Raw genomic sequence first — 230,279 nt, 5'->3', positions numbered from 1 at the left:
TCACAACTGAATAAATGGTTCAGCCTTGATCGCACATTTCATTAAATGGAACCAAGCAACTAACGATTTATGGCACAAATCAGATAACCAATGAAATGCAAATCACTAAAAGTTGTTGGTCGATTTGTTCTAGGGTTAATCTCACAAAAACTCTACTTTATGCTTAACTGCTTCAGATTTTCAGTAAATTGTGCTTATCTCATCAGGTGCCTTTTAAACTCACTACAAAAAGGCCACATCTTCTAATTAACAGTATATGTACATTTTAATTGTTTTATTGATTGCCAAATCAATCCATTTGCTCAGAAAACAGAAGACTCTGACTGTGCATTCTTATTTCTTCACAATGTAAATTACTAGTGACCTTGAATATCAGATTTTAGTGTCAAAAACAAAATTCACTTTGCCATTCCATTTCTTTTTGTCTTTGTCAATAAAACATAATTCTCTTTTTCACTCATTTAGTCCCTTTTTTCCTTTTAACTCTCAAAATCTCATTGGTAGGTTCGATGCTTGTCCCGTTATTTACCAAGCCCCAAATCATCCACCTTTGTCATTATCAGGATACACATTCATCAAAAATACCTGATGAACAAGATGTATAAATTTATGTGACAAGAGATCAAGCAAGATAAACCATTTACAATACCTGCACTGCCCTTTCTCTGTAGCTATTGCACTTCTATCGGATGGCAGGGTGGAAATATGTCTCTACCAACAGAGGTGTAAGACGCTGTTTCCCTGTTAGCCTGTAGGTCACCCTGGGGCAAGGTGTAGCACCTGCTTAGCTCCCTGATCAGGGTCGTGAAGCCATGGGAGCAGGTGTGGTATTGTCATATGAGCAACTGGTGCAAATCACAAACCAGGGGAATGCGACCACTGATGCCAGGCAGACATTTGCTGAAGAGTATTGATAATGGCTGGGGTCACCCATCTTGTAAAAATACTGCCCAGAAGAAGGGAACGGGAAACTACTTCTGTAGAAAAATTTGCCCAGAACAGTCATGGTCATGGAAAGACCATGATCGTCCACGTCATATGACACAGCACATAATGATGATGAGGATTGCACTTTATTCTGCATTCTGTTATTGTATCACCTTGTACTACCTCAATGCACTGTGTAACAATGAACAGAATACAAGACAAGGTTTTCATTGTACCTTGGTGCATGAAGCAATAATATACCAATTCTAATTCCCTAATGCATAATACAATAAGCAGCATTGTAAACAAATTGCTTTACATCAGAGGGGGGATTATTTGAAGAATATTTGATGGTGTTTCTATAATTATTTCATACTAAAAAGTGAATTTTCCCACCCCACTCTCCCAATCCCATTCCTGGTCAACAAATTGTGATCTAAATAATGGCATAGCATCGAGTTAGTTCCTAACTAACAAACATTCACACATAAAGCATTTGTCAGGCAAGTCCTCACGTGCCACAAATAGGACATAGTTTCCTGTAAACACAATTGTTCCCATAGAAAGAGCAACCTTTAACTGTTGGTTTCAATTTATTCCTTGTACAGAGTTGGTATCATTCTTGTGGGAATTCATGTTTGATGCTAATTCCAACCTGAAGTCCATCTGGAAGAAATGAATGCACTGTACCAGAGCTTTATACTTGTAACGTTTCCAGATGTTGTGCCCGGTATCCTGCTGAGGAAAAGGTACCGAAAGTGAAGATGAAACTGCATCTGGTTGTTGGCATATCTGACCAGGAAGATTGATACTCAGGGTCAAAATTCTTCCAACTCCAAGCCATCTCACAAACGTCACTGAATTTTTTTATGAACACTGAATAATCAAAGAATTAGCTTTTAGCTTCCAACATGCAGAGAAACTTTTACAACAGAAATGGGTTTAAAAATTCCCAAGAAAAAAAATACCGAAGTCAAATCCAATTTCAAGCTCTATCAACGTTTCCTCTTAATTATGAATTATTTAGTATAGTGCCTGGGGTTGTAACTTGTTTGTTTCTAGAATCCAAAATTTCGATTATAAATCAACACCATCAGATCAAACACAGCTATCCAGCAGTCTTCAATCTGTTTTCCTAAACCTTCTCACCAAAGAGCTCAGAAAGTGTCCCACAGGGAAATCAATCCTTGATCCGTACTATATTCCTCATGACACAGCAAAACTTTTAGATATCATTTGACGCAATATGGTTTCCTAAACCTAATTTAGAAATGTTCTTTGTAGAGACAGCTCTACATTCACATCAGCTTTAAATAAAACCTTTCATCTACAAAAATATGTCTGCTTTAAAGGAACATGTGGCTTTCCTTTAAAGAGAATGCTTCATATATCTAAGAAAGAAGTTTAAAAACAAGGGTTGAGGCATTAATCCTTGCTTCTGATGGTTTGTAAGTAACCTGTGGGTTTCAACAACTATGAAGCGATTAAATCTTACAGTGGCACTTAAATGCATTTTGAAACAGTGCAGAGCTGGGAATCGTTAGAGGTGTAGTACCCATTCGCATCGATCGCTTTTAATTGACATTGCACCGAATTATCACTTATCTGAGTAACTGAAACACACACTTACATCCTTCCCTCTTCCACTGTGGGCCAAATGGAAGTGGAAATTGCACATTATCAGATTTATTCAATGAAGACAAAAATGCTGAACTCACCACAAGGATCCAGATTTGATGACAGGCTGAAAATGCTGTCAGCTGAAAAAGCAGTAAAGACCCAATAAGTGAGGCTGGAGGAGGAACTCTGGTTACAATTGTTGGGAAATGTAAAAGCATCTGGTGTAAGTAAGATCAGGCTCATCTCATCTCATCACACCAACCCCCACCCCCACCCCAGCATTGTTGAAGAAGCTACCGACACATTGTTAAGACTCACTGGTTTAGATGGGCTCTTGAGTCCAGTGCCGGTGGGACGGGGGCGGGAGGGGGGGGGGTCACTCAGACAATAGAGTGAAACCGGAGGAATTCTGAAATAGTAAATAATGCTTCCATGCAGAAAGAGAGTGTGGGAAACTCTGAAACATTGTAACACAAAGTGCAGTCAGAAAATCAAGAGACAATTTCAATGACTGGTAAACAATATCATTTAATAATAGTCAAGGTCTGTAATGCACACAACAATCAATTCCCAACATATTGATGCAATTATGAAGAAGGCAGGTCAGCAGCTATATTTCATTAGGAGATTGAGGAGACTTGGTACTTATAGCCATATAACCATATAACAATTACAGCATGGAAACAGGCCATCTCGGCCCTTTTAGTTCATGCCAAACGCTTACTCCCACCTAGTCCCATCTACCTGCACTCAGCCCATAACCCTCCATTCCTTTCCTGTCCATATACCTATACAAATTTTTTTTTTAATGACAAAATCAAACCTGCCTCTACCACTTCTACTGGAAACTCGTTCCACACAGCTACCACTCTCTGAGTAAAGAAGTTCCCCCTCATGTTACCCCTAAACTTTTGTCCTTTAACTCTCAACTCATGTCCTCTTGTTTGAATCTCCCCTACTGTCAATGGAAAAAGCCTATCCACGTCAACTCTATCTATCCCCCTCATAATTTTAAATACCTCTATCAAGTCCCCCCTCAACATTACATGCTCCAAAGAATAAAGACCTAACTTGTTCAACCTTTCTCTGTAACTTAGGTGCTGAAACCCAGGTAACATTCTAGTAAATCTCCTCTGTACTCTCTCTATTTTGTTGACATCTTTCCTATAATTCGGTGACCAGAACTGTACACAATACTCCAAATTTGGCCTCACCAATGCCTTGTATAATTTCAACATTACATCCCAACTCCTGTACTCAATGCTCTGATTTATAAGGGCCAGCATACCAAAAGCTTTCTTCACCACCCTATCTACATGAGATTCCACCTTCAGGGAACTATGCACCATTATTCCTAGATCACTCTGTTCTACTGCATTCCTCAATGCCCTACCATTTACCATGTATGTCCTATTTTGATTAGTCCTACCAAAATGTAGCACCTCACACTTACCAGCATTAAACTCCAGCTGCCATCTTTCAGCCCACGATTCTAACTGGCCTAAATCTCTCTGCAAGCTTTGAAAACCTACTTCATTATCCATAACGCCACCTATCTTAGTTTCATCTGCATACTTACTAATCCAATTTACCACCCTGTCATCCAGATCATTAATGTATATGACAAACAACATTGGACCCAGTACTTCACCAAAGACTCTAGCAATTTTCTACAGATGTACCATGGAGACCATTCTTACTGGCTGCATCACCACCTGGTATGGAGGGGACAATGAACAAGATCTGAAAAAGCTGCAGAAGGTTGTAAACTCAGCCGGCTCCATCATGGGCACTGGCCTCCCCAGCATCGAGGACATCTTCAAAAGGAAGGCAGAATCCATCATCCAGGACCCTCAACACCCAGGACATGGCCTCTTCTCATTGCTACTACCAGGGAGGAGATACAGGAGCCTGAAGACACACACTCAGTGTTTCAGAAACAGCTTCTTCCCCTCCACCATTAGATTTCTGAATGGACCATGAACTCATGAAAACCACCTCAGTTTTTTCTCTCTTTTTGCACTACTTTTTAATATTGCAGCATAATTTTTAATGTATTGAACTGCATTCATACCTTAAAACAACAAATTTCACAACATACCTCAGTGATAATAAACCTGATTCTGATTCCAAGCTGATGAGGTTATTAACTCAAAAGAGATAGATATAGGTCATCTAGTTTTGCAAAGTTACATAGGTCATTTATAAAATAATAGAGTGACAAAGCACAGCAACAGGTCCTTCAGCTCAACTCATCCATGCTGACCAAGTTACCTACTGAAGTTAGTCCCATTTGCCTTCACTTCGTCCATATACTTCTGAAGATTTCCTATCCACATACTGGTCTAAATATCTCTTAAACACTAATTGGATCCATCTCTTTCACTGCCACTTGCAACTTGTTCCAAATACCCACTGCTTTCTAGGTGAAAAACTTGCCTTTTAAGTTTCCATCCCTAAATCTAGGACCTCTAGTTTTAGACTCCTCCACCTCAGAAAAAAGAGTGAGGCCATTCACCATACCTACGTCTCCCATGATTCACCCGTCAGCCTTCTACACTCCAGGGAGAAAATCACAAAGCTGTCTATTCTTCCCTCAAAATTCAAGACCTCGGGTTACAGTAACATTCGTGTGAATCTTTTCTGCATGCATTCCAGCTTAATGATATCCTTGCTATAAGTAAGCATCCAGAACTGCACACAGTACATCAAGTGTGGTCTCACCAATGCCAGGTACAGTTGTAACATGACATCCCACCTCCTGTACTCCCAATTCCAAGCCTCAATCAATGAAGGCTCCTTCTTCACCACCCTGTCTACTGTTCTGCCACTTTCTGTAAACTATGTATCTGTACCCCTAGGTCTCTCTGTCTTGCCTTGGCTTATCTTCCCAAAATACAACACTTCTCTCTTCTCCCAGTTAAAATTCATCTGGCATTCTTCGACCCTCTTCCCCGGCTCACCTGTGATCTTAGATAAACTTCTTCACTTCCCACTATATGACCAATTCCAGTGTCATACACAAACTCATTCACCAAGTCCACCTATCTTCTCATCCAAATTGTTAATATAGATGACAAACAACATTAGACCCAGCAACAATCCCTGAGCACACCACTGGTCACAGGCTTCTAGTCTGAAAAACAACTCTGCACAACTACCCTGACTCCTGCCTCCAAGCCAATTACATATCCATTTGGCTAGCTTACCCTGGATCCCTACCATGCAGGACCTTGACAAAGGTCTTGCTAAAATCCAGGTAGACAATACCCTACCCTTGTCAATCCTCTTGGTCATCCAATCAAATTCGTGAGTCACAATTTACCATGTATGAAGCCATCTTGACTATCCCTGATCAGTCCTTGCCTTTCCAAATGCAGAGAGAACCTGTCTCTCAGATCCTTTCAGTAACTTTCCCACCATTAATGTTATTCTCACTGGCTTGTGGTTCCCTGGCTTGTTCATGAAGCCTTTCCTAATAATGCACAACATTAGCCGCTCTTTGGCCTTCCAGAATTTCAACAGTGTCTGATGATGATACAAATATTTCTGCCAGGTCCTCAGCAATTCCTTCCCTAACTTCCCACAATGTCCTAGGACACACTTGGACACAACCCAGAGATTTATTCATCTTTGTGCACTTTAACTCCAGCAGTTCCTCCTCTTTTGTGATGTGGATGCATTTCAAGACATCACCATTCTCTTTCGCATATTTCCTGGTTTCCGTTACCTTCTCCTTGATAAATACTGACGAGAAATATTTATTTGAGACGTTACCACCTCCTGTGGCTCCACACATAGATGACCCCAGTCCTCAAGGAAACCAATTCTCTCCCTAGTTACCCTTTTGTTCTTATTATACTTACAGAATTTCTTAGGATTTTCCATCTTATTATTTACTTAATCTACCTCATGCACTCATTCTTCCTTTCTGATTTCCCTCAGGTGTACTACTACATCCCATATACTCCTCAAAGGTTCAAAAGTTCAGAGGTTCAAAGGTTCATTTATTATCAAACCATGTATCCATATACAACTCTGAAATTTGCCTTCTCCAGATAGCCACAGAACAAAGACAAAACATGAAAGTGATTCAGAGAGAAGCATCAAACCCAAACCCCCTGTACAAAAAAGAATGGTATCCTGACCATCAACTCCCCCCCAAAACCCCCCTCCCCGCACAAAACAGAACAGAAACATCAACCCCCAAAAATAACCCCTCCCCCACACAAAAAACTAACAGAACACACCCCCAAACATATTCCCCTCACACAACAAAACAGAAAAGGAATGCACAATAAAAAAAACACAGAATATAAAAACACTTAAGTCTGAAAGAGTCCATAGTCCATAAACACAATACTCTAATCCATAAACACAGAATCACGATACCATCCTACAATATCATTACATTCATTGAAAGAGGGTGTCACCACACAAGGCAGAAAGGCCTCATTGATTTTACTTCATTTGATCACAGCTACCCTTACCTGACATACTGTATGCCTCCTTCTATTTCCTGAGTAAAGCCTTCACCACCCAGGGGTCCCAATCCTGCCAGCTTTGACCTTTGCTTTTAACTGGAACATGTCAGCCCTAAATTCTCCCTCTCTCCCTATCCCTAAAAACTTCCCATTTACCAAATGCCCCCTTTACCTACAAATAGCTGCTCACAAACAACATTGCAAGTTCTTATTTAATGCCATCAAAATTAGCCTTGCCCAATGTAGGACTTTAACTTGTGTGTGAAAACGTTTGGATAGCGTAGAGAGAGAGAGAGAAGCGGGTCACTGATTTTAATGAGAACTGTTGCAGAATTTAAAGGAAAAGAAAAACAAATAAACACTGGCCAAGGGGACGTTAACTAAAACCCTCAAACTGAAAGTTTAATGCCAATACCGTGGCTAGAGGCAATAACTAAATACCAAATGAATACCGCTCCTTTACAGCATCTGTCCAAATGATAGTCCTCTTTCCCAGACAAGGACAAGGATAAGCAGGGAGCATAAATGTTGCTGTGCTTTTGGTCAAGTCTCGACAAGACTATAATGAAAAGAAGGGAACTAAATTCCACCATAACGAAACAGTAATTAGCTGGAATGTGCATACTCACGAAGGCAATCGCTGAACCTGTTGTACAGCCCATCCGTGAGTGCACGTAGATCCCACAGCAGAATACATGGCTGTGACATTGTGGACAGGTCCCTTTTTACATAACTATTATAGAGCATAACAGAGTTATGGTTACTGGTCTCAAAATGGCCCCACTGATATTTGCCCTGTCTCATTTCCCAATAACAGGTCCAGTATTGCCCATTCTCGGGTATTTCTTGAGAAAACTTTCCTGAACATACTTAACAAATTCTGCACTCATCCTTTTGTCCTTTGGCAGACAAGTCCATATTAGTGAAGTTAAAATCACCTACTTGTACAACCCTTTTATTTCTTTAGCTATCTCATCTCCCTGCACATTTGCTCCTCTAATATTTACTAACCACTGTGGGGGCCTGTTGTGCAATTGTATCAAAGAGTTCACCCCCTTTCTTTTCCCAAGTTCCACTCATACAGCCTCACTGGATATCCCCCTGGAATATCCTCCCCAAGCACTACCATGGATTCTCCCCAGTCAAAAACACAACTCCCTGTCCTCTCTCACTTCCAAGTCTATCATGCCTGTAGCATCTGTACCCCAAAACACTAAGCCACTCTTACCCGTGCCTCACCAAAGTTTCTAAACCCCAGTCCTATGTATTTATCTCTCTTGAAAGAAATATAGTTCAACTATTCCATTTGTCTTTTTCCTTTGTTTGTGGGTGTCATGACAATGACACATGCTATCATCCCAGTATAAAAAAAAACTTGTCTTGCACAATTCCTTTAAACTTTCCTCCTTTCACCTTAAATTCATGTGCTTTAGTACTTGACATTTCTTCTGGGGAAAATGATTCTGACCATCTGCCCTGTGGTCTCATATTACTGATGTTTAATATTTACCTTATCTTAATTTAAAATATCTATTTAAAAAATGGATTATTTCAATGTATCCAAAATTAAATAAGTCACTTTTTGATTATAACAGCAACTCATTTATCAATCCCCAAACCACCAAAGGAATTGTTCCCACCCACACTAATTCTTCTCACACTGTGCCCAGGGCTGTTTCTTAATTACATTCAATTCTTTTATACAGAATTCTGTCTCTTTTCATAAAACCTCAAACTTTGATGATGAATTTTAACACATATACTTTTTCTACTTAACATACTTCTTAAAGTGTCAATCACGATGCTACTCATCTCATATGATCTCGCTCCCCCATTTTTCACACTCAGTTGTATTAATCCGAGTTCACGTGTTATGTCAGTCTGTTATAGAAGTTACATTCAGTGCTGCTGCTTATATTGTTAGCACTGTTGATACAATCCTCTGCTTTATCACCTCTGGGGCAAGCCAGAGTTGGATTATATACCACTTCATTTCTTGGTCCATCTCAGTCTGACAGTGGACAGCTTGGGGGCTTTAGCATTATTAATGACTTTGGCCAGGTTCCAGGTTCCTGTTTCCACTCTCAACATGTAATTTAACATGGTTGTCGCACACTTAGCTCCCTTTCACTCATGTGTGAGTCAGTCATTGTTTGAGGACATATTTTACTTGGCAAACTTCTGCCATTCAGTAGCCTAACTGTTTACTTCCTACCAGTGTTCGGTGGTGTGCTTGGAGAGACAATATTGTAAAATCTGGATCCTCGTTTGTTTCCACAGTCACAGCCATGGGTACTTTGGTAAGCAACATCGTTTTGAGGCGTTTAAAAAATCTATCAATACTCAAGAGTGATGGATCCCAGATGGCAGACTCAGGTCACGAGTGTCGTTCCCCTTTAAGAAGACAACAGTAGGGATGGCATGCTGGTCTATAGATATGATTGAAATGCAGAGGTTTTAGATCCACACTCTGACTATCCTGCTGACAAATGTACCATCTCTAGAAAATATACATAACTGAAGACCTCAGAGCAAGATTACAGTAGTAGAGGGACATCAGAGACTGCAGTGTACTTTGTTTCATGGAAACTTGGCTATCTCCACCATTTTGGATGCAGCACTGTAGCCCAATGGCTTCATCATTTTCTGTAAAGACAAGACGGCTCTATCTTTTAAAGGCAGAGGTAGAGTATGCTTTATGATTAACTCATCATTGTGCATTGACATGGTGGTTTTGTATCAGTTCTGCTCACCCAACCTGGAACATCTTGTAGTCAAATGTCATCCATTAAATCTGCCGAGGGGTTTTTCCAATATCACGCTGGCAGCTGTGAACATTCCACCTCAGGCCAAAGTCAGGCAAGCACTGGTGGAGCTGAGTAGTGTGATCAGCAGTCACAAAACATCACACCCAGATGCCTCCCCTGTCATAGATACTTGACCACATTTATACCACTACCAAGACACTGGAGAAACTCAGAATGTAAACTAGAGAAGCTCAGAATGCAGACTCTGGACTCTCGAAACCTAGATGAGGGGCTTGCACTGAGAATAGAAGGCTCTCTCGCCTCCAGCCACTGGTCTCGAAGCACCACTCTTCACCCCCTACTGGGTCTATTAATTGGCAGGGTCCTTCTGTCACTCTGTGCGCTGGCAATATCAGAACCCAAGTGCAGAGGGAAGGCAGACTCTGATGTAGAAACGGTGGTGATAATTCCAAAAGAACATTGGGGGCTTGGCTGAGTAACATGCTCAGAACTAGGACCCCGTGATTAACACTAATAAGGCAACACAAGTAAACCAAAATCCCTGAGCCTATCAAAATAAACTTAACCAACTTAAACAGGAGGGATCAGGAGACAGCATTACAAAGAGCGGGTCACTCATGAAAAACACAGGGAACTCTGAACAATTAACGACTGTTATTAAACAACAATTAACCACTCAAAATGCTCTAAAAACCTCAGACCCAAAGAACACTTTTCCTTTTTCTTTTCCACCTGTCTCCTCCCAGCTTCTTACTTCATCCATCAGCCACCCACTCACCTGATCTCACCTATTACCTGCCAGCTGATACTCCTCCCTCTCCCCTCAACTTCTGGTTTTCCAGTTCTGATGCCCAAAACATCAACTGTTACGGTAATTCCCCTCCATAGATGCTGGCTGGTTTGCTGAGTTTCTCCATTACTTTGGGTGAGTTGCTCTGGATTTCCAGCATCTGCAGAATCGCTTGTGTTTACCGGTTTCTTCAGAGCTGACATTTGATAGTTGTCCCTCTTGATTTCTGGTTCAAGAGGCTTATTTGTTTCTAACTACAAAATCAACATCAGCCTTCCTGGTCAGGAAATTGTGGGGCTTAACACAAGCACGGCCGGCTATTCAATAACAGAGAGCGTCGTCATGGTTACCATCACTTGACATCTGCACCTATGCTGCAAACCTAAGACCAAAGTGAAGCCAGTATTTATCGGGATGCCCTGCCTTTTCACCCGATAAGCAGATTAAGTTACTTGGAAAACACTGCGAACTAAAATGGGGTGGGGGTGAGGGAAGCCTACCTATTGTGTAACATTCAATTCAGAGTAATATTTAGTCGTTTTGATGCCCAAAATCAACACAATTCTCTTCTGTAGAAAGGAAGGAAATCACATCACATATTGTTATATATGATGTTATATTGCTTTTCATATAGTTATGTTGCATTTAAAAAAAAACAAGATTAGAGTCATATAATATGAAAAATGGTCCATGCCAAGCAAAAATTCCACCCAACATAGTCCCGTCAGCTAGTGTTTGAGCCATATCCCTCTAAAACTTTCTTAGCTATGTACTGGTCCAAGAACTGCTTAAACATTGCTAATATACCTACCTCAACCACTCCTTCTGGCAGCTCATTCCATTTACTGGCCACTCTATAGGTGAAAATGTTGCCCCGCAGGTTCCTAATAAACCTCTCCCCTCTCACCTTAGACTTATTCCCTGTAGTTCTGATTCCCAGGCCTGGGATAAATGTTGTGCTCATTCAGCCTATCTTTGCCCCTCTCACTTCTTTAAAATCACCCCTCATTCACCTATAGGCTAGTGAAAAAAGTCCCAACCTGATCACTCACTCTCTCTCACTGTAACTCAGTCCCTCAAGTCCTGATAACATCCTTGTAAAACTCCTCTGTACCCCTCCCAGCTTCATGGAACCTATCCTACAGCAGGGTGACCACAACTCAGCACAATATTCTAAGTGCGGCCCAAAAACATCTCTTACAACTATGAAATAACAGCCACCTTCTCTACTTACTTACTGCAAAAAGACAGGTTGGTGAAGAAAATAACTGGCTCATTGGCCTGATGGCAGCCAATGAGCCAATCGTTTTCTTCACCAACCCGTCTACTTGCAACAGCACTTCCAGAGAATCAAGTACGTGTACTCCCAAGTCCCTGCTCTACAGTACTCCACAGGGTCCTAGTGTTCACAGCAGAAAGCTGTGTACTGATTTGTCTTCCCAAAATGCAACACTTCACACTTATTAAGTTCAGATAATACACTTGGTCAAGCCTACACATAAAATTGGTTCACAAAAGGTGGGTGCTCTGAAACGGATGAGTTACCTCTCCACTGAAATGAGTGGAACTGCTGAACTGATCTAGACCTAGTCTGGAGTGGGACCAGCAGGCGGATCTGCTGCCAGGAAGCTTCGTCAGGCTCGTGCTCTGCTGCCAGTCTCCATGGGGATCCAAATCTATGTAACCATGGGGAATCCCCCCAGGCAGCTTGGGTTCTGTATCCATCCAAAAATCCCTTTAAAGTGATTCTGGATATTTGGTCTCCCCAAACGCCACTTCTGGCCCTAATCCAACCTGAGCTCCGCCCAGAGCAGTAATTCTTTGGAACAACAGTCTCAGGTATTGTCCATCCTCTGGAGCTCCTGAATCTGTACAAGATACTTTGACAGTAATGGATTATGAATGTACTGTAGCTGCATCATACAGTAATTTTATTCAGCAAACTGAAGTGTAGTCAGATAACCTGTAATAAGTTTTCTAGATCAAGTTGAAGATCTGTTGTTCATTGCTGACATCTTCTATTCCAGCTGTCCCTCCTCCCTATTATGTACTTGATTGACAGTACTTGATCAGGAAACAAGGAATGATTAGATTAATGCTTGCAGTTAGAGCTATGCACAAGCTGAAAACTAAATACAGAAAGAGAGAGGACTGCTTGGATTAAAAGGGATTTGCAACATGAATGAAACATTACAATCCTTTAAATGATCAGATGCTACTGCAACACACATCAAAGTTGCTGGTGAACGCAGCAGGCCAGGCAGCATCCCTAGGAAGAGGTACAGTCGACGTTTCGGGCCGAGACCCTGCATGCATTCTGGTTTTCGTTGCACCTGTGCGTAAGACAATATGCCTGACCTTGATTAAACTTCAGGTAAACTTGCCTTATTTTTGAACCCCATTATTTCACATTTCTCAGCTGAATTTCATTGTGGGTTTACTTCTTTCTGTGGGCGATTTCTTTTCCTCTGGTTTGCTACTTTCTTCAGATTGATGATGTAGAACAGAGATTAATTCTAGGTCAGAGGCAAATAGGAGACCAGGTCAATCCATAGTAAAAGTATAGCTGGGCCAAAGAAATTTGCTGATTTCTTTCCTGCATCAAAACTGACTCGACACCATCTTGAAATGATACATTCTTTAACAAAGCCATTAAAAGTATAAAACATTATTTTCAGCCAGCACCCACTCTTTCATCAGCTGGGAAAATTGGGAGAAGATACTGCTTTTGCTCACAGTGGTCCTTTCCCCTATTGCAAACAAAGCAAGAGTGAACAAACGTGTTAATGTCATTTTAAAACAGAGTTTGGCTATACAGTCACCAGAGACCTAGTACAAATTCTGTTCAGGAATACGTGGGCTCTTGTTGCAAACACTTTATTTTGATTCATGCATTATTGTTGTTAACTTGCAATGAAATATTTGAGAACACATTGCTGCTTTAGACTCTTAATCCTTTTCACACTTGCCTTGGTGCAATGAGCCCACTATTAGGTAATATTAGCATATGAACAACTCTCAGCACTTGAGTTAATCCCCTAATCTCGTCACACCTATTTAGCAACATGTTTAAAATTTCTTGCGTTTTCCTTGACTGAATCCCCTGCTTTTTTTTCTTCCTTACATATCCTCTGAATTAAGTTTCAACCCATCTTTACACCGGCTTCGATGCACCAGCTTAATTTCAGGAATATGAAAATGCGAGCTGATGATATGAGGTGATGTTGAGAAGTAACCTGCTGAAACGGAAGGTGTTCCCCTTGGGTAGAAAGCATCAGGAGGAGATTTGATAGTAGTGTTAATTATTAAAAATTACAAGGCTACGATTAGCGTAACATTATCACAGTGCCAGAAATCTCCAGTCGGGGTTAAATTCTGTCGCTTCCTGTAAGGAGTGTACACATTTTTCCATTGACCATGCACATTTCCTCCGACATACCAAAGACGTACAGTTAGGGTTAGGGTTAGTGAGTTGTGGGCATGCTACGTCGGTGCCAGAAGGGTAGTGACACTTGCAGGCTCCCCAGCTAATCCACACTAATTTGATTTGACCAAAAATGTCACGTTTTATTGTATGTTTCGATGTACACATGGCAAATAAAGTTGTTCAAATGGCTTATGATGCGATGGCATTCATCAAATGTGGGATTGAGGTCACGAGCCGTGAGGTAGTGTTAAGGCTATGTAAGACCCCACTCGGAGTACTGTGCTCGGTTCTGGTCACCTCACTACAGGAAGGATGTGGATACTATAGAGAGGGTGCAGAGGAGATTTACAAGGATGTTGCCTGGATTGGGGAGTGTACCTTATGAGAATAGGTTGAGCTGGGAATTTAAATCCAAGTTATTAAATAACTTGGATATTAAATAAACTGGGAATTACAAACTGTCTCACTAAGTGTAACAATGAAAGTACTAGACTAAAGTAAAAATCAACCCTCCTCCTCATAGTAGATCAGTGAGTTCCATGCCAGCCGTGATGCTGAGCTCTTCTTCCTCCGCCTTTGGCAAGAACTTTCCACCTTGCACTGATGACCCCTTCTCCCATCTTCAACCCTCCTCCTCTTCCTGGACACCCCACGCTGGTCTTCTGCCTGATCTGGATCTTTTTGTTGCTAACTGTGAACGGCACATCAACCTTCTCGACTTCACCATTCCTCTCTCCAATTCCAACCTCACTCCTTCCGAGCGCACTGCTTTCACTCTCTCCGCACAAATCCTAACCTTACCATCAAACCTGCAGATAAAGGGGGTGCTGCAGTTGTCTGGCGTACTGACCTCTACCTTTGTTAGGCTGGGTGACAACTATCAGACACCTCCTCTTACTTACCCCTCAAACAGGACCCCACTAAGGAGCACCTAGTCTTTGTCTCCTATACCACCACCGACCTTATTAATTCTGGGGATCTCCCATCTACTGCCAGCAGCCTCATAGTTCCCACACCCCTCACCTTCCGTTACTACCACCTACTCAAGATCCACAAACCTGCCTGTCCAGGTAGATCCATTGTTTCAGGTTGTTCCTGCCCACAGAACTTATACCTGCATACCTTGACTCTGTTTCATCCCCCTGGTTCAGTCCCTTCCTACCTACATCCATGACACTTCACACACTCTGGATCTCTTCAGTGATTTCAAGCTCCCTGGCTCCCATCATCTTATTTTTACTCTGGATGTCCAGTCCCTGTACACCTCCATCCCCCAACCAGGAAGGTCTCAAAGCTCTCCGTTTCTTTCTGGACACCAGACCCAACCAGTTCCCCTCCACCACCACTCTCCTCCGTCTAACGGAACTTGTCCTCACTCTTAATAATTTCTCCTTTGGCTGCTTCCACTTCCTTCAAGCAAAAGGTGTAGCCATGGGCACTCGCATGGGTCCCAGCTATGCTTGGCTTTTTGTCAGCTGCGTGGAACAGTCCATGTTCCTGGCCTACTCTGGTGGCCGTTTCCTACTTCTCTGACACTACATCAACGACTGCATTGGTGCTACTTCCTGCACCCATGCTGAGCTTATCAACTTCATCACCTTTGCCTCCAACTTCCACCCTGCCCTCAAATTTACCTGGTCCATTTCCAACATCTCCCTTCCCTTTCTCGATCTCTCTGTCTCTGGAGACAGCTTATCTACTGATGTCTACAGACTCTCTCAGGTACCTGAACCATAACTCTTCCCAACCTGTAACTTGTAAATACACCATCCCTTTCTTTCAATTCCTCCGTGTCTGCCACATCTGCTCTCAGGATGAGGCTTTTCATTCCAGAATAAGGAGATGTCCTCTTTCTTCAAAGAAAGGGGCTTCTCTTCCTCCACCATCTATGATGCCCTCAACCATATCTCCTCCTTTTCGTGCACATCTGCCCTCACCCCATCCACTCACCAACCCACCAAGATAGGGTTCCTCTTGTCCTCACCTACCACACCACCAGCCTCTCTGTGCCCAGCACGCAATTCTCCATACCTAACATAATCTCCAATGGGATCACACCAACAAGCACACCTTTCTCTCCCCCCCCCCGCCACTTTCTGCTTTCCATAGGGATTGCTCCTTACGCAACTTCCTTGTCTATTCATCCCTCCCCACTGATCTCCCTCCTGGCACTTAACCTTGCAAGCAAAACAAGTGCTACACCTCCTCCCTTACCACCATTCAGGGCCCCAAACAGTCCTTCCAGGTGAGGCAACACTTCACCTGTGAGTCTGTTGGGGTCATCTACTGTATCCGGTTCTCCTGGCGTGGCCTCCTGTAAATTGGTGAGACCTGACGTAGGTTGGTAGACTGCTTCGCTCAGCACCTACACCACCAGAAAAAGCAACATCTTCCAGTAGCCGCCCATTTTTAATTCCACTTCCCATTCCCATTCCGACATGTCAGCCCACGGCCTCATCTACTGCTGTAAAGAGGCCACACTCAGGTTGGATGAGCAACACCTTATAGTCTGTCTGGGTAGCCTCCAACCTGATGGCACGAACATTGACTTCTCAAACTTCTGTTAATGCCCCTCCTCCTTCTCCTTCCCCATTCCCCATTCCTATTGTCTCTCTCACCTCATCTTCTTACCTGCCCATCACCTCCCTCTGGTGCTCCTCCCCTTTTTCTTTCTTCTACGGCCTTTTGTCCTCTTCTATCAGATTCCCCTTTCTCCAGCCCTGTATCTCTTTCACCAATCAACTTCCCAGCTCTTTACTTCACCCCTCCCCCATCTCCATGTTTCACCATCCACCTTGTGTTTCTCCCCCCTCCCCACCCCGCCACCTTCTGATTCTGACTCCTCATCTTGCTTTTTCCAGTCTCAGTGAAGGGTCTCGGCCCAAAATGTCAGCTGTACTCTTTTCCGTAGATGCTGCCTGGCCTGCTGAGTTCCTCCAGCATCTTGTGTGTGTTGCTTGGATTTCCAGCATCTGCAGATTTTTTCTTGTGAGGGAAAAATCTAATTGTTTCAGGTACAGTATATCCGTCAGAGAATTCTGCCATCCTAATTATGTGGGCTTGTATGTGACTCCAAATCCACATTGCAGTTGGCTCCTCACTGCATTCGCAGTTCAAGACTGATTAGGGGTAGACAAAAAATGCTGGAATTGGTAATGGTGTCGTAAATATGTCACTAAGCCAGCAAAATTTTCTGTTTACCACAAAAAACACGCATTTTGAAATGCAACGTGTCAAAAGTACATCTTATTGCAATGTATGCAAGAGGCCCATGAAATTCAGGTGAAAGCACCCCATGCATATTTATCAGACAGAATCATTTTTACGAACACCAGTATGTGTCGTGAAATTTGTTGACTTTTCAGTAGCAGTATGATGCAATACATGATCATCTAGAGAAAAACCTGTGAATTACAGTATATATATCAAATAGTTAAGTTAAAAAGTAATGCAAAAATAGACATTAAAAAGTAGTGAGTTAGTGTTTAAGACATCCTTGGAGATGTCTTGGTTTTAATGTCCAATCAGAAATCAGACGGCAGAGGGGAAGAAGCTGTTCCTGAATTGCTGAGTGTGCGCCTTCAGGCTTCTGTACCTCCTTCCCAACGGTAACAGTGAGAAGAGGGCATGTCCTAGGTGGTGGTTGTCCTTAATGATGGATCCCGCCTTTCTGAGGCACCACTCCTTGAAGATGTCTTGGATACTACAGAGGCTAGTGCCTATGATGGAGCTGACTAATTTTTCAACTCTCTGCAGCTTACTTTGATCCTGTGCAGTAGCACACCCCCAATACCAGACAGAGATGCAGCCAGTCAGGATGCTCTCCATGGTACATCTGTAGAAACTTTCACATTTTTTAGGTGACACACCTAATGAAATATAGCCATTGTCTTGCCTTCTTGATAGCTGCATCGATATGCTGGGACCAGGTTACATCCTCAGGGATATTAACACCCAGGAACTTGAAATTGCTCACTCTCTCCACTTCTGATCCCTCCATGAGGATTGGTATGTGTTCCCTCATCTTACCCTTCCTGAAGTCCACAATCAGTCCTTTCATCTTACTGACGTTGAGTGCAAGGTTGTTGATGTGTCACCACTCAGCTAGCTGGTATATCTCGCTCCTGTGCGTCCCCTCGTCACTATCTGAAATTCTGCCAACAGTGGTTGTATCATCAGCAAATTTATAGATGGAATTTGAGCTATGCCTAGCCACACAGCCATGGGTCTAGAGAAAGTAGAGCAGTAGGCTAAGCATACATCCCTGAGGTGTGCTAGTGTTGATTGTCAGCGGGGTGGAGAAGTTATCACCAATCTGCACAGATTGTGGTCTTCCGGTTCGGAAGTCAAGGATCCAGTTGCAGAGGGAGGCACCGAAGCCCAGGTTCTGTCACTTTTCAATCAGGACTGTAGGAATGATGCTGTTAAACGTAGAGCTATTGTCAATAAACAGCATCCAGACACAGGTGTTTGTATTGTCCAGGTGACCCAAGGCCACGCGGAGAGCCTATGAGATTGTATCCGCCATAGACCTATTTGTGGCAATAGGCAAATCTCAGTGGGCCCAGGTCCTTGCTGAGGCTGAGTTGTTTCTAGCCATGACCAACTTCTCAAAGCATTTCATCACCAGAGATGTGAGTGCCACTGCACATTAGTCGTTGAGGCAGCTCACGCTGCTCTTCTTGGGCACTGTTGCCCTTTTGAAGCAAGTGTGAACTGGCAGTGAGAGATGGAAAATGTCTTTGAACACTCCTGCCAGTTGGTTGGTACAAGTTTTCAGCCCCTTACCAGGTGCTCCATCGGGACCTGCCACCTTGCGAGGGTTCACCCCCCTGAAAGACAACCTGAAATCACCCTCCGAGATAGAGATCACAGGGTCACCAAGTGCCGCAGGGATCGACAGAGATCACAAGGTCACCAGATGCCAGAGGGATCCTCATGGATCCTCATTCTCCCTTGCAAAGTGAGCATAAAGAGTGTTGAGTTCATCTGGGAGAGAAGCATCTCTGCCATTCACAATGTTGGGTTTTGCTTTGTAGGAAGTAATAGCCTGCAAACCTTGCCAGAGTTGACGTGCATCCAATGTCGCCTCCAACCTCGATCAGTTGTTTCTTAGCTCTTGAAATAGCCCCCTGCAATTCAGACCTGGTTTTCCTGTACAGACCTGGGTCACCAGACTTAAATGTCAGAGATCCAGCCCTCAGCAGAATATGAACCTGCTGGTTCATTCGCAGCTTTTGGTTTGGGTATTTACAGTACGTTCTCGTAGGCACACGCTCACCCACACGGGCTTTAATGAAGTCAGTGACAGCTGTGGCGAACTCATTCAGGCTCAAAGATGAACCCCTGACTACAGTCCAGTCCTCCGATTCAAAGCAGTCCTGTAAGCAATCCTGCACCTCCCGTAATCATAGTTTCTTGGTCCTCACTGCAGGTGCTGCAGTCTTCAGTCTCTGCCGATACTCAGGGAGTAGAAGTACAGCCAGGTGATCAGACTTTCAACGTGTGGGCGTGGGATGACACGGTAAGCACTCTTGATGGTGGTGTAAAAGTGGTCCAGTGTGTTGATTCCTCTAGTAGCACAGGTAATTTGTTGATAATAATTATTTAGAGTTTATAACAAGTGAGTCCCAAGGCAGAAGCCATGCAAAGATTTTCCCTCTGTGGTCTCCCACAGCTGCAAGTAATGGAGATGTAGCAGTGATGAGTAAGACAGCAAATTGTCCACTCATTATTGTCTCCTGGGGTAAATGACAAACGTTTCCTGTTCAGCTATAAGAAGGTTAGGTAGAACTGATCAATAGGGATTGGAGATTGGAGCCTGATAGCAGCGAATCTGGGGTCAAACACCGGAAGCCAGAGGCGACCTGTCCTGGGACCGGAGGCTTGTCTGTGTGTTTGAGGGGATAGGAGGCTGGCGAGGGAGCTTGTCTGCGAGTTTGAGGGGATAGGAGGCTGGCGAGGGAGCTTGTCTGTGTATTTGAGGGGATAGGAGGCTGGCGAGGGAGCTTGTCTGTGAGTTTGAGGGGATAGGAGGCTGGCGAGGGAGCTTGTCTGTGAGTTTGAGCGGTTAGGAGGCTGGCGAGGGAGCTTGTCTGTGTGTTTGAGGGGTTAGGAGGCTGGCGAGGGAGCTTGTCTGTGAGTTTGAGGGGATAGGAGGCTGGCGAGGGAGCTTGTCTGTGTGTTTGAGGGGATAGGAGGCTGGCGAGGGAGCTTGTCTGTGTGTTTGAGGGGATAGGAGGCTGGCGAGGGAGCTTGTCTGTGAGTTTGAGGGGGGAGCTTGTCTGTGTGTTTGAGGGGATAGGAGGCTGGCGAGGGAGCTTGTCTGTGTGTTTGAGGGGATAGGAGGCTGGCGAGGGAGCTTGTGTGTGAGTTTGAGGGGATAGGAGGCTGGCGAGGGAGCTTGTCTGTGAGTTTGAGGGGATAGGGGGCTGGCGAGGGAGCTTGTCTGTGAGTTTGAGGAGATAGGAGGCTGGCGAGGGAGCTTGTCTGCGTGTTTGAGGGGATAGGAGGCTGGCGAGGGAGCTTGTCTGCGTGTTTGAGGGGATAGGAGGCTGGCGAGGGAGCTTGTCTGCGTGTTTGAGGGGTTAGGAGGCTGGCGAGGGAGCTTGTCTGCGAGTTTGAGGGGATAGGAGGCTGGCGAGGGAGCTTGTCTGCGAGTTTGAGGGGATAGGAGGCTGGCGAGGGAGCTTGTCTGCGAGTTTGAGGGGATAGGAGGCTGGCGAGGGAGCTTGTCTGCGAGTTTGAGGGGATAGGAGGCTGGCGAGGGAGCTTGTCTGCGAGTTTGAGGGGATAGGAGGCTGGCGAGGGAGCTTGTCTGCGAGTTTGAGGGGATAGGAGGCTGGCGAGGGAGCTTGTCTGCGAGTTTGAGGGGATAGGAGGCTGGCGAGGGAGCTTGTCTGTGTGTTTGAGGGGATAGGAGGCTGGCGAGGGAGCTTGTCTGTGTGTTTGAGGGGAGGCTGGCGGGGAGCTTGTCTGTGAGTTTGAGGGGGAGCTTGTCTGTGTGTTTGAGGGGATAGGAGGCTGGCGAGGGAGCTTGTCTGTGTGTTTGAGGGGATAGGAGGCTGGCGAGGGAGCTTGTGTGTGAGTTTGAGGGGATAGGAGGCTGGCGAGGAAGCTTGTCTGTGAGTTTGTAGGGCTGAGCTTGCTGGAGTTTGAGGGGATAGGAGGCTGGCGAGGGAGCTTGTCTGTGTGTTTGAGGGGATAGGAGGCTGGCGAGGGAGCTTGTCTGCGTGTTTGAGGGGATAGGAGGCTGGCGAGGGAGCTTGTCTGCGTGTTTGAGGGGATAGGAGGCTGGCGAGGGAGCTTGTCTGCGAGTTTGAGGGGATAGGATGCTGGCGAGGGAGCTTGTCTGCGAGTTTGAGGGGATAGGAGGCTGGCGAGGGAGCCTGTCTGCGAGTTTGAGGGGATAGGAGGCTGGCGAGGGAGCCTGTCTGTCTGGCGAGTTTGAGGGGATAGGAGGCTGGCGAGGGAGCTTGTCTGCGAGTTTGAGGGGATAGGAGGCTGGCGAGGGAGCTTGTCTGCGAGTTTGAGGGGATAGGAGGCTGGCGAGGGAGCTTGTCTGCGAGTTTGAGGGGATAGGAGGCTGGCGAGGGAGCTTGTCTGCGAGTTTGAGGGGATAGGAGGCTGGCGAGGGAGCTTGTCTGCGAGTTTGAGGGGATAGGAGGCTGGCGAGGGAGCTTGTCTGCGAGTTTGAGGGGATAGGAGGCTGGCGAGGGAGCTTGTCTGCGAGTTTGAGGGGATAGGAGTGAGGGATAGGAGCTGGCGAGGGAGCTTGTGTGCGTGTTGGAGGGGATAGGAGGCTGGCGAGGGAGCTTGTCTACGTGTTGGAGGGGATAGGAGGCTGGCAAGGGAGCTTGTCTGCGTGTTGGAGGGGATAGGAGGCTGGCGAGGGAGCTTGTCTGCGTGTTTGAGGGGATAGGAGGCTGGCGAGGGAGCTTGTCTGCGTATTTGAGGGGATAGGAGGCTGGCGAGGGAGCTTGTCTGCGTGTTTGAGGGGATAGGAGGCTGGCGAGGGAGCTTGTCTGCGAGTTTGAGGGGATAGGAGGCTGGCGAGGGAGATTGTGTGTGAGTTTGAGGGGATAGGCGGCAGGCGAGGGAGCTTGTCTGTGTGTTTGAGGGGATAGGAGGCTGGCGAGGGAGCTTGTCTGTGTGTTTGAGGGGACAGGAGGCTGGCGAGGGACCTTGTCTGTGTGTTTGAGGGGACAGGAGGCTGGCGAGGGAGCTTGTCTGTGTGTTTGAGGGGACAGGAGGCTGGCGAGGGAGCTTGTCTGTGTGTTTGAGCGACAGGAGGCTGGCGAGGGAGCTTGTCTGTGTGTTTGAGGGGACAGGAGGCTGGCGAGGGAGCTTGTCTGTGTGTTTGAGGGGACAGGAGGCTGGCGAGGGAGCTTGTCTGTGTGTTTGAGGGGATAGGAGGCTGGCGAGGGAGCTTGTCTGTGTGTTTGAGGGGACAGGAGGCTGGCGAGGGAGCTTGTCTGTGAGTTTCAGGGGGAGCTTGTCTGTGTGTTTGAGGGATAGGAGGCTGGCGAGGGAGCTTGTCTGTGTGTTTGAGGGGATAGGAGGCTGGCGAGGGAGCTTGTCTGTGAGTTTGAGGGGATAGGAGGCTGGCGAGGGAGCTTGTCTGGAGTTTGAGGGGATAGGAGGCTGGCGAGGGAGCTTGTCTGCGAGTTTGAGGGGATAGGAGGCTGGCGAGGGAGCTTGTCTGTGAGTTTGAGGGGATAGGAGGCTGGCGAGGGAGCTTGTCTGCGAGTTTGAGGGGATAGGAGGCTGGCGAGGGAGCTTGTCTGTGAGTTTGAGGGGATAGGAGGCTGGCGAGGGAGCTTGTCTGTGAGTTTGAGGGGATAGGAGGCTGGCGAGGGAGCTTGTCTGTGAGTTTGAGGGGATAGGAGGCTGGCGAGGGAGCTTGTCTGTGAGTTTGAGGGGATAGGAGGCTGGCGAGGGAGCTTGTCTGTGAGTTTGAGGGGATAGGAGGCTGGCGAGGGAGCTTGTCTGTGAGTTTGAGGGGATAGGAGGCTGGCGAGGGAGCTTGTCTGTGAGTTTGAGGGGATAGGAGGCTGGCGAGGGAGCTTGTCTGTGAGTTTGAGGGGATAGGAGGCTGGCGAGGGAGCTTGTCTGTGAGTTTGAGGGGATAGGAGGCTGGCGAGGGAGCTTGTCTGTGTGTTTGAGGGGATAGGAGGCTGGCGAGGGAGCTTGTCTGTGTGTTTGAGGGGATAGGAGGCTGGCGAGGGAGCTTGTCTGTGTGTTTGAGGGGATAGGAGGCTGGCGAGGGAGCTTGTCTGTGTGTTTGAGGGGATAGGAGGCTGGCGAGGGAGCTTGTCTGTGTGTTTTGAGGGGATAGGAGGCTGGCGAGGGAGCTTGTCTGTGTGTTTGAGGGGATAGGAGGCTGGCGAGGGAGCTTGTCTGTGAGTTTGAGGGGATAGGAGGCTGGCGAGGGAGCTTGTCTGTGAGTTTGAGGGGATAGGAGGCTGGCGAGGGAGCTTGTCTGTGAGTTTGAGGGGATAGGAGGCTGGCGAGGGAGCTTGTCTGTGAGTTTGAGGGGATAGGAGGCTGGCGAGGGAGCTTGTCTGTGAGTTTGAGGGGATAGGAGGCTGGCGAGGGAGCTTGTCTGTGAGTTTGAGGGGATAGGAGGCTGGCGAGGGAGCTTGTCTGTGAGTTTGAGGGGATAGGAGGCTGGCGAGGGAGCTTGTCTGTGAGTTTGAGGGGATAGGAGGCTGGCGAGGGAGCTTGTCTGTGAGTTTGAGGGGATAGGAGGCTGGCGAGGGAGCTTGTCTGTGAGTTTGAGGGGATAGGAGGCTGGCGAGGGAGCTTGTCTGTGTGTTTGAGGGGATAGGAGGCTGGCGAGGGAGCTTGTCTGTGTGTTTGAGGGGATAGGAGGCTGGCGAGGGAGCTTGTCTGTGTGTTTGAGGGGATAGGAGGCTGGCGAGGGAGCTTGTGTGTGTGTTTGAGGGGATAGGAGGCTGGCGAGGGAGCTTGTCTGTGTGTTTGAGGGGATAGGAGGCTGGCGAGGGAGCTTGTCTGTGAGTTTGAGGGGATAGGAGGCTGGCGAGGGAGCTTGTCTGTGAGTTTGAGGGGATAGGAGGCTGGCGAGGGAGCTTGTCTGTGTGTTTGAGGGGATAGGAGGCTGGCAAGGGAGCTTGTCTGTGTGTTTGAGGGGATAGGAGGCTGGCGAGGGAGCTTGTCTGTGAGTTTGAGGGGGGAGCTTGTCTGTGTGTTTGAGGGGATAGGAGGCTGGCGAGGGAGCTTGTCTGTGTGTTTGAGGGGATAGGAGGCTGGCGAGGGAGCTTGTCTGTGAGTTTGAGGGGATAGGAGGCTGGCGAGGGAGCTTGTCTGTGAGTTTGAGGGGATAGGAGGCTGGCGAGGGAGCTTGTCTGTGAGTTTGAGGGGATAGGAGGCTGGCGAGGGAGCTTGTCTGCGTGTTTGAGGGGATAGGAGGCTGGCGAGGGAGCTTGTCTGCGTGTTTGAGGGGATAGGAGGCTGGCGAGGGAGTTGTCTGCGAGTTTGAGGGGATAGGAGGCTGGCGAGGGAGCTTGTCTGCGAGTTTGAGGGGATAGGAGGCTGGCGAGGGAGCTTGTCTGCGAGTTTGAGGGGATAGGAGGCTGGCGAGGGAGCTTGTCTGCGAGTTTGAGGGGATAGGAGGCTGGCGAGGGAGCTTGTCTGCGAGTTTGAGGGGATAGGAGGCTGGTGAGAGAACTTGTCTGCGAGTTTGAGGGGATAGGAGGCTGGCGAGGGATCTTGTCTGCGAGTTTGAGGGGATAGGAGGCTGGCGAGGGATCTTGTCTTGTCTGGCGAGGGAGTTTGCGAGTTTGAGGGGATAGGAGGCTGGCGAGGGAGCTTGTCTGCGAGTTTGAGGGGATAGGAGGCTGGCGAGGGAGCTTGTTTGAGGGGATGCTGGCGAGGGAGCTTGTGAGTTTGAGGGGATAGGAGGCTGGCGAGGGAGCTTGTCTGCGAGTTTGAGGGGATAGGAGGCTGGCGAGGGAGCTTGTCTGCGAGTTTGAGGGGATAGGAGGCTGGCGAGGGAGCTTGTCTGCGAGTTTGAGGGGATAGGAGGCTGGCGAGGGAGCTTGTCTGTGAGTTTGAGGGGATAGGAGGCTGGCGAGGGAGCTTGTCTGTGAGTTTGAGGGGATAGGAGGCTGGCGAGGGAGCTTGTCTGCGAGTTTGAGGGGATAGGAGGCTGGCGAGGGAGCTTGTCTGCGAGTTTGAGGGGATAGGAGGCTGGCGAGGGAGCTTGTCTGCGTGTTGGAGGGGATAGGAGGCTGGCGAGGGAGCTTGTCTGCGTGTTTGAGGGGATAGGAGGCTGGCGAGGGAGCTTGTCTGTGTGTTTGAGGGGATAGGAGGCTGGCGAGGGAGCTTGTCTGTGTGTTTGAGGGGATAGGAGGCTGGCGAGGGAGCTTGTCTGTGTGTTTGAGGGGACAGGAGGCTGGCGAGGGAGCTTGTCTGTGTGTTTGAGGGGACAGGAGGCTGGCGAGGGAGCTTGTCTGTGTGTTTGAGGGGACAGGAGGCTGGCGAGGGAGCTTGTCTGTGTGTTTGAGGGGATAGGAGGCTGGCGAGGGAGCTTGTGTGGGTGTTTGAGGGGATAGGAGGCTGGCGAGGGAGCTTGTCTGTGTGTTTGAGGGGATAGGAGGCTGGCGAGGGAGCTTGTCTGTGTGTTTGAGGGGACAGGAGGCTGGCGAGGGAGCTTGTCTGTGTGTTTGAGGGGACAGGAGGCTGGCGAGGGAGCTTGTCTGTGTGTTTGAGGGGACAGGAGGCTGGCGAGGGAGCTTGTCTGTGTGTTTGAGGGGACAGGAGGCTGGCGAGGGAGCTTGTCTGTGTGTTTGAGGGGACAGGAGGCTGGCGAGGGAGCTTGTCTGTGTGTTTGAGGGGACAGGAGGCTGGCGAGGGAGCTTGTCTGTGTGTTTGAGGGGACAGGAGGCTGGCGAGGGAGCTTGTCTGTGTGTTTGAGGGGACAGGAGGCTGGCGAGGGAGCTTGTCTGTGTGTTTGAGGGGATAGGAGGCTGGCGAGGGAGCTTGTCTGTGTGTTTGAGGGGACAGGAGGCTGGCGAGGGAGCTTGTCTGTGAGTTTGAGGGGGGAGCTGGCGAGGGAGCTTGTCTGTGTGTTTGAGGGGATAGGAGGCTGGCGAGGGAGCTTGTCTGTGAGTTTGAGGGGATAGGAGGCTGGCGAGGGAGCTTGTCTGTGAGTTTGAGGGGATAGGAGGCTGGCGAGGGAGCTTGTCTGTGAGTTTGAGGGGATAGGAGGCTGGCGAGGGAGCTTGTCTGTGAGTTTGAGGGGATAGGAGGCTGGCGAGGGAGCTTGTCTGTGAGTTTGAGGGGATAGGAGGCTGGCGAGGGAGCTTGTCTGTGAGTTTGAGGGGATAGGAGGCTGGCGAGGGAGCTTGTCTGTGAGTTTGAGGGGATAGGAGGCTGGCGAGGGAGCTTGTCTGTGAGTTTGAGGGGATAGGAGGCTGGCGAGGGAGCTTGTCTGTGAGTTTGAGGGGATAGGAGGCTGGCGAGGGAGCTTGTCTGTGAGTTTGAGGGGATAGGAGGCTGGCGAGGGAGCTTGTCTGTGAGTTTGAGGGGATAGGAGGCTGGCGAGGGAGCTTGTCTGTGAGTTTGAGGGGATAGGAGGCTGGCGAGGGAGCTTGTCTGTGAGTTTGAGGGGATAGGAGGCTGGCGAGGGAGCTTGTCTGTGTGTTTGAGGGGATAGGAGGCTGGCGAGGGAGCTTGTCTGTGTGTTTGAGGGGATAGGAGGCTGGCGAGGGAGCTTGTCTGCGAGTTTGAGGGGATAGGAGGCTGGCGAGGGAGCTTGTCTGCGTGTTTGAGGGGATAGGAGGCTGGCGAGGGAGCTTGTCTGCGTGTTTGAGGGGATAGGAGGCTGGCGAGGGAGCTTGTCTGCGTGTTTGAGGGGATAGGAGGCTGGCGAGGGAGCTTGTCTGCGTGTTGGAGGGGATAGGAGGCTGGCGAGGGAGCTTGTCTGCGTGTTTGAGGGGATAGGAGGCTGGCGAGGGAGCTTGTCTGCGTGTTTGAGGGGATAGGAGGCTGGCGAGGGAGCTTGTCTGTGAGTTTGAGGGGATAGGAGGCTGGCGAGGGAGCTTGTGTGTGAGTTTGAGGGGATAGGAGGCTGGCGAGGGAGCTTGTCTGTGTGTTTGAGGGGATAGGAGGCTGGCGAGGGAGCTTGTCTGTGTGTTTGAGGGGATAGGAGGCTGGCGAGGGAGCTTGTCTGTGTGTTTGAGGGGACAGGAGGCTGGCGAGGGAGCTTGTCTGTGTGTTTGAGGGGACAGGAGGCTGGCGAGGGAGCTTGTCTGTGTGTTTGAGGGGATAGGAGGCTGGCGAGGGAGCTTGTCTGTGAGTTGGAGGGGATAGGAGGCTGGCGAGGGAGCTTGTCTGTGTGTTTTAGGGGACAGGAGGCTGGCGAGGGAGCTTGTCTGTGTGTTTGAGGGGACAGGAGGCTGGCGAGGGAGCTTGTCTGTGTGTTTGAGGGGACAGGAGGCTGGCGAGGGAGCTTGTCTGTGTGTTTGAGGGGACAGGAGGCTGGCGAGGGAGCTTGTCTGTGTGTTTGAGCGGACAGGAGGCTGGCGAGGGAGCTTGTCTGTGTGTTTGAGGGGACAGGAGGCTGGCGAGGGAGCTTGTCTGTGTGTTTGAGGGGACAGGAGGCTGGCGAGGGAGCTTGTCTGTGTGTTTGAGGGGATAGGAGGCTGGCGAGGGAGCTTGTCTGTGTGTTTGAGGGGACAGGAGGCTGGCGAGGGAGCTTGTCTGTGTGTTTGAGGGGATAGGAGGCTGGCGAGGGAGCTTGTCTGTGAGTTTGAGGGGATAGGAGGCTGGCGAGGGAGCTTGTCTGTGAGTTTGAGGGGATAGGAGGCTGGCGAGGGAGCTTGTCTGTGAGTTTGAGGGGATAGGAGGCTGGCGAGGGAGCTTGTCTGTGAGTTTGAGGGGATAGGAGGCTGGCGAGGGAGCTTGTCTGTGAGTTTGAGGGGATAGGAGGCTGGCGAGGGAGCTTGTCTGTGAGTTGAGGGGATAGGAGGCTGGCGAGGGAGCTTGTCTGTGAGTTTGAGGGGATAGGAGGCTGGCGAGGGAGCTTGTCTGTGAGTTTGAGGGGATAGGAGGCTGGCGAGGGAGCTTGTCTGTGAGTTTGAGGGGATAGGAGGCTGGCGAGGGAGCTTGTCTGTGAGTTTGAGGGGATAGGAGGCTGGCGAGGGAGCTTGTCTGTGTGTTTGAGGGGATAGGAGGCTGGCGAGGGAGCTTGTCTGTGAGTTTGAGGGGATAGGAGGCTGGCGAGGGAGCTTGTCTGTGTGTTTGAGGGGATAGGAGGCTGGCGAGGGAGCTTGTCTGTGTGTTTGAGGGGATAGGAGGCTGGCGAGGGAGCTTGTCTGTGTGTTTGAGGGGATAGGAGGCTGGCGAGGGAGCTTGTCTGTGTGTTTGAGGGGATAGGAGGCTGGCGAGGGAGCTTGTCTGTGTGTTTGAGGGGATAGGAGGCTGGCGAGGGAGCTTGTCTGTGTGTTTGAGGGGATAGGAGGCTGGCGAGGGAGCTTGTCTGTGTGTTTGAGGGGATAGGAGGCTGGCGAGGGAGCTTGTCTGTGAGTTTGAGGGGATAGGAGGCTGGCGAGGGAGCTTGTCTGTGTGTTTGAGGGGATAGGAGGCTGGCGAGGGAGCTTGTCTGTGTGTTTGAGGGGATAGGAGGCTGGCGAGGGAGCTTGTCTGTGAGTTTGAGGGGATAGGAGGCTGGCGAGGGAGCTTGTCTGTGTGTTTGAGGGGATAGGAGGCTGGCGAGGGAGCTTGTCTGTGTGTTTGAGGGGATAGGAGGCTGGCGAGGGAGCTTGTCTGTGAGTTTGAGGGGATAGGAGGCTGGCGAGGGAGCTTGTCTGTGTGTTTGAGGGGATAGGAGGCTGGCGAGGGAGCTTGTCTGTGTGTTTGAGGGGATAGGAGGCTGGCGAGGGAGCTTGTCTGTGTGTTTGAGGGGATAGGAGGCTGGCGAGGGAGCTTGTCTGTGTGTTTGAGGGGATAGGAGGCTGGCGAGGGAGCTTGTCTGTGTGTTTGAGGGGATAGGAGGCTGGCGAGGGAGCTTGTCTGTGTGTTTGAGGGGATAGGAGGCTGGCGAGGGAGCTTGTCTGTGAGTTTGAGGGGATAGGAGGCTGGCGAGGGAGCTTGTCTGTGTGTTTGAGGGGATAGGAGGCTGGCGAGGGAGCTTGTCTGTGTGTTTGAGGGGATAGGAGGCTGGCGAGGGAGCTTGTCTGTGTGTTTGAGGGGATAGGAGGCTGGCGAGGGAGCTTGTCTGTGTGTTTGAGGGGATAGGAGGCTGGCGAGGGAGCTTGTCTGTGTGTTTGAGGGGATAGGAGGCTGGCGAGGGAGCTTGTCTGTGTGTTTGAGGGGATAGGAGGCTGGCGAGGGAGCTTGTCTGTGAGTTTGAGGGGATAGGAGGCTGGCGAGGGAGCTTGTCTGTGTGTTTGAGGGGATAGGAGGCTGGCGAGGGAGCTTGTCTGTGTGTTTGAGGGGATAGGAGGCTGGCGAGGGAGCTTGTCTGTGTGTTTGAGGGGATAGGAGGCTGGCGAGGGAGCTTGTCTGTGTGTTTGAGGGGATAGGAGGCTGGCGAGGGAGCTTGTCTGTGTGTTTGAGGGGATAGGAGGCTGGCGAGGGAGCTTGTCTGTGTGTTTGAGGGGATAGGAGGCTGGCGAGGGAGCTTGTCTGTGTGTTTGAGGGGATAGCAGGCTGGCGAGGGAGCTTGTCTGTGTGTTTGAGGGGATAGGAGGCTGGCGAGGGAGCTTGTCTGTGTGTTTGAGGGGATAGGAGGCTGGCGAGGGAGCTTGTCTGTGTGTTTGAGGGGATAGGAGGCTGGCGAGGGAGCTTGTCTGTGAGTTTGAGGGGATAGGAGGCTGGCGAGGGAGCTTGTCTGCGAGTTTGAGGGGATAGGAGGCTGGCGAGGGAGATTGTGTGTGAGTTTGAGGGGATAGGCGGCAGGCGAGGGAGCTTGTCTGTGTGTTTGAGGGGATAGGAGGCTGGCGAGGGAGCTTGTCTGTGTGTTTGAGGGGATAGGAGGCTGGCGAGGGAGCTTGTCTGTGTGTTTGAGGGGATAGGAGGCTGGCGAGGGAGCTTGTCTGTGTGTTTGAGGGGATAGCAGGCTGGCGACGGAGCTTGTCTGTGTGTTTGAGGGGATAGGAGGCTGGCGACGGAGCTTGTCTGTGTGTTTGAGGGGATAGGAGGCTGGCGAGGGAGCTTGTCTGTGTGTTTGAGGGGATAGGAGGCTGGCGAGGGAGCTTGTGTGTGTGTTTGAGGGGATAGGAGGCTGGCGAGGGAGCTTGTCTGTGTGTTTGAGGGGATAGCAGGCTGGCGACGGAGCTTGTCTGTGTGTTTGAGGGGATAGCAGGCTGGCGACGGAGCTTGTCTGTGTGTTTGAGGGGATAGGAGGCTGGCGACGGAGCTTGTCTGTGTGTTTGAGGGGATAGGAGGCTGGCGAGGGAGCTTGTCTGTGTGTTTGAGGGGATAGGAGGCTGGCGACGGAGCTTGTCTGTGTGTTTGAGGGGATAGGAGGCTGGCGAGGGAGCTTGTCTGTGTGTTTGAGGGGATAGGAGGCTGGCGAGGGAGCTTGTGTGTGTGTTTGAGGGGATAGGAGGCTGGCGAGGGAGCTTGTCTGTGTGTTTGAGGGGATAGGAGGCTGGCGAGGGAGCTTGTCTGTGAGTTTGAGGGGATAGGAGGCTGGCGAGGGAGCTTGTCTGTGAGTTTGAGGGGATAGCAGGCTGGCGAGGGAGCTTGTCTGTGAGTTTGAGGGGATAGCAGGCTGGCGACGGAGCTTGTCTGATGTTGTTACTTTGTTTTGATCCGCTCTTGTTGCTGTTTGTGCTGTTCTGATGGGCATTGTGGGCATACTATGTTGGCACCAGAACATGTGGCGACATTTGCCAGCTGTTGCCAGCACATGCTTGAGAATATTGGTCATTTACAGAAACACAGTATGTTTTTATGTGCGTGTAATAAAGACATTTGAATAATGAGAACTGATCTCATTGAAAGATAGAAGACGCTGGTGGGATTAACGGGGCAAATGTTGAGAGTGATCTCAGAATGCAGCAACTAGAATCTGGGGGCATAGACTGAGGGTAAATGGTAGATCATTTCAGTATAGAGATGTAAATTAGTCTGAACATGAATCTTCTCCCCACAATTTAACGCATCATTCATAATGTTCGGATAGTACTCAACCTTGAGGTGCCTCCTCTCCAGATCCCTCCAGTCCTTCCTCAGAATAAGATGCCGCAGACGAGTTGGATGCCAATTCGTTATATTTTCCGAAGATTCCTCCTTCTTCAGTGAAATCTGCAAACTGGAAAATGAACCTGAAATCAAATTAGAATCAGATTTATTATCATTGACATAGGCCGTAAAAGTTGTTTTGCCACAGCAGTACAGTGCAATAGGTAAATTACTATGTTACAATAAGAATATATTAAAAAATAAATGAAGAATGCAAGAACAGAGTGAATTTGGGAGGTAAAGTTCATGGACTGCTCAGAATCTGAAGGTGGAGGGGAAGAGACTGTTGAGAATGCATCTTCAGCCTCCTGTACCTTCTCCATGATGAGAGTAATGAAAAGATGGGGGTCCTGGAAGGTGAGAGCCGTTCACAATGGATGCCACCTTCCTCTTGAACCACCCCCTTTTCAGGGTGTCCTCGATGCTGGGGAGCCAAGTGCCCAAGATGGAGCTGGCTGAGGTTACAACCCTTTGAAGTTTTTTTCCCCTGATCCTGTGCAATGGAGCCTCCCTACCAGGCTGTGATGCAACCAGTCAGAATGGTCTCCATAGTACCTCTGTAGGAATTTGCAAGAATCTTTGGTGACATCTCAAATCTCCACAAACTCCTAATGAAGTATAGCTGTTGGAATGTGGCACAGGATGGATCCTCTCAGATGCCCAGAAACATGAAACCTTTCTATTCCTGACCCACAATGAAGACAGGTGTGTGTTCTGCCTTATTTGAAAGCAATTGTCCTCCAATGTTACATGAGCCTTCCAGTCACTGACACCTCGAATTCTGGGAAAGACACTCCTGCATTTCACTGTTTACTGGCCACTTTCTCCCTCTTGATAAGCATTGTTTGATGTGGATCACCAGCACCCCCTATCAGCAGCACACTGTCATAACATGCAATCAGTGGATGGATTTACAGCAGAAAATGTCTGAAAAGTTATTTTGTTCCGAAGCATGGATTTTATATCCCTAATTTCAATCAATTATGTCTAAAAACTGATAAAGGCAACGCTAGAAAAAATCTTAGAAAAGAAATATTTGCAATTAATTTGGATAAGTAGCTTGTAATTATTGTTATATAGCTATTGAGATCCAATAGCTTGGAATTAATTTCCCAGATTTCTGAACATAAATTATCTTTACCCAGCGATTTGGTATGGGTATACAGTCACCTGGTTAAAAAGACTACCAGAAGATTCAAAACAGTTTCTATGCACATTGATTCATTTTGGCAAAATCAGTTGTCGTATAATATTGAGAAATATAATCCTTTTTCTAAAATGATTTCTAAGAAGAGTTTGGGCATGCTATGTGGTGCCAGAACGTGTGGCAACGCTTGCAGGCTGCTCCTAGCACATCCTTGGGTGTGTTGGTTGCTAACACACATGAATCAGAATCAGGCTTATTATCACCGGCACGTGACGTGAAATTTGTTAACTTTAAATACACTGTATATTAAAGAGAAGTGGGAGAAAGAAGCGGGGTTGGTACTTTCAGAGGAGGCTTGGGGGAAAATCTGCAGCTTTCAATGGTCCTCGACTAATTCTTTGACTTGGAGAGAACATTGTTGGAAAAACATTATAAGATACTTCAAGACCCCATATCAGGAAAAATATAAAGATACAAATGTGATGTGTTGGAGAAGGTGCGGCTCTGAGGAGGCAAATCATTTTCATATTTTCTGGGATTGCCCTAAATTAAGTCTATTTTGGGAAGGTATTCATAGAACATTAGTTAAGCTACTTAGGTCCCAGATACCTCTGAACTTTGAGACGCTCTATTTGGGGCATGTATTGTTCCTTGAACAGAAGGAAGATATAAAGTTGCTGCAGGCCCTCTTAGCGGCAAGTAAGAAATCAATCACTAGAAAATGGCTAAATCCAATACCACCTACATTAGAAGATTGGTACGAAATTATCTTGGAAATATTTAAAATGGAAAAGTTGACCTACTCCCTGAGAACTCAAAAAGAAACATTTTATCAAATCTGGAATAAATGGATTGAATATATAACCCCAATGCGAGCAGACTTTAGATGACTCTCCTAATGATTTATATTGCTCTTCTCATCAACACAGTAATATTGTTAACGTAAGCACCCCTAGTCTAAATGTTTGTTGTTTTTTTTTGGAAAATAGAGAATTAACACAAGTAAAGGGAAAGATTTGGGAAAGGGATAAAAAAAATGAAAAAATTATGTAATTAAGTACATAGGGATTGGATAATTATGTCTGCGGGCAGGAACAAGCACGAACAAATTGGGATATAAACACCTACAATGGTTGGTATATAGGCTTGTATGCAACATTTTGGACCAGTGGAAATGGTCCAGAAGGGTTGTATGGAAACTATTATTACCATTTTTCTTAACAACTAATTTCATTACCTAGCCTAATAGGTTAGATTTACCACAGTACATAATTATCTATTTAAATGTTTATTTTGCTTTTATATCATCTCAATGTGTACTTAAGAATGTATAAATAATTGTAGTTTTATACATATAAAAAAAGGAAAAGGTTATATGTGTGAAAAAAGTACATGATAATTGTGAACTCCTTATCCAAATAAAAATAAAATTAAAAAAAAAAGAAATTTGTTAACTTAGCAGCAGCAGTGCAATGCAATACATAATCTAGCAGAGAGAGAGAAAAAATGATAATAAATAAAATAAAACATATTAATAATAGATAAACAAGTAAATCAATTACACATATTGAATAGATTTTTTAAAAATGTGCAAAAACAGAAATACTGTATATTTAAAATAAGTGAGGTAGTGTCCAAAGCTTCAAAGTCCATTTAGGAATCGGATGGCAGAGGGGAAGAAGCTGTTCCTGAATCGCTGAGTGTGTGCCTTCAGGCTTCTGTATCTCCTAACTGATGGTAACAGTGAGAAAAGGGCATGCCCTGGGTGATGGAGGTCCTTAATAATGGACGCTGCCTTTCTGAGACACCGCTCCCTGAAGATATCCTGGGTACTTTGTAGGCTAGTACCCCAGATGGAGCTGACTAGATTTACAACCTTCTGCAGTTTCTTTCAGTCCTGTGCAGTAGCCCCTCTGTGTATTTTCAATGTACACGTGATAAATAAATCTGAATATGAATCAAAGAATTTCACTCCCATAAATACCAGGAATTCTGCAGATGCTGGAAATTCAAGCAACACACATCAAAGTTGCTGGTGAACGCAGCAGGCCAGGCAGCATCTCTAGGAAGAGGTACAGTTGACGTTTCAGGCCAAGACCCTTCGTCAGGACTAACTCTTCCTTCAGTTAGTCCTGACAAAGGGTCTCGGCCTGAAACATCAACTGTACCTCTTCCTAGAGATGCTGCCTGGCCTGCTGCGTTCACATTTCACTCCCGTATCCCGTTTCTCAGAGCTCAGGAGCAGGAGCAGGGCACAACTGGGTCTAGGACAGGCAATGGGCGCCATCTACTGGAGGAATAGATCTACAGCAAGAAGAACACAACTTTTATTCCAGCCTAAAGTTTACATTTAATTGTCATTCAACCATACATGAATACAGCCAAACAAAACAGCCTTCCTCCTGGGCCAAGATGCAAAACACAATACCAACAATCATACACAGCACTAGGTACATATGGCACATACAAGTCAGGTCGAGATTGTTTAATGGCCATTTCCTGTACACAAGTGTACGGAGAACGAAATAATTGTTACTCCGGATCTGACGCAGCACAAAAAAAACACAAAAGATAAAAAAAAACAATCATAAGAAGAAGAAGAAGAAGATAGTTTCTATACATAGATTGATTTTATGTCCTAGTGATGCTAGGCTGTACATATGGTAACTGACAGGAAATAATAAAGCATTGGTGGAGTTAGTAGGTGAACGTGTAGATCAGTCTTTCTGGGGAAAGTAACTGTTTTTGAGTCTGGTGGTCCTGGTGTGGATGCCACATAGCCTCCACCCTAATGCGAGTGGGACAAGCAGTCCATGAGCAGGGTGGGTGGGATCCGTGATATGCTACCAGTACCTTCCTGTATACAGTATATGTCCTTGATGGCGGCTAGGTCAGTGCCTGTGATCCATTGGGCAGTTTTGACTACCCGTTATACAGACTTCTTATCGGATACGTGTGATTCAAATTTACTCTGCAAAAAAAACTTGGAGATATTCTACGATAATGCAATTTGACCACTATATTCAGAATGCTCAAGATCACCTGCAAAATGGTTCTTCGTCACTGGATAAATTGTAGCCTCAAACCAGAGCTTTTTAATTGTCAGAAGCAATTTCATTGTAGATCAAAGACAATTTCTTGGAAGAGCATGATATCAATATACATAGCACATAGACGAGTAGAGCAGGGGAAAAGTTCATTCAGCCCACCGTGCTGAAGAATTCCGTCATCCTCATTCCACTGTTCTTCCACTTGACCCTACAAACGTACCTTCCAATATCAGTGTCCTTTTGAAATCCATCATTAAATCTTCAAATCAGTGCAATGATAGTTTGGATTTGTCAATTTGTTTACCATCACAAATAGAAAGCCTCAAATTAGCTGTGATCACCTTTTAAATGGGCAGAAGGTCCAGGAAATGTAGTAAGACCATAAGACTTGGGAGCGGAATTAGGCCATTCACAGAACATAGACTAGTACAGCACAGTACAGGCCCTTCGGCCCACAATTTTGTGCCAACCCTCAAACCTTGCCTCCCATATAACCCCCCACCTTAAATTCCTCCATATACCTGTCTAGTAGTCTCTTAAATTTCACTAGTGTATCTGCCTCCACCATTGACTCAGGCAGTGCATTCCACGCACCAACCACTCTCTGAATAAAAAACCTTCGTCTAATATCCCCCTTGAACTTCCCACCCCTTACCTTAAAGCCATGTCTTCTTGTATTGAGCAGTGGTGCCCTGGGGAAGAGGCACTGGCTATCCACTCTATCTATTCCTCTTAATATCTTGCACACCTCTATCATGTCTCCTCTCATCCTCCTTCTCTCCAAAGAGTAAAGCCCTAGCTCCCTTAATCTCTGATCATAATGCATACTCTCTAAACCAGGCAGCATCCTGGTAAATCTCCTCTGTACCCTTTCCAATGCTTCCACATCCTTCCTATAATGAGGCGACCAGAACTGGACACAGTACTCCAAGTGTGGCCTAACCAGAGTTTTATAGAGCTGCATCATTACATCGCGACTCTTAAACTCTATCCCTCGACTTATGAAAGCCAACACTCCATAAGCTTTCTTAACTACCCTATCTATTCGGCCACTGAATCTGCTCCACCATTCCACCATGCCAGATTTATTACCCCTCCCTATCCCATTCCCTGTAACTTTTGATGCCCTGACTAATCAAGAAACTATCAATTGCCACTTTAAATGACTTAGATTCTATTGCTGTCTGTGGCAATGAATTTCACAGATTCTCCACCCTCTGGCTAAAGATATTAGAAACATAGAAAACCTACAGCACAATACAGGCTCTTCAGCCCACAGTGCTGTGCTGTACCTGTACTTACTTCAGAAATTACCCCGGGTTACCCATAGCCCTCTATTTTTCTAAGCTCCATGTACCTCCTCATCTCCATTTTAAGTGGACTTCCCTCTATTCTGAGACTGTGTCCTCTAGTCCAAGACTCACATATTAATAGGAAACATCCTCCCAGCATCCACTCTAGACCTTTCTACATTAGATAGTTTTCAATGAGATCCACCCATCACAATCCCTCATTATTCTAACCTCCAGCAAATTCAGGCCCAGAGACATCAAATGGCCCTCGTATGTTAACCCTTTAATTCCTGGAGTCATTATTGTGATCCTCCTCTGGACCCTCTCCAATGCCAGCACATCTTTTCTTAAATAAGGGGCCCAAAACTGTTCACAATACTCCAGGTGTGGTCTGACCAAAGCCTTCTGAACTCTCAGCATTACCTCTTGGCTCTTATATTCTAGTCTTCTCAAAATGAATGCTAACATTGCATTTGCCTTCCTTACCATCAGCTCAACTTGCAAGGCAACCATTAGAGAATCCTGCACAAGGACTTTCAAGTCCCTTTGCACCTCTATGCCTTTATTTCTTCTACCAAAGTGCATGACCACACAATTCCCTACACTATATTCCATCTGCTGCTTCGTTGCCCATTCTCCCAACCTGTCTAAGTCCTTCTGCAGACTCCTTTCTTCCTTAATACTGCTCCTCCACTTCACTTATCCTCGTATCGCCCGTAAACTTGGCCACAAAGCCATCAATTCCTTTATCCAAGTCATTGACATATATCGTGAAAAGAAGTGGTCACAACACCAGTCTCTGTGAAAAACCACTAGTCACCAGCAGCCAACCAGAAAAGGCCCCCTTTATTCCCATTCTTTGCCTCCTGCCGGTCAGCCAATCTTCTATTCATGCTAGAATCTTTCCTGTAATACCATGTTTAGCAGCTTCATGTGTAGTACCTTGTCAAAGGCCTTCTCAAAATCCCAGTAAACAACATCCACAGTATCTCCTTTGTCTATCCTGCCTATTACTTCCTCAAAGAATTCCAACAGATTTATTAGGCAAGATTTCCCTTTAAGGAAACCATGCATTTTCAATTTCTCATTGCCACAATCAGAAGTTCTCACCTGCTTCAAAAGTGCCCAAGAAGAACAGTGTGAATTGTCTTAACGACTATTGTCCAGTAACGCTCCATCTAAGGTGATGAAGTGCTTTAGGGAGGTTGGTCATGACTAGAATCAACTCCTGCCTCAACAAGGACTTGGACCCACTGCAATTGGCCTATTTCCACAATAGGTCTACGGTGGACGTGATCTCATTGACTCTCCTTGCAGCCGTGGATCATCTGGACAATACAAATACCTATGTCCGGATGCTGTTTATTGACAATAGCTCTGCATTTAACACCATCAGTCCTACAGTCCTGTTCAAAAAGCTGCAGAACCTGGGCTTCTGTACCTCCCTCTACAACTGGATCCTTGACTTCCTAACGAGAAGCCTACAATCTGAATGGATTGGTAATAACATCTCCACCTCACTGACAATCATCACTCGGGGATGTGTGCTAAGCCCACTGCTCTACTCTCTTGACTGTGTGGCTAGGCACAGCTCCAACGTCTTCCCAACCACTGAAGTCAGGCTAACTAGCCTATAATTTCCTTTCTTCTGCTTCCCTTCCTTCTTAAGGAGTGGAGTGACATTTGTAATTTTCCAGTCCTCCAAACCTTTCCAGAATGTATGATTCTTGATAGATCATTACCAATGCCTCCACAATCAGCAAAGACTGGTGCAAAATACTTAAGTTTGCCCACCACTACTACCTCTCCAGCATCATTTTCCAGTGGTCCCATATCCATTCTCACCTCTTTTCACATATTCTGAAAAAAAATTGGTATCCTTTTTATATTATTGGTTAGATTACCTTCACATTTCATCTTTCCTCTCCCTGTGGCTTTATTTGGCTTCAGTTGGTTTCTAAAAGCTACCCAATCCTCTAAATTCCCACTAATTTTTGCTAATTTGCCCTCTCTTCTGCTTTTATGCCATCTTTCACTTCCTTTGTTAGCCATTGTTACCTCATGCTCCCTTTAGAAAACTTCTTCATCTTTGGGATCTATCTATCCTACATCTTCTGAATTGCCTCCAGTAAGTCCAGCTGTTGCTGTTCTGTCATCATCCCTGCTCTTGTCCCTTTTCATCAACCTTGGCCATTTCCTGCCTTTGTAGTTCCCTTTACTCCACTGCAACACTGATACATCCGACTTAATCTTCTCCCTCTTAAATTCTAGGGTGAATTCTATCATATTATGATCACTGACTCCTCAGGGTTCCTTTACCTTAAGTTCCCTAATGAATCAGATTTGATTAGACAATACCCAATTGAGAATTGCCTTTCCCCTAGTGGGCTCAGCTACAAGCTGCTCTAAAAAGCCATCGCATTCAAAAATTTCCTCCCTTAGGATTTAGCACCAACCTGATTTTCCCAGTCTACCAGCATATTGAAATCCCTCATCACTATCGTAACATTGCCCCTCTCATATGCTTCTTCTACCTCACATTGTAATTTATACCCACATCCCAGCTACTGTTCGGAGGCCTGTATACAACTCCCATCAGGGTCTTTTTACCCTTGTAGTTTAACTCTATCGACAAGGATTCTTCATCTTCCAATCCCATGTCACCTCTTTCTAAGGATTTGATTTCATTTTTACCAACGGAGCCACCCCACCCCCTCCAGCTACCTGCCTGTCCTCTCAATACAATGCATATCCTTGGATGTTAAGCTCTCAGCTATGATCTTCTTTTAGTTACAACTCAGTGATACCCATTGTACCTGTCAATCTAACTGCACTACAAGATCATCTACCTTATTACGTATACTGTGTGCATTCAAATATAACACCTTCATCCCTGCATTTACCACCCCTATCCATTTTGCCCCATGTTACACTTCAACTCATCCCACTGACTGCAATTTTGACGTATCATCTTCCTGTTCTTTCTCACAGTCTCACTATGCACTGCATAGTACTTGTATACCAATTGCCCCAACAGTCCAGTTCCCACATCCCTGCCACATAAGTTTAAACCCTCCCCAACAGCTCTAGCAAACTGGCCCACAAGGATAATGCCCCCCCTCCTCAGGTGCAGGTGTAACCCTTTCTTTTTCTACAGGTCATACCTTCCCTGTAAGCGATCCCAATGATCCAGAAACCTGAAACCTTGCCCCATACGCCAGTTCCTCAGTCAAGCATTTGGAAGTCAAATCATCCCGTTCTTTGCAGCAATCCAGAGATTACTACCCTGGAGGTCCTGCTTTTCAGCTTTCTATCCAGCTCCCCAAATTCTCTCTTCAGGACCTCTTCCCTTTTCCTACCAATACGTACCATGAATTCTGGCTGCTCACCCTCCCCGTTCAGAATGCTGTGGACCTGTCCAAGACATCCTTGACCCTGGCACCAGAGGGGGTTTCTTTCTCATGTTCACAGAACCTCCTGTCTGCTCCCCTGACCATGGAATCCCATCACTGCAGCACGCCTGTTCTCCCCCTTCCCTTCTGAGCCACAGAGCCAGTCTCAGTACCACAGACCTTGTCGCTGTGGCTTCCCTCAGTAGGTCGTCCCTCCCACTTGTATACAAAGCGACATGCTTCTTCTCAAGGGGAACGGCCGCAGGGGGACTCGCTCTGCACTGGCTGCCAATGCCCTTTCCCTCGCCTGACAGTCACCCAGATACCTGCTTCCTGCAACTTACGGGTGACCTCCTCCCTGAAGCTCACACCTATCACCTCCTCATTCTCCCGTACAAGCTGAAGGTCATCAAACTGTAGCTCCAGTCCCTTAACGCTATCTTCAAGGAGCTGCAGATCGATACACTTCGTGTAGATGTAGTTGTCAGGTGGACTGGAGGTCTCCCAGAGTTCCAACATCTCACACAAGGAACATACCACTAACTCCAGACCCATACTCAGCACACTACCTATGTACTGATAGATAAAGAGAAAAAAAACTTACTAGAAACTTACTTAGAACCTCCATCTGTATTTGACCAAGCCTGTTGTGTTAAAGCCTCACACTCTTAACACTGGCCCCTCTGCTCACACCTCCCTTCATTTTATTGGCTTAATTAAAACTCACTCCCGACAAGACTTATTCTTTTCAAATAGCTCTCATCCTGCAACGATGTCTCTCTCAAGCTGGAAGATCTAACCCATCAGTGCAGAAGCAAACTCACTGTAGAACAAAAACAACTATGATTTTGTGTCATCTTGCAGTACATTTTTATTTAAATATAAAAGTATTACAAGTGTCTGTAAAATGCAGCCATATGGGAGCTGTTGGTCACAAAAAGTTTTATTTAGCAAAAGTGCACAAGCTTGAAGACTTTGGAAATGAATATGGACTCTGGTAACTAACAATGTATTTGTGGGATGTTCAAATAAATAAATAAATAACAATTGACAAAATGGTTTCTGCCAGTTCTTAGGAAATAAAACCAAAATCTTACATGCATCTACACTGATTTTACTAAGGCACACAGATACTTTAAAAATCCATTTGGTAAAGTATTTACCAGAAAACCAGGCAATGACAGAATCATTAAACTTTATATATTACCCAAAGGAATAGATACAAGTGAATTTCTAATACAGTAGATGTAGCTTCCTGAAGAAAGCATCACAATATCACAATATTGTGGCAACTCTAGTAGTAAATATATAAAAAAAATCTTAACCCTAATGTACAATTCACAACAGGTAATTTATCATTTATAGATTTCTCCTTGCTGATCTGGACTGAAAACCAGGGTGCCTGTGAACCTGCAAATTAAAAGCCAAGATCAAGAGTAATTAATCAATTATAATTGGCAAATTTCTTCCAAAGAGCTAAAGCATACAGGTCAATGACAGGGTCTGTAATTTTCCAGTGCCATTAAAATTGTACAAAACCATACTTCTTCAACATCTAAGCTTACATTTTAATAGAGTTCAGAGTGCACTATCAATCTCTGTATGAAAAAAACCCTCTACATTTCAATTAGAACTGACAATAGTTCCATTACTAGCCGAGGCACATTTCACTGAAGTTATGTTAAAATTTTATCCAATGATTGTTAGGCCACAGCTTGAACAGTGTACAGTTCAGATCGCTGCGTTACAGGAAAGATGTGGTTACACTGAACAAGATTCAGAGGAAGTTTACAAGAATGTTGCCAGGAGCAACAATGAAGAAAGATTAGATAAACTGGGGTTAACATCTTTGGAACAGAGGTCAATTAAGAAACAATTCCAGCATCAATTCCAGTGCATTTCCAGCAACACCAACACTATCCAGGACAAAACAGCCTGATTGGTTAGCACTCAATACACCATGAGAACCATTAATTCCCTCCACCAGCAGCATGCAATAGCTGCAGTGGATACCATCTATAAATTGCAGTGCAACTCCTTATTCAGTCCAACAGCACCTCCCAAACCGGACTGTGAAGTATGTGACCATGAAATGTAGTGGCAGACCTGCAAATCAAAAACTCACAACTCCTGCCATCATCCACTCGTAATTTTGCTTGCCGGAACAACCTTACAGGTTCCCCTCCAAATTAGCTAATACCTCACAGGACCTTCAATATGACAGGGTCTAAATCCTGAGGTCCCCTGCTCAACAGCATTGGAGGATTACACTCGCCAAAAAAAAAGTAACTGATAAATTAGCTAACCGCCTACCTCGAGGAAACTCAGAGATGGACATAAAATATTAACTTTACTGGTGATTCCTACAGCCTGAGGAGCCCCAAATCCAATGCAAGAACAACCCAGTCCTCGCCTTTAACAAAGCCAACTTTGTTCAGAAGTTCAAGAGAATGGTTGTTTTCCAGACTAAAACACAGATGCAATCCTCGAAAAATCCTCAGACAACCAACCACCAAATGACAAAGGATAGTCAAAGGAAACTCTTGCCCTGTACTTTCACAACCACCCTCCAGCAAACAAGCAGCAAACTTGCAAGGAAAACCAAAACAAGACAACTAAAATTTTTTCAAGTAGGACAAATTCAGTAAGAAATAGGGGGGCGGGGGGGAGAGGTAGAGAGAAAGGGACAGAGAGGTAGAGAGGAGACGACAGAGACAGAAAGACAGAGAAAGAAGACAGAGATGAGAGACCATGAGAAAGTAATGCCCAGACATTAGCCAAGAGATGAAACTGTACTTTATCTAGTTCAAATTATCTTCCTAACTCAAATGTGGTGAAATTGGAGCATAGAACTATCCATATGGAAATTTACTCCAGTTCTTCTCTTACTCTGAGTAAAAAACAGCAAATTCCACCCCTCTCATTGAAAACTCTATACATCAAAAAAAAACAAAGATTAGTCATATAAAAACCTTCCTCTACAAGATAACCATTACTAGGCTGGTCTACAACAGTAAGATGAATACAAGAAAAATTATTCCACACGACTTTACTCTTAAAAAGAATTAGATCATATAATCAAAAATACACTGGGGAAGGTATCAGAAAATACTCCCCAATTTTCCAGTGACTTAAGGGACACCCAAAGGTTGCTACTGTACAAGAGTATCTGCCAGTATAGCATCAAAAGACAAAAAATCTATTGCACAGCTCACATACCAGAACAATTTGGCAACCCTGGTGTATAAAGACCAGGTAATCCATTGATTCAACCTCTCAGGAGGCTGAAGTAGGGTGCAGGGAAGATGAACAATAACATATATTTTGACAAATCTAAAATACAAAATAAAAATGTTTCCAGAAATACATAGCTACAGTTTAAATTGCTGCTTTAACAGAAATAGCCATTGTGTTTAAACGTTATGACAACAAAATGCATTTCTAATATATGCCTGGGGATTTGATATGGAATTTCAATGAAAGACTAGCCTACTTTTAAAATAACTATCGCACTGCAGATTTATAAAACTGAGATCACTGCTTCAAGCAGTCTCTGATCGAGAGAAATGATTTGACTTTAATAAAATTGTATCAAATACTTAAAGTCTGCCACTGGAGACAAAGATGCAAATACAGGCAAAGTGACCCGAGATGAGAATCCAATCGCTGCAGCACACATTACCAATTTTCTTGAATAATCTGAAGTGCTGTTTCAGCCTGCTTCACGGATTCAGTGTCCTTTTTTGTATTACAACAAGGTTTGAACAGACGAGGATCAATTAGCACCTCACCAAAACGACCCTTGTAGATAATGCCACAGCAAATCTTTTGCCTGTGTTAAAGAAAAACAAAATTAATCTCTTGACGTTCAAACAACGCTGAATGATACTAAGGCTACGTCCACACTACGCCAGATAATTTTGAAAACGAAGCTTTTTCTCTTCGTTCTGTCTCTCTGTCCACACTAAAACGGCATTTTCATCCCCCGAAAACAGAGATTTTCAGAAACGGTCTCTAGAGTGAATAAATCTGAAAACGCCTAATATCCGTTGCAGTGTGGACAGAGTAACCGGAGCTTTTTAAAACCGCTGTCATGACGTGCCTGAACAGATGGCGGCAGCCCGGCATTTCATTGTCTTCTTCTTATTATTATTATTACTACTTTATTGTCGCCAAACAATTGATACTAGAGCGTACAATCATCACAGCGATATTTGATTCTGCGCTTCGCAGAACCTAACAATTTCAGAACAGACTGCAACGAGACTGAAGCCAGAAGAGTTAGAAATGTACTCACCAAATACTTTGACCCATAGCTTACTGAATAAATAAGTATACTCACTTTGCCCTGTTCTCTGTCCTTGCTTGTATGAAGGTGGTCTATCTATTTATGCAAGTACTTCTCTGACAATAGATGTGTAACAGCCTGACGTAACATTGTATGGAAATACAAGATAACACTGATGCAGACATGTTTTATACATTTAACAAGGTGATTTATTAATGCAACAGAATTAGTCAGGTTTTCAATGTTCGTCGTCAGCTGGGCCATACTGTCCGTGAACTCCCCGTCGGTTGCCTCCATACGCTCCAGTATTTGTTTTTTTTAGTTTTAAGTCCTCCTGCGTGAGAGCAAGAGCAATTCCTCTTAAGTTTTTCTACTCTGTAACTGGACAAACGCGCACTAAGTATATCGTTTCCTCTTCGCTTGTTTTCTGAGTGTCCTGCACGTGCCCAGTAGAGGAGATTCGCCCAAATATCCATGTTAGTGTGGACAGAGATATTTTGAAAAATGCTTAGTGTGTACGCCTGTCGTTTTTACTCGGAACCGGCGTTTTCAAAATTATCCGGCGTAGTGTGGACGTAGCCTAAGGCTCCAATTCACTACTTAACTAACCAGTCAGTGAGAGTAATAATGATAGTGATGTTTTGTAAATGTAACAAAAATTTGTGTAAATTTTCACAAAGATACACCTTGGAGGCCCACTTTTGGGCAGGATTGACTGTGGATGCTGCAAGCTGACTACATCAATATGCAAATCAGCTAGAGCAGTACAATATGGAGAGCAAGACCATGCAACAGGCTACCTCTCTCCATGCAGCTAAAGAATCCAAGGAAACAGCAGAGACCAATACAGTCACAGGAGTCGCCCGTCGGTGTTGAACTCATTGTAGCACTGCCTTGGGGACTCCAGCTCCAGATTTTCCCCTTGGGATTTACTCCCAAAGCCTTCCCCGTGAACGGGTATGGTCACAAGTCAGCCAAGATTTGAAATCAAAATTTTCCTCATCTCTGATGAGCTGGCAACCATGGCTGACAAGCCCCATCTGCCTGAAGTGACCGGTTTTAAGGCACCAGTTTTGCACCTTGTCCTGTCAGTAGAAACAGTTCCACCGTGCCTAGTAGCTAAGCCACATGTGAAGGCCAGGAGGGAGACTTGGTTGTCAGAGGCAACTTGAGGTGCAACAGCACTGGGTGCATCTAATAGGTAGTGGGAGCTTATTCCCCACTAACACCCCTCCCCCGGCCTAAGGGTCCCACAAAGATGCCTACATTTTAAATATCTCAATAGATTTATAATGCTGTGCTCATTTGTTTTGTAAGTTTAAGTAACACATCATATTCTTTATCCTACCTTTTCTCAATACCCTTGCAATCACATTCTATAATAGCTTATTTAAGGTAAAAATTAATGACTATCACTGTAATACGGAACACAAAGTCAGTTGCTTACTATTGCTGCAGTAGACACAGCACCGGGGGGGGGGGGGAGAGACAAGATAAACAATATATAACCACATGTATGGCTCAATTAGCAAGGAGCATACAAATCGGCAAGTCAAACCCCATCAAACATGTTCCATTAGAAGATCAAAGCTGATCTGAGCGTAACTCCAACTATGCAGTCTACTTACCTCACTAACCTTTTACCTGTTTGTAGAAAGGTAACTGAAGTCTTAAGAATATTCAAAGACTCTGGAAAAAAAGTTCTCACCCCAGACCCAAATGATTGACCTTAATTCTAAATTCCACTGCCAGAACTATCCACTCTGTCAAGACACCTCAGGATCTTGTGGGTCAATCAAGAGCCCTCTCACTTTCCTATACTCTGCCACAGCTGTTTAACCACGTTTAACCTGTCCAACCACAATTAAGACAACTTGACCACTCCAGGCAAAAGTACAATAAGCCTTCCCTAAACTGCTTCCAATGCATTAACAGCCTTCTTTTAATAATGAGGCCAATATTATACATAGTACCGGTACTTCAAATGGGATCTCTTCAATGCCCTATTTAACTGTACCATAATCTCCCTCCCTTTGTATTCAATTCCCCTAGCATTAAAGAGCAAGATTCTCTCTGCTTTCTAGCTTACATTTTGCACATCAAATACTGGGTCATCTAAAACCTTCTACATCTCAGAACTCTACAATATATCATCATTTTAGTTTTTTTTGCCCAGACATTATCCCACTTTATGCTCCATTTGTCAGATATTTGCCCACTCATTTAATCCTGTTGTTCTTTCTAGCCTCCTTATTTTCTCCTCAGAACCTACTTTATCCACCTTTGTGTCATCAGCAAGTTCAGCAACAGTGCTTTCATTCAGGTCATTTATATAAGTTACAAAAAAAAATTTGACACATTTGCACGAATCCATGTGACACAACTCATTATGCCTTGCAAGCCAGTCAAGAGATTTTGTAACTCCAGAATCACACTGAGCCTACTGCTTCCTAACCTCTCCAAAAAAATGCAGAGCTTTAAGTATATTTCAATATCCATAAACCAGATCAGAAATTATTTTGCATGAACACTACATATATTAATTGAAAATAACTAGAAACATAGAAAACCTACAGCACAATACAGGCTCTTCAGCCAACAAAGTTCTGCCAAACATGTATTTACTTTAGAAATTACCTAGGGTTACCCATAGCCCTCTATTTTTCCAAGCTCCATGTACCTATCCAGGAGTCTCTTAAAAGACCCTATTGTACCCACCTCCACCACCGTTGCCAGCAGCCCATTCCATGCACACACCACCCTCTGCGTAAAAAAAACTTACCCCTGACATCTCCTCTGTACCTACGTCCAAGCACCTTAAAACTGCCTTGTTAATTAGGCCAAGTGTCATTTCACTTAATCTATATCTTGTTCATACATTCAGCTGAATTCAAAAATAAGGCTTCAATCTATTTTCTTTTAACCTAAGAGACGCAAGGTTTAGATATCGATCAGCCATGGTCTAACTTAATGGCAGGAACGACGTACATTTCTGTTAATGTACATCAGTCTAAAATCCAGGGCCATGCACAATTTTGGCTGAGGATCAAATTCAGAAAGCTATCCAAATTTTAATTAATTTGACACTAAAACGCGTAACCAATTTTAAATATATTTCTGGAGTCTGATGGTCTACATAAGTTATCAGTATTTGAAAAGGGGTTTTATTTTAATCTCTGTTGGTTCCCTACCAACTTCCCCCACCCAAAGTAAACCTGCCCTGCACCCTGCTTACTTTCAAAGAGCTCATGGAAAGAGTATTTCGCTGTTGGCAGCTTGCATATGAAAATTTGTCCAATACCTTGAGAGGGTACTAAGATTGAAACAAAAGGGCACAAGGCACAAGTTAATATTGTAACAGGCTACTGTCCTTTAATGCCACACTGCAGCAATAACCAAAAATAAACAGAAGGAAGTATTCAATAGTACAGCAAAAAAAATTACTGAGAGCCATTGACAAGTCAGATCTGTACACGGTTGCCAAGAGAAATTAATTACCTTTTCCAGTAAGTCAGATCCAGGAATGAAAAGACTGGTTCCAAGGAAAGACCTTTCTGGGTTTCTGTATCAGACCCATCATCAGACTGGTTGCTGTGGGTAGGCGACTGGGAAGGTGAAATACTAGATGTTGTGCTACGTGCATCTGAATCTGTGCAACATGAATACAAACATTTAAAACAGACATTATAAATGGAGGCACCAAAATTAGCAAGGAAACAAAGAGTAAGGATGACTAATAACACGTAATCAGTGGGACTGAGCACACAAAAAAAAGTCATATCTTCAGCGATCGCACTGAAAAGTTCAACTACTGTCTTGTGGTCCAGGGAATTTGTTCTGAGTTGCTAGATTTGATTCACAAGGCTTGACTGTCATTCCATATATCACAATGGTGAGTCTTCAGTGTGACAACAGGGCCATGTCACAACTGAGAGGTGATCACTCCATCCCACACTATCCTAGGCAGATTGACTGTGAAGTACGTGACAAGTTAATGTATTTTAAATAAAAGCCAGTAGTTATCCAAAGCACATTTTCTCGGACTGAACTATTCCACAGAACTAGCAGTTCAAAGCCACATTTACTTGTCAAAACATTCAAATCTAGCTGGAGTTGGGAGACCAGGGGAAGGAGTCACACATCAACAATTAAACAAGTTAAAAGGACTTACTCTGTCTTTTAAATTTTTCCTGGAGTCGTCGCAATTTGTTTTTCTTTTTAATAACATTATCAGGTTTCACTTTCTTAGGCTTCACAAGTGTTTTAAGGCCGGGACCAGCTCGTGCATCGACCACCTAAGATGGGGAGATCGGAGGGTAGGGGCAGGTGGAATTAAAATAAAATCCCCATTTGTTTCTGCAGCTTCAATAAAAAGATGAGGCCGATCTACTAAAAATGAGAAAAGGTCATTTTCCATAAACCAGCATACCTCTGACAGCGACAAATGTTTAACTGATGCATACCGTTCATTGAATAAAGACAAATCCACATTATGACAACATAAACTTTGGTCCAAATCACTTGCTCACAGACAATGCACAGCACTACTACATTGTGCCAAGTGCAACTCCACCCCTAAAGTTTACAAACAACTGTGTATCCTTGGACTCATCAGCTTCCACCATGCTCTAAAATGGAAAGCTTTCTTGCTGAATAACTTAACAGGAGTCAGATTAATGCAAATTTTGTCATTATCTGAACGGCAAAATCAGATCCAAATCTTCTGTTTAAAAGTCAAAATATCAAAGCTGGCTAATGGCAGCAACCTAATTTACCAGCATAACACATTTTGAATCTTTAACAAACTAGATTTGATTAAAATAAAAAGATTTATCACATAAAATTCAAGTCAACCCATGAGCTTGTTGCAAGTAATAATCACGTTCGCCCCAAGTGCACACATACTAACCAGATCTAAAACACAGGAATAAATCTTACTCATCTTCAGAGAGACAAGAAATGCATACTCCATAACAAATACACATCAACATAGGTCTTCACACACTTACATGACTCCAATTTTTTTTGGATCCAGCAGGCAGTTTCTTCCATCTCTTCACCAGGAGTACACAGGCATTACAGATATCTCCTGCCCGAGCTTCTATCAAACTGTGGGAAATTAACAATACAAATTACTCTAGTTATCAATTTTACAAGATTTTACAATTTGGACCCAATTCTTCTATAGTTTTGTTTTAAAAATCTCAAGTAATCAGTTTAAAAAATGCAATCAGTGCATGGAAAATTAATCCATTAAAGATCATTAACTTCCAACAGCAGTCACAGCTACAGAATATAACTGCACATATACACATATATGACAACCATAACATAGCCAGGATTTAAAACAGAATGATCAGTCAATCTAATCCAAGGGTTGTCTGAAGAGTTCATCATACCAAAATATTTGGTTGAGCAACAAAAGTAATTTCAACTAAGGCTACAAATAGATTCAGAGGTTATGACATATTTTCATTTAACTTGCCTACTTAAATTCTTATTAATGCCATTAATGCCACATTCTGATTGTCTGCATTCAAACCTTCCAAATTAACTATGTGGAATCTATTTGAAGATACTTGCACGGGGTAACGTCAATAGCCAAAAGTGGTAGAAAACTGCTCCCAGGTGTTCATTAACCACCTTTGTAAACCAACTGTGAATGACATATGGACAGTTCCTTCATGGAATCTCTTCCCGTCACCCCAGCTACACCTTTGGAATATGCAGGAGATGAGGAAGTCTGGGTCCAACCAGTCGCTTTGCCAAATGGAGGGAATTGAGCCATCAGAAGATTTGGGTAGCTCAAGTCTTACTCCTTCAGGAATATCCAATCCAGAGTGAGAGAGATATTTAAAATCATGAGAGGTATCAGTAAGGTCGGTGGCCAGTGTCTGTTTCCCGCAATGTGGAAGTGCAAAGCCAGAGGGCAATTAAAGCCAGAAAGTGAGGGGGCAAGTTTAAAGGGAACCTGAGAGGTACATTTTGCACATGAAGAGAAGTGGTTATCTGGAATGAGCTGCCAGAGGAGCGGGAGACAGGAACATTATCAACATTTAAGAGGCATCTTGCGAGGTACTGGAAGAGGAAGGCATAGAGGGATATGGAATTGATGCAGGCAAATGAGATTAGTACAGATTGGCATGGAGATTGGCAAACACTGTGGGCCAAAGCGCCCACTTCTATTCTATGTCTGGAAGAAAGATTATTGTTAAACAAGCAATTATAAATGATTCATCAGTTCATTTGTATTTGTTCTGGGCAGAGTGCCACACATTTCAACCATTTCTGAATCTTTTGGATTTATTTATTTAAAAATAGTTTTGTTCCTGTGTGAATCGTTTGATCCAAATACAAAGACACTTTATACCTTGTCAGAATTTGACAATGTTTAGATGAAGATTCTCATTCTTTTGGCGACTGGTTCATCTCAAGGCAGGTGTAGAAATCACAACCGACCTTTTTCCACATTCTCACTATGGCTATTCTTTTGGGACAGTTTATCCAACTCGGATTCGTCTCCCCTACCCCCACTGTGGCCGTGGTCTCCTGTTAGCTTTTACCGCTGCCAATATTCACGCGTGTTAATTTCACCATTTACCAGAGCACACTTCTTGCCCCCACTATGAAAACTTGCAGGACCAGAAAAAAGGAAGATTGGCATACAGTGTGCGTAATATCTTTGGTTGAGAGATTTAGGACGTTTAATTCTTGTAGCAATAAGGAAGTGCGCTTCAAGTCTGCATGCTTCCGGCACTAGCGGCTAAAGCGGTGCGTGTGAACCGGGTGGGGGGAGGCTATTGTGAGGAGAATGTCTTACCCAAAACAAAGTTTAAAGCTTTCCTCGTAACGTCTGCTGTCTGTGAACCGGGAGCTGGACGATTTGGTCTTGCAAATACAACAACCTTCTAAGCTCCGGTAGATCTTGGACTTGTGGAAACCAAACATGATCTTCTGCTGTCTGCACTCTGGTTGAAAAGTAAAATCAATTCAAGTGGGTTTTAAAGACTTTTCAAAACTGCAGGTGTACTCAGACAAGCCCGATTAACGCACACGTTTCGTGATCCCCAGTGATAACGTACTCATGTTAACGCGGCGTGACAGAATCACGTTGTTTGTTTAGCGCCGGTTCTGCAATCGGTTGTGACTCAGGTTTCCCGGCACTCGAAAGCAAGATGCAAGGCATCAGCCTCACCACACCATAATCCCTTATTCCAGAGAGGAAAAACAGGGTTGTGGACAATAAAATAAACGCGAGGTAGTTTATAACCCGCCCCCGACACAGATTGTGCGACATCACATACTCCGTAGTGACTGCCCATGTGCTTTCACAGAACATTCAGACAAGAGACGGCAGCCGACAGCGTGTCAGCGGCTCAGGCCGAGCTCCGCGTCCCAAAATAACCCAGACAATAAGACCGCCACACTCACACACAACAGCCGGCTTTAATGACAGGGGGAGGGGGGAATGAAGAAAAGCGCTGAACCTTTGCGCTCTCCAAACACGGAAAGAGCACGGGTGGAGTGCGAACAATAAACTTCAGCCGGGACCGGGACCGGGCACACGGCGACTGGGTCAATAGTGAGGAAGCACCACACCGTCACCGTGCTGACACCCGTGCGCCCGCCGCGCAACAACTGAAAGTTGCCGCTTTCACTGAGGAGAGTTTCTGGCTTTTTAAAAGAAACCCTATCGGGATTACCCCTCGCCAGCTCCCTCCTCCCAAATCAGCGGATCGCGACGCCATCACTGCGGAGACCACACGGACAAGTCGCAACCTAAACACGCACAGAGTGAAGCCCACCGTGGCAATCCCACGCTGTTGCTTCACACACGGAGACATTCCACTCAAGTACTCACACAGCCTAAACAATGCACGCGTGCGGTTTAGGACCCAGTTCACCCGGACCTTCTTTGTATCCGAGACACTGCAGTGCAGTGCAGTGACCCAGCGAAATGGGAGGTCCACTCTGGAGATGGTAACACAGAACTCGAGAGCACGGCACTGGGGAGATGACTTTCAGTTCACGATACAGATCATTACAGTAATATCCTGGGCATCGTCAACGAGACGTGCCTAAAATGAGAAAAATGAAACCAAAAGAAACGCACGGTTCCTATTGTGTCTCAGTTTGAACACATGCACCCTCTTCCCACCATGTGAGACACTTTAAAGTTAAATTTACAAGGAACACAAGCGCGGACAGCACGGCATGCGCTCGGACTCAGGTGCAGTTCGTTCATTCATGTGCAATGCCATGCTTCGCAAGCCAAACTTAGAACTATATGAAAACAAAACAAGTGCACTCACCAAACAAAAAAAACTTAACTAACCTCGTTGTTATCCTTACGGCCAGCTGCGCATGCTTACTGGTGGCTCAGCATCCAGCTGGTATTTATCATACCTTTACATATGAAAACGCTCGTTAACATAAGGCGTCCCGCACCTTATATGGGCATCGCTTCCCGGTCCCCGTGGCGATACACTGGCTGGGTGGCGTGCAGCATGTCGGGATCTGCAGTTTGATCTCGGTGACATTCCCGGGGTACAAATGCAATGCCCACTGCCTGTGCAAACTCCAAGTCCCGGCGCTCCCAGCTCAAAGTGGAACTGGTCCTGGTGCAGCCTCGAAAGGCGGGAATGGTGACCAGTGAAATTAATGGAAAGGGGGAAGGTGTAGTGTTGCCAAAGCAGAGGCTCATGTTAGAGCAGTGGCAGGCAAACCCCCAAGGCCTTCCTCTGCATGGTTGACTTGTTTGCCTTTCCCACGTAGCTTTTAAATAACAATTCCTTTCCCCTTTGGCGGCAGGTAGACTCAATTCTGTGAAAAAAATGCACTTGCTGTAAATCTGAGTGCCCGAAGTAACTCGAAGCTGGACAATATTTTACACTTGAATATGAACAGAATCAGTTTTATATTTGGGCATCGTATTTAAATAGATGTGTGCATTCCTGCTACTTACTGTCTGAATCCGGGAAGTTTTCATAACTGGAAAGATTTTTTTTCTAAATCGAAACACTCAGGCGGCATGTGGAGAGGAAAAACAAAGCTAATCCTTTAAATTCTTTAATCATCCACACTTCCATCGGAAGGTACATTACCTGTTTTTCCTTCCACAGATGTTGCCCGACCTTCCAGCACTTTTTGTTTTTACTTCAGATTTCCAGAAACATTTTTGTTAATTTTCATGGGCCTCAAGAGAGATTGAATTATGTAAATAATAGTGAATGCTTCATTAGGGCAACTGATATGTAAATAGGGGAATTCAATTAGGCCAAAACAAATGAAAAGAATTATGGCAGAAGAGATTTTGTTTAAATCACTGCAGTTCCCAGAAATCTGAAATTTCCAGGATATTGGAAATAACCAGCAGGTCAGCCAGAATCAACAGAGAGAAAAAGATTGAGTTAATGATTATGTGAAATTTGTATTGTGTTACGTTCTGGGGGCTACAACGTGCCTTGTGGAAATGTCGTGCTTTTCCTGCGACACTGCTCCGTGTAGATGTGCTCAAAGGTGGGGAGGGCTTTACCTGTGATGGACTGGGCTGTATTCACTACTTTTTGTAGAACTTTCCGTCCAAGGCTGTGATGCAGACAGTCAATATACTCTACACTACACATTTATAGAAGTTTGTCAAAGTTGTAGATGTCATGCCAAATCTTCACAAACTCTGAAGGAAGTAGATGCACTGCTGTGCTGACTTCGTAATTGTGGTTACGTGCGGGGCCCAGGACAGGTCCTCCGAAATATTAACAATGAGGAATTTAAAGTTGCTCCACCTCTGATCATCTGATGAGGACTGACTCATGAACCTCAGGTTTCCTCCTCCTGAAGTCAATAATCAGCTCCTCGATCTTACCGACATTGAGTAAGAGGTTATTGTGGAACCACTCAGCCGGATTCTCAATCGTCGCCACCTTTGATTCAGCCTATGACTGTAGTGTCCTTAGCAAACTTGAATATGGCATTGGAGCTGTGCTTAGCCACGCAGCCATAAGTGTTAAGCAAAGTTACAGAGAGACTGCGCAGAGGATTAATGTAACAGAGTTTCTGTATCTAACATGGTTCCAATGCAGGTATTTCAAAACAAACAAAACTTTCTCTTGCAACCTCCCTTTGAGTAAAGATGTGCTATGCTCATCACCAACATCTCTTAAACATCAGGCATGTTCAGTAGAGTAATTGTCAGAACCACTCTAATAGTTATATTTTTATAAAAAGAATTAGATTTCATATGATTGCTTGGTGGAGCATTAAAGTCACATCAAGTTCCTTTCATGGGTTACTCATGAAATTATTGACCTACAATAGCATTACAGTAGAGATTTACACAGATGCTGCCAAGAGTTGAGGGTCAGAATTCTAGGGAGAAGTTGGACAGTATTCCAGAGGAATGGTGAGACTCACATACAGTATTCAATTGTTAACGGATTGGTTAAGGGACAGAAAACAGTGTGTTGGAATCAGCAGATCATAATATCAAACAGTGACAGACTCAGCCACGTCCAAAATCCATGGCCAGTAAGGCAACTGAAGGAAAAGGAGGCATCCAACTGCAGGATTTTGGATGCTAACCTGAGTCCAACATGATGGTTCTCCAGGCAATGCAGGGAAATGGAAGTAAGAGACGCAGAAAGAAAATGAGGTTGGATATCCTGGATATTTGCATTCATGGTCAACACTGGCAGCATCAAAAGAACTTCTGAATGATTTGTTAATGTAGGCTTTCTTTCTGTGAGTTAAAGTTAAAGTCTGTCCCGAGCCTTATAGGGTCATCAGGCTGGTGCTTATGCTGGTTTCTGTGGCATGAAGCGACTGAGAGTACGAGACTCCCCCCCCCCCCCCAGAGAGGACGCCAGTCTATTGCGAGGTTAACTCCCAGCATTTTGCCAGTACCCATTTTCAGCTGGGTGGACTGGAGCAGTGTGTGGTTAAGTGCCTTGTTCAAGGACACAACACGCTGCCTCCGCTGGGGCTCGAACTCATGACCTTCAGATCTTTCTGTGAGCCAGCTGCCTAATATCAGGAAAGATCAACACCAATACTATTCACGTGCCTGTCCAATTTCTCCCTAGAATTCTGACCCTCAAGTCCTGGCAGCATCTGTGTAAATCTGTACTGTAATGCTGCAGAAAAGAGTTTCAGATTAAATTTTAGACTCCGCTCCCCCCGCCCACCCCACATTTAATCAGGCTGCCTGTCAATGTGATAAAATAGACATTGTCCTTCTGGGTGATCTGAAAATTTCTCCCCTAGGAGAGGAAATTTGGATCTCCAGAAACTCTTGCCAGAAATGGAGTTGCCATGTCCTGATTCATCACAATGAAGGGGATCATTAAATAAATTCTCCATTGAAATGAGAGCCATAAACAGAGGAGGATTCAGCAATATTGTTGAGAGTCCCAAATTGGTCATAGTTTTATGAGCAATTAAGAGCCTTCATCAAAAAGGACCTGACTGGTGGAAAGATTTGTAATGGGACCTCAGAGCTCGCTTAATTAATACAAAATACTTAAGTACTGAAGTAAAGTAGTATCAAAGTTTCCTGAATGAAAATGGCCCTACTCCTAAGGCAATTTAGGTAGAACATACAGACTGTGGTTCATGGTCATCCTTAACTGCTCGTGCACACGTGGTAGTAAAGCAGGAGACACAAGAAATTGTTCTGAGGAGGTTCACCTAAGGTTATAAAAGATGGTTTAATGTTAAAAACGTTAATGTTCCTACAAATGCACCAGAAAAGAAAACATGAACCCGATGGATATACAAAAATGTGGGAGCTGTCAGTTAAAAGTGCATAGCTTCAAATGGCAATGCTGGGGCAAATGAAATTTCATAACCATTACTTTCCAATGTTAAACCTTCAGATTTACTTGGAATATTTAACTACTTTTCACTGAACATTTTAATAGCATGCCCAATACAACTCTGCTCTCTTTGATCAACCCACATGCTCAAACATGGAATCTTTGGAATAGCAAATTCTAGAGTTTAAAAATTGACTTTCTAGAATCACTGGGTTATCACAGGACAATTAGATTTATAGTAATTATCAGATGGACCACACAATCCAAGCCAAAATACTTTTTTTTGGAAAAATAGTAATATACAAAAGCAATACCAAAGGAATTAAATTGAGTAGCTATGTAAATGCCAACTTGCCTGTACACTTAAGGCCATCATTTAAATAAATTAATCCTGATAATCTCAGAGAGAAAGTCACAGACTTTATAAAAACAATTGCTGACAAGCGTATCCCCACTAAACAATTCAGTGACTTCCCCACCAGAAGCCCGGATGAACCATGAGAGCGGATATCGGTTGAGGGCCGGATTAGAGGCATTGAAGTCTGGTGTCCAAGAAAGTTACAAGAGGTTCAGGTATGGTCTCTGGAAAGCCATCTCACAGGTGAAGTGGGAATTCTGGACTAAACTTGAATCAGCGAAGGATGCTCAACAGTTGTGTCAGGGCCTGAATGCAATAATCTCTTATAACGTAAAATTAACCGGACATAGGAGGCAACAGGGCTTCGCTTCAAAGTGAACTCAATGCCTTTTATGCTTGCTTTGACTGTCAAAACTTGGAGGAACTATGACGAATTCCCACAGCCTCTGTTGATTTCAGTTTCTGAGGCCAACATGCAAGCGGCCTTCAGGAGGGTCTGAAAGGCACCCAGCCCAGACGGGGTACCCGGCCAAGTACTAAAGACCTGTGCTGGTCAAACGACTGGAGTACTCACCAATATCTTTAACCTCTCACTTTGGCAGTCTGAGGTACCCACCTGCGTCAAGCAGGCTTCACTCATACCGGTGCCCGAGAACAACATGGTATCCTGCCTCAATGACTATCGTCCAGTAGCACTTGCACCCACAACGATGAAGTGTTTAGAGAGGTTGGCGATGAAACATATCAACTTCTGCTCAAGAAGTGACTTGGATCTGGTCCAATTTGCCTTCTGGTGCAACGGATCCACAGCAGATACCACCTCATTGGCTCTTCACTGAACCCAGGAACAGCTGGACAGCAAAGACGCTCTTTATCGACTAGAGCTTGGCATTCAACAACATCCTCCCCTCAAAGCTAATCAATAGGCTTTAATACCTTGGTCTCAATACCTCCTTGTGCAATTAGATCCTTGATTTCCTTACTTGTAGATCCCAGTCAGTTCCTTCACAATCTCCATCAGCACAGGTGCACCACAAGGATGTGAGCTTAGTCCCCAGCTCTATTTACTTTAAACTTATGACCGTGTGGCTAAGCACAGCTCCAATGGCATATTCAAACATGCTGATGACACCACTGTTGCAGACCAAATCAAAGGTGGCAATGAATCAGCATATAGAACAGAGATTGAACATCTGGCTGAGTGGTGTCACAACAACAACCTACTACTCAACGTAGCAAGACAAAGGAACTGATATTGACATCAGGAGGAGGAATCCAGAGGTGGTCCATGAGCCAGTCCTCATTGGAGGATCAAAGGTAGAGAAGGTCAGCAACTTTAAATTCCTTGGTTTTGTCATTTTGGACAACCTATCCTGTAAATGCAATTATGAAGACAGCATGGCTGCATCTCTACTTCCTTAGAAGTTTGTGAAGATTTGGCATGTCATCTAAAACTTTGACAAACTTCTACAGATGTGTGGTGGAGAGTATATTGACAGGCTGCTTCACAGCCTGGTATGGAAACACCAATGCCCTTGAATGTAAAATCCTACAAAAAGTAGTGGATATAGTCTAGTCCATCACGGGTATAGCCCTTCCCACCATTGAGCACATCTACATGGACATTGCCGCAGGAAAGTAGCATCCATCATCAGGGACCCCCACCAGGGCATGCTCTCTTCTCACTGCTACCACTCGGAAGATGGTACAGGAGTCTTAGGACTCACACCACCATGTTCAGGAATAGTTATTACCCCTCAATCATCAGGCTCTTGAACCAGAGGGGATAACTACCCTCTACCTCACTTGCTCCAACACTAAAATGTTCCCACAACCAACAGACTCACTTTGAAGCACTCTTTATATTGTGTTCTTGATATTTGCTTATTTATTTATTATTATTATTTATTTCTTTGTATTTGCACGGTTAGTTGTCTTTTGCTCACTGGTTGAATGCACAAGCTAGTGTGGTCTTTCATTAATTCTATTGTGGTTATTATTCTATTACAGATTTATTGATTTATTCAAGAAAATGAATCTCTGGGTTGTATATGGTGACATGTATACACTTCGATAATAAATTTACTTTGAACTTTGAATTTACCAGAGTAGCTGCAATTACTGGTGATTGTTTGAGATTGGCATTGACCACACAAGTCGAACTATAATGCAACTGGTGGACGTTATTTCAGAATTGAAAACAGTTTCATTCCATTCTCAATTGAAGGAAAATCCTGTCTGGGGGAAAAAAATCACAGCTTTCATTTCCTGGCAGGAATAAAAAGATTCAAGATTCATTTATTATCAAAGAATGTATAGATTATGCGACCTTGAGACTTGCTTGCTCAGAGGTAGCCACAAAGCAAGAAACCACAAAAAACCCAATTAAACAATTAAAAAAAGAATAAAAATAAAAATAATAGACCAACATGATGTGCAAGAGAAAGAAAAAAAATACAAATCATGCAAACAATTGAAACAAACCAAAATTGAGTAGGCAGATCCGAACCCTGGAGCTGCCCGGAAGAGGCCCAAAGCCTTGCTTATCAGTTCATCATATTAGTGGGCACAGAGCATAGCAGTTGGGGCAGTCTTCATAGCCTCAGCGCCATGGAGAGAGGAGTGACCATCGCGGAGAACGAGTGAAATCGGCTCTCGTCCCAACTGACATACTCTCTTTTCAACTTATCTGGCCAGTGTTTAAAATGACCCAACGACAGAACAGCGAAAAGCTCCAGTGCCCTGGAGAGAGGAGAGAACATCGCGGACAGTGAGCAAAATCAGCTCTCACCTCTGTCCCAAACCAGTGTTTAAATTCTCTAAACAATGTATTGTACATCGCAGTAGGACCTGGCTGCAGTGAAAGGCTCCAGGCCTAGACCATGCTGCCCAGTGACTCGCTCTGGGGTCCAGATTTCACTACCCAGCAACTTTCACTGGGCCTAGATCACACCACCCAGACACTAACTCCAGGCCCAGGTTTCGTTGCCCAGCAACTCACTCCAGGCCTGGACCACGCCTGTCACCCAGCCCGAAGCCAGTCTCAAGTGCTTCAGATCAGCTCGGCGCCCAGAATGATCCAATATTGCAGCCAGGCCAGTTGAATGAGCTTCAGAATTTCTCTGCCCAGGCCCCGACATTCAACGCCCAGACGATCCAAGTTTCCAACCTCAGACCTGAGCCAGCTGTATGAGCATCAGAACTCCAGCTGTAAAGATCCAGCAACACGCCATTTCTCACCCCTTCACTCTTTACGGCGACAATTTACCACAGAAAAGGTATTTTTAATGATGTTTTTAGTCAGATTTCTTAACTTTTTGACTACCAGAAGCCATTGCACACCTACGATAGTGCCATCTTAAGCAGAAACCAATGGCTCTGATTAGATTTGTTTCTGGAATGTTTCCTCAGCATTTGCTGATTATCCCAGTCAGTCAAAACAACTACAACTTTTGGATTTCCACTTGAAATGCAGTTGGTAATAAATTTTGGAGCAAGGTCTTTCTTTTGTCTGGTCAGTTAACATATTTGTAAAGCGTGCAGTTCTGATTCATGTCCATTTTTGTTCCCTACAATACTGTACCACACAGGGATTGATCCCTGTGGCCATCTGAGCACAGCAAGTCCACTGTTTTCCACTCATTTTCCCCTGATCACACAAGATGGCACCAGTGAACAGCAATTCCTCAGGCAACATCTTCCAGGTAGCTAATCTCTTCAATTATTTCACTTTCTCTACAAGTTCTGCTTGTTGCAAGAGCTGCCTCGTGGGAAAGTCCAGAGACGGGGACCCGAAAAGGACTAAGAACACGAGCTGATTCGTGGAAAAGACCAGAGAGGCGACACGGGGTCATGAACGACTCCATCTTGAAGCAGCGAGGAAGATTGAAGTATGGAGGTGAATGCCAAGAGGTCAGTGGCCTCTCTCAATGGAGGCCATGGGGGTCAGTAGCCAGGTTGGCGGCATTCGCGTTCGGACTTGGCAAGGCAGTCGCTCCTTACAGAAGGAATAAATTCGAGTGGCCATTCTTCTCGAAAGCTGATGGAAGGGTGTATTTCAATATTCTGAAGTTTATGTGATAATTGGACTGTACTTTCTACTAGTCTCCTTCAGTTTTCAGTGTTTTTCTTTCTTGTTGCCAATTGGCAGGTGGGTGATATGTTATTTTTTATGCGAGGGAGAAGTTGGAGATTTGGGAGTTTGATGTTGGTGTTTGTTGGTGCTTGTTGGTGCTTTTCCTGTGTGGGTAAATCTGTTAGTTTTTCCTGTGTGAGAGAGGGGTTGGGAGTTTTGATGTTACTGTCACTGTTTCTTCTGGAAGGGAGGGGGCTGGGGATTTGATGTTATCGCCACATTTGTTTGCGAGGAAGGGGGTGGGGGCTTTGAGGTCTGCGAATTTTGTTCTTTTTCTTTTTCATAACAGGAGGGAGTGATAGCTTTTCTTTACAACAACTCCCATGGATTTCCTATATTTCATGACTATCTGGAGAAGACAAATATCAGAGTTGTATTGTATGTGCATCCTTTGACAATAAAATGAACCTTTCAACCTTCATATTGATGCCAATGATATTCCTTTGGAACCTTATTTTCTAAAAATGTTATTGATCTTGTGGTTAAAATCACCCTACAGCAGAGTCAAAAAAATCTGTCCTTTGCTGTAACATCTTCTTCAAAAAGGCATAAAAAATAAGACAATGCCTAAGCTTTACACATAAATGTTTAAATATACATTTTTACAACCTTTTCACAGATGCATTTATAATTTCTCTGTAGCTGTGCACTTACAGGAGTACTTTACCAACTTGATTTGTTTAGCAGATTTAGTGGTTGAACTATTATAAAAATAAATTACAAAATAATGTCTTTCTACAAGATAAATTATTATACAAAACAAAATAAAAGTTAGTATTTGCAATCTATTTGAACCACTAATTAGTGTGACCATTCAAATGTTTTGTTTTGTGCCAGAGTATTCTGAATCGAATCTTGCAGTTCACATTTCCAGACACACCCCCCTGCCCCACCATATTTCCAGATATCCTGTTGGAGACTCACTCTTCACAACCAGTAGATGGAATTTCCCTCAGATACAGAAGGTTTGTGAAGGTTTCTTGTTTTCATACAATCATGTATCCCATTAACTTCCAGGACATGATTGATTACTTGTTATCTCACTGCAGTTAACTTGACTGGGAGAAGGGTGGCTTACTTTTATAGTTTCGAAAGTATTCTTGAATTCTAGACAACAGTGTTATTTCTCAATCTTTGAAAATTTATCCAAGCCCTATCAAAGTATGAAGGTTTCATGATAGTGACAAATGTGTTGACACAAGAAATTAGTTGGCTACAGGTCCTCCCCAGGTAACAGCGGGATTTTGTTACCATGAATTAGTCATAATCCAGTCAATACACTATAAGATGAAGGCAAGCATAAATTAACATAAATTATATACAACTTACACAAGACCACAAACTAAGTTCTCACACAGCAGATAATGTCTGCTGCCGGCAAATCCATTTTGCCAGCTCCCAAAAGCTTGATTGTAAGCACAGGCTGTACGTACATTGAACATTCGTCAGCAGGGAAGACCTGTATTAGGGAATTATCAACACAGGAAATACTTATGGATCCATTTCCAATGCTATTGGTTACTGCCCAGAGAATTCACTTTCCTTTCATTATGCACCCTTACATTGTCCTTTGCATTTCAAAGGTTCATTTATTATCAAAGTATACAACTCTGAAATTCTTCTTCCTTTTCTAGATGATTGGTGCACAACATACAACATACAAGTAAAAGATTTCCACTCAGATTCCATTTAAACTCTTCAATCTGACCTTAAACTTTTCCTCTTGTTTTTGATACCCAAAGCATGGAGAAAAGTTTTGACCATCTATCCTACCTATCCTTCTTGCAATCTTATATATGTTTGTCAGGACATCCTTTAGTCTGGGGGGAAACAAGTCTAGCCTATTCAATCTCTCCCCATAACTGAAGTCATCTGGCAAATTTCTTCTGCATTCTCTCCAGCATAATCACATTCTTACTGTACAACTTTTAAATTCTACATCCAATCTATAAAGGCAAGTATGCCATATGCCACTATATTAATCCATTTTGCCACTTTTAGGGAAGCATAGCCCCGAAGGTCGCTCTGTTCATTCTTTTTCCTTATGGTCTTACTGTTTAATATTCTCTATATGTCTGAACCATATTTGACTTGACAAAGTGCATCACCTCAGACTTGTCAGGATCAACACAATTGTTTGGAGTTCCAGCAGGTGGAACAACCATTGGAAATTTGCAAGTTGAGTGAAAGGAACAATAAAATTGAAACAAAAAAAACAGCTTTTCATATATTTGCAAACTGCACTAAGTTGTTTGGGACTCCAAACAATTGGGTTACTTGAGAGGACCCAATCCATGGTACACTTCTGTGGCATGGTGCAGATGCTCTGGTTTGGAATTGATTCTTTCATTCACTCCATAGTGAATTTGTTTTGTTTTGTTACCCAGTTATATAGTAAAAGGGATCATTGTTTTTCCAACAGCTCAGGTCAGGCTTCTGAAATGTGGGAACCTAAAAATGATCTCAATGCACCAATCATCTGGAAAAGATAAAAACGCAAAGAACACTGGAAGGGAACATAAGGAAAGAAAAGTGGATTCTCTGGGAAGTGACAGATAGTCTTGGAATTGGAACCATAAGTATTTCTGATGGTGGTAATTCCCTAATACCAAATATCAACAATCTAGATGATAATGTAGTAAACTGGATCAACAAGACTGTGGATGTCACCGAGACTGGGGTGTAGTGGACATCTGGGAAGACCGTCAAAGATTGCAGTGGGATCTGGACCAGCTGGAATAATGGGTTGAAAAATAGCAGACGAAGTTTAATGTAGACAAGCGTGAGGTGTGGCACTTTGGGAGGACCAACGAGGGTAGGATTTAAACGGTGAGGGGTAGGGCACTGAGGAGTGCGGTAAAAAAGAGGAATCTGGGAATACAGATCCATAATTCCTTGAAAGAAGCATCACAGAGAACTCTTTATAGGGTCATAAAGAGAACTTTTGGTACGTTGGCATTTATAAATCAAAGTATTAAGTACAAAAGTTGGGATGTTATGTTATTGTTGCTCACTGCCACTTACGCGCGGGAGGGAGGGGAGCTGTGGGGGACTTTGGGGTTAAGTTTATCTGTCGTTCATTCTTTGGGGCACTTCGCTGTTTTTGTGGACGTTTGTGAAGAAAAAGCATTTCAGGATGTATATTGTATACATTTCTCTGATATTAAATTGGACCTTTGACGCTTTGAAGTTGTATAAGACATTGGTGAGGCCTAATTTGGAGTATTGTGTGCAGTTTTGGTCATCTACCTACAGGAAAGATGCCAATATGATTGAAGAAGTGCAAAGAAAATTTACAAGGATGTTGCTAAGAACCGAGGACCAGAGTTATAGGGAAAGGTTGAATAGTTTAGGACTTCATTCCTGAGAGCATAGGAGAATGAGGGGAGATTTGATAGAGGTATACAAAATTATGAGGAGTGTAGATAGGACAAATGCAAGCAGGCTTTTTCCACTGAGGTTGGTGTGACTAGAACTAGAGGTCATGGGTTAAGGGGAACATCTTTACTGAGAGGGTGGTGAGTGTGTGGAACGAGCTACCACAAGTAGTTTTGAGTTTAACATTTAGATAAATTTGGATTGGTATAGGAATGGGAGGAATATAAAGGGCTAATATCCAGGTGCAGGTCGATAAGAGCTAGGCAGATTAATGTTTTGGCCTGCAGTAGATGGGCCAAAGGGCCAGTTTCTGTGCTGTAGAGTTCAATGACTACGGCAAAACTAAGGTCCATCTCATATGCATACTCCCCTACTCCACCACCACCATCTCCCCTTCCCCAGTAGCAAGGTCTTTGGTAATCGATTTGCAATGTCTCCAGAAAGTGTCCTGGGAAATTCTTAGTCAGCTCACACCCGCTCCCGCCCCCCCACGATAAGGAGATTCATCAACTTCACTTTGCACTAAGTGGTCTACCCTCAGTCAGATGTTTGATTTTCAGTTTGTTAAATAGCACAAGATTCTTCTAGTGTTTGTGTTCCCAACTCAATGGACTATGCTTAGAAAACCATAGCTGTAAGTTAGTGATAGTGAGACTATGTCAGTGTGTGAATGAGAGAGATGGATGTTGTGTACTGCTCATCAAATTATTACAGTTTCATTAAATGATTTGGAAACAATGGTGTTTGTTGCAGTAAAAGAGTCAAATGCCGAAAGAAAAACAATTCAGTATCAAATGAGATGTTAAATCAAGTTTAATTTGATGGATAAGCAAATATTTTGAAGTCAATAAAATGATGTTCTTTCAATATAGAGCCAAACCACGTGAGCACAGGTGAGCTAAAAATTACTTCAAGCAAACATACAAATCCACAAGTCATAATTCAATGCATTTTGGATAAGAAAATACTTAATAGTTGGCTGTTTTAGCTGTAAGTGAACGAGCTATGTTATCAAAAATTTCTAGTATTTTGAGTAAAATACCCGTGTGTGTATGCGAGTGGGAGCATGGGACAAAAGAGGCTTATTTTGCTGTTGTTTTGTTGCTTGTTGTGTCCTGTTTTGTTGCATTCTGTGTTGCCCTGCCAAGCATTGTGGCCGTGTTGTGTTGGCTCTGGAATGTGTGGCAACACTTGCGGGCTGCCCCCAGCACATTGTTAGGTGTGTTGGCTGAAGATTACTGCCACAACTTTTTCTTCTTGCAGTGAATCTTTGGAGGTCTCTGCCTTTTGTGAGTTATAGGCGTTACAGAATTATAAGCACTTAAAGTTGATGGTGAACTGAGGACAAAAGCCACAGTTTTATTGAATGGTGGGTAGGTTGAGGAACCAGGAGGCCTACTCCTGCTCCTATTTTCCGTGTGTTCTGCCTGCTCTTCCTACTTCTATTCCATGGATTGGATAATAACATGCTAAGCAAATAAAATCTAACGAAGGTACTTGTTAACACCAGCTAACATAACAATGGTGACTGCACTTGTTAATTATAACAAGGAATGCTAATTTTGTTGAAAATGTAACTCAATTAATGCCGGCTCTGATACTTTCATTCACTTAGTTTTACAATAATTATTATGTAAAATAAGCTAAGTGAATTAACCTTTCAAAACTTCATTCTTTTATGAAATGGTAAATATGTCAGTGAAATGATTGTAATCTATTGATTTGACAAGTTTAGGTACAACCTTCTGGTAATTGATGTTTAGTCACTGAATTATCAGTGGTGGCTGAATCTTATTGCTACAATGATCAAATGAAAGGAGTTAATGCACTTGAATGAATGGAACTAGGCATATTGCACATTAAAACTCAACATAACAGCAAGTTTCTATACATTGAGACAGGCAGAGATTAATTAACAAACATTTACAGTTTATTTATAAGGACAATTTGAAATACACCACCAGTAGATTTTTATATAGTACAATTCTAGTTCTGTTTACAGAATGGATAACAGGGCAATTAAACAGATAAAACAAACTGTGCCTTCTATAAACCCAATCCCCATTCAATTATTAGTCGTCATCTACTCACAGGAGCAAGTTTGTTATGTAAAAATATACATACACTTATAAATACAGACTTTGTCACTATCAACATGTCTTCATTAATACAATTTAAATATACTGTACACAATTACTAGTTAGTTATAATAAACAAATGTCCTCACTCAACAAGTTTCAGGTGAATATTTAATTATCATTTCCAATAAATGTAATTCCCTTCAGCTGTGGAGGAGGAATTTTATTTTAAAGAACTGGTCATAGTTTCATGTACTATAGTTCCATCACTACAGCAAATTCTCTACAGAAATAAAACAGACACAACACTTCCTTTTGCTCCATATCAAAATATACTTTAAATATAATGTAATTAATATTTTGCTACTTGGGAGACCAAGTATTTGAGAATAATTAAATCTTTATACTATCTTCTGATTCTGTACAACTTGTTATAAAATGTTTATATGAATATTAATGACCAAAAAGCTTATGACATTCTAACTAAGGATCAGAACTGTTCCAACTAAAAAAAAAATCAGAAAAGTTAAATGGTAGCCTTAATTTTGGCTTTTGTACAGAGATAATTGAAGTGAATGCACCAATACTACTCTAAGAACATGAATTAGGTACTATGTGCATTTAACGTGAGAACATTTCAATAAGTGATTGACGTCACTGTTGTACTAAATGCTGTTAAAAGTTCTTATTCTAACACAACACAAATTTATTCCCCTTTGTCATCTTCACTCTCCTAAAATGCACATTCACTATTTGACATTGCCATTTGGTTGAAGTCTTTTTGTCATATTTTATTCTAGATCGACTTGTCAGTCACAGATGCATCACAACCAAAATCAGTCTGGTGATCACCTAAAGATCATACACACATTCTTTTCATCAGTTATCACTGGATATCGTCTACAAACGTATGACATTATACTCGTACTGTTTGCAAGTAACAAATACTTGACGTGAGACCAGGATAGCTGTTCTCAAATGGGATGCTATTGAGGATTTGGTATCCTTGTTTTAGAGAAAAGGATCTGTGTCGCTGTTGAAACTCAGCACAAGAACGGGTAACTTTGATGAAGTATTGGAAGATTTGGAGTTTTAAAAAATAGTTTTATTTTAAAATACATCTCCTGTGACACTAAGTTCAGTTAACTAATTGAAGTGAAACAGCAAAATAAGTGTTTGGTAAGGAAGCCAACAGCATCTTCTACTGTACACTTCAAATAAAAATTCCCTAGCAAATAAACATGGCACTAGTTGATCCTTCAATTCACAATATCATTCAAATTTTAAAAAGACCATTTCTATGTAATAAAAATATGAACAACAGGAATTCTGCAGATGCTGGAAATTCAAGCAACACAGATCAAAGTTGCTGGTGAACGCAGCAGGCCAGGCAGCATCTCTAGGAAGAGGTACAGTCGACGTTTCAGGCCGAGACCCTTCGTCAGGACTGACTGAAGGAAGAGCTAGTAAGAGATTTGAAAGTGGGAGGGGGAGGGGAAGATTGAGATTCAAAATGATAGGAGAAGACAGGAGGGGGAGGGATGGAGCCAAGATCTAGACAGGTGATTGGCAAAAGGGATATGAGAGGATCATGCCACTTTCAAATCTCTTACTAACTCTTCCTTCAGTTAGTCCTGACGAAGGGTCTCGGCCTGAAACGTCGACTGTACCTCTTCCTAGAGATGCTGCCTGGCCTGCTGCGTTCACCAGCAACTTTGATGTGTGTTGTTTAATAAAAATATGAGCTGTTTTCCCCAACCAGAATTACTAGCATACTTTTGAACAGACACGTTTGTGGGTTGCTGCTTTTCCATTAATAAAATCTAATATTGCCCTTTTCCTCTCATAAATTGGAGCTTCAAGATATATAGAACTGACTGAATTGCTCTACTGTGTTCTATATGCCTTCACACCAAAATGGTACTTCAACTCAAAGCCAATACGTTGGCCAAATTATGGTTATTATGTTCAAGGTCAATTATGGAAATACAATAAATACTTTGGATGTACTCATCCCATGAATGAATAAATTAGAAAAGAGGAGTTTAACTCATTCTTGTGGAGGAACCAAAGTCATTCAACTCAAAGCTTAAACAAAAGAGCAATCTGATGGTAAAACAATATTAATGTTCTTACAATACATTTCCAATTACTGCAAATGTTCAAAATACTTGAAACATTTTGAATGATTGAAGGTTCAGAATTTAACAAAAAAAGGCAAATATAGTGGATGAAGGAGAGTCTAAGTTAATATTTTATCCAAGGATGTAAAATTCTGTAGTGCAATGTCAAAGGCTCCATGTGAGGAACCGCATCCAGGAAGATATTTAATCATTGTGAGATGCACGAAAATAAATCAGTTACAGTACATCTGTGTCTGGATTTTAGGGAACTGAGGGGTGGATTGATAAGATAGTCAATACTCAATGGGAAGAATGGGCTAACAAATTAGTGGGAATTAAAAGGTCCACTCCCAAGGGTCATTGTGGTATGTTGTTTACTTAAGGGGACTTGCCAGAGGTTCCCAGGTGTGAGCTGCATAGGCTGGGACCTGCACAATTAGAAGTACTTTAAGTAATGTTAGAAATTTCTTTTCAACACTGGAAAAGTATGCCTTTGCAACAGTGGCTGAAAGTTTGCTCATGGAATCCACTATCCTGAAGTGCCACCTTGTAACCCACTCCATGACACTGTAGAGGTCTGAGCTACTCAGCATCAGATCTGAAAGGAAAATAACCACAGGTTTTGTGGAACCTGAGAGTGTGTATCCGTGTGTTTGAGAGATGGGGCAAAAAAAATATGTACAGAAAAAAATGTTACAACTTTGTTAAAAACAAGAAAATCTCCTACTTAAAGTGGGGACAGAATGGTGACCACAGACATTGTTGTTTACATTAGTACATTTTGAAAGCAAACTTTTCCAGATTTGTAATGCTGAACAATTTTAACATCTCTGATCTAATATCAGTGAAGAATCAAATATTATGGTAAAAGACCAACTTTTTAGAAATGTTGACTTTTGGGTAAGTAGATGAATGTGCATTGTACCATATGCCCAGACAAGCTGAGGAGGTAAGAATATGAAATGTTCTATTTCTAATACATAAAAATTCTGATAACTGATGCCAAAAATCAATATAGATTTTAACAAACAATAAAATTGAATTTTAAATTAATAGAATATAAAGAAATGTATCTTTGGACCTTAACTTTATATTAATCTACTCACAGTTTTTTCCAACCTAATTCTGCTTTCATAACAGGTTACATTTTCCCCATGCATGTTTATCTAGTTTCCCCACAAATGTACACTTGTTATGGTATTGCTGCTTGTTGTATTCCACATTGATTTTACTTTGACAAAGAAGCTTCCCCAAATTAATTGTTTTGATTTACTAGTTGTTATGGTCCCTCACTTATGACACTCAATTCCATTTTATCGTAGTTATGACACAGTTGCTCAATTATTAAAACAGCTTTGAATGGTATGAATCCTTCAGTCTAATTGGTTAGGGAGATACAAAGTGGATCTTTTTAATCACTCTGGTCCCAAATGCCCAGTTTTTCCCTTGCTGTATCATTATTGGCAACTTGTCAAAATGAAAAAAAAATAAACAGCCTATACAGAGCATGTTAAAGCACCAGTAAATAGTCAGATGAGCTACAAAAGTAATACCTTAGCCATTAATTTTCCTAATCACTTTTCCCCAGGGATTATGTTTCAAAGGCTACACCTGTTTAACATTAATGCAAGGGCATTAAGTGAACTTAAACTTTGCAGGATAGGAATCTATCATTCTTCATCAAAGTAGTGTCTGGTGAATTATATGCCAGAAAGTTCATAGGAACTGCCAACTGTAACAATAGCTTACACTAGTTCAATCACTGATGTACTGAAAATCATTCCTAAATTTCAACTACAGTATACAACTTACTCTGAATATATGGCAATATCTACATTATGGCACTCCAAATTTTCTTTTAAAAACTACAGAATGTTGTATATTGTAATATTATGACTACAATATAATTTGGTTTTCAATTGCTCTAATGAGGGTTACTTTATCACACTTTACTGAACACTGCAAATGCTCATTGGGCAAGTTGAAAACAAGTAATTCCTCAGGGAACTAAGTCATAACTGTTTACATCTTTCAGCCTATTCAACGAACTTCAATAAACTTGCAATGTAGTTAATGCAAGGAAACTCAATCTGATGTCCATAAGGAGGAATTAAGAGAGAAATCACTGGCAACCATTCAGCTCTGCACTACCTTTAGTGCCCGGCTTCTAAAAGGATCAAAAGAAAAAGGGGAGGCAAGACACAAGCAAGTTTCCATTCAGATCATTAACAGATATAACCGGACATTTTCTTTCTTCTGGAATACCAATTTCCAGTTTAGTGTCAGCCCATAACAAACTTAAATCCCCGAAGAACTTTCCCATTACAATGTTCTGAATGTATGGCAATATTGTTTGCCGAAGAACCCAAGGCAGAATAGTTGTTGTTTATCATGCTTCCAGAAGCAGAAACCAACCAGCTACCATTAGGCTATTCATTACAAATGGCTTGCAAGTCATTTTTCCACTGAATATAAACCAGAGGTTGATGATATTATTTCACAAACGTTTCAAAGCTTATTGGGAAATAATCTGGATATTACGCACAGCTACTTAAAATTTAAATGGCACAACGAAAGTTGAAAACAAGACTGATATTACCAGTGCTAAATCTGTACTACTGCAATAAAACTTATTTCACAGGAATATTGGTGAATTGTGGATGAAATCCAATTTACAGAAAAATAACTTGCCACACTATAATTTGATAAAGTCAAAAGTTTCACCTAAATCACAGTTGGTTGAAAAAAAAATTCCTACATTCAATGATGAACTTTCATTTTAACCTTATTTTTCTTAATGTATTTAAGTGATAAATAAGATGTAATGCCAAAGACATAGATAAAAGAAAATACAAAATTTTTCCAGAAAACATTTTTCACCAGGAATGTTACATGCACAAAAGGAAAAGAGTAAACTTTAAATTCAAGTGTATTAATCCAGTTGGTGGAACTTCCTCCCATGTTCTCTATGTTACAGATGATATAAAATGTAACAGCAGCCAATCAGAAAATGCATGAAAAGCCAGACATATGCACAAAAATGTATATGAATGTACAGCTTTTTGAACTTTAAGTTCATTAAGATACCTTCATAGGAGCTTGAATGCCAAGGGCATATGTCTAATTATGAGATATCAATTATCAACTTTATGTAATTGATGGTAAACTGAAAACAAAGGAAGAGTATTTCTTTTAATCAAAAACATTACAAATACCGTATTTGTTCGGCACAATATCAGAATGTTATCTTCATCCTTTGATCAACATGTGAAAAAATACTACCAACTTGCCAATTAAATTTACAAGAATACTGCGCATGTATATCAGATACACACATACAAATTTCTTTATATATACATATATACACACACACTTTTTAGCAGCTACTTAGTAAATGTGCATAATTCAGTGCACTGTCTTTATGTACACTTAAAAAAATTAGACTATTTAAACTGCAGGTTAACAGTGCAAATATTGACAAACTGCAGCAAAAGAAATCAAACATAATACTTCTTTCTTGCTTTCGACAAAAAAAAGTTTTAAACAAGCATTGTTCTTGGATAGGCTGCACTACACTGTACAACCAAGAAAGACTATAGACAGCTGACATTACAGTAAAAGTCTGCACATATGCACATTCTCTCAAACTTTACAATAGCCTAATGCAATCTTAGGTAAAGGTTCAAAATGGCTCTGTGCATACATTATATGGCAAATAGCTCCTGCAACTTCAAGACAAGTTCTTGAATTCCAATATTTCCCTTTGTAGTTTCAATTTTATTTGTCAGGTATGCAGCAAAATTTTTGCATGGTCCTTTCCTGGATGCTGGTGATTGTTTTTAAATGTCAATACCTTTGACCAGTGACGTCTCCAGTGTGATGTTAAATTCCTGTAAAGTTTGCAGCACTCGGATCAGGGAGTTAACTAGAGTGTGGTCTTTAATCAGAGCTGTGTCTTCATACATCTGAGCAATAATAGGGCAATCAGCAAGCAGCGCAATCCAATGATGCAAGAGGTGATTCCTGCCAGGTTAAAGTAAAAGTCACAGTTTGAGATCAATCTATCCATTCCCCTATGAAAAACATGAGTCATAACAGAAGTACTTTGTGTGACGAGAATACACATAAAAATTAAGATGTTTGCTGGCCTGGGCTAGCATCAGTGGCATCAGCAGTTGGTCTGCCACCTGCCCTCAGGGGAAGGAGAGATAAGGAACAATGGAGCAGCGTCTGGAGATGTGTAATGAAGGGACGTGGGAGAAAGAGAGCTGTCTGGAGCGGCTCCCCCTTTGAACCCTGAACTGTTTGAAGTGGTGGACAGGCGATGCCCCAGCAGGGGGATAAAAAGGGACAGGTTCGCTAAGACAGGGACACACGCCACCCGAGGTAACAAGATCCTGGAAGCGGTGCGCCTCTCACGAGTGGGTGAGAAGTACCAGACAACGACCAGGGTGGAAAGGTACGATCAGCGGGAACCCGGTGTGTGTCCGCCCTTGCCTGGGTGCCGGGTTCACTGCAGAGGATCGACCACATCTGGAGGAGGGGTCACAGTCGGTGACCTCAGGTGACATCACCAAGGACCCGCCCAAAAGTTGCTTGTGAGCAATCTCGCCGGTCTGTGAGTGAAGCAGTGTTCTGAATGATCAGTTGTTCCTGTTCTATCTCTCTCTTCCCCCACATTGTCCATCGCCATGGCAACGATTACTGCGAACTGAACTGGACTGAACTTTGAGTCATTTTGAAATTTGGTCATTTACCCCTAGACAACGATAGAGCTTGATTGATGCTGTTATCTTAATTCTGTGCACGTGTGTTTATCATCGCTGAACTGTTGCATTTATTATCCTTTCGATTACTGTGTTGCTTGTTTCTTTAATAAAACTTTCTTAGTTCTAGTACTCCAGACTCCAACTGAGCGATCCATTTCTGCTGGTTTGGCAACCCAGTTACGGGGTACGTAACATTTGTTATTAATAAAATATCAGGGCATAGAAATTAAAAGATCACTTCCACATGACTGGGGTGTACAGCTTTAACTTCTAAACCTATGTCATATGTGAAGTTGAAGTGTTTATGGAACAAATACATAATAAGTTTGACATGACCATTTATAATACATTTTGACTTCTTCATGAAATATTTTAAGTAAATCAAAAATGTTTGACAGAATTTTTGTTTTCCCCAGTGCACAACATCCTCACCTTACCTGGTACGAGCAATAACAAATTACATATAAGAAAAATGCACTGCAAGAGATCCAACAGACCAAATCTGCTGTCTGAAGAAAGCAGCCAAAGCCAAAAATTGAAAGCCCTTTGTCGCAATCTGCTCTCCCTGGCACTGAAATCTAAAAGTAAAAGGGTTTCTTTTGTTTCTTTTTTCCATAAGAGCATCTAACTGAAGTGCTTCTCAATGCCTTTAATTTTGTTATTTTGGATTTGCCTTTGGTGATCACAAGCCAGCTCATTCAGACTAAAACACCTTATATAATAATAGTGTAGAAGCCTGGTACGCCACATAAAGAAAATCAACATTAATTTTATGCACGGCTGTGATTTCATTGATTTGATAGCATCAATTTTTAAACTTTACACTTTGTTAAATTGCTGTCCATCTCTCCTCTTTCTCTCCTGGCTTGTGAGAGTATTCTTGTAAGCATTGGATCCAAATCTGTCCAACAATAGCCTGCGCAACTTCCATACAAAATCCTTCCTGTTTTACAATACAAAAGGATCCAACCTGCATTCTCTCATCTAGCTCATTTATATCCTTTCCCTTGTCAGCAAAATAAGACCCATGGCATCAACTTCCATATTAATTTAGTACAGGTTGAGTAGCCCTGATCTAAAATAGGGCTGCAGCTGTTCACAGATTTTTCAGATTTTGGAATAGATAGCTTGATAAATATTATGAATATATAACGAAATGATAGCATCTTTTATGACTGAATTTATGAACTACCAGTAAGCAGTCTCTTACACTTGTTCAACAAACAACGGCAGGCTTTCAGTCTCCATCTACGATGCCATGTTTTGATTAAAAGCTTACAGTACACTGCATTTGTATTTTACTTTTTTTAAGGTTTTATGTGAGGTATAAAAACAATCAGCACTGTAAACTTGTCTGGTGTTAGATTTTCATCAGCGACAATCTTGGCAAACTCAATGAATTTCTCTGGTGCTTCTTGATCAGCAGATGCTTTATCTTCAAAATCTTAAAAATTTAATGTCGTGCCTTTTGTTAAATTTCTGCAACCAGCCTGCTCAATATTCACAGTTACCTTCAATTTTCAGTTTGCTGTCATAGATCTTTGCAAGTGTCATGATCAGCGTACCGTTAAACGGCACATGTTCACTCTGATGCTGCGAATCCACTCTTTCAATACACCATCTAGATCTTCAATTTTTGCCTTATGTACTTTTTTTCTATTTTTCAATGACTTTTGTTCATCACAAATATGAGATCACTTCTCAGAACTGTGTGGTGTGCAGAGACCTGTGCATCACTGGGGAACCTGTCCAGTGCCTTGTGGAATTTTCTATTTGTGACGTCACGTCAGCGCTCAAAAAAATCTCGGATTTTGGAATTTTAGATAAGGGATATTCAACTTGTACCCTGGGTGACTTGTCTGACATGTAGCCTTGGTTCTAATTTCTTACATTTTTGGCTGTACTATATTTATTTTCTCAAAACAGAACTACAATTCCAGCACATGCAGATTTTCTTGTGTTTGAGAAATATAATTTAAACAGTTTTAGAAAGTGTAAAAGCAGAACTCTAATGAACATTGCAGAATTTGTTTTTTCTTTCTATAAGGAACAGTAGAAATAAGTTTAATACCTTGCTCCCAGACACACCAGTAGCTGAAATTTCCCATCCTTTCCGATGTTCCTAGGAGCATTATTAATAGCAGCAACAAACTTGCAAAATTTCTTAGCCCTAGTTTGCCAGTTCTCTTCCTGTGTATGTTCAATATGTTCCAAACTCTCAAAGTATACAGATGCTTTTTCTGAAAGGGGAAAAAAAATCTTGTATAACTTTGGTTAGTTGACACTGGTAAGCAAATATGGACATCTCCTTAACCCACATAATGTATCATGTTACTTTGGACTTTTCCAAGTCTACTTTTACAATACTTTAAAAAAGATCTGCATTTTGTACATCCCAGTCCCAATTACCCAGCCAGACATTTGGGTTCTTATTGAATACAATTGCACACTGCATCCAAGTCATAGAAATCACATTAACCAGAGATTCAATGCAAGGCACTTAATTTCATTCATGCAAAAGGACCCAATTCACAAAAGCATCTGTCCTGAAAAATACTGCATATTTATTTTACACATGTCAAATTTTTCATAATTTACTTTTATAGTACCAATCCCCTCTTGGCAATAATAGCATGATATGGCAAAAAAACTAATTTTGCATCATACATACCCAAAAAATCCCAAATGAAAATACTTTTGAAGAGTCGAGGTGACTTAAACCCATGGTGGAACACTTGCTCTAAAGCTGACACAAGTCCATTTTCCCCACACAGCAGTAATGTCAGGCTACCTCTCTAGATTACAATCACAAAAGAAAGCAAATATTTTATTTTCAAGGACAGTACAGTTTAGAAAACTGCTAATAAGATTAACTGATTGAATTTGGCACATTACAAGAGGTAACAAAATAAAGTACATAAAAATTCAAATTAAATTACAAGAACAATTGGGATTGACGTTTTTAAATCCAACTGGCATTTTTTTTGCATCACACCAGCAAATAACTACAGCATGTTCTTAAATGCCATCATATTCTGAGATTCATGAATTATCAACAGCCCGTCTTTCAACACTCATTTTCAAGGGAAGATAAGGTCAATAAGAAACTTTATTCATCTCATATTCACCATCGGTATGCAATCAATTTGAACAAAGGCCCCACTTCAGGAAAAAAAAAGTTTACTTTGATTATTTTGCAATTTAAATGCAATAAAAATCATCATAAGATTTGAAGGTTATTTTACCTACTTTTCTGATTTCACATCAAATTGAAATTTCAGAAAATTTTTTAGGTTTAAACCCCTATCAGAAGAGTTTAATAGCAATTGTTTATGATTTAATTATAAAAATACATTTTGTTATGTCTGATAAAATTAAGAATGAATAGGAAAGAGAACTTCAGGTATCTTTACCCATAGAGAAATAGGAGAAAATTCTCCAACGAGATAACACTTCTTCAATGTGTGCTAGACACGCTTTGATACAATTCAAAGTGGTTCATAGGGCCCGTATGTCTAAGGATAAATTAGTTCGTTTTTATGGTCATATAAATCCTGTCTGTGACAGATGTAATTCTGAGGTAGCTTCCTTGACGCATATGTTCTGGTCTTGCCCTCCTTTGGAAAAATATTGGAAAGACATTTTTGATATTATTTCAGTAGTTTTACGTATTGATTTACAACCTCATCCAATTACTGCAATTTTTGGATTACCAATGATAGACTTTAGTCATTTATCCCCTTCAGCTTGTCATTTGATTGCATTTGTTACATTAATAGCCAGAAGATCCATTTTATTTAAATGGAAAGATTCTAATCCCCCTACTATATTTCAATGGTTTTCCCAAACTATAACATGTTTAAATTTGGAAAAAATTAACAGTGGTACCACTGATCCTTCCATTAAATTTGAAGAAACTTGGAGGGCATTTATTCAACATTTTCACATGATATAAGTTGACCCTTTCTGAATCCTTTTTAATAACTTTTTGTTTATGTTTAGAGGAGCGGAGTTAATTGCAAATAATGATTCTAACGGATGAAATATGGCAGCCCAGTTTCTGTTTTGTTTTTTTTTTAAGTGTAGGGGGTAAAAACTTTTTTTTGGAATCTTTTTCACGTTCAGTTATTAAGAGATTGGGAGGTTTAAATTAAATATGTTACTCGGAATCTGTGTCTGTATACGTTAACCGTTATTAATGGAATCCTGATCTCTTTGTATCATTATTATTGTTAAGTTTATCAATTTAAAACTTAATAAAGACTGAAAAAGAAACATCATAAGAAAATTACAATAAAGTAACTTCTTACAGTAAAGTGCTTTTGGGTAATATGAAAATATTGTTTTCCTGCTGAATACTTCAATATCAGTTTCTCACCTCTTTCTCAGGCTTGTGAAAGTGCTTGACGATCCCATTGATGGCTTCGCCTACAGATTCTTGTATCTGGCCAGTGTTTAGCTCTATAAAAATAACAGAATTTCTTCAGAACATGGTCTATTTATTCTTTTTGGAATTTTCAAATAGTCACAGTCTGTGCAGATCAGAAATAACATCTCCACCTCGCTGACAATCAACACAGGTGCACCTCAAGGATGTTGCTTATTCTACTGCTCTACTCTCTCTCTCTCTCTTCACTCATGAGTGTGTGACTACACACAGTCCAAATACCATCTACAAATCTGACGGTGACACACTGTCTTTGGCAGGGATGAGGATGAGGCATATAGGAGCATAGATCAGCTGATCTGATGGTGTCACAACAACAACCTTGCACTCAAAGTCAGAAAGACTAATGGATTGATGTTGGATTTCAGGAGGGGGAAATCAGAACACAGAAGCTTGCAGCGGGGTGTTGCAGTGGAAAGGGTGAGCAGCCTTATGTTCCCGGGTGTCAACATAACTGAAGATCTACCCTGGGCCCAACATACTGATGCTTTATGAAGAAGGCACACCTTCAGCTACGTTTAATTAGAAGTCTAAGAAAATTTGGTATGTCACCAAAGACTCCAGCAAATTCTAAAAATGTACCATAGAGAGCACTCTGACTGCTTCATCATCTGGTATGGAGGATCAGAAAAAGTTGCAGATGGCTGTAAACTCAGTTGGTGTCTTCTTGGGCGATAGCCTCCCCCACATTCAAGAACACCTTTAAAAGGCGATGCTACGAGAAGACAGCATCCTTCATGAAGGACCCTCGTCATCCAGGACATGCCCTTTGCTCACCTATACCATCAGGGGAGATGGTAGAGCAGACTGAAGATGCACGACTTGTTTTCTTCTTTTTTTGGAACAGCTTCTTCCCCTCCACCAGATTTCTGAATTGTACATGGACTCAGGAACACTACCAAACCATTTATATTATTGTAATTTATAGTAATTTTTAATGTATTGCATTGTACTACTGCTTGAAAACAACACATTTCAATAATAATAATCCCTATTCTGAAATATGATTATGGAGAAGTATGTGCCAAGATAAAGTGAAACAAGATAATAATCATGGAGGCAGAACTAGTACAGCTGCTGCCTCACAGTGCCAGGGATTTGGGGTCAATCCTGATCTCCAATGTGGTCTTTGTAGGTTTTGCATTGTCTCCCTGTGGGTTTGCACCTACCTTTCCTTTGGCATGCTCCCGCATTCCAGTGACACACTGGCTGGGCGGTAAATTGGCTGATGTAAATTGTCACCAGTGTTTAGGTGAATGCTAGGGTCTGGAAGGAATTGATATGAATATATGGCGAATAAGGAACATAGGATTGGTGGAAATAGATGATTGATGCTCAGTGCAGACCTATTGGGTCAAAAGACCCATTTCCGTCCTGTATCTCTCTACAACTTTGAAGGAAAACTAGGCTGTACAAGTTTACATCCATTCAAACATGGCCATTTGTCACTGATACTACTTATGTTTTATATAAAGTTTTCTCATCAAAAGGACGGAGGGGAGAACCTTACAGTCTCTGTCACAGATGCTACTAGAAGGAGAGACTGGCCAATTGAGTTGCACAATGTTTAGTACTGCTGCCTCACACCTCCAGAAACCGAAACTCAACTCTGAGATTGGGCATTGTGCGTGTGCACGCCCCTTCCCTGAATGTTTCAATTTCGTCCCACATTGAAAGGCTTGGACAGAATGGACATGGAGAGGATGTTTTCACTAGTGAGCAAGTCTAGGACCAGAGGACACAGCCTCAAAATAGATGTCCCTTTAAAAAAGAGATGAGGAGAGATTTCTTTAGCCACAGGGCAGAGAATATGTGGAATTCATCGCTGCCAACAGCTGTGGAGGCTAAGTCATTGAGCATATTTAACATGGAGGTTGATTGGTTGTTGAGGGCATCAAGAAGTTGCAGGGAGAAGGCAGGAGAATGGGGTTGAGAGGGATAATAAAACAACCATGATGGAATGGTGGGGCAGATTTGATGGGCCAAATAGCCTAATTCTGCTCCTATGCCTTATGGTCTTATAACAAAGACGTGCTGGTGTGCAAAATTCTAAATTGCCCCTTGTGCAGCAGGAGAATCATTAAGAATTGCTAAGGTACCAGAGGAAAAGTGCAATTAGTCTTTGATAGTAGGTGCAGACAGATGGGCTGAAGGGCCTGTTCCCCACTGTATGGCCAACCCTAAACATTCAAGACCAAAAGTACAACACATTTAGCAAGAAAGGTGGACTGATGAAGGAAGAGGAATCTTTGCAACTACAGGAGGTTTTTGGTTCACTTTGCTTGTGTTTCCTTTCTAGCCACTAGTGAATTGATGTTTAGTACACACAAAATGCTGGAGAACTCGGGCAGCATTTATGGAAAAGAGTAAATGTTTCAATCCAACATCCTTCATCGTGACTGGAAAAAAAAGGAAGAGGAGATGTCAGAGTAAGGTGGTGGTGCTGGGGGTAGGGGGAGGAGGAGGGGGAGGAGGAAGTAGTACGAGGTGGTAGGTGTAGGCGAAAATCAGGGGAAGAGGGGAGGGGCGAAGTAACGAGCTGGGAAATTGATTGGTGAAAGATAAGGGGTGGAGAAGGGGGAAATTTGACGGGAGAGGACAGAAGACCATGGAAGAAAGTGAAGGGGGAGGAGCACCAGAAGGAGATGATGGGCAGGTAAAGTGATAAGGTGAGGGAGGGAAATGGGAATGGGGGGGTGGGGTGGCATTACTGGAAGTTCGAGAAATCGATGTTCATGCCATCAGGTTGGAGGTTTTACTTGCCACCCTACCCCTTCCCATCCTCTTCCGGTTTCATCTATCACTTACCGCCTTGTACTTCTTCCTCCCCTCCCCTTCTTACTCTGACTTCTCAGATCTTTCTTCCCCCCAGCCCTGCTGAAGGGTCTCGGCCTGAAACGTCAACTGTTCACTCTTTTCCACAGATGCTACCTGACCTGCTGAGTTCCTCCAGCATTTTGTGTGTGTTACTTTGACTTCCAGCATCTGCAGATCTTCTTGTCTGTGACGTTTTGTACACATTAGTACACCCCCACCCCCCGACTGTGCCATCTGACCGGAGAGATTTTCGATCCATCGGATGGACCGCATGGCATCTTCGGGCAAGACGAAGGGAGATGGTGTCTGCCAACTGATCAACACTGGGTGGTGCTCGGACACAGTGGCACTGACAAGCTCCTGCAGCCCGGACCTGGAACACCTGTCGGTGAAGTGTCGTCCCTACTATCTGCCACGGGAATTCAGCTCGATCATACTGACAGCGGTCTACATTCCCCCCCCAGGCGGACGTGGAGTGTGCTCTGAACATACTGTATGCCAACATCAGTGAACTTGAGACCAGGTATCCGGAGGCTTTGCTAATTACAGTCGGGGACTTTAACCAGGCCAACCTCAGAAAGGCGCTGCCAAAGTTATACCAACAGGTCTCCTGCCCCACTCGAGGCCCAAATATACTTGACCACTGCTACACAGCAGTCAAGGATGCCTACCGTTCTGTGCCACGACCTCACTTCGGAAAATTAGACCATCAGGCCGTACTCCTCCTCCCGGCTTACAAACAGAAACTGAAGCAGGAGGTCATGGTGTCAAAAGTAATGTCGCGTTGGACGGAGGAAATGGATGAGGTCCTCCATGACGGCTTTGAATCAGTGGACTGGTTAGTATTCAAGGACTCGGCAGCTAATCTCGATGAGTATGCCTCAGCTGTCACGGACTTTATTTGGAAATGCACGGAGTACTGTGTGTCTCACAAGACAATCCGGGTATTCCCTAACCGGAAACCTTGGATGAATTACGAGGTCAAGTCCCTTTTGAAGGCTAGAGCTGCGGCTTTTAGGTCAGGGGATACCAGTCACTACATGGAATCCAGACGTGAACTCTGAAAAGCTATTAAGGGCACCAAGAGGCAGTATCGAGCCAAGTTGGAAGCCCAGGCTAACCAGAGGTATGCCAGTAGACTATGGCAGGGTCTAAATGAGATCACTGGGCGCAAAGAAAAGGCTGGGAATATCAATAACTGTGGCGCTTCTCTTCCTGATGAACTAAACATATTTTACACAAGATTCGAAGAGAAGAGGAGCGTCCTGCTCCCTCCGGATGAACTGGACCTGGTGGCATCGAGATTCATCGTCACCAAGGAGGTTAGAAGGGCCTTCCTGAAGATAAATCCAAGGAAGGAGACAGACCCAGAAGGCGTCCCGGGACGGGTTCTCTGGGCCTGTGCAAGCGAGCTAGCTGGAGAGTTTGCTGACATCTTCAACTGCTCCTTGCTTCAGTCTAAGATCCCCTCGTGTTTTAAGAAGGCAACGATAATCCCAGTACCGAAGAGCAAGGTGGCATGCCTGAATGACTATCGACCTGTGGCTCTGACATCAATTGCAATGAAATGCTTCGAGAGATTGGTTATAGCACACAACAACCACAGCCTACTGGTCAACCTCGACGCTTTGCAATTTGCCTACCAGAGTAACAGGTCAATGGCAGATGCCATCTCTCTGGCCCTACATTCCTCCTTAGAACACCTGGAGAATAAAGACACATACGCAAGGCTCCTTTTCATTGACTACAGCTCTGCCTTTAATACCATCATTCCAAATAATCTGATTACTAAGCTCCGGAACCTGGGCCTTAGCACCCAGATCTGCAGCTGGATCTTCAACTTCCTCACAGACAGGACCCAGGCTGTAAAAATAGGGGACAAGCTCTCCTCTACAATCACTCTGAGCACTGGTGCCCCACAAGGCTGTGTACTCAGCCCCCTGCTGTACTCACTGTACACCCATGATTGTGTAGCCAAGTTTCCATCGAACTCAATATATAAGTTTGCTAATGACACAACAATTGTAGGCTGTATCTTGGGTAATGACAAGTTTGAGTACAGAGGGGAAATTAAGAACCTGGTGTCATGGCGCAAAGACAATAACCTATCCCTCAATGTCAGCAAGACAAAGGAATTGGTTGTTGACTTCAGAAGGAGTAGCGGACCGCACAACCCCATTTACATCAGTGGTGCGCAAGTGGAACAGGTCAAAAGCTTTAAGTTCCTCGGGGTCAATATCACAAATGACCTGACTTGGTCCAACCAAGCAGAGCCCACTGCCAAGAAGGCCCACCAGCGCCTTTATTTCCTGAGAAAGCTAAAGAAATTTGGCCTGTCCCCTAAAACCCTCACTAATTTTTATAGATGCACTGTAGAAAGCATTCTTCTAGGGTGCATCACAACCTGGTATGGAAGTTGTCCTGTCCAAGACCGAAAGAAGCTGCAGAAGATCGTGAACATGGTGCAGCACATCACACAAACCAATCTTCCGTCCTTGGACTCACTTTACACCGCACGTTGTTGGAGCAGTGCTGCCAGGATAATCGAGGACACGACCCACCCAGCCAACACACTTTTCGTCCCTCTTCCCTCCGGGAGAAGGCTCAGGAGCTTGAAGACTCATATGGCCAGATTGGGAAACAGCTACTTTCCAACTGTGATAAGACTGCTGAACGGATCCTGACCCAGATCTGGGCCGTACCCTCCAAATATCCGGACCTGCCTCTCGTTATTTTTTTGCACTACCTTACTTTCCATTTTTCTATTTTCTATTTATGATTTATAATTTAAATTTTTAATATTTACTATCGATTTGTAATCCAGGGAGCGGGAAGTGCAGAATCAAATATCGCTGTGATGATTGTACGTTCTAGTATCAATTGTTTGGCGACAATCAAGTATAAAGTACATTGTCATTTCCCCATCATTATACCATGCCACAGACGAACTTGGTGACTCCACAAAATCTGATGGGACACTTATGGAATACACAAACAGCAACTTTTATCTTAAAATAGTCCCATCAAGAGAAGAGTTTTGTTGCCATGGAAACATATCCAGTTGAGGAATAAAATTACTCTCTTTCAAAGTGCTTAAATCCCAAAACAATCTTTGTTATTTAAGAGATGTCAACTTCACTTACTTGGTCTATTGGTAGGAGTTATATTGACAAACCTCCTGATCATACTTGGAGATTGCTGCATTGGGGGAGTTCGACAGTGACGCTCGTCAGTTTCTTGTGTGCCTGAAGCAAGTTCACCAACAAGGATCCTTTCCAGACTCCCATCATCGACTCCCTTTCCTAGCCACCTGCCACAAGGAAATCTGGCAAGAGAATTTACATAGTTGACTGCTTAATGTTGTGGTACTGACACATACAAATTATTCTTTTACTTTCTTTGGTTTCTCTCCTAGTAACCATACCTAGTAAAGTCAGCCATCCCCATGGGGGACAGTGGCTCACAGGACTAAAATGACAACTCTTCTTCAAGGTCAATGTGCAATACAGCAAAGAAAATAGTTGAGAGTGTATTTAAACAGAATATGATTTAACTTGATACCTACAAACTCCCAAATGTGACAGTAGTTATCAAATAAATTCTCCTAAACAATAGTTTTACCATGAACTACTGAGTGATAAAGGACTTGGTCTACTTCAGCAAGAAATTTTGCATTGTAACATTAATATTTATGGTGTTATGTGTTTGAAACTACTATCAGTCACTAAGCACATTTCTGTTTTCCAGTTTCTTGAACCAATTATTGAATAGAGGTTGTGTGAATGAGAATTATTGAATGAGAATTGTTGATACAAATCTGAGCACAAACAAAACCTGATCAACTTCGGCCCAAATAGGTGGGTTGATGAAGGAAGAGGGATCATCATGGATTTGATAGCTTAAGCTGTCAATTTTTAGCTCATTTTGTTTCTGATTTCTCTTTCTAGGCACTAATGTTCATTAGTACTTTTTACGTCTAATTTTTCAATAGTCATACCATGTTTTAAAAAAAAGTTATTCAAGAGGAGCTTAGCACAAATATAACAGTCAAAAATTCAAGAGGAAAATTAATTTGCAAATGGAAAATTTAAAATACAAGTTTTTAAACTTTAGGAGAGTGAAGATCAGGTTATTACTTCCAGGTATCTCTGGAACTTGTTTGCAAGCATTCACTTACAAAGCAACTCGCCGCCCTTAGTAGCAACAATTAACAGCTTTTATCTGGGGAAGGGGGAGGGAGGGGGGGAGATATACACACACATGGTGATTGATAAGTTCGTGGCCTAGGGTAGAAGGAGTGTACTTTAGAAAACCTAGCACATTTACTTTTCAACACAGTCCCCTCCTACATGTACACACTTGGTCCAGCGGTCATGGAGCATACGGATCCCTTCTTTGTAGAAGTCGGCATCTCGGACCTCCAGAAAGTGGTCCACAGCAGGGGTGATTGATAAGTTTGTGGCCTGAGGTAGAAGGAGATGAGTTATACAGCTCTTGTGACATGCACATGCAGTTCAACTCTTTGAGTGATTATGCAGAACGTTTGAAGTTAATAACTCATCTCCTTCTACCTTAGGCCACAAATATCAATCACCCCTGCTGTGGCCCACTTTCTGGAGGTCCAAGACGCCAACTTCTACAAAGAAGGGATCCGTATTCACCCCTATTCATCAGTAACCAATTTCCCCCGGGATTAATAAAGTATGACTATGACTATGACAATGCTCCACGACCGCTGGACTAAGTGTGTAAATGTAAGAGGGGAGTATGTTGAAAAATAAATGTGCTAGGTTTTCTAAAATTGACTCCTTCCACCTTAGATGAACTTATTAGTGTGTGTTTGTGCACGCGCGCACGCGCGTGCACACACACACACACACAAATGTATATTTTTTTTAAACAAAATACCTTAAAATGCACTTTTGTTTACAATATGCAGCACTGATTGTGCACTGCCCTTTTGCCAAGAGACAGATTTTCAACAGAATTGCTTTTGCTCACAATCAAAGGACTCTCATTAGTTCCTCTGGAAGATGCATCCCATTGTGTCAACAAGCACTAGTAAATGCATAATGGCACATTTCTAAACAAAATAACATTAATCTCATCATCTTCATAAACAATTGATATGCCTGGTCCTGCAAGCCAATCATAGATGGCAAAAAGTAATAAAAAATTCAATGGTAGGAGTGCTATCGTGACTACCAGCATTACCACTCTAAAACGGGCAGTTCAGCATATCAAAATAAAAACAGAAAATGATGAAATCCCTCAAGTCAGCCAGTTTCTGCAGAAAAAGAGAAAAAGCTAAACATTTCAGTTCTGGGATCCTTCTTCAGAACTGGGAAAAGGAGAGAACAATTTAGTTTTTATGCAGCAGGAAGGTGTGACAGGAATAGGGAGGACAAAAGGAATTTATAAAGGATAACGAAAAGATAGCTTTATTTGTCACATCTACATCAAAATATACAAGGAAATGCATCATTTAGGTCAACAACCAACACAATCTGAGGATGTGCTGGGGGCAGCCCACAAGTGTTGCCATGTTTGCAGTGCCAACATAACATGCCCACAAGTTACTAACCCTAGCCGACATCTCTTTGGTATGTGGAAGGAAACCACAGCACCAGAGGAATCTCAAATTGTGCCAGTCACTTTTCTGCCATGGTCCCTGATAAGATGAGACTTAATATGGTAGTTAACTAGCAGCTGTAACTAGATCAAGGTTCATTGCATGTGTAATATCTTGTGTACACGTTGATTATGGACATGTCCAGCAGTACACACTGAAACTGACCCAAAATGAGGAATGGCAGAAATGGCCAGTTCCAGACAGAGAAAGGGTGAGCTACCTAAATCAGAAGAATGCGATGTCAAGTCCTGAAGGTTATAGTATACCCAGACAGAAGGTTAAACGTTCCTTGGGTTGGTGTTGCAGCAATGCAGTAGGCCAGAGGGAGAAAAGGTCAGAGTGGGAGTGGAATGGAGAACTAACGTGGCAGGTCATAAGATGATGGATGGATTGAATGTAGGTGCTCTGCAAAACTACCACCCAATTTGCATTTGGTTTCCCCACTGCAGAGAAACACACATTGTGAACATCAAATGCAGCACACTAGATTGGAAGTGCGAGTGAATTTTCTGTTTCATCTGGAAGGACGGTTTGGTCCTCTAGACATTGGGAATCCAGAGTTTAAAAAAGACAGTGTTACATATTCTGTGGTTGCATGAGACTGATAGCTAAAGAGCATAGCAGCGAGCTGCAGAGGGAGTGATCCTTTTAAAATGCCTCAAGGAGAGAGGCAAACGAGTCTGAAGGTGAAATTGTACAAGATTCATCATATCCAATTTTAGCAACACTTTGGAGCTTTGTTCAATTTGCTAGAGATAGCCAAGGGGTTCTAGCTTGGTAGGCATCTTCTCTCCCTGCACTACCACCATCCAAAGGGCAGCAGGGAAGACAGAATCTATATCCTGGGCTAATGGAAGGAATAGACAGGGACCACCTAAAAAACTATGTTTACTTCTTACTGGCACAGCTTTAATCTTACAAAACTATGAAAACTATTTCTTTTAATTTAAAAATACTCACTTATATGCATGACCTGTTATTTCATTCCGAACCACAACATAGTCCACAAGCCACTTGGCATACAACCCCGAGTTATCATGACCAATGAGCACTGTTGTAAGTTTTCCCAAGTTCTGACACTACAAGGTGAAAAAAAAGCACAGAAGAATAACAGATGGTATTTATTGTTTTATCGGGCAAGGAATCCAATCATTTGGGCTACAACATGGAAAAGCATTTTATTGGAATTAATACGTTTTCCCCAACTTGCATAACTGTTGCTTTAACTTTAAGCCAAATCAGAGAGCTGCAAAATGCATCATTCATACAGTAAGAGTAAGAGGAAAAGAAAAAAAAATCTTTAACTGAAGATTATATTTCTGTTTGAAATACTGAGCCAACACACACTCCACGGTCTGTTTACTTTCCAGCTGTAAGGGAAATGTCTGATGACTGGCTGGTCGTCTGGTAACGCTGTGCGCGCGCGCGCACACACACACACAGTACGCTCTACTCATTTGAGACTGTAATCCCTGCTCTTAGACACAATGTGGGGAAACATTCTCCCTGCACATGCCCTGTCATAGTCTATAACAACTTGGCAAGTTCCAATGACTTCTCATTTTTCTAAACCCTAGAGAATACAGGCCAAACCCACTCAATCTCTCATCTTACAACAAACCTGCCATCCCAGGAATCTGTCCAGCTACACTTCCGCAATGCTCTTCCCCTGGAGGTGAAAATCTCCTGAAGTAATGGTTTTGCAATGACAGTTTTAAAGAAGCCAAATCAATATTTAATGAGTTACATTGTGTACTAACCTCAAATGTCATTTCAAGGCTACTTTTGGGTATCTGTAGGATACCCGTCTCTCCCAGCTCTCCTGATATACAGATCCAGGGATTTGCTGTAAACATGGAGCCTCCTAGCTTCTTACTAGGAATGACCAGCACATGGTATGGAATCACTGTCAACATGAAACACACAAGTTACATGTAACAACCTACATACAGTATTCTTACATTCTATAAAGTGAAATATTTATTTCTGTTTTGCCTGGATAATGGCCAAAAAATGCAGTCACTATAAAAACAAGTTTAAGGACATTTAACTGGTATTAATTTTGGAATCTCCCAGCAACTCATAGCAAAGAAGATTCCCTTGAACTACAAACTAAACATCTTGCTGGGCAATCACACTTTTTTTAATGCATGACTTCATTAAATAGTAGCAAGCCTTCAGCAACTCGAAGGCTTTCAACGGTTGTGTGTTACCTGTCAATTAAAATGGCTGTAAGAAATTAGGACTGGCTATTACCAACATGCCTATTTACTAAGATTTACAATCTTGCAAAAATAAACTACTTTAGTACAAGTTGGGGTAACTTCAGTAGCTGCTGTATTTCTAAAGATAGCAAGTATTTTTTTTAAAAGAAGTCTGTGATTTCCTTCCTTTGTGGATTTCCAGTTACTTGTATTTTTTTCTTGGTTTCTTCCTGCAATAAATGAATGATCTGACATTCTCTCATTCTTGTCCTTCAGCCACATTGACCAAGGTTTTCTCATCCTACTCTGAGGTCCGGGAGAACAGTGTTTCAAGATCAAGGATGAGAGGAGAAACCTCATCAAATAGCAAAATTGCTCGACTCCAGCAAATAGAGGATCAAAAAAACAGCATTTAAAAAATATGAACACCAGAGATTTAACTCTTTTGAAGCCTTTTCATAATCCCAGTGGAGATATTTGCCTTCAATTCTTTTAATTTTGGTACTTCAAAGCAATATATATATATTTTTTCAGATTAGCATTTAACATTTCTTAAATAAATGAAAACAGTTTTACTGCATGACAATAACAAAGACGGAAGAAACTCTGCTTAAAAATTATTAATTGCTTCATCATTACATGGTCATTTATAACTGAAAAATCTGTTGATTAGAAGAACATTAAATATGTACAGTGGATTCTGGTCAATTGAGACACATCGAAACTTGTCCATTTTGGCCCAACTTGATGGCTGCCCAATTAGCCAAAGTTTCATGGAAACAGTTGAAAAGGTATCAAAAAAAAAGACAAACTGAGTCTTAAATTATGTATTTAAATGAAATACAGAATAAATCAGAACAGTACCAATGGTACTAAGTACTATAAAACTGTGTATTAGTTCTTAATGGATATCGACGGAGGAACTCATCCAGTGTACACAAATGTACAAAATCAGTGCAGACACCTAGTACAGATAATGGACTGCCTTCTTACAATACTATCTACGATTGCATCTTCCAATTTTCATTTCTCATTGCAACTTCTAGATGATCATCAATATCTTCCAAATTCTTCCTAGTTCCTAACTTGCTTAAGTAATGAAATAATTTAATTTTCACTGTTTCTGGCATCTCCAAGCCTGAATGCTCAAAACCGCAGTGGGCAAAACAGTTCTGAACGGTCCCACTGCTTATTTATTGCCAATTATCAGCGTCAAAAATCACTGCTTTTTGCACACAAACACATGCAACTGACACTACTTAAAAACTGTTTGCTGTAGGCACAATGTAGTGTCTAATGGCCACACTAATAGCACGCTTGTCTGAACCTCTTCGGCAAGTCTCCTGCCTCAATTGAGCAGCACAGACTCCCAAATAAACAAGGGGAATCCTGACTATTTTGTGATTTGTTTTTGTTAAGAGGTTGTCCCAAATAATTGCTGCGCCCAGTTAACTGATGGACAAATTAACAGGAATCCACTGTAGTACATTTCCACAAGTATTCGTCATATTTAGTTCGATATGATTCGCAGATAAGAGCATAAATTTTTGTAATTAATCTGGATCCCAGATGCTTACAGATCAACCTTGGGAATTAGAGCATGGTGTTTATTAGCGTATCAGGTAGTAAGCTGACTGCAACCTGATTGTTAGATTCCATTGCAACAATGTGCCTCACTAAAAACACTGTGTAGTGCACTATTAAGTAAAGCATGACAGATCTCGAGGTTTATAAATAAAAGCACTCCAGTTTTACAGTCATCTGCTCTTGCATTTAGCAGATTCATTCAAAAAACAATTACCAAAAATATAAAGCTAATCTTGTTATAAAATTAAGTGTATTGAATTTACTTTATTTCTTACATCCTTCACATGAGTAAAAATCTTCACGTTACGTCACCGCCTGAATGTAAAAATTATAGTAATTTATAATGAACAGTATGTACAACAGGACAGTCATTATGGCATAGAAATACAATTGTATCAGCCTGAATTAATCAGTCTGATGGGCCTGGTGGAAGAAGCTGTCCCGGAGCCTGTTGGTACTGGCTTTTATGCTGTGGTACCGCTTCCCGGATGGTAGCAGCTGGAAAAGTTTGTGGCTGAGGGGACTCGGGTCCCCAATGATCCTTTGGGCCCTCTTTACAAACCTGTCTTTGTAAATATTCTGAATAGTGGAAAGTTCACATCTACAGATGCACTGGGCTGTCCGCACCACTCTATGCAGAGTCCTGCAATTGAGGGAAGTACAGTTCCCATACTAGGCAGTGATGCAGCCAGTCAGGATGCTCTCATTGGCGCCCCTGTAGAAAGTCCTTAGGATTTGGGGACTCATGCCGAACCTCTTCAACCAACTGAAGTGAGAGGTGCTGTTGTGCTTTTTTCACCACACAGCCAGTATCTACAGACCAAATGAGGTCCTAGGTGATGTGTATACCGAAGAACTTAAAGTTATTCACCCTCTCAACCCCAGGTCCATTGATGTCAATAGGGGTTAGCCCATTTCCATTCCTCCCATAGTCCACAACCAGCTCCTTTGTCCTTGCGACATTGAGGGAGAGGTTGTTTTCTTTATACCATTGTGTCAGGGTGATGACTTTGTAACTGGAGTGCTTTTATTTATAAACCTTGAGATCTGTCTTTACTTAACATTGCACTGCACTGTGTTTTTAGTGATGCACATTGTAATATGCGTTTCAATGTAAACTAACAATCATGTTGCAGCATTTACCACTAAAATGGGGCTGAAACAGAACAGAAAACAAAAATATGACTAAATCTGAACATTCCAAATATCTCATTTTAGTAAAAAGGCATTATTTAAATTCATATGTTCTGCTGTTGGATTGTAGCAATTATTAGAAAGGTTTTCCAAGTAAACTGCTGGAAGTCTCCTACAAGAAACGGTTTCTAACATCATTGACATTTGAAACGCTGAGGAATGTGTGGATTGGTGCTAAAGGTGCAAAACCTCTTCATGAACTCCAGGTGGCCTGAACTCTGAGTAAACTTGATGATTTCTTTTGCTTCAAAATTTATTGCAAGCTTTCACCAGTACATTTCTTTTTCCTACATTGGTGCAGATGATACAAACAGTAATAACTTTAAAATTACTGAATCAATACACATGTTATGCAGATGTAAAGGCATGAACCATAATTAAGTTGCAATTACAGACCGTCCCCAGGTTTCAGCAGTTTTCTCTTCCTGTGAATGTTCAGGACCTGGCAAGTTTACAAGTTAAAAATGTACCTACAAACTAAGTTCCCATATGGCACACAATTCCTGCAGTCCCATGGCAGCTGGCAAATCCATTCTGCCAGTCTCCCAAAAGCTTGTTCTTATGTATGTGCCACACACCAGTCAGGCATTTATAATGTGGGGAGCACCTGTACTGTTAAATCTCCATGCATCCAATCAATAGCTTATCATTTTAGCATTATCAACATTCACTTACTGATTGTTGTAAATGCATTAGTAAAGCAGAAGTAATCCACTGCGTTGAATGAAAGGAGGTGGTACAGGAATTGTTCCTTCTCATCATCACAGCGAAGGAAGGCATAACGTTTATAAAGTTTTCTAAAATTAAAACAGAAGTTACATTTCATAAAATCTTTAAGGAAATAACAGAAGGATAATTTATAAGTTTGTCAAAGTGTTACTAATGTTTCAAAATTCTGTAAACCCAAATAAATGCATTTGCACCTTTCCTATTAAAGGTCACGTGCAACGAAGTGTTATGACAGTGTACCAAGAGACACAGATATACAGCGAGGTGAACAATTGATTAAAGGCAGGCAATACTCAATATTCACAGCAAAATAACTTTCAAATAAAATTGATAGACCAAATATAATCACCAAGCTTAAATCTGATACTTTTTATAAACATTACTGGGGTAAAATACTGGAAATATGTACATATAAAAGAGAAATCTGATTTTTTTCATTAAAATACTAAATCAGGCAGGTGGCTGGAGAAATCCACCATACTAAAAGACTTTCTTTGGCCTAAAAAGACATGAAATTAAATAATTAATTTATTGGAAACAAAAATTAAAGCTTGGTCACAGACCCAAAACTTCAATGGTTTCTCTTTCCACAGATTTTGTTTCCACCCCCCCAACATTTTCCGCTTTTGTTTGAGACTACCAACATGGAAGAGAATAACCTACAAGGTTAAGGATCTTGATACTCTATTCCTTAGAGTTCTTTGGAATGAACGCTGCTCTCACTAAAATGTACAAGATCTATTGGAGCAGATGGAAGGGAACACTGTACAGAGTTAATACTGAGAGTAATGTTTCCTCTTGTGGAAGAGTCCAGAAACAGGTGAAGGAGGAAGATTTTTCTGAGGTTGACATCTTTGGAACTCCTTGCTGCAGTGAGGCTGTGGGGGCAGAATCCTTGTGCATCCTTAAAGCTGAAATGCAGAGATCTTGAAAGGTAAGGGAACCAAAGTTAAATGGAAAGGCCAAGAAATCGACATGTGTCTTTCTGAAAGGCAAAGTAAACTTGAGAGATGAACTGGCCTGTTCCTACCTCCCACTGCTGTATACAATAGGTGAAGTGGTGTTTGATGTGATCCCCACCTTAACTTACTCAGAGGAAATAGAAAAGGGACTCATACAAACCTTATGTTGATGGTGCTCTTTTCAAGATCAGGTCAAAGACACCAAATTCATATGTAGTGATCTACCATAGAGCAAACATAACTGGTGCAATCACGGTCGGCCACTTCATCACCCAGAGCCACCAGAATCAAGTTTTCCAGTTTTAAATTAATCAATGAGGGACTTCTTTGTTTAAAAAAAAGTAGTACTGTGCAAAAATTCAACACTGAATTATTTACTTACATTAACATGTTTAACCATTAATTGTTTTCAGCAGTGCAATAGAAAGCGTTCAGTTTAGTTTACTTGTTGGCTACTTTAATACAGTAATAGGACAATTTCAAACTTCAAGGGTACAATTGGCCATCTTCATCTTATGATATTTGAGCTATCATCAGACAAAATTTGAATTTATTGGTAAGAGATAACTCTCAGGTAGTGAGAGAACTGGAAATGGAAGAAACCAGGGTAGTGTAGTGTTTAGTTGAGTTTATCTTAAGGTTTAATTCTCACTCAGATGGAAATGATATCAGGAATTAAATGATAAATGTATAGAAATACAAGCCTGTCATGTCTTATATCATTGACATGGGATGAAGTGGAGACTTCCCATATCTAGAACGGCCAAATGAATGGTAAGTGTTTCTCACTGTTTACAGTAAATCACTAAAGATACCTTCTGCATATTCTTGCAGGTGTTTACGCAACAGGACAAGCCAGTCTTTCAAGAACGTACGTAGGTGACAAGCCATCAGGATAGCATTGTGTGATAATGGTGATATCTTAGAGGAAGCCAACCATAAAAGCAAAACCATTGCACCGAAGACTTAAGGTTGCTGGCGAAAACTGAGGTTAAGATTGTGCATCAATTGCAAACAAAATCCATTAAATCCATAAAAGACCTAGAATGGAAATTTTGTGATGTATTATTTTCTAGATTCATGTGTAATTATTTCAAATATTGACTGCTGTTAAATACCAGTTAAATCAATATTAATTCTTAACCCTATTATTTTGTACCAGCAAACACAAACCAATGGTCAGAGCTATGGAAATTAATTTCCCAGACAGCTTTTTCTCCAATTATGCATTGGCAAAAACTGTTTGTGCTTGCACAACAGAACAGATTTCGATTGGCATGTGGCATTTTTGTGTTCTGCAGGTCCTCTTCTGGCCAATTCCCACACTTCTGCTAATGTACAAATTGCTTTAACGCACTATGTTTCTTGCAATTTTGGTTTCAATAGCCAAGTTGATATGATTTGTTTTACAATAGACAGAATAACAATTTACCATCCCTCAAGTGGATCTACAAGTACTGATGTATTCTGACAAGCAAACAAACTTGAATATTCAAGAAAACAAGGTTTCAACATTACAGAATACTATCTTGCTTGCGATATAGAGAAATACAGTCCTAACACAGCCACATTCTATTGTTTTTTTTGGAAACAGAAACTTTTCCCCCCATTCCTCAAGACTTTTTAGTTAACAATAACCTCTCATTTAAAATTAAATTAACCCAGCAACAATTGCCAGTTATTCAACAGAGTTACAACTTCCACCACCCTCTTAAACTTGTTGTGCTTCATACCCAAATTCCTTGGCTCTAAACTTTTGACTGCAACCCCTAAACACCAACACCCCAATCATGGGAAAAGGAGGCAAGGAGAAACAGTCAGTTAATTCAATTCATGGTCCACACTGCATTAAAACTCCCCCTACCCTTTTCATTTGCATTTTCTTTTACTGTAATTTAATCCTTGAGACCTAGGCATCATTCTTCACTGAAATGCCCCCAAGACCAATATATCAATCTCAACATGATTGCCTTAAATCTAACCTTTTCTTAATACCTCATTCTCCTGCCTCCTGGTTTCTCAGTAATTAAGACAGAGACCTTCTACTCTGTTGTGCTGATACTCATCTCTTCTCCTTTATGCCTCATTCCCAATGTCCCCCTCACCTCAACCTAAGTCTGACAGCTTGTCTCCTTGAATACTAACAACCCTCTCTCACAAATCTAAAATCATCATCCCAATGTTCAAAACAAAAAAAGCTTTCTGTAACATTTTATGCTGTAACCAAGTTGTGTTGAGTTCAGCAGAGATTCAGACTTGATATCAAATGTCAGGGATAAGGCCACCTATTTCCATCATCATAATAAGCTCACTACAGAAAATCTGCAGATGCTGGAAATCTAAGCAACACACGCAAATGCTGGAGGAACTCAGCAGGTCAGGCAGCATCTATAGAGAAAAAAATACAGTCGACATTTTGGGCTGAGACCTTTCGGCAGACATAACAAGCTCCATTCTTTAGCTCAGAGGCTACCAAAGCCCTCATCAATCCTGAAAGTCCATTCCAAATGCCCCAGCGAGGTAATCAAGAACAATTTCACTCATATTTGCCAATGTACACTGGCTCATGTTTGAACATCAGCTTGATTTTAAACTTCTCATCCTTGTTTACAGATCCTTCCATGGATCTTGTCTCTCCTAGTTTTTTTACTCTTCCCTAGCCTTACAATCCTCAGGTATCTTTCCTTTGCTTTTGGCCTCTTCAGCATCCTTGAATTTAAATCACTCCACAGCTGGAGTGGCCAAGGTCCTGAAGCTCTGGGAATGGCAATCTAAATGTCCTCACAATTCTGTTTCCTCCTTCAGCATATGTCTTTATACCTATTTACCTCCTTGACCTTGTCTGACCAACAGTTCCAACATTGACTTAAGTAGCTCAATATTAATTCTTTTGGCTAGGATATCTGACCTACTGACTGACAGTTTCTGTTATGAAAGTTGGCACACATCTTTTCAGGCCAGATAACTGGACTCCATCCCTGATTGCTGAGTTGGGAACCTTCCCAGCATATCACACAAAATGCTGAAGGAATTCAGCAGGTCAGACAGCAAACATGGAGAGGAATAAACAGTTGACAATTCTGGCTTCTTCCCCTTTCCTTTCCCACCTCAGTGGCCCAAAACATCCTTTGTTAATTCCTCTCCATAGATGCCGAGTTCCTCCAAGATTTTGTGTGCGTTGCTCTGGATTTCCAGCATCTTATGCTCTGAGCCAGTCCCTCCCAGTCCCAGTTGCTTGCCAGTCCCTCTCAGCACAGCTGGAAGCTAGGAAGTTCCTAGTTTCTACATCAGCAGGATGACCTCTGCTGCCAGTAATCCATGGTCCACTGAAACTATTCTGTACTCCTGAACTACTGATCTCTGCCGAGGTAAGGAGCAGTTCACGCTGGGAACCTGGGGAGTGCAGAGGAATAGAAGGCAAGAGCAAAATACACCGAACCAAGATCACAATCAAACCAAGTATGGTGGTCTGTGATGTATCACAAGTGCTCAAGTCAAATCCAAGCTGCCCAACATCTTGTAACTGGGGAGTAAGGCTTCTCATGTGCTTGTTATTAGAAGCCCAAACCAGCGCATTTGTCTTCTGTTCATGTCTATGGAGATGCAAGTTGCTTTGGAATATTCTCTCACTAGCAGATCCATCTGGGGCCTGGGTCACATTCAGGAACTGATCCTTATAAAGATAAATGATTGGGGTGCCATGGTAGTGTAGTGATTAGTGAGACATTATTACAGCTCGGGGCATTGGAGTTCAGAGATCAATTCAAGTGCCTCAATAAGGAGTTTGTACATTCACCCCATGACCACGTGGGTTTCCTCCAGGTACTCCAGTTTCCTCCCACAGTCTAAAGATGGACAGGCTAGCAGGCTAATTGATCGTTGTAAACAGTCCTGTGGTTTAGTTGGTGTTAACTAGGCAAGTTGCTATGTAGCCTGGCTCATTCGGCTGGGAGGGCCCATCCTGCGCTGCATCTCTAAATCGAAATAAATTGTGACCATCATATCTGATCTGCAGCACTGCGTTGGACTTCGAAAGGGCAGTACGACCATTATTCATCCTTCACTAGCCGCTGTTTCAGCATTTCAGTCAGTGAGACAAACAAATACTCTGCCTAGAAATAAACAGACTGTTGATCAGGAAATTGGGAATTTGGAAAATGTGCACACATAAAAGTGGGCCAAGCTTAGCATCACTGAATCTGTATAACAGGGTTAGATTGCTCATCTGTAATGTTGCCGGGAGCTTAGACATTTACATCCATCCGGTCACTTTTAGTTTATGCTGGACTGAATAAAACAACACTGGTACGCATCTTCCCCAGCATGCAACATTTCATCGCCACTGTTATCCTTCAAAGGTAAGGAATAGGGAGTTTCAGACAGACTCATTTTATTAACTATGTCTTCAGCTCAGCTATTAACTCAAGGAGGACTATTTAATTATAATGCAATTCTCACAGTTCTGGGTATGCTATCAAAAATATTATCTGAAGACTATTCAAAGCCATTGTGATTTTTTAAAATAAATTGTATTTGTAAACTTGGATACAAAAGAAAATGTTAGAGTTCAAATTCCACATAACCATTCAAATATGGTGGATAGAGTGTAAATTACAATTATATTACACTGTATTCCTTACTTTGTTAACTCGTGGTCTGAAAGCAACTGCTTGAGATGTCTAGACAGCAATTTCTTTTCCATTGAAAGTCGTACCCATGCTCGAGCTTTTCCCACATCAGTTTTGATCTCACCAATATTCTGTATATGCCTATAATAAAAACACATTCAGACAATAAGGCAACCCATACCAGTTGAACTTGACACAATAGTCTAATTTTGTGATCTTTAGCCGTTTGGCTAGGAATTCTTATTGTATATTCTACAAAATAGATCAATTACTGGGCAGGGGGGCTGCTGATATATAAAAACTCATGCAATGTATGAAAAAATGACAATTTTTAAAAAAAGTGTTAAAAATAACTTTAAAGGATGTGCAGTAATTGTGAATAAAGACAAGCTGATTGGATACATTGTAATTCCTGATAAATTACATTATTTGCTAATGTAAAGATTCTAGTTTTAAAGAATTCAACAAATGATCAAATTTTCCTAGACCACTGCATCAAATCATCATTTCATGCACAAGGTTTTTTTAAAAACTGTCCATTTGGAATTGTGGCATGGGACTCACTATTCTCCCATTATAGTAGATAAATTGTAAATATCTTAGCATCAATAACTATGATATCTGATATTTTAAAAATCATTAACTAACTGCTCCGTTGATTTTGTTTCATTCAGTCAATTCTCACTCACGCCATCAGCACTAATCAATATAGTGATTAAAGACATGAACATATATATTAACATGGAGACCCATGTACAGCACTATTTTTGCTAAAGAAAACTATCAACATTTGTTTTGGATTAAAAACAAAGTGCTAGGAATAGTCACTTTCTTCGGGTCAGTTTCTTCGGAAGAGAAACAGTAAGCATTCAGATTCAGTTATCGTTCAACATGATCTGTTCTCTCTCCACAAACGTTACCTCACTTGAGTATTTCTGGTATTTTGTGTTTTTTTTTAATTTCAGATTTCCAATATATGCAGATTTTACTTATCATTTATTTTAGCTCTGTTATTAATTGATTTCTCCTTCAGACTGCAGAATGTTTCTCAGTGATCAGTGCATCAATCACCAACTTCCACAATCACCTTGCAGTTTTATCTGGTCAAGCATTAAATCTTTTCAAGTCACATTTTAACCAGATCTCATGGTTCCTGCACCATCTGACTGAACACATATCAAGCCTTTTATGTAGTTTTTACAAAGTAATTATAGGGATCCATTAAAAATATCTACAACTCTGTGAAAGAAAAAATAGTAAACCATTGCCGAGACAATTCCAGTTTGGGTAATTCCGGAGTCCACAAGCTCCATTGATGAGACAATTCCAGTTTGGGCAATTCCGGAGTCCACAAGCTCCATTGCCGAGACAATTCCGGTTTGGGCAATTCCCGAGTCCACAAGCTCCATTGCCGAGACAATTCCCGAGTCCACAAGCTCCATTGCCAAGACAATTCTGGTTTGGTCAATTCCCGAGTCCACAAGCTCCATTGTTGAGACAATTCGGTTTGGGCAATTCCGGAGTCCACAAGCTCTATTGCCGAGACAATTCTGGAGTCCACAAGCTCCATTGCCGAGACAATTCCAGTGTGTGCTTGTTGCAAAATCTAAATTAACTTAATTGTAATTTCTGACAGCAATTTCCCTTGGAACAATCTTGGTGGCTGCTGAATATTAACAACTTATTATTTCCAAAATCTAATGCTATACGAAGAACATTCTGTTCTTCTCCAGCTTCTTGCAAGGCTCGCTTATCATCGTAAACAATTTGCCAAATGCTCCCAATTTTAAAATGCAACAATCTTTAATATCATTTTCTTAGCTTTTCCCCATTCGAGATAATTTACATATATGCTTATTGTATGCCACTCACACTTGCATTTAGAGAGAATATTTTTGCTATTCTATCATTTTCTTCTGGAAGCTCAATTCCTTTTTTAAGCCTCTACTTCTTTGTTCACTTATCCTGTCCTTCTTAAAGAAAACCCACATTTAAAGATAATCCATGGCTTAACCACTTAGGGAAAGAAATGAAATGCAAATCAATTGACTGACACTGGAAAAAAAAACCTGACATCACCAATAGTTCCAATCCTTAAAAATGGGAAATGATTGCTGGATAACAGGATGGCCCTGGAATGGAAAGTCCAGATCCAACTGGCTATTATTTATATCTCTGTAAGTTTAATGTTAACTCAGTTAGAAATAATGAAGAACTCTGAGGTAATTGTGTTTGCTGCCTTTAAATGCACTTTCTTCACTTTAATGTCAGAATACTACCAAGATTAAAATATTGAATTGATGAGAGCAAAAAAAAACCTGAGCTATCAACTTTTAGTAACATGAAAATGCTTTTATTCTCAACATTGTCTCTCATCTCCTAGAACTATTGTTTCCTTATTAAACTTAAACAGTAAATGTTAGCAAGCAATATAATTATGGCAACAGTACAGGCAAAACACCATAACATCTACATAGATAGAATCTTTAATAAGGATTGTTGGATAAAATTCAGGTTTCTACAGTCTCAGTCCTAGAAAGCTTGTCACCTTTATTACCAAGTGCAACTTAGATCAGGATCATTGCCCACAGTTAAATAACCTTAAAAAAAACTCATTGCCCAAACCTGGAGAAAAAAAGTGAAGGGTTATTTTGTTGCAGAAAAATGTGAAAATGTATTTTCTTTATAGCAGTGAAGGTCAAGAGGAAATTTAAAGGAGATGGTTAAACATCAAGCAGCTTTAGAATATGTTCCTATGGGCTGACAATTTCAAGAGAAATGACAAGAGAAACAGGTGAGTTTTGTTTCACATAGTAAGCCATTCTCATCGAAACTACTTGAAATGGAGATAAAATCCACAACTCTGAGGTTAGGAAGTGAAGTGGAACCAGTTAAAATTGTGCTTTCTTGAAAATGGCATGCAGTCAGATAGACTGACCCATCCTCCCTCTCACCAACACGAGAAAATCTGCAGATGCTGGAAATCGAAGCAACACACACACAAAATGCTGGAGGAACTCAGCAGGCCCGAGAGTATCCATGGAAAAGCGTAGTTAACGTTTTGGGCCGAGATCCTCCTTCATCCTCCTCCTGTTGTGTTGCGTTCTTTCATCACAGCACAAATACCCCAAAAATCAAAACATTCTTAATTCAATTTGTATTCAGATGGAATATAACTAGGTCAGACAAATCTAGTAACTAGATATACTCTATTTGAATAGCAGAGATAGAAATTGGGCAACTGCCACATCTTCACGGATAATATTGTCTGCCTACTTATTGGAAAATGTTATTTGAATCCTTCCTCAATTCCTTAGAGATTTTTGTCATTCAGTTGATGAACTGCTAATCTATAATTCTCCCTTTGCTTATGCAGAGAAGCAAAATCAAAATAAAACACTGTAGCATGATAAGGAGCAAATTAATTGATGCCTTAGGCAAGCACTTGATCCTCTTTCATCATCTTCATTTCAAGAGACACTGAATTTCAAATGATTCATACTAAACAGGTTATTTTTCATTTCAAATTCTATCTGACACCATGTAATTTTGCCACTTATTCTCATGCAGTTGCAGGTTATTTTTTGAAAATCAGCCAAATAACTGCAGTGATTGACAGGGAGAGAGAAAAATTTGGCGAAGTTGAACACAAAGGGTGCTGTAGGGTCCATGTCCACAGTGGACAGAATGATGTAACTGGTGATTAACACCAGACAGCTGTGAGACAAGTGGAGTAAAAATCATCTCTGCACACAGCACAGCACATGAACTACATCCAAAGGAGTCCAGTTGCAAGTGACTGGTGCAGAAGGAGCTGAAATGTTTTTCATGCTGTGTAACACAACCTGTCTAATGACAGATGAACTTCAATGCAGGCTTGACATAATCATTCATGTACAGTACACAGTGACTTGGATTTGGCACAAAACCTATACAGTGGGAAATACAAGCAATGCTTCTATTTTCTCCAACAGTTCCATTGTTGACAATACTCCCAATGGTCAGACTATATCAGATTACATTTGAGTGTGAAAATCCCTCAAGTCTTCTCCTCAGCAGTATGCAGCAAATCATCTTTCAGAGGGTGGGTTTGTAGAAACAGCAAGTGAACTGACTGTAATATTTAACATTTATAAACAGTAGTGCTTTTTAAAGTGGTATTGCTTAAAGACAGAAATACATTATTGGAAATAATCATGTCTGGCAGCTTTTCAGGAGAGTGGAAAAAGAATGAACATTTTATGTTGATGGCATTTCAATATTTATTATCAGGATCTTCCACTTAAAAATAAAATGGAGGGGCCACATAGATTTAACAGATTTGTTCTATCCAAGTGCTATACTATTTTGCTTTCCCAAATGGCTCCGAGACTAATCAATGAACAATACCAGCAAAATATTTATCCCGTGAGCAAGTAAACAAAAAGAAACTGAGACCATTAAATCTACAAAAAAGGCCAGGCTTATTTTTTAGTGAGATAATTGATCACTTCCACAGCAGCTGAGAGGCACTAAAAGTTTCATTCCTGGACAGATAAGAGTATAAAAATGGAAAAGACACATCAAACAAGTTTCCCATCACAAGTAGTAACTCCATATGGAGAAGCATGTTTGTGGACAGGAGTGAAGGACACGCACAGGCTTAGCCTCTCCACCTGTGGAACCATTAAAACTGTGGACTGCTACATCGCCAACTGCAATGACTTATTTGCTTGTTCACATTCATTATTCATTTCTGATTGCTCCCGAAATGGGGCAATTAGGATTTGACCACATTGGTGAGTCTGGAGTCACATGTACAGCAGGTTAGATCTATATCCAGTAATTTCACAGTTACCACAGTCACAAACCTCACAAGCAAGTTATGAGTTCTTGGACAAAAAAAAGGAACTGAACTTTTATGATCAGCAAAAAGAAAAAAATTAGCAAAAAGTTGAAGAGAATTGCTCTCAGAAACAATCTCAATTTATAAACCTTTTTCCCAGATATATAAACTGTAAAAGAGAGACGAGAGTGGATAACTGGCCATTGGAAAATGATGCTGGAGAGGTAGTAATGGAGGACAAAGTTAAAAAGTACTTTGCATCAGTCTTCACTGTGGCAGATACTAGTGGAAAGCCAGAAATGAGAATGTCAGGGGGCAAAAGTGGGTGTTATTGCTATTACAGAGGAGAAGGTGCTTGGGAAGCCGAACGGTAGATAGACAACTCACTTGGACCAGATGGACTACTGCGCAGGGTTCTGAAAGAGGTAACTGAAGAAATTATGGAGGCATTAGCAATGATTTTTCAAGAAATTGCTAGATTCTTGAATGGTTCAGGAGCACTGGAAAATTGCAACTGTCACTTCACTCTTAAAGTAGGTGGGGGGGGCGGGAGGCAGAAGAAAGAAAATTATAGGCTAGCTAGCTTGACATTAGTGGTTGGAAAAATGTTGGAGCCTATCATTAAGGGTGAGGTTTTGGGGTAGTTGGAGCCACGTGATAGAAAAGGCCAAAGTCAGCATGAGACTTTTTTTTTAAAAAGATGGACCTTGCCTGAAAATATTTCTTGAGAATTCTTTAAAGAAATAATGGGCAGGATAAACAGAGGAGAGTTAGTGCATGTTGTTTATTTGAATTTCCAGAGGGTCTTTGACAAGGTGCTTAACAAGATAAGAGCCCATGATATGACAAGAAATATACCAGCATGGATAGAAGATTGGCTGACTTGTAAGTGGCAAAGCATGGTAATAAAGGGAGCTTTTTCTGGTTGGCTGCCAGTGACTAGTGATGTGCCATAGGGGTCAATGTTGGAACCACTTCTTTTCATGTTATACATCAACGATCTGGATGAAGGAATTGATGGCTTTGCAGCCAAGTTTGCAGACAATACGAAGATAAGTGGAGGGGCAGATAGTTTGAGGAAGTAGGGTATCTGCAAAAAGATTTAGACAGATTGGGAGAATGGGCATAGAAGTGGCAGTGTAGGGAAGTGTATGGTCATGCACTTTGATGGAAGGAACAAAGGTGTGGATTATTTTCTAAATGGGGAGAAAACTCAAAAATCAGAGGTGCAAAGGGACTTGGGAATCTTCATGCAAGATTTTCTAAAGGTTAACTTGTAGGCTGAGTTGGTGGTGAGAAAGGTAATAGCAATGTTAGCATTCATTTCAAGAGGACTAGAATACAAAAGTAAAGGATGTAACGCTGAGGCTTTATAAGGCATTGGTCAGACTGCACTTGGGAGTATTGTGAGCAGTTTTGGGTCCCTTATCTAAGAAAAGATATGCTGACATTGGAGAGAGTCCAAAGGAGATTCATAAGAATGAACCAAGGAATGAAACAGTTAACATCGGAGGAGGAGCGTTTGTTGGCTCTGGGCCTGTACTTGCTGTAGTTTGGAAGAATAGAGGGTGGGGGGGGGGAGAAAGAGAGAGAAGATCTCATTGAAACCTATTAAATGTTAAAAGGCCCAGACAGAATGGATGTGGAGAAGATGTTTTCTACAGTGGAGGAGTTGAGGACCAGAGGGCACAGACTCAGAACAGAAGGACATCCATTTAGAACAGAGATGAGGAGGAATTTCTTTAGCCAGAGAGTGGTGAATCTGTGGAATTCACTGTCATAGACAGTTGTGGAGGCAAAGTCATTGGGTATATTTAAGATAGAGGTTGATAGGTCCTTGATTAATTCAGGTGTCAAAAGGTTACAGGAAGAAGGCAGGAGAATGGGGTTGAGAGGGACAATAAATCAACCATGGTGAAATAACAGACCAAAATTGATGGGTTGAATGGTGTAATTCTGCTCCTATGTCTTATGGTCTTAAATCCACTGGACACGTTAGCTGTTAACTGGGATTATCTGAATGTTTAAGGCTGCTTTTTGTTTTTATCTTACTGACTGAAATTATTACTTTTTAAAAGCTAAACTTAAAACACCAACCACATAAAATATTCACACTTGCTTGCTTTCATTTTAAAATCATACTAGAGCATTTCAAATAAAAGAGGCTCCTATTTTATGGCACTGAACACCCTGGCTGATATGGGGTGTGATGCTGTTTTCACATCTACTGGTGCAGAAATCAAATGCCAAGCATGTGGAAATATCAACAATGCCCAAACAAACACAGTAAGTGAAATTCAGAGTCTAAAATGACTTTACACAAACTCATTTCATGCATCACCTGATGGCTTTTATATGTCATAAAGTCTGAACTTGTCACAGGGACAGAGGTTCTTGTGGGATGATGAATTTTGGTAAAATAGTTTTCAGCTTAAAGTTTAAATATCTGAGTGATGTCCATGAATTGTTACTATGTAGAAAATGCAGATCATTTGAAGGAAATGCTGTAGTAGAAAGTAAATTACTAAATTACATTTAAAGTTGTCCATTAATACATAAAATTGCCATCCATACACTATTCATACTTAGCTTGTTTTACAAAAATATACAATCCATTTGATGCATCATTACACATAGCTTTTGCAGTGTTTAATTAGTTTCACTTCTTCACCATGAAACTTAAAAAAATAATGCAGCTGGCTATATTAGCTTCAGAGGCAGAGTATCTGTGTGAAGTGCTTGAGCAGAACTAGTCACCTGCTTTAAAAAAACAATGTTCACTTTGGAGGTTATGGCTGTACTTAAGCAGTTAACATTTGGAGTCAATCCAACACATACCAGAACCTGCCTGACAATGTTGAATCCAAATGTTCTTCACTCACAGAAGATAAAAATGGGCGCAGTTCTCCCTTTAACTCAGTACCATGGTTGATGGGAGTGGGCAGTTTAAACGGTTTTGGCATGGACTAGATGGGCTGAAGGGCATACATACACAGAAGTATGTGTATATATAAAATACATACATGTTTATATATACCCACACATACATATACACACACAAGTTACAATAATAAATTAAAATAAATAAGTGGTGCAAAAAGAGGAAAAAGGTGAGATCATTAACTGTTAACTGGGATTATCTGAATGTTTAAGGCTGCTTTTTGTTTTTATCTTACTGACTGAAACTATTACTTTTTAAAAGCTAAACTTAAAACACCAACCACATTAAATATTCACACTTGCTTGCTTTCATTTTAAAGTCATACTAGAGCAATTCAAATAAAAGAGGCTCCTATTTTATTGCACTGAACACTAAACACTCTGGCTGATATGGGGTGTGATGCTGTTTTCACATCTACTGGTGCAGAAATCAAAGGCCAAGCATGTGGCGACCAGAAAGAAACTGACGACGACCAGGAAGAAACTGTTCTAAAACATTGAGTGTGCGTTTTCAGGCTCCTGTACCTCCTCCCTGATGATAGCAGTGCAAAGAGGGCATGTCCTGGACACTGCCTTTTTGAGGCATCTCCATTAGAGATGTTCTCGATGGTGGGAAGACTAGTGTCCATGAGTTCACAACCCTCTTTTTCCGATCTTGTGCATTGCTGCCTCCATACCACATGGTGGCGCAACTAGTCAGAATGCTCTCCAAGGTATATCTTTTGGAAATTCGTGACACCTGCTCAAACTCCTAATGAAATATAGCTGCTGTTGTGTGTTCCTCATAATTGCATCAATATGCTTGGCCCAGGCTAGATCCTCAGATGTTGACACCTTGGAACTTGAAACTGCTTATCCTTTCCAGTGCTGGCTCCTCGATGAGGAATGGTGCGTGTTCCCTCGACTTTCCTTCTCTGAAGTCCACAGTCAATTCCTTGGTCTTACTGACGTTGAGTGCAACATGGTTGTTGATGACACCACATCTCACTCCTCTGCACCTCCTCATCAACATCCCAGATTTTGCCAACAACATTTGTAGCATTAGCAAATTTATAGAATGAATTTGAGCCATGCTTAACAACACAGTCGTCAGTGTAGAAAGAGTAGAGCAGTGGGCTAAGCGTGCATACAAGAAAAATTACTATACAGTGGACTCTGTTTAATTGGAACACATCATGGCAAGTACATTTTGGGCCAATTAAGTGGCTATCCTAATTAGCCAAAATTTCATGGAAATAGTTAAAAAGGTATAGAAAAGACAAACAGTACTTGAGTAACGAATTATATACTTAAATGAAATACAGAACAAATTAGAACACTATCAATACTATTATAATACTATAAAACTGTATTAGGTGATAGTTATTGACAGAGGAATTTATCCAGTGTATTTTGCCGTGTTCTTTTGATTGACTAAAATGAACAAAATCAGTGCATGCACCTAGTACAGATAATGGACAGCCTTCACACAATGCTTTTGATGATTGCATCCACCAAATTTTCATTTTCATTCTAGCATTCAAGATGATTGTCAATACCTTTAAATTCTTCTTAGTTCCTAACTTGAACTAGTGAAATTGTATGATTTCACCCTTGGCCATTTCTGGTATCTAAGCTTGAATGCTTGAAACTTCAGTGAGCTAAACAGTTCTGAATTGTCTTAGTGCTTATTCCTCGCCAACTATCAGTGACAAAAATCACCACTTTTTGAAGACAAACACATGCATCTGGTGCTATTTAAACCCTGTTTGCTCCAAGCTCAGTGCAGTGTCTAACGGCCACACAAGTGGACACGGCTGACGTGGGTTAGAAATTGTTCAGCAACGGTCTCCTGTTCCATTTAGGTGGCAAAATGTCCCAAATAAACGAAGGGTATCCAGTTATTTTCTCAATTAGTTTTGTTCTTTAAGAATTGTCCCAATAAATGGCTGTCTTAATTAACCGATGGCCCAATTAATTGGAATCCATGGTACCTACTTGAGTAGATACAACAGATCAAGATTAAGTATCAATTAGGGTATGCAGGCCTTCAGTAGCACCATAATTACATTGCACAACAATCTATAAGCTCAAGACCAAGTAGACCCCTCATTCAGTCATTAACATTATACCAAGGAATCCACGATGTTTTCACTAGCAACTTAGAAAAATACACTAGGAATGTACCAAAAACAGGATAGATGCGATATAGAACATCCGTTTAAATGTAGAACCAGAATATGCAATACAGCTTGCTGAAACCACAATTATCAATTCAATCCTATTACATCTTGTCATACAATTAATAAAATAAGCATCTACTTGGGAGAACACTATGAACACTATATATATGCTGGAGTTTTGCAAGCATGTGGAAAATAGTAAAGATGAAACAATCTCAGCCACCAGAAGTGCTGAGTGCTGACTCCACAATTCATCTACTCGCTATCCAAAATATCCAAAATGCCAGTTTTCAGCGAATCAGATTCATTCTGAGTGAAGGACTTGAGCAGGTGGAATATAGCACAGGTTCAGGGTCCCCGACCTCTGCTCCAGAAACTACTGTGGCTCAATTCAAACTGTACCAGAACATGTACAATGCTGACACCTAGCCCCCAAAATTCACATTTCATGGACTACAGCAATGAAGGAAGCTCAGCTTCAACCCCATCCTTTCAATGGCAATTAAAAATGGGTAATTAAAACCAACTTTGCCAGCAATGTTTTCATTTTTATGAAGGAATACAAGAAAAATGTTTATACTTGTAAGAATGGAAATATTACTGACTCAAAGCAAGGAATGCAAAAAGGAATTCCTAAAACACCTGGTGCATTCTTCACTTTTATGCAGAAGGTTGGTGATTAAGTGTGTTTGGGAGAGAAGATGACAGAATATTATGTAATGCACATTTAATGCAAAAAACAGGGCTGCCCCTGACATACACAGAAGAAATAGTTCCCTTTCTTTCTTTATTAATCTTTTTATTGATTTAAAAAGAGCATATATACAAACAAGAGGAGAATTATCTCAAATATATATATAAATAACAATACAAACAGAAAGTGAAATAGACATTATCAAAATCATACATAGTATTAAGCTAATATGTAGTATATAATAAAAAAGACAGCTAATTCTTCTCTTATCAATTCATAGAGAGAAAAAAAAACTTTAAATTTTTAAAGTGAGAAGAAAAACAAACCTCTTTCCTAGAGATGCTGCCTGGCCTGCTGCGTACATCAGGAAAAGCACAATTGTTTCTGTGTTATTAGTTTAGGCAGATTGTTTTTGTCTATTATTGTGACTTAAATGAAGATCAGACCTCATTTTATGAGTAATTAATGCAGAAAAACAGGTAATTGCAAAGGGTTCACAAAACTTTTTCTTGCAACTGTACAACACAGAAAATAAACAAAAAGAAATGCAACAGCTTCTCAAATTCAATCCTTTAGCCATAACTAGCCATTAGATGGCATCGTATAGCTTTATTATTTCTTTGCATCTTAGATGCAAAAAAATGATCTGGCCATCAGTATACAGTCTAAGGTGTAATAAGATTTATTTTCTCCCCTTCCAAGACATGATAGCAAGTGATGTTGTAAAGGTGTGTTAGATAATATATGACAAGTTACTAAATTTTTACTAAAAATGGCTCATAAAACATAGAACAGTACAGGCCCTTCAGCCCACAATGTAGTGCCAACCTTTAACCTGTTCCAAAATCAATCTAACCCTTCCCCCTACCCAGCTCTCCATTTCTCTTTTATCCATGTGGCTATCTAAAAGTTGTGTTTTTTTAATGTCCCCAATGTCTCTCCCTCTATCACCACCCCTAGCCCCACTCTACACAAAAAAAACCTGCATCTGACATCCCCACTATAATTTCCTCCCAACACTTTGAAGTTATGCCGCCTTGTATTAGCCATTTCTACCTTGGGAAAATATGTTTCTGGCTGGCCACTCGATCTATGCTGTTTGGCGTGATTTGTTAGCTTTTTTGTGCACGGAGGGTGGGATAGGGGGAGTTTGGAGTTTGATGTTCTACCATTTGCATGATCCTGTTTTTTTGTACGGGGGAAGGGGTTGATGTTTTTCTTTGAACGACTTCCACGGATTTCTTTGTCTTGTAGCTATCTGGAGAAGACAAATCTCCAGATAGCTACAAGACAACCGCATACATACTTAGATAATGAATGAACATTTGAACCTTTTCTCCAGAGAAAAGACTTGGCTCAGTCAACTTTTCCTCATAAGACATGCTCTTTAAATCTAGGCAGCATCCTGGTAAATCTCCTCTGCACCCTCTCTAAAGCTTCCATGTCCTTCCTATAACAAGGCAACCAGAACCATTATAGGAAGTGTTCTAATCAGAGTTTTATAGAACTGCAACACTAGCTCTCAGCTCTTAAACTCAATCTCCTGACTAAAGGCGGCCTACAGAGATATGTCTTCTTAACAACCCTACTCTGAGGGATCAGTGGATGTGAACATCAAGATCTCTCTGTTCCTCCACGCTGCTAAGAATCCTGCCATTAACCCTGTACTCTGTGTTCAAGTTCAACCTTCCAAAGTGAATCATTTCACACTTTCTGGATTGACTCCATCTCCCACCTCTCAGCTCAGCTCTGCATCCTGTCAATGTCCTGTTGTAACTTATTGCAACCTTCTACGCTATCCAATCTTAACTAACCTTCATGTCATCTGCAAACTTACTCACCCACCCTTCCATATCTTCACCCAAGAAACTTAGAAAAATCACAAAAAGCAGGAGTCCCAGAACAGATCCCTGTGGAACACTAGTCACGGACCATCAGGCAGAATACCCTACATCTACAGTGCAGCAGACATATCTAGATCAGTAACCAAATCCTCAAGGCAGAGAAGTTGTGTGGTCAAGTGCTGGAAACCGGGATTCGTGTGGATGTGTACTTAATGTTTAGTGTAGCCAAATTGGACCAAAGGACCTGTTTCAGTGTTGTGCAACTCTAGCTTAATCCCAAAGAATATTTGAGTAGAAATTAAAGGAATCCCAGCTGGTGAGGAATGAACGCACCTCATATCCTGGATGAGTGAGATCTTTAAGGGAGGCATCCAAGAGCCATCAAGCTTCCTCCTGTCTTGATCCTGGTTGAATCCTTTAAATGACAACAAAAGTTAATTGCAACTTCTACAAGTTCATTTCTGCAGCAGACATCCTATATTGGTATCGGCCATGTGGATCTCCTGCAGTCAGTACCATGATGATTGTTACAGAGCATTTTGAGAACTTGATTCTTTTCAAATAAAAAGCCTGGAAATAAAATTCCTTTATTTCTAATACTGAACATCAGCTTTCAGGTTATACCGAAAACCTTACTGGCTCGCAAATGCATTGTATTTTAGAGGAATCCTTTAAGTCTTTGGCTGGAAGAAACGTATTCTACTATCTGATACCTTTGTTTAACTGTTCTCTTTCTAGATTGTCAAGGACACCATTTGATCTATCTTAATTATCCATCCACAGAAATATTACCCTGAATTATACCAGAGTGTACAACAGAGTATTGTCTCTGGAAATTTTCTGTGAGCAAATGTCAATATATATATTTTCAAAGATTTGAAAATGCCCTACCTGGGCTGCTGGTCGTTCCAAGCAAAGCTTCCTTTTTCTCTTTGTTCTCTTGGTAATGTAACAGATGAGACCAAAGGGCTGATTTACCCTATCAGAGAATATAGGGTGGGCAAATGTTACTCTTGGCATTCACACAGTGCACTTAATGCAACATCTTTCCAAAAGGCAAGTAGGGAAAGCATAGGTTAAAAAATTAATCATGAAGATGGTAACTTTAAGGAACTACTGTGCTGGTAGATTAAACGTGGTGCATTCATAACTTGCGTTATCTGCTTCACCAACGTGATGCTCTTTCAATTGTTGTCCAAAGAACTCGTAGCATTCTCACCCCAGGACTCTGCTGCTCCTTGCTCGCGTGGCCCAGATATCAATACATGGCCTTGACCACTCAAGGGTTTAAACAGTAGCAGCTGAGGGAGTGATATATTTTAGATGTACATACAAAAGGACTGCAAAATAGTTGCTCAACAATTAAAATGCAATCAGGGTAGCATCAGGCTCCATTCTCACACCATCTTTGGTTCTTGGCCACAGAATGGTTGTGACTGAAAAAAAAGAGATTATTCCCGTGTAATGGGGCTTGCCAAAAATCAGAGCAAGTAGATGAGCAGAGGATTTAACAACACAACTCCATACAGTTGGGCTCAGCGGAGGCTGGGGGTAGAGACAAAATGGTGGCATGCCGCAGAACTTTCTTTTACACCTGTAGCTCTAACAACAAGAGCATAATAATAACAGCAGAGCTAATTATTTTATAAGATTTGTTTTTTAAATAATCACCCATGCACAGCAAAGCCCGTGATGAATCAAAGGAACAGAGGTTTTCAGTTTCCAAAGGTTTGGCCTTATGGACAGGATAATTCACACTGCGCAGCATCTAATCTTGAATCAGGCAACTATCACACATTTCCGATAGAATTATAGAACAGAAAAAAAAACCTCTATATCACAGATTACAGACAATCCAACCCTGAAAATTTAAATAGATATGGTGCACAACGTAATGTGAAGAGTTACGGAACTTTTCAACTGAGACTTCAGTGCATCATGTGAAAAGGAAAACCTAATTCTCAGTCCAAAGCTGTGATTTTCAATGTGAGCTGCCCCTTTGGTTCTTTCACACAAAATACTCTGCAGATGCTGGGGTCAAAGCAACACTCAACATGTTGGAGGAACTCAGCAGGTCGGGCAGCATCCGTGGAAACGTTCAGTCGAAGGGGCAAAGGGGCAGAGGCCCTATAAAGAAGGTGGGGGGAGGGTGGGAAGGAGAAGGCTGGTAGGTTCCAGGTGAAAAACCTGTAATCTGCAGGGCCCCTTACTGGTTTTTCACCTGGAACCTACCAGCCTTCTCCTTCCCACCCCCCCCCCACCCTCTTTATAGGGCCTCTGCCCCTTCCCTCTTCAGTCCTGACGAAGGGTTCCGGCCCGAAACTTTGACTGATCGTTTCCACGGATGCTGCCCGACCTGCTGAGTTCCTCCAGCGTGTTGTGAGTGTCCCATTGGTTCACTGACAGCACAACAAACATCCACCCTCTGGTGGACAGAAAGGGCCACCTATGTACGAACAGCAGTATGTGCACAAGTTGCAAGGACGTTAACACAATGCCATCTTCTGGCACAACAGCATACACATTTAACAGCTACAAACCACTGACCAGGGACTGCTAAAACTATAAACATGCTCAAGTCATCAGAGATGAAGGAGGACAATTTCAACAAGACAATTCAAAACATCCCATGCTATGACACTGGAATTAGGAGCAAACCAACGAAAACATTGGAAAACTTTATTAAGGAGAGCATCATGATTCTGAAAGGGTTAACATATGAGGAGCGCTTGGCAGCTTTGGGCCTGTACTCATGGAAATTTAGAAGAACGTGGGGCGGGGGGGATCTCATTAAAAATCTACTGAATGTTGAAAGCACTTGTAGGGTGGCTGTGGAGAGGATGTTTCCTATGATGGGGGCATCCAGAACTAGAGGGCACAGCCTCAAAATTGAGGTGCCACCATTTAGAACAGAGGTAAGGAGAAATTTATTTTTTAGCCAGAGAGTAGTGAATCTGTGGAATGCTCTGCCACAGACTGCGGTAGAGGCCAAGTCCATGGGGATATTTAACGCAGCAGTTGATCGTTTCCTGATTGGTCAGAGCATCAAAGGATATGGTGAGAAGGCAGATGTGTGGGGTTGAGTGGGATTGGGGATCAGTCATGATGATGGAGCAGACTCGATGGGCCGAATGGCCAAATTCTGCTCCCACATCTTATGGACTTATCATTCCGTAGTAATACTTACCTCACAGATCAGGTGAATGATTGATGTGTGTAACACCAAGAGCACTTTATGATTCTGTTTAGATCCTAGCGACTTAAGTAAAGGGTACCGAGCAAGATCATTACTTCCCAGCCGATTAGTGACACATTATCTACTTATCCAGTTGCCACTAAAGTCTTCAGATATTTACGTATATAATAGGGTTTTGTAAAAATTGGCAATTCATTTATTATTGTCATGTGTACAATGATAAGCTCTGTTTTATGTGCCATCCTCAGAGATTTGGGCACGTGGTCAAGTGATTAAGGTGTTCGGCTAGTGATCAGAAGGTTGCTAGTTCGAGCCTCAGCTGTGGCAGCATGTTTGTGTCCTTGAGCAAGGCACTTAACCACACATTGCTCTAGTGTTTGTGCGAGGAGTGGCGCCCCATACAGACTTCCAATCTGTGCTTTGTAAGGCATGAAAATGCCCGACGCAGGCCTCTCATGGTCTGAGTCAACGTTCCCTCCTCAGAGATTTCATTACATCAGTACATTCCGACAGCACAAGGGAAAAGCAACAACAGAGCACTGAGTAAACTGTTACCTTTACAGAAAGAGAGCAGTGCAGACAAACAATAAGGTGCAGGGCCATGATGAGCTAGATTGTGAAGGCAAGTCCATCTTATCATACAAGAGGTCCGTTCCACCACCTTATAATAGCTGGACAGCAGCAGGCCTTGAGCCTGGTAGTACGTGCTTTCAGGTTTTTGCGTTTTTTTGCCCGATGGGAGGAGCGAGAAAAGAGTGCCCAGGATGGGAGGTGTCTTTGATTATGTTAGCTGCTTTATCAAGTCAGCGAGAAGGACAGATGGAGTCCATGGAGGGCAGGCTGGTTTTTGTGACATACTGAACTGCAGATATATACACCATATAACATCACACTTTCCATTGCGGCTACAGTGACTAGTGGTGTTTTGCAACGGTTGGTGTTGGGTCTGCTACTTTTCACGTTGTATGTTAATGATCCGGATGATGGAATCAATGGCTTGGTGCCTAAACTTGCTAAATAAATAAATGATACAAAGATAGGTGGAGGAGCAGGTAGTGCTGAGGAAGCAGGGAGTCTGCAGAAGTAACTGGATAAATTAAGAGAATTAGCAAAGAAGTGGCAGATACAATATGATGTAGGGAAGTGTGTGGTCATGCAGTTCGGATGATAGTAAAGAAAGCAAATGCAATGTTAGCATTCATTTCCAGAGGACAAGAATATAAAAGCAAAAATGTAATGCGAAGGCTTTAGAGGAGTTAGTGAACCACATCTGGAGAACTGTGAGCAGTTTTGGGCCTCATATCCAACAAACAATGTGCCAGTATCGGAGAAGGTCCAGAGGATGTTTATGAGAATGATCCTGGGAATGAAAGGGGAAAGGGTTAGCACACGAAGAGCGTTTGACGGCTCCGGGCCTGTACTCACTAGAGTTTACAAGAATGGGGGGGGGGGGGTGGAATGTCACTGAAACCTATTGAATTTTGAAAAGCCTAAAAGCCTAGATAGAGTGGAGGTAGAAAGGATGCTTCCAATAGTAAGAGAGTTTAGGACTAGAGGACACAGCCTCAGAATACTTAGAACAGCAATGAGGAGGAATTTCTTTAGCCAGACGGTGGTGAATCTGTGGAATTCATTGCCACACATTGTTGTGGAGGCCAAGTCATTGGGTATATTTAAGGTGGATATTGATAGGTTCTTGATTAGTAGGGGTGCCAAAAGGTCATGGGGAGAAGGCAGGAGAATGGGATTGAGAGGGATAATACATAATAATAAGCCACGGTTGAATGGTAAAGCAGATTCGACGGGCCAAATGGCCTCATGCTACTCCAATGTCATATGGTCTTAACTGGGATCAACTCAGAATCCAGGTCTTCTGATGCAAAATGCTTGGGTTTATAGGGCAATCTGCTGGAGATGATAATTTTGTAATAATTGATTTGCTGAGAAAACTGAAGAAATGGTTTAATACCATTACCCTAAACAGTGATCTGCAACATTTTTAAAAGTGATGACCAGATTTACAAACTGAATTAGATCTGAGGGCCAAAGTGACCAATGATACAACTGTTGATGACAGAGTCCCAGATGTTGACAAGAGGCAAGAGGGGTGAGGCAGACCAGATGGATGAATGACGTCACAACAGCAACAGCCTCTTTTCGAATGTAGAGCAAGCTCGATGGGCCAAACAGCTGAATTCTGCTCCGATGCCAGCAACACCCAGGAAATGAATGTGGACTTCAGGAAGGGGAAGTGGGGAGATGACCACAATCAATCCTCACTGAGGGGTCAGTGGTGGAAAGGGTGAGCAGCCTCCCTGGCAAGAACATCTCAGGCCCAACACACTGATGCGATTACAAAGGCGGCACACCAGCAGCTCTACTTCATTAGTAGCTTGGGGAGATTTGGTACGTCATCAGAGACTCTTGTAAAATTTTACAGCTGTACAAGAGCGAACATTTTAACTGGTTGTACCACTGCCTGCCATGGAGGCTCCAAATGCAGGGCACTGAAGGGGACTGCAGGGGGTTGCAGATTCAGCTTGTGCCATCATGGGCAGAGCCCTCCCTACCATCCAGGGCATCTTCAAGAAGTGGTGCCCCATGAAGGTGGAATCTATCATTAACAACCCTCATCATCTCCGAGATATGCCCTCTTCTCATTACTGTCATTGGGGAGGTGGTACAGGGGCCTGAAGATCCACACTCAATCTTTCAGAAACAGCTTCTCCCTCTCCATCAGATTTCTGAATGGCCCACGAACACTACCTCATCATTATTCCCCTTTGTAATTACTACTTGCACTGTACTGCTGCCACAAAACGACAAATTACACAACGCACATCAGTGACAATAAACCTGCTCCTAAAGTTTCAATGGTGGTGAAAAATCCAAAGGGAGATGGGTAAAATTCAGCTAATTCAAATTTGATGCAATTGAGCTAACTTCAAATTATCTGAAAGCCTGGTGTTTGAATGTTTCATAAAAACCTGTAATGATTTTTCAATTATGTAATTTTTAAAATACATTTGCGTAATACAGAAATATTCACAGATAAATCTTTTGACAGTTTTTACAGCCAGGAAGCTTAGAAAACTGGCATAACTAGCTGTTAAAGCATTTTATGTTGGACTAGAAAACCACTGAATTTAGTTTTCACTGGGACTCTGGAATGTTGAACACAATTTATTTGTCATCTATCCTTTACATTCTATATTGTGCCTGGTTATTTCTAAAGTCTTCAAATCAAAAGGTAAAACTAAGTTGTTGGTAGATGTGTCAGCTTGAGATTGTGGCAACAAAAGAAAAAAAAGCTTTTATTAAAGTTTTTTAAAAAGCTCATTTAGGTAAAATAGAAGAATTCTTGATACCCTGACCCCATCATCCACTAGTGAGTTCAGACAGGACTGGGTTCTAAAAGACAGTTGACAATTTACTGTGGCAGACCAGAAGATCTTCCCACAAGCCAGATGTGGCCTGCATATGTTGTTCATCACAAACAGAAAATCAATCTACTTTTACAATAAGTGCTTAAGAGATACACTTTTATGCCAAGCTAAAATCAAAGTTCAAAGTAAATTTATTATCAAAGTACATATGTCACCATATACAACCCTAAGATTCATTTTCTTGCAGGCATTCACATTAAATACAAAGAAACACAACTGAATCAATGAAAAACTGCAGACAAGACAAACAACCAATGTGCAAGAGACAAACTGTGCAATACAAAAATAAAAAAGACAAACAATAATAATAATAATAAATAAATAAATAAGCAACAAATATCGAGAACATGAGTCCTTGAAACCTGAGTCCCTAGTTTGTGGGAACAGTACAGAGTTGAGGTGAGTGAAGCTGAATGAAGTTATCCGCTCTGGTTCAAGAACTAGACGGCTGAGGGATAATAACTGTCCCTGAATCTGGTGGTGTGGGTCCTGAGGCTCCTGTACCTCTTCTCTGATGGCAGCAGCAAGAAGAGAGCATGGTCTGGATGGTGGGTTTCCTTGATGATGGATGCTGTTTCCTGTGATAGTGCTCTTTGTAAATGTGCTCAATGCTGGGGAGGGCTTTACCTGTGATAGATTTAGCACCATCAACTACTCCATTCAACTACTGTAAATCTACATTCCTAAATCAAGTCCTAGACAGCCTATGAACTACTTGTACAAATCAATGCATCTTTTCAATCACCATAAGCAATGTCACACAAGGTCTGCATGTATTTCCACAAAGAATCCAGTCCTATTCCTGCTACCACAGCCACTAATCCTTCCTGGGAATGTCTTCAACTACCTTGTATTTCTTCCTCCCCTCCCCCACCACCTTACTCTATCTTCTCGTCTTTTTTCTCCAGTCCTCATGAAAAGTCTTGGCCCAAAACATCGACTGTTTACTCTTTTCCATTGATGCTGCCTGGCCTGCTGAGTTCCTCCAGCATTTTGTGTGTGTTGCTTGGATCTCCAGCATCTGCAAATTTTCTCTTGTTTGTGAGCCCTGTTCCATTTATCAGTTTACTTCTAAACAAGCCTCATTAATGAATGGCAAAGAAAATTAGTTATTTAAAAATTTTCTTGCAAAATTGTGGTCATTTACTTACTTGTTTGACCTGTAGTCCATGACTCCAAATTCGCTCTAACAAATCACAGAGACTTGCAATTAACGTATTCTCTTCCACTCCTGTGAGCGTCACCTCACCGTGACCCAACTCTACTGCTTCACGCCCCATTTTCTCCACCAACATGCGCTTAGTCTATAACACACAGATTAATAGATCAATAGTCACATCCAAAAACAAACAACGACCATAGGTTACAGTACTGGAAAATACAATTAAAAGAATAAGGGGATAAAAGTGAGAACTTCATTGCCTTACAAGCTAATAAACTAATCATTTGGGACTGAGTGTATGCAACCAGATTTGCAGATGATATGAAGTGTTAGCAATTTGTGGTTTAGAAGAACAAGAGGTGATCTTATTGAAACATATCGGATCTGAGGGTAATTGAGAAAATAAGGGGATATACAGAACATGGGAATACGGTTCTGAATGTGGAGACATCCATTTAATAAGAAGGAATTTCTTCTCTCAGAGCATTGTGCATCTTTGCACTACTTTACCTCACAGGGCTGTGGAGGCAAAGATCATATCCAAGGTAGCGACTGACAAACACTGGAACCACAAAGCAGTTAAGAGGAACAGAGTGATAAAGTGATGTTGAAGACAAAACTGGATCAGTTGTGCTCCTGTTGAGTGACGGGAGCTTGCTGACTGGCCTACTCCTTCTCCTGTTCTATGTTCTTTATTTAATACTTTGGCAGGACGTTGATTTATGCGTACAAGGGGGATTCCAGTTTAGATTAATGTACTGTAAGGAACACAGCTGAGTTTTAGCAAAGCTGGGGAAGAGGAAAAGAGCAGACCTTCTGCTCCTAGTTACTATCATCCTGTGACTGCTATTGAAATGCATGCACGAACATGATTGAGTTGTACTGCAAAAAATAATCATAATCTGATAACATTTACAATCTGAGCTTGCATATGAAAACTTCAGACTCTCTTTTTAAAAAAAGGTTACAGTTTCCCAGACACAGGTCAGTGGTTTCTCAAGGGAAAGGAAAGAAAATAGACCAACAAAAATGCATGTACTTTATTACGACATTCTTTCAGCAGACCCTCAACAAACTTCCAGTTGGTATGTGCGATTACTGATGGAGAGAGGTTGGATAGCTTAGGCTGACGCATGCCCGTGCCAAGATTCCGAGCTTCCTGAATGTATTTCTGCAATCAGACAAAAATGCAAACACAAATACAATCAGCAGCTCAAAAGTTTGTAATTGAACTGATCTCTATATAGGGAAGAAATGGTTTAATTTAAAGGATAGAGAAATGTACCAACAGGGTGAAATGGATAAAAATCTAGTTTTAATATTTCAGTAAAATCCTAATACTTTTCATAATACACATTTACAATATAAATGCTACTTATTAACAACAAAAATGTACCATAATGCTACTTCAAAATCAGAAAAGTCCTCAAAAAATGACAATGACTTTTCTTATGAGTAATCAGAGGATAATTTCTACTCTTCACCATATACAACTCCCTTTCAAAGTGCTAAGGTATGCATTGAAAAAAAGTATCATTAAAGCATGTTAAAACTATTAATATAATATTCATCAGATAGCTCTATTAATTTTGCACAAACTTATTATTGACTACACATTTTTAAATTTGCTTGTACATAATTAACACATTCAATACTACAAGATTGAATATTCTTATTCTCATGGGAAGGCACAGATTTACTTTGATCATTCTCATTCTTCCCATTAGAAGTTGGGAGGGGAGGGCAGTGATGATGTTTGGGGTGGGTGGGTGTCGGGTAGTAGACAGAGACAAGGGAGAATATCCGTCCAGTGCACTAGGTAAGACCACATGAAGCAAACTCAAACCTCTAAAAAAAAGTTTGTATATGTGCTACATATCCTATTATTAAATTTTGCTGTAAGACCCATAAGCAATTCTACTTCTTTTATTGGTGCAGTAGGTACATGCTACTTGACCACAAGTAGTCTCAAGTACTAATGTTTTATTTAGAACTGTGACCAAGTATTGTTATTTAATTAAAGTTAAAGGCAATAGTTGAAATGACTCACCTCTCTTTGATCATTATCAAGGTGTAAGTGTTCTGTGTGCTGCTTTTGCCGATCCTTTCGTCTCCACTGGGCAGGGGCACTCCTCTTCACCCACCTTAAAAGAGAGAGCTAGCACATTGTAGGAATGTAACAAGGCATAAAATTGCACATTCAAATTTAAATTAATGCAGAAAGTGATAAGCAACTTTATTATTGCTTCATCTGGATGCTTCCAAATCTCTTCATGATAAACTCTTGGGGAATTCTGACCAGTTCAGTTTTTCTAGTCTAATACACTAACTTAACTTCTGAACTTGCAGTATACAAACACCAAAGTCTAAACTTAATAGTGCTTTAAACCCAAAACAAAAATGTTAGAGAATTTTAAGAAAAATAATCCTATGGTGGTTAAATAAGTTTTATTTTTGCATTTGCCATTGTCACCTTCTTCTGGATCAACACCATCTTTTTATTTGGCAATCTCTGGGGAAACTGAATTCTATTCATTTAAGTGGGTTCCAAGATGGCCGATGAGGCCAATGCAGAAAGCATAGATTCTGCAGGTGTCCGACAGGACAGATAAGCAAGCAGTTTATGAGGCATTCCTTCCACCACCTTTGCAAGGTTCTGACTGTTCTCAGCACATTGACTCAAGGATCTCAATACCATCCAGATTTCTCTTCTTTCACTTTGAGCAGTCATGGCCTAGAAATTCAAGGTGTCAATGGAGAAACTGAATTACTTAAAGGCGACTTGGGCCACATCCTTTAATCTTTTGCACTACTGGTTCAGTCAGATCTCATGGCAATTATTGAATACCATATTTCTCAGATTATGAGTGATAATCATCTTCTTTGGAGATCTCTCTGCAGATCTATATGTAGTTCTGCTCATTAAATCCTATTATTTCCCTGTGGAACTTGTCCACTCTATGTTTTCATCCCTTGTTCAGCCTCTTTCTACCCAGTATCATACATCTTCCCCTGTTTATTTCCTATTCCTGGTCTCAGCCATCTCCTCAACTGAGACAGGTGCATCTAAACCTTGTGACCCCAATTCCACCTCCTCTATGCTTGGATCCTTCTTTAGAAAGATCTAAAATATGCCAAGTCAGTTCATTTCCTCTCATTTACTCCATTAGATACACCCTCAAGAACTCCAGTAAATTAAATTTGATTGTAATACCATGTTGCCTCTCCATAAATCACATTACTATTTTCCAAGTCTGTTGACAAAATATACTTTACTACAAATTCCACTACTTACCCCAACCACCAATCTCAGGTTAACTGAACTGTACTCTTTTATTTTGTTTCTCCTTCCTTTCTTAAACCATGGTATCACATTCCCAATCTGCACGAAACATTCCAAAACCAAGAGAATCTTGCAAGATGACAACCAGATCATTCATTATCTCCATAGCCATCATAAACATGGAAACAGGCCCTTCAGTATCTACAACCATTCAGTATCTAACAATTTTGAGGCTTATTAACTTCTCTAGTCACATTTCTTAACTCTGTCTCTTCTTGGTTTCCACTGGAGCCTTGGTGCTCCAATATTCCTGGGGAACTTTGTGCTGCCTTCCATGTTTAATTCTTCTGTTATTTTCTTTTCTTTTTTTGATAGCAATTAAATCTGAGCCAATCTAGTACAAAGTCAGGCATGTGCTACTTACTAATTAATGAAAAAGTCATGAAAATGTACAACTGGTCAGATCAAATCAGTAGCCAAAAAAATACAGGAAAGAAAATATGCCTTTTAAAAAAAAAACGAACAATCGAATTACTCCAGGGTCTTGTGCTTCTGTGTGAAGTTTCTGATGAGCTGAACTTATTCAGAATATGGAAATACGAAACAAGTATGTTAATTTCCACTGCACTTACATCAGACAAACTTACTTGTTACTGGCTGGTGAAGAGGAAAGCACATCTGACTGTAGTTTCGGGAAGAATCCAGATTCGTACTTTCCCTGGCCGATTTTCATATCTAGGAGGTGAGGGTGTACTGCGGTATGGTCAATTTTTGCAAGTCGCAGCTCAATTGCCTTCTCTGAAGAACACAATCATTTCAAATCAAAAGTTTTTTTTTGATTATTGTGTTAGCACAAAAAAAACTGAACAAGATTTTTCTACTGCTCAATGGATGATTAGAAAAGAAACCCTGTAATAATTTATTGAATCATAATGCAATCAAGGCAACTATTTGTGAAATCTGAATACAAATACCCCATGCAATTACAATTTCAATGGATTATTATCAAGTTAAAATTCTCCAAAAATATTTATTTTGCAATAGCAAGACAAATTAATAAGAATGGAGTATCCATGCAAAACAGTGATGATCTTTAGTGTTTTCTTAGAGGATCAATTTCATATTTCATTTGATAGAACAAGCAACATGAGAAATTTAAGTTATGATATTACATTCCATGGAAGATGTTCTTGAAAAAAATTGAGGAATTTCAGAGGTAAAATGTTCTAGAAGATGCAGTACTGGACATGAAACCCCAAATAATAACAGATCCAGTCTTCAACTACGAGAAATAGCTTATCCTGGTGAAATGTAATGAGAGAAAAATGTTTTCAAAACTACAACATTTTATAATTGAAGAACAGAATTTTTTTTGTGTCCAAGTCAATGATTTTCTCCTGACCACTGTAACCTGATAAGGATTAATTAACTTCATTGCCATTTGTATAACACAGCTGCATGTAAACTGTGCTGGCTACACTTCAAATATTTAATTGTAAGTGCAGCATTTGGCACATATCTGGAGGAGTGATAAGACATTATGTAATTGTCATACATTTCTATCCAGTGACTGACTGTTGCTGCAAAACAAAATGTATGCGAGTGCCAAACGAGGGCTGATAACTTTCTTGAACAGTAATGATCTCTACAGTCAGACAAAAGGAAAATATTTACTTGGGGAGGAGACCAAATCTGAGAGAGATCGGCACCTCAAGAGGAGAGACAAGTATCTTGAAAGGAGAGATACAAGAAAAAAAAACTAGAGGAAACAGAAGGAAGACTTGATGGCCAAATATGAACAAGAAAATGAAGTGAAGAAGAAAGAAATCTAAGTAGACAGAGAAAGAAACCTTTTCTATCATTCAAACAACCAATAGAATATGTTGATTAATCATTTATCTTAAAATTGTTCAGTCTCTTTGTTATCTATTCAGGCTGCATATTGACAGCATTCATGATTTATTGAGCAATTTTATAATAAAAATATACATTTTCATGCCATCACTCCCCGCCCCCCGTCCACATAGTTCGGTGTCAAATTCAGTTTGTATAATTTGATACCATATTCCAACCAACATTTCCTAATTAATGTTTTTTGTTCTCAAGTTTTTTTTCAAATAAGATGACAGATTACAGAATTTTGCAGCAAGGGTTAAATCATTAGGATGCTCCTAAACCACAGCTTTAATACAAGGTCATTAAACTGAAATATTAATTGTTTTCCTCTCCACAGATGCTGCGTGACCTACTGATCTCTTCCAGCATTTTCTGTTTGTTTTGAGAGTGCTGAACTTGAGGTGGTGATCTCTTTAAACTCACCCGGCAGTAGGCAAAGGCAAACCACTGCTGTAACCTGCCGAGCACATGATTTCCCAATATGTCAAGGCGGCGTGGATGGAAATTGTCTGCCAACTGGAATTTCCAGATGCAACCTAAAGCGAGCGAGCCTTTCTTTAATCACATTGGGAATAAATAATTATGACCAGGAATATGGAAGTTTAGGAATTTTGATGCATACAGTGCAAAATAAGATTGGAGAAAATGGTCAGAAGAAGAACTGATCCATCTTGAAACAAGTCTTGAGATCACTTGTATCAATTACATTAAAAAAACTTTAATGTTAATAAATCCAAGACTCAATTTCACTAACCAGCACAAACATTAATTTTTCTTTATTCTTCTTGCACACTCTTTATACATCAGGTTTAAAGTCAGTGGCATCTCAAGCCCCTTCATCAGCCAACACTAAAGACTACCCAATGAAAAATTAATTTATTTAAGGGCGAACTCTGCCACAAATGTTATTGTGCCTTTTGTTATTTACAAACTCACCTACAATTAAACCACCACCAAGTTGTTCATCAAAAGATTCCTAGAACCTTAAGTATAAACATTTGATGACCAATCTTTCATAATTTCACTACTGATTTTATTGGCCTTGTCTGGGTTTACTACTGATCTGTCCATCAGAACTAATATATTTTGCCTATCAGGACAAGGTTAGACTCGTTTGTTCCTGCAACCTCCCCCTAACACCCCTACAGGGCCAAGATCAGCTCTTTTAAGAGTGGTAAATACCCAAAGGGCAAAACTTGCATTCAGCATTCCACAGCACTCCAACTGAAACTACTCCACAACAAAGAATTGAAGATGAGTTTTATTGAAGATTATATATTTCACTGAGAACACATTAGGGAGATATTCTCAAACTTTTTTTTAAAAAGCTAGCTATGCAGAGAAATTAAATTATTGTTTATTTTACGTAAATTTTTCACTAAAATGCAAATGAGAGCTCATATGGAAAACACACTATTTTTGGTTCTAGGCAGAATAGCTGGATGGTTATTGTGCACACACCCATGACCTTTAATATGTTTTCACGAGGTAGACAAGGATGTTCACTGAGGTTACAAAGGCTGCAATGTCTTAAGGTTGTGAGAAGTTTTACAAAAACAAATTTAAGTCAGACTTTCTAAACCTTTCTTTCCTCTCAGATTGTTAAGTAGTAAACTTGGGGAACAGAAATTAAAATTTTAAAAAACTCAGTCTATTGCTGTCTTACAAGAAGTGTTATTTTACATTCCACACATCATGGAATGCAAATATGTAACTAAAAATGCTAGTTGAATGGCATCTTCTCTTCTCATTAATACCAACAGGGAGGAAATAATGAGATCCTGAAGACCCACACTCAGTAATACAGGAACAGTTTCTCCCTTGCCATCATGAACACCACCTCATCATTTCTTCACTTTGCATTATTTACTTTGCAATTTATTGTATTTTTATTTCTTTCCACTGTACTGCCGGTGTAAACAACAAATGTCACATCAGTGATAATAAATCCGATTCTGATTCTGATCTGTGACAGAAAGAAATTGTTGACATACTGGGTTGAAACTCATCAGGGTTTTAATCCAAGATTATCAACAATTCCTTTATCCCTCACAGATGCTGCTTGATCTTTCAGTAGATTGTTTGTTGCTCCAGGTTCCGTCTGGGTCTCGTATGTCTCTAATAAAAAAAAGCTCTCTGCTCAACTCCATGATCCAATTGAGAAGCTGACTGCAGAATGTGCAGGTAAAAAACAGGGAATGTCAGGTGTCAAAGCATCAGACAGCATAGATACCAGATGTATCAATCTGTTCTCTGTATAGGTTTAATTTATGCTGATGAGTTCAAGTTGTGTTGACAGATTAATAATCAGGTAGAAATTATTGAATATGTATTTTCACAGTAAACCTATATACAATTAAGGCAAGAACAAAATCCAAAACAGACAACTGAAATGTGGAACGCAAGCACAAAACAGCCCAAACATTGCACTTCCCATCGCAACATGTGCCAACCTTGTCAACAATGCCTAGATTCCAGACGTAAAAGCAACACCTTTACCTGCTGAGTCAATAGTGGTACACTTCTGATACATTGATGTACGCAGTGTTGGCGTCCTAACATTCAAAGTCCTTATTTTGTCAACTCTGGTATCAAACACCCTCAAAATTTGGTCTTTATCATCATCGTCGTGACACATTATCTTATTGTCAATGAATGACGCAAACATTTGCGTTTCAAGAAATCTGGACAGAAATGGTAGGTAGGGTTCAGGTTGGTCTGAAAGGAAAGAAGCCTGCAAAGAAACCAAATCGATATCAATATTCAATGATTAATGAGAAATGAAAGAATTTTTTTGACTTTACAAATAATCATTATCTAAACTTTGTCTGGAGTTCTCATGCTTACTTCTAACTTGTACAATCTATGCTAATAGTGCCATGCCCATATGCCAAAAAAAGCAATTACTTGATAGCCCTGGACAGCAAAGATTCCTAGAATTGTACAATTAAATGATTTGTTTTGAAAACTATTAGCTACCATGAAATTCTTCCTTTGTGTTAGCACATACACATATCCCCCCCTCCCAAAATCTGTAATATTACACATGTTAAAACAAAGAAATAACTAAATACTTAGCCTCAAAGCTTCTTGAGAAAAGGAGTATTTTTGGCAAAGGTATGGTGCTATTAAAAAAAAAAACAAAAGATACAGAAATAAATCCTAAAAGCTGCGTCATATATTCCTTTTCAATTTAGGACACTGTAGTTGGAACAGTGATTAATTATTAGAAAACTAGGAAAACAAACAGAGAAAGAAAATCTGATGAAGATTCGATACCATGTTAACAATCAGCTATAGACTTTGATACATTCTTTCAAACACCATTTAAGTAGTGCAGGTCCTCCACAGGTAGGATAGGATGCCATTCCTAAGAACTAATTGTTTTAATTTGCATATATTGCCAGCAACCAACTTGCAAATTGTTTGGGTAACAAAGGCCACTAGGAGCAAGGTGTAGTTAAACCAAGGCATTTAATTCAACCAGATATTCCACAAACCAAGTTCCCACATGGCAGAAACTGCCTGCCGCCTTAGAGCAGCCAGCAGATCCATCCCACGAGTCTCCCAAACACTCATTCGTATGTGCGGACAGTACACAAGTTGGGCCTCCATTACCTGAGGAGGACCTGCACTTTGAAAGCAGTAAACTTTGCATCTTTAGACCTTAACCCACCTTATCAAAGTTCTGCATTTGTTCCCGATTATTGAACCAGGATTCCTTGTCCTGGCTGGGCTGAATTACAAATACCTCATAATCAGCAAACATCTGGGTAAAGCGATTGGCAAAGACTTCTCTGATCTGGATGTTTAGCTGATGGATCCTCAGCTCTTCCTCGTCACAATGAACCTTCAAATCTTTGTTACTTCCAGCTTCTTCTCTCACTTCCAGCTGGAAAAGCAAAAACAGACAATCCATCATACTCAACAGACTGTGACGAAAGAGGGGTAAAAATTAACTGGAGGTTGCCTGCTGATTTGCTCTGTGGATTTACCTTTTGATAGTGACTACACCCTTTTAAAAATAATACAATCCTTTTGGAGAAATCAGAGTAGAAACAGTTAAAATCATTACCTACAATTTACTATCATATCATGTATGACGAAATAAGGTCCTTAAATGACGATAAATTTTCCATTTGGTTTGAGCACTTAGCTTACAGCCAAAGCCTACTTCAAAGCACAAATCAAGACATCATCCTAATATATGGACAGATATACAAGTTCAAGAGGAGCTCCCCTCTCTTCTTCTATTCCCCACTCTGACCTTTTACCTCTTCTCACCTGCCTACCACTCACCCCACCAAACCCGGTGCTCCTCCTCCTTCCCTTTCTCCTATCAGATTTCTTCATCTCCAGCCCTTTACCTTTCCCACCCACCTGGCTTCACCTATCATTCTCTAGCTATCCTCCTTCCCCTCAACCCACCTTTTTAATCTAGTGTCATCCCCCTTCCTTTCCAGCCCTGAAGAAGGGTCTCAACTTAAAAAGTCAATTGTTTATACATTCATAGCCTGACCTGCTGAGTTCTTCCAGCATTTTGTGTGTGTTGCCATACAATAAAGTTATCTACTTATTATTGAGACTATATTAAACAATTTGTATCAAAAATTTAATATGAAGCATGACTAAATCACTTCTTCATTTCTTAATGAAATATTTTGTGCACTTTGAATTTTGCAGATCAAGGAAAATAGACTTTATTTTCATAGGTAGGAAAGAGATGAAATAAGAAACAATTTTAAAAGTACATAACTGCTGAAAAAGCAATTTTCTTCAACCAATACCATTGAATTAACCTTTGCATTATGCTTAGAATGAATCCCAAAATGACAAGAGAAATTGGTAGATGCATTTATTACAATGGACATCAAAGATTTTGCTTCCTGAATATGTTTGGGTATATTTTATGGATTTTGAGCTGATCATGAAAATCACCATGTCATTTCCCTATCACACACCATTTTTTAATGAAGTCACCTGTATTTCAATTCATAATTCAAGTCAATTAAAATGTTGCTCACAATGTAAGCTTGTCCAGGCATGATTGTGCATGCTTCGGCAGGGCAAATGCTGCATGGCAGGATAGCTTTTAAAAAGGCTATAAATTTCCATGAAGAATTTTGATATTTGAGACTGGTGTTTCCCAAAATAACTAATGCCAAGATTAAGGCACAAAGCGAACAGGTCATCAATGACGGGCAATTCAAAGAATTTCTAGTAGGATTGGAGAAAGCCACATGGAAGATATTCAAGGACGTTGTTGAAAATTTTCTTGGCAACCACACAGCACCAAACTACCTGCAGCAGGTTGACAACATGCTTTAAGCACTAAACCATGAAATGCAACATGTTACTAAAGATTGATTTTCAGTATTCCCATTTAGATCTCTTCCCTGCAAATCTTGGCAGCTGTCAGTGACAAGCATGGTGCAAGGTTTCACCAGGACATTGTGGTCATGGAGAAACAGCATCAGGGCAAGTGGAATCCATTGATGCTGGCTGATTATTGTTGGACACTTAAGCAAAGAGCCTCGAACACTGACTACAAATGAAAAGCAGCAACAGAACGCTTTTAGCTTAGTTGAACTATTGCAAAGCATCAACACCGTTATACAATTAAATATATTAGATTCAATAAAAGTTAATTTCTTGTTTCTCCAAATTCTCACATGATACAAATAGTCTTAAATTATTCCTGTGTTCAGCTTCAAGCAGTCAATCATAAACAAAAAAAAAATTCTGAGGAAGTAATGCTTTCGAAAAAAATTATTGTCCAGTGTTATTATCACAAGTACTTAAGTACAGTCTTGCATACTGTCCATACAAATCAATTCATTACAATAGTGCACTGAGGTAGTACAAGATAAAACAATAACAGAGTGCAGAATAAAGTTACAGTACAAAGAAAGCACAGTGCAGGTAGACAATAATGTGCACTGTTACAACGAAGTCAAGAATCCAACTTATTGTACCAGGAAACCATTCAAGTCTTATAACAGCGGAACAGAAGCTATCCTTGAGCCTGCTGGTACTTGCTTTCAGGATTTTATATCTTCTACTGATGGGAGAGGGGAGAAGAGAGTGTGCCCAGGGTGGGTTGGATTCGATTCTTGATTATTCTGTCTACCTTACTGAGGCATCGAGAAGTGTAGACAGCGTCCATGGAGGGGAGGCTGGTTTCTGGGATACACTGATCTGTGTCCACAAACCTGCGGTTTCCTGGGGTGGTGAACCAAGCAGTGGCCATTACAACTGTGATGTATCCAGGTAGAATGCTTTTCATGCTGCATCGATGATAAAAAAATGAGGAAGGAGAATCACTGGTGAATTTTCTTGGCTGTGGCATCAATGTTGTTCAGACCTAGGGACCTAGGCAAGCTAATGGTGATGTTTTCTCCTTAAAACTCTCGACCTCTGCACCACTGATGTAAACAGGAGCATGTGCTGTGCCCCCCGCCCCAAGGAGTTGAGTTCCAGTAGAATCATGCTGAATTCAGTGTTTTTACAGCCATGAAACAATCCATTTCTCTGGTAGCTTTTTAATTAAAGGCTTTCTTAGTTGTCCACTGTGTGCAGCAGGCTAGAATTATATTCACAATGGAAACTGGCAATCTTCCAGGACCACGGAAATGGAGAACAGATCATTTACAAACACCCGCATTAAATACAATTTGCAGACCATGGATGTGACTAAAATTTCAAATTACGTACTTGTAAGCAAATGAGAACTTTATGGATAATTTTTGATAAATTCCATTCAATCTTTCTGAATTGGCCCTTACAAGGAATTTGCAATTTGATGTGTGACGAGAATACACATAAAAATTAAGATGTTTGCTGGCCTGGGTTAGCATCAGTGACATCAGCAAGTGGTCTGCCACCTGCCCTCAGGGGAAGGAGAGATAAGGAACAATGGAGCAGCGTCTGGAGATGTGTAATGAAGGGACGGGGGAGAGAGAGCTGTCTGGAGCGGCTCCCCCCTTTGAACCTTGAACTGTTTGAAGTGATGGACAGGCGATACCCCAGCAGGGGGATAAAAAGGGACAGGTTCGCTAAGGCAGGACACACGCCACCCGAGGTAACGAGACCCTGGAAGCGGTGCGCCTCTCACGAGTGGGTGAGAAGTATCAGACAACGACCAGGGTGGAAAGGTACGATCAGCGGGAACCCGGTGTGTGTCCGCCCTTGCCTGGGTGCCGGGTTCACTGCAGAGGATCGACCGCATCTGCAGGAGGGGTCACAGTCAGTGACCTCAGGTGACATCACCAAGGACCCGCCCAAAAGCTGCTTGTGAGCCATCTCGCCGGTCTGTGAGTGAAGCTGTGCTGAATGATCAGTTGTTCCTGTTCTCTCTGTCTCTCTTCCCCCACGTTGTCCATCCATGGCAACGATTACTGCGAACTGAACTACTAAACTGGACTGAACTTTGAGTCATTTTTAAATTTGGTCATTTACCCCTAGACAACGATAGAGCTTGATTGATGCTGTTATCTTAATTCTGTGCACATGTGTGGTTATCATTGCTGAACTGTTGCATTTATTATCCTTTTGATTACTGTGTTGCTTGTTTCTTTAATAAAACTTTCTTAGTTCTAGTAATCCAGACTCCAACTGAGTGATCCATTTCTGCTGGTTTGGCAACCCAGTTACGGGGTACGTAACAGATGCCAAAAGCACAATCATTAGAAATTAAACAGGCTTTAAATTAGCCTAAAAAACTGAATGATGAACTCATGGAATGATACACTTCCATTTTACTAACAACTCTAAAGCCAACAGCATTATTGCTTCTTGTTCTTTGCACTTTGTTCCAACCAGCATGGCTTTCAAACCACACATGTCCTCCACTAACCCGTCAGTAATCCCAAACGGCTGAACTTTCACACAAAGTATCATCAGCACCAGTCCTCCTCTGGCAATTCAAGTGCAAGAATGGGTAAACAGTGGCATGTGTGTCAGAGCCAAGGTAACACACAAATACAAGACATTTTAGGAACATTACTGGATGGTGATGAGGAATAGAAACAGCCAATTTTATTCTCCCAAACTAAAGGTGTCATGATTAATTAAGAATTCCCTCTGTTACCCCAAGTATGATCCACTGACTCTGACAAGTTGCATCATATTTAAAGCCCTAATCACCTGTATCATTCAATTCTACAGTGAACAAGGTATGCTTCAAGAGTGGTAACCGAGGAAAGCAAACAATAGAAAATTGGTCATCTTCTGTTACTAAAATGAAGTGGAAATGAGCACACAATAGATCGGGTCAATAGTGAGAGTCTCCTTTCCAGGGTAGATATGTCAAACACTAAAAGGCGAGGCTTTAGTCTTGAGCAGGAGTTCCCAACCTTGTTTATGCCATGAACCAATATCATTAAACAAATGGTCCATGGACCCCAGGTTAGGAACCCCTGGTCTAGTGGAAGAAAGTTTGAGGAAATGTGCAGGGGTTGTGATGGAAACAGACACAAAAGTGGCATTCGAGTAGTATTTAGACTGACACATTAATATGACAGGAATTGAAAGACACAAATCATGTGTAAGCAGATGGGATTAGTTCAATTTGGCACAGACAAAAGGTGAAAAGGGCCTGTTCCTGTGGTGTATTATTTTAAATTCCATATAAAAATTGCAGAGAGGAAAATAACAGCCCTCTATTAAAAAAATGAGATATATTTATAATAGAAAAATGGAGGAAGTACCTTCTTAAAAGCCGAGGCAGTTTTTATGCTGCCAAAAAAGCTAAGCATGAATTCTTTAAAAAATAATTGGCCAGAAAATAGTGCTCTCTTCTAACAAGTTCCTTAACAAAAACAGTTCCAGTAGCCAGTGATACTGCTCTCTACATCAACACAAAAAGAGTAACTCTTAGATTTATAAGTAAACATTGATAATTTTAAAACATATATATATTCCTCTATTGCAATAAATACAATAATTTTACATAGTTTGAAGAACTAAGTTCCACTTCCCACAATGTAACAATAGCACATCAATAGGAGGTTCATAAAAGTAAAATATTAAATGGCTTATGTTTATTTCACATTTTCTTCAGTTTCAAGCATATTTAGTCTGTTTTTTCCCCAGAAAATTAACATAAACCAATGGAAAATTGCTATTTACATAAACTGGTTTAAATGGAATCTAAGTCCAGAAATTCAACCAAAAGGCTGTGTTGGACAAGCAATGAAGGGGGATGCCAAAGACCATCAGCCATGAACACAAAATGCAAACTTCAGCCATGCCTGGGGCCAACCGTTAACAGTCAAAGAACAATATTCCCCCTGCCCGCCCAAAATGTGCCATCTAGTAGCATGTCTCATGGCTGCTTTTTGCGTTGTTTTAGCTTAGGAGGAGGTCTTGAAAATAAAGGGATCTGCAGAGTCTCTAGGGCAGATCAGGCATCTGTTCTGGCCTGGGGGCAGTAATTGAGCCAGTGAGATAGGCAAGTGATTTTTGGAAACTTAAGTGAGGAAGCCGGGGTAAACCTAGATTTGAACCAGACCAAGTTCAAGGTGAGCAGCAGGGAAAGGGAGAGCAATAGGTGAGACTGGAATACATCAGGAACATCCGTAGATTGCAGGTGGTGGGAGTAGTAATGAGCCCCGAAAAACACACTGTAAGAGCTTACTTAAAAAGATTCTAGACTTTTGCTACATTGGGAAGACCAAGCTAATAACAAAGCATCTGTGGTTTCACCTGGAACAACACATACCCAGTTCCCCCAAAACGCTCCAAATGGTATAATGACACTTCTGATCCAATGCTCCAAGCCTGGAAAATGTTTCAGGGTGCCAGTTTCATTGATACCCAGACCTGCAGAGTTAACCTTCTTGACTGACAGAAAACAACTTGGAAAATGTCAGTAACGTATTTTACTCTGGAAAAAGAATCCAGATTTTTATTTGCACAATACCCAAAAGAGAAGTCATGATGCGGTTAAATTTCTAGACTAAATTTAACTAACGTGTGCACTAGGAGTTGCTTTACAAAAGCCCTAACTGGGAAGAAGAGCAATCAGCAGTAGGTTGGCAAAGGATCAATTAAAAGCTATGAAAGCCAAAACAAAATTGGAAATCAGTTACAAGGAAAATAGATAAAAATGTGTTTTCAATTATAGAATAAGAAACCCATTTCATACACCAATTAAAAGGTGGTTGAATTTGCATACCAAGTCTCCCATTTTAAAAAAAATTGCTCAAAGACAGAAAATAAATAACTTTATAGTTGGGTGTTAAAATTCATTATATTAATTGACCTATAATGAAGAATGTATAACATGTTCCAATATGTTAACAATGCTATACAATCTGATGGTGAAAAGAATCAGTAAAATCCAATACCTACCAGTGCAATGTTAAAGAAAGAAGTTCACTAATTACGTAAAGAGTATTAATATAGTTGTAAACTTTTTCCATCAGCTTTCAAAAACACTTTTATGCTGCTAACTCAGTCTTCAGGCATTAACATACTAATAATTTAATATAATTAGATTTTTCAGCTAAATTTCTGCAAGAATAAGCTAATTTTAAGAGCTCACTAAGGTACTTTTCAATGCTCCCCCTAAAGTGCATAGATAGCTGTCATTACAAGACAATCTCAAACTGGACCCAAAAATCTAAAGTTCAAAACAAACCTTTTCTAAACTGACACCAGTCCTCTTCACGAGAGCCTGCAGTTTTGCCATGGTTTCATTTTCCTTCAGCAATTCATAAGTGTTCAGTGCTGACCCAGCAACATTTCCGTTCTTCTTATCACAGGCCACATCACTCTCTTTGAAGTCTTTCAGCTTAGAGGCACTTTCACTGCAGTGCAAGTTCCCTTCAGGTGGAATCCCAAAAGCCATGAGAATTTCAGAGACTTCTTGAATAAATTCCAATTTGTTTGGAAATTGAGGCAAGTCTTCCGGCAACTCAATAAAATGGTTGTCTATATCCACAAAACACAGATTTGCCTGAAAAAGTTAAATATATATTTAGAAAGAGGCAAACTCTTTTTTTTGTCAGAAATGCAAACAATTATATTGCTGTTAGATAAACAGACACATCCCATTTATTTTTCAACTCATAAAGAGACTGAAACAGACCAGTTATGTTTTCATGGCCTGCTATAACTTATTCAACTTTCCTAAATCAACGTCTTCTGGGAAACAAAAGAAAATCTTTTTTAAATTAATCAGAGGTTTCTATTACTTTCATCATCCAATAATAGTAATTTCTTCGGTATCACTATGATTGCTATAATTATTGAATTCACAGGCTCTTTTGAAAGCTGCAAATCAGACAGCAAGTAAAAATTGGTACTCTTTGTTTTTAAAGAGCAAGTATAACTTTGTAACAGGTCAATTACTTCCTCACTTTAACAAAATTAAAAGTTCACCTCCCCCTTTAAAACAGGGACATACAGTGGCATGCAGAAGTTTGGGCACCCCGGTCAAAATTTCTGTTACTGTGAACAGCTAAGTGAGTAAAAGATGAACTGATTTCCAAAAGGCATAACATTAAAGATAACACATTTCTTTAATATTTTAAGAAAACTTTTTTATTTCCATCTTTTACAGTTTCAAAATAACAAAAAAGGAAAAGGGCCCAAAGCAAAAGTTTGGGCACCCTGCATGGCAGTACTTAGTAACACCCCCTTTGGCAAGTATCACAGCTTGTAAACACTTTTTGTAGCCAGCTAAGAGTCTTTCAATTCTTGTTTGGGGCCAAAAAGTTCTATTTTAACTTCATCAGTCCACAGGACTTATTTCCAAAATGCATCAGGCTTGTTTAGATGTTCCTTTGAATTTTTTGAATAGAACTTTTTGGCCGCAATGAGCAAAGGTATGTTTGGAGCAAAAAGGGTGCAGAATTCCATGAAAAGAACACCTCCAACTGTTAAGCACGAGGGTGGATCGATCATGCTTCGGGCTTGTGTTGCAGCCAGTGGCATGGGGAACATTTACTGGTAGAGGAATTCAATTAAATACCAGCAAATTCTGGAAGCAAATATCACATCGTCTGTAAAAAAGCCGAAGATGAAAAGAGGATGGCTTCTACAACAGGATAATGATCCTAAACACACCTCAAAATCCACAATAAATGACCTCAAGAGGCGCAAGCTGAAGGTTTTGCCATGGGCCTCACAGCCCCCTGACCTAATCATCGAAAATCTGTGGATATACCTCAAAAGAGCAGTGCATGCAAGACGGCCCAAGAATCTCAGAACTAGAAGCCTTTTGCAAGGAAGAATAGGCGAAAATCCCCCAAACAAGAATTGAAAGACTCTTAGCTGGCTACAAAAAGCATTTACAAGCTGTGATACTTGCCAAAGAGGGTGTTACTAAGTACTGACGTACAGGGTGCCCAAATTTTTGCTTCGGGCCCTTTTCCTTTTTTGTTATTTTAAAACTGTAAAAGATGGAAATGGAAAAAGTTTTCTTGCATAAAATATTAAAGAAATGTGTCATCTTTAACTTTACACCTTTTGGAAATGAGTTCATCTTTTACTCGCTTAACTATTCACAGTAACAGAAATTTTGACCGGGGTGCCCAAACTTTTGCATGCCACTGTATATGTATTTATTTATATAGCTAACAGGTCAGATTTGTGCCATGGAAAGATTTCAGCCTGGATTTTACAACTGTAACGGCAATCAAATTGTCATAATTGGCCTTTCTGATACTCTCAAGCAGATCATCAGTCAAGTTCTTCATGCCTATTAAACTCCACTGGTTGAGAAATCACTTTGCAATACTTCCTCCTACAAAATCATTTTGCAATACTTCCTCCTACCAGGCTACTGTGGGAGGCGAGGGAGGAGATTGCTGAGCCTCTAGCGATGATCTTTGCATCATCAATGGGGACGGGAAAGGTTCCGGAAGATTGGAGGGTTGCAGATGTTGTTCCTTATTCAAGAAAGGGAGTAGAGATAGCCCAGGGAATTACAGACCAGTGAGTCTTCCTTCAGTGATTGGTAAGTTGATGGAGAAGATCCTGAGGCAGGATTTATGAACATTTGGAGAGGTATAATATGATTAGGAATAGTCAGCATGGCTTTGTCAAAGGCAGGTCGTGCCTTACGAGCCTGATTGAATTTTTTGAAGATGTGACTAAACACATTGATAAAGGAAGAGCAGTAGATATAGTGTATATGGATTTCAGCAAGGCATTTGATAAGGTACCCCATGCAAGGCTTATTGAGAAAGTAAGGAGACATGGAATCCAAAGGGACATTGTTTTGTGGATCCAGAACTGGCTTGCCCACAGAAGGCAAAGACTGGCTGTAGACGAGTCATATTCTGCATGGAGGTCGGTGACCAGTGGTGTGCCTCAGGGTTCTGTTCTGGGACCTTCACTCTTCGTGATTTTTACAAATGACCTGGATGAGGAAGTGGAGAGATGGGTAAGTAAATTTGCTGATAACACAAAAGTTGGGGGTGTTGTGGATAGTGTGGAGGGCTGACAGAGGTTACAGCAGGACATTGAGCAAAACTGGGCTGAGAAGTGGCAGATGGAGTTCAACCCAGATAAGTGTGAAGTGGTTCATTTGGTAGGTCAAATATGATGGCAGAATATAGTATTAATAGTAAGACTCTTGGCAGTGTGGAGGATCAGAGGGATCTTGGGGTCCGAGTCCCTAGGATGCTCAAAGCAGCTGAGCAGGTTGACTCTGTGGTTAAGAAGGCATACGGTGTATTGGCCTTCACCAATCGTGGAACTGAATTTAGGAGCCAAGAGGTAAGGTTGCAGCTACATAGGACCCTGGTCAGACCCCACTTGGAGTACTGTGCTCAGTTCTGGTCGCCTCACTACAGGAAGGATGTGGAAACCAAAGAAAGGGTGCAAAGGAGATTTACAAGAATGTTGTCTGAATTGGGGAGCATGCCTTATGAAAACAGGTTGAGTGAACTTGGTCTTTTCTCCTTGGAGCGATGGAGGATGAGAGGGGACCTGATAGAGGTGTATAAGATGATGAGAGGAATTGATCGTGTAGATAGTCGGAGGCTTTTTCCCAGGGCTGAAATGGCTGCCACAAAAGGGCACAGGTTTAAGGTGCTTGGGAGTAGATACAGAGGAGATGTCAGGGGTAAGTTTTTTAAAATTTTTTTTTTATGCAGAGAGTGGCGAGTGCGTGGAATGGACTGCCGGCAACAGTGGTGGAGGTGGATATGATAGGGTCTTTTAAGAGACTTTTGGATAGGTACATGGAGCTTAGAAAAATTGAGGGCTATGGGTAACCCTAGTAATTTCTAAGGTAGGGACATGTTCGGCACAACTTATGTGGGCCGAAAGGCCTGTATTGTGCTGTAGGTTTTCTATGTTTTTAATGAGTGAATTATTGAAGTCCTTAGAGATGAAAATACTCAACAAAAATAAAATAGAATTGAATATTTAATGCAATTTTCTCACCATTAAATCCTTTGAAAGACATAAGCACACAAAATTTTAGATATGGTTGTACAGCCTCTAGGAGCTTTAAACTCTAACTTTATATTTGAGGATTGTGTAATTTCTCTATTTGACAAAAGAAAAATCTGCAGGATTTTAAAAGTGATTACAACAGTCATTTTAAATCTTTTAGAAACTTCCATAACAATCTAAATCACATACGAATATCTGTTTCTTAATTGTACATATGATTTTTCTGTGTTCTATCACTGAGCTGCAGTGAACCATCTGATTGGCCTTTCAGAGTTCTCTTTGGGAACTAGTTGACTTAATCAGCATTTCTGATCTGGCTATTGTTCACGATTGCACTTAATAAAAAAAAAATCTCAATCATTGATTGGTCTGCAGTGGGATTACAAGACCCACAGTAAAACCTCATTTATTATTTCCAGGGTGGGGGTGAAAGGGAAAGTCCTTGAAAGTTCTGTGATGTGAATGCCTACCGAGCCTGCTTGGTGATGCAGGAATGGCATCCAAATGCATCAAATGGACATGGACAACGGGAATTGCTTATCAATACTAGGGAATAGAGTGATGGTTGACAGCAGAATAAATCTGGATGTTAAGATTTGGAGAATGATCAAACTTGACGACAGATATAATAAAATTTCAAAACATGTATGCATACACATGCCTATCACATCAGTGTGACGATGAGTTATTCTCAGCATTGGTTACCTTGAGAAGGTGGTGCCAGTGTAATTTTGGTAAACTGGTTTATTATTGTCACAGGTATTGAGGTACAGCGAAAAAAAAACTTGTTTTAGCCTGCTGTCCATACAGACCATATCATCCCTACAATGCACAAATTAGTATAAGGGAAATCAGTAACAGAATGCAAAATAAAGCTTATAGAGAAAGTGCAGTGCAGGTAGACCCCAAGGTGCAAGGCCACAGGAAAGTAGATTGCGAGGCTGATTCCATCTCAAACCACTCCAGTTATTTAAGTAAGAACTTATTTAATTTTGGGGAATTAAGAATCAATTATATTGGTGTGAAATAAAAGGTGGACAAATAAGAATGGCCACTACTTTGCAAATATGTCACATTAAAGGAAAATGTGTACTTATGAGCATCCTCAATCACTTATGAGATTTAACAGATTAAATAGACACTTTGACCACATGTTAATGCAAGATTTCAGCTAAATTCTGGTCTTCAGTCTGCTATAATCTGAACTCAAAATGAACTTCACTCGATTGTTAGAATAGACTGAGCTAAAATCCTTATAACTAGGGTTTCACTTTGCTTCTCCATGGAATAATTAGCTGGATGCTGCATAATGTTAGCGGAGTAGGCAAGTTAGAGATACTCACCTCTTGTGGCAACTCTAACTTAGACCGGTCATCCTGCCCATTGGAATGCAAACCCATCAAGTAAGGAACAGGAGCATCTAAAAAATGAAGGAGTGATGCTGGGAGGATGGGGACATACACATGTTGCCACTGACAGGGAAACAGTATTGCTGTGATACTTTCTGCTACTGTCATCAGTCTCTGGTAATCTGTTTATTAACAAAAACACACAAACATACAAATTAATTTTTTATATCTAACACTTAATTGCATTTTTCAGACAATTACTGGGAAACACCATGGTCAAAAGCTATTCTTCCCCATCAGCTACAGGAGATACTTGTTGCTTGTACAAAGACACAGAAAATGTGCAATAAAGGGATCCTTTTTAAGGTTTATGAACAATCCAAGAAATTCTCAAACGATAAAAAATGTTTTATGCCCTGATAAAGATCAGTACTTGAAAAACAGTTTCTCATCTATTCACTAGCATTTCTTCAAACAGTTCACTGTGATGGAGCAGAAAACAAGGGAAATTGAATGCTTGCTTAGAATAGTAGTACAGGTTAAAATTCACTGGTCCAACAGGTTGTGAATCTGTAGTTAATCGGTACAAATCTCAAAAACGTCTATAGATGTACCATGGAAAGCATTCTGACAGGCTGCATCACTGTCTGGTATTGGGCGGGGCGGGGAGGGGGGCTACTGCACAGGACCGAAAGAAGCTGCAGAGCGTTGTAAATCTAGTCAGCTCCATCTTGCGTACTAGCCTACAAAGTACCCAGGACATCTTCAGGGGCCGGTGTCTCAGAAAGGCAGCATCCATTATTAAAGGACCTCCAGCACCCAGGGCACTGTTATCATCAGATAGGAGGTACAGAAGCCTGAAGGCACACTCTCAGCAATTCAGAAACAGCTTCTTCCCCTCTGCCATCCAATTCCTAAATGGATATTGAACCCTTGGACACCACCTCATTTAAAAAAATTATATATAGAGTATTTTGTTTTTTGCACGATTTTTAATCTATTCAATATACCTATACTGTAATTGATTCACTTGTTTATTTATTTCTTTTATATTATTATGTAATGTATTGAACTGATGCTGCTAAGTTAACAAATTGCACGTCACATGTTGGTGATAATAAACCTGATTCTGATCTATGCTAATCGTAACTAAGGTCCAACCAAGACTAAAATTAACTAAGATATGCAGTTAATCAACCTACGAGTGCTTCATTTGCAAATTCAGCCAAGAGCATTTTAGCATTTTAGAAAAACCTTACAGAACCCACGAGTTATGACTGTTCTTCAAATCCTTATTCTCTCTATTATTTTTTTTAAAAAGCAGCTGTACACTCCAACCATTGCTCTAAGCAGGAATTTTTCCATTTTTTAAAAATAAGGCCCAAAAACTACGCTTAAGTTCTCTGTAAAGCCCAATGTATACTTCTGTATCAAATGTACGCCATAGGTACCGTGTACCCTATGCCATACCCTACGCTGTAGGGTGACGTGCACCTCCCCAAAAAAGTAGCATCACATTTCCTCCTAGGCATTTTCGGTTGCTTTTCTCTGCCATGTCTGTACACTGATGTGAAATAAATGGTTGGAGACGATGAACCAAATAGTCAAGTCTACCTGTCAACATCTGAAAATACTTGAAATGCATTTCCTCGTCCATGTCTCTCACGAAGAAGCTCAACATAATGGCATAGAAGCCCCACTGCCAACTAGCGTTTTGGCGGTGAATTGTAGAGTGACGCAGACACAACTACGCACGCTCACTATGGCGTAGGGCTACGCAAAATTATAAATCAGGCCTATGGCGTAGGCTACAGCTTAGCCCATATGCACAAATATAAATCAGCCTTAACTTCCGCCATCTCCAGTGGGATTCCACCACCAAGCACATCTCTCCCTTCCTCCCTCCACCCCAGATTCTGCTTTCCGCATGGATCACTCCCTACGTGACTCCCTTGTCCATTCATTCCCCCCCCCACCCCCCACCGATCTCCCTCCTGGTACTTATCCTTGCAAATGGAATAAGTGCCACACCTGCCCCTTTAAATGTCAAGAAAATTCCAGCTGCACAGCAACAAAGGCTATGTGTGTGGGAGCATTGCAGTTACTGTGCGGCTGCGCACCTGCACAGCTTAGAGGGAGCAGTTCAAACCAACAAGTGCCTGCACAGTTCTCCTGCCCAGAGGAAGTTGATCAGGGTCATATTTTGTGGTCCAGATATTCTGCAGTTCAACATCAATCGGATTCAAAAGCTGCTGCACTCAAGTGTTTCTACCTGTACAAGGATTCATTATTATAGTGCTTATATAAGACTCAGAATTTTTGCTTTCCGATATCATGAGCACAAAGAGAAAGTTTACAGATGTTGGAAATCCAAGCAACACCCACAAAATGCTAGAGGAATTCAGCAGGCCTGGCAGCATTTGTGGAAAAGAGTAAACAGTCGACATTTTGGGTCAAGACCCTTCTTCAGGACTGGAAAAACCGATGAGAAGCTAGAGCAAGAAGGTGGGGGGGTGGTGGGAGGAAGTAGTACAAGTTGGTAGGTGATAGATGAAACCAAGGGAGGGGTGAAGTAAAGAGCTGGGAAGCTGATAGGTGAAAGAGATAAAGAGCTGGAGAAGGGGAAATCTGTTAGGGGAGGGGAGAAGACCATGGAAGAAAGAGAAGGGGGAGGAGTACAAGGTGTTGCTCCTCCCACCTGAGAATGGCCTCATCGAAGCAGCAGAGGAGGGGGTGGACTGACATGTTGGAATTGGAATGGGAATGGGAAGTAGAATTGAAATGGAAGACCACCAGGAAATCCTGCTTTTTCTGGCGGACTAAGCATAGGTGTTCAACGAAGTGGTCTCCCAAACTATGTCAGGTCTCATTGATATAGAGGAGGCCAGACTGGAAGCACTAGATACAGTAGATGAGCCCAGACTCACAGGTGAAGTGTCGCCTCACCTGGAAGGACTGTTTGGGTCCCTGAATGGCAGTGAGGGAGGTGTAGGGGCAGCTGTAGCACTTGTTCTGCTTGCAAGGATAAGTACCAGGAGGAAGATCAGTGGGGAGGGATGAGGGGCAAGGGAGTCACATAGGGAGCGATCCCTGGGGAAAGCAGAATCTGGTGGGGGAGGGGATGTACTTGGTGGTGCAATCCCACTGGAGATGGCGTAAGAGAATTTTGCGCTGGACCCAGAGGCTGATAGGGAAGGTAGGTGAGGACAAGAGGAACCCTATCCCTGTTGGAATGGAGGGAAGATAGGGTGAGGGCAGACAAAATGGAAGAGATGTGGTTGAAGGCAGAGCTGATGGTGGAGGAAGGAAAGCCCTTTTCTTTGAAGGACGACATCTCCTTCGTTCTGGAATGAGAAGCCTTATCCTGAGGGCAAATGCAGCAAAGACAAAGGAACTGAAGAGGGATGGCATTTTTACAAGTGACAGGGTGGGAAGTAGCCGTGAGAATCAGTGGGTTTATTATAAACTCCGTCCTGGTACTTAACCTCGCAAGTGGAGCAAGTGCCACACCTGCCCCTACACCTCCTCCCTCACTACCATTCAGGGCCCCGAATAGTCCTTTCAGGTGAGGTGACGCTTCACCTGTGAGCCTGTTGGGGTCATCTACTGTGTCCGGTGTTCCAGGTGTGGCCTCCTGTGTATCAGCGAGACCCAGCATAGACTGGAAGACTGCTTCACCGAGCACCTATGCTCCATCCGCCAGGAAAAGCAGGATCTCCCATGAAAAGGTGGCCACCCATTTCAATTCTACTTCCCATTCCTTTTCCCACGTCAGTCCATGGCCTCCTCTACTGTCGCTATGAGGAGGAGCAACACCTTATATTCTTCTCTGGGTAGCCTCCAACCCGATGGCATGAACATCAATATCTCAAATTTCCAGTAATTGCTCCCACTCCCACATCATTCCTCCATTCCCGCTTCCCTCTCTCACCTTATCTCCTTACCTGCCCATCACCTCCCCCGGAGCTCCTCCCTCTTCGCTTTCTTACATGGTCTTCTACCCTCTCCAATCAGATTCCCCCTTCTCCGGCCCTTTATCTCTTTCATCTATCAGCTTCCCAGCTTCACCGATCCCCAGCTTTACCTATCACCTACCAACCTGTACTTCTTCCTCCGCGTTCCCCACCTTACTGCTCTAACTTCTCATCTTTTTTTTCCAGTCCCGATGAAGGATCTCAGCCCAAAACATGGACTGTACTCTTTTTTCCATATATACTGCCTGGCCTGCTCAGTTCCTCCAGCATTGTGTGTGTCGTCATGGTATTTAGTAACATTTCCTGATCACTTTTATCACCGCAAGCAAAACAATGTTGTTCAGGACTCTCACCAATAACATTTCTATGGAAAAAGTTTCTGAAATTTAATTCTAAACTCCATAGAAGTACTTGTATTCATCAACTGAACGTGAATAAACTAATAACTTTTACCTCAGCTCACATACAGAATCTTTATATTCAAATAGCACTATTAATGTCAGATTTATTTTTTTTTTAAATCAGAACTCCCTTCCCTTGAATCACTGTCTTGAACAGAAAGGAAACGAGTAAATCAGGTAATTGAGACAAATGATTTTTGAGGGCAGGGATTTGTGGTTGAGGCCATTGGAATGATGGTGAGCCAGGAGTTGAAGAGGGTACAAGCAGTAACAATGAATACTTAAGGAAGGCCCATCACTGAAGAAATTTGGATATCTCAGGTTTTCCATTAAGAAAAAATTCAGCTTTAACATTTTTGTTGGTTTCACATGTATGGTAAAATTTAACACAATGTGTTGCATGCCATTTGACATCACTACATGTGTCCAGTGACGCCTATGGACATCACATGATCCACGACTTTCAATGCTTTCACCGTTGTGCTACAAACTAAAAAATATATGACATCCTGAAGTCCCATCAAGTTGGACACACCTGTCTGGTTCCTGATGCTCACTGTTGCTAGAGAAAAAAAATCACCAAACATTAGTTTCGTCTGACATGTCAACCTTGTATTAATTGGATAAAGTTCACGAGCACAATAACAATAACTCTACTCACTCAGGAACATGTTTTTGAAGGAATACACCCACAACTGTATTACCTTCTGCAAACATTTATTTTCCACAGGTATCCTGCAAATACTGTTAACAAGGTTCTCTAAATTTTCAGTGTACACTATGTATGCAACTGATGTACAGTATAGGAGAGTCAAGGCTGGAAACAATAGGTACTGCAGTTCTTTAGGAGAGATCTCATCTCATCCAGCTGTCTTTTTAAATATTACCCTGTACAGCTTCTTCTTAAATATTCAGCGTGCCATCCAAATGCTCACATTTCACATACTTCATTCCATTAACAGAAACAAATGTAGATACACTTTCAGTCCACAATACATTTTTTTAAAAAGCGTCAAACACACATGCTGGCAAAGTGGATACTGAACAGCAGAATCCATGATTCTCGATTTAACACCATCACAGATGTAAAAAACTAGATAAGCACTTACTTACAGCATCTAGTCTCAGGAAGATAATGTTAGTGTTGAGTTGTGTTGATAATTAATCATTACCTTGGTTTTAATAAAATCCTCTGCTTCTTAACAAAACTGCAGAGCCATTTCATGAAGCTGATAGTTTAAATTAGAAATTCATGTCATAAGTCATTAGAGTAATTCTGTAAACTCTAAATAAGTTCAAGCACTATAGAGGATAAATTAATTATCAGTATTCAAATATTATCTGTCAACTTTTAGAATTGTTCTTTTACATAATTTTTTGCTCACAGTTGGGAAGAGACTGGTCGAAGCGAAATGAGTTAATGAGAATAATTCTTCAATTGTCAAAAGTGGACCTAAAGGTGAACTAATGTGTGATATCTTGAATCACAGATTATACAGTCTATAGCTGAATTTTGCTGCTGTTAAGGGTACGCCATACTCGCCTGTCCATCTAACCACAGAAAATGGCCTAGAAAATCTAACACACGACTTTCATTGAGAGGTACTGGGAAGGAATTTCCTTTCTGGGACAATTTACAAAAGGGTTATATATGGAATCATCCTGAATCCCAGATCTTTACCAAGTTTACACAGTTTAACCATAAGCAATGTCAACAGCTGTATTGTTCATGCAACAATAATACCCAATATCCAATCATAGCAGAAGCTCTTAAACCAGATTCAAGTCATGGGTCAGAATCAGATTATTTTGTGGTTAGAGGAATGCAAAAGGTGGTAGGGACTTCAGTGGAACAATCAGGCTTCTTAAAAAAAAAAGGCAAACACATTGGGCGGAATATCTGAAACATTGGAGAAATTTCAACATCGGTTTTCAAAGGCAGAGTCACCAAAAGTTTAAGCTAGACTGCCCAATTTATATTAGGCAAAACTTCCTCTTTTTAACACCAATTTAGTTTTTAAAAAAAAAAGAGGCCCACTCAGTTTCTTCAACCAGTTTGATTCCTGGCAGGTGATATGAGTGGACTCCCTCACCTCTGACCCTCATCACAGGTGCCCTACAAGGCTGTGTCCTAAGCCCCCTCCTTTACTCTCTGTATACCCATGATTGTGTCGCCACCCGCAGCTCCAATCTACTAATTAAATTTGCTGATGACACTACACTGATTGGCCTAATCTCAAATAATAACGAGGCAGCCTACAGAGAAGAAGTCATCACCCTGACACAGTGGTGTCAAAAAAACCTCTCCTTCAATGTCGCAAAAACAAAGGAGCTGACTGTGGACTACAGGAGGAATTGAGACAGGCTAGCCCCTATTTGACATCAATGGATCTGGGGTTGAGGGGGTGAACAGCTTCAAGTTCCTCAGCATACACACCAAAGATCTGATGTGGTCTATACATACTGGATGTGTGGTGAAAAAGGCACAACACCGCCTCTTTCACCTCAGACGGTTGAAGAAGTTTGGTATGGGCCCCCAAATCCCAAGGACTTTCTATAGGGGCACAATTGAGAGCATCCTGACTGGCTGCATCACTGCCTGGTATGGGAACCGTACTTCCCTCAATCTGCAGCCCAGCACATCTGTAAATGTGAACTTCCCACTATTCAGGATATTTACAAAAGACAGGTATGTAAAAAGGGCCCAAAGGATCATTGGGGACCTGAGTCACCCCAACTACAAACTGTTCCAGCTGCTACCATCCAGGAAACGTACCACAGCATAAAAGCCAGGACCAACAAGCTTCAGGACAGCTTCTTCCACCAGGCCATCAGACTGATTAATTCACGCTGATACAACTGTATTTCTATATTACATTGACTGTCCTGTTGTAAGTGCTATTTATTATAAATTACTACAAGTTGAACATTGCATATTTAGACAGAGACGTAACGTAAATATTTTTACTCATGTGTACGAAGGATGTAAGAAATAAAAGTCAAGTCACTATGTTCAGTTCAATATAACAGCAGCCATCTCAATAATGTATTCACACGGAATTCTGCAGATGCTGGAAATTCAAGCAACACACATCAAAGTTGCTGGTGAACGCAGCAGGCCAGGCAGCATCTCTAGGAAGAGGTACAGTCGACGTTTCAGGCCGAGACCCTTCGTCAGGACTGGTGAAGGGTCTCGGCCCGAAACGTCGATTGTACCTCTTCCTAGAGATGCTGCCTGGCCTGCTGCGTTCACCAGCAACTTTGATGTGTGTTGCTTCAATAATGTATTGTTGACTTATCAAAGCTGCATCTCCATTGTGGAAAATATGTCACGAACACACCCTTAAATTCTTAGTTGTTAACATACAAGACTTGTCCTTGGCCCAGCACATATGTTAGTGCAATCATTAGGAAAGCACACCAGGGTCTATGCTTCATTTGGAGGTTAAGGAGGTATGGCTACTCAACCACTAATAAATGTTTACAGATGTACTGTTTGCATCATGGCCTGGTACGGCAATTGGAACGTGCAGGAACACAAGCTATAAGCTTTTTCCACTGAGGCAGGGGGAGAAAAAAAAGAGGACATGGGTTAAGGGTGAGGGGGGGAAAAGTTTAAAGGGAACATTAGGGGGGGCTTCTTCACACAGAGAGTGGTGGGAGTATGGAATGAGCTGCCAGATGAGGTGGTAAATGTGGGTTCTTTTTTAACATTTAAGAATAAATTGGACAGATATATGGATGGGAGGTGTAAGGAGGGATATGGCCCGTGTGCTGGTCAGTGGGACTAGGCAGAAAATGGTTCGGCACAGCCAAGAAGGGCCAAAAGGCCTGTTTCTGTGCTGTAGTTTTTCTATGGTTTCTATAGAGAGGAATAGATTCTGCTCAACACAGCTTGGGCATATCCCTCTCCACCTCGGACTCAAGACGACAACATCTATCATTACAGATCCCCATATTCCATGGAGGACATACCACCTTTTTGCAGTTACCATCAGGCAGGAGATACAGAAACCTGAAATCCACAGCACCTGGTTGAAGAACAGCTACTTTCCTCCAACCATTAACACAAAATAATCTGCAGATGCTGTTGTCAAAGGAACACTCACAATGCGCTGGAGGAACTCAGCAGGTCAGTCAGCATCAGTTGAAAAGATTAGTCGACGTTTCAGGCCGAAACCCTTCGTCAGGACTGAAGGAAGAACTTTGGGGAGGGTTTGAAGAATGCTGGTAGTTGAAAAGAACAGTAATATGAAAGACAAAGGGGTGGGGAGGGAGCAGGGAGGTGATTGGCAGGAGAACAATGCGCAGTAGCAGAAGGAGGCGGAACTATGAGGGAGGTGATATATGAACATAGAATTCTCCAACTTCCGATAATTCCCTCCCCCTCCCTTCCTCTATCCCTATTTCACATCACCTCCCTCATCGTTCCGCCTCCTTCTACTACTGTGCATTGTTCTCCTGCCAATCACCTCCTGCTCCCCCTCCCCCACCCCTTTGTCTTTCAAATTACTGTTTTTTTCAACTACCAGCATTCTTCAAACCCTCCCCAAAGTTCTTCCTTCAGTCCTGACGAAGGGTTTTGGCCCGAAACGTCAACTAATCTTTTCAACTGATGCTGACTGACCTGCTGAGTTCCTCCAGCGCATTGTGAGTGTTCCTTCCTCCAACCACTGGTTCTTAAATCAACTAGCAAAATCTTATCACTACAGTTTAGTAACACTATGACCACTTCAACCATCTTGCACTAAAATGGACTTTATTGCTTTTTGTTTTAATCAGGTTTTGTTGTAAAAATTGTGTATTTTTTAAATTTGTCTTTCGTGTGAATGCTGCCTCTATGATGCTATATACCTGTGATGCTACTGCGAGTTTTTCATCTCACTTGTACGTTGGTTTATAGAAAGTTTGTGAACTCTTCAGAATTCTCTATTTTTGCATAAATGACTCAAAATGTAATCATATCTTCACACAAGTACTAAAACTAGATAAAAGAGAACCCAATTAAATAAATAACACAAAAAACATTATACTTGTTCATTTATTTATTGAGAAAAATGACCCAATATTACATGCATTTGTTGGAAAAAGTATGTGAACCTTTGCTTTCAGTAACTGGTGTGACCCCCTTGTACAGCAATAACTTCAACCAGATATTTCCAGTAACTGCACATTGGGTTGGAGAGCCTTGTCCTATTTAAAGAACGTAAACCTGTGTCTTCACTATCAAATGCTGATATTCACCACACAGGTTTTTGGAAGTGAGCCATGCCTCGATCAAATGAGATTTCTGAAGACCTCAGAAAAAGTAAATTGTCATGTTAACACACTAGCCTGGAAAAGGATACAAAAACCATTTCTAAAGAGTTTGGGCTCCACCAATCCACAGTCAGGCAGATGGTATACAAATGGAGGAAATTCAAGAAAATGTCAGGGTAGCCGTCTGTGAACTAAAGCTCAAGAGAAAGTGGGTCTTGCAACAAGACAACGACCCTAAACACACAAGTAGGTCTACCAAAGAATGGTTAAAGCAGAAGAAATCTCACTTTTTGGAATACAAGTCTAAGTCCTGACCTTAAGCCTATAGAAATGTTGTGGAATCACTTTAAGCAAGCAGTTCATGCAAGGAAGCCCACCTACATCCCAGAGTTGAAGCACTTTTGTTAAGGAGGAATTATGCCGATGTGCAGGACTGATCCACAGTTACTGGAAACACTTGGTTGAAGTTATTGCTGTACAAAGGGGTCACACCAGTTACTGAAAGCAAAAGTTCATGTATTTGTTGGGGGAAAAAAATGTAATATTGGATCATTTTTTTCAATAAATAAATGATCAAGTATAATGTTTTTGTTTATTTATTTATTTATTTAACTGGATTCTCTTCATTTAGTTTTAGGATTTATGTGAAGATCTGATCACATTTTAGGTCATATTTACGAAGAAATAGAGAAAATTCTAAATGGTTCATAAACTTTCTAGCACCACTGTATATACACTTGTACATACGACAATAAACTTGACTTTTGACAGACATCAACAATACAGACACACTATGCAGAAATGCCCACTTCAATTGGTGATAAAATGTATACCAGCAAACATTGCAGAACACATAAAAGCATGAATTATGCATTAAAAGCTTCCAACCCAACAGCTTTATCAAAAATCTCATCACCTTACATCCCAGAAGCTCTCTCACTACCCATCCTGAAACCCAGCTGAATAAAGCTATTATATTCAATGCTCTATGTAACATATCAGGTTTTTAAAGAATTAGTCTTAAAATTATCTCATTCTGCAGTAATCTCAGATGTAATAGAACACAGAAATCTACAGCATATTAAAGGCCCTTCGGCCCACAGTGTTGTGTCGACCATGTAACCTACTCTAGACACTGCCTAGTGCATGGCCCAAACATGAGGAAATCTACCAATGCTGGAATTTCAAGCAACACACATAAAAGTTGTTAGTGAACGCAGCAGGCCAGGCAGCATCTCTAGGAAGAGGTACAGTCGACGTTTTGGGCTCAGACCCTTCGTCAGGACTAACTGAAAGAAGAGCTAGTAAGAGATTTGAAAGTGGGAGGGGGAGGGGAAGATCCGAAATGATAGGAGAAGACAGGAGGGGGAGGGATGGAGCCAAGAGCTGGACAGTTGATTGGCAAAAGGGATATGAGAGGATCACGGGACAGGAGGCCCAGGGAGAAAGAAAAGGTGGGAGGGGGGACCAGAGGATGGGCAAGGGGTATAGTGAGAGGGACAGAGGGAGAAAAAGGAGAGAGAGAGAAAAAGAATGTGTGTATATAAATAAATAACAGATGGGGTACAAGGGGGAGGTGGGGCATTAGCATAAGTTTGAGAAGTCAATGTTCATGCCATCAGGTTGGAGGCTACCCAGACAGAATATAAGGTGTTGTTCCTCCAGCCTGAGTGTGGCTTCATCTTTAGAGTAGAGGAGGCCGTGGATAGACATATCAGAATAGGAATGGGACGTGGAATTAAAATGTGTGGCCACTGGGAGATCCCGCTTTCCTCTGGCGTGCATATTATGTCTCTCCAAATGCTCATAAATCCTGCCTTTCAGGATCTTCTCAAACAACTTGCCCACCACTGAAGTCAGACTCACTGGTCTATAATTTCCTGGGTTAGCTCTACTCACTTTCTTGAACAAGGGAACAATATGTGCAACCCTCCAATTCTCCGATACTTCTTCTGTCCCTATTGATGACACAAAGGTCATCGCCAGAGGCTCAGCAATCTCCTCCCTCGCTTCCCACAGTAGTATATCTCATTTGATCCTGGTGACTTATCTAACAATGCTTTCCAAAAGCTCCAGCACATCCCCGTTCTTAATGTCTATATGTCTAATTTAATAGATAGACATCTTGTTGATAAAGTATGAGGCATACAAAACAAACTTTATGTTGTTTAGTTATTACGAACAATGACACTTGTCAACTTGTGAAATTGCTGGCTAAAATCTATGCTCTGAATCTTGCAAGTTCTTTTAAAAACTAGTAACCCTCTTAAAATCACAGGCTTTTAAATTCCCAGGAGACCCAAGATCACTAACTTGTATTGCACGTCAGGTCTGGTGATGAAAAAAATTACAAGAGGTCCAGGTACGATCTCCAGAAAGCTATCTTACATACGAAGAGGCAATTCCAAGCTAAATTTGAATCACTGAAGGATGCTTGACAACTGTGGTAGGGCTTGAATGCCATTACCTCCAACAAAGTAAAACCAAACGACATATGTGTTAACAAGTTTTCACTCCCAGACGAGTTCAAAGCAAGCAAAAAAGGCAACGATCATCAAAACATGGGAGGCACTTTTACGAACTTCCACAGCTCCAGTGACCCAGTGTTTTCAGTTTGAGGCTAACATGACAACATCCTTCAGGATGGTGAAGCCTAGGAAAGCATCCAGGCAGGATAACTGGCCAAATACTGAAGTCCTGTGTTATTCAACTGACTGGGGTGTTCAACTGATATTGTTCATCTCTAGCTTGGCAGTCCGAGGTACCCACCTGCTTCAAGCAGGTCTCAATTATACCAGTGCATTCAATAACATCACCACCTCAAAATGAATCAATAAGCTCCAAGGCCTAGGCCTCAACACCTCCTTATGCAACTGGATCCTCAATTGCTCCAGTTGCAGATCCCAGTCAGTTCGATTGGCAACAACTTCTAGGAAAGCAGGATCCATCGCCACGGACCCTCATCTCGCAGGCTATGCTCGCTTCTCGCTGCTGCCATCACGGAGGGGGTACAGCAGCCTCGAGTCCCACACCACCAGGTTCAGGAACAGTTATTACTCAGGACAGATCCTCTGATATGATAACATGAAGAAATTAAAGGTATGACCCTCTCCACCTCTGATCCCCTACTGAGAACTGGCTCATGGACCTCAACCATCAGGCTCTTGAATCCAGAGCGGATAACTACATTCACCCCAACACTGAACTGATTCCACAACCTATGGACTCACTTTTAAGGACTCTACCATTCATATTCTCAATATTTATGGTTTTTTTTTAATTTATTATTACTATTGCTTTATTTCCCCTTGTTTTGTATTTGCAAGTTTGTTGCCTTTTGCACACTGGCTGTTTGTCCACATTTGTTGAGTGCATTCTCATTGATTCTGTCGTGTTTCTTTCTATTTACTATGAATACCTGCAAGAAAATGTATCTCAGGGTTCTATGGTGCTCTATACAGTATGTACTTTGATGCTCACAAAAGGATTTGGCTTGTAAACTAGATTCGTGTTTGATAAGCCAGCATATTTGGTCAGTTGAAGATTCTGAGACTCCAGGCGCTTGTAATCATTGTGTCCTTACCCAGCGCCTCAGCCTGTCAATCTTCACCCTTCATTCCCAACTGGCTCCATAGGCTCTTTTAATTTCCAGTCTTCTTCAATCTATTACTCGCCTGCCTCTGTATCTAACACCATTGCTCACTCTTTCCTCTCTTATGCTGGATAGCTTCCCTCTCCATCCTCAGTCCTGATGCAGGGTCTTGCTTCAAAACAAGGACGATTCCTCCCCACCCCCAACAGATGCTGCTCATCTCACCATTCCTCAAGAGAATGTTTTTTTTTTAATTACTGAGATTGAAAGTCACAATTGAGAAAGTAAAGCAAAAAGTCCAAACAAAAGGTAGAAGCTGGGATCAATGAGAATGGGACAGTCAACAAGTTACAGATGAATCCAGAGTTCCATAAAATTATGGGCTCACATACATGCTCCAGGGTAATGCAGTGTCAAGAGAAAGGGGAAGATTTGGGTGGAAGTATTAGGCTGGTCGCCAAGTTTTAAACTAAATTGCTTCAAATTAATCAGGTGGGATTAGGGAGCCCAGCTGCCCAAATAAAATGGAAAAGGAGAAAAGTAGAGTTCAAAACCACCAAGAAAGGTGAAAAGCAGACTAGTGAAAAGACCTGGAAGACTATGAATTACAAGAAACATTTAGAATCAGAGCTAAATGTTAAATAATGCAAAAACATGAAAATCTGCATCCAATAATGCCTATCATTTCACTAAAGTTACACACATTAAATTCTCAATTGTTTGTTTTTATAATCAAAAGCTTCTGTAGCCCAAAGCCATAAATAGAAAGTCTTTCTTGTAATCTCTTGCAGTTGTCACCAATATCTTTTTTTTTTTAAAAAGTAAAATGAATTCATAAACACTAGACTTACGTTGGGAGTACAGCAGGATTTGCATTTCCAGCAATGCACAGGTGAAGAGTTGGAGCACATTTTCCAGACCCAAAAGTTCAAACATTTCATTAATTGGAAAGTCAAATAGTGGTAATTCATTGGCACTTGGCCTCTGACAAACAATTGAACCATATACTCCCAAAAATTTTAACGATCTCCCTGCTGGTGGCAGTGGCACTTCATATAGAATATTGTAAACATAACTTTCCAGTGGTAGTGGAGGAGGTTGAAGAGAAGTCACAGCTTGATAGAGTTGTTCAAGAACCTTCTTACAGGCGTGCATGAAAGGCAGGGGTGTAATCAAGCAAATGCATTTTGAGACATAAAGTGTATCCTTGCTAATATCATATGAGTTAAAACGCTGTAGTTTAGAAACTCCCGTGGACATGTCACTGCAGTTTTCAGAGATACCCTCCGCTGAGTTTATGCAGATTGCGGATGAGGTATGAAGAATATCGTATTGTTCTGCATTATGCATATGATACAGCGTTTGCATTGCGCTGCAGATCTGTTTACTTGCCACCTCTTCATAAAACGTGAGAGCAAATCCGTAGGTGCGAGAACCATCCTCTCGCGTGATGATGAACGAATGGAATTGTGGGTCTCGGTTGTCAGATTGTGTTTTAAAGGAAAGGCCTTTCGGCATGCAGAGCTTGAACAAAAAGAAACACATGAAAGTTATCTTCATCATAATGTGGAACATATTCCATTGAAAAATAAACTTTCAAATTAGGGATCATGCATTTCTGATCATCAAATGGACACCATACTTAAATGTACATAAATTTCTTAATTTAGACAGAATCCACAGTAAATTTCTCCAGTAGGTACATGCTGGTGCTGATAGCATTGACACCTTTTTTCATCTTGAGTTCATCCCACGTACATAACTTGATTTCTCTCAACACATTTCCTCCCATATTCCATGGAATAAATGGACAGGGTAAATTCTATACATCTTTAAACGTATATACATTACTCTCTCTATCCGTATGTGCACACATATTGTGATCCAACTGGACAGGAGAATCAATAGGTGTGCCAGATTCTCAACAATTAATATTGTCAAAGAAAATTTTTCTAATGATGCAGGGAAAGTGGGGGGGGGGGGGGAGAGCACAAATAGGACAAAAGGTACACCTTTGATGGAATGAGATCAAATGGAATGACATGAAAAACTAAGGAGGATTATGCTTCTTTGTGTTATAACAATAATGGCAGGTTTCTAGGGCAGGCCTAGTACGTTAGGCTGTGTTACTGGACAGCCAAAATCTACAAACAGATGATAAGCAGAAACGACCTGTTCTGAATTAGACAAAAAAAAACAAAAGCCAGCTGCTTAAAAGTTAAAGAATTAAATGGAGTCCAGAAGGCTACAACATTGGACATATTCCTGGTAAATAAGGAGATTTCAAGGACGAGGAAAGAAACTGGGGGAATGCAGAGCTGGTGTTACAATCAGATCAAAAACCATTTTATTGAATGATGGAGTGGGTTCCCAGGAGTATTCCCTTAGGTCTGCTCCAAACTGCCATGTTCACAAGTTTGCAAAGACTACAACAAGACCAAAGACATCAAGAGTCAATACAATTCAGTTTACTAAATCAGTCAAAAGTTGTAAATTCGCCAGAAGCTCTTGGAAGCTGGCCTTCAAGTTCACAAAAATAACTGGAACTCTAATTTTTATGCCAATTGGTTTCACATGACACTAAGATTTCTAAATCTGATTTTAAAGGAAGAATTTTGTCAAGTCTTCCTTCATAAAACTTCAACTTAGGTACTGCTTTATCCATTAATTTCACTTATCTTCAAATTACAGGTCACTCCACTACCCCAATGAATATTTTGTTTTACAACGGTACAGTAATTACATAACTAAGATTGAATTATCAGTTCATTCTGTTACGTACCCCGTAACTGGGTTGCCAAACCAGCAGAAATGGATCACTCAGTTGGAGTCTGGATTACTAGAACTAAGAAGTTTTATTAAAAAAACAAGCAACACAGTACTCTAATCAAAAGGATAATAAATGCAACAGTTCAGCAATGATAAACACACATGTGCACAGAATTAAGATAACAGGATCAATCAAGCTCTATCGTTGTCTAGGGGTAAATGACCAGTTTCAAAGTGACGCAAAGTTCAGTTCAATTTAGTTCAGTTCAGTTCGCAGTAATCACTGCCATGGCGATGGACAGTGGGGGGAAGGAGAGAGAGAGCAAAAACAAATGAATATTCAAAACGGCTTCCACACAGACCATCGCAGTCAGCTTTCGGGCGAGTCCTTTGTGATGTCATCTGAGGTCACCGACCGTGACCCCTCCGTTTCCAGATACAATCGTTTCTCTGCGGTGAACCTGGCACCCAGGCAAGAGTGGACACACACCAGGTTCCCGCCGATCGTGCCTTTCCACCCTGTGTGTTTATGGCCACCAACTTGTGAGAGACGCACCGCTTCCAGGGTCTTGTTACCTCGGGTGTCATGTGTGTCCTGCCTTAGCAAACCTGTCCCTTTTTATCCCCCTGCTGGGGTATTGCCTGTCCATCACTTCAAACAGTTCAAGGTTCAAAGGGGGAGCCACTCTTGACAGCTCTCTTTCTGTTACTCTCTCTCCCGTCCCTTCATTACACATCTCCAAATGCTGCTCCATTGTTTTCCTCATCTCTCTCTCTCCTGAAGTCAGGTGGCAGACCAACTGCCGATTCCACTGGTGCCAGCACAGGACAGCTACATCTTAATCTATGTGTATTCTTGTCACAATTCCTATAATAATCATCAGCTGTGCTTTATACACACAGTTTCAAGTGGGTGGGAAAGGCAATAGTTATTGGTCCATATACTGCAGGCTGAGTACACACACCATGATTATTGCTGTAGCCCACATATGCCATCTGAATTGTTCCACTCCTCCACAAACACTGCTCCACTTGTGAGACCAGACATTGATATCTATGCAAGATCACCAATCACGCCACAAAATGTGAAGATTATGCATTCAAGCGTAAACAAACTTTTAATGGAATGATAAATCCAAGTAACCCTGATCATGAAAATTTAACATGATTTCTTATTACTTTATAAATAATCAGAGGTTTTTTTTTAATTTTCAATTTTTTTCGACCCTCGCTTCATGTTCACTCACACTCATAATATCGCAAATGAATTAAATATTTTGATTTATACTTCTTAGTTTGGATATCTGAGCCTAAAATCCACCTCTCAAAAAAAAACTGAGTTAGTGCCAAGTCAGAGGTTGAAATTCAAGTAAATATTCTGAAAGAGAAGCCAAATATGCCTCAAATTTACATATTTGGGTTTAGAGCAGCCAGGAAAGGGGTTCGAAAACAAGTTGTTCAGAGAAATAAAATCAGATAACATCCAATGAATGTTGATATAGGGTCAGTGTTTCAGGTCAATGACCCTGAGGCAAAAGGGCCCACAAAGATACTGGGGTCATTAACTCGAAATATTACCTGATTACTTCTCTTCCAACTGCTGTCTATCATGCCAAGTGTTTCAACACACTTGTTTACATTTGAGATTTCCAGTATTTGGAAAATTTAGATTTTTACTCACTGCTTACACAAATTAGATAAGTAAAATAAACATTTAATTGATTCAACTTGCTGGAAATATTTCATACAAGTTTATTTTTAAATATCTCATCAGGCTGTCTATCCAGACTTCAAAAATGTAGGAGATAAAAATTTAATCCATAAGTGAGGCAAGTATCCTCAAGGGAGCATCTTTTGTGGGTCAGATGTACAGATAAACTTATAGATAAACTCTGTCCAATACTAGTGAATCCTCAACTACAAATAGATTAGTTAATCGGCTTAATTTGAATTACCCATCATCTCTTACCTTTTAATAGCACAATTGCATCAAGTTGCTCCATTCAACTTTAGGCTGAATTACTGGACTTAACTGATACAATTACAGTGTTTGGACAGGTATTAAAATAATAAAGGCATTGATGAGCATGGGATTGCCATAAGGTATCATGTTAGCATGAACAAAATGGGCCAAAGGAGCCTATTTCTGTGCTCTATCTTTCTGTGATTCTCTGATAACATAAAGACAACTGATATTACAGAAGTAGACTGAGTACAAGCGGAGGGAAAATGAATGGATTTTTCTGCCTCAAGAACCCTTTTGCAAGCATTGGATTAGGATCCACCTCCTTCAGTGGAGAGAACATTCAAGGTCAATGCATATTTCACCACATAAGCAGGGTTGCTTCGAAGTGACAAAAAGCTTGGATTTTCTTTTCAGACGCATTATCCGATACAGAGGCCTCACACATCAGCTTCCGAAGCAGTCGCTCTTCTATTGATATCTGCAGAGCTTGATAAGGGGAAATTCTCCAGAATTACTGGCCCACGCTTCAATGGTGTCGTCATCCTTTGTCAGGTCCCAAATCTCAAAATCGTGATCATGAGAATTACAGAAGGCAAGTCTAACCTCATGAATCTTCCCATTATCTATCCGGATTACTAAGAAAATGCTACAAATGAGTAATTAAAATGTAGTTAGGCTGCTAAGAGAGCAGAGCTGCATCCCACTGTTGCACTTGAGAATAAAGATTTAACTAGAAGTACATACAACGTGCTAATCTGTATGTCAAAATAACTGAGGAGTAGTTTAGTTCATCTACTCTATCCCACACACCCCCCCACCCCCAGCTCCAGTTCTACTGCTAATTGCAATAGTACAAACGTGTAGATAATGTGGACTTACACTGTTGCCCAAAATGAGTCAATGTCTGATTTTTCTTTCCACTTGTGGTTGCATTCATTTTCAGCTCAAGCTTTCACTCGAAGACATAGCCAAATCTGAAACTCACCAAATGAACGCTCCCTTCCCAATTACCACCCAGACTTGTAGCTGTCACAGTAGTGTAGCAGTTAGCATGACGCTCTTGCAGCTTGGGCTGTCAGAGTTCTGAGTTCAATTTCGACATCATCTGTAAGGAGTCTGTGCGTGGGTTTTCTCTGGGTATTCCGGTTTCCTCCCACAGTCCAAAGATACACTGGTTAGTAGGTTAACTGGTCATTGTATACCGTCCCGTGATTAGGCTAGGGTTAAATCAAGGGTTGCTGGGTGGCTTGGCTCAAAGGGCCGGAAGGGCCTATTCCGAGCTGCTTTCCAAAGAATAAATGAATAAATTCTGGATGAAAAATAGACAAGGGGATCTATTGATTTTCTAGAGAAAAAAAGAAATCTTTGTTTGTTTGGATTTAGACCAGTTTCACAGAACATGTTAGGCATACTAACCATCCCAACAGCATCCTGATCAAAGGGGTTCCATTCCACATTTTCTGGATAATGAGCCAACACTTTAGATTTAAAGGTTCTGCGCAAAGGGCTCTGTTCATAATTTTCACCTGAAACAAAGAAAAACACACACATGCATTGATTAAAAAGTTTTCCAAGCTGAGCAAGAAAACAGCAGTGGACAAAATCCCAGAAAGGACAGAATTAATCAAATCAAGGTCATCCTACTTAAAGCAGGATTCAGGAAGCGCTGGTCATATAGTGGTCAAGATTGCACAAATGCATTTAGACAACAATGCAAATTATTACGGCCAAAAATCTGCCATTTTTTTTAAGAAAAAGGAAAATGTATGGATCTTTCACAATTCTATCAAAACATTTGAATTTCATTCTGACTTTGATCACTTCAATTAAGGGAAAAGGGTATAAAAAGATCATTGCACAACCATGTTTAATGAGCCATTTCATGCAATTATTTATCTGTTTCTCAGAAAAAAAAAGATCTGAGTAGGAATCAGGATCGTGCTTGGGGAAAACATATAACATTTTTGATTAATCAAATTGCTTAACAAGTAAATGGCAATACCAAAAGATGGATTTCTTAAACTATTTCAATTGGGAGGGAAATTGTTACTTTTAGTCAAACAAAAGGAAATCACAAGCAGTCCTGCTATCTGTTAGATTTTGTTTATCAGAAACAGTTCTGAACGCTTGCTGTTCTTTTATGCACAAGATAAAGAGGAAAAACACAACGTACACACACACACACACACACACACACACACACACACACACACACACACACACAGAGGCTGCATCTTTTCAGAAGAGGAAGAGGCTTAAAGAAAACACCACAGAATTAGGAAAAAAGGCTGCTCCAAAAGCTGTATCGAGGCGAGAAGCCCAAAATACAATCCCGTCACCTGCTAAGCAACATAGCTGTGAAAAGAAGGAACTGGAAAGTTAAAAGATCAGAAGGTCACTAGAGTCACAAGGATGACATAGCACCATCAGAAGGGATTTTACCTTCATTTGCACTTGAACTGACACGCCCAGCACCACCTCTGCCTTTAGAAGCCTGTAAGAACTGGCATAAAGCTATATAACAAATAAAATAACAATTAATTACAAATTGATTTGTTCCTTGTACACATATCAAGAGAAAAAGAAATGAATACACAAATATTAATTCAGGTTACCAGGCCAATAAAAAGTGCAACGATGATGAAAAATATTTAGAAAATATTTTTATAACCTACATTTCTATATTGTCGTTATCCAGTCAATATCGAATGCAGATCTGTATAACAAACCAGTTTTAAAATGTTTTTGGATGGATTAAATAAAAGATTTTAAATTCAGTCATATTCTAAACTGAGGGCATTTTGACTTCTTAAAAATCTAAATCAAAAGCAACTTAAAATATATTTGTAAAGTTGTATCATAGTTGCTAACCAAAACAGCTATACTTAAACCCAATTTCCAAAATGATGAACAAAATTATTCCATTATTACAGGTATTTCCACACACTCGAAACAATTTGGTGAAAAATGTTTCAATTAAAAGATTAACTGATCCAAAAAATAAAAAAGGGCTACTACTTCCAAAATTGGAAAAATAAATCTCCTATTGAAAACAAAGCCCTCCCCCATAAAATGTTCAGAATATGAAAATAATTGACAGATATCAGTCAGCTTTGGGCACTGCTGAGAGCTAACGCTCTAGGAAAATAAGCAAAAACCAAGCAACAAATATTAAACACGCACAAAATGCTAGAGGAACTCGGCAGGCCAGGCAGCATCTATGGAAAAGGGTATAGCGGATGTTTCAGGCTGAGACCCTTCTTCAGTCCTGATGAAGTTGACCACAGCAGAATTGTTTGGAGTGTAAAATGAGGAAGTTGAATGAGGGAACTTTGATTGTGCACTTCCTTTCGACTCTCTTGATTTTAAGTGAAGCAATATCAGATGTAAGGGCGTATTCTGGAGTTAGGATATACAGTATAGCGAACATTAATTTCACCAGCAACTAAGCTTAAGACACGAACATGGAATGTAGGCTAAATTTAAAATGCAGCCATAAACAATAGTTTTCCTAGAACTGTAAACTGGAGTTGATTGCAAACCGGACAATGCTGATTAACATTCATTTTGGGTGTCTGGAGTGTGGGGGCAAAGAAGGAAGTGTGAAAATTATATTTAATTTAAAAGGGGGCACTGCAGATGCATTGCAACTGTAGAATTGTCCTGCTGTTACCTTCGATCTTTAGCATATAAAAATGTCATGTAATATTGGGTTGGGAGGTCACTTCCTCCAAGAGTGTCTCAATATGATGCCTGCTGCTCGTTCTGTTGAATAAAACACTCCTATATCCCCTCGCTTCAGTGTCACCCCGGTGACTTTGTTCATGTCACAACACCTGACATCTTTTTTTCATTAAAAACTTAATTGTAAATAATTAGTTTTGGAGGTATAGACAATTGGTAAACATAGTCCAAAGAAAAAAAGTGCAACATCAGATGAGAGATTAAAGAACGCAGTACAAGGATTTGAATAAGATGAACTTGATTAACACTGATTAACCATTTTAATCAGTGGCTAAAATATGCAAGCCCCCAATTCCTACTCGCCCTTTTCCACCATCAGCCAAAGCTTTCCTTTCATAATGCAAACAATTTTATCAATTAACATGGATGAATATTACCATGTGTTCTCCCACAAGATGATTTGCAGTACCACTTGCATAGATGATTTTGTGGGAGGAAATGGTAAGATGATTAAGCAAAAATGTCCTTTCTTTGTATAGGTTCACTTTCAATTCTCTTCCATTTGTACCTTTGGTATGACTGCTTTTTATTTATTTCCTTTGCTCTGGAATCTATATCGATTCATTAGGCAATGGTACTGGTGCTGGATCAAGTCAAGTGAATGATCAATGAAATGAGTGCTTCATTGTAAATGAAAGTTTTAAAGACTCTGGAGAGAAAGATACTTAGCAATTGAAACTTCAAAAGAGAAACTGCTTAACTATTACAGTATTTGATCATAAAATTAACAAATCTTTCCAATGAGACTGTATTTTAATAAATTTGACTCAAAATTATTAAACTCAGCAACTATGAACATGTATCTTTTGCAGTGATACAATGCACTGAATGATGAGAGGAGATAAGTGGGTCTCCAATATGAGAAGATAGACTCTTGAGCTCAATCTACCTCAATATGATCTTGCACCATATTATCTTACTGCAGATGTCTACAATTGTGGCACTTCATTCTGCATTCTGTTATTGTTTCAACATGATTATGGCTGATCTGGCTGTGGACTCAGCTCCACCGACCTGTCTTTGCACGATAACCCTCAAGTCCCCTACCAAACAAAAAAATCTAACTGTCTTAGTTGAGTGGTGTCACAGCAACAACCTTGCACTCAATGTCAGTAAGACACAAGAACTGATTGTAGACTTCAGAAAAGGGTAAGATGAAGGAACACACACCAATCCTCAGAGGAATCAGAAGTAAAAAGAATTAACAATTTCAAGTTCTTGAGTGTCAACATCTCTGAGGATCTTTCCTGGGACCAACATTTTGATGCAGCTACAAAGGAGGCATGCCAGTGACTACATTTCATTAGGAGTTTAAGGAGATTTGGTATGTCAAAGACACTTACAAATTTCTACAATGTACTGTGGAGAGCATTTGAACTGGCTGCATCACCGCCTGATATGGGAGGGCAACTACACAGGATTATAATAAGCTGCAGTGTTATAAACTTAGTCAGCTCCATCATGGGCACTAGCCTCTGTAGTATCCAGGACATCTTCAAGGAGCAATACCTCAAAAAAGTGGCATCAATCATTGAGGACCCGCATCACCCAGGACATACCCTGTTCCCATTGCTGCCATCAGAAAGGAGAGACACAGGAGCCTGAAGGCACCCACCCAATGATTCAGGAACAGCTTCTTCCCCTCTGCCATCCAATTTCTAAATGAACATTGAACCCGTGAACATTACCTCACTACATTATTTTTAGTTTTGCAGTACTTATTTAACTTTTTGCACTACTTAACTACTTATATTCTTATTGTAGTTCAGTTTTTTTCTTTATTATGTATAGCATTGTACTGCTGCTGCAAAGACAACAAATTTCATGACCTATTTCGGTGATATTGAAACAAATCCAGATTTAATGAGGTAGCCTCTAATGCTTCCAAGGGTGCAGAATCCTACAGATTCACTATTCACTGGGAAAAACAGTTTCTTCTCATCTCTATCCTCAATCTACTACCCTGAATACATCCCCAAGTTCTAGTATCACCTACCACTGGAGACAACTATTCTAGTCTTACCTACCACTATAGTCAACTTATCTATCCCTTTCACAATTTTGTGTTTCTATGAGATCCTCTCTCATTCTTCTGAATTTCAGAGCATTTAGTCCCAGAGAACTCGATCTCTCCTCGTATCCAGAGATTCTGGATAGGTTTGTCCCATTGAAGGATCTAGTCAAGAGGAAGAAAGAAGCTCATGAAAGGTTTAGGAAGCAAGGATGAGACAGGGCTCTGGAGAGTTACAAGTTCGCCAGGAATAGGCTTAGAGTTAGAAGGGGTCATGAGAAGGCCTTAGTGAGCAGAATTAAGTAAGAGCCAAAGGTGTTCTACATGTTTGTGAAGAACAGAGTAAGGGCAAGTGTTGGAGGAGGTAGTGATGATCCTTAAAGAATACTTTACAGTGAGAGGGACATTGATGAGTGTGAGGACAGCGTAAAGCAGGCTGATATACTAGAACACGTTGACATTAAGGAGGATGTGCTAGAACTTTTTGAAAGCATTAGGATAGATAAGTCCCTGGGGCTGGACAGAACCACAGATGAGGTTACCGTGGGAAGCGAGGGAAGAGACTGCTGCGCTTTTAGCGATGATCTTTTTGTCCTCACTGGCCATAGAAGTAGTGCCAGAGGATCAGAGGTTGGCAAATGTTATTTCTTAGTTCAAGAAAGAAAATATGGATAACCCTGGGAAATCTAGACCAACAAATCTTCTATCAGTTGGAGGCAAACTACAAACACGTACGTACACACACACACACACACAAATGTTATATTCATTTCTAATTTAGGAAGAATATGGAGGAAGAGAGGGTGCAGAAGAACTTTACCAGGATACGAGGTACTGCAGATGCTGGAAATCTAGAGCAATACACACAACGTGCTGGAATTGCTCAGCAGGTCAGGCAGCATCTACAGATGAGAATAAACAGTCAATGTTTCAGGCAGAGACCCCTTACCAGGATGCTACATGGACCACAGAGCACACCTTATGTGGAAAGGCTGAGTAAGCTAGGACTTTGGAGAGAATGAGGTTGAGAGGTGACTTGGTAGAGGTGTACAAGATAAAAGGTATAAATAGGAGTGGACAGCCAGCACTTCCCTCCCCCTCCCACCCCACCCCCCCCCCCACCCCAGAGACATGACTAATACAAGAGGGCATAACTTTAAGGTGTTGGGAGAAAAGTAAAGAGGGAATGATGTCAGAGACAAGTTTTCTTTAACAGAGAAAGTGGTAGGTCTGTGGAACACCCTACTGGGTGGAGGTAGGAATGGATAGATTCGGGACATTGTTGAAGTGGGGTAGTGTTAGAGTGGAGGCTTTGGCTCAGACTTGGGCAAGCACAGGCAAATGTTCTAAGCCAGGTTCTAGCAAGATTTTTTCCTCTTACTTTCTCTATTAGTACATAATTAGCACGCCGAGAATGGTTGCAGTTAGTGGCATGTTCTTTGTGAGATGTGAGAACTCTGGGAGATCTCCAGTCTCCCTCATAACTACACCTGCATGAAATGCATCAATTGGAGCTGCAGCTCGATGACCTTTGGCTCGTATGGGAGAATAAGGAGGTGATAGACAGGGAGGCAGTCACCCCCAAGTTGCAGGAGACAGGTACCCAGGTGACTATCAGGAAAGAGGAGAGAAACAGGCAGCTAGTTCAGGGTACCCCTGTGACCATAAGTTTACCACTTTTTTTACTGTTGGGTGTCGGGGGGGGTGGGGGGAAGAGATCAACCTACCAGGGGACCAAGGGAAGCCACAGTGACCAGGTCTCTGGCACCAAGTCTGTCTTTGCGGCTCACCCATCATCTAGCTTGTCCTTCCACCCCTCACCTTTTTATTCTGGCATCTTCCCCCTTCATTTCCAGTTCTGAAGGGTCTTGGCCCAAAAAGTCGACTGTTTACTCCTTTCCACAGATGCTGCCTGACCTGCTGAGTTCCTCCAGCATTGTATTTCACCAGGTTAGGCCAAGTTCTTCATCTCTGTACTTATGAAATGCAGGATTTTTGTGTTCTACTTTACAATCCACACATCTTGGTTGTTAAATGCAATCCGTGGCTAAGATCCACAATGTTCTTAGGCAGAATATATTTAGAAATAATAAAAAAAAGGCTAATTACTGCCAGATCAAGTCAAGGTTCAAATGAAAGCTTTAGTCTTGGGTTTTTCTGAGTTTACTCTTGTGAACTGAGAATCTACTTTCAGATACTGTGACTGAATTCTTGCTATGTTTCATCTAATTGACTGTGCTCTTACAGCGCTCAACATCTGAAATCCAAGATGACCAATTTATGTAATCTCTCTGGATTTTCACAGCACAAAACAGAGCGAGAGAAAAGGGTCCACGTTGGCATTTATTCTCAAAATATACCTCCTTACGTTCTTCTTCAGCTAACGCCTCTTCTCCTTCATTTATTGATTTATTTATTTCCTTGTCTAATAGATTTGGTATTGAATTCTACAGGCTGAAAAAATTCAATTTCTTCATAATTTTTGTAAATTCCCTACAAAATTCATTTGCAGACCATCTTATATTTAAATCTCTGATGAAAGGTCACTGACTTTAAAAATCAACTCAGTTTTTATGTCCACAAATGCTGCTTGATCTGATGAATGTTTCCATGATTCTCTCTTTAATTTTATTAAATAAGGCTTCCAGTTCTGGTCCCACCTGCACGTGTAAACATCAGTTTAGAAATTAGATCACATCGCACTTATTTATTTCTGTGCTATGCATTTGAAAATCTACTCACCATGGAGTAAAATATGAGAACAGCCAGTTACTGGCTTAAATAGCTGAAGTGACATTTGCATCAGACGTGCATCAAATGATGTCATCCATTCCAACCACCCCCCAGCTTAAGCAGTAGCATGGAAATTAGTCCACAGTCCAAGAGTGATAGCTGTTGAGTACTAAAGAGATAGAATTTCTCATAATGGCTCAGTGAGTACCTATTCCATCATGTTAGATAGACGCACAAAAAGGCTCTTGTCAACCTCGATCCAGGCAGCAACCTAAGTAGCAACCAGGATTAAAACTATGCTGTAAGCATATGTAAGCCAACACCCAGCAAAATTCTAACAAATTATTACGGATGCCTGTAAAATAATGGCAGTGCGGCTATTTCATATGTATGATCAAGTGCACAATGTAACTTACATTTTGTATTAATTTAAATTGTCCAATGAAAAAATCTGAAATGAATACCTAGTAGAATGGAGGAGGCAGCATGAAAATACAGACAGGGGATTTCACACATTTTGCTTGTGAACTGTTGCCAATCACTATGATCATTATTCATAATACTATAATGGATTTATGGTTCCAGACTGCATAATGCTTCAAACTGTTTGGTCAGGTATCAATTATCCCCTGAAGCAATGTCAGTAATATAAATGTTACAAAGAGATCAGAAAAAAGCCTGATTCACCATGAGTTCTGAAAAGAAACGGAGTTATAAACCTATGATTGAATTAGACTTGCTGAAACCTCCAGACATCTTTAGGAAGAGTGATGGAATATAAAAATACTGTATATAAGGAATAAATAGGAGGACAACACAAGCCACTGATCATTGAAATAAACTATCCAACTGGCAAGCAAAAGATTTGCAATTAAAAGTAGATTTTAACTGGCAATTGTTTCAGCAAACATGAAGGAGTTTCAAAACACTCCAGAATTTTGCTGTGAAGGTTACAATTAAACTGTTTCAAATTATTCATGCTATCATTACTGTCCTGAAATAACTATGTCAATGTAACCAAAACTGCAAGTTTTTTTTAAACCGTTGAAGTTTGTTAAACACTTCTCACAAAACATAATTAATAGATCATAGTCAATCTTCTTCATGTGCCTTGCGCATTACACACTTGGACAATCATGGCTCTCCATATCGAACGATCCCTCGCAGAGTCAACGATATCTTGCACACTTAGATCTGTTAGTTCTTTCACAGTGTCCAGATAGTCATAGTCATACTTTATTAATCCCGGGGGAAATTGGTTTTCGTTATAGTTGCTCCATAAATAATAAATAGTAATAGAACCATAAATAGTTAAATAGTAATATGTAAATTATGCCAGTAAATTATGAAATAGGTCCAGGACCAGCCTAGTAGCTCAGGATGTCTGACCCTCCAAGAGAGGAGTTGTAAAGTTTGATGGCCACAGGCAGGAATGACTTCCTATGACGCTCAGTGCTGCATCTCGGTGGAATGAGTCTCTGGCTGAATGTACTCCTGTGCCCAACCAGTACATTATGTAGTGGATGGGAGACATGACCAAGATGGCATGCAACTTAGACAGCATCCTCTTTTCAGACACCACCGTGAGAGAGTCCAATTCCATCCCCACAACATCACTGGCCTTATGAATGAGTTTGTTGATTCTGTTGGTGTCTGCTATCCTCAGCCTGCTGCCCCAGCACACAACAGCAAACACGATAGCACTGGCCACCACAGACTCGTAGAACATCCTCAGCATCATCCGGCAGATGTTAAAGGACCTCAGTCTCCTCAGGAAATAGAGACGGTTCTGACCGTTCTTGTAGACAACCTCAGTGTTCTTTGACCAGTCCAGTTTATTGTCAATTCGTATCCCCAGGTATTTGTAATCCTCCACCATGTTCACACTGACCCCCTGGATGGAAACAGGGGTCACCGGTACCTTAGCTCTTCTCGGGTCTACCACCAGCTCCTTAGTCTTTTTCACGTTAAGCTGCAGATAATTCTGCTCACACCATGTGACAAAGTTTCCTACTGTAGCCCTGTACTCAGCCTCATCTCCCTTGCTGATGCATCCAACTATGGCAGAGTCATCCAAAAACTTCTGAAGAGGACAAGACTCTGTGCAGTAGTTGAAGTCCGAGGTGTAACTGGTGAACAGAAAGGGAGACAAGACAGTCCCCTGTGGAGCCACAGTGCTGCTGATCACTCTGTCGGACACACAGTGTTGCAAGCACATGTATTGTGGTCTGCCAGTCAGGTAATCAAGAATCCATGATACCAGGGAAGCATCCACCTGCATCGCTGTTAGCTTCTCCCCCAGCAGAGCAGGGGAGAAGCTGACAGACATATTTTCTTCTTTGCTTTCCTCTTCCACGTTTCCCAGTCACAGGGCCTTGTAATGTAAGGAATTCTATTTCTCCCTTTCTGATGACATGGCCCAGGAATTAAGTTTCCCCTCATTTAATGTTCTCATTAAAGATCTTTTTGTATGGCATGTTGGAGTACTGTCTCATTAGTTACCCCATCTCTACATGATATTTCCAGCATTCTTCTAAGAAACCACATTTCTGTTGCTTCTAAGTTTCTTTGGAGTTCTGGTGTTATAGTCCATGTTTCGCAAGCATACAGCAAGACTGACCAGATGTAACATTTTAGTAGCCTAAGTCTTGTTGTCATAGAAATGTGTCTGTTGGTAAAAATGGGTTTCATTTTTTGGAAGGTGGTTTTGGCAATGGCAATCCTTTTTATTTCTACTTTACTTCTAGCATCTTGTGATATAAAGCTACCAAGGTAATTAAAGCTGGTCTTTTGTTCAATCTCTTGGTTACTGATGTACAACTGGCAGTTGGGAGTATCCTGCTGTTTTGATATTACCATACATTTGGTGTGTGTTTTTTTTTAACAGTTGACGTTAGACCAAAATCTGCACTTGTTTGTACTACTTTGTCTAGGAGGATTTGTAGGTCTTCTGCAGTACTTGCTATTAGGGTGGTATCGTCTGCATATCTTATATTGTTGATCTTATCACCTCCAATGTTTATCCCATCTAGGTCTTCTATTTCTCTGAGAATCATTTCACTATAGATATTAAACAACTCCGGTGAGGCAACGCATCCCTATCTAACTCCTCTTTGAATTTTAGTCCAACTGCTTATATTATCATCAATTTTTACCGCCGTCATTTGGTTCCAATATAAATTTTGAAGCAGTTGTTGGTCCCTTAGTTTAGTGAGAATTTGAAATAATTTTTCATGTTGCACTTTGTCGAATGCTTTAGTGAAATCAATAAAACATAAAAAGACATCATTTTGATATTCAATTGCCCTTTCTGAAAGCACTCATAGTATGAAAATTGAGTTCCTAGTTCCTCTATGCTCAATAAGCCCATATTGTAGTTTAGAAGTTTCTGGTCTTAACTTGTTTTTAATTCGACTCATCTGATTCGGCAAAAATTTCAACAGTAGTTTGCCGTTGACTTTTGTTGCCACAATGCTCATCTAACTAGAGCATTTGACCTCTACTGGTGTTCCCAACTGGGAATCATATTCATAGTCAATAGAGGCCCACATTAAATGTGTGATATGGAGAAACAACTACTTGGCAGGAATGGACATCATAAAACAAATGAATTTGAGATTGATATCCAATTGCTCGTTTTGTTCTTGTATAGAAATAGTACTGAGGAGTAAATGTAATAATAGACAACACCACTTAGCTAATGAAACAAAAGAAAGATCTGCCAACATGGAAACAACATGGACAGCTAATTTTGTACCTCAAGTATTCTGCAGCAGTATCTGCAAGACTGCTGCTTGTGAGAAGTTAACTGGATATTGACATTGAATATTTTGAATATGATTCTAAAATGCCTTGCCTGTGATTATACAAAGTAGGAGTTAATACAAAAGCTCAGCAATTCAATTGATAAAGAAAATGGAAAACGCTATCTTAATTAGCAACTTAAAACAGTTTTAACTATGAATCAAGCATTTAGAGCAGCTAATAATATTATAATTCAATTACAATGCAAACTGAAGTAGTTGTAATAGTAAAAACATTAACTTATTAGTACAGAGAATTACACAAAGTAAGAAAATGGCTACAGTGAATTACTGCGGAATCCCAGTTGTACAATTTGAAAAAAAACTCAACAAGACTGCGAATCAAGTCAAAAGACAACTGGACAAAATCTTACTCCAGAAATGGGCACGCAAGCAATCTAAACAATATTTGCCTGATATGTCTGAATGTGAAGCCCTAATCCCCTCAGATGAATGCAAAAAAAACACAACGTTATTCGAGGAAATCCTCCTGGTGCTTTGCCCAATGTCTACACCTCTATGTTCTGAGTATTATTTTTGTTGATTTGCACAGTTCATCTTCTTTTGCACATTGGTTTGGCAGTCTTGTTTATGTATAGATTTTTTCCATAAATTCTATTGTATTTCTCTATTTTCCTGTAAGTGCCTGCAATATAGAATATGGAAACATATGTACTTTAATAAAATTTAATTTGACTTTACAAACTGCTAATATAGTTGACCCATCTATGCTCATCCTTTCATTGATGTTTGTGAAACTTTTATAAAATTGGCAGCACATGTTTATGGTGCCTAAATGTGCTAAATTAGCCTCAAAATGCTTTGGGACACCCTATAAGTCTTCTTGCAAATATCGATAAAGTTACATGACTCATTCTGTAAAGCATTTATTGTGAAGCATGACATTTGTAGGAACCAATCTTGCTCCCTTTCCTTTTGCAGTTTTATTGACCCATCATTGAATTATCTTGAATTAAAATTGTAATTAAAAACAGGCAACCATTTCCCTCGTGTCCAATTGTAGATGTCATTCTGAACAGAGGTCACTGATCTAAAACTGAGTGACAGCAATGGATTGCAAATGGTCTCAATGATGTTCTCTGGAGAGGGGGAAATTGGTCTATTTCTGGTCAGCAGGCACATTTTTCTGGAATGGTATACATGAATTTAATGAAACAGCAAATTCAAACACCTTCATAAAGCTGAATAGCTTACTGACACTCAGATTCAAGTTTTCCATTAACACTGTGGGCTCTCATAATAAACTTAGATAAAATGTCACAATAAAAAGATAACCTAGCAAAAGTTAATGCCATGCCACAAGTTGAGAGATCAGGAAAGGTGCAGAAATATTTGTAGTTCAAAAGGATAAACAGGAGACAGATTTCAAATAGATTTTGGAATTGTGAAAATATTGCAAGTTATGAACCGTTGCAAGTTTAGGAAATTAAGCAATTCGGAACTTTAAATGAAATTATGATTTTGTAATTCAAGTGAAGGTAATTAACATATAATAACTTGAATGAGGAAGCAATAAAAGTTTTCAAAAGGAGCATTCCATGTTAAATCTGTATTTTAAAATAGATTACGTAAAAATGGAAATTCTGTAAAAGTTCTCTTTAGTGCACAAGTACAAACAAGAGATGAAATAACCTTGGAGTTGCACTCTAACCCAGTCAAGAAATTATTATGTCATTCAACCCATAGGAAGTCTTAGTTTTCATAATTAGCACACATCACCTGCCAAATCAATTTGCCCCAAATCTGCTGAACTCCAAAAAGTAAATGCACCTTGGCTAGTGGTTCAAAAGAAAACACAGCAAACCAACTTACTCTGCAAAAAAAAAGGCTGAGAAACACTAAATTAGAAGTAAAGAAATAATTTAAAAATAACTGAACAGCAAGCAATTTAGTAAAAGTACATCTAGTTTGACAGAAAGAAGAATAATTTTTATATACAGGGATGTTTGATAATGTGAATATAACAAAAATTAAAATAACTGCAAATATTAGAAGATCTTGAAGTTTAGAAATGGTGTTTACTCTAACTTTAACTTCACTTCGAAACTGCCAAAAGAAACAGATTGGTTCACTAATTAATCAACAATTTTTTTTTGCATTTTTCCAGTATTCGCTGTTTTCATAAAATTGTACTTGCAAGTATTGTTTCTAACTATAAACTAGCCTTATTGAACTATCAGTTCTAAACAATGTTTAATTCATAGCTATTCTCCAAGCCTTAAATTAGAATACAAATTGAGGAACTACTGTCAGGATATGGATCGTGTTTTGTGCAAAAGGAATGACAGCAACCGATTTTCTTCACAGTGTAAATAAATCAGTAACTTGGGGTAAAGAAAGTCCATCAAATAAAACGGATGTCAGCCATGACTGGATACTGTGACATGGTTTGTTAATTGCCAAGTATTAAAGGGCTGCTAAAACCTCTGGAACCATTTCCTTTCATGAGTCACCACTGCAACAACATTACTGGGAAGCTGAGGTGCATTTTTCTAAAAATATAAAAACACAACAGATTGGGATGTCACTGGTACAAACACCTCTGTTAAAAAAAACTGTCAAATTCCCAGCATACCTTGAGCATCACATTACATTATGAGCTCAATTTAAGGCACATACACAGTGTCCTCATTATCCACCAACTTGCACATAATATTTATGCCTCAAATTCATGGAGCTGCTTAATTGTAAAGGTACACTCATTAATTTCTTATGCACCAAAAGCAGCAAGACATGTGCTGCGAGATCTATTTAGAGTACAGGCTAGGTGTATAGCAGGAGCTGGGGTCCAGAACCCAGGCAAGTACAGATCCAGGCTCTGAAGCTAATATGCTTCAGCTAGTTGTGACAAACAAACCTGCAAAGTTGTTCCCAGCTAACGTACAATCTGTTATATCCAAGGGGAGGTCATTGCCAGCTTTTATAGTGGCAGTTGTTACTTTTCTAATCTGTAGGAACTCCATTACCCCATCTCACATGAATAATTTCCACTTAATCCAGTGCAGTAAGATAATAAATCCTGTGCAGTTATCAAAACTATTCCAAAATGTCACGTTAAAATGGCTTTAGTTCTAAATTTTTCAACAAAGCGTATCAAAAATTTAAGTAGTATGCATCTTTCGGTAAAGCCAAGAAGATTCTGTCACATTTGAAATGCTCCTTGCTGAGGAAATAGATGGGCTGCTGCAGTTTTCCAGTGGACCATCCAGTTAGTCTGCAGTACAAATCAGTTTCTGAATAAAGTCAAAAGTCAAGGTACATACTTTAATCGAAGTAAATATATGTCATTATACGCTACCTTGAAATTCATTTCCTCACAAATGTTTATAGAAAAATAAAAAAATACAAAAGAATTTATGGAAAACTATACAACAAAAGACAAATTGTGCATATAAATATTACATAGTACTGAGAAAATGGATTGTAGAGTCCTTGAAAATGGGTTTTTATAGGTTGTGGAATCAGTTTGGAGTTGAGATGCCAGATGATAGTTGGGTGGCAACTGTTCCTGAATCTGGCTGGAATGACTTTTCCTGTATCTACCACTTTCTGTAGACTTTTCCATTCTTGGACACTGGTGTTTCCATACCAGACTGTAATGCAACCAGTCCTCCCTGTGCATCTATAGAAGTGCCAAAACGCCTTCTTTTGATGGCACTTGCGCGCTGCTCCCAGGACAGATCCCCTGATAAGAAGAAATTTAAAGTTACTGACCCTCTCCAGCTCTAATCCCCTAATAAGAATTGGCTCATGGATCTTTGACTTCTTCCTGTTGTCAATAATTAGCTCTCTGGTTTTGCTGATGTTGAGTGATAGGTTATTGGCACCAATCAACCAGAATTTCAACCTCCCTTCTATTTGCAGATTCATCACCACCTTTGATTTGGTGTCATCAGCAAACCTGAAGATGGCATTGTGGCTGTACTTAGCCATACCATCATAGGTATATAGTGCAGGACGCCAAGTACACAGCTCCTATGGAGATTTTGTTACCAATCTGTACTGACCGGAAGACCAGAACTAAGGATATCAAAAATAGTTTGTCTCCATTTAATCTTAGATTACCCAATTTAAGAGTCATCATTTTCTAATAAAAATTACATTTTTTTAAAAATTGGAAGGACAGAAAATATACCACCGCTTGTGTCAACACCAAATGCTGGAAACTCTCAAGCAACATCCATGAAAAGAGGAACTGTTGATGTTTCAAGTGTTGGACCTTTCGTTAGGACCAACAAGTGGATGGGAAGTTTTGGAGATGAGAGAAAGAAATGTTATCCATTTCCTTTTTTACATATGCTGCCTGACCTGCTGAAGAGCTTCCAGCAAGTTTTGCTTTTACTTCAGATTCCCAGCTTTTTGATTTGTTTACATTAATTATCAGCTGCATAATACAAGCTGAACTGTTGTAAAGGGGAAAAAAAAGTCTTTGCATTTTACTCATGGTACGATACAGGGTTGTAAATATTCTATCATTTTTTCCCAAAAAATGTTTCTTGTCAAAGTAAAGGCAAATACTCATATTGAAACATTTATAAACCTAACCAGATAAAGGTTAGAAGAGATTTATTACGTGGGAGTAAAGGTTTACTAGGGACAAGGTCTAAGCTTATCAACACAGTCAGAGATGAACAAGTACTCTATGGGTCTTGAATACTATTCTTGGACACTGAAACCACAGGTGATAATAGTAATTCTTAGGTTGGATGTGCATGCCAAATCTCTCTCAATTAAACTTCGTATAATAGAGGGAAATTTTCCTTAAGAACTTTATAAGACCTGTTTGTAAAACAGAGCAGTGAGCATTTGTTTTTGAGAGAATAAAAACTTTAATATACATGTTACTTTGTACTACATTCTGATAACTAAAGTATTGGATGGAAGAGAAAAAAAACCTATCAAATAAGGGAGGAATTGTCATCTAATTCCATCTAAATCAGAGTTACACTCCAGAAAAAAGCAGAGCTCAGAGTAAGAGGCAGACCTTTAGGGAGCAGTGTATAATTGAGACTTGAGAAGAAAGGATTTGCAGATATCACTCCTGCACAGCAGCAAAAAAAAAGCACTTCAAACCTATTAGGGCAAGAATAAAAAGAACTAACAAAATACAAAATCTATTCACGGTGAATGAAAGGGGAGAAGGTCAGGAATTGCTGCAAATGAAGCAAGGGAAGTGGAATGACAGTTCTAATGACAGAGAATGCTGAAGTTAACTACTCACGATAAGTATTTGTTGCCAAATGAGTGGCAGCTGAAAGAACACCATGAGCCACAGAAAATAATTTGGAAAAGATAGCGTTAGGTATTATCTTGCCATAACAAATGATATGGTTAAAGATTAACTTTGTCACATGTACATCAAGACACACAGTGAAATGTATCTCTTCTGTTGGGAATGTGCTGGGGGCAGCCCACAAGTGTCGTAGCACTTCCAACACCAACAACACATGCCACACATAATAACCCATCCTCAAGTCTCTGGAAGCACCCAGGGGAGACACTAGCAAATTTATACAGAGGTATCACAGAGACCATCCTGACTGGTTGCACCACCATCTGGTACAGAGGCACCAGTGCATAGGAACGGAAAAATCTACAGAAGATTCTAAACTCAGCCAGCTCCATCATGGACACCAGCCTCCCCGCCATCTTCAAAAGGCAATTCCCCAAAGAGGTGGCACCGATCATGAAGAATTGTCACCAAGACATTCCGTTTTCTCATTACTAGCATTAATGAGGTGCTACAGGAGCATGAAGATGCACACTCAACACTACTTCCCCTTCCCCATAAGATTTCAAATGGTGCATGAACACTTCCTCTACTTTTTCATCTCTTTTTTATATATTCCCAATGCAATTTATAGTAATTTTTAATGTATTGCACTGTGAATGGCCCAATACTGCTCCTGTGTCTTATGGTCTATGGTCTAAAAACAAATTTCACAACATGTCAATGACTAATTCTGTTTAAGGAAAAAAATGCGAGCACGATACCAACAAACTCATTGGAATAATGACAGAAACCGTCACGTGGTGAGACCAATATCTCACCAGAAAGACTAAATAAAATGTTGGCAAAGAATTAAAAAGAGAAGATGGAGAGCAGGACTTAAAGCAATGAAATAAGGTTAAAATACAATAAAACAAGGAAAGGTATCATGTGCAGACCAAACAAGGCTATGAATAGGAAATAGTTATATTATGGGAGTGCAAAAAAAAAGTGTAAAAATCAAGTGAATGGAAAAGCTACATAAAAAGTTTAAAATAACCACCACATAAAAACAATCAATTGTCATAAGAAACTATGAGATATTAGGAGGAACCAGATGTAATAGGAATTACTGGGATCTGATTAAAGAGCCGAACTACAAATTAAAGTTTGCAGGGTAAAAAAAGGAAAAGTTGGTTTGGGGGGGCGGGGAGGGAGTTGATTGGTGTAGTTGTATTTATTATCTTGGCAATTAAAAGAAAATCCATCTTAGCCACTAGGAAAACAGAAATAAATTCCTTGTTAATAGATTAAACAATGGGCATATCAGAATGTGAGCTATGGTCAGCAGAGACCTAAAATTAAAATGGAAGGAACATCTATCCAAAATAATTTGGGAAATAAAGAACAAACACACAATCATTATCACGTGAATGTTCCCTACTTAAAAGAGAGACCAATTATTGGAATGGAATTCCTAAAATATGTACTGGACTACTTTCCCAGCATGAGTGGAAGTAATACTCTACTGAATATACTAAAAAAGAATTAATCAGATTAGATCAGTAATAAGATAAAAAAGATTCTATTCTATTGTTTAGGCAAATATTTGCGAGCAACATAAACATAACCAAGTCCAGTCTAATTAAGTAGCAGAAATTAGTGTCAGTAGCAGGAACTCAAAAAAAACTAAATGTACCACTGCAGTGGCAAACAATAGTGCAGTAACCATCATACTTAAAATTACATTCAGAGATTGAGAAAAATATATTCAGTTTAAAATTAAATATAGTGAGGCAATATGGATGATTAAAGTAGTGAGAGAAATAGGAAGCTAGGGAACTAGATAGGAGTAACAGGGGAGCATAACTGTAAAAGGTGCAGAACACAAGGAAAGGCAATGGAATAAGTATGAAACATTGAAAGAAGATGGTTGTAACATTTAAAATGTGCATTACTTTAAAATTGTTAGGATGGAATGCAGGATAGGATGTTCTAGGTAAAAATTATAGGGCACGATGGTTAATGGCAAGGAGATCACAGTACTACTCCTCTTCGGTATTTACCAGAGAGATAGATCTGGTGGACATTAAATCAGGAAACCACATTATTTAACATTTCTTGATTTTCTGAAAATGTAAAACTACAAATCAAAGAACTAAAAAACTTTCATGTCTGTATGGGTTGCAGACGGGCATTCTGAAAGAAATACCCAGAAGCACATTTAAAAATATTTCTGGTGCATAACAGGCAACCAACAATAAAATATTACACAATCATGGAAAAAGATTGTGTTCAGAAATGTGGGTCAAACACTATAACAGAACTAGTAGAAACAGAAAGCGCCCTTGGGCTGAACACTTCCTTCTACTTCCCAAGAACAAACAAAGAGAAAAAGCACCCAGAAAGCTACAGTACATTATAGAATAACCAATGACAAATAACAAAAAGGACAATCTTGCTTGAGTCAGCTCCTTGAATTTCTTCAAGAGTAAACAAAGAGAAGAAAAATGCAGATGATGTTATAGGTACCTGACATCTAGAAGGAGGATAAAAGATATTCTAAGTGACTTTCAATGGTCCTCAGTAAAAGAATTGCTGCTTTAAAGTAGTAATCAATTGACATTGTATATTCTATATGCCCAAGAAACACAAATGTAAATGAAGCACAAAAAAAAAAGTCTGAAGGTAGATAAATCACCTGGAACAGATAGCGTACTGAAAGTGGTGGCTGAAGAGATTGCGGACGCATTAGTAATAATCTTTCAAGAATCACTAGGTTCTGGAATGGCTCCGGAAGAACCGAAAATTGCAAATATCATTCCACTCTTCAAGAAGAGAGAGAGAGAGACAAAAGAAACTATAGGCCAGTTAATAAATAAACTCTTCTTGGGCTTCCAGCGAGATACAGGTATCAATTATAACTGACGTTTCGATGACAAACTTTGCACCTTTATCAAGGATGATGCTTGGGCAAGTCTAATCTGGTGGCCTTTATAGCCCCATAGTCCATCCCTCCTGGTTGGTTAGTCCTCATCCAATTAGGTTTCCACTCTCCCACCTTCTTTACAATCAAATTCCAGTTCTTACTCAGGGTGAAACCTTCGTCTTTTTTAAAATCCTTTTTTACTAATTTGATTTCAATGGTTTCCTTTACCAGATGGTCCCAAAAGTCACTGGCACGGCACAGTAGTTTTGTGCCAAAGTCAATCATATGGCCATTGTGAATGCAATGTTCTGTTACCTCCGATTATCTAATTTGTCTTTACAAGACAGATGACCCCAGCCTTTATCACTACTCTTCAGAGATTGTCCGCCTGGCATCAGTGATCGCATAACCACTTGTGAAATGCATCAGCTGCTCATACGATCATCCACCACCTGCTTCCCATGGCTTCACATGACCCTGATTGGGGAGGGGGGGTCAGGCAGGTGCTACATCTTGCCCAAGGGCGACCTGCAGGCTAGCGGAGGGAAGAAGTGCATTATGCCTCCTTTGGTAGACGTGCATCTGCACCCTGTCACCCAATAAATAAAACAGATGAAAATATTAGAATGAAACAATCCCAGTGACCTTGGTCAAGTTTTCAATTGCATTAATTAAAGCTTGGTTGAAAAAAAATTACTTTTGAGCTGCCTAAAATATTCTATTTAAATTCAGATACAGGCTGAAGAGCCATGTCCAAAACACCAAAATCACTATTGTGGATCTAACCCATTGAATGCTTTAAATGGTGTTCCCCCCACGCCCCCCCCATATATCTGTAATCAATATTTCTGTATTTTCCTGGTTGTATGGTTGTACTTGTCCTGAAAACTAAACTAAAATGAGAGTGACATTGACCTAACAAGGGCCGGAACTCTTACTATTTCCTTCACACTTCACTTTCACACAATCAGTAAAATTCAAACTAATTTCCTGTGCAGTATAAGCAGAAATGAATTCATAAAAAGATTTATCTGAAGTTATACCAAAATGCTCAAGTGCAAGAGAATGCACAGAGTTGCACGAGTAAACCAGTATAGAATCAGAATTACTTCATCTCTAACACCACAAACTAAAAAGGAGCACAGGAGTACAGTGACCTTGTTGAATTAATGCACATCAAGTGGAACCAAATCACTTTTCCTTTTCTATTTTCAGAAATTGAAAAGGGGAGCTGCCATGGAAACTATTTTTTTTTTAAAAAGTGAAACATATTTGCAAGGATGGTTATTGACTTACTGTGGTACATGAAAAATATTATAAATGCTACAGAATAGTTGCACTCTGTTCACAAATGTTATACCAGCAGTGTTAATTAGATTGATAATCCCATGTTTGAATTACGCAAAACACTCAACGGCCACTTTATTAGGTACACCTGCTTGTTAAGACATATATCTAATCAGCCAATCATATGGCAGCAACTCAATGTATAAAAGCATGCAGGCTTGGTCAAGAGGTGGTTGTTTTACCAAACCAAACATCAGGATGGGGAAGATATATAATCTAAGTGACTTTTTGACTGTAGAATAACTGTTGGTACCACATGGGGTTTTTCCACACACATTAATCTCAAAAGTTTACAGAGAATGGTGAAAAAAAAACATCCAGTGAACTGTAGCTCTGTGGGCGAAAATACCTTGTTAATGAGAGAGGTCAGCGGAGAACAGCCAGACTGGTTCAAGCTGACAGGAAGGCAACTGTTCTGCCTCTGAAGAGGACATTCGTTTTATATGCAGTTTGCTTTCTACAAACATCACTTCCTCTTCATAAACCGTCTTTTTCTTACATTATTTCCTATATGGGTTCATTTGGATTTCAACTTAGAGCAAACACGGTAGAAGGCATCCATCTCCATCTATTTGCCCTTGAAACAGCAATACTGTACTTGGAAGTCTTAAGCTTTCTTAAGGTTGGTAAACATTGAGTAGATGTACTTTGAAGGAAGTTTTATGTTTATTATTCATTGCTATTAAGCTATCAGTGTGCTATGAGTTTGAGTCCACAACATACCTATAGAATGGTGCATGTGTGTATTACCGTGTTTAACACTGATCACGAGAATAATAGATAATATTAGTGTATTCAGCCATATGATAATTCTGTATTGAATTTAATAGGCCGGCTAGTGGTGCAGTGAGATCAGCGCCGGACTCCGGAGCGAAGTTTCCCGAGTTTGAATCTAGGTCGGGCCACCCCCGAGCACGCTTTCCATCCGTGCAGGGTTGAGTGTTGAGCTAGACACTCAGCCTCGTAAAAAATACAAGAGTCGAGTCAGGAACGTTCATAACGTGACCCGGTTAGTCCTGACACCATGTGCCAGACAAGAATGGCTGAATGTCTCATACGACACGCTTAAAAAAAAATTGAATTTAATACTTGTTTTACTTAACTCTCTGCAGTTTCAAAAGTTCTAACTGAAAACCCTGAAGAAAGCTTCTGGCTCAGGTGATTTTTAAGAAGGTGTTTAACTCCCTGCCTAACTTTGTACACGGTGCACTGTGGGGAAGTAGAGCGACAGTAACTCAAATAACCACACATTACAACAGTGGTGGGCAGAAGAGCACCTCTCAATACACAACACGTCGAGCCTTGAAGAGGATGGACTACAGCAGCAGAAGATCAAGCACGTGCAATCAGCAGCCACTTTATTGGGTACAAGAGTGGCCACTGAGTGTATGCATCATCCAAAATCCTACAGGCCTTAAAATAACAAAATCAGATTTATTATCACAGTTTTAAATTACATGAAATTTGTTGTTTTACAGCAGTACAAAAACACAATCATAAATTACTAAAATAAATAAATATTGCAAAAGGAACAACGAGGCAGTGTTCGCGCACCATTTAGCAATCTGATGGAAAGAGGGGGGAATCATAGAGTGTGGATCCTCAGGCTCCTGAACCTCCTCCCTGATGGTGGTAATGAGAAGAGGGCATGTTCTTGATTAAGGGAGACCTTAATGACAAATGCTGCCTTCTGGAGACACCTTCTTGAAGGTGTACTCGAGATGTTGGAGAGGATTGGACCTTTAATGGAACAGACTGAGCCTGCACCCTTCTGCAGCCTCTTGAAATTTTGTGCATTGAAAACTCCATACTGGGCTGTGTTGTAGCCTGTCAGAATGCTCTCCACCATACATCTACAGAAATCTGTAAAGAGTGTCTTTGGTGTCATACTGAATCTCCTCAAACTCCTAACAAAGTAGTGTCTCGGACATAAAGATGAGAGAATCTGCAGATGCTGGAAATCCAAGAAAAACACACAAAATGCTGGAGGAACTCAGCAGGCCAGGGAGCATCTATAGAAAAACAGAGTAAACAGTCAACGTTTCAAGCCAAGAATCTTTATCAGGACGCTCTGACATGCCTTCTTCCTTATTGTGTTGGCCCCAGGATAGATCCGCCATTTATATGAGGGAAACAAACCCTGGTGATCGATATGGAGAATAAATCCTCAGCTCAGGATTGTGCAAGACACTAAGTGCATCTCCAGATGGAGAGTTAGAGAGTGGCCAAGGTGGCTTACACAGATATTGAGAAGGACTCATAGGTGTGGGTGCCAGAGAAGAGCCTTGGTTTTATCTTTATTAACCTGATGGTCCTCCTGCTAATCAAGATCGTTAATACCTTTGAAAAAAATACTTTGCTGATCAGCATTTGCACCTCCACCTTCCACAAGCTTCAACTCTTTCAAACATCACTGCCCATATCTTTCAGCAAATCAACAAGTATTCATCTAAAACAGAACAATTTTTAAATTGCCAACCTTACTTTCAAATTGCCTTATCAGTAGATTCCCTACAGTCCTACAACCTAATGAAATCTCTACCATTTTTTACTCTGTGTCTCTGGCCCATCTTTGATTTTCATTGCTCTGTCAGTGAAGCCCATTTTCTTCACTACACTGGACATGTACACTGGAATTCTCCCCCTTTCAAAGAGTCAAAGTCAAAGATTCAGCACAATCAGACACTCATGACCAACAAGTCTGTGTTGACCACCAATTACCCATTAACACTAAATTAATCTATTTTCATTCTCATCACCTCTTCCCAACTTCTACCACCTCCTACTTACAGCAGCCAATGAGTTTACTAAATCTGGATACATTTTGGATGGAGGAGGAAATGGGAACATCTATGGAAACCCATGCAGTAACAGGGAGAGCATGCAAGCTTCACACATACAGCAGCAAAGGCCAGAATTGAACCTGGGTCTCTGTAATGCAAGACATGTCTCTAAAAGATATGCCAATGTGTCAGCCTCCACATGTATTCAAAATGTCTTTGGCAAAGTCTTTGGTCATTATTGCTAAAAATCACTTAACATGGCTTAAGGTGAAATTTTGACCAATATCATTCCTGTGAAATTCATGGTTGAGTTAAATTAATTTTAAAAAGAGCCGTTTAAAAGGTGCATCATTCTATTAAATATTGGAGGGAGAATGAAAATCCGGCTGAGTGGTGCCACAGCTACAACCTCTTACTCAATGTCAGAAAGACCAAGGAGCTGATTATTGACTTCCGGAGGAGGGAACCTGAGGTCCATGAGCCAGTCCTCATCAGGGGAACAGTGGTGGAGAGGGCCAGAAACGTTAAATTCCTCAGTGTCATTATTTCATAGAACCGGTCCTAGGCCCAGCACACAGTGCATACATGCAGAAAGCACTGCAGTGCCTCTACTTCCTTCGGAGTCTACAAAGATTCAGCATGCAAACAGTCTGCAAAGCTTCTATGCCTGTGCAGTGGACAGTATAATGTCTGGCTACATTGTAGCCTGGTATGGAAATACCAATGCCCTTGAAGAGAAAATCCTACAAAAAGTAGTAGATAATGGCACAGTCCATCATGGGTAAAGCCCCCCCCCCACCCCCACCATTGAGCACATCTACACAGAAGGTTGTCACAGGAAAGCAGCATCCATCATCAGGGATCCCACCACCCAGGACATGCTCTCTTCTCAGTGCTACCATCAGGAAGATGGTACAGGAGCCTTAAAATTCCACTGGGTTCAAGAACAGTTACTACCCCTCAACCATCAGGCTTCTGAACCAGAGGAGATAACTTTACTCAACTTCACTTGCCCCATCACTGAACTATTCCCATAATCTATGGACTCAATCTCACTAATTCTTCATCTCATGTTTTCAATATTTATTATTTTTTTCTTTCTTTTTGTATTTGCACAGTTTGTTGTCTTCTGCTCACTGGTTGTCCTCCCTGTTGGTGCAGCCTTTCATTGATTCTATTATGGTTATTGGATTTGAGTATGCCCGCAAGAAAATAAATCTCAGGATTGTATATGGTGACATACACAGTACAAACAAGAGAAAAATCTGCAGATGCTGGAAATCTAAGCAACACACACATACAAAATGCTGGAGGAACTCAGCAGGGCAGGCAGCATCTATGGAAGAGTACAATCAACGTTTCAGGCCGAACCCATCAGTAGGACTCAACAGTATATACTTCGATAATAAATTTACTTTGAACAATCACTGCCACACAACACTCCCTCAAGACATCCAGATTAATCAGAGCCTGGTTTAAGCCATTCCACAGCTCTGTGACCAGTAAAAGGCTCATGGAAACAAGAGCATAAGGGATTATACAGATGCTAGAAATCTCTTGTGTCCTCTTCATGATTTTTATCAGCCCTTTACCACTTCCCCCTATCCATACCCAGCCCTTCATCACCCCATCCCTACCCATCCACTTCCCCTCTCTCCTGGTCTCACCCATCACCTGCCAGTTTGTATTCTTCTTCCTCCTTCCAACTTATTCTGGCTTCTGCTTCCTTCCTTTTCAATTCTGATGGAAGGTCTTGAACTAAAACTTTGACGGTTTTATTTCCCTACATAGATGCTGCGTGACTTTCTGAGTGCCTCCAGCATTTTGTGTGCATTGCTCATGGAAATGAGGACATCAGTTGGGTCAAAGAGTCACCAACTTTGGGCAAGCATTGACCCAACTTCCATCTCCTCCTTTCTAGAAAATCTTGCACTTCTTTACTTCTGATTGATGGCTCACTTCTCTTCAGTGAAAATATAGTCAATGACAGAATAAAGTTTAATGATAAAATAGATCCCATGAGAAACAACCTCTACAAATGGCCACTCGACTTTCGCCATCTCAAGGTGCATCTGTAAACTTCTGGAACGTCCCTTTCATATTTGCCTCCAGCACCCCAGGCAGCGCATTCCAGGCACCTACCGTTCTGTTTTTAAAAAGAACTTGCCCTGCATATCTCTTTGAAACTTATTCCCTTTCACCCTAAGTGCATGCACTCTGGGAAGATTACACTGGCCATCAACTATCTATGCCTCTCATAATCTTCTATCAGGTCCTCTCTCAGTTTCCCCGCTCTGAGAAAACGAGTTTGTCTAAACTCTGTTTACAGTGCATGACCTCTAATCTAGGCAGCATTCTGGTAAACTTCCTCTGTACCTTCTAAGCCTCAACATCCTTCCTATAACTGAATGAACAGAACTGAATGCAATACTTTTCAGGTGTGATCTAACTAAAGTTTGATTAAGCTGTAACATAACTGATTCTTGAACTCAGTTCCCTGCCCAATAAAGGCAGGCATGCCATGCATCTTCTTTACCACCCTGTCTATCTGAGCATCCACCTTCAGTGAGCTATGAACTTGAACCTCCCCCCACCCCTCCCACCAGATCCTTCAGATGGGAGAATAGTTTAGCTCATGGTGAAGTGGCGGAGCAGACTCAACGGGCCAAATGGCCTACTTCTGCTCCTTTGTCTTGTGATCTTGTGAGCTCATCACCACGTCAGGATCTTGCTATCATAGATAAACACAGTGGATTCCAGTTAACTAGGCTATCGGTTAATCAGCACAACCACTTATTTGGGACAGCTCTTAAAGAACAAAAACTAAACAAGGAAATAGCCAGGATTCCCTTCATTTATTTAGGACACAGAAGTGCTTAACCGGGGGAGGAGACTGTTGCTAACTAGCGTCAAATGCTTTAGACATAACAACATGCTTCCAGTGAACAGTTTTTAAATAACATCAGTTGCACGTGTTTGTGTTCAAAAAGTAGCAATTTTTTTAAAAGATCACTGATAGTTGGTGAGAAATAATTAGAAAGACAATTCAGACCTGCTTTGCTCACTAAAGCATTCAGGCCTGGAGCCAGTAACAGTTGGGAGTAAAAAAAAATCAAATGATTTCACTACGTCAACAAGTTAGATCATTCTGAATATTACAATGATGAAGAAGATTTGGAGGATGCAATCGTTGACAGCATTGTATGAAGGTAGTCCACTATCTGCACTGGGTGTCGGCGCTGATTTTGTTCATTTACAGTCAAAATAACACGACATGGATGAATTACTCCATCGATAAGTATGAGGAACTAATGCACAACTTTATAGCACGGTAATAGTATTGATAGTGTTCTAATTAGTTCTGCATTTTAGTTAAATATATAACTTGTTACTCAGTTTGTCTTTCTTCCCCTTCCCTTTCTATTTCCATGAAACTTCAACTAATCAGGGCAGCCACTTAAATGGGCCAAAATGTATTAGCTCCAATGTGTCCCAATTAGTCAGAATCCACTGTATACACATAGCTGTCACAATATATTTCTAGGTTATGGGTTTTTTGTTAAGTTTGTGCCTTAAACTTTTAAGCTTCAGAAGGAAAGCAAGCCACGGTCATGTTCAAAATATTTCAGCCGAAGAACAGATTACAAGTATAAAATAGATCTTTAACAGTAGAAATGAGTTCCAACAGTAGAATACCAAGCATTTATGGTGAAATATCTCCTTACTGAAGAACCTTGTACTTGTTTTCAGTTGTTCAAACACATTCCCTGCAATAGTTTTTAAATCTATCATGTGATAGGCAGCCTATTATACTAATCATTATGGAAACACTATTCAACCAAATGAGGTTTTTACTTACAAAACTTAATTACAATTCAAAAGGCATTAAAATTAAATTAAATAAAAACAATGGAGCTGTGATTTTAAACTCAACAGGTTTCTACAGGATAATTTTTCATGATGCTTAAAGTAGGATATTCTGGGTCTGTGCTCCATTAGCTATTATAGGAACATGAACTAGTGTGAGTAAGTTGAGGAAAAGGAGGAACAAAAATCGAGGGTGTCATCATCTGATAAATGGAATCTGCCATGCTGTTGCATATTTTCAAATCCTTTATCATTGGGCTACTGGAGGCCAAGGTCTTTTTTGCTACAAATACAGGAGGCCACATTCTGTCAGATGGTTTCTAACTCTTGATGCTAAACTGAACCTCATTATTCCAGCAGTAAATTCGCAGAAAGCAGGGCGTACTACAAGGAAGGTAATTGCAGTAGCAGCAAGATCAAATACAGAACCAGTGAGATGTGAACTAAAACGGCCGCAGGGTAAAAGAATCTATAAAATCTAAGAGAATTGGAGCAAGACAAGAAAAGGGCATAAATCACAATTCTTAAGCTCCCAAACATGCAATTCGCCAAAATAAATTATACAAGGATAAACATAATAAGGCAAAGTAGTTGCTGCTACCAAGGAACCAGATTTAAAATTTTGAAAGGCTTAGAAAACTGCGCCCAAGCATCTGGCAAGGTCTACGTAACAGAAAGATGGACTCTTATATGGACTAAGGCAGTAGAGATCAGCACCAAGCTATGCATGGGAGAAGTACCCAAAGAAAAGCAGGCAAAATGTAATGAAGAACACATCAAATGTCAGCTATGATATTCCACACACATGACATTTTAGAAACACAAAAGGTAAAGAAGAAAAGTTTAAGGAAGAAGCATGCAGCAGGATACAAACATGAGAATTCGGCTCAGAATAAACTTGGATCTTCATCCAGAGCACAAGGATTTCAATACTGGATGATCCAAAAGACAAAAAAGGATGCATGTTTAAGCTCAAACAGATTCAATTACAAAATAAAACATTTATTTGATATTCTGATTCTGTCTAGTGCTATAGTGTGGAAGATTACATCAAGTTGGTGAGAACCAAGATTAACATTCCGTTTTACTATATTTATCAATAAAACCTCCAATTTTAACACGCAAGCCTGTAGGAAATTGTACATTTCTTAGGTTAAGCAAAGAATGAGATCGTGCTACCACAGAATAATCTCAGCAACACAATTAGGGGGAGAAAATCCCGACTTGAATCTCATGTGCAGCAGTATAAAAACAGTTTTAAAATGTTTCAATTAACTTCTCTCTCCATTGGAGTTTGTATAGAGTAAAATCAAGACTGACCAGAATCTTGTACTTATTTGAACAAGTCTAAATTCACAATACTGTATTGATTTAAGGCTACAAACATAATACTCTTCTTACATCCATCAGCTGTTTCAGTCTCATGACACAATGTATAATTATTACATGCTATTCACTCCCACACAGAGCTGAGACCACAAGACCACAACACACAGGAGTAGAATTAGGCCACTTGGCCCATCAAGTCTGCTGCACAATTCTATCATTGCTGATTTAGAAACACAGAAAAGCTGCAGCACAGTACAGGCCCTTCAGCCCACAAAGCTGTGCCGAACATGTACTTACTTCAGAAATTACCTAGGGTTACCAATAGCCCTCTATTTTTCCAAGCTCCATGTACCTGTCCAGGAGTCTCTTAAAAGACCCTATCGTATCCACCTCCACCACCGTCACCAGCAGCCCATTCCACACACTCACCACTCTGAGTAAAAAAACTTACCCCGACATCTCCTCTGTACCTACTTCCAAGCACCTTAAAACTGTGCCCTCTCGTGCTAGTCATTTCAGCCCTGGGGAAAAAGCCTCTGACTGTCCACACGATTAATGCTTCATCATCTTATACACATCTATCAGGTCACCTCTCATCCTCTGTTGCTCCAAGGAAAAAAGGCCAAGATCACGCAACCTACTCTCATAAGGCATGCTCCCAAATCCAGGCAACATCCTTGTAAATCTCCTCTGCACCCTTTCTATAATTTCCACATCTTTCCTGTAGTGAGGCGACCAGAACTGAGCACAGTACTCCAAGTGGGTCTGACCAGGGTCCTATATACTGCAACATTACCGCTCAGCTCTTAAACTCAATCCCATGATTGATGAAGGCCAATGCACCACACACTTCCTTTACCACAGAGTCAACCTGCACAGCAGCTTTGAGTGTCCTATGAACTCAGACCCCAAGATCCCTCTGATCCTCCACACTCCCAAGAGTCTTAACATTAGTACTATATTCTGCCATCATATTTGACCTACCAAAATGAACCACTTCACACTTAGCTGGGTTGAACTCCATCTGCCACTTCTCAACCCAGTTTTGCATCCTATCAATGTCCCACTGTAACCTCTGATAGCCCTCCACAATATCCACAGCACCCCCAACCTTTGTGTCATCAGCAAGTTTACTAACCCTCCACTTCTTCATCCAGGTCACTTATAAAAATCACAAACAGCAGGGTCCCAGAACAGATCCCTGAGGCACACCACTGGTCACCGAACTCCATGCAGAATATGACCCATCTACAACCACACTTTGCCTTCTGTGGGCAAGCCAGTTCTGGATTCACAAAGCAATGTCCCCTTGGATCCCATGCCTCCTTACTTTCTCAATAAGCCTTGCATGGGGTTCCTCGTCAAATGCCTTGCTGAAATCCATACATCTACTGCTCTTCCTTCCTCAATGTGTTTAGTCACATCCTCAAAAAATTCAATCAGGCTCATAAGGCATGACCTGCCTTTGACAAAGCCATGCTGACTATTCCTAATCATATTGGGTGGCGGCATCTGTTAGTCTCACGAGACCATGGATCTGTGCCTGGAAAGTTCCAGGGCGCAGGCCGGGCAAGATTGTATGGAAGACCGGCAGTTGCCCATGCTGCAAGTCTCCCCTCTCCACGACACCGATGTTGTCCAAGGGAAGGGCAGGGGCCAATACAGCTTGGCACCAGTGTCATCGCGGAGTTGCGAGAACGAGGTTGAAGGCAACCTTGGACTGCCTTAGGGACTCCTAATCATATTATGCCTCTTCAAATATTCATAAAGCCTGCCTCTCAGGATCTTCTCCATCAACTTACCAACCACTGAAGTAAGACTCACTGGTCTATAATTTCCTGGGCTATCTCTACTCCCTTTCTTGAATAAGGGAACAACATCCGCAACCTTCCAATCCTTCGGAACCTCTCCCGTCCTCATTGATGATGCAAAGATAATCGCCAAAGGCTCAGCAATCTCCTCCCTCGCCTCCCACTGTAGCCTGGGGTACATCTCGTCTGGTCCCGGTGACTTATCCAACTTGATGCTTTCCAAAAGCTCCAGCAACATCCTCTTTCTTAATATCTACATGCTCAAGCTTTTCAGTCTGCTGAGTGTCATTCCTACAATCTATTATGCCTCTTCACCCCATTCTCCTGCCTTCTTCCTGTAACCTCCAATGCCCTGACTAACCAAGAACCTGCCAACCTCTGTTTTAAATATACAAAATGACTTGGCCTCCACAGCCATCTGTGGCTATCAATTCTTCAGATTCACCACACCCTGGCTAAAGAAATTCCTTCTCATCACTGTTCTAAATGGACGTCTCTTTATTCTGAGGCTGCTCTCTCTGATTGTAGGCTCACCCACTTTGGGAAGCACCTCTCCACATCTACCGTTTAGAATCGCACATTGTTTGTGCTATAAAGATAACCAATTTCCTGCCTATGCTTCCTGCTTTGATCCACTTGTTCCATTTGCCAATGGCAAATTCAGATACTCCAATGTTTGATCTGACTTGAATAATCCTTGTTTAAAATAAAAAGCAAATGAAATAATTGTGATTGTGAAAAAAAGCACACCAGGAGTTATGCTTCATTAGGAGTTGGAGGAGATTTGGTATGTCGCTAAAGACTCTCGCTAATTTCTACAGATGTACATTGGAGTGTTTTCTGAGTAGTTACATCCCCACCTGGTAAAGGATTGGGAAAAAGAAAGCCGCAGATGGTTACAAGCACAGCTAACGCCATCATGGGTAATTGCCTCCTCACCACAGTGCCACAAGAAGGCAGCGTCTATCATTGCGACCCTCACCATTCAGGACATGCCCTCTTCTCATTACTACCGTCAGGGTGGAGGGTACAGGAGACTGAAGACTCACACTCAACATTTTGGAAAAGTTTCTTTCCCTCTACTATCAGGTTTCTGAACAATCCATAAACACTAGCTCACTTTCTGCAAAATTTTAAAATACATTTCAAATTGTAACTTGTGTATTGCACTGTACAGTTGCCCAAAAACAAATTTCACATCAGTTATAATAAACCCGATTCTGAAGTAGTCCATAACTCATTGTAACTTTTCACTCTTTCAACATTATTTCCATCTGACACTCCTGTATTTGAGTCTCCCATAGACAATCTCTAAGTGCCATTTCAAACAGGTTTTTTTCCAGCTTAGAATTGCCAAATATTAACTCTGCTTTTTCGCTGGTTCCCATCACAGTTTAACTACCTAATTCAATAATTATCTCCTCCCATACTTGCTCTCCCTACTGGACGCATACCCATGCAGTTGTCATTTTCACAATTAAGCACTATCAACAATTAGAATTTGTCCTCTGACAGGTCAAAAAGGTTACAGGTGATATAATAAAATAAAGGTGAAACTGCATGGAAAAAAATAAAATCAGTGAGCCATTGGAAGAGGTTGCACTACATTAAAAAATTACTCGCTGCCAGAGGCCAATTGGGAAGGAAGGATTTTTAAAGGAAATAACATTAATATGAAACAGACAAAATTAAGCACATAATGAACAATTCAAAGCGAATGGGACAAAAAAAAATGACTCAGAGAGGTGAGAAACATCTGAAAATAAAGTGCTATCACTAAAAATTTACGAGGAAGACACAGATAGCTAAGTAGCTGTAAGTAACTTTAGCCTCAAAGCAGCAAGAAGCAAAACCGCAGCAGTTACCAGAATCAAAATAACAGACTGGCAAGTAATGTAGGAAATGAGTTTGCAGATCAACTCCAGGAAATTATCTGTCAAGCACTGAAGCAAAGAGTAGAGGGAAATAGATATAGCAAGGTGTAGAATGTTGTGCTTAGGTAAATCAGTTTACATGGATAACCTTCAAATCCTCAACTAAAAGATTTTATTTTAAATCCTCTCCTAAAAAGGCTGGACAAATTGAAGCAAAATGAAAAACTTGGTCTTGTCATTGCTACTGTCAGAGACAAGGTACAGGAGCCTGGAGATCCACACTTAATGTTTTAGGAACAGCTTCTTCCCTTCTACCAGAGTTCTGAAAGGTCTTTGAATCCAAGAACTCTACCACTTTTCACACTATTTATTTATTTGTATTTATTGTCCCTTGTATTAACTTATGCCTGCACTGTACTGCTGCCACAAGACAACGAATGTCACGGGACAATAAACCTGATTCTGATACTAAATACTCAAAGCTCCATCTCTAAGTGGCTACAACCAGGACAATGTCTTGCTCTACCCCTCGTAGCCAACATCAAGCCTTCACATTCACTTTAACTTCAGCATGCACTACCCATCCGTCATGTTGGTGAGTTTTAGCAGCAAATATTGCACCTCCACACTGAAATATCCTCCTACTGCAGTTCTACCAAAAAAACCCAAGATCATTCGCGAATGAAACCAAAATGAATGAAATAAAGCACAGCATTCTTACTCATCAACACCCTTAAACATTTATTTCAGCTAATGCTTTGTGTAGTTTTGCAACTCCAAAACATTAAACTAATTGAAAGAAAAACAGTACCGGGAAAAAAAACTTGTCTACTTCATTCTCACTTTTAGTGAGGCATGCACTTATGATGTGTGGCATAATGACGCACGTCATTCATATACTTTTACAAATAACCCGTAATGAATTGTATAAGTAAAATGCTTAATCAAATATTTTTACAATATTACTGTAATATACCAAATAGTACTGAAATATTACTGTAATATACCAAATAGTACTGAAATATTAAATACACAACACATTGTATTAACCACTTTCCTGAGTGTTCAACAAAAAAAAAGATAAATGATTGTAGTTAGACCACCAGACCCTAAAACCATATGACGTAGGGGCAGAATTAGGTCATTTGGCTTTGAGTCTGCTCCACCATTTCATTCTGGCTGATTTATTATCCCGCTCAACCCCATTCACCTTTGATATCCTGGCTAATCAAGAAAGTATCAACCTCCACTTTAATTATATCCAATGACTTGGCATTCTGTGGCAATGAATTCCACAGATTCACCACCCTCTGGCTAAAGAAATCCCTCCTAATCTCTGTTCTAAATGGACATCCCTCTATTCTCAGGCTGTGCCCTTTGATCCTAGATTCACCCACTATTGGGAACATCCTATCCATATCCACTCTCTCTAGGCCTTTCAATATTCAATAGGATTCAATGAGATTCCCCCCCGCTCCCAATTCCCCCATTCTTATAAACTCCAGTGAGCTAAATATAACAATGTGGAATGCAATGCTCAAAGGACCAGTTAGTGAAATCCTGGAGTGCCATTCAATGAAAAGCTTTTTGTTTAAATTATTCAGGTATTTAATCAGTGGCCCAGATATTGTCCACCAACTAGCATGAACATCCTCCTTGTAAAGCAGTGAAACATGGAAGATACACCCAGAACAAGGAGAGATGTGCCAAATTGCAGGAAACCACTACATCCTTCAGTTGGAGTTGGAGGCAGAGAGAAGTTCAGATGGCGCTAAACGGAGACTCCTTTGCTTACATCTTCGAAAACAGCTCCATTTCCATCTTTAATATCTTTATTTTTCTGCTTCAGGGTTCTTTTGAAGACCCTGACCTGGAGTTACACACTGACTTTTGTTCTTTGTGGGAATGGGAACCGCTCTTGGAGTTTCAGAACTGGCTATTGTTCAGCACACCAAGATTTTGGCCTGAGAGTCCGGCCCGTATTTGGAAGCCTAAGATCTCAGGGCTCTGGAGACGGGTGGATCAAGGGTCGGTGTCACGTCAGGAGACCCATGGGTCATTTGGGGAGTTGAGATATCTGCCATGTGCCCAAGGACCCGGAATCTTTGCACGGAGCTTGGAAAAAGCGACATAACGTACTTTTAACATAGTAAACCAGCAAGTTGTTTGTTATGTCTCCTCGTTCACTGGAAAAATGGAGACACCCCTTTCTCCTTTATTAGGGAGAGAGAGCGCGAGCCTGTGGCATGTCGAATACCGGGTGAGACGAGAAGTCTTTGGGGTAACTGCAAGCCTGTGTCTTTGCAATTGCTTTTCTCACACTTGGGTGCTCGGTGGTGGTGCCAATGCTTTTTTTTTGCCGGTGGGGGAAGGAAGGATTGTTGTTTGCTGCCGCTACGCGCATGAGGGAGGGGAGCTGGGGGGGGGGGCGGAACCGTGGGGTTCTTAAGTTTAACTGTCTTTCATTCTTTGGGGCACTTCTCTGTTTTTGTGTATGTTTGCAAAGGAAAAAGCATTTCAGGATGTATATTGTATACATTTCTCCGACATTAAATTTGGACCTTTGAACCTCATCTGGCCATACCACATACCCTAGAGGTTGGTAATTGTGGAAAGGTTTATTTCTCCGACAAAACATTCATCGCTTGTATCTTTCTGTCCTCAGATCAACTGAGATTGGTATCTCCTGTTTAATGGCATTTTGCACTACAATGCAACGTGCTCTTACTCAACATATCCCCTCTATAAGCAACAGTTCTCAGCATTTGCCAACCATACTCTGGAATCTGAAAGCCAAGAACACTCTCCCTACTATCCCCACTTGTATGCTAAAAATTTTTGGTGTTACTCCAAATTACATATTCTGTTCCTAATATCCCTATGCCTAACTGAATTGAATCAAAATACTAACCATTCTCCAAACCAAAAATAAAGCTAAAATAAGTAACAAATTAAAAGTAATAGGAGCAAAGATTTTAAAAAAGGATCGTTATCCATACAATAACTTTGTCATGAACAGCATATTTTGAACAGCTTCATAACCAATGGATTATTTTTGAAATGTAGGCAGTACTTAAACAGGAAAATGTAGCGAATATGCATGTATGTAACAATATTCCATATAAAGCAATGAGATACAAAACAGACGACCAATGGATTTTGACAGGAAATGTAATATTAAATAATGTACTATGTTATTTTCCACACAAGTGCCATGGACATCTTTTTGATTTAATACTACTTTAGGGAAAAAATACATGTAATACTCCTCTCAAATGACATACAAGCATTAATTTTACCTGGAAGAGCAAAGTTACATCGAGAGGTCATGGACTACATTCTTAAAAAAGTCAAAGAATGATATATCACAGATCGATCGAACACACACAAAAACTGGGAAACATTTCTGAACACATTATCTTAGAACTAATAGTTATCTTGCAACTAATATTTTCTGCACAGATCCCGCAGTGTTAAAGCAACAGAAAATCATCCTCACAGCGTCTGTTTTCTCAATGTGAACTCTCACAGGCCAGCAGCTAGATCAGAGCTCAGGAAATCCTGCCAGATAGCACTGAGCAAATAAAGGTTCCATTTATTAATAGGACAATTGAAACTTAGTGCATTGTCTATTTACAGTAAGTTGGAGGGATATCTTAGTTAGCAAGAACCAGGAAAATCTCAAAAGATCAGCATATGTAGTATTAGGTTTCGAATGGATGGATATACTAAAATAAGGCAGCTGCTTTGCCAAGAGTTCCTGGCACCCACAGGAATGATTCACAGCAACAGTCAATAAATGGAATGAGAAGCACATTAAAAGGGAAAGCATACAGGAAATGAGTTGTATCACAATTTGCCAAGTGGGAAGTTCATTAATCATACCAACTTACTTCTTGGATGTTGGTGGACCTATGCACTTCTCAATTTACAATCTAAATTTTGGTACATGATTTGAAATAATATAACTACAAAGGACAATTTGAGCAAAGCCAACAAGGATCTTTATGAAAGAGAATAAATGTTTGATGAATCTATTAGAATTCTTTGTGGGTACATCCAATAGAGCAAATGGAATTCAAAGAAAGCTTTTTATATGGTTCCTTACAGGAGATTGATGAACAAGGTGAGAGATCCTGAATTGGATGTAATACATTAGAGTAGATCAGGGGTACCACAGGGATCAGTTTGGCCAAGGAAAACAAATGTAACATTTCAAAGTTTGCTGATGATCTGAAACTAAGTAGGAATGTGGGTTGTAATGAGGATACAAAAGGGTTTCAAGGAGATACAGAAAGCTGAATGACTGGGCAACATGACAAACTGGAAAATGTGTGGTCACCCACTTCAATGGAAAATACACAGGGTTGAATACTTTCTTAAAAATTGTGAAAATCTGGGAAATGAACATTTTCAAACAAATTTTCCGGTACACAAATCAACAAACGCCAAAGACAGGTGCAGCAGGAAATCAGAAAAGCAAATGGAATGTTCCCTCATTTCAGGAGGAGTTGAGTGCAACAGTAAAGATGTCTTTCTACAATAATATACCGAAGGACCTTGGTGGGATCTTATCTGGGAGGCAGAGTACAATTTTGTTGCAAGATTCTTAGAGAATTCAACACGAAAACAGGGCCTGAAAATGGTGTTTGATCTTGTTAAGTGGCACAGCAGGCTCAAAACACCAAATGCCCATTTTTGTTATTGTCTCCTATGCCCCTAGGTTATGTTCTTATGCAAAATGAAAGCACACTAATGCTTGTCCAATGAGTAAACTGAAGAAACTGGAGATATTTAACAGAAGAGTGATATTAGGAAGGCAACGATTACTGCTGCCAAGACGATGAGGTCTGTGTTGGCTTTAAGCTTTGTTCTCTGAATACCCTTGTCCCCAGACGCTGACGGATCACGCTGACTCATTACAGTCAGCAGAGAACTTTACCATCGTCTGTCTTCACTGTGAGCTGGCTCCTGACCTGTGGAACATGGTCCAAGTTTTCCAGACACTCAGTGTGGACCTTCGAGAGTGCAGGTTAGTGGCACACTACTTTCTAGAAGTACAAAGCCAAATATCTTGTATGCTTCAATAAATGAGCCATCAGCTTCTGCAAAATCCTCATGTTGACAGGTAAACCAACATTACAGTTCTACGCCAGGCCAACTTTCCCCACAATAGGGCTTTTCTTGCATTTAGTATGCTTTGATTGTGAGCTGCATCATTCACATGGCCAATGCCAGACTCTAAATCAAGCACAGTCCTCCAAGTTCCATTGTAGTAAGATATTACAAGGAAGACACAGGAAATGATTCATTGATGTTTTCAAAGCTTCCTTGAAAAAAATGCAACATCCTCACTGACTTGTGGAATTCCCTGGCTCATGAATATAAAAGTAGAGAGGCAATGAGTCACTTATGCAGAGAACTGGTGAGACTGCATAGAGTAATAAAACATCGGTCTCCTTAGTGAGGAATGTTAAAGTAGTTTGAAGAATCTTTACAAGACTAATCCCCAGAATTCGGTGAGGAAAAGATTCATCTTATGAGAAAGACTACTTACCTGCTCCCGTTTCAGGAACAAACTTATCTTATGAAAAAGACGACTAGCCTGTTCCAGGGATTAATGTTATATTTGCTGAAGTCTTTAAGAATGAGAGTAGGCTTAATCAAAAACACAAAATCTTGAGGGGTCTTGACTGGTTGGAAATGGAGAGGATGTTTTCCCTAATGGGATCATCTAAAACTAGGGTTTAAGGAAAAATTAATTTTTCTTTCAAACTTTGACCGTCTTTGGTACCCTTGCTCAAAAGGGCAAAAAAACAATACTTGAATATGTTACAGAAGAGGTCAAAAGATTCTGGTTAAGGAGAAAATACAAAACTGAGATTACAATCAGGTAAGCTTTCATGCTATTGAATAGGAAATGAGGCCCGAGAAGGCCTAATTCACATTGTTCACATAGCTGCTAAAAATGGAGATGTAACATTTGGGAATACATTGAGAAGCACTCATCAGGAGCACATAAAAAAAATATAAATGTTGCCTCTCAAACTACCCACTCACCTGGTCAATCATCTCCTATCCCAATTGAGTCAAAGTTCCACACTGGCTCATAAATCACCCCATCCCCATAAAACTGGAGTAAAGGCTAGTCATCTTAGACCTCAAAATATTGTCCAAGAAAACGACCACTCAACATATGTTTTCTGAACTACAGTACCTGATATTCCAATGTAATTTTAACCTTCACTGGGTAATTATACAACCTACTAATAAATTAAATAAAGTCATTTTTCCCCTCCCAGCTGCTGTCATACTACTTTCAGTGTCATATTGTGGACAAAAACCTGCTTTTCGTCACAAATTCAGCAGGTTCTTAGTGGAAGCAGCTGTAGAGAAATTTGGTTTCTGCACTTCATCTACAGACCAGCAGCAGTGATCTAAACTCTCCATCAGATTACAGGTCGAGACTGCAAAGTTCTCCTGATAGCAATTACACATTAGTAGCGACACAGGGATTGGCTTCAGCCTCTCTCAGTTGAGGACGGAAGAGCAAAATTCAGACCACAGTTAACACTCTTGATCACTAGTGCTTCAGTAGATAAAGAACAATAAAAGGATCAGAATCTGTGGATGTGAACTTCCCTCCATTGAGGACATTTACAGCAGCAGGTGCGTAAAGAAGACCTGGAAAATCATTGGTGACACCCAACCATAAACTGCTTCAGCTGCCTCCGTCTGACAAATGGAACCACAGCATTAAAGCCAGGACCAACAGGCTACAGGACAGCTTCTTTCTACAAGCCATTAGACTTGTAAATTCACATGTCTGTACATTGCAACAGAGTCATAACGGAAAGATTTTTGCTCCCTCACGCTATGCGACGGATGTAAGATTTAAGTAAATTCAATTCAACCTAAATAAAGTCATTAACATGCATTGTCCTGGAATTTGCTAGCACCTTAAACAAATTGTCAGCATTTATCAACATAAAGTGCCACCAAAGTCACATTTCCCTGCAAATGAGTTCCAATCTTGATGACAGAGTCTGTGTCCCTGAGTAAGTTGTACAGGATCCAACAGGCAGCAGGGAGTGCAGAAATTCACCAAGACTTAAGCTAGAGAATCTGCTACTGAATCACAGTTATATCTGCTACAGGATACAGTTGTTATTTACTTCGCAATATTTATGCTAAATGAGAAAGAAAAGTAAGAACAAGTAATATTTAATTATTTCCTTTATTGTTTTAATTGTTCGTATTTTTGATAAATTACAAAAAATTAATGTTTGTTTTTATTCTGAATGGACCTGAAGACTTGACACCTTTCCAGCAGTTTGATCAATGGGAAGTTGTTCTGGCCTTCCTACAATTTCAGTGTCTGAACCCTTGTCATCACATGGCTTTTTGACTGTGTACAGTATACTAACCACACAGCTCTATAGTAAACAAGTTTTGATTAATGACAAAATTGAGTGGTGAGCACTGTTAATGAAATCCCAGGTCAGTGTACATCACATGGCTTTCTGCCCGTGTATACTAACCACACAGCTCTATAGTAAACAAGTTTTGATTAATGAGAAATTTGAGTGGTGAGCACTGTTAATGAAATCCCGGGTCAGTGTACATCACATGTATGTAGCCATTTTGTTGAGCCACTGGAACGCATCTGGGTGGGGAGAGAGGTGGAGAGACAAACTTGCACCATCTCTAAGAGTATCTTAAAATAAATACACCCTAGAAACCAATTCATGGATTATAGAAGGATCCTTAGTTGATTTTAATCACAGCCATTTCCTGTTAGGAGACACAATCAGTTAAAAGTGCCACTTAATTGCTGTACATAATTTACAAGAGAATCAAAAGCTGCAATAAGTTATAAGGATTAAAACTCACGTCGTCTTGTCCTGCTAATTTTGCTGAAATAGCCTTTACTAACTGAAGCCTGGGCTTTTCAGAGTTCTTTAGTCTTTTACCATATTTACATATTGCAGCAGAAACAGTAAATTCTGAACACTGCAGTATTCTTCAATGTGAGCCGTACCAATGAAAGACACTGGCCCAGTATTTACAACTAGTGACAGTGAAATCTTCACCATTGGTCACAATGCTTCAAAAATCCTTGCAGCATCTTGCAGTGTGAATGTGTACACCCATTAAATGCTGAAGATAAAACCCAAACGCCATTGATTCAACCTAAGCTTCAACTTTTCAGAAACTACTCTCACTCAAAAACATTGTAAAATGTTACACTTCATTGAGTGAAGTGTAACAGTGATTACTGCTGAATATTCTTCTGATAACAAGCAAATGATTTTATTGTTGGTAACAAATGTCCTCAAAAATTTCAAAACTTGAGTTTTTTCAAGGCTATTTTAATACAATGCCTTACATTACGTTAGACATTAACTTAGTCCATACATATCACACTTTTGAATAAAGATTTTCATTAAGTGGTTAAATAAATGTGAAGAATATCCTACATGAGTTCAATTGGATGCTTAATCTTCCATCTTGTTTGGTGTTGAGGTAGCTGCAGGTGGATGCCATCGATCCCAAGGGATAGAGCCATTCAGCCATGTCACTGAACCCACAAAACCTTGATTGAAATTTTCTATAATGTTAGTGGGTAGGGTTGCCTTTTGGGACCAACAAAAATCCCTCAGCCACTGAGATTGCTAATTCTATCTGAAATAGATGAACTCATGTGCGACAGATGGATATGGGGATAGAAGAGACAGTAAATGGGAGAAAGCAAGCTTAAAAAAACAACTCCCTCCCTTACAGTTTCATTTTAGATTCTGTGCTGAACAGCTTCTACTAGAAAAAAAATACAAATAGAAATAAAATTCCCAAGTCACTTCCCAATGATGTCATTTGTAACTATCTTTAACAGGTTCACAACAGCTACACTGAATGGTACTTTGTGTTTTCTTCTCCTTCCTCACTTCTTTGCTGCTCTCCCTCCTTTCTTCCACTCTTCCAACCTTTGCCAATTTAAACACTGCCTTTGCTCTGCAGGAAGAGAGCAATTTCCCACATCACCACAATCACAATATTGAAATACAACCATCAGCCAAAATCCACTTGTTACCTCAAATTTATCTATTTCAATGCACAATGTATTAAATTCATTGCAGACTTTAAAGTAAACCACAGTAGTGCCAAATGATAAGCGTAAAATGACAATATGAATGATACCCCTATACGAATATTGGTATTTTATTGAATTGTCAAATATTCTACATGGTCAATTTTAAGCCTCTCTCTTTACACCAAGAACAAGCAGTGTTGACACCCTCAGAACCTGCTCCTTAGCACAATACAAGAAAACAGGAGCAGCAGGGTCACATGGTGAACGTGGCCCCCAAGGAGCACATTGACACCATCAACAGCTGCTCAGTACAAAATTACTACATTTTGAATTGGAATGAAAGACAAAAAAAAACTCAGCAACAAAGCTGCTATAAAAATAGGAGGCAAGTTCAAGATTAGCAAGTCATTCCAACCACCACTCAACAGTTTAAATTTAAACCCTGGACAGTGTTTATCCAGCTGAGTTCTGCGCACCCCAGCTCTGAAAATTATTAAATAAATAAAAGATAAAACTTGCCACTATTGTTACAAAATTGGACGGTATTTAGCAGAATGCAGCCCTAATATTTGAACACATTGTTTTCTTCACCGAGGCCCAAGTTGCAGCAGGCTCATGTGTGCACATATATGTAGATAAAGAATCATCTGCTTCCACCTACTTCCTTAATTTTCTTTCCTGTTCAGAGGCTAAGGGTACTATAAATGTCACAGGACAGTAACAAATATTTTGCTCATGAGTCACCCCTTACCAATTTCAGGTACAAAACTGACAAGGCGGCACTGCAATTTGATTGCAATGGAAAATACAACGCAGAAAACAACGCACAGCTCCAAAGGAAAAGTGAGTTCTGGCTTCAGAAGGTCAAAACATTTCGAGAAAGAAGATGTATCCTAAATTTTTTTTAAATCTTAGAAAAAAACAATTCACTGCTGCTAGTCTAAAATAGGACAATCTTAGAGCAAGTTCACCACAATGCTTCCAAATGAGTAATCACACAGTGAACAATGTTATCCCATGTACAATTGAAGCTGAAATCACACTAGCCCAGATTTGGCTGTAATAACGTTACTTCAGCTAAAGTCAATTTCCAGTTAAAAGTACTGAAAAACATGTAATGCAACCCAATTTCCAGGTCATGACATCTATAAGGTACCAGCTGCCTGCACATATTTCATACAAAAAAAATTCAGTTCTTCATATATTTCAGAATATTTTGCTGTGGAAGACAGAACAACCGAGTTCACTAAAATAAAAGACTTCAGGAATTTTAGCTACACACATCAAAGTTGCTGGTGAACGCAGCAGGTCAGACAGCATCTCTAGGAAGAGGTACAGTCGACATTTCAGGCCGAGACCCTTCGTCAGGACTAACTGAAGGAAGAGTTAGTAAGAGATTTGAACATTTTTAGCTGATGGACATCAGAGGCAATCAAACCTGTGCCATTTCCATAATCACAGTCAGACAAAACACCAGATTAGAAAAACAATATCCAGACTCCAAGTTGGACACTATACTCCATATATTCAATGACTTTACAAAAATAAAATTCAAAAGAGAGATTGCTAGAGTAACAGAAAACTGCAAAATAAATTAAAAGAGAAGCTCATTAAGATTATAATAGAAACATTATATATATTTCCAACAGATTAAAATATTTTTCTATCATTAGGTCAGCATTTCTAACCACTCTACACTGTAGCTCTTAAAGACTTTGCAGAATCATTTCCCGACTTCCTTCCCCCATCTCACTTTCCCTGCACTAGTTCTTGTTTTCCACAGAGTTAATTTAGAAATTAGGGAGGTCTTTTCCAAATTTTTTTGAAGTCTGTTAAACTCTGAGGAGGAGATCAGAATCAGATTTAATATCACCACATATGTCATGAAATTTGTTAACTTTGTGTCAACAGTACGATGCAATACATGATAATATAGAAAAAAACTAAATCACAGTAAATATATATATATATTTTAATAAGTAGCGTAAAAACCAAAATAAAAAAAGTAGTGAGGTAGTGTCCACGTGTTCAATGTTCATTTAGAAACTGGATGGCAGAGGGAAAGAAGCTATTCCTGAATTGCTGTGTGTACGCTTTCAGGCTCTGTACCTCCTTCCTGATGGTATTAATGAGAATGAGATTTGGTGGATAGGAAAACTGGGTAGAAGAGATACAAAGTCTCTCTTCAATGGTTTAACATTCTAGCTTTTAAAAGTGTGCCATTGTTCCATCTTAGTAGTGGACGCTTATGACATCAATCAGCAAACATTAGACAAGTGCAGTGAAAAAGTAAAGGAACATCAAGGAATTCCAGCACCCTGCCAAGAAAACACTGTGTGGTTCATTCTCTCATATTGGCGAGACCGCATCTCTAATATTTGGTGCAGCTCTGGTGGCCATACTGTGAGGATGTAATTAATGAGAAGGTGTAGAAGATATCAACGAGGCTGCTGCCAGGTCTGGAGGGCTTGAGTTGTTTGAAGAGACTGCATAAGCTGGGTCTGTCTTTCCAGAAGAAAAAGTGACTGAGAGATGAACTTGTAGATGCATCCAGAATCATGAGATGCAGAGATAATATGGATTGTCATAGACTTTTCCCAGGTTAAGAGACGCTACAAACTGAGGGCATAGGTGTAAAGAGAGAGGGGAAAGATTTAATAGGCAACCCAAGGTGGCACGTGGCTAAGTGGTTAGGGCATTGGACTAGCGATCTGAAGGTCATGAGGTCGAGCCTCGGCCGAGGCAGCGTGTGTGTCCTTGAGCAAAGCACTTAACCACACAATGCTCCAGTCTACCCAGCTGAGAATGGGTACCGGCAAAAATGTTGGGGGTTAACCTCCCGATAGACTGGCGTCCTATCCGGGGGGGGGGGGTCTCGTACTCTCAGTCGCTTCACACCACGGAAACCAGCATTAGCACCACCCTAATGGGCCACAAGGCTCGTGACAGACGTTAATCTAATCCAAGAGGCAAGGTTTTCCACAAAGAGGGTGGTGGTATATAAAATGAGCTGCCAAAGGAAATGGTACAGGTAGATACAATTAAGTTCAAAGTACATTTATTATCGAAGTATATATACATTATACAACCTTGAGATTCATCTCTTTGCAGGCAGCCACAAAACAAGAAACCCAAAAGAACCCCTTAAAAAAAAGATGAACAAACACCCAATGTGGGGTGGGGGTTGGAAAGAGAAGACACAGAGAGACAAATCGTGCAAACAATAAAAGTTAGCAAACGGCTCTTAGAACAAAGGTGAGTCCGCAGACACAAAGCGAAGTAAATGTGGAGCAGCAAGCAGAACCATCCCGACAATATTTAAAAGACATTTGAACAGGTACATGGATAGGAAAAAGTTTAGATGGATATGGGCCAATTCCAGACCGATGAGACTAGCTCAGGAAAACACATTGTTCAGCATGGACAAGTTGTGCCAAGAAGTCTGTGTACCTATGACTCCATGTTGAGTTGTTGTGGAGGGAAGATTCACTTCCATTGTACTTGTTCAGGTCATGCAAAGGCACATTTATTTCAATTGATCTTATAACGGCAGAAGGAAGAGTATTTGTTCACTTTACTTTACACGGCTGTGGGCCGTGCACTCTTTCCAAAGCATGGAATTATTTTACATACCTGCAGACAAGGTACAATGTCCTCACCCAACAGTGTTATCAGCACTGGGCCAAGGTAAGTTCATTTTTACTTGTCTCTGACATCAGTACGAGAGGGTCAGGACTCAATGCAGCCGCACCAACCAGGCTTCTTTCATCCTTGGAGGGCCCCCATTGCTATGACCCTTGGCCAAATCCTTTATTCCCGTTTACAGTAACAGAGAGGTTGTTTAGTCTGGCATGTCCCTGTGGTAATGAGAGTGCCTACCGCAAAGAAACCTCTGTGGCTGAACTGTCATCAATCAGATGCAAGAAAATCCGCAGATGCTGGAAACCCAAGCAACACACACAAAACGCTGGAGGAGCCCAGCAGGCCAGCCAGCATCTATGGAAAGGGCAAGCAGTGATGTTTCAGGACTGATGAGGGATCACGGCCCGAAACATCAACTGTTTACCCTTTTCTGTAGACGCTGCCTGGCCTGCTAAGTTCCTCCAGCATTTTGTGTGTGTGTTGCCCGTTATCACTTAATCATTTTGAAGAATCCATGCACTTCTCTCCCTGCCCTCTTACAATAAGTACAATATTCACCATCCCCCAATAACATGCTGTTCTACCAGTTAATGGGACCACTGTTAATCAAATCAACTTTCCTGACTGATCAAGATCCCGTGATTCCACTGGCATTTCAAAAAAAAAATCAATTGCAGTCATGAACACAAAGCTGAATATCCAGATGCATTGAATAGTCTTGCATTGAGCTTTCTGACAAACAAGGACATACTGAGGAAACTCAGGTTATTTCAAATGCAGTATGGAGCACTGTATACTGACCAATCATATTTATTTAACCATATAACAGACCATATAACAAGTACAGCACGGAAACAGGCCATCTCGGCCCTTGTAGTCCGTGCCGAACTACAACTCTCACCTAGTCCCACCGAATAAAACCAACTTGTTGATACACAATACACTAATAACTTGGGGGGGGGGTAAAAGTCAAAATAAAGGCATAAGTGAACAATTTTGAATGTACAAGTATGGCTCAGATCATGAATATTCTTCATCCAGCAGTTCCAGAGAGAACTGACAGCAGCACAGGCCGATGAGTTTCTGACATCTGTGCCTGTGCATCAGAACACAATAAAAGTCAAATGTCAACACACCTACCCTCCAGCCCCACTACAGGCCTCCAGTTCTAAGTCTAGAGACAACACCCAGTATGCTAAATCAAGTGGAACTTCAGATTTGTGCAGACAATGACAAACATATGCCGGGCAACTCCATTCAAATGAATGAGTTCACCGACCTAGCTGGAATAGGAGCTCGTCTTATTATTTTATTAATAATGACATATTTAATTTAACATTTGTAACTTTTAGTTTTAACCAATTAAACATTTTTGCTTAAAAGCTTATTTTTGCTCACAAGCCGTCGAAACAGTATCAAGACGATCTGGGATGGAGCCTCAGGATCAGATAGATCCCCCCGGGCCAAACATCACTCGTAGAACAATCTGCTTTGTGGGATAGTGGCAGCAAAGAGTCCTCCAACCTCATGGGATCCTTACGGCAACAAAGAATTACTATAGGGATCACTGGAGGAGAGGATTAAGGTGAGCACATATCATCCCATAATTTGCCATGACCAAAAATTCATCTCAATTTACTAAAGATTCAAACTTTGACACATTTCTTAAAGTGTTTATATAAAGCACCCTGCCAATGATAACCAAAAGGACACTGAACTAAACCAAAATGAAATTACTAAATTTCTACTTTCTCTTGAGATCCCTACCGTTTCAAATTCCAAAGCACCCTTGTGCATAAAGTTCCGCAGATTCACAGCCTCACAAGAAAGGAATGTTCTTCATCTCAGTCCTTAGTGGCTGACTCACTACCCCGAAATTTTTCACTCCAGGTCTGACTCTGGCCAACCCCAGCCTTCACTCAGAATCATAACGAGATCAATTCTAAACTCCAATGAGCACCAAATGAAAAATTCTCAAAACATCACTTTCTCTATCAAGAACCTGGATCTAACACTCATTTACAGTAATAGGTATTTACTATACCCAATTTAGAAAATGCTATCGATTCCAACTTCAGCGACAATATAGATTGTAGGGAAAAAATTACCCTTTAAAAAAAATTCTTTTAAAACTTTCTATTCTGCAAGGGCAGTAGCAATCCTCAATTATTTAATAATCTGCTTTTGGTAATATACCTGATCGATTTCAGATCACCGTATATGGGTGAAAACTATAACATTAGAATGGGGAAAACTATTTGATGTGCATAAAATTACAAGCTGCTTGGACAGTCCAAAGAAAAAGGATCCTTTCTATTAATGAAGGGACACAGATTTAAAATGTTCTTCCTCTTGGTACAATGATTATTGGTACTTTGAGAAGATAATGTTTCTCCCCCTCCCACGACTCCAGAAAGCTGTGCAGTTGAGGTATAGGAATGCTGCTGTGGTCAGGTCAGTGGCAAGTCATCCAAGGACTACAGTTCAATCCCTTATTAGCTACTGAGAAATTTAACTTCAGAGAATTTCAAACAACTAGTTTTCAGAACTCCAGTTTAATCCCAACTTCAAGTGATAACTGAATAGAGTTTAGACCATAAGACATTGAGCAGAATTAGGCCATGCAGTTCATTGAATCTGCTCCACCATTCCATCATGGCTTGTCCCAGATCCCACTCAACCCCATACACCTGCCTTTTCACCATATCCTCTGATGCCCTGACCGATCAGGAAATGATCAACTTCCGTCTTAAATAGAGTATATGCACGGACTTGGCCTCCACCGCAGTCTGTGGCAGAGCATTCCAGACTTATTACTCATGGCTAAAAAAAAAAATTCCTTTTTACCTCTGTTCTAAAGGGTCACCCCTCAATTCTGAGGCTGTGCCCTCTAGTTCTGGATACCCCCACCACAGAAAACATCCCCTCCCCATCCACCCCAACTAGTCCTTTCAACATTCAGTAGGTTTCAATCAAATCCCCACCACCACCACCCCCCCCCCGCATTCTTCTAACTTCCAGTGAGTACAGGCCCAAAGCTGCCAAACGCTTCTCATGTTAACCCCTTCATTCCTGGAATCATCCTCATGAATCTCCTCTGGACTCTTTCCAATGAGAACACAAACTTTCTGAGATATGGAGCCCAAAACCATTGACAATACTCCAAGTGTGCCCGGACTAGTGTCCTATAGAGGCTCAGCATCTCATTTTTATATTCTATTCCTTTTGAGATAAATGCCAACATTGTGTTTGCCTTCTTTTACCACAGACTCAACCTGTAAATTAATCTTCTGGGAGTCTTACACAAGGACTCCCACGTCCCTCCACACCTCTGATGTTTGAACCTTCTCCCCATTTAGACAAGTCTGCACTATTGTTCCTTTTACCAAAATGCATTATCATACATTTCCCAACACTGTAGTCCACCTGCCACTTTTTTGTCTATTCTTTCAATTTGTCCAAGTCCTGCTGCAATCGCATTGCTTCCTCAGCACTACCTACCCCTCCATCTATCTTCGTATCATCCGCAAACTTTGCCACAAAGCCATCAATTCCATTATCTAAATCACTGACAAACAATGTGAAAAGTAGCAGTCCCAATACTGACCCGAGGAACACCACTAGTCACCGGCAGCCAACCAGAAAAGGCCCTCTTTATTCCCACTCACTGCCTCCTGGCTGTCAGCCACTCGCTATCCATGCCAGTATCTTTCCTGTAGTGCCATAGGATTTTATCTTGTCAAGCAGCCTTTACAAATAGATTCTGAAAATCCAAGTAAACGACAACCTTTATCTGGATAATAGACCGCACCAGTTCCCCACCACCACTACCCTCCTCCGGTTGGCGGAACTGGTTCTCACACTCAATAACTTCTCTTTTGGCTCTTTCTACTTTCTTCAGACCAAGGGTGTAGCTATGGGAACTCGCATGGGCCCCAGCTACGCCTGCCTCTTCGTTGGTTATGTGGAACAGTCTGTGCTCCAAACCTATTCTAGTACTGCTCCTCAACTTTTCCTTTGGTACATTGACAACTACATCGGTGCTGCTTCCTGCACCCATGCTGAGCTCGTCAATTTCATTGCCTTTACTTCTAACTTCCACCTAGCCCTCAAATTCACTTGGTCTATCTCAGACACTTCTCTCCCCTTTCTCGATCTCTCGGTCTCCATCTCTGGAGACAGACTGTCCACTGACATCTTCTACAAGCCCACTGACTCTCGTAACTACCTCAACTATACCTCTTCCCATCCTGCCACATGCAAAAATGCTATTTCCTATTCCCAGTTCCTCCGCCTCCACCGCATCTGCTCCGAGGATGAGGTTTTCCGTTCCATGACATCTCAAATGTCCTCTTTCTTTAAGGATCGTGGTTTCCCTTCTGCTGTCATCAATGATGCCCTCACCCGCATCTCCTCTATTTCCCGCACTTCGGCTCTCACCCCATCCTCCCACCACAACAGGGACAGTTCCCCTTGTCCTCACCTACCACCCCACTAGCCTCCAGATCCAACACACTATCCTCCACAACTTCCGCCACCTTCAACAGGACCCCACCACTAAGCACATCTTTCCCTCTCCACCTCTCTCCGCCTTCTGCGAGGATCGGTCCCTCCGCGACTCCCTGGTCCACATGTCCCTCATGTCCCTCCCTACGGATCTCCCACCTGGCACTTATCCCTGTAAGCGCCAGTGCTACACCCTGTCCCTACACCTCCTCTCTTGCCACCATTCAGGGCCCCAAACAGTACTTCCAAGTGAGGCAACACTTCACTTGTGAGTCTGTTGGGGTCATCTATTGCGTCTGGTGCTCCTGGTGCGGCCTCCTCTGCATTGGTGAAACCTGACGCAGATTGGGGGACCGCTTCGTCGAGTACCTCCACTCCGATCTCCCAGTAGCCACCCACTTCAACTCTGCTTCCCACTCCCATTCAGATGTCCATACATGGCCTCCTCTACTGCCATGATGAGGCTAAACTCAGGTTGGAGGAGCAACACTCATATACCGTCTAGGCAGTCTCCAGCCCCTTGGTATAAACATAGAATTCTCCAACTTCCAGTAATTCCCACCACCCCCCTCCCCTATCCCTATGTCACTCTGCCCCCCCTCCCCCAGCTGCCTACCACCTCCCTCTTGGTTCCGCCTCCTTCTACTACCCATTGTGTTTTCCCCTATTCTTTCTTCACCTTTCCTGCCCATCACCTCCCTGCCTCCCTTCCCCGACCTCTTACTGGTTCTTCACCTGGAACCTACCAGCCTTCTCCTTCCCACCCTCCCCCCACCTTCTTTATAGGGCCTCTGCCCCTTCCCTCTACAGTCCTGACGAAGGGTTCTGGCCTGAAACGTCGACCGATCTTTTCCACGGATGCTGCCCGACCTGCTGAGTTCCTCCAGCGTGTTGTGAGTGTTGCAACACCCTTTGTCCATCCTGCTTCTTACTTCCTCAAAGATCTCTGAACAGATTTGTCAGGCAAGATTTACCTTTACAGAATCCATACTGACTTTGATTTATTTTATCATTAGTCTCCAAATACCTTGAAACCTCATCCTCACTAATACACTCCAATACTTCCCAATCTCCGAGGTTAGGCTAACTGGCCTATAATCTCCTTTCTTTTGCCTTCCTCCCTTCTTAAAAAGAGTGCAGTAGTATACTGTATACAATCTTCCAGTCCTCTGGGACCATGTCAGAATCAAGAGGTCCTTGAAAGATTATAACCAATGTATCCATTTATCTCTCAGGACTCTGGGATGTAGCCTATCTGATCCAGGTGACTTATACACCTTAAGACCTTTGACTTTTCCTAGCACTTTTTCCTTTGTAATAGCAATGGCACTCACTCCTGCTCCCTGACACTCACGGACCTCTGGCACACTGCTAGTGTCTTCCAAAGTGAAGACAGATGCAAAGTGCCCATTAGGTTCATCTGCTATTTCCTGTCCCCCATTACCACCTCACCAGTATCATTGGGCCACTGGAAAATATCAACTCTTAGCTCCCTTTTATTCTTTATATAACTGAACAAACTTTTGATATCCTGTTTTATATTATTAACTAGTCTGCTCTCATATTTCATCTTTTCCCTTCATGTAGCTATTTTAGTTGCCTTCTGTTGGATTTTAAAAGCTTCCCAATCATCCACTTCCCACTCACTTTTACTACCTTATATGCCCTTTCCTTGGCTTTTATGTACTTAACTTCCTTTGTCAGCCATAGTTGCCTACCCCTATCATTCAAGAACAACTTCTTCCCTGGTTCATATCTATCCTGTGCCATGTGAACTATTCCCAGAAACTTCAGCTATCTCTGTTCTGCCGTCATCCCCGTCAGTATCCTCCTCCAATCCACCTGGGCAAGCTCCCCTCTCATGCCTCTGCAATTCCCTTTATTCCATTGTGATACTGATACATGGGACTTGAGTTTCTCCCTCTCAAATTACAGTACAGATTCAATCATATTATGATCACTGTCTCCCAAGGGATCCTTGCGTTAAGTTCCCTAATAAGATCAGGGTTATTACACAACACCCAATCTAGGACAGCCTTTCCCCAAGTAGGTGCAAACACAGCTGCTGTAAAAAGCCATCTCGTAGGCATTTAGCAAATACCCTCTCTTGCAATTTGATATCAACCTGATTTTCCCAATCCCCTTGCATATTGAAGTCCCCCATTACAATTGTGTCATTACCTTTATTACATGCCTTTTCCAGCTCCCTTTTAACCCCATATCTTGGTACTATTTGGAGGCCTATATGATTCCCACAATCGTTTTTTTACCCTTGCAGTTTCATAACTCCACCTACAAAGATTCAGCATTCTCTGACCCAATGTCACCTCTTTCTAAAGATGTAACCTGATCTCTTGCCAACAGAGCCACACCACTGCCTGTCCTTTCGACACAACGTAATTCCTTTGATGTTAAGTGCCCAACTGTGGCCTTCTTTCAGCTATGACTCAGTGATGCCCACAATGTTATACCGGCCAATCGCTAACTGCACCATGAGTTCGTCCACCTTATTCCGAAGGCCAAGCACATTTAAATACAGCACTTTCACTCCTGTATCCTTCACCCTTTTGAATTTTGCCTCTTTGTTCTGTCTGCATTTGTACCCAGTCATTGGCTTGTCCTTCCTTACATTCATGTTACATTCATCATCTGCTTGTAATCCTGCTGGTTTATCCTCAACTCAATCTTACTAGTTCCCATCCCCCGGTATATTAGTTTAAACTACTCCCAACAGCTCTAATAAATCTGCCCACAAGAATATTGGAATAGTTTATATCTTCTCCCCATGGATTTCTAATGGGTGCTAGTTTCCTGCCACACTCCAAAAATATATTAATAGGTTTAATTTGCTACCCCAATACAGGGAACAGCAAAAGAATCAATAAGGATGGTTGATAAGCATGATAAATTAAAGGAGTTCAAGGGAAAGCAGGAAATTGGAATATCAGACTGATGGGGTTCCTCTGCTGAGTTTATAGCACAGCAATGGGCCAAATGAAATTCTTTACAATAATGCAATCTAGTTACAAATTTACCAGATACAGGCTTCCCCCGCTATCCAAAAGTACAGCGTTCCTATGAAACCTTTCATAAGCCGAAATGGCGTAAAGCAAAGATGCAATTACCATTAATTAATATGGGAAAGATTTTTTGAGCATTCCCAGACCCAAAAAATAACCTACCAAATCGTATCAAATAACACATAAAACCTAAAATAACATTAACATATAGTAAAAGCAGGAATGATATGATAAATACACAGCCTATATAAAGTACAAATAGTGAATGTACAGTGTAGTTTCACTTCCCAGAATCCGGAAGACAGCGAGCACACTGGAAGGTTCACGCATTTTTCAATCATACAGTTCTTTGTAAGCACTCAAAACATCCTGCAAACCTGCCCTAAACCTACGTGCACTTTCAAAATTAAAGGCATACTTTTCTGCAATCATTGCAACACTGTCAATCGTAGTGAAAATCTCACGCAGTTCAAAGCTTTGGCAGCTTGATGCTGAGTGTAGTTCCCAAGGAAGGAGTTTGGCAGTACCATTCTCGCTGCTCAGGGTGCGCACTGCCTCTATAACGGCTCGCTGCAAAACAAACACTGAATGCTATTTTTGCTTTTCACCTTTTTTCACAAAAGCGAAAATCCTCTGGATTTCTTTCGGTTTGCAAAAACAGGTACTAATGTAGGTCTTTCGTAAAAGCGAAGTGGCATAAAGTGAACTTTCAAAAAGCGGGGGATACCTGTACACAAATATACCCAAGTTCAGAGTACTTTCTTAAAGTACGTATGCAGAATATAACAGAGATTTGTCTTCCCATAGGCAGCCATGAAACAAAGAAACACCGTGGAACCAAATATAGTTTAAGTGCTACTTTCTGGAGTTGTTTCCAAGAATTGTTCAGCAGAGTGGAGAACTGCTTTATTGGTTAAGGAAGAGCAGTTGGTGGTAATTTTGTAGGTTTCTTTGCCCACAAACCTACCAAAATTCACATTAAAAGTTCATCAAGTTAACTAATATCTTTCAGTGAGGTTATCTGCCACCTTCACCCATTCTGGCTTATACACATCTCCAGACCTACCCCCTGCAGTTGGCTCTGAAACATCTTCAACTCGCTCAGAAGTATGGCATTGCTATATTACGAAACAACATCAACCTAGGCACTCAAATCAGCCTTAACAAGGTTATTCTAGAACACTGGACCTTGCAAGCTCTTCCTCTAACATCAGGGACCCAGTGTTTCAAATGAGAAAACTACTCAGTATCACAAGACTATAGACATAGAAACAACATTAGGCCTCTGGTCCTCGCCTCACCCTCTACAGGAAACATCATCTGTATATCCACTCTATCCAAACCTCTCAAAATGAATGCTAACATTGCATTTGCCTTCCTTACCGGCAGTTAACCTTTAGGGAAGTCTGCACGGGAACCCCCAAGTCCCTTTGCATCTCTGATTTCTGTTTTCTCTCCCCATTTATACATGACCATACATTTCCCAAAAATACTTATGTTTGTCCACCATTTGCTCATCCCCCATTACTATCTCTCCAGTGTCTTTTTCTGGAACTCTGATATTCACTCTCACCTCTCTTTTACTCTTCATACATTTGTAAAATAACTTTTCATACACTCATTTACAGTGTCTTGCAAAAATATTCAACCCCCAACCCCTTGTTCACATAAATGAGTATTTCAACCAGGGATTTTGATCAATTTAACTGAGAATTTTTATTTGCAAATCACATGCTGCTTTTTTTTCCCCACCACGGAGCCCAAAAAACAGAGAAAACTGTAAAGCATGAAGATTTTAAAAGTTCAAGAACTGAAATGTCAGCAGTTCAAAAGTATTCATCCCCCTTTGTTCAGTACTTAGTTGAACCACCTCTTACAGCTATTACAGTCAGTAGTCTTTTTGGATAAGTCTCTTACTAGCTTTCCACAACATAATGGAACAAGATTTGCCCATTTCTCCTTGCAAAATTGCTAAAGCGTTTGCTAGTTTATTTGGGAAGTAGCAATGGACAAGAATCTTGAGGACTTCACAGAGATGTTCGATTGGGTTAAGATTAGGACTTTGACTTGGCTGCTCAAGAACATCAGTTTTCTGCACTTGAAGCCACTCCATAGTTGCTCTGGTTGTGTACTTTGGGTTATTGTCCTACTGAAAGACAAACTTCCTCCCCAGTTTAAGCTTTCTGGCAGAGGCATGCAAATTTTGATCCAGGATCACTCTGTATTTAGCAGCAATCATCATCCCATCAATCCCAACCAGATTTCCAGTCCCTACTGCTGAAAAGTATCCCCAAAGCATGATGCTACCTCCACCAGATGTTACAGGAGGGATGGTGTTACCTGGCTAATGAGCAGTACTAGATTTACACCACACTTACCACTTAATGTTGAGGTCAAAGTATTCCACTTTAGTATCATCCATCCACAAGACCTTCTAAGTGACATGTTGCAAAGTCGTTTCCTTGCCACTCTTCCACAAATACCCTTTTTTGTGCATGGCCTTAGAGATTGTGGAGCCATGAACTTCATCTCCAGTTGCAGCCACTGACTTCTGCAGCTCACTCTGTGACTGTTGACATCACAGTAGCCTCTCTCACAAGTGCCATTCTTCTCCAGTGACTGAGTTTAGGGAGCAGCCTGACCTGGGCAATGTGGCTGTGGTTTCATATTTTTTTCCACAATAGACTGCACTGAGCTCCAAAGTATGTTCAGTGCCTTTGAGATGGTCTTGTACCTCCCCCCCCCAAAATAAAAATGCACTCCTCTATTATCATTTCCCTGACTTGTCTTGAATGTTCTTTTGTCTTCCTTTTGGGTTGAACTATTGAAAATCTACCACACTGTTGGACCTTACAGAGAGAGGGGTATTTATTCTTATGAATTTATTGAAAACAGGTGATCCTCCCATTTTCTACATCAAAAAAACTGGATGAATTGGCGAAGTAATATATTGCAACTGATGAAAGCTAGCGTGGTAATGACAAAGGGGATGAATAGTTTTTCCAGCTTCCCAATTCTTAAAAAAAAATTTAGTAAATTGATGTTTGGATTTTTTTTGATTTGACATGATGCACATTGTTTTAGAGATTAGCTCAAAAATTCTACTTCAATACATTTTAAATTTAGAAAATGAGATAGTAAAATATGAAAATACTTGTGGGGGCTGATTACTTTTTCAAGGTATTGTAAATTCAATTGGTCATAGATTGCAATGAGATGTGATATTGCTGCTGAAGGCTCACAGTACCTTTTAATATCCAGTTTTGAATTGCTGGATTTTTTTCTTCAGATAGCAGATAGCAGGTTTAAAAAAAAGTATCCTCAATGAAAACACTGAACTGCAGCCTTGCAAGAACAACGGAAATTCTTCTATTGTTGTTGCACACATGTACCTGGGAGAGGTGACTTTAGACTGGTGTAGTCACAAAGCCAAGTCCCCTGTGAAGCTCTTCACCATGATGAATTAAACATGACAGAGGTGAGCAACATAGTGGCAGAGCAAATACAGCCACTGCCTTTGACCAGCCAAGATCCAGGTTTAATCCAAAATTAGATGTTATACATGTAGAGTTTTCACCCACTTGATCTCCTGCTTCCTCTCACAATCACATAAAAATAAGCAGATTCGCAGTTAATTGACCACTAAATTGCCACAGTGAAGGTCCTTCACAGGCTCTTTTCCTGTGAACTGTGCATAACCCGGACAGAGGGAAAGTGAAAAATGCAGCCGCAAACCAAGTTCTCACGCAACACCGAAATCCATCCTACTCCTCTCCCAAACAAATCTTTGCTTATGGATGATGTACACATGTTTTGTGTCTGCAAGCTGGGGAGAAATTATTAAATTGCAAGCACAGGCAGCCCACAAAAAAAAACTTACAGTATATGCTACTCTTCTTGTTTATTCCAGGTACTCTTCAACATGGAATTGTATTAGCTTCATCAACTTAAAGATTATGACAAGTTAGAAGTTAGAGGATCATTTATTTAGGAATCAACGTTGAAGACTCCCAAGTCACTCTCCCAATTATAGAGTTACCTTTGGTGAATTTGTTTTGTCAGCAGGGCAAATGAAGTGCATCTTACATGTGCAAAATATGGAAGGAAGATGATGTCCAAATCAGGCTAACTGCTTTGTACTGAATGGTGTTGAGCCTGTTGAATGGTGTTGGAACAGTACATCTAGAAAACTGAAAAGAATTCCATCACACTCTTTACTCTTCTTCCATAATTGATGAAAAGCAGAAATTGTTAGCTTCTGTCTGCTCTCATATCCTGTTTTGGTCCAGATATATTTGTAGTCAATACTTCATTGGCAATATTTGGTAATGTCTCTGTCAGAATAGGTGGTTGGACTGTCCTTTAATAGTGGTGGTCATTGTCTGGTACTCGTATGGTTCAAATGTTATTGCCTTTTATCAGGCCATATCTGAATGTTCTCCCAACTTCTGACAACAGAATAGGGTGACAAATAAAGCTGCTGAGCATGGCTGGGCCCTAGGAACTCAAGCAGCAGTGTTCGAAGTCTGGGTTGACTGAACTGTACTAGTTGCAATCTTGTTACTTAGTGCAAGATACAATTCAAAACAGCGATACATCTTCCCATTAACTTGGTTCAGCAGAGCCAGAGGTGGTCAAAACAGTCATTCTTGCCTTGCTGAGGCTGTAATGAGATCCAGAGCAGAGTAGCCATGTTACATTGGTGAGCAACACACATACAAAATGCTGGAGGAACTCAGCAAGTCAGGCAACATCTATGGAGAGGGACAAACAGTCAATATTTCAGGCAAAAACCATTCATCAGGGCTGAACAGGTTACTATATTTGGGGAGTGTACTGTGCAGAGCATTCTGATAGTCTGCATCACTGTCTGGTATGGAGGGGCTACTGCACAGGACTAAAAGAAGCTGCAGAAGGTTGTAAGTCTAGTCGGCTCCATCTTGGGCACTAGCCTACAAAGTACCCAGGACATCTTTAGGGAGTAGCGTCGCAGAAAGGCAGCATCCATTATTGAGGACCTCCAGCACTCAGGGCATGCCCTTTTCTCACTGTTATCATCAGGTAGGAGATTCAGAAGCCTGAAGGCACACACTCAGTGATTCAGGAACAGCTTCTTCCCCTCTGCTATCCAATTCCTAAATGGATATTCAAGCTTTGGACACTACCTCATTTTTTAAAAATATACAGTATTTCTGTTTTAGCACATTTTTAAAAATCTATTCAATATATGTAATTGATTTACTTGTTTATTATGTTTTATTTTTCCCCTCTCTCTCTGCTAGATTCTGTATTGCATTGAACTGCTGCTGCTAAGTTAACAAATTTCACATCACATGCCGGTGATTAATAAACCTGATTCTGATTGCCTCATACCACACTGTTGATGACACTTTTCCCTCAAGTTGCAGGTGATGTAATGTAAGGCTTTCACCATTCATGGCCTGATGTCATAATTTTACAGGTTATGCAATTAAGATTCCCAGAGTCACTCCTATTAACTAAACAACTGTGCAATAACCTCCAGTAGAAATGTCCTTCCAATAGGACCTGAAATTTAAAATAAATGGAGTTTGGGATATTGGATGAAAACTTAATTGGTGTTTTCTAAATTCTATGTTATATTAAAATTCTAGATTACGGAGAGGCAAAAGACAAGGTCTTCACCAAGAACGTTGTATCCTTTCTAGATGCAGGCAAGGTCCTAGAGGATCGATGAGTAGCCAATGATGTTCCTTGGTTCAAGAAGGAAACAAGGGATAATCCTGGAAATTAGAGACTGGTGAAACTCACATGAATGGTAGGGAAGTTACTAAAGAATATTCTTAGGGATAGGACTCATGAGCATTTGGAAAAGCATGGCCTAATTCAGGACAGTCAGCATGGCTTTGTGTAAAACAGGATACAGCTTACTAAATTGACTGAGTTTTCTGGGGAGATGAAGGCAACTAACAAAGGTGGAGCAATAGTTGTTGCCTTTATGAATTTTAGTAAGCCATTGTCATATTTTGTAACTTCAAAACATTAAATTAATTCAATGGAAGACACAGGAGTCCAAAACTTGAGTCTAACTCCGTGTTTACTATAAGCAAGGCACGCATGTATCACAAGACCATAAGATATAGGAGAAGCAGGCCATTCGGCCCATCAAGTCTGCTCCACCATTCAATCATGGCTGATCCAATTCTTCCAGTCATCCCAACACCCCTGCCTTTCCCCATATCCTTTTATACCCCAGCTAATCAAGAACCTATCTATCTCTGCCTTAAATGCACCCAATGACTTGGTCTCCACAGCCACTCGTGGCAACAAATTCCACAGATTTAACACCCCCTGACTAAAGTAATTTTTCCGTATCTCTGCTCTAAATTGACGTCCTTCAATCCTGAAGTGGTGCTCTCTGGTCCTAGACTCCCCTACCATGGGAAATAACTTTGCTATATCTAATCTGTTCAGGCCTTTTAACATTCAGGAAGTTTCTGTGAAATTCCCCCTCATTCTCCTGAACTCCAGGGAATACAGCCCAAAAGCTGGCAGATTTTCCTCATATGGTAACCCTTTCATTCCTGGAATCATTCTCATGAATCTCCTCTGAACCCTCTCCAATGTCAGTGTATCTTTTCTAAAATAAGGAGCCCAAAACTGCACACAATTCTCCAAATGTGGTCTCATGAGTGCCTTATAGAGCCTCAACATCACATCCCTGCTCTTATATTCTATACCTCTAGAAATGAATGCAAACATTGCATTTGCCTTCTTCACCACCAACTCAACCTGGAGGTTAACCTTTAGGGTATCCTGCACAAGGACTCCCAAAACCCTTTGCATCTCTGCATTTTGAATTCTCTCCCCATCTAAATAATAGTCTGCCTGTTTATTTCTTCCACCAAAGTGCATGACCATACACTTTCCAACCTTGTATTTAATTTGCTACTTCTTTGCCCATTCCCCTAAACTGTACAAGTCCTTGTTTACTCAACACTACCCACTCCTCCACCTATCTCTGTATCACCTGCAAATTTAGCCACAAATCCATTAATCCCATAGTCTAAATCACTGACATACATCATAAAAAGCAGCGGTCCCAAAACCGACCCCTGTGGAATTCCACTGGTAATTGGCAGTCAGTCAGAATAGGATCCCTTTATTCCCACTCTGTTTTCTGCCAACCAGCCAATGCTCCACCCATGCTAATAACTTCCCCGTAATTCCATGGGCTCTTACCTTGCTAAACAGCCTCATGTGCAGCACCTTGTCAAAGGCCTTCTGAAAATCCAAATACAGTACACCACATCCACTGCATCTCCTTTGTCTACCTTGCTTGTAATTTCCTTAAAAAAATTGCAGTAGGTTAGTCAGGCAGGATTTCCCTTTCAGGAAACCATAATGGCTTTGGCTTATCGTGTCATGTGCCTCCAGGTACTCCGTAATCCAACAACTTCCCAATCACTGATGCCAGGCTAACAGGTCCATAGTTTCCTTCCTGCTGCCTCCCACCCTTCTTAAATAACAGAGTAACATTTGCAATTTTCCAGTCATCCGGTACAATGCTAGAATCTATTGATTCTTGAAAGATCATTGTTAATGCCTCCACAATCTCTCCAGCTACTTCCTTAAGAACCCGAGGGTGCATTCCATCAGGTCCAGGAGATTTACCCACCCTCAGACCACTAAGCTTCCTGAGCACCTCCCCAGTCATAATTTTCACTGCACATACTTCACTTCCCTGACACTCTTTGGAGGCCTGTATACAACTGCCATTAGGGTTCTTTTACCCTTGCCATTTCTTAACTTAACCCATAGAGACTCTACACCTTCCGATCCTATGTCATCCCTTTCTAATGGAAGAAGAAAGCCCCCAACTTCGAGTGGAGTCATCGGGATGCCGTCATGACAGCATTTTTTTTAAGCAGGCTTTCTTGTTTTTACGAGGCAGAGTTGCTAGCTCGACGCTCAACCCAGCACAGATTGAAAGCATGCAAGGCAGCTGGCTGGATTTGAACTCGGGAGCCTTCACTCCGAAGTCTGGTGCTGATGCCACTACGCCACCAGCCAACAAATCCCTTTCCAATGATTTAATATTATTTCTTATACACAGGGCCACACCAGCCTCTCTGCCTATTAAACTATCTTTCTGATACACCGCATATTCTTGGACATTCAACTCCCAATGGCAGCCATTCTTTAGCCAAGTTTCAGAGATGGCCACAACGTTATACTTGCCAATCTGTAGCTGAATTTCAAAATTGTCCATTCTATTTCTTATGCTGCGTGCATTCAAATACAACACTTTCAGTCCAGTATTTGCTGCTTTCTGTTTTAACTGCACCTCACCTCTATTGCCCTGTAACTCATCCCACTGGCTGTGATTATGCCTCATCTCCAACCTGTCTTTACTATCATCTCTGTTGCATGCCATCTTTGATTTATTTCTGTTTTCCCCTTCCTCAGCCCTATCACTCCAGTTCCCATCCCCCTGCCAAATTAGTTTAAACCCTCCCTAACAGCTCTATTAAACCTGTCTGCTAGGATATTGGACCCCTTTGGGTTCAGGTGTAACCCATCCTTTTTTGTACGGGTCGTACCTCCCCCAGAAGAGGCCCCAGTGACCCAGGAACCCGAAGCCCTGTCCACCACACCAGTCTCTCAGCCACACATTAATATGCCTGATCATGCTATTCTTGTGCTCGTTAGCACGTGACACAGTCAGTAATCCTGAGATTACTACCCTGGAGGTCCTGCTTTTCAGCTTCCTGCCCAACTCCCTGAATTCCCTCTTCAGGACCTTCTCCCTTTTTTGACCTATGTCAATGGTACTAATGTGTACCAAGACTTCTGAATGTTCACCCTCTCCCTTCGGAATACTCTGCACCCGATCCAAGACATCTCGTACCCTGGCACCTGGGAGGCAAAACACCATGCGGGTATCTCTATCAGGCTGACAAAACCTCCTGTCTGTTCCCCTCACTATGGAATCCCCCATGACTACCGCATTCCTCATCTTCGTCTCTCCCTTCTGCACCACAGAACCAGGCTCGGTGCCAGAGACCCGATCGCCGTGGTCGTCCTCTGTCAGGTCACCCCCCTCAACAGCATCCAAAACGAGATAATGATTACTGAGGGTATCATGTGGTAGCATGATGATGTATGCAATTCTCTTATTTGTACATATAACCTATAATGAATTATTGAAATGAACAAGAAAGCTTAAACAATATACATTTACAAGATTACTCATATTAAATACACATCACATTCATCAAAGTCAGCTCATTCATATGATTAAGACGTACGGGAATACACAGTGACTTGGTATTCTTCAATATTATGTAATTGAGAGTTTCAAAATCCAACTTCCATGTTGGTTTTTAAAGCACATTTGCAGATCTTTAGTTCAGCCTTTCAGTTGCTCATTCCTGAATACAGTACTTGGCTCCCACACCCATTTAATTCCAATGTTACCTCTAAAGTAAGACTAATGCCTTCAACAAAATATACCAATTTAGAACATGGTACAGCATACAAATAGGCCTTTTGGTCTATAATGTTCTGTCTAAATAATTAAGCTAATGAGATCTGTTCTGAGACCTCTTATTTTCCCTGATATAATGACTTGGATGAAGACATGGATAGCTGGGAAACTAAGCTTGTGGATGACAGAAAGATTAGTCGTATTGTGGGAATTGTCGAAGTCCAGCATTCATAGTCATAGTCATACTTTATTAATCCCGGGGGAAATTGGTTGAAATTGAAATCAACCACCATCCACCCCATCAGTACTAATGAACAAACTCTAAAACCCAAGCCTCTGTACCTTCCCCTGCACTGGATCCTTGGCTTCCTCATTGTGAGACAACAGTCAGTGCAAATCAGTAATAACATCTCTACCTCACTAAAAATCAACACAGGCACACCTCAAGGATGCATATTGTCTCTCTCTCTCTCTCTCTGCTCATGACTGTGTGGCTAGGCACAGCTCAAACACCATCTATAAACTTGCCAATGAACTACTCAGATAACAACAATGGCATACAGGAGTGAGATATGGCTGAGTGGTGTTACAACAAGAAGCTTGTAATCAATGTCAGTAAGATCAAGGAATTGATTGTGGATTTCAGGAAGGGGAATTCAGGAGAACACACACAAAGGGTAAATGATGGAAAAAGGCAGCAGTTTCCAATTCCTGGACATCAACATCTCAGAAAATCTATCGTGGACCCAGCAAAATGATGCAATCATGTGAAGGCACACCAGCCACTACAATTCAGAATCAAACATCAGGTTTATTATCACTGACACGTGGTGTGAAATCTGTTGCTTTGTGGCAGCAGTACAGTGCAAGACATAAATAATCACCAAGTTATAATAAAATGTTAAATAAATAAAGTGTGAAAGAGGTATCATTCATGGCAAAGGGAAAGAAATGGTTCCTACAATATCGAGTGTGCGTCTTCAGGCCTCTGTTCCTCCTTCCTTATGGAGATAATGAGGAAAGGGGATGTCCCAGATGGTGAGAGTCCTTAATGACAGCTCCCTCCTTTTGAAAATGGCCTCGATGCTGGGGAGGTGTGCGCCCAAGATGGAATTGACTGAGTCTACAATCCTCTGCAACCTCTTGATCCTGTGCATGCCAGCGGTGATGCAGCCAGTCAGAATGCTCTCCAGAGTGGACATCGATAGATGCCATCTTCTCATCAAGGAGAATGTACAAGAGCCTGAAGACCAACACTGAAGCATTTTAGGAACAGCTTCTTCTCCTCCAGCATCAGGTTTTTGAATGGTCCATGCACACGACCTCATTATTCCTCTTCTGCACTATTTATTATTTAATAATAATAATTTATTATTTAAACAATGAATTTCACATGCCAGGGATCAGGAACATGATTCTGATACTGTACTATAAGCTGACCTGTACTCCGTTGGTAGTACAGGTTTGTCAATGGTATAGAAGCATCCTGCAACTTTATATGTTCTCATTACAAAATGTGCCAGAGTGCAATTAACATTGGAAAACCATGTTGGAAATGCGATTCTAAATATCTGGAACAGCAGTGATAATATCTGAAACCAATTGATAAAAAAAGTCTTCCCTTGACACACAATATTCTTATTAAGGAAGTTTAAGACTGCAAAAACAGCCCTTTGTGTAATTTTGGGCATAATTTCATGAATAAAATTTAAATCACTGTTTTTACTTTATTGTCTTGAACAGGTCAATTTGGTATGAATGGGGAATGGAAAATATACATTCAACGGAGGAAAATAAATGTACTGATACGCATTTTAAAACACTATTAAAACTGGTTTAAATCATGAGCGGCTATATCATTAGAGGAAATATTAAAATTCTTCAGCAACTAGTATTCCAGGATATCATGGACAACCGCATTATCTGTACTGTATGCCAATGCCTGTGGCAATCACTGGCCCCAAGCTTCCCTGGAGAAACATGCAGCAGTTGCTGCCTTCCTGTAGAGTTTCAGTTACAATGACATCATCTTTTTACAGCCTCGCTTGAGAGAAGCTGATGTGGAAGGACCCCAAGGACAATTTGAACGCAGATGATTCAAGCCCATCCCGCTACCACTTTCCAAAGACTCTCTCCATTGTTTACAAGATCCTCCAGACCGCACAATATAGAAAGGAGTAAAACTAGCGTACTCTTCATCGTGCAAAATACATAACTTTATCATCCTAAAATGCTGCACATGACGAACCGTACCACGACTTAGCTGAAATTATAAAAAGCTCATCTCCAAAGCACACCGAATACATGAAAGCACAGCTGTGATACATGCATAACGCAAAGACGCTTTCGGATAAAATCAACAATTAACCATTTAACATTAAAGTTACCCATTTAACACAAAACATTACAATTTGTTGAGAAAACAGTATACCTCCACACTGTTTATAAAGTAGTGCCAGAAATTTAAAGAGTGCAGTACTGTATTTTCCATTCGCTCACTGAAAACAAAGTGGTGTTAAAGAAAATGCAAAAATTGATCCTGAACAGATTATGTGCCGAAGGGTTGGATGGATGCAACTATTATAGAATTAGCGACATCCCTTCAAAATATTTTTTGGTAAAATCTACAGATCAAGAAACACGATCGTAGAATAAATAAAAATTGACAGGGCTATCGCAAAATAACAACAACGAATATCGGAATCTACTCTACACCCAGAATATTAATCGTGAATCTAGAGTCTGCGAGCGTGCAGCTATTTAAATGCCAAAAAGTAATCTTTCAGGAAAATTAATTTATGTTGCCAATAACATCGCTTCATTACACCCAGTAGGACTTTGATAAAAAAAAATCGCTGTCATCTACAAAACCAAGTCATATCTTAGAAATTATCGGAATTCTTGTGGTTCACTTAGAAATGATAATTACGAATTTAATATAGTCAGAGGAAATGAGGAAACTGAAAACCACATTAAAAAGTGCTTCCACTATCTATTCTCACATACAAGTAAATACCTGTAAATTAATGCAATTTATAAATGTACAGCCGCGCGTTAATTACACAGTGCCTTTGTCACAATTTTCCATTAGATATAGGAATATAGGCATGAATTATTTGCACAAATAACAACGCTTCTGTAAAATGCAGCAACTAATATCTGCATAAATGGAAGACACATTCAATATTACAGAACTTAAAAACATGAAACCAAAAGCTATGCTACACATTTCAGAATCTGGTATATAATTTTTTTTAAAACTGGACAAAGCAAACTCCATTTCCAGTGCGCGAACTGTCAAAAGGCAGCTCTACACCATCACTTCCTGCAAGAGTGAATAGCAACAGCGCTGGCTTCACCTGGACCGAACGACCTGAATCATTATTTTTATACTTCTGATCACTCAGGTTCCGCACTACTTTGCCAATTTTGTTCCCATGCGTGCATTTTTTTTGTGTGTACAATGGGCCAGAGACTGACAGGTTTAAAGTTTGCGCTTCCCTCGGGCTCCAATCACTGATTATTGTGAATAAAAATGTGAAACGCTCACCCGAGAGCTCGTCCGGCTCCAAGCCGGTCTCCACATCCAGACCAGAGATGACGAAGTAATCTGCGAAGCGGCAGCCAGCAGTGTTGGCGGTCATGGCGAGCGCTGGTCAGCGGACGGCCGCCGCTGGGCTGGGTCCGGGGGTCCGGCTCCGAGTCTCCGCTGGCGCCCGGCTCGCTCCCTCGCTCGCGCACTCTCTCTCTCTCTCTCGCTCTCGCTCAGCTCCGGCCCCGGCGCGCGCCGCTCCTCAACCCGGGCTCGCGTTCGACGCTTCCATCACAGCTCGCGCTGCAACGCCTGGCACGGAACTGCGCTGCATGCCGGGCCACAGTGTGCAAGGCAAGTTCGCCCCTTAAAGGGGTAACTCATCATCGCTCGCCGGCACTGAGTGAGACCCCGCCTTGCAAAGCCAGCCAGCGGGGGGAATGCACTACCTCTCCTCTTCACCCGACCGCTTCAGTGGCTAATATTTCAACACATTACTTCTTACTCTGCACAATGCAAACTTTAGTTAAAATATGTAATAATAATTTTTATCTTTTTGTCACCGCTAAAGGAAAGTTGGCAAAAGTGAACATTCGTCTGCAACTGTGACATAATTTCATCGCAGATCCGTAAAAAAACTTGAAAAGGAATTTATGAACGCTACACGTCCTTGTTTGTTATTGTCTATAACTGGCTGCGCCCGCTATAGCATTCTTCTTCAGATTACTGAATAATACTTAAATGCTGATAAGTTCTTTTCTCTTCTGTAGACGATTGAAGCGAAACGGCATTAGTTAATGTACTTTTCGGAGTGCAGTATTGTGCTTTACTTATGGTGGAACAATCACTGGATCAAGACGTATCAGTAAAAGGAGAAAGTTCTTAAAGGAAAGAATTGTCTTTTTATTACTATTGATTTATTGAGATAAAGGTACTGGTAGATTTATTTTGATGTTGTTAGCCCTTCTAATCTTTTTAATCAGCAAGCAATGTTAAAACATTGGTGTTTTAAACATGATAAAATGTCATAGGAAATTTAAAAGAAAATCATTAAATACAAATTGACAGTGAATCATAAAAGTATATACGGGTATTAGAACAGTTGACAAAGAGCTTCACCAAAGAGATAGTGTTTGAGGATTAAAGAGATGGAAGAAAGGGGGAGGGTATTTGGGGAGAGTTTGGCACAGCTGGCAGTTCTGCAGCAATTAAAAGCAAGGATGCTCAAGAGGCCAGAATTAGATGAACACAAATATCTCAAAGGGTTATAAGGCAGGTGTACAATATGGCAAGACCATGGAACGGGTCAAAGGGGACTTAAAAATCATAATTAAAACTTTAAAATCATATGGTTAGTTATTCAGTGCCATGATGATAATAAGGGCAGCATTTGATTGAGAGTGGCGTCAAGCTGCCTAAGGAAAACTGAAGTCAAAGGGCATTAAGCAGAGTCTTTCCCATGGTTGGAATCATATCCTGTGCAAAGGAAAATGGCTGCGGTTGTCAGAAGTTAATCGTTCAAGTCTGCTAAGATCATGGCAAGAGTTCCTCAGGGGAGCGTCCGGGGCCCAACCATCTTCAGCAATGAGTCCACATTTCATCATAAGACCAGAAGTGTGATGTTCAATTCCAGTCACACCCTGCTTGGGAAATGAAGCAATCTCTGCCCGAATGCTGCAAATCTGAATAACATTTACGTACTTTCATAAATAAATTTACTTTAACCTTAGAACTTTGAACACTGAAGCATGTGCGAGTAGGTGGTAAGTAAAACAAGTCAGATACGAGACACTTAAAACAAAAAAAAGCATAAACTCGAAGTGTGTCAGGAAACATGTTTGGAGAGAAAGAATTAATATTTCAGGTTAAAGGTCTTTCATCTAAAGTTTCTGATGAGAAGTTTTGACCTGAAGTGTTAGCCTAATTTCTCTCTCTTTCCATCTTGAGTATTTCTAGCAATTTTGGTAGCAGGAGAGGGTGATTCTACCTAGTCAAACATTTGGCAGATAAATACATATAACTTAAATTTATTACCATAGAAACTTAGAAGGAATAACACATCTGTGACAGCATATCAAAATTACTGTGCAATAATAGACTATTTTATCTAATTAGACAATGTTACCCATGCAAACAAATGACTCACTGACAAATGTCCTACTTATTCTTGTATCCCTTAGTCCCCCTTCTGCATCTACATAGTCATAGTCATACTTTATTGATCCTGGGGGAAATTGGTTTTTGTTACAGTTGCACCATAAATAATAAATAGTAATAAAACCATAAATAGTTAAATAGTAATATGTAAATTATGCCAGTAAATTATGAAATAAGTCCAGGACCAGCCTATTGGCTCAGGGTGTCTGACCCTCCAAGGGAGGAGTTGTAAAGTTTGATGGCCACAGGCAGGAATGACTTCCTGTGACGCTCTGTGTTGCATCTCGGTGGAATGAGCCTCTGGCTGAATGTACTCCTGTGCCCACCCAGTACATTATGTAGTGGATGGGAGACATTGTCCAAGATGGCATGCAACTTAGACAGCATCCTCTTTTCAGACACCACCGTGAGAGAGTCCAGTTCCATCCCCACAACATCACCGGCCATACGAATGAGTTTGTTGATTCTGTTGGTGTCTGCTACCCTCAGCCTGCTGCCCCAGCACACAACAGCAAACATGATAGCACTGGCCACCACAGACTCGTTGAACATCCTCAGCATCATCCGGCAGATGTTGAAGGACCTCAGTCTCCTCAGGAAATAGAGACGGCTCTGACCCTTCTTGTAGACAGTCTCAGTGTTCTTTGACCAGTCCAATTTATTGTCAATTCGTATCCCCAGGTATCTGTAATCCTCCACCATGTCCACACTGACCCCCTGGATGGAAACAGGGGTCACCGGTACCTTAGCTCTCCTCAGGTTCACCACCAGCTCCTTAGTCTTTTTCACATTAAGCTGCAGATAATTCTGCTCACACCATGTGACAAAGTTTCCTACCGTAGCCCTGTACTCAGCCTCATCTCCCTTGCTGATGCATCCAACTATGGCAGAGTCATCCGAAAACTTCTGAAGATGACAAGGCTCTGTGCAGTAGTTGAAGTCCGAGGTGTAAATGGTGAAGAGAAAGGGAGACAAGACAGTCCCCTGTGGAGCCCCAGTGCTGCTGATCACTCTGTCGGACACACAGTGTTGCAAGCACACGTACTGTGGTCTGCCAGTCAGGTAATCAAGAATCCATGACACCAGGGAAGCATCCACCTGCATCGCTGTCAGCTTCTCCCCCAGCAGAGCAGGGTGGATGGTGTTGAACACACTGGAGAAGTCAAAAAACATGACCCTCACAGTGCTCGCTGGCTTGTCCAGGTGGGCGTAGACACAGTTCAGCAGGTAGACAATGGCATCCTCAACTCCTAGTCGGGGCTGGTAGGCGAACTGGAGGGGATCCAGGTGTGGCCTGACCATAGGCCGGAGCAGCTCCAGAACAAGTCTCTCCAGGGTCTTCATGATGTGGGAGGTCAATGCCACCGGTCTGTACTCACTGAGGCCGCTGGGGCGCGGCGTCTTAAACATCACTGTGACATAATTACTGCCTCAGCCATTAATTTACCAGGTGAATTTCATAACCTTGAGATGCTGAACAGGAGTAATTTCTACTCTGTTTTCCAGATCTCTTACATTTTACTATGCATCAAAGGTCTCTCATTCTTGACGTCCCAGCTGCTGGATTTGATCACACAGCAGCAGGTCAAGGAACTGGAGCTGGATATGCTGAGGATCACCCAGGAGGCTGTAAACCTCATATGTGAGACTTTTACTAAGCTGGTCACACCCAATGTGCAGGCTTTTGATAGTAGACGGGTGACCACCAGCATTCAGTGTAGGGCTCCCCGTGTGGCCATTCCCCTCAGCAACAAGTATGCCCTTTGGAAACTGCTGGGGGCTGGGGAGGGGTGACCCATCAGGGGCACAGCAGCAGCAGCCAGGCCAGTGGCACTGTGGCCGGCTCAGAGACTCAGCAGGCAAGGGTAAAGTCAGGCAGAGCGATAGTGATAGGGGACTCAGTTGTCTGGAGGATGGGCAGCAGGTTCTGTGGCCATGAAAGAGATGCCTGGATGGTGTGTTGCTTCCTAGGTGCGAGGGTCCAGAATGTCTCAGAGGGGCTGCACACGATTCGCAAGAGGAAGGGTGAGCAGCCAGAGGTCATGGCGGAACATTAGCACCGACAACATGGGTAGAAAGCTGGGAGAGGAATCTGTGGAATTCTCTGCCACAGGAAACAGTTGAGGCTATATTAAAGAGGGAGGTAGATATGGCCCTTGTGACTAAAGGGATCGGGGGTATGGAGAGAAGGCTGGTACAGGGTTCTGAGTTGGATGATCAGCCATGATCATACTGAATGGCGGTGCAGACTCAAAGGGCCGAATGGCCTACTCCTGCACCTATTGTCTATGTTTCTATGTTTCAGCCAGAGGTCGTGGTGCAACATTGGCACCGACAACATGGGTAGAAAGGGGGAGAAGGTCCTGCGGAGTGAGCATAGGGTGTTAGGGAAGAGGCTGAAGAACAGGACCTCCAGGGTGGTAATCTCTGGATTACTCCCAGTAACACGTGCTGGTCAGGGCAGGAATAGTATGATAAAACAGATGAATGAGTGGCTGAAGAATTGGTGTAGGGGGCAGGGTATCAGATTTCTTGATCACTGGGGTCTCTTCTGGGGAAGATATGATCTGAATATTAAAGATAAGTTACACCGGAACCTGAGCGGGGCAGTTGTCCTTGCGGGCAGGTTTCCTACGGATGGTGGGGAGGGAATGAATGAATTTGACAGGACGTTGGGAAGCAGAGTGACAGGGCTGAAGATGGGACAATTGGTATACAAGTCAATACATTGTGTGGTGAGACTGTGAGGAAGGAGAGGCAGATGATAGGCAAAAATTGCAGTCAATGGCACGAGTTGAAGTGTAACAAGGGGGCAAAATTGAAAAGGGTGTTGAATACAGGACTGAAGGTGTTATATTTGAATGCACGCAGTATACAAAACAGGTAGATGATCTTGTAGAACAGTAAGAGATTAGCAGCTATCACATGGGAATCACTGAGTCATGGCTGAAAGAAGATCACAGATGGGAGCTTAACATTCAACGATAAACGTATCAAAAGTACTGGCATTAGGCAGAGGGGTGGGGTTGCTCTGTTGGTAAAAATGACATCAAATCTTTAGAAAGAGGTAACATGGAATTGGAAGATATAGAATACTTGTGGGTAGAGTTGAGAATCTGCATGAGTAAAAAGACCCCGATGGGAGTTATATATACAGGTCTCTGAACAGTAGCCAGGATGTGGGATATAAATTACAATGGGAGACAGAAAAGACAGGTAATAAGGGCAATGTTGTGATAGTCATTGGGGATTTCAATATGCAGGTAGATTGGGAAAATTAGGTTGGTGCTGAATCCTAAGAAAGGGAATATACAGAATGCCGATAAGATCGCTTTTTAGAGCAGCTTGTGGTTGAGCCCACTAGGCGAAAGGCTGGATGGAGTGTTGGTTAATGAACCAGATTTGATTAGGGAGCTTAAGGTAAAGGAACCCTTAGGAGACAGTGATCACAATATGATTGAATTCACCCTGCTGTTTGAGGAGGGGGGAAGATAAAGTCATAACTGCAGTGGAGTAAAGGGAATTACAGAGGCATGAGAGAGGAGCTGGCTAAAGTTGATTGGAAGGAGACATTAGTAGGGTTGACAGCAGAACAGCAAAGGCTGGAGCTTCTGGGGACAATTTGGAAGCCTCAGAGTAGATACATCCCAAAGAATGATTCTATAGGCAGGATGACACAATCATGGAAGACAAGGAAAATCAAAAGAAAGCATAGAAGGAAAAGAGACTGTATAATAAGCAAAAATTAGTGGGAAATTAGAGGATTGGGAACCTTTAAAAACCAACAGAGGGCAACTGATAAAAAATATAAGTAGAGAAAAGGTGAAATGTGAAGGTAAGCTGGTCAATAAAATAAAATAGGATATCAAAAGGTTTTTCAGATACATAAAGTGTACAAGAGAAGTGAGACTGGATATCGGACTGCTGGGAAATGATGCTGGAGAGATAGGAATAGGGGACAAGGAAATGGCAGACAAACTTAAAAAGTATCTCATGTCATTCTTTACTGTGAAATACACTAGCACCATGCCAGAAATTCAAGCATGTCAGCGGGCAGAAGTGAATGTATTTGGTATTACTAAGGAGAAGCTGCTTGGGAAGATGAAAGGTCTGAAGATAGTTAAATCACTTGAACCAGATGGACTACACCCCAGCATTCTGAAAGAGGTGGCTGAAGAGATTGTGGAGGCATTAGTAATGATCTTTGAAGAATTACAAGAATCTAGAATGGTCCAGAGGACTGGAAAATTGCAAGTGTCACTCCACTCTTTAAGAAGGGTGGGAGGCAGAAGAAAGGAATGTATAGATAAGTTAGTCTGACTTCAGTGGTTGGGGTCCATTTTTAAAGATGGGATTCCGGGTTTTTTGGAGGCACATGATAAGGTAGGTCAAAGTCGGCATGATTTCCTCGAGGGGAAATCTTGTCTGACAAACCTGTTGGAATTATTTGAGGAAATAACAGGCAGGATAGATAAAGTAGAGTCAGTGGATATTGCTTACTTGGATTTTCAGAAGGCCTTTGTCAAGGTGCTTTACATCAGACTGCTTAACAAGATAAGAACACGTGGTATTACAAGAAAGATACTAACACAAAGAGAAGACTGGCTCTCTGGCAGGAGGTGAAGAGTTGGAATAATGGGGGCCTGTTCTGGTTACCTGGTGGCGACAAGTGTTCTGCAGGGTCAGTATTGGGACCGCTTCTTTTCACGTTATAGGTCAGTGATTTGGATGATGGAATTGATGGCTTTGTGGCCAAATTTGCAGACGATACAAAGATAGGTAGAGGGGCAGATAGTGTTGAGGAAGCAGAGAGTCTGCAGACAGATTGGGAGAATGGACAAAGAAGTGACAGATGGAATACAGTATAGAATGGGCAAGTGTATGGTCATACACTTTGATAGAAGGAATGAAGGCATAGACTATTTTCTAAATGTGGAGAAAATTCAAAATCAGAGGTATAAAGGGAGTTGGGAGTCCT

General features: G+C 41.3%; 2 protein-coding genes across 7 annotated transcripts; both read right to left on the bottom strand.

Annotated features, from left to right (window-relative positions):
• Positions 1 to 40,973: 40,973 nt before the first annotated feature.
• On the bottom strand, positions 40,974 to 52,757 carry sinhcafl (SIN3-HDAC complex associated factor, like). 3 transcript variants are annotated; one of them, XM_063063167.1, is made up of 7 exons: positions 52,735 to 52,757; positions 52,261 to 52,477; positions 51,220 to 51,367; positions 49,409 to 49,508; positions 48,571 to 48,694; positions 47,898 to 48,048; positions 40,974 to 43,943 (listed from the first exon to the last, which is right to left on the bottom strand). In XM_063063167.1, exons 3-7 carry the CDS (start codon positions 51,345 to 51,347, stop codon positions 43,790 to 43,792), a joined length of 657 nt encoding a protein of 218 aa, XP_062919237.1. In that variant the 5' UTR covers positions 51,348 to 51,367; positions 52,261 to 52,477; positions 52,735 to 52,757; the 3' UTR covers positions 40,974 to 43,789. The 3 variants fall into 3 exon arrangements, with proteins under 3 accessions (XP_062919237.1, XP_062919239.1, XP_062919240.1); XM_063063169.1 differs by lacking the exon at positions 52,261 to 52,477 and having other exon boundaries at positions 52,712 to 52,750; XM_063063170.1 differs by lacking the exons at positions 52,261 to 52,477; positions 52,735 to 52,757 and adding an exon at positions 52,205 to 52,235.
• A 15,097-nt stretch (positions 52,758 to 67,854) lies between these two features.
• dennd5a (DENN/MADD domain containing 5A) lies at positions 67,855 to 224,009 on the bottom strand. 4 transcript variants are annotated; one of them, XM_063061861.1, is made up of 23 exons: positions 223,163 to 224,009; positions 158,866 to 158,937; positions 157,840 to 157,949; positions 152,540 to 153,212; positions 138,457 to 138,644; positions 133,344 to 133,661; positions 126,378 to 126,593; positions 125,201 to 125,435; positions 121,453 to 121,603; positions 119,573 to 119,666; positions 118,562 to 118,693; positions 117,512 to 117,664; positions 110,610 to 110,697; positions 110,052 to 110,133; positions 97,266 to 97,394; positions 91,610 to 91,731; positions 87,710 to 87,855; positions 86,910 to 87,028; positions 83,461 to 83,642; positions 77,432 to 77,514; positions 75,725 to 75,848; positions 75,125 to 75,293; positions 67,855 to 72,307 (listed from the first exon to the last, which is right to left on the bottom strand). In XM_063061861.1, exons 1-23 carry the CDS (start codon positions 223,254 to 223,256, stop codon positions 72,124 to 72,126), a joined length of 3,864 nt encoding a protein of 1,287 aa, XP_062917931.1. In that variant the 5' UTR covers positions 223,257 to 224,009; the 3' UTR covers positions 67,855 to 72,123. The 4 variants fall into 4 exon arrangements, with proteins under 4 accessions (XP_062917931.1, XP_062917934.1, XP_062917932.1 ...); XM_063061864.1 differs by lacking the exon at positions 223,163 to 224,009 and adding an exon at positions 217,365 to 218,591; XM_063061862.1 differs by lacking the exon at positions 158,866 to 158,937.
• Between the last annotated feature and the right edge of the window lie 6,270 nt (positions 224,010 to 230,279).

This window comes from Mobula hypostoma, chromosome 11 (genome assembly GCF_963921235.1).
Source record: "Mobula hypostoma chromosome 11, sMobHyp1.1, whole genome shotgun sequence".
NCBI classification, from domain to species: Eukaryota; Metazoa; Chordata; class Chondrichthyes; order Myliobatiformes; family Myliobatidae; genus Mobula; species Mobula hypostoma.
This window is presented reverse-complemented; position numbering and strand designations above follow the sequence as displayed.

Bases quoted from the DNA above. Each gene is read 5' to 3' on its own strand.
- sinhcafl (XM_063063167.1), bottom strand. From the start codon at position 51,347: ATGTTTGGTTTCCACAAGTCCAAGATCTACCGGAGCTTAGAAGGTTGT. The intron at 49,509-51,219 runs GTAAGACATTCT...AATTTCCCACAG, and splicing joins AGCTTTAAACTTTGTTTTGG to TTTGATAGAAGCTCGGGCAG. The intron at 48,049-48,570 runs GTAAGTCCTTTT...CATGTTGCACAG, and splicing joins GGAAAAATTTAAAAGACAGA to ATTCAGATGCACGTAGCACA.
- dennd5a (XM_063061861.1), bottom strand. From the start codon at position 223,256: ATGACCGCCAACACTGCTGGCTGCCGCTTCGCAGATTACTTCGTCATC. The intron at 133,662-138,456 runs GTGAGTATCTCT...TAACTTTTTCAG, and splicing joins AGTTAGAGTTGCCACAAGAG to GCAAATCTGTGTTTTGTGGA. The intron at 121,604-125,200 runs GTAAAGGTGTTG...TGTGTTCTTCAG, and splicing joins TACCACTATTGACTCAGCAG to AGAAGGCAATTGAGCTGCGA.